Source organism: Neofelis nebulosa, chromosome 1, assembly GCF_028018385.1.
Source record: "Neofelis nebulosa isolate mNeoNeb1 chromosome 1, mNeoNeb1.pri, whole genome shotgun sequence".
Taxonomy (NCBI): Eukaryota; Metazoa; Chordata; class Mammalia; order Carnivora; family Felidae; genus Neofelis; species Neofelis nebulosa.
The window spans coordinates 121,096,917-121,385,274 of NC_080782.1; the positions used below are offsets into that span (position 1 = coordinate 121,096,917).

General features: G+C 41.1%; 2 protein-coding genes and 1 non-coding gene across 14 annotated transcripts in view; 2 read left to right on the forward strand and 1 right to left on the reverse strand.

Moving 5' to 3' along the window:
- Window positions 1-47,911: 47,911 nt before the first annotated feature.
- On the forward strand, window positions 47,912-166,061 carry NR3C1 (nuclear receptor subfamily 3 group C member 1). Of its 8 annotated transcripts, none has more exons than XM_058733009.1 (9): window positions 47,912-48,042; window positions 52,485-53,699; window positions 139,317-139,483; window positions 143,656-143,772; window positions 148,123-148,401; window positions 149,654-149,798; window positions 153,702-153,832; window positions 162,870-163,027; window positions 163,583-166,061. In XM_058733009.1, the coding sequence occupies exons 2-9, from the start codon at window positions 52,501-52,503 to the stop codon at window positions 163,733-163,735; spliced, it is 2,349 nt and encodes a 782-aa protein (XP_058588992.1). In that variant the 5' UTR covers window positions 47,912-48,042; window positions 52,485-52,500; the 3' UTR covers window positions 163,736-166,061. The 8 variants fall into 8 exon arrangements, with proteins under 8 accessions (XP_058588992.1, XP_058588971.1, XP_058588978.1 ...); XM_058732988.1 differs by lacking the exon at window positions 47,912-48,042 and adding an exon at window positions 48,678-48,820; XM_058732995.1 differs by lacking the exon at window positions 47,912-48,042 and adding an exon at window positions 49,038-49,229.
- Window positions 166,062-217,860: 51,799 nt separating this feature from the next.
- Window positions 217,861-288,358, reverse strand: part of ARHGAP26 (Rho GTPase activating protein 26) — a 425,071-nt gene continuing 354,573 nt past the window's right edge. The window contains exons 21-24 of one of the 5 annotated variants that reach the window (XM_058733045.1): window positions 238,078-238,188; window positions 237,913-237,942; window positions 232,110-232,201; window positions 217,861-223,765 (exon numbers count right to left, since the gene is read on the reverse strand). In XM_058733045.1, the coding sequence (XP_058589028.1) occupies window positions 223,677-223,765; window positions 232,110-232,201; window positions 237,913-237,942; window positions 238,078-238,188 (322 nt within the window). In that variant the 3' untranslated portion in view covers window positions 217,861-223,676. Of the gene's footprint in view, window positions 223,766-232,109; window positions 232,202-237,912; window positions 238,189-288,358 lie in introns of those variants that run through there. The other 4 variants (XM_058733057.1, XM_058733039.1, XM_058733064.1 and 1 more) reach the window with 4 other exon arrangements.
- On the forward strand, window positions 279,131-279,235 carry LOC131489752 (U6 spliceosomal RNA). The gene has a single exon (XR_009250717.1). It is a non-coding gene; the product is annotated as a U6 spliceosomal RNA (small nuclear RNA).

The following is a 288,358-nucleotide window of genomic DNA, read 5'->3' on the forward strand; positions in this document are numbered from 1 at the left end:
ATTTGTAATGCATATGTGTAATAAAAGATTTGCATTCAAATATATAAAAACTCTTGCAAATCAATGGCAACAACAACAAAGAATCAATAGAAATGGGCAAAATATTTGAATGGATACTTTAAAAGATGTCTGAGTGGCCAACAGCACATGAAAAAGTGCTCAGTGCCTTTCATTAAAACCATGAGATAAACCATTTTATATCCCCTAGAGCAACTAAAAATCAAAAAGACAATACAAGATTTTGGTGAGCTCATTGATCAGCTGGAATTCTCACATGTTTCTGATGGGATTGCCAAGTGGAATAGCCACTTTTTAAATCTTGCAATTCCTTACAAGGTTAAAGATACATTTCTTCTGTAACCCAGCAGTTCTACTCCTGGGTACTCCCTCAAGAGAAACAAAAGCATGCATCCACACAAAGAGCTGTACAAGAATATTCATACCAGCTCTCTTGCTAATATCCAAAACAGGACCACAACTCAGATATCCATCAGCAGAAGTAGATTATAGAATTATAGATTATAGAATGTCATAAAGTAGAATATATGGAATACCGAGCAGTAAAAATGAACACAGAACCAATATATTCAACAACATAGACAATCTACTAATACTAATCTACCGCGATAGAAATCAGAGGAGTGGTTTTCTATGGCAGTTCAAGGATTGACTGGAAGGAAGCATGGCAGAACTTTCTAGGGTGATGAAAGTTTTCTTGACTGGAGTATTGGTGACCAAAGTATGCACGTATGTCAGAACCCACCCAAATGAACACGTATTCGGGATCTTTGCATTTCACTGCATGTAAAATTTTCCTCCCTAAAAATACTCTCTTTTTTAAAAAGGGGGTGTGCCACTGAAGGAAAATGTGGATGTGAATCTCTGCTCTACCACTTATAAGCTAAGTGTCCCAACCTCTCATTTCCCATCAAACAGTGGAGATGGTAACCACACTGATCTCCTCCCGGTCGTTGGGAAGATTCAAGAATGTGGCCCCCTAGAAAGGACTCAGAACAGTGCCTGGCTTGATCTACACTTTCTCAAACATGCTCTGTGTTAAAGACCTTGTTCCTTTCTCTTCTTTGAACTCAGCCTCTTAAACCAGCCCTCCCTGCTTTGTTGTTAATTCTTCTCTCGCATCACGCTTGGTTTCTTCACCTCGCATTTTGATAATCATCATCTTTTTGGTCCTCTCCCCCTTTTCCTGGGCTTCAATATGATCACAGTCGACTGCAAGTTCTTTGAGATGAGAGCTATCTTTGCTATCTCCAGCCCTGGGAGAGTGTGAGGTGTTTCTCTGTGTTATTATGTCATTTGTGAATAGGTAGTACCAATGTTTAACGGGGAATATTCAGTGGTTAGTCTCACATCGTAAAAAAACTAAAAATGATAAAAGAAATTCAGTGATGAGCCAACTCCCAACCTTTCTTTCTTCTACCTGGTTCTCACCCCCCTCACCACTACCAAAATAAGAGAGGGGAAAAAATTCTCATATTTCTCTAAGAAAATATTATATATATTCTTATTTCTCCCTCTGTGTTACATAAAAGGTAGCTACTATAACACTTGTGCATTTTGTGGGGTTTTTTTTTTCAGCTAACAACACGTCTTGAACCTCTTTGCAAATAACTACTTAGAAATCAGTCATAAAATGTCTCGCGATTGATGCACTATAGGTTATTTCTAATCTTTTGCTGTTACAAACTGCTGTAATGAGTAACTTTTTATATAGACCCTTCACGTACAACTATTGGATAAATTCTTTAAAGTGGAATTTCCGGGATGAAGGATATGTGCATCGCTAATTGATGTCAAATCAGTCTCCCTATGAGTTTACCAATTTACACATCCATGAGCAATGAATGAAGGTGCTTGCTTCTCAACAGCCTTGCCATTGAATCAGTGATTGAACACTTGGACTTTTGCTCATGTCATAAGTAGAAAATGGTGTCTCAATGTGGTTTCTCTCATAGCGAAATAGAATCTTGTATGTTTAGACACCATTTATTTTGCCTTCTTTGTGAATTATCTGTACCCGTCCCCTGCCCATTCTTTTGCACAGTTGCTAGTCTTTTGCTGATCCATTTCAAGTCATTCCTTATATATCAGAAAGATAAATAAATACTTTCTAATATGAAATACAGTTTTTTTTTTTATCATTGTGTCATTTGTATTGGTCCCTGCTTACGGAGTTCGTGCCTTCCAAAATTGTTTTAATGTTTATACAGTTTAAGTTATTAATCTTTTATTTTATGGCTTCTAGATTTTGAGTCACAGTTTAAAGGGCCTTCATATGTTTTTTGTTTTTAAGTTGGCTGTTTCATTGTACCACATTCCAAAAAGATCGATGATTACAGTGTAAAAATGGAAACCGCGAGAATGCTTCTTGAATTGAGTCTAATTTAATTGGCACATTGTGCGTGTTGGGGGACACCCTTAGCTCCACACTGGACACAGGGAAGGGATTTTGTTAATCTCTCCCGAGGTTATTATGTTTTCATTATCCCATTGGCTGAAGCTTTTACCAGTCAGCCGTCACTGACTACGGCTCTAACCAGGAACGTGTGCTTCTCACTCTGGATGTGGGCCAGAGACTTCTGTTGAAGTTGCTGCTTTTGTTTCTTTTGTTGCTGTTGCTTTGTTTTGTTTTGTTTCCTTTTCTGATGAGTGGGAAAAACAAGCTGTTGTCAGCCACAGTTACTCAGAGGCCCTTATTAGTGCCTTTATCTGCCCATCACAGAGGGATAAGACCATGGAATTAAATCGTTCATTCATTCACTTATCCAACAAATCAACAGAGTAAGGATCTGTTGAATGTAAGACAGTCTGCTCAGTACTGAGCAGACATGGTGAAAAAGCAGACAAAATCACCGTCCTCCTGAAGTTTATATTCCAGCAGCAAAGATAGATCTCAAACATGTGACAAGTGCTAAGTGCCAAGAAAAAGTAGAGGGTGTGGTTGGAATTTATAACTGGGACCCCTGCCCTGGTCTGACAGATCAGGGATGAATTCCCTGAGGAAGTCTCTTGTGAACTCAACTAGGAAGGGTTGAGTAGGAACTTATCGGGCAAAGAACAGGAAGAAATTTCCAGACCAAAGGAACAAATAACAACAATGGAGCTGAAGCCAGAAGGAGCATGGTGCAGCATAGGAGATGGAAGAACTGTGAAGTGATTGTTGGAGGAGGACAGTGGCTTGCAAGTTACACAGGGACTGCTGTCGGTTGGGTTCTCTGGCTCTTGGGATCACCAACCACGGGAGAAGAGGAGGAAGGAAGGCTGGACGGAGGGGGAAGCTGAGCTGTGATGCAGTCATAAGAAGGCTTCAGTCAGCCCTGCAGGGAGCTCTGAACTGGATGGCCCTTCAGTGTTGGGACAAGGAAGACAGTCCATGTCCAAATGTGAGCAGTCAGTCAGTGGACATGGGCTACTCCCTGACAGCCAGGGCTGAGAAGTGAGGGCTGTCAAGCTGCTGCATTCCCAGCAGCTGAGAGAAGTCCTTCTGCTCCGGAAGGGAACCTGGACACAAAGCACAGCACCCATGGTAACAGTCACATCATTCTGGGCCTTTTAAGTCCTGGGAAGAAATCGGAATTTTATTCCAAGTGCAGGAGGAAGCCAAAGGAGAGTTTTAAGCAAGCAAATGAGCTGATGGATCTTTTTACAAAGACTAGTGGAGGGGAGGGGAGGGGGTGGCACCTGGGTGGCTCAGTCAGTTAAGTGGCCAACTTTGACTTAGGTCATGATCTCAGTTTGTGAGTTCAAGCCCCACGTTGGGCTCTGTGCTGACATCTCAGAGCTTGGAGCCTGCTTCAGATTCTGTGTCTCCCTCTTTCTCTACCCCTCCCCTGCTCATGCTCGCTCGATCTCTCTAGCTCTCTCTCTCTCTCTCTCTCAAAAATAAATTTAAAAAAAATTTGTTTTATTTTTTTAAAAATAAAAAGACTAGTCTGGCTGCTTTGTGTATATATTTTTTAATATGATTTCCTCTTTTTTTAAGTTTATTTATTTATTTTGAGAGACAGAGAGAGTGAACAAGTGTGGGGGGGGGCAGGCAGAGAGAGAGGGAGAGAGAGAATCCCAAGCAGGCTCTATCTACACTGTCAGCACAGAGCCCGATGTGGGGCTCCAACTCACAAACCACGAGGTCATGACCTGAGCCAAAATCAAGGGTCGGACACTCAAGGGACTGAGCGACCCGGGTGCCCCACTTTGTGTACACATTTTGAGTGGACAAATGTGGAAGAAGAGAAAGCATGTAAGAGGCTACTGCAGTGGTGGAATGGAATCCAGGAGCAGAGGACACCAGTGGGAGGTGGGAAGCAATGTGGCTGCATTTGGCCATAGGGTCAGCAGGATTTACTGATGGATTGAATGTGGTCGGTGGAGAGAAAGAGAGGAATCATAGATGATGCCTAGGTTCTGGACTCAGCAATTCATAGTTGGTGGTGCCATCTAATAAGATGAGGGAGACTGGGAAAAGGCGCCATTCTGGGGCATCTCATCATGTCAGCTTTGTAATTCACTTGTCGGCTCTTTGCGCTCTCTGTGCTGTTCCTAAACACACAGGGGCACAATACCTTTTCTACAGGCTACAGTTTTCACCTGAAATACAAGTCAAAATGCTTCTCCTCCTTCAATGTCCAGGTGTGGTGCTTTCTGTAAAGCTTTCCTTGACCAGTAAAAATGCTGGTGCATATATAGATCCTGTTCTTTTATAATTGAGGAAACTAAAAACTAGGGAAATTAACTGACTTGCTCACCACTGTACTGGATACTCACAGAGCTGTGGGTAGACACCAAGTCTCCTGATTGGGTGCCTGAAAACCACATTAAAACAAAGGGAGATAGATAGTCAGTAATGTAAGCCAGAGTGAATGCTAGATCAGTTAGGAGTTTATTATAGAAGCCAAGAGATGATGGTAGGGAAGCATAGGATGGGAGTGGGGAGGAGAAGTGACTACATCTAAGAGATTTCTAGGAAGCAAAATGGCCAGGACTTGGTGTGGGGTTGGGGTAGAGGGAGTGAGGGAGTGAGGGAGAGGGAAGTGTCAAGGATAGCCATGTGGGGAACCTGATGTCATTCACTCAGCTTGAAAGCACTGGGAGAAGGGACAGTTTGGGGGAACAGATCATGACTTAGGTTTTCATTTCAGTTCAGACCTCTGAGGGGGACTGTATTGCCTGAACCCACACCTCTGAAGTTAGGGGCTTGGCCCCGGGAACCCTCGGTGGGTTCGCTAGGTAGTCAATATTTGATGCTCTCAGGGGACGCTGCAGGGCTGGTGTTGTAACGGATGTCTGTCATTGATAACTTGGAATACTACCAGGAAACAGTGGATCTGGAGCTGCATGCTGCCCCTTTTCCTGCCTCCTGCCTTCCAGTTTTCCACTGCTGCCTCCCATTAACAGAACCCAGTTTGAAGGTCTAGTGTCTGGCAAATGCAGGATCACAGTGCAGAACATGGCGCAATGAGACCAAAAGACATTAGATGACAATCCAAACAACAGGTTCAGGGACTGAACCCTGGGTTGGGAATCAGAAAACTGGGTTTTATATCCAGCCCTGCCATCAGCCAGCGACGTGACCTTGGACATGTCACTTCCCATCTCTGAGTCTCTTCCCTTTCTTCAAATATGTAAACATCTCCTTGATGCTGCACATGCTTAGCTCGGTGTCCTTTAAGAAGCCTTCCCTAAACTTTATTCATATGGCTAGTTACGCATGATTCCTATTATGAGAGATGGGAGAGAATGTCCTTGCACCTACACTCCCTTCTTATGCCCTCAATCAGATAAAACAATGTATGGGTGGGGTGGGGGGGAGGGGTAAGTATTCAATGTTATAGTATCACTAATAGAACTCTAAACAAAAGAATTTTTTTTTCTTTTCCCCACAAGACAAAAAAAAAAAAAAAAAAAAAAAAAAAGAAGCCTTCCCTGACTCGTATCCACTCCTGGGAGTTGGTGCCCAGCCACCCTGTTGCTCATATAAACTCTTCTTCTACCTCCTTTTCTGTTTTACCTTCCTTCATAATTGGGAAATAGCTAACATACAATCAAAAGCACAGATCTTAAATGTTGAGTTTGATGAGTTTCGATAATTGTATACACATAATTGTATACAACAGAGAAAAAAAAAACTTTTCTTCTTCCCAAAAGGTTTACTGTTACTCCTTTCCAATAAAAATCCCACAATCCCACACCTACACTCTGATTTCCAGGACTATAGGTTGGTTTGCAAGTCATTGGACTGCCATTAAGTTAAGTATGTAATACGCAGTTTTAAATATTATTTTGATCCAATACATACAAGATAAAGTCAGCCATTTTAACAATTACTAAGTATACAATTCAGTGACATTAATTACACTCAGAATGTATGTTCATCACCACTATGCACCTCGTTATGTCACACTGCATTTTGTTTGCCTGTTGATGGGGATTCAATCCTTAAGGGCTAAGATCATTTCTTATTCCAGTGGTTGGCATTTAGTAAATGCTGTTATTTGTTCATTGGTTAAATGAATGAGTGAATGAATGAATGAATTAGTAAATGAATGAATGAATGCATGTCTGAAGTCTCACCAAACGTTTCTTTCTATCTAGCAACTAGAATAGTCACTTAACTCCTCCTTTATTCTTCCTCCATTTCTTAGACATTTATTAAGTATCAACAAGATATCTGCACCAGGCTCTAGAAATTAAAAGAGGACCTAAACAAAATTCTTACCCATAAGTCCACAGCCAGGTTAGCTGTGGTTAGACAAGCAAGCAACATGGAATAAAGTAATTAATCCTTATTAAAAGAGTGAGGAGGGTAGGAATTATGGGGGGCGTGTAAAAATGAGACTGTGCCTTATTCTGCCTTGAGACATAAAGAGGGATTCATAGAGAAGCAAAATCAGATTTAGTGCTGTTGAGTGATGGGGTGGGAGTGGGGAGAGTCTAGTGGAACTGCAAGGAATTTTTTAGGGCCAAAATCATGGTCCCTCATCCTTCTGGACTCCACCTAGCTGCCTCAATCCCTGAGACTGCTCTTGGCAAAGAACTAAGACAGTTATGCTAATTTCTTTAAGCATGATAGGTTTTACTTGTTCCCCCACCCCCACCCCCCACTGCCCTTTCTCTTGATTCAGGTCCTTCCTTATTTCTCAGGGCTTCCCTTTTTCTCAGCATTTCCCTCAGGTTAGTCTCTTCTCTCTCTGCATGCTTTCTTTAAATGAGTGGCTTTTATTATTTGTGGCTTCTCATGAAAGGTCTTTGTTTAAGACCTTGGTCCTTTCCCAAGAGAAGCCATATCAATCTCCAAAATAGTTTTAACATAGGTATTGGTCTCTTATTTCAAAAGTAGCTGCTGAATGAACCTGTACCTCCTCACTCCTCTGTCTACTCACATTCATGAAGCCCAAACAACATACACATTCTCTCTCACCTATCCCCCACTCTACTCTCTTCTCCCATGTGTAGCTTAAGAACTCAGACTTCTAAGAAGTAGATGTTTATGGTCACAAAACCATAGACTACTAGACTGTCAAGGCATGACTGTCTTATTTAGAGGGCTGGATGTTTGGACAGATGGATAGACATTTGGATGGATGGATGGACGGATGGATAGGTAATGGATGGATGAATGGATGGATGGACAAATAGATGAATGGGAAGACAAACAGATGGGTGGATAGACAGATGAATGAGACAATCAAGCTTAGATAGATGTTTAGGTGGGTGGATGGACAGACATATGGACAAATGAAGGATCATGACAATCAAGCTTCTAAATGCTAGCCAAGGCCACCTTGATAACAATCCTTAGCAGGCAACTCAAAATGAGTGTTGGCAATGATGATGACAGTATAATAATTTGATGATATAATATGATAAGTGCTGCAACAGAAGAATGAAAAAAAAATGTCCCAGGCAAGATGGTGATGATATTCCCAAGAGTTAGGCAGGGCTAACACTTCATGCTTTCCCTCCTTCACTGAATGATTAAACAAACTTTTATGGAGTTATCTTCTTAGCATCACTTTCTGGTCACCTCTGTTGTACACTGTGAATACGAAAGAAGGGTCGGGGTATCCCTCGTTGCTCTAAGGTAATTCATGGCTTAAAGTAAGAGATTCTATTCTCCTTGGTTATCATAAGTTAAGTAATTATTAATTAATTTAAAGTAATTTGGAGTAATTCTTTTAAAAGACATGGGGAAAAATTCTTAACTCTTAAAGACAGGAATTATCCAAAAGCGTTTTTCAATAAACTCCCTTTCATTTGCTATTCAAGATAATATTAAGTAATAATAAGATATTATCCATATTATTTCTCACCCTTCTGCTTATAAGGTTTCTTCCTTAAATTGTGTAAGAAATCCAAACAAGATCATACAGTATTTTAGGAAGCACAGACAGAGAGGTCCATTACCAGCCATGCTCAGTGCAGGAGAGACAGTAGCTGGGAGGGATAAGGGTAGGGGACAAGGTAGCATGTCTCTCTCTTCTGTACCCAAAATGTTTTTTTAAGATTTTATTTTTAAGTAATCTCAACACCCAACATGGGGCTCAAACCCACAACTCCAAAATCAAGAGTCACAGACTCTACTGACTGGGCCAGTCAGGTACCCCATACCCAAAATGTTTTAGAAAGAAAGATATAAAGATGTCAAAGAATATCTTATGCTTTCCTTCCTGCCCCTAACAGTAATTAGGCAGTGGAATAGGCTAAGCATTGCATCACCACGTGGTCCAAAACTCCATCTTTGTTCATATGAAGAAAGGACCATCATGGTGGCAACGGCCAGAAGAATTCCAGAGCACGCAAAGCAAGGTTGTCTGTCTGGGACCCTGGCTTCTGCCAAGAAGAAATGTGACTCTGGTTGCAGAAACAGGAATAACTCAAAAGTCATTCAAGCCAGGGGTAAAAAGATGATCTGACCTAATCACCTCCCCTCCCTTACGGATGTGAAGGTGGAACTATCAGAGAATCTTACCACAGGCAGAAGTAGCAGGAGCTAAAAAGGCACGAAGACGCACGTGCAAGGGAAATTTACTGTTGAGTCAAAAGTATAAGCAAGCAGAGGCTGTGAGGCAGCTTGTTGTGCCTGGAACCCATTTTCCCCAATCCACTCATTAGTCCTGTGGATCTCAGTTTTAACATCACCTCCTTAGAGAAACTATTTAACCCTGGGGCGCCTGAGTGGCTCAGTCGGTGAAGCATCCAACTTGGGCTGAAGTCACGATCTCACAGTTTGTGAGTTCGAGCTCCACATCAGGCTCTGTGCTGACAGCTTAGAGCCTGCTTTGGATTCTCTGTCTCCCTCTTTCCCTGCCCCTCCCTTGCCCCTCCTCTGCCTGCATGTGCACTCTCTCTCTCTCTCTGAATAAACACTACAAAAAAGAAAGAAACAAAAGAAACCCACCTAAACAACCCTATCCTCACCCTCTGCCCCATCCTTACCCTGAGATTCAGAGACTTGGTCAGGGTCCCTATGTGCTCTCTCATCATATCCTATGTGATTTTCCTTGTCACGCTTACCACAGTTGTAATTATTATTTTTTTAGTTTTTTTTAATTCAAGTATAATTGACATACAGTATTTACCATAGTTGTAACTAAACAGTTATTCATGATTATCAGTTGCCTCTCTGTCTCCCCTGCTGGTCTATAAGCTCTATGAAAACAGGACCACGTCCATCTTTCTGTCACTGTGCACACTCTCAGTGTTCACACAGTGCCTGGTTTGCATCAAAAAATAAATCTATGTTCCTGGGGAGCCTGGGTGGCTCAGTCGGTTAAGTATCTGACTTCAGCTCAGGTGTCTCATAGTTTGTGAGTTTAAGCCCCATGTCAGGCTCAGACAGCTGACAGCTCAGAGCCTGGAGCCTGCTTCGGATTCTGTGTCTCCCTCTCTCTGCCCCTCCCCTGCTCTCTCTCTCTCTCTCTCTCTCTTTGTCTCAAAAATAAATTTAAAAAAAAATTTTAATAAATAAATAAATAAATCAGTGTTCTTTAAAAGATTTAAGGAGAAGAAGGCTTTACTTTACTCTGCCGAGGACACAGCCTTGAGGAGACTGAAATGAAGAGTCCAGCTTCGGAAGGCAGGTCGGTGTCCGTGGGCTTGGAGACACCCGCCTGTAAGTTGACAGCCCTCAGCCCAGTTACACCCAAAGCCACTGGCAATGACAGTTCTCTGCTGTCCTCGTTCCTGTTGCAGGAACTTAATAGCGAATCCTTGGTTACCCGCATATGTCCCCAAAACAGACAGCAGAGGCAAAGAAGCACAGATTATGTGCCACATAAGCAGAATCATTTCTAAATGGAACGCTTCACAAAGCCTCCGAAAGGAATCAGTGGATTAAAGGTTTATATCAACACATCACTTCTCTGCCAATGTTAAAGCTTAGTTTTGTTATTCTCTTCTACTCTAGTTATTTAGAAAGATAAAGGACCCCAAATGATATTTTATTCTTTTTTGTATAATAACTTGTATTCAAAATACTAGCTTTTTTTTTTTTTTCTTAGAATACTGTACATGTCTTTTGGGTGTGGGAGGAATATTTTCTAAGAATATCACGTTCTGGGGTACCTGGGTGGTTCAGTGGGTTAAGCGTCCAACTCTTGATTTCGGCTCAGATCATGATGTCACAGTTCATGAGTTGGAGCCCCACCCCCATTGGGCTCTATGCTGATAGTGCAGAGTCTGCTGGGAATTCTCTCTCCCTCCTCTCTCTCTGCCCCTCTCCCACTTTCTCCCTCTCTCTCTCTCTCTCTCTCTCTTTCTAAATAAATAAACATTAAAAAAAGTTTAAAAAAAAGAATATCATGTTCAAATAAATAAATAAATAAGCTAAATCTCTCCCTTCTCTTCACTGGTCCTACACATCACATTGTATATGGTTCATTTGGATATCCTTGCTGTTGAACTGCCTTGTTCTTCTATACTTTTTGGAAGAATGGGGATTTCTTTTAACGGGACAGGCAGAACATTACTACAAAGCAGGATGTTTTTGGACCAGAAAAGCCTTTTTTTTTTTTTTTTTTTTTTTTGCTGGGGGCTGTGCTGTGCATTGTGGGGTGTGAGACAGATTCCCCAGCTCTGCCCACTAGATGCCAGTACCACCCACCCAGCCCCGTTATTATAATCAAAACAGTTTCCAGGCATTTCCAAATACCGCTAGGGGCAACCCACTGATTGAGAACCACTGATTTAGAGGCTGGTAGAGACTAGCAGGTGGAGACTATTTCCTTATCATTCAAAAAAGGCAGACATAAATGAAGCAAGACTCTCATTGGCATTTTTGGTCATATATTTTGCCAATCATCAACTTGGTCTCCTTACTCCACTTTGGCTCAGATGCAAAAATACCTCATGGAGCGCAATCCCTTGGTGAAAACGTAGGACAGAAGATGTTTTTCTGGAATCCCTGGAGCCTTCTCTCCGCACACAGTGGGGAGAATCCTACATGGTCATCTCGTCTGACCAGCAGTCAGTAGGTCCATATGACCAACAGAGAGCTCCAAGTTCCACATGGGTACAGTAGGAATACAATACTTGGCCTCCATATCAGTGAATGGTTGGAAGAAGCAAATCAAAGCCTATCCAGTTTTGTTTTGCATAAGTGACAGAGTCAGGCCAATTAATGCCTTTCCATATATTACCCTTTCCTGATAAAATTACTGTATCCTTAACGAAGAAGTGGGAGGCAGAACAGAGCATGGTTATGGGTCTGGGCTGTGAAATCTGGCAAGCCAGAGCTGAAAGCACACTTTCCAGCCATCTGGGTGGTTTACCAACTAGGACATATAACCTCTCTGAACTTGTCTCTTTGTCATCAATGAAGTGATCCTCATACCTGTATCGGGGGGATTGTGAGAATTATATTATGGAATATAGGCAAGACATTTTGTACAAGTGTCCAACATAGAATAAGCACTCATAAGTTATGTTTGCCATTGCTGTTGTCATTATTAATAAATACAGTAAGTACCATGTGCTGTCTGGCTAATGCATCGGAGAAACATTTGGGAGCAGAGTTTCCTTTAGGATCTCTAAACCAGAGCTTTTGTGGGAACTTCCATTTGAATTGCTTTGCTTAAAGCCCACAGCACTGATAGGTGTGTTTAAAAGATTAGTCCTCTTTCAGGCTGTGTTACCTTATTCATATCTATATTCAAAGCCCCTAGCACAGTGCATGGCCAGAGTGAGTACATTCATAACTATGCTTGACAAGGTAAGTTTCTGAGCATCTACATGTTTCCAGAAACAGTCCTAGGGTCTAGGAGAAGGAACAGTGATGAGCGCAAAAAGTCACAGTCACGACCTTTATAGAGATGACAGGCCTATTACAAAGCCTGCACATCAAAAGCTGACAGGGAACAGGCAGCTGTCCGAGCAGCCACACAACCTTTTTGGTCTCTTTAATTTTTTTCGCTTATGATAGACACTCAGTTATGGAGAAATAGTCCTCAACTTTAATAAAACCAACATTGCAAGAACAACAGTAAAGGGAAGAAGCCATGGTCTCGGCTTTAGACAGTGGGAAGTGTTCGGAATGGGAAGCTACGGAGGAGGATGTCACTATTGAATGATAAAGGTGGCACATTCTCCATATGATTTTGAACTTTCTGGCTCTGAGAGCGGATTTCTGACGGTGGGGTGTTTATAATGGACAGAGGGTGGTGTGCAATTATAAGGGAGCCTGGGCTACAGGAGTCAAATTCCCTCAGTGCCCGAGCCCCAAGACTCAGCCAGGACTTCTCAGTGTAGGTGATGTCACACATCTTGGAGGTAGATAGTGACTAGCCTAGCTCTTTATAAAGATTTATTTTATTTTTATTTTTTCAAATTTATTTATTTATTTTGAGACATAGAGCGCGAGTGGGGGAGAGGTAGAGAGCGAGGGAGTATGGGAATCCCAAGCAGCCTCCACACTGTCAGCACGTAGCCTGACCCAGGGCTCAATCTCACGGTTCGTGAGATCATGCCTGAGCCCAAATCAATTGTGGACGCTTAACCGAAGGAGCCACCCAGGTACCCCAAGACTTTTTTAAAATATCCACCCAAATTCTCCAGATGGGGAAAAAAATAAACTTTTTTATTCAATCAATTTGATAAGACTTTCAGAAAATGCCCCTCTGGGAGATTTCAAGTATCTCGTTCCTATAGGAAGAAGCCAATGGGATTAAACATCACTCTGCCTAGATCAGATCCTAATCCTTTTAGAATGGCTAATTGTCTACAGGATTTGTTACATGGCTGGGAATGGTCTTAACCTCCTGGATGCCTATGTTTAGAATCTTGACAGGGTCACATAGGATGCTTCAAGAGAGATTAGAACCAGGCTGCCCCCAACTTGTCTTGTCTTGTCTTTTCTTTTTAATTATTTTGTCTTTTTAGACTGAATAGTCTATAAAACTCTGAAAAAGGAACAAAATAAAGTAGTAGGCTTACAGGGAAGGGCAGAAAGAGGTAAAGGACACTGAGAAAGGAGAAAAGAGTTTGGGCATGTGCTTTATTTACTTCTATATAGGACAATCTGGGACATTTTTAAGAAAAGGCCTGCAACATTTTACACACAAGAAAAGGTACAACGCTGTGGCGTTTATCATATGGGTTTCAGAATTGTCTGTTTTTCTCATGGCACGCTTATGAAAGCAAGTAAAATTAAATGCTATTTTAATAACCCTTATGGTACAGTATTATATATTAGGTACAGTTCATTGTTTCCTACCCCATATTTATTTTCCACAGCATACCACTGCTTTTACATTAGAAAATCTACCCTGTAGGGAGAGAAATGGGTCTAAACTATAAAGCTAGTCCTTTCTTTTTGCAGACATCCTGTAATTAGCTCAAGTTTTCATCTTTCATCAGGATCCTGCTGCACAAAACAGAGAAGTTTTCTTTCCTCAACATGTTCTTGCCAGATGTTTCCACAAAAGAAATGTAAAGGCAAAGTTTTTTTGTGTGCACTGGGGCATATGACGTCATCTTTAATGACTGCTTCCAAATGCTCCTCCTTCTTAATGAAGAGAGTTAGTTCTCCCCTAGTTCCTTTGTAAAGAACACCTATTGTCTCTGTCTGCCCAGTCTCTCAGTGTTCCCGCCATTTGTGATGGTCGCACATGCCCTCGGGAGGGGTCAGACGCTCGGCCGCAGCGTCACTCATTCTGCGTGTTCTGCACAACAAACCCAAAATAAGTACTTGAACGTCCAACAAAAGAAAACACAGTCCCTGCAAATGAACATGTAAAGCAGCTGACATCTGTCCAATTTACCTCACATTTTCATCTGATTAAGGAGTGATTCTGTGTGGAAATATTAGGATCAATTTGCATCAGTATTAGCAGTCAGGCACTGTCTCTCCATTTTGTTGGAGAGAGCAGTGTTTTCAACTTCGATAGAGAATTTTTTTTATGTTCTTTAAAAATATGTTTCCTTCCTTATGCTCTTACCTATCTCTACCATCCCCATGGAATTTTGGAAAGTCATTCCTGGAGGTGACCTCTGGGGGTCTGATTCAGCCCCCTATTTGATAGGCGGCAAAACCCAGAGGAAGGTAATTGTCCTACTCATCCGTCTGATTAGTAAAGACTTCTGAGGCCTTAATCTATCCCTTACTTCTCGCTACTAACAGATGGCCCTGAGTTTTCATGTGGAAACCCAAAACGAAATGACAAAATGCCATCACTTTTTATCAATGACATAAGCTTGAAATCACTGATGATGGTACACCATCTGTATATACCCACCTCACAGTTCCAAGTCAGTATTTTTCACTCCAGCTATCCCATGGGTTGGGCTGATCTCATTTCAAAAATATGGAACGCAAAATGAGTGAGTTACCATGAGGAAGAGTGGCATATAGTTAAGACTTCAGAGGAGGAAAGCCTTTGTAGTTAGATAAGAGTCCAAATCACAATTTTACGCAACTCTTATCAACCATGACCAGGGGCATGTTTTTCAATTTCTCTAAGCCGCAGTGTACTCACTTGAAAACTGGATTAGTAATAAGAACGTCTTCATAGAGCTGCTGTGAGTTATGAATAAGTGATTCATATCATCAATAAATTGATGAGCGGAAGCATGCGCAGGACAATGCATGATGCCGACACACTAGCCCTTTGCTGTATCTAGTTAAAAGTCCAAGGATTGGTGACTGCCTAGATCAGAAGGTGTGGGGAAAAGGAACAGACACAGTGTCACCAGCGAGGCTGAGGTTTCAAGCCCAGGTAACTAGACATTCCTAGTATTTTCCAATGTCCTCCCCACCTCTCTCTCCTAAACACTGAAAACACTACATTTCCTAGCCCCCTTTCAGTTAGGTAGGGCCAGGGCCCCAACTTAGGAGAGACCAGAAACATATCTACGGTGAAAAAATCTAAGGAGCCACTGGATCTCAAGGTCACACAAGTGTCAATCCTGCACTTGCACAACCCCGAGAGCCAGTGCCTTCCTAGACTTCTCACCAGGTGTTTTCATCCTCTTACCTTCGCCCAGCCGGGCTGAGGCCATGTGTCAAGTTCTGGCCAGTGAGTTGGCACTGGAAGGGACACTTGAGAGCCACAGCACCCAGGGATTCTCTATGCCATCTTCCTCTGCAGCTGAGGAAGTTGCTTGAGGTAGGTGGTGAAGCTCAGTATCTACGTGAAGCAGGGTCCCCTGCCAATGTACATGAACATGTAGCATGATCAAGAAATAAAATTTGGGGGGGTGCCTGGGTGGCTCAGTCGGTTAAGCGTCTGACTTTGGCTCAAGTCATGATCTCACAGTTCCTGACTTTGAGCCCTGCGTCAGGCTCTGTGCTGGCAGCTCGGGGCCTGGAGTCTGCTTCGGATACTGTGTCTCTCTCTTTCTCCCTATGCCCCTCCCCGAGTCACGCTCTGTCTCTCTCTCTCTCTCAAAAATAAATAAACACTTAAAAAAAAAAGAAATAAAATTTTATTGTGATGAGCCACTGAAATTTGGAGATGGTTTGTCACTGCAGCAAAACCTAGCCTGTTCTTACTCTCATTTGAGTTATCCTAGTCAAAATAAATCACTCCATTTTTGTCTCTGTCGGCATGAGTAATGAACCCAGGCAGAGGGAGATTTAAATATCAGCCATGACACTTTCTAGTTGTATTTTCTCTGAGCCTCCATTTCCTCAGCCAGTAAAATGGCACCAATAAAAAGCCAAGGCCTGTAGGGTTATTGTGTGGGGTAAGTTGCATCCTATTTGGCTATAAATGGGAATGTCCTCCCTGAGATGCTTCCTGTGGGTAGGCAATGTCTCTATATCCCCAACATCTAACTCAATGTCTTTGCATATTACAAATATTTAATTGATGCTCATTGATTAAGTAAGAGAAGACTTTGGTTTATGAGTTACAGCAAAGTGTTTTACAAAGTAAAAGCTATGAGCCATCAGTGAACCAAGAAAATGGCCCAGATTTTCTCCTGCATCTCTCTGTGAACCTCTTATTCTTTCAGTGCCTGCACCAGCTGGGTTGTCAAGGTTACCTCTCATCATCTTTGGAATATTATTAGATGTTGACCCATATTGTGTCAGAATTATACAGAGACCTGGATGTGTGTTTGCCTTTCCTCCTGTTTCGACTCTACTCACTCTCTTTCCTGATCTGTTTCCCTCATTCTACTGCATTTAAATGTGCAAGAGATTTTACAGCTCGGCTATTCACCAGAATGAGATATCATTGTGTCTCATGCCGACTCAGTGAGATTTCGAGGGACAAGCCCCAAGTTGCAAAGTTCTTTTCTTAGCACTTAGGTGAGCCTGGCCTCCTCTTCCTAACTGTGGGGATACCATGTGGAGTTGCCCTCATGAGTGCAATCAACTCTCTCACTTTCTAAAGCTTTCCTCCACTACTCATGAGCACCACCACTATCCCCATCACATCCCAGGAGTTTGTTTATTTGGTCCTGGGTCGGGGACTCCGCTAAGGACTTCATGTGCACCCCATCCCTGAAGTCTTACCACACCTTATGAAAGAGGTGCTAGTAGTGGTCCGATTTTACAGATGAGAACACTGAGGCTCAAGACAGTGAGTTATCCAAGGGCACGTGGTCCTCAAGATCAGAGCTAAGATGAAACCCAGGTTTGGTTTGATCCCGAGTCCTATGATGTTAGCTTTCACCCGTCCTAAGGAAGATGTAAAAGTGAAGGGGTTCTCAAAGATGGCCCAGCTTCTTTCCAACATGTATTTGAAAAATGGCGATGATAACTAATATTCTGAGTATTTCAGTTAGGGATGGGAAGCAGAGAGGAGATCAGCGGAAGTGATCAGAGTGAGGGATGGGGCCTGAAATAAAACAGCCCTCAGAGCAATAGCCCCCAGTGTCTTTATAAGCTAGACTTTTTTTTTTAATTTTTTTTTTTTTTTTTTGAGACAGAGAGAGAGCATGAACAGGGGAGGGTCAGAGAAAGAGGAAGACACAGAATCTGAAACAGGCTCCAGGCTCTGAGCTGTCAGCACAGAGCCCGGCGCGGGGCTCGAACCCACGGACCGCGAGATCATGACCGAAGTCGGACGCTTAACCGACTGAGCCACCCAGACACCCCTATAAGCTAGACTTTTAAAAGAACAGTAAAAGGATGTTATTTCGCCAAATTATTGGGAGATTTTGTTAGAGTCGCTTCTAAAGGTACGCATGATGAGATTAGAGGTTAAGGAAGAGAAAAGGTATACAAATATTACTATTCTTCAGGCAAGTTTAAAGCATTATACTTCATGCTTAAAATAAATTCTCTTTAAAAAAATTACCTTTTATTTAATTTTTTAAGTTTATTATTATTTTCTTTTAGTAATCTTTACACCCAACATGGGGCTTGAACTCACGACCTGATATCAAGAGTCACAGGCTCTTCTGACTGAGCCAGCCGAGTGCCCCTCAAAAAAATTACCTCTTAAAACTGAATATCTTTAATCTAAAAAAAAAACTGAACTTCTTTAATTGTTGAGGTTGAGCAGCCTCTGTCTGTTGGCCATTTTTATCTCCCCTGCAAATTAGCTATTCATAAAATTAGCCTTTTTCTGTGGAAATCTCTTCGTGTATATACAAATGATTTGCAAGAATGTTTTATGTATTATGGAAATTAGGCCTTTTGATTGTCATTATGTTGTAAATATTTTCCAAGTTTGTTGTTTATACTTTGTCTGTTTATGGTGTTTTCTGTTTACAGTTCCTTTTCATATTCAGGTTTAAAAAGGTAGCTTTGAGGCTTCCAGTGACAAGGAAAGAATTTGGATGTCAAACCCAGTTTCACAAATCAATTTCATGCCAGTAACGAGAAGGCAGGGAGCCACTGTATAATTTGTGAGGCAATTTGCCAAAAGTTTCCTGTTAGTCTCCGGGCATCATTAAATAATAGCCATGTGCTGATTTGGCTACTTTCCACGCAATGCCTGAGAGCTACTCTATCAGCACTCACATCAGTTTGCCATGCCTGGCTGGTCATAATAGGTGTTAACACCAGCCCGTAAAACTACTGCTACTTTATGGATTTGTTGAAATGTCAGGTGATTTGCTGCTGACAGAAAGGATGAAAGAAAGAGGACGAAATAACACTAGAAAGGAGGGAGGGCAAAAACTAAGAGAAAAGGAAAGAATAAAAGAAAAGGGAGGAAACAGGACAAGTAAAAAGATAAAGAAAGAGGTAGGAAAGAAAGTGGTTGAAAAGAAAAGGAAATTTTTTTAAAAAAGAGAAAGAACAGGTGGAAAGAAAGTAGAGAATCAAAATATAAGTAAAGATGGATGGATGGGTGGATGGATGGATGGGAGGGAGGGAGGAGAGAGGAAGGCAGGAAGGAAGAAAAGAGGGAGGGAGGGAAGAATGAAGGAGAAAATGAAAAAAAAAATGTAAGGCCAAATCCATTTTAACCATATAAAGAATCATAAATCCTAGGGGTGAAAGAGAATACAGTTTCTTTAAATCCAAAGCTCTTCTTTTACAAGAAAAAAAAAAAAATTCAAGCCCAGAGAGGTTGAGTAACCTGCCTCACACAGCACATTCACAACAGAATGAGAACCAAATTCCAGCCCAGGCTTCCAATTTCCAGTCTAACTTACCTTCTCTCACACTTTTTATTTCACCAGAAACTTGCGATTGACTTAAACTGACTTAAAGTAGTATCTAACGTAAGTCAGACGAGCTCCAAAAATGGGCCTTCTCCTAGACCAGAAAATCTTACCCCCTGTGAATTTTTTTAACTGCAGCACATTACTATAACTGAATTTGACCTACAATGTGTAAACTTTAAAAACACAGTTGAGCTAGTGGTTTCTTCCTATTTAAAGAGAGAGAGAGAGAAAGAGAGAGAAGTTGTTTATAACTTGTTATAGAAAAATGTATTTCAAAGGAAATTACTGAAGGAAAAGGCTACAGTCTTCAATATTGTTTAGCAGAATTTTGATTTATTTCCCGTTGATACCTGAGGATCATTGTATTTTTTTCTTATTGCTGTTTGAGGCCAGATAAGGAGAAGTAGGAGGTTGACATTGTCACAGTCATCTTTTCATTTAATGAGTGGGATTTGAGGTGGAGGTTGACTTCCCTAAGGGAGGTGGATAGTGAGTTGTGGAACATCAAAAGGAAAAATGGTGAGTGACTAGAACATGAGAGTGTTTCTCCAGATGCACTTAAACACCAAGAATATCCCCTTTTGCGTGATGGAAATGCGAAATGTGCCCTTTCCTTCTTGCTTACAGTCGGGAGGCAGGGCTGAGAGAGAACTCACATTTCCTTTCAGTCTCCTGAAGGAAGATTCTATAAGATCCTATAACAGTACAAAATCCCTGTGCCCTAATTAACCAACCGGTTATTGCTTTAATTTTCTATTTTACTTTGGCAATGGGGAACTTGCTTCATTCTGTTCATTTATTTTGGACGGCATTCTGCTGTATTAGCTTAGCTGTTTAAAATTTGTGCCAATGAGGCCAGAGTATTTACTTTCATTCATTTATTCATTCAACAAATATTTATTATGCTACACTCACCCACATGGCACTGTTTTGGGTGTTGGGTATACAGCATAAACAATACACATAAAGACAACAATAACAACAACAGCAACAACCTGCCTGACAAGAGTTTTTATTCTAATGGGTGCCTGTGGATAGACAATAAATAAGTTGGCACAGTCATATGCGGTATGTTAGGTAGTAATAAGTGCTTTGGAAAAAAAATTAAACAAGGGCATAGAGAGGGCAGGGGTAGAAGAGGAGCCTAATTTTAGATGGGATAAAAAGGAATTCAGGTAAGATGGTCTCTCTGATGAGAAAACACCTGAACAAGGACCTGAAAGAGGTAAGGAGTGAGATGTAGGTATAACTGAAGGATCTTGGTGGGCAAGGGGAACATGCCTGAGGACAGCCACTCAGGATACATGGCCAAAGCACCAGGAGGCAGGGAGAGAGCTCAAAGAGGTCAGAGGTCCAGATCTTGTAGAATCAAGAAGCTATGGGAAGGATTTTCATTCTAAGTCTGAATGAGATGAAAAAGAAAAACCATAGGAGATGCCTGAGCAGAGGGACGTGATCCATGTTTTCACATGGTCACATTGGCGGCTGGGTGGAGAAGAGTATATTCAAGGGCAAGGGCAGGGCAGAGCGAGCAGTAAAAGAGGCTATGCCAGCCCAGGCAAGAGATGATGATGACCAGCACGGGACAGCAGTAGTGGAAGAAGAAGTATATGTCAGATGCACCCTGGTATTTGAAGTCAAATGCACATGCATCTGGAGACTAGGAATAATAGAATTTGTTAACGGATAAGATGTGATATGAAATAAAGAGAGGACTCGGGATGATTCCAAAATGGATCCAATTATCTCCACGCCATTATATATTCAAATAAATCTCCACTGTTCACCACAATCCTCTTCTTCTCTACCTCTACCCGCCCAGGTCCAGTTGTACTGGCAGTCAATATGTTAATACAGGTTGTGTGCCGCTGGAACTTACAAGACCTATTCTGCCTTTCCCCTTTGCAGGAATTAGCCAAGTTCACACTGAGTTTAAGACTGTAACTAAACTGGGGGTTGCTGGAGGGATATTGGGTAGGGGGGTGAGCTAAATGGTTGATGGGCATTAGGGAGGGCACTTAGGATGAGCACTGGGTGTTGTATGTAAGTGATAGATCACTAAAGTCTGCTCCTGAATTCATTATTACACTATATATTAACTAACTAGGATTTAAATTTTTTAAAAAGACTATACTCATAACTGGATTTCTGCTGTACTTGTTTTTTCTTCCTTTTCTATGGTTTCTAGAATTTTCTTTCTGTTTTAATGGCCTGATACGATATGAGCCTTTGTTGTTACTTTTAAACTTCTGGGGAAGCATATCCAGGGTGGGGAGAATGGATGGGGGGACAGGAGAAAGACATAAAGGGAAAGAGAGAGACAAAGAAAGAAGGTATCAACAGAGACAGAGACTACAAAATGGCCAGATAATAAGTTGATTAGTTGAGTTGGAAAGTGAAGAAATAAATGCGAGAACCATCACTGGGCAGACAGAGCAAAAGAACGTGAGAGGTTACAGTAGATCCGTCACCAACCCCCCCCCTCCGACAACTATCAGAAAAAGATGAGATGCTCACTGGAAAGCATACCAGTAGTGTCTTCCCCAAATCAATGACTATAGAACCTAAGGTCGTAGTTCATACCAATTTACTGAGGCAAAGGATAAAAAAAGAGAGAACAAAACTTAGAAGACTAGGAAGAAAACCCGAGTTCAGTATATGCTAACACAAAACAAGAATTCAACTGTTTTTAAAACTTCGAGGAGGACAATATTCTAAATGTGTAGCCTAAAAAGATAGTGAGATGGGACAAAGAGTAGCACCAAGATGATGATTTTTGGATGAGTTTCATTTGTTGCCTTGAGACCAGATCGAATTACATGCTCCTGCTCCATCTCCTTGCATGACAGCTTTTAAGAATGTATACCTTAGAAAAGGAGGAAGGAAAACAGTCGCAAAAATAAGAGTGAAGAGAAAATATTGGTAATAAAAATGAAGCCAAGGATAAAGTTAGTGCAATCCCACTCATCCTCCAGAAAAGAAAGAAAAAGGTGTGCAAACATAAAGTTCTGTGGAGTCACTAGAGATAGTCTGTAAATTTGGTTTTGAGCTTCTTACCAACCAAAGCAAAGAGGAAAATATGGTCATGAATAAAAACCTACAGTTTCTGTAAGAGTAAAACAAACCAGCAGCATTGTGGGAGCTAAGACTAAAATCTAAAGAAACTATGTTCTACAGAGACGCACATCAGATAAAGACCCTGACAATATTCTTTCAACAAATACAATAACAGTGCATGAGTTTCCTTTTCTCCACATCCTCATCAAAACTTGTTTTTTGTTTTGTTTTTTGCTTTTTGGTTTTTGGTGTTTTTTGGTTTTTTTTTTTGTTTTCTTTTTTTTGTCTTTTTGACGCTAGCCATTTTGGATTTGCTTTTCCCTGATGATAAGAGATGTTGAGCATCCTTTCATGTGTCTGTGGGCCATCTGTATGTCTTTGGGAAAATGTCTATTCAGTCCTCTGCCCATTTTTAAAATTGGATTGTTTTGGTTTTTTGTTGTGGAGTTGTATATGTTTTTTATATTTTGGATATCGATCCCTTATTGGATATGTCATTTGCAAATATCTTCTCCCATTCAATAGGTTGTATTTTTGTTTTGTTAACGGTTTCCTTTGCTTTGCAGAAGCTTTCCATTTTGGTGTAGTCCCAATGGTTTATATTTGCTTTTGTTTCTTTTGCCTGAGGAGACACGCCCATAAATGTGTTGCTAAGGCCCATGTCCAAGAAATTACTGCCTGTAGTTTTCTTTTAGAAGATTTATGGTTTCAAGTCTCACACTTAGGTCTTCTAATGTCCTTAATAAATTTTTCATCTTTTCCTCTTTTTAAAATGTTCATTATTTATTTTTGAGAGAGAGAGAGAGAGAGGGAGATAGGCAGAAGGAGAGAGAGAGAGAGAGAGAAAGAGAGAGAATCCCAAGCAGGCTCCCCACTGTCAGCACAGAGCCCAATGCGGGGCCAGAACTCGCAACCGTGAGATCATGACCTGAGCGAAAATTGAGTCAGATGCTTAACTGACTGAGACACCCAAGCATCCCTCATCTTTTACACTTCTTAAGCAAAACATCACCAGTTAATTCTGGTAAATTTCATTTCAAGTTAATATGTTTTAGAACTATTACAAATGTACCATAAAATGATCCTTGCCACTGGGGTAACAATTTGACCTAGCTGTCACTTTCTTTATGCCCGCTAGTAGGATAAAAAGGCAACAGTTTCTAGGTGTAATTTCCACAGATACTTTATGTAAAACAATGACATCCTTTGTAACTTCTGCCATTTGACCCGTGTCAAGCAAGATTTCTGGAAACTTATCTATTTGAACGATTCTGCTGCGATCAGAGCCAAATGCACTAGACGGAAACCTTCTGATTGGGGCCAAAGAAGCCAGGATTATTGGCTGTGCTGTGGGTGTTCGTGGGGTTAGCAGAATTCTGAAGGTCACCATCGTTAGTATCAATATGGCCACGTAATGCATTTCTCAACTTGCTCAACTGTAATAAATGTGCTTAAAACGGAGCTAATTTACAAGTTAAATGCACATGTGGGATAGTGATCAGGGCACTGTGCTGGTTTAGGTGTTTAGTTCTAGGGGAAACAAAAGGTATGTTAATATTTTATTCATCTTCAAACTAACTCTAAAGTATGTGTCCTTGTATAGCCCCTCCTCAGGCAAATGAGTTGTTCAAATTAACGTATAAAAATCAAAATGAAATTTTTTTTCCTGGCACCTGTTTGATGACAGAGAATTATAATCAATGGCAAAACTGCCCTTGAAGACAAGTTTTCATTTCCTCCCACAGGGTGGTCAGAACGCCTGTGAGGGTTTGCTCTCAGCCCCTTCAAAAGTCCCCTCTTCCTTTTCTCTGGCTGCCTCCCCCTTTCATTCTTGTGCCTATGCAGATCTTCAAGGAGATGCAGATCACTTTCACTTCTGCTGGGGAAATTACAACACACTTCTTTAAGTAGAGACCAGGAGAAAACTCAGATCTTCAGACGCCAAATTATTGGGCTTTAGAGGATCAGTGAACTTTGAAGCCCAGCAGAACCATAAAATGCCTGCGTGTCCGAGAGAGGCACAGGGACAAAATGGGAAAAGAACGGAAAGGAGTTAGAAAGGGAATCGGGGAAGAAAGAAAGAGGGGAAGATGGAAACACATTGTTTAGTGTGAATATTCACACACTCATCTGTTGAACAAATCCTTTGTTAAACATCAGAAAGTTCCCAGCACCAGACCTTACAAGTTAGTTTTCACAAAGGTCTGACCGCGGGGAGTATCTGCTGACTCAGTAGCTCTTAGCTGAACCAGGAAATGCACCAAAATTAGGAAAGTTGCTGTATTAATCAGGGTCACTCTGAAACAAGTTATATCTGAGAGAAAGAATCCTCTGATCTGAATTCTTTCTCTTCTTGTGAAATTCCCTGCTTCATGTTCAAAGCACAGAACACACAAGCAGTAGCTTTTGTCCACCAAGTGTCATGCTTCTTCTGGAAAAAAGGAATCTGCGTCACTTCTAAGCTAGATTTCGTCCGCTGCTCTCAGAGCGTTGGCCCAGAAAGGGGGCCGGTTTCCGTGATGACTGAGACCGAAGTAGGTGCAGTTTGCGTCCCACAGATACTAACTTTGATAAGTACTTACTGAATGCCTCCTCTGGGCAGGAATGGAGAGCAGCAAAGCATAGCTCCTACTCTCCTGGGGCTTTAATTGTAACTTCAGAGTGAGAATTTTCATCTCTATGGCTCCCTCTCTAAAAAGCAAAGATGGCTTTTCAGAGGCTGCTTCATTTGAGGAAGGTAGGTACTATTTTTATTCCCATTCTCCAGCTGGGTAAAGTAAGTTCTACTGAAGTCAAGTTACTTGCTAAAGGTCACCCGGAGGTCAGAGCATCAGAAAAAGAAAAAAAAGAAAAAGAAAAGAAAGAAAAAAGAAACGATCACAGGACTATGTCATACTCTGGGTAGTTTAAACTGAAAAGGAAGAAAACACTTTTTGTGTGTGGGTTTATCTAAAAAGAAATGTGTTGCTCTGTGTCTCAGTTTCATGTATTCAGCAAGTAAGAGCCAGACACTATTCTAGGCAGTGAGGATAGAGCAATGAACAAAACAAACCTCACATGGGGCTTACATTTAGATAGGGGAGCCAGACAATGCACTTCCGAAATGTCTAATGTGCTAGATGAAAGTGCTATGAAGAAAATAAAAACGTAGCAAGAGAGTAGAGTGACTGATGGTGCTGTTTTGGATGGTGTGGGGCAGGGGCTTCTCTGGGGAGGTGAGGTTTGAACAGGGCTCTGAATGAAATGACCGAGCACGTCATGTGGTCATGTGAACCTCTAAGGGACTCCAGGCAGGGGAAGAGCAAGGAAGAAGGCTTTCACAGAGGAAAACACTTGGCAAGTTTAAGGAACAGCAAAAAGACCAGCGTGGCCAGAGAGAACCCGGGGCAGAGGCCCGGAGCCTTGGCCAGCAAGGCAGCCACGGGCCGGGGTGGAGATGTTGGCTTCGACTCTTAGCGGGATGCGGAGCTATGGAGGGTTAGAGCCAAGGACTGCCAGGCACCTGGCTCAGTTTTCACAGGATCCCTCTGGCTGGCGTGAGGAGAACAGACTGTAGGGGGGAAGCAGGGAGAGAAGTCTGGAAGCTTGCGATCCTCTAATGGGAGACACGGTGAGGACTTGGGGAGGCATGTGGTGGTGGGAAGCAATGGAAAGTGGTCATTCGCAGCAAGCGTTCTGAATGCAAAGCCAACGGGATTTGCTGAAGGGTTAGAAATGATAAATGAGAGAGAGAGTTTTACAGATCAGATAATCTTGCCGATCCATAAGTTCCTCCCAGCTTAACATTGCAGGATCCCCATCAGAGCCCTGGAAAACACTGTTGTCTTGGGCACTTTTGGCCTAAACAAGATGACATTGTACCTTCGGTCCTGGTTCCACGTGCTACCATCCGAGAGGCTAGGGCAAGCTGAGTATCTCCCACTACTCCCTAGTGGCTTAGCTGTGAATCAGGGATGATCATGTCCGCTCTTCCTACTTCAAAAGGATGCTGAACAAAACTCTGTAAAGTTGAGGCAGTACAAGCTTAGGGATTATAAGCTCCATCATCAGAACCATCAGAGTTAGCTTTATGAGCCAGTTGAGTTGCCTCTGGTGTATCATTAATAGATTCTAGGAAGTTCCCCTGCCCCAAATTCTCCCTCCAACGGTTTGTCATGATGAAAGAATTTCACAATGAACCTGATTCCTTTCTGTTAAGGCATGGTGGACCTCAGACATCCTCCTTTAAAATAGAAACTTTAATTTGACCTACTGTCAGTCATTTGTCATTTTACGTGAATTAAACCTATCAGATTGCTTTTCTGCCATCATAGCTAACTTAAGTGGGAATGGGAGAATGGGCGGAATAAATGGGGCAGAGAAGGCAATTGTTGTGGGGTTGCTGAGTATACTGTGGACAGATGAAGAAGATTCCTTGGGAGAGTGGCCTCCAAAAATAAACTGTACCTACAGTAAAATGTTGTCCAGATTTGCCTGACATCATGGTGTTTCTCTCATGTAATAAAAATGAAGTCCTAGAAGCATATGCCCTTGAAATAATTATAACAAGTAGGTACAGAAGCCAAATTGCTCTAGAAAAATATAGAACTCATGGAGAATCATGAATAAACTGGTCCCCGTTGCACACTTGTTTAATTATGGGTGTCCCTTCTTTGCCTCAGCCTTTAAAGAGTCCCTGTCCCCTAAATATTTCTGGAAATGCCCAGGGGTGCTAACATGTGATTGAAAATAATTCCGTTGAGGGTCCCCACCGTGACAGGACATGGGCTCCAATGCTCCCACAAAGATGTCCCTCAGGACTAGAGGTCTGTCCCCAGTGCCTGCTGCTGTCACCGTGACCACCACCTGGAAATGCTGCGGGGCTGATGTTGGTAAATTTGGAACACCTGCCAGGGAAGCTGGGAACCCTTGTCACCTTCCCAGGCAGCAAAGCGAGAGCTAAACACTTGCTGAAGGGGTCCCACGGCAGATGTGTTCAACCTCGGATGTGATGGCGGTTCGTGGCAGGACTTTCTCCCTGGAGGTGTGGTGGCCACGCAGAGAAGTCATCACCCCATACCCTGACACTGCTCCGGAAGTACTGTTCCTCCAAGGTGTAAACAATGCTCCTGTCATCTTTGCAGCTAGCAGCCACACCTCAGGGATGGTCACGTCCATGCCCAAGCCACTATAACTGTGACTGCCAAGCCAGTGTCATGCCACACTCGGCGGGAGCCACCACGGCAAAGTTATTTGAGCCCCAATGTGTTACTCCGGTTACAGAGTTAACATTCTTCCGTATCACAGCCACTGTGCCTTTTGTTCCCCAAGGCTGCTGACAAGCCCCTGAGGTGACTGGGTGAGGAAAAGTTCTGGTGTCAGCTAAGATACTATCTGTAACCCCACTCTGCACTAACGATAACTTTGATCATGTTTCATTCTTCCCTGGAGGTACCTGTTCCACTGAGCAATCTGTCCTCCGTGTGGGAGTAACCTCGTTTCTGCACATCGGTGGGCAAGATTTTGATTTTTCTCAGGAGGCTTGTAAGCCCTGTTGAAATTCAGTAGATAGAAATGGATGCATTGGGTCGGGGCGGGGGTGGGGGATGCCTGGGTGGCTCAGTCGGTTAAGTGTCCAAACTCTTGATCTCAGCTCAGGTCATGATCTCAGGGTTCATGGACTTGAGCCCTGCGCGGAGCTGTGCACTGACAGCGTGGAGCCTGCTTCAGGTTCTCTCTCTCCCTCCCGCTGCCCCTCCTCCATGCACTCTCTCTCTCAAAATAAAGAAATAAACAGTTAAAAAAATGGCCCACCCCCACTTCCAGGAGCTCCAGAGCACTGGGCCATACCTAGTCCTGGCACTCTGCAGTCCTACATCATATCTGCACCTTTTCCCTCTTCTGCTCTGAAGGGACCCCAAACAGCACATCCCATGAAACCACAAAGATCGAAACTTCCCCTTCCCTCCTCGTATCTCTGCACCAGCAAGAAACAGATGATTAAATTCACAACACGCTTAGCTGGTACTGATGCTTAACTGGGAGTTTCTGAGTGCAATTCAGAACTGATTCAAAGCAGGGATCTGTTTTTTGAGTGGTTGCATTTAAATGCTCAAGGCTCCCAAATAGGGCAGGACCTCACTGAGGAGGCAGGCTGTGAAGTACAGAGTGCCAGCACCGTTCCTTAAAATAACATGCGTTGTGAAGCTTTTCCTCTCATAGACGTAAAATATCTTCATGGGATAAAGTAGAAAAGTACAGAAAAATATATTGAAGAAAATAATAATCAACTATCGTCTACTTCCCACAGACAGCCACGGTTAATATTTTAACGCATTTCCTGTGAAAGCATTTAAGATAAATTAATGTATTTTAGGAAACAGCTAATATCAGTGAATAAAATACATAAAGATATGTCAAAAGCAAAGCCCATCTTATACACACGCAATTGATACACGCATGTATATGTATGTACAAAATAAGTATAAGTAGATATCAGTAAGTATAAATAAGAATATACAGATATTTTTGGTGAGCATTTTCCCAGATAGAAAAACACGATTTTTGAGGGCAGTATTCTGTCTTCCGGAAGCAGCATAGTTCATTTAAACGTTCTCCCTTTGGCTGGTATTAGGGTGGTTTCCATTTTCTTACTATCGTTACACTGCCTCCCCTATCAGTGAGGAAGAACATATTCTTAGGAGCAGAATTTCTTTCTCAAGGGATGTATGTATTTGGCATCTACTAATATATACGGCTGAAATGCATCCAAGATACTTTGTTCTGACTGCGTGCCCAGAAGGTTCCAGCTGTGTGACTGTGCCAAAGAGGAGGCAATGCCATTCAGTGCCCCTTCAGCTTTTTGTTCCTGACGGGAGAAATCTTGACAGTAGTTTCCAATATTCCTCTGCCTGAGAGTAGAGACATAACCTGATCAAATCACTTAACTTTGTCCTGCCTCTGTTTACTTACCTGGAAAATGAGGATAAGCTCATTGATTTTGTAAGCTGCAAACTACACAAGGATGAGGTATGAGTGTAACCATATAATGTGGTTATAGAGCGAACACGAATTACTCAGTGCCCTGGTGTCAGACTGCAGGTTTTGAATCTTATATCTGTCATTCATTTTGTATTATTATGTAACTTGCCCAAGTGACTTAACTTCTCTTTTCCTCAACTTCCTCATCTTTAAAATGGATGAGAATAGCACTACCTCATAGGTACGGATTAGGTAAGATCCTTAAAGTGTGCATCATGTGTTAGTGACTATTATTGTTGTTGTTACTTATTATTAAGCAGAGAATTTAGACTCAATGCGAAACTGTCTCTGGCTTCCTGTTAAATATTTTTAAAGCATGGGTGGTATTTGTAGTTACAAAGTTACAAAGTAGCCTTATTCAAAGTGTCAAATCAAATTAGCAAGGTCAGTGTCTTTCAAAATTTTTGCCCTGAAGTAATAAGTTCTGTAGAGGGTGCCCTAGGGACCTCTGATGGGGAATGGGGTGGTAATCAGAATGTAAGGGCAGTTAGGTCTTCAGGACCCCCAGCACATAGATTTGTGGGGGTTTGTTTGTTTGTTTTGTTTTTAATTTTTTTTAATGTTTATTTATTTTTGAGAGAGAGAGAGTACATGAGAGGGAGAGGGGCAGCAAGAGAGGGAGACACAGAATCCAACACAGGCTGCAGCTTCTAAGCTGTCAGCACAGAGCCCAACGCAGAGCTCAAACTCACGAACCACGAGATCATGACCTGAGCTGAAGTCAGACATTTAACTGACTGAGCCACCCAGGTGCCGCCATACATTTGTTCTTATGGCAAGAATTGTTAGCTGACAAACAAAATCATTTCTTCATCTTGGAAGCACAAGTAGACCTCATTTTCCAAGTGCAGTGCAATTAGGCGTTACCATCGGACATTGTGGGCCATATGGTGTCTGTCTCAACTACCCCCAACTCTGCCATTGCAGTGTGAAGGAAGCCTTAGACAATATGTAAACAAATGTGTGTGCTGTTTTCCAATGAAACTTCACAAAACTTTGCTGTAGTTTGCCCACCCCTGGACTAGATCATGGGGAGCAAGGGAGGGTTATACCAAGTGTTTGGACAACAGAACTTGCCAGACGGGAAGGACCTTGTGGACCCTAGTGTGAAGCATAGCTTTTATCCTCAGAGCAGGAGGGAAGGCTTCAGAAGGTTTTAGAAAGATGTTTAGCCTGATATATATAAACCCAGTGCCCAGTGGATGAGTGTTTCAGCTTTCAATCACCATGTGAACCGCGGACCCCATTTAAATATTCTTCTGTGAATTTCCTAAGCAAGGTCCTGATCAAGTTGGTAACTTCACGCCAAGACTGGCAGGCTGGCCCCAAGGGGTTTCACAAGGTGGCATCATGTTGCCACAGCTTTAGCTCCAATCCTCAGGCAGGATCAGAACCCTGAATCTCAGTCCCTCACCCCTCTCTTCCCGTCTGAATCACTAACACTAAATCCATGTGATTAACATACTAAGTCAGAAGCCCAGCTAAGTAACCATCAACGAAAAACAAAGCAGCCTATTCACTCCCCACAGACCTGACTACATTTGAGTAACATAACAGCAATCACAGTGGTTAGTTAGCCTTTATTAACAATGTGCCAGGCATGGTGCAAAGCCCTTTATATGATTACCTAGTTTCATCCTCACAAGAGGCCTGTTTGGTAGAAACTGTGGTTAAGCCCCCTTCACAGAGAAAGTCAGAGATTCTGTAACTTGTAAGATGACAAAGCGAGTAAGTGTGAGAGACGGGAGCTGAACCCACGTGGTGTGAACCAGATCCTGGGCACTTAACCACTACAGCATGGTGTCCCGTGGAAGGCAGACATGTTCGGAAAGTTGCCAGTGAATATCGAATCCGTGGGGGAAAGGAAGGCAGGGAAATCCAATTTTACGGTCATCAGGCTCACATGGCCCAAGAAATTCATCTCCCTTAAGAAAGGCATTGCCAGCAAGTCCTCAGCTCACAGTCCTGGGTTTACAACACTCTATCCACCTCCACCCCAGGAGGTGGCCTATCTGCTGGGACAGGAATTCCCGAATCCTGTTATCTATGGATGGGGCTGGAGGAAATACTGCTGAGGTTTGCTTTAGCAACTCCCTTTTGCCTCTGTGTCTCATCTTACCTGCCTTTCTGTGTCTTTAGATGACTTGGCATCCATTTTATGTGAATTTCATAATTAAACTCCAAGGGTAATTCCCTTGGTCCCACCCCACCACCAGGGAGTCCCCAACATGATAGATGAACCCTGCCTAGTAAGACTGCAAACTGCTTCAGAATCCTTATTTGTATCTCCATCAGAGAGAGGGGGGGAAAAAGCCATATCTGGGATGCAATCATCAGTAAAAACATTTTGTCACATTAAGTAATGAAAATCCTACCCTCCTCCTACATGTGTACACCAGGGCTCCACCTCAAGGACTGGAAATATTACAGTTACCTAGGTGTGCTTGGGAGTTCACTGAGGAGAGGGAATTCGCATTTGAACTCCTTTAAAAAAGCAGACAGAGGGGCGCCTGGGTGGCTCAGTCGGTTGAGCGTCCGACTTCGGCTCAGGTCACGATCTCGCGGTTCGTGAGTTCGAGCCTCACGTCGGGCTCTGGGCTGATGGCTCAGAGCCTGGAGCCTGCTTCCGATTCTGTGTCTCCCTCTCTCTCTGCCCCTCCTCCGTTCATGCTCTGTCTCTCTCTGTCCCAAAAATAAATAAACGTTAAAAAAAAATTTTTTTTAATAAATAAATAAATAAATAAATAAATAAATAAAAAAGCAGACAGAAATGAATGAAGGATCTGCTTGAATAGACAAGACTAAGTCCATATGAGCTGTGATTTATATTCCCAAGAGCAAATCAAATCTTACATCTACTTACATGGATGCTCTGCCCAAAGAATGAGAAAAGTGAAAGCACATGTGAGGAACAGAGAGCAGATACAGTTGGTGCGGTCTTGCAGAGAGACAGGTTGAGAGGATGAATGAGGGTACCAGAGCCCCCAGGTTAGCCCCAGATAAACAGCTGTATAGTGAGCCACAGAGCTTGCACATATCCAGGCATGTCTCACTTGTACCTCTGAGACAAGGCTTGACCCAATAATTAGTGTACCATAAAGTTTTAATCAAAGTTGTTTTTTCAAAGTGCTGCTTTGAACACGAGTTATCATACGGGAGTTTAGAAGTTAGTCAAAGAAGTCTCGACAAGCAGATCCTTTAAACTCAGCCTTCCCTTGGCCCCTGCCTACTCTTGATCATAATCTGGATGAACTTTAACTTCCCACCTCCAGTGGAACATATATATCTTTACAAAACAAATAGCAATGGCCTAACTGTTGTGCTTGCTTATGTCAGCTGAATTGTAACAATGTATCAATATTCCAAGCAAAACAGAAAGCGTATGCTGGCCTTAATAGCTTTTTTCTGTTTTTATTGTTGCTATTGATATCAAATTCATATGATATACACTTCACCATTAAAGAAAAATACAATTCACTGGGTTTTAGTGTATTCTTAGTTTTGTACATCCCACTACCTAATTCCAGATCTTTTCCATCACTCCAGCAATAAACTCTATACCTGTTAGCAGTAACTCCCCACTCCCTCTTTCCAAAATTCCCAGGCAACCACTAATCAACTTTCTATTTTCATGGATTTGACTATTCTGGACATTTAATACAAATGGAATTATATAACATGTGACCTTTTGTGTCTGTCTTCTTTTAAATTTTTTTTAATGTTTATTTTTGACAGAGAGAGAGAGAGAGAGACAGAGCATGAGCATGGGAGGGGCAGAGAGAGAGGGAGACAGAATCAGAAGCAGGATCCAGGTTCTGAGCCGTCAGCACAGAGCTGGAAGTGGGGCTCGAACTCACAGACTGAGAGATCATGACCTGAGCTGAAGTCGGACGCTCAACTGACTGAGCCACCCAGGCTCCCCGTGTGTCTGTCTTCTTTTACTGAAATAATGTGATTGATACGTGTTGTAGCATGTAACAATTAGTACTTCATTCTTTTTTATGGCTGGATAGTATTCTTTTGTATGGATATGCTTTTGTTCATGCATTCATTAGCTGATGAACATTTAGGTCATTTCTATTTTTAGGCTATTAAGAATAATACTGTTAAGGACATGCGTGTCTAAGTTTTTTCTATGGATAAGTAAATTTCTTTGTTTCTCCTCAATAGACACTTAGGAGTAGAATTGCCAGCTCTGTGTTTAACTCTTTGAGGAACTCTGGTGGCTGCACCATTTTACAACCTCATCAGCAATATATGAGAATTCCAGTTTCTCTACATTCTTACCCACACTTATTTTTTTCCCATTTTTTAAGTTATAGCTATCTTAGTGAGTATGAAGTGATATCTCATGGGTTTTTTGCTTGCATTTCCCTAGTGACTAATGATGTTGAGCATCTTTTCATGTGTTTATTGGCCATTTGCATGTCTTCTTCAGAAAACTATTCAAGTCATTTGCCCTTTTTTTTTCATTTGCCCATTTTTAAAGCATATGGTTGTCCTTTTATTATTGAGCAGCAAAAGTTCATTCTATATTCTGGATCTACTTTATGATTTGCAACTATTTCTCCCATTCTGTGAGTTGTCTTTTCATTTTCTTCATAATGTCCTTTGAAGCAGAAAAGATGTTGATTTTGATGTAGTTCAGATTGTCAATTTTTTCCTTGTTTGTTTGTGCTTTTGGTGTCATACCTAAGAAACCATTACCTAGTCCAAGGTTACAGAGATGTACACCTATGTTTTCTTCTTAGGGTGTTACCGTTTTAGATGTTACATTTAAGTCTTTGATCCATTTTGAGTTAATTTTTGTATGTGGTGTGAGTTAAGAGTCCCACTTTATTTTTCTGCATATGACCATCCAGTTGCCCCAGCACCATTTGTGGGAAAGATTATTCTTTCTTCATTGAATAGTCTTGACATTCTTGGCAGAAATGCGTTGACAACAGACATGTGGGTTTCTGGACTTTCAGTTCTTTTCCATTGACCTATATGTCTAGATTTATACCAGTACCACACTATCTTGATTACCATAGCTTTGTGGTAAGTTTCGAAATCAGGAATTGTGAGCTCTCCGAATTTACTCTTCTTTTTAAAGATTATTTTGCTGTGCTGAGTTAATAACTTTAAAACATCAAGTTAACTCTCTAATGGAAGATACTTTCAAAAAAGCATTGTGACCTCTGATTGGTATGTAGTAGGTACTTTTTTTTTAACGTTTATTTTTGAGAGCCCCGGAGGAGGGGCAGAGAGAGAGGGAGACACAGTATCCGAAGCAGGCTCCAGGCTCTGAGCAGAGTCCAATGCGGGGCTTGAACTCATGGACTGCGAGAACATGACCTGAGCCGAAGTCGGACGCTTAAATGACTGAGCCACCCAGGTGCCCCTAGTAGGTACTTTTGAAAATGCTTGTTGCACGGAATAGATTAATTTTATCTCTGTTCCAACTCTGAATGCCAAAGTCACTTGTTTGGAGCCTCTCCTCAACCTCTTCTCCTTTCTAAGAAAATAACTGTAAATATTTTATATTCTGTAAATATATCTGTTGGAGCACCTGGAACACTTAATTATATTTATTTGTTTATGTGTCTATTTCCCCCATTAGACTATAACCCCATCAAGGACTAGAATCACATCCAATTCATCTCTAGGTCCCCAAAGTCATGACCTGAGTAGATGACCAATGTGTGTTTGTTGGAAGGAAAGAAGGCAATAATCAAAGAAGGGAAGATGGGTGGGAAGGTAAGAGAGAAGAGAAAGTAAAAGAGAAAGAGAAAAGAAACAGCTAACATTTACTAAATGTTTATAAAGTTCCGTACATTGTTTTAAGAGGCATTATCTCATGCATTCTCATAGCAACCTTACAAGTATTCTTATAATCCCCATTTTACAGTTAAAGATAGTAAGACAAATAATTAAATAATTTGCCCAAAGTCATACAATTAACAAGTAGCCTAGGCAGCCCGGCTCCCTGGTTGTTTTCTTGAAAAACACACCATGCTACCTGTCAACTAAAGACTAAAATAAAGATAGATCCCTGGGCTCTCCATTTAGAGATTGGTTCAGTAGGTTTGAGGTGGTGCCTAGTTATCTGTACTTTAAATGAATTACCAAATGATTTCATGGACAACTCCATTGGAAACAACATTACAAAGGATGCCCAAATAAAACACCAGGGAGGGTCAAAGCAGGGAAGACTGGGTGAGATGTCATACTTGGAAGGAAGAGCTAGGAAAAGTAAGGGACACCTGGATACTAGTAAAGATAAGTGGGGGGGGGGGGGTGGCGGGTAGGAAAAACAAGCTATTTGTAGTCTAACCAAGGAGGAGAATGGACCAAGCAACGAATACCACTTCAACCACTGGCTCCCAGTTGGTCCTGTCTGTGACTGTGTTGCATACAACGCGTGTACCTTTTACTAAGTCCATATCATACCTAAAGTCTACTTCAGAATATCCTATGAGTGGGGCACCTGGGTGAATCACTCCGTTGAGCATCCGACTTCGGCTTGGGTCATGATCCCGCAGTTTGTGAGCTCGAGTCCTGCGTCGGACTCTGTGCTGACAGCTCAGAATCTGGAGCCTGCTTCACATTCTGTGTATCCCTCTTTCTCTGCCCTCCCCTGCTCATGCTCACTCTCTCTGTCTCTCAAAAATAAATAAACATTTAAAAAAATGAAAAAAAAAACACAAAGATTATCCTATGAGCAAAGGAATGATCCACAAAAACAAGACAAACAACTAGCATGTATTTATTGCTTATCATCGCCAGGCTATGTTCTCAGCGCTTTATATATAAGAACTCAGTCTTCACAACATTCCTGAGGCTGGTACTATTGTCTTCCCTCAGGTTACAGGTAAGGACTCTGAGGCACACAGAGGTTAGGAAGTTTATCAAGGTCACATAGGTAACAAGTGGAGAACCAGATTCAAACCCAGGCAATTTGGCCCCAGAGCTGGTACCCTTAACCACTATGCTGCTTCTAGATGAAAGATAATGAACTATGAGGCCCATTAATGTTGTAATTCAGAAAAGCTACTGGAAGCACATTCTCAGTTGAACAAAACGAACACACACACCCTTCTGAACCCCTGTTGTTGGCCCAGCCCCAGTAAGAGTGTTAGGAATACTATGAGGACTTTGAGAGCACTTGGCTCTTTCCCCTCAGAGGCTGCAGAAGCCAACATCAGGTGGCTAGTCACTTGTATCCCTGGTAGTGGGGGTGTGGAGCAGGAAAGAGTCCCAAAGCCAAAATCAAAACCCAGTCTTCTGCTGCCTCGCTCTATGCTTTGTCTTACTATGTTATACAAACTTTGATGGCAAAGTGAAAGGGTTTTTGATGGCATGGATATAAGTAAACAAATGAATTTGTGGGTTGACACATCACCAGTAATAAATTCATAAAAAGTCAATATTGACATGTGAAGATTAATATATCACTGTGTTTAGTGTGTAGAGAACTCAGCTAGGAGTTAGGAAAGCTTGCATGTTCATTTTGGTTCCTTGGCAAGTCAGTCACACTACAGACAAATCATTCCATTTCTTTGTGCTTTTCATTCTTTTGGCGATAGAAATTTTGTTGGTTAAAGAGCATGAGATCAACCTCCTCGCTTTTAAATGTCTTTCTTTATTTGAGCATGCTCAGTTGGATATGGAAAATCTATGGTTCTCTTGGGTTTCATAACGATCAGATCCCACAGGGATATGTAACTTGTGTGGTTTATAGAATTATAGGACCCCAGAGCTGTGGGGATCCTGATAAATCATATAGTGAAAATGTCCAGGTAGTGGCTGAATTTCTTTTACAAAAACCCCAGCAGGTGCTCAGTGAGTCTCACTTTGCAATTCATCATATAAAGAGGAAAGTAGTTTAGTTTAAAGGAACCTACTGGTGTGTGTGTGTGTGTGTGTGTGTGTGTGTGTGTGTGTGTGTTCTCTAATTGGGGTATGCCTACCTGTCCTTTTCACTTTCTGCAGAGATTGTGATTTGTTGGTTTCCTTACATTGCCAGTTCCTAGCACAGGGTTTAGTGACAATAATCATGTAATATAACAGCGCTTATGAAATGTCAGAGATTATGGGTTTTTAGAGTAGTTTATTTAATCTGTACAAAGCAAATACTATTATTACCTTTATTTTTCAGATAAAGAAATTGAGATTCAGAGAGGTTAAGTAACTTGCCTGAAGACACATGTCTACTAAGAGGTAGGGTCTCAAGTCTATTTCAGACTGAGCTGGAGCTATTAATAAATAAATAAATGTTTACTGAATCAAATTAATGATATTCCTATTCATGCCTTTTTTCCCTGAAATGGATGAAAGAGAAGTGTAAAGCTTATATATGTAAAACATTAGCAATATTTGTGTTAAGCGTTGTGGATGTAATTCAACTAAGGGATTGATATTTTTATATTAGCAGAGTTTTTTCTTCAGCTATCTGCTTTGAGTATCAAAAACAAATAAGACGTTAAAATATTTTAGTACATACTTCACTAGACCGTAGTTACAGAAACTGAATTTAAGTTAATATATTATCAAGTCTACTCTAAATAAAGCAATAAAATATAAGACTGCATTGATATGGAAAGCAGAGTAATAATTTAGGCTGTCCTAAAGAGGAACTAAGTAAAACATTTCTTTTGGAGTATTAACTGAGGTTTTTTTTTTTCTTTTAAAGCATAGCCTAAAATAGAGAAGCAATTTCTATATTAATTGAAAATGAAAATTTGAGGCAGAATGAACTGAGGTTGATAGTCTCACTTATGTACATACGTTTTAAAGAAACAGTTTGGCCATCTCACCTAGTTAATCATTAACAGGAAGCTGTAGCCAAACTCTTGAAGAAAGTAAAGTTTATTTTTAGACATCCAACTGGCTTCTCTCTCTGGCCTCCCCTTCACTTTTAGGGTCACCCTAGATGCCCTGTAACCTTAGCCTGTGTCTTTGTTTCAGAAGGAGCAGCACCCATGTTTTAGACCTTGAATTTTTATGTCAGGATCATTTCAGATGCAAGTGTTAAAGAGGTCATTCCAACCGGCTGAGGTGAAGAAGAAGGAAAAGAAGGAGAAGGAGAAAGAGAAGGAGAAGCAGAGGAAGGGGAAGAGGTGGAAGAGGAAGAAGAGGAAGAAGAAGGAGAAGGAAAAAGAAGAAGGAGGAAGAGGTGGAGGAGGAAGAGGAGGAGGAGGAGGAGGAGGAGGCAGAGAGAGGAGAAGTAGTAGTGGTGAGGGGAGGGGAAGAGAAGAAAAAAGGAAACAGAAGAATGGGGAGGGTGAGAAGGGAGAGGAGGAATTTATCAGAATCTGTAATGTTGAAGTCTAGGGGTAGCCCTAGTCTCGGGATCTGGACATCCAAATTTTATTATTGGGAATCTATTTCCAGATCTCTTTGGTTCCCCCATCCCATTCCCCCCCCCCTTTTTTTTTTACCACCCTCACTGCATTGGAAGTTCTAAGTGGTACAGTACAGTTCTCCAAGCTTGCATTTTATCAGTTTGAAAAGGGCATGTTTCTGAATAGTCCCAGAGGACCTAAAAGGAAGGCTCATTTTTGCCTGTTAAGTACCCATCTCTAAACTTAGTCTCTGATAGGACAGGCCTGACCCATCCATAGAGTTTGGGATGGGGCTAATCCCACCACAAATATATGGTCTGAAGTTGGGGAAAGGATAGTTTTCCAAAGGAAAATTGAAATTCTAGTACCATATGTGGAGAGTAGATGCACGGCGGGCAAAACAATATCTATGCACCATCTGGTCCTCATAGAGGACATAGAAGACACTCACAGAGGATGGAGGTTGGTCATCACAATCATTGTGGTATCCCTAAATGATCCCTTTCAGGTGACTCTTCCCAGTTCATATATAAACCAATCCTCTTGAAGTTATAATACAGTTAGCATAAGGATGGATTAGCAAAATTGGGTCCCTAAGCAACACGTGAGGGTCTTCAGGTAGAAGCCTGTTTGGCACAGCTGTCCATGACTCTTCCTCTAATTGAATTTTTCTAGAATGCCTAAAGGAATATGAAAGTAGAAAATGAGCTGGTAATGGACAAGCATATTTTCAATAAGCCCACTAATGTGGCACATTTGGGCGCTTGATGATTTGTTATCAATTACATTTGCCTGAGTAATTTTAATTCTATACTACAGAAATACGTTTACAATGGTGCAAAGATATAGCCACAAGGGTGTTCATTGCAGCATGGCTTCCAATAGTGAGAAACTGGAAACAAATATTCATCAACAAGGAAAAGTTTAAATAAATTATAATATAGCCAACAATAGATACCTATGCTGCTATTACCCGAAAATATTGACATGGAAACATGTCCAAAAACATTTGATGAATAAAATTGAGGAATATGCATAGTAAAATCCCACTTAAAAAATAGTGTGTGTATACACGCATATACAAAAAGGTTCAAAAGGATGCACGCCGACTTAAAAATAGTTATATCTGCAAAATGGGATTGTGTGGGGGAGGGGGTTTTCGCTTTTGACTTTATGCATTTCTCTCATTTAATGGTTGGATTTTTAAAATAAGCATGTATATTTTAGCATGGATTATTTTAAAGTTTTTTTTTTAAGGCAGAAGTAATATCTATCTAAAGATATGTTTCAATCTTCTAATGCTATCTACACAGTGATAACCAGTTTTCTTGGAAGCCCCTGATCTTCCTTCTGTAAAATCTTTCCCCCTTGTCATATTCAAAGCTTATACCCTCACTCCTCACTGTTCTCCATTTGCTCTATAGAGTGACCTAGTCAGGCCATATAGTCGCATTAGGCATTATTTCTAATAATATAATGAAAAAAACCTGACTTATAAAGCATGTATGAAATATACTACCAGAATATTCATTTAGTAACCTATTTTTTTCACAGTTTGTCCCCTCACTAGTGTCAGAGAGAACTTATTATTATTTCATAAAAAAATAAATTTAGATAGGTAGAGATATCTCATAGATGGAATACAATTAAGCAATTAGAAACTGATCAAAGAGGCTCTGTTGGTGTGATGAACAGAAGCACATGGGATGAAATCACAGAGAGGTAAAATAGAAAATGAAAATCAGGACCAAGGAAAGAGGAATAAAAATATGCTGGACATCATTCAACAACTATTTGCTGATGGTAATTATAGGGATAGAAAACCCATCAGGCCTATGGAGCTAAAATTAATCAGCAAGTATTCACAGAGTGCCTCCTGCTTCTATTACTGGTTCTGGCTTCCTGCCTGCCCAGTGCCCAGGCTGGAGACATTTGCGTGACATTCAGATTGTCAAGATAGAAGTAGCAAAATAAGTAGGCAGAAGCTCACAGCAGCCTTCTCTATGCTATCGTGTTTGTTAGAATCATCATCAGGCAGGACAAACTCCTTCTGCAAAAGATTATGAAACGAGCTTCAAAGTTGTAAACATCACTATATCACCTGAAAAGGGCCCAATTAAGTAGAAGTACTATTTCTGTAAAGCAATAGTCAATCCATGTGTGTACTACTTAAAAATTTTAAAGTACAAATCTGCATTCTCTTTTTCTGTTAAAGTCAGGAAGGGAAATCAGTAAGACCCGTAACAGCTATGCCTAACTTTCAGAGTTATTTCCATTGCTGGCAAACATTTTAGTCACTACTAACTCCCTTAAAGTATAAAATATGATGTGTATATCACTGGTAATATTTTGATAAATAGCTACTGTAGTGAGCATCTCTTCTCTCTCTTTCTCTCTCATTTTACCCCACTCTTAAATGTCAGTAGTGAGAACGCCACCTAGGTTTTGCTGATCAGACTATATACATCCGTTACATCACTTGGTCATAGTTATTGGTGCAGGGATGAGCATGTGACCAAACTACACTAATGAAGGCCCTCCCAGAAGCATGCACAAAAATTCATAGAAAAGAAGAATTCTCTTTCTATTGAAGTTACTAAGCTGGTAGGAAGTTTTAAATCAAGGCTCTGTAGGCTATCCGGTGGAGATAGCCTTCTCAGGAATAAAGCCCAAACAGGAAAGTAAAGCTAAGAGAGAGTCCAAACCCTTTGACATCATTTGAGCCCCTGGATCCAGCCATGCCTGAACCTGACAACCTCTAGATTTTTAAGTAAATCAATGAACTTCCTTTTTGCTTTCACATTTGGGTTTCTTTTAAATGCACCAAAACCCCATGCTAGAACACTAATGACAAGCTTTCTTTATAAGTATTGCTTCTGTCAGAAATAACCAAATTACCTGGAAGAGACCCTTCATAATTCAAATCAGTCATGCTTACTCCAAAGCACTCCGATTACCATCTCTACATCCACACCTACCTCCCTATTCTTAAACACCCAGATGACTTCTTGGTACATATGTAGTACTTTATGCATGTATCACACATTTCTACATTGCTCACACAAGTCTGCATTGTTTGAGGATGACTTATTACTGTATCTGTCTCCATTTCCTCCGAAGTAAATATTGTACTTAATGGTTTTTATATCCCTCTTGCCTTATACTGGGGCCTAATATGTAGTAGTTGCTATTTTGTTGAAGGAATTGTATTTTGCTGAAGAAATGAATGAATGGGAAAGAAAATGAGTTCAGAAAGTCCCTTCTATTAATAATGATTCCATGAATTGAAACCATCAATAACACAGGTAGATAGGGAAGACCCAAAGAAAACCAAATCGCTATATCCAAATTGAAGCCTCAAAGTGTCAGTCATCGGTAGCTGTTTAGTTGAGAATTTTTCCTTTCTCTGGTCCACAGGGTTGGTGAATGGGAAGAGGGAGTCCGTTCTTTTGCAAAAACATTTACCATTTTAGAAATTCCATAAAATTTAATAACCTCTCTTGTAAAATGTTATAACCAAAACATACAACCTATAATGTGGAGTATAGGTTGTCTGTTGCAAAGGAAGCAGCAGGGAGAGCAGTGGTAGCCAGAAGCTTACTGTTACCTCGCAGGCAATACAGCAGGGTGCCTTATGATCATGTCCTTATTTATGATATAACAAAGAAAAACTGAGAACAAGGTCATCAGAAGCATAAAAGAGGCAGCACTATCTGTGCAGCACAGGGTGACTGGGTGAGAGTTTTGTAATTAAAATGGACATATGCTAAGAAAAAAACAAAAGTCTGCCGAACACTGGGATAGGATCAAGGCATTGGGATGAACAAATAATCCCGCTATGTAGGCAAAAATCTTAATACAATGTCTAGATAAGTAAGAAAACTTCTGAGTCTGTGAGTTCCAGTTATGACATGTTACTGTCTTTTTGGGGTTTCCCCTCCCCACTCCCACTGTAAGGCAATCAAGCCTAACTTTCTCTATGTGCTTCAAAGATATTTACTTAAACGCTGGAACTGCCTCTCTTTCCTTTCCTCCTTCTACATCCAGCACCCAGCTCCTTTTCTCAGGTACGGCTTTCTATGTACTCCCTTCCTTCAACCTTCCTAGTCTTCACCACATGGCCTTCCTTTAGCAGGGCAGGGGGCAGGCCTTCCATAGAGCTACTGAATGACTGGTTTGCCTGCCTTTGGCCTCCAAAATGCTCCCGCTATCCAATGGATCCTAGCTTCTCACCTCCACTGTCACCACCCAGTACGAATCTCCCTCTTTCTCTGGACCTATGCACCTGCCTCCTCACTGTTCTCCCTGCCTCCTCTCTGAGCTCCTACCACCCAGGCTCCACACTGCAGAGTGATCTTTACAAATAGTAAACTATGTCCATTAGCACACGGATAAATGTTTAACAACTGCTATCCAGGCAAGGGGCGGGAGGGAGTATGGGCGTATCTATGTGTCTATACATTACACATTTTGCTGATATAAAAGATGTGTAACACACAATTTACCAAAAAAAAAAAAAAAGAGGTAACACTCTTTATCATAAATTCTATATTGCCCACTGATTTTCACAGAATGATTTCAGTGACTTTTGCCAAACTCTCGCAGCCATTGTCAACCCACAGTTGGAATTCAACCATGTTTGGTAAAAGCAGAACGTAAATAAATATTTTATTAAAATCCAGTTTAACAAAGAAGTCATTCAAGACACTGAAGCTCAAACATGAATGCCGGTTGATGTTTTTTACATTAACAAGCAAGATGAAAGAGAAACAACAAAGTTGTATATGGGCACAATACTCGTTTGTCCACGATGGGAGAGACTACTTTGTTGATCAGGTAACAGTTTTCAACTGCTAGAAAAATGTTTCTTTAATTTTTTGCATTTTTCACAAACACAGTTTTAAAATTTAACCTGTATTATTAAAACTTTTCCTATCAGTTTCTCAAGTTTAGACAATCAACAAAATAAATCGAGCTCTGATTTGTAGTTTTCCCATTTCTGTAGTGTAAATACTCCACCATGGTGGATTGCAAACTATCAAAAGAACATTTCCAAATGCAGAGTTGGATGAGATATGCTGTATCCTATCACTATATAGTACATTCATTTTAAAGAACAGAGGGAGATAACTTTAAATCATAGTAGCAAAATGTAGTCAAATAATTACAAAAAGAAGTTTTAAGCATTTATTACCGTCATTTTTCGAATATTTTATTTAACTGTAAGTTTATAAATAGTTTAGTTTTTAATGTTGGGTAGAACAAGTGACTGAAAAATTCCTGAAAATTTAAGTCGCCTCTTGCAAGCTCATGCAGCTGGCGCCAGCTCTCTACTGAATTGTCACTCCTCTGCTTAAACTTTTAAGCTGCCCATTGCACAGATTGTCTGGGGAATGTGAGAGGCAATGACAATTTCTCAATAAAATTAGTAATCATTTTTGTTGTGATGAACTGATGATGCAAAAATTCTGCAAGTCTCTGCCTGTTTTCTGAACCAAACTTGATGTTTAAAAACCCCTTTTTGTATGCATCGTTCCATTTGAGCCTTACAGATTTCCTGTGAGATGATAGGTAGGGTAGATATTATTATCCTTCCTGTACAGATAGAAAAACAAAGGAGCAAATGACTGGCCCCAGCTCATTCAGTTAAGTGGCAAAACAGGAGTTCAAACCCAGGTCTTATATTGAAAATTAAACGGGGGGCTAGAGAAAATTTAATTGAATAATACCAAGATAAAGTTTTTTAAAAATGTAACAAATGTCTTTTGTAACACTCCAGAGTCTGATATCAAATACATTCATATCTTGTTAAGGGATTCTTATACCAAGGGTGTTTTGATCTTTTAAACTGCACTATTTCTGAATTAGCTTAAAAACAAAACATAACCCAGCATGACCTAATAAATAAATAACGTGTAAGCACCAAAATGGAAATGTAGGTTCTCAAAAATTCACTGATGGATTCCACCTAGAAATGGAGCAGATTGAAACAATCTCTACCAAAGGAACATGGGACAGAAAAGGAGATTAAATCAGAAGAGGAAGAAAGCTAATGACATAATGGCCAGCCACAAATGCCACAAATGCAAAACAAAGTACATAATATTTGTTAAAGTCATCCAGTGTGCTTGATCTAATGTCTCCAAACTCAAAAAACATGAGGTTCTTGCTTATTTCAACATCTCCCTCATTTATCTGCCAATATTTACCTCATTCTTGAATCAGGTACTACTCAAACTAAGCTCTGTCAGCATAAAGAATATAGATTTAACAGGACATCCACAGAGCATGTCATGCCTATGAGCACAAATTGTGATATTTTAGGTTGCTTATGATGAAATCATTGAAAGCATTATGAGAAGCAGCAAAACACCAGGGATGCTGGTAACAATTTAGCATTTCCCAGTTCATGTGGGAATGTTAATTCCAATTACAAAGAGAAGTACCAAAGTGGAATTCATTATGATTAAGAACTTGCTGTACTAAGTGTGAATTGTTTATAACAGACATGTCTGGTGTAAAAGGCAAATACTGAGGCAGAAAGAGATGGGACATTTAAAGCTTAGCTGAGTTTTCTCTTGTACCTCTTACCTCACAAAGTTAAACAAGAATAGAACTATTATTGTAAGAAAAATCAAGATATTATTGTAAAGAAGCATCTAATAGCTATGATAGCTGCCGAAACAATTTTTTAAAGTAAGTTTTGACAACCCACTTGTGGGCTGCCTTAATATAAAATTAACATATGCAATAATCATATTAAAAATTATTAATACACATAAATGTGATAAGTATTTATTTGATGCCAATTTACATTTACTATTATAGAGTTAAAGTGTGTGTGTATGTGTGTGTGTGTGTGTGCGTGTGTGTGTTGGGTGGGGGAGAAGAGACAGAATAGGTGGAAAATAGAGCCATGACAAAGACTCATGGGCTGTAGGAGGTATCCTTATGTAAAAGGAAATATATGTGATAAACAATGATAGAGGTGGGAATGGATGTTGTATATGCCATGCCCTTTCCTCAACAGGATGGATTCCTCTTGACACTACTCAATGCATTCATCTCAACTAATTCAAGTCCTCCATTCTCCCTGGAAAACATACTGACTGATGCCTAGGGAATGCTGAACACTGGAGCCAAGGTTACTTCTTGTACTCCCCACACTTCTGCTCCCTCCAGTTAACCTATATGTTTACACCGGCTCCTTCTGCTTTTTTCCCCCCAAACATATTCCATTTACACTTGTTATTATAATTAGTTAATTTAAATAATTCATTAAATGGTGAACTAGGATTAAAGAAGTAGTTGTTCTAGAAAATCTAAATGGAAAGATGCTATATAAACAATCACTGTCAAATCAGGTGTATGCAAGCCAATTTTAACAGATTGGGGTGAGGTCAGGGGGCTAAATCATACAAATTTAGAAATCTACACTCACATATATTTGTAAGTACTTTTAATTTCTTGCTCCAATTTGGAAACTGGAGAAAATAGTTATATATATATAATAATGACTGCTGCTGATTAAACACTTAATATGTCCCAGGAATTTGTCTAAGCACTTCACATACTTGAAACTCATTTGATCTTTCTAGTAACTTGGGTTAGTATTATTATCATCCCCATTTTACCGATGATGGAAACTGGGGCACAAAGAATTAGCTTGCCTAAGGTTATATTCCTCCTAGTGGTGGAGGTCAGCCAGCCAGTCTGCTTGTAACTGCTGTGCTGTACTGATGCAATGTAGGAATATTTTATACACAAATGAAGACAGGGAACTCCAGTCAGTGGGCTCACAAAAGCTTTCACAGAAGTACGACATAAATGTTCAGTTTTAGGTTTTAAAACTTAACATTTGCAAGTATGATTTTAAAAAATAATTCCTCTGCTTTAACTGAATTTTTAGTTTAATTAACTATGAGTCCAGTTGCATCAGCTAAGAGGCTTTGCCTTCAAGAAATGGGCAGGTGAAAACTAAAGGTCTTAAATCTCAAAATGGGAGTTGGGATCTCTATACAATGGAAGGGAATTATTGTAGATACTTGAGCAGGAACATGGCATGATGTAATTATGTTCTGGAAGAGTAATCTGGGAGTCAGGTTTGGATTATTTCAATGGGAATGATTTAAAAAAAAAAAAGATGCACAGAATGGTCAATAAACATTAGCCACAAAGCTTAACAATTCTAACCATGACAGACACTAGGTTAATCTACAGTTTATGCAGGCTTTCAGATGAATGTGAAAGGCTAAAGGATGTGGAATTTTTTCCAGGAAATTACAAAATTAACAGACATATTTAAACCACTGAAAATTTCACCCTTTTGCCCAATTGAAAGGGTTTTCAGTAACAATTTTTAACCTAAAACAATGTCCTTTTCCATTTCAAGATGATCTGCTGGACCTGCAGACAAAATGAGTGGGGAGAAACTTAAAGGGGACTCCTGTACGGTCAAGTATTGTTTAAAAACATAATACCCAACCCGAATTTAAAGAGGTAAGAGATGAAGTGGATTGTTATCTTAGAGCAGAGATTCAATTGAGATAGGTTTATGTAGCGGGGAGAAGTTTTCTTTTAGGTATCTGTTACTGTCTCTTTACATATATATGCAAATTGTTATATTTTTATAAGGTATGCATATATACAATTCCTAGCATAACTTTTAAGTAGACATATTAGGATAATCATATTGGTATGAGTTGTTGAACCCACTTTTAAAATACGCATACGATATTAAATTTGGGTATTGTTTTTTTTTCCCCATGAAACTGTTGATTTGGGGACCCAATCCATGCAAGAACCTTGATTTTAGTAACTGGGGCTTCTAAGGTGGAAAAACTCGCCAAGTAGGCAAAGTAGCGTTCTTGAAGTAAATTCTGTGTCCCCTTTGAGCACCCAAGGCAAGGGCCTCCCTCCAGCTGACTTGCGCCAAGGGAAAAGAAAAGAGGAGTCATCTCTTCTAGATACATAAGGGGGTTCTGTTAACAACTGGGTTGCTCAGGGTTCTGTGTTGGCAAAGGTTTTGGTCCCCTTTTCTGAGGCAGAGGGCAGCTCTTTCTTTTCCAAGATGGCGGCCTGAGAATGGTCTGGAGGCGGCCCGAGTAGGTCGTCTCCGAACAAGCCAGTAACTAAAATGTTTAGTTCTCTCCTTTCACGACGGACAACACATGGGGCAGTTTCTACCCTTCAGAAGCCAGAGGACTTCTTCCGGAGCCCGCGATCTAGAACCTTTGCCAAGATGGTGGACGCGAGGCCGGGCAAGCGTCACCGTCCTTTACCAAGATGGCGGGGAGCGGCTTCCGGTCCGCGATTCCCCAATACTCTTCAAGAAGTCAGAGCAGAGGTGGCCACGGATAGCGTCTGAGCGCTGCCTGAGGAGTGAGTGGCTGCTGCCGAGCGCCGGGGCAGGGATTAGGTGGAGCTGCGGCAGCCTCCGCCCCCGTCAGGAGCTGGCAAGAGCTGTCACCTGTGGGGGCGCAAAAGTTACCGCCCCAAACCCTAAAGCAACATAGCACAACCTTTCCCCGAGTCACAAAAATCATAATATGTGTCGCACAAGGTAGGAAGTTCGGTCCGGGCAAAGCCCAAGCCCTTCGGACGCGGCGAGCTGGGGGAGGGGGCTGGGGCGGGCGTCTCCCGCGCGGACTCCCCTAGCCCCACGCCCCTCTCCTTGGGGACAGGCCACGTGTTTCCCTCGGACTGAGGGGGAGGCGCGTAACGGGAACAGCTGGAGGGAGTTAAATGCTGACATTTTAAAGCTGCGTGTGTTTTGTTTTGTTTGGAGGGGTAGGGGTCCTGTGCACACGAAAGGGTGGGTGACGCACTGAGTGGAGTGCAGCAAATGTCAAGATTCGGGTGAGGGGCCTTCACGGGAAACTTGGACACTGGTCCTGGAGGGGGTAGAAGGAGAGGTCAGGAGTTTGCGGGGGAGGGAGGGCGTACTTTGCAAGCAACTTACTGTTTCGCTTGCAACTTGCTTTTAGGCCTGCCACCCCCTGCTTTCCTTAAAAATAATAATAAAAAGTGCAAAGAAATTCAGCACGCCGGAGGTTTTGCATTTGGCGTGCAACTTCCTTCAAGTGTGAGCGCGCTAGCAGGGAGGGAGGGGTGGGGGTTGAACTTGGCAGGCGGCGCCTCCTTCTGCCGCCGCCGCCGCCGCCGCCTCGCAGACTCGGGGAAGAGGGTGGGGGACGGTCGGAGCGCGGGGGAGGGTGGGTTCTGCTTTGCAACTTCTCTCCCTGTGGGAGAGCGCGACGGCGGCGGCGGCTGCAGACGGGGCCGCCCAGACGATGCATCGGTGGGGGACCTGCCGGCACGCGACTACCTCCGAGTCGAGAGTATGTACGCACCGACCCCCTCCTCTGCCCTCCCTTCCTTAAGCCTCCCCAGAGGGCGTGTCTGGCTGTCCGGCCCCGAGCGCGGCCGAGACGCTGCGGCATCGTTTCCTTGCAACCCTCGTAAGCCCCGTGCTAAGTGACACACTTCGCGCAACTCGGCTCCGAGGCGGCGGCGCGGACCACTCCCGCGGCCCTGCTGCGGGCCGCGCCCCGGCCCCCCCCCCCCCCCCCCCGCCCCAGACAGCCCGCTGTCACCCGCAGGGGCGCTGACGGCGCTTGCCGCCGGGGGACTGGGCCCGTTCCGGAGTGGGTCGGGAGTCGCGGAGCTGGGCGGGGGCGGGAAGGAGGCATCGAGAAGAGAAACTAGAGAAACTCGGCTTCCCTCCCAAGCGCGCCCCAGAGAGACCAGGTTGGCCGCTGCCGCCGCCTCTCCCTTTTCTCTGGGGGTGGGGGCGCGAGAAGTCCCGCGCGCTCGGGGAGGGGGGGGCGGCGGCCGGCCGCTAGGGTCGGGGCAATGCCGGGGGTCGGGGGCGTTCAGGCGCCGTCGGGGCCGGGGTGGCGGGGGCCAGCGCGGAGGGCGTGGGGGCGGGGGCTGCGGCCGCCCCTGCAGTTGCCGAGCTTCGCCAACAGGTTGCACCGTTCCCGGCCGCCGCGCGGCCCCTCGGGCGGGGAGCGGCCGGGGGTGGAGTGGGAGCGCGTGTGTGTGCGAGTGTGTGCGCGCCGTGGCGCCGCCTCCGCCCGCCCCCCGATCGGTCCCGCTCGCTCGCCGCGGCCGGGCGGCCCTTTCGCGTGTCCGCGATCCCACCCCTCCTCCTCCGCCTCCTCCTCCATTTTGCGAGCTCGAGTCCGTGACTGGAGCCCGAGTCACTGCCCGCCCGTCGGGGACGGATTCTAGTGGGTGGAAGGAGACGCCACAGCCGGAGCGGCCGAAGCGGCGGGGCGCCGGGACTGAGGACGCGCGCCTGGGAGCCCGGCTCGCGGGGACGGGCACGGGGCGGGGGGCTGGCTTGTCAGCCGGGAAATGGGAGACTTTCTCAAATAGGGGCTCTCCCCTCCCCCCCATGGAGAAGGGGGCGGCTGTTTACTTCCTTTTTTTAGAAAAAAAAAAAAATCTCTCCCTCCTGCTCCTCCTGCTTTCACACGCTAAGTTGTTTATCTCGGCTGCGGTGGGAGCTGCGGACGGTGGCGGGTGAGCAGCGCCTCTACCAGAGGTAAGAGGTGGGGAAGGGCCGGGGCTCGCTCCCCCGAGGTGCGGGCCGGGGACGCGAGGCCGGCTCGGGGGCCGCGGCGGGAGCCTGCAAACTTTTATTAGCCTCGGGGAGTGGGGGTGGGGGCTGGCGAGGGCCGGGTGGCGGTGACGAAAGGGCAGCGCGCGGGTGACAGCGCTGGCCTCTTCCTCTCCCTCGGCCGCCGTGCCCGGGTCGGGCTGAAGGGGGAGGAACCTGAGCTCGGTGCGAGCGGAGCCTCTCCGAGCTGCCCCGGCTTGCAGTGCTCCGCTTTCCGGGCGCGGAATTCTGGCTTCTCCACTCCCGGCGCCCCAAGTCCCCCCTCCGTGCTCTCCCAGGGGGCCGCCCAAACACCCGTCATTTTCCCTTTTTTTTTTTTTCTTCTTTCTCCTTTTTTCTTTTTTATGGTGAACACCGAGCCGGGTCTGAATGCTCCTCGACCGAATACTTCCACTCCACCCTAGTGCGCCCGAGCGCGATCAGGGTTTCTGTCGAGGCTACAGTGCGTCTCCTTTCTGGAGGGCGCACAGGGATGTGTGGTGTGTGTGTGTGTGTGTGTGTGTGTGTGTGTGTGTGTGTGCGCGCGCGCAGAGAGAGCGTGTGTGTGTGAGTGTACACACGCAGGGGGCTGACAGCCTGCAACTTGGAGACTTCGGCCAGGGCTGGCGTTATCTGGTAGAAGTGGGCGTGTCGGAGAAAGAACTCAACAGGTCTGGACACATTTCTTTTACCCTTGCACTTTTTTTCTCCCCCAGGAGAGGGTTTGTTCTTCATTGCTTGGCATCATTGCGCGCCTGACGCTTCTAAGTGGCCCCTTTTAAAAAAGACCTTCCCTAGCCGGAATCCTTCTGTGGTCAAGCGCTAGTTTGACGTTTGGGGCTGCAGGCTTGGTAACTGCCTCCTTGTAATACCACTTAAGACCCCTTGCCACGGTTCATTAAGGCCGGTGAATGTGACAGTTACTTGCAATTTAAACTGGGGGATAAAGTGGTTTGAGGGATTGTTTCGTTTTTTTTGAAGTATTGTTTTGGTTTCGAGTTGGAAGGCAGCTGTCAAAGCCGCGTGGAAATTCATTAGGCTCCATTTGATACCTTGTGTTTACAGATCCTTATCCGAGAAACACGGCGGAGGGGCGGGGAGATGAGCAGTTTACCCTCAAGATGTGTAGGGGCAGGTCCCCAGCCCCGTCTCCACCTTCATCACACTGCACTTCCCGTGAGGGCCATTGAAGTTTATGCTTAAGGTCTCTCCGCACAGCAGAAGTTTCCTTCCATTGCATAGGATCTGTCATGTCCCAGATCTGCTTATCAAAGTCTTGGGCTGCCTCTTAATAACATCGTGATAAGAAACCATATACTAGCAACCCAAGACTCTGGAGAACAGCCTCCGAATTGGGATTGGTGAAGGTTTAGAACACGAGAAAATTATTCTGAGCATTTCATTGGGTATTATTTTATTTGCGTTTATATGAACGTGATTTCACAGTTGCTTTTTCTGTTTCAGTACCTCTTTATATGGAAAGGAAAAAATCTTAATTTAGGGATAAAATAGTGTTTCCTACTGAAGGTCTTAAGCAATTTTCAAAAAAAGCTTCATTAGGAGTCTATTGTTTTGTAAAGGTTGAGAGAGTTATATTTGTTTTTAAGTAAGCTAAACTTGTAGCGAGAAGCTGCTGCACTTTCTTTTGCTTTTTAAAATCCAAATTTTAGTTGGCCTGTATAGAACATATTTCATTTCCTGTGTCCAAAATTTGAAGAAGGCAGGCACTTTGAAACAGACACATTTAGTAAGAAATATGGGTTAAATATACATGTCCTTTTTATGGTATTGGAAGATGAGCAGATCATCATCGTTTATTTTTTTTTAAAAATGTGCGTGGTTCATCATAGATTGTACTGAAAGGTTTGGATGTGTGACTAGCAGGTAGGAGGCCAGTTTGGGAGCGATTTGAGAGAGAATTCTAAAATAGTAATTAGCAAATGTTATGTGTATGGGTTTTCAGAAAAGCAAACAGCCTTGACTGATTGAAAAGAAGTAGGAATTTTAATGATCATACTCTTTTTAAATTAAATACTTTGACATCAGTTTGAACCTTTAGGATAATCAGATGTAATGAGTTATAATGTCTGTGATTAACAAAGTTACAGTTCTGTGAGTGGCAGGATGAATAGCCAAGCTTAGTTTGATACAATTTTGCCCTCCGCTGTGCAATTGAATTGCATTGTGCTTTTAAATGTGCCACACTGAATGGGGGCAGGGGATGCGGATTTTTTTATTCTGGAAGACAGAAGCTACTTTAAACAAGGAGTTAAGAGTCAGAGTTAACTAAAAGGTTCATTTAACTGGCTCTTACTAATCAGATCACTGAGATAATGTGACTTTATAGCTTATTATGTCTCCCCCACCTTTCTTTTTTTTTTCTTTTTTCCCCCTGGTAGCTGGTGATATTCTCTGATGGACTCCAAGGAATCATTAAGCCCCCCCAGTAAAGAAGAAATCTCTAGCAGTGTGCTTGGTCGGGAGAGGGGAAATGTGATGGACTTCTATAAAACCCTAAGGGGAGGAGCTTCTGTGAAGGTTTCTGCATCTTCACCGTCACTGGCTGCTGTTGCTCAGTCAGACTCCAAGCAGCAAAGACTTTTGGTGGATTTTCCAAAAGGCTCAGGAAGCAATGCGCAGCAGCCGGATCTGTCCAAGGCAGTTTCGCTCTCAATGGGACTGTATATGGGAGAGACAGAAACAAAAGTAATGGGAAATGAGCTGGGATTCCCACAGCAGGGCCAAATCAGCCTTTCCTCTGGGGAAACAGACTTTCAGCTTCTGGAAGAAAGCATCGCAAACCTCAATAGGTCGACCAGTGTTCCCAAGAACCCCAAGAGCTCAGCAACCGTTGCTGTTGCTGCTGCCCCCACAGAGAAGGAGTTTCCAAAAACACTCTCTGATGTCTCTTCAGAACAGCAAAATTTGAAGGGCCAGACTGGCACCAACGGGGGCAATGTGAAGTTGTATACCACAGACCAAAGCACCTTTGACATTTGGAGGAAAAAACTCCAGGATTTGGAATTTTCTTCTGGGTCCCCAGATAAAGAGACAAGTGAGAGTCCTTGGAGATCAGACCTCTTGATAGATGAAAACTGTTTGCTTTCTCCTTTGGCAGGAGAGGATGATCCATTCCTTTTGGAAGGAAACTCGAATGAGGACTGTAAGCCTCTTGTTTTACCGGACACTAAACCTAAAATTAAGGATAATGGAGATCTGATCGTATCAAGCCCCAACAGTGTGTCACTGCCCCAAGTGAAAACAGAAAAAGAAGATTTCATTGAACTCTGCACCCCTGGGGTAATTAAGCAGGAGAAACTGGGCCCAGTTTATTGTCAGGCAAGCTTTTCTGGGGCAAATATAATTGGTAATAAAATGTCTGCCATTTCTGTTCATGGCGTGAGTACCTCTGGGGGCCAGATGTACCACTATGACATGAATACAGCATCCCTTTCGCAACAACAGGATCAGAAGCCTGTTTTCAATGTCATTCCACCAATTCCTGTTGGTTCAGAAAATTGGAATAGGTGTCAAGCATCTGGAGATGACAACTTGGCTTCCTTGGGGACTTTGAACTTCCCTGGCCGATCGGTGTTTTCTAATGGCTATTCAAGGTAAGCCAGATGGTTTTCTGTCTCTTCGGAATGGACGTAAGATGGATGGATAGACTTCAGTATTCAACAGTTTGTGTTTGTCTTCCAACGACTCCTGTGCTTTTTTCGTGTGACTAAATTTTAAGTGGTCCTTTGAAAGTAGGTGGTCTTTCAATCATGCCTAAGTGATGTATCTGTATGTAAGCATTTCACCTTTTCTTTGAAGTAATGGCATTCAGTATCCCACTGGCCGGTAGTGGAAGATTTTATTTAAAAAATTCTAAATAATTTTGCTCATTAACAGGTATCTTAAGTAAAAATTACATAAACTTAAGAGGGCTTTCATATGTAATATTTGTGTGTGCTTTGAAGTACGCTGTTAATGTTAGAGTAAAATGTACCCTTGATATTTCACAAAATCAAAAGTTGTGCTCTGGGTTTGTACACTTGTAAAATAGTAGCTTGAGGAGATCAAAGGGTTAAAATTAGAAGATTTAACAATGAGCCTTTTCTCCAGACTGAAGCTTCTGTGGAAGAATTTGAGTTTGGAGATTGCTAAAGCAGTGAGCAGTGTACCTGACCATAGCCCTAGGGGTGGGACTGCTGTTCAGCCTTTTTAAGAAAGGAATTGGTGCCAAAATGGTGCAAAACAAAACCTCCCTTTCCAGAGAGTTCCTCCAAGTTCTCAAAGAGACACCTGATGGCTTTAATTCTCAGCTGTCATTTGATTTGTTCCCCTTTTTTCCTCAGACATTTATAAGTATACTGACATTTCCTTTTGACCTCAAAAAGGTCTCTTAAAATGAAATTATCAGGAAAACGTTCTAAACTGAGATGGATCTATTGATAGGGGTTAAGGTCTCTATCCTGTATCCCTGTCCCCAATTCAGATTGTATGTCACATTTTAGGTGTGAAGGAAATATAAGAATGTGATTGTAGAGACACGGGATTGATTAATCAATGGTGTGTTTTGTTTTGTTTTGTTTGAAAGGCAGAGTAGACAGTGATTTACTTGGACATGAGCCTTTCAAGGTTTTTTGTTTTGTTTTTTGTTTTTTTAATGTTGGTGGTTTTCTTTGTTCCTAATTAGTCATTGAAGATTTTATTTAAAACTCTCTTTAAAACACTTTTTCTGTTAAAGATCTATCTTAACAATGGTGTTTGTCTCTTTTCTATCCTCCTGATGGAGGAAGGTTTTCTTGTTGGGGAAAAAATTCAGACCTAGATTTAGGCTATGTTCTATTCCTTTAAGAGGCTCACTTGGTTCTTGTATGCCTTCATGTAAACTGCCTACTAATCTATTATGTAAATAATCTTTCCTTTAGAATACCACTTCAACTTTTTGTTGTCATTCTGAATGGAAGGCTTAACAGGTTTTCAGTAAGGAAATTTGAGATATTTCTTAATGCGTTAGTTGTGTCTAAATGTTAAAAGACATGCTGTGTTTTAGATTTTTCAGTATCAAAATTTTGGCAATGTAATTAATGATTCGGGGTGCTTGGTTGTCTTAAAGCGTGCTGTTGATTTGACTAAGTTATCTGTAGGAAACTATTAGACTGAATTATAAAATGTAATTGTACCAAGAAGCATAATATATCTTAGGAAACTCTTGGGGATTATTAATGCATTTTGTTCTAGCAATTACCACAGTACTGTTTTCATTTTTCTTACTGTAAAAAAACATAGAACAAGACTTACCGATTTTTTCATTGATAGTGAATTTTCATTAAGCCTTGTAAACTCTGGTGTCTGGAGCATACGTCTTAGATGAACATAGGTGACTTTAAATCATTAAATATCATTTTAATGCCTTTTATAGGAATTTATGACATGTAAAGTGCCTTCACTTATTTTTAATTTGAGCCTCATGACAACCTTATGGCGATTAGCAAAGGAGTGATGATGTGGTTCTTTTGAGATTCTTTAATAACCATTGAAATGATTATTTTTATGCTGGTGTGTGATTTGTAATTATAATCAGTAGTTTGTGTCCTAATGAAAAGGTGTAATATACAGGATAATTGGCTAACATTTGAAAACTTTATACCTTACGGCATTAACTTAACACGGGGAACTGTGATTACCCAGAACAAAGCTTCTGCCAAGTAAATTCAAACAATGTTTCTTTTCTCACCATCACTGAATTAGTCTATTGTTTGCAAACAACAGCCCTGATATAACTAAAATTGGTTGCTTTCTCTCCTCTATATGTTACATGGTTCTGGCCAAACTGTGAGCAGTGACCCAAGTGATGAACAGGTTGAGATCACAACTGTAGTGAATCCTGACTTTCTGACTTTAGGTATAAAAATGCTGTATGCCACTGATAACTTGACTTGCATTCCTTTTTAATTAAAAAAAAAAAAAAGCATAAATTGACTTTTTAAGATGTCACTTAAAATTGCTTTTTCTCAAAATGCTTTAAAAAATATGTTTTATACTCTGTTTTGCCAGGGGCGGTCACTCCTAATGTGTCAACATAGTTTAATATCCAGTGTACATTTGTTTGTAAAATTATGACTACCCTGACTGAGCGTAGTCAATCAAGTATTTTCTTTTTAAGAATTACGTTCCTTCAATGATAGTGGAACAGGAGAAAACCTAGTGACATTCAAAGATACTCTTTAAGTAAAACAAACTAGCCATACTAACTGAAATTGCTTCTTACATACTGAAATTAGACAAACTGAGCATACACTTGTAATGCTGATGAAAACACATTTCTGCATAATTTGATTTTCAGCATTGTTTCACTTACACATTAATGGTGAAACTTCTGAAGAGAGGCAGGGAGGAGTGAATGGTTATAGGTGGAATTAGAGTTTTTATTGGGATTATGTTGAAACTTGAGTGTTAAAAAGTTGACTGTTTTTTTGAGGGTTAAGATGATTGAAGAGAGAGAATGATGGAGGATTAATTTGTAAACTCAGGCTTAGGGACAATTTAGGGCTCTAATTTACAAAGCTCTGAAAATGTATGTAGATTGTAACATCTCTTTTAATTGCATCTGCGTCCAGTTGTATTTACAAAATAATATTGAAGATCTGTGCACAGGTTGAGTGAAGCAAATTCTGCCCCTTTCTCTTTTTTTCCTATGAACGCCGTGCTGCATGTTTTCTCAGAGAAGGGACATAAGGAAGAGATTTTGTTTTGGTTATGATTTACTCCTTTTTTAATGGATACTTGGTTTACTTCCTATCTTCTGTTTTTCCTCTCCTTATGAAAGTTCTGGCAGTGAGCATTTCATGGTCTTTTTTGGGTTTAATATTTCCAATATTTACTCATAGAATTTGATTCCTGTACGTTAAAGGAGATTTGCTTTAGGTGTTTACATATTTATTTTTAGCTTTATGATAAATATCTTTTTTTTTTTTTTTTTTTAACGCTGTACTTTGTTATGGCTGTCTTAGTAAAAGAAAAAGATAAAACACACTGTGTATTCAGGTGTGTCAGTTTAATGTGGAAGGCCTCAGATACAGAAATGTGTGATTAGCATGTGGTGAGGTTTTATTGAAATAACTTCTTATGATGTTTCTTCGGCCATTCCATTATATTTGTACAGTTGCTGACATAATTTGTATTGTGATGCTGTTTTGGTTTTGTCTATGGCTGTAACAGATATTTGAGTCAAACACCTTGAAATATATCATCGAATGTTTATACATTTTATGAAAAACTTCCTCTAAAACATACCTTGCATAAATGTAGGTTAAGTGCAAATTGTATTAAAAATGAAATTCGTATGTGGGTGGAGATTACTGTAGGGGCCTTTTGAGATTTTAGTGGAGAGATTGGATCAAAAGGGTTTATTTTAGTATGAGTACCTAATGTGAAAGAGCATCTGCATTAATTGGTTGGTTATATAAGTCTTAATGCACTCTGGCCTGCACGTGATTGAAGTAGCCTAGTTGTTAGGAAATCGTAATTTACATTAGATTTACCGTAAGTCTGGGGCATATTTCTTAAAACATATTTTTTCTCACTTTAAAAGATTACACCTAATTTATTTTAATTAGCACCCTGGTAATTGTATAACGTAGTATTTACAGGTATTTGGCAAATTAATGGACACCTGCTTCCATATTTCTGAGTCCTGTAAAACATATTGGTGAAGTGTGTTGCATAAGAGTTTTCAAGAAGTATTTTGTTGAACTAAACTGTAAATGAAAAAATACAAATTCCTGATTATTGAATCTTACAGAAGAATTTAAAAGCCCCTGCTTTCCTTGTCTCTGTAGTTTCAGAGATCCAACTGCTCTTTTCTTCTGGTTTATTCATTTAAAGAAAGAAAAGGTCCATTTTCCCTTTGAATTGTGTGTGATCATTTCTATGCTGAACTGGATTAGAATGTGACTTTTAATGGTGATTTTTACCTTCATTTCACACATTAAGGTGTATATTTTAGAAAATATACGCTGTTGACTTTATTCCTAACTCTCCTCACAAATGTCCCTTGAATGCAGGATTTCCCATGGAGTTTGTGAATTAATGGGGTTGGGGGTGGGGTGGGGAGGGCAGGAGAGGGAGGATCAGAAGAAGTGTGGAATGTGGAGGCTAAGTTTAGAAGTATCAGGAACGATTTTGAAAACCAGAAGTTTGGATCAATTGTCATGAAATTCAGAGGACTAAAAAAGAGAAATCTGGGGTTGTGTTTATGTACAAGGGAGGGCACTAATCAGAATTACAATTTAGCTTCTTTTATTTGAGGTAGAACTCTGGAGCCAAGTATAGCAATATAGCCCTAACTCTTTAAGGGTTACTTTGTTGTCTTTTGCTATGCTTTATTACCAAAAAAAAAAAAAAAAAGTATGGAGTAGACATTTTAGTTCCATTTACATTATTCCAGCTAAGATCAAGTCCATATTTGTCCCGTTTTTATTTAATCTCTTTAATCAATGAAAATCTAGTTACTACAATAGAGTTGAAATAATGATGATCTTAGATTGATGAAACCACTTTGTATTTACTAGTACACTTTTACATTCACTGTCATCTGATAAGGGATGCAACCCTTTGTTTTAGTAATGTACTTTCAGGGGCTCTGTGTTTTTCTGCTGGAATATTGAGGAAATTAAATTCTTATTCAACAGTACATAGAAAGAATAAATTATGGGGTTTTGCAATTGCTAGATAGTCATTTAAACTATTTATATTGCAAATATAGTCCTTAAAGCTAATTATTTTGAATGGAAGTGTGTCATCCCCTAATTTTATTTCTTGGCTAATTTAAATATTAATATGTTATCTTGGTAGAGCTGCATGTTTTAAACATACTTTTCCAGAGTAACTCAAATATTAATTTTTAGTGCTTTCAAATACTTTTTGAGCCAGTTTCAAAATATAAGATTGATAGTGTTTAATAATGCAGTAAATTTAGGCAAAGTACCTCTTTATTTTAGAGTTCTTTTAAAAGTTCATGGTATAAGGCACAAATATATACACACACATCTATGTATATATGGTAAGAGAAAGGTTTAATGATGATTAGTTGCAGATGTTTATTTAGCACTATTGTCTTACATGAAGTTTTATTTTTTAAGTTTATTTATTTTGAAAGAGAGCAAGAGAGTAGAGGCGGGGCAGAGAGAGAGAGGGAGAGGAAAAATCTCAAGCAGGCTCTGCGCTATTAGGGGTTCAAACTAATGAACTGTGAGATGATGACCAGAGCCGAAATCAAGAATCAGATGCTTACCGGACTGAGCAACCCAGGTGCCCCAGGAAATTTTATTTTTATAATTAACGTTTTGGCATTCAACTTGAGTGTGCCATATTTATAACATACAGTTTGTTGCAATAAATGTTACCTTTTGTCCCTTTTTATAATAAATAGAGCCTCTATTCTAGTTTTTTTCGTAATTATCCATAGTATTTAACTGGCTATTCTGAAAACATATTCGATAGCCAACTTTTTAAAGCTGTTGTGAAATGGCATCTAGTTCATGATTTATTATTTCATGCTATTGGGGCAGTGCAGTGACTTGTGACCTTGTGGTCATCACATGTCGAACATTAAAGCTCTACCAGTTTGTTATGGACAGGCTTTGTTATTGTTGTTTTCATGTTCTGTTGTTTTGTTTTGTAATTATTGGGGATTAGGGCTTCTTTAATTTTAAGATGACTTAAATTGCAATTTTGTGGCTTAAAAAAAAACCACTCAAATTCCTTTCAATTTGATTGCATTATTTAGTGATAGAAATCATGGAAAAGAACTAGACTCAGAATGAGAAGACTTGAATTCTGAGGCTGAGCAGAGCCAGTCTTTGACCTCTAGTGATTAGATATTGTGGAGTCAAAGTACTTTCCCTATAATTATATATGAATTATTTTCATAACATGCGTGTGTGTGTTTCTGTTTCTAAAATTCTACATTCCTCTTAACCGATCACCGTGGGTAGGGAATAGTGCACTAAATTTGGTCATTTGACTTTGTGTTCACTGTCATGTACAAGATGAAAAATGGACCTGGATTTGGTATTTTTGTAAGAAATAATGTCAGTGGTGGTGGAGAGAAAATACTGTATCAGTACTGTTGTCGGTAGTGCTAGAGAGGTGGGGCTCTTGAGTTCTCTGAGCTTGTTTTATGTGTTGGGTACAGTGATTTTAGATTAGAGCTTAAAGGCTCTTGAGAGCTCATCTGCTCCCACACTCTTTTTTCTCCAGATGAGGAAATGAGACCCATAGGAAATGTCTAAAGACACATCGCAGAAATAGTTGTGTTGCTGGGAGGACTATCCTAATTCTCAGTTGTCTGAGTTCCCTCGCAGGCTTCTCTTAACATCCGGTCTCTAGTTCGAGAGACGTGACACTTAATACAGATTAGCCAGGTGTTTTATAAGAGTTGCTGTGAATCACCTAGCTCGGCTTTGAAAAAATGTACACTATCCATATTCTTAACTATTTTTTAACTCTCTTCTCAGCCATCGGTGATGAGCATGGATGATGTGGCAGCACCATGCTAAGGGCTTCATATACGTTCATCTCATTTAAACCTCTGAGCAACCCGTGGAAGTTTGTAATTGTAGTTTCTGTATTAAATTACTGATTGTGCCATTATCTATGTAGCGTGGAAGACCGGTGTTATTAACTTAATTTTACAAGTGGGAAAATGAGACATTGAGAGAGAAAAGAATAGTCAGAAAAACTTAATACTCATCTGAAGGGGAATGTTTAATACTGTGTAAGAAACTTCCCATGGGTCTTTAAGAGTTTTTATTTGTCATCTGTGACTCTTTAAACAATATATATATAGGAGAAATGGGATCAAGCCTCTGCTCTCCTGTACGTATTTGTGTAGTCATTTACAGCTTTCTGTCACAGTTTCAGCTTCTGTAAAACAGTAAGAACACCCAGCATTTTTGCCTGACAGGATTTGTGCGTGGATGTTTACTTTGAAAATTAAAAAGTACTATAAAAATTCAAGGGAGAATTTTTAAAGCTCTGCCAAGTCTCCTGAGCTCAAACCAGCATGACCCTCATTGGCTAAGTACATGAGGACATCTGTGCCTGTGTTGGTATTTCCTATTCATCAGGCTCTAAGACTTTTACAGTGTCTACTGTGTGAGATCCTTAAAGGGTCATGGATCCCAGTTTCATAAGGACTACTGTATTTAAAGCTTTCAAGGGCCAAGATAATTGTATTTACATAATTATTATTTTTAGTTTTAATTTTGTTTTTTTTTTTGTTAGCTTGTCAGTGCATTTTGTTAATTAGATAGGTCATTTAAATTGAATAGCATATTGATAACCTCAGCGACATTGTTAGGTTTTTATTAATAAATGGTAGAATGCCCCCTTGATATTTTATTGTCTGGTATTCTTGTAAAATCAAGCATGTGAAGACTCATTAAAATTTCATTAAGAAACTTTAATTTTCCTGAAAATGAGAATGAAGTTATTAGCATTAATTTTTTTCACATTTATTTAGCAAAAGCTGTGTGAAAACAGTTTCTGACTATATTGAATACCAGAATTTATCCTAAGTGCATAAATTTGGATTATGTAACTCACTTGACTACAGTTAATAACTCTTTATTGATCAAGTGGTAAAACAAACAAATTTGATGGATTAAACCAAAGTTATAATTAACTTTTTTTATATCACAAAGAACCAAGTACAGAGACAAGTTAAATGGCAGTTTGAAATGGTAAACATACCAGTGTAAAATATAACTTAAGTTCATAGGCAGCTTTTTTTAAGGGAAACATTAAAAAATTTAATTAGAACTTTATGTGGAATTTGTCATTTGGAATCCAGCTGAGTTGTGTTAAGGACAAAGTGTGACTATAAAATAGATTGATTTTTTTTGTTAACAGAAAACCAAAATGAATGTTGTATTTGTAAGCTTCTGTCTTTGAAGAGCGTATGTATTATTCCCCTTTTGAAATTGCCTTCAGACCCACCTTGTAAGCCATAAAGGAAAACTGGACTCATTACACTATGGTAATGCCTGAATGTTCTTTCTTAATCAGAAGTGGTATTTATTCGTTAACTTGATCATTTACCTTTTACCTTATTTACGTGATTCCACACGATTTCAGTATTTTCAGAAATTTAGAAATTTAATCTTTTCTCACATTATAACATTTGTTTTCATTGAGGTTATTTAAAAGAACCCATGTAGGTATTTCTATAGATGTTTAAATGTGTCTCAAATATGCCTGGAATAAATGCCTAGCTTCCCAAATGACCAGTCTGAAGTGGATGGTGCTCTGTGGTTAAGGTGTTTTGTTTTCTTTACAGTTAAGATTTGTTTTCTTTAAGCTATTCAAGAGCCTTCTATATTCTCTTCTGTTCTATTCTAACAGCTTCTATGTTCTCTTTTCTTGACATAGTACAAAAAAAAAAAAGATATTACTCACCTGTAAGCCTGATTTTTTCATATTTATGTTCAAATAAGGTACCTTTCTTTCCCTTGGAGTTGATGACAGGAAATATAAAATAAATGTAAGTTCCTACATGTAATTGCTCATCTCCCCAAAGGTTTAATTTCTCATTCTAGTCCTCAGTGTATCAAGGAATTAAGTACTTGACGATCATTATGGCAAGAACAACTCCAAGTACACTACAGTTATTTATACCCATAAAAGAGTTCAACAGAGAGTTAAAGCTCCAATGTAAGATTCACATACTAATTTGCATATTATCTCTTATTCCTTATAATCTAAAAAGAAATGTCCTGCTTGGAGTAAAAGTACTTTAAAAAAAAATTTTTTTTTAACTTTTATTCATTTTTGAGAGACCAAGAGAGACAGAGTACAAGCAGGGGTGGGAAAGAGAGAGAGGGAGGCACAGGATTCAAAGCAGGTTTCAGGCTCTGAGCTGTCAGCACAGAGCCCGATGCGAAGCTCAAACTCAGGAACCATGAGATCATGACCTGAGCAGAAGGCAGACGCTTAACCAATTGAGCCACCCAGGTGCCCCCTGAAGTGAAAGTACTTTAAAAAATTAAGTGAATTTTGGTTGTCACTATTTTCTAAATTTAACGGTGTTTGTTATTTACAAAATGCTAAGATTGGAATAGATCCCGGCCTTTGAATTTGTAAAGATCTATGCAGTGGAATTCATAATAGGGTATACCTTTTATAACCATCCTGTTACATTCTGTTTTCCTATTAGGTAAAAAAATATTTCTTACCACTAAGCAGTTACTAAGGTTTGGTGTCCATGAAGTTTATGGGTACTAGATTTTAAATAATTTATATATTTTAAAAAAATATTTCTTACCACTAAGCAGTTACTAAGGTTTGGTGTCCATGAAGTTTATGGGTACTAGATTTTAAATATAAGTACTCTTAAAGGGAAGGTAAGAAAAGTAGGTGAAACAATCTCTAATTTCATACACGAGGCATGAGTGACCCTTTAATTGGTAGTGTCATTTAACAGAACTGTATACACAGTGCTTTGGAGCTACCACAGACATAGTTAAATGAGAAAACAGTAAATGAAGGTGGAGGAAAAGTTAGAATTCAGAAACCCATGGAAAAAGAAAATGAAAGTTCTCCATCCCACTTCCAGCATCCGGTTAAATTTCTGGGCCCGGGTGTCTCTGTATGAGCACTGGGAAATCCTAAATAAGCAGCCTAGCCACATGGTGTTAAAAGGAGGAACTGCAAAGGCATGTTCTGGGAGAGGAGGTCTTGAAGATGAGCGGAGTGGGAGGTTTACTTACCTCTAAGATCCTTCCAGCTGACAAGCAGCAGCGAACATCTGTGCATGTGGACATTTATTTTGGTCATTTATCACATTCATACCCTTGCTTTATTTAGGTCTCCACTTAAATGTCAACTCCATAGGACACCACCTGACTGCTCTATCTGAAATAGTAGCATCTTTCACACACAGTTTCCTTCCCTTCCATATGAGATGGATCGTGTCTTGTCCACTCACCTGCTAGAATGTAAGCTCCAGGAGAGCAGTGATAATGTCTGTCTTGCTTACTCCTGTATCCCAGCAAATAGAAGAGTGTCTAGCACATAGTAAGTCCTCAGCAAATAGGTGTTGAATATATAAATAAACAAAATTGACACATATACCAAGATGATGTGTGGTGATGGAATGCACCTCTGTCTTTGCAGAGAAAAGGAAGTATCAGCAGACAGTGAGTATCACTAAAAGGAATTGTACAGGTTATCCCCTCCAAAGAGGAAATTGGTTTTAAGATGGACATGTGTTTTTGTATACACAGAGTCAGAGTACATTAAGCAAATGTGTTTTTAATTGTTGACATCCTATAAATTTGTTTTATGACTTTGAAATGCACTGCTTTTCATAGTTTCTTAAAACTCTGGTACATTTACAATTGAACAATTTAGGGTAGCCAAAGCTTGGCAATAAAGTTTGAGGCTTAGTTTTGTTTTATTTATCTTGTTCAAGATTGTAACCTTTAAATTTTTTTTGATGTTTATTTTATTTACTTTGGGGAGAGAGAGAGAGAGACAGACAGACAGAATCCAAAGCAGGCTCCAGGCTCTGAGCTGTCAGCACAGAGCCCGACTTGGGGCTCGAACTCATGAGCCCTGAGATCATGACCTGAGCTGAAGTCGGAACCTTAACCGACTGAGCCACCCAGGTACCCCCAAGATAGTAACCATTTATAGCAGAAGCTGTCTCTTTATGTTTTTCAGTTGTATAAGAATTGGGATTATTCCAGCAGATATCTAGCATACACGTTTGTGTTGATCATCCAGAAAGTCAGGCAAGAAACTGATTTGCCCACTTTTCATGTAAGTGTGTGTAATTACTGACTACTCTGAAAGGTACTTTATTTTTGCTTGAATTCTAAATTCCATTTCTCCAGCGTATTTATGTTTTAGATTTGACTTACTGTGTGTATAGTTTTGACTTCTACCTGTAGTATATATTTCAGCCATTCAAAAGGTTAGTAAGATGAGTTAGTTATCCCTTCTAAGAGTTGTAGGAGAGTTTAGCCTAATATGGTCAAGACAGTCACAGGAAAGAGAAAATGCAAGGTAAGTACTATTAGCTAAAGCTGGAAAATCAGATGAGGTCATTTAAGAATGAACAGCTTCAGGGTTTAGGAAAAAAAGAGAGGAGGACCAAGGACAGGGCTCTGGAAGGCATCCAAAGAGAGCAGCCACAAAAGATAGTGAATGAATAGCTTGAGAATTAGGAGGCAGCAGGTTTAAATCTGGGTGGGGACTGAGTAGTTCTTGCTGTCAAGTCAGCTGTGGTACAGGAGAGAGAACAGAGTATCCTAAATGGGAGAAACTGTTGTTGAAGCCCATCTTGCAATTATGTAAACATTATGAGAAGTCAAAGAGAATCTGTGAAACCCTAAATGGAACAACAGAGCTGGTGATTAGTTTGTAATTTTCTTGTTTTAAAGAATAAACCCTATATTGGAGAGCCCAATCAGTTTCTAGAATTTAGATTAACATATTGAAGTGGATAATAAATATAATTCTGAGACCACAGAGACCCTAAGACTGGGTTGGGGTAAGACACGAAGGCGGGAAACGAGGAAGAAATTTAAGTTTGTTTTCCCCAAGAAGTCAGCACAACAGGGGCACCTGGGTGGGTGGCTCAGTCGGTTAATTTGTGGGATGGAGTCTGGCTTGGGATTCTCTCTCTCCCCCTCTCTTTGCCCCCCCTTCCCCGCCCAAATAAATAAACTTTGAAAAGCCAACACAACAGAACACAAATCTGGCCATCCCTTAGTTTGAACTGTTATCACCTCAATAGTCTCTTAGTTGCTTTCTTGTTCTTTCTTCTCCCTTCTCAATCATTCTGCATCAGTACTGCCAGATTATTCCTACAACACTGCTTTCAGTATTATTCCCCTAAGCCAAAAATGTCTGTGGTTCTGTTGCTCATGGCCTAGTGGTTCTCCATGTTCTTTCCACTGCAACCCTTATGCCAACTGTGGTGCATGGCAAGGAGCCACAAGAATACTCCAGAACCCTTGGAGGATTTGGGTTATGCACAGCTTCATACAACTCTGCTGTTCTGTCTTCTCCAGGAAAGCATATCTGAGCATAAGTAAGTGAATTCACAGGGAGAGTCTGTGGACTGCTTCTTTTTAAATAGTTTTTATTTATTACCATTTGTGGGGTGCCTTGGTGGTACAGTTAAGCTTCTGACTCTTGATCTCCGTTCAGGTCATGGTCTCACAGTTTAAGTTTGGGCCCCCCATCGGGCTCTGCACCATCAGCACAGAGCCTGCTTGGGAGTCTGTCTCTCCTCCTCTCTGCCCCTCTCCCGCTCGCTCACCTGCTCTTGCTCTCTTTCAAAATAAACTTTAAAAAGTCATTATTGTTTCTCCAAAAGCCCTTCCAAAATTTATGAAAATGTGTTCATTAACTTGAGTAAAATTTTACCAAGAAAACACTGATGGATAAATAAACTTCTTCTATCACCTCTTTTTTCGTGTTTCTTCCTCCCATCCTGCCTGTGTCCCCTTATCTGGCACATGTCTGTGTAATCTTAGAAGCGTAAACACACACATGCAAGGTATTCTGGGTTGTTTGCTGGTAAATAAGTACGGAATCCTCACACACCAGTGTCTGCAGGTTACTGTGCTCACCCAGCAGTATACCCTGAACTTCCATCCAGATCAGATATGGATCCTGTTCTATTTAATCGTTGTACAGTATTCCATGCAGGTTTAAAGATTTTTTGCCACTACAAACAGGACTCCAATAAACATCCTTTTCTGTGAATACTTAATGTGTAGCAACTTTGTTTCGAAGCATGGATTCCTACCAAGGTCCGGTTGCAGAGTCAGTGGTGTATATATTTCTTTCTTTCTTTCTTTTTTTTTAACATTTATTTATTTTTGAGCCACGGGGAGACAGAGCATGAATAGGGAGGGTCAGAGAGAGGGAGACAAAGAATCCGAAGCAGGCTCCAGGCTCTGAGCTGTCAGCACAGAGCCCGACGTAGGGCTCGAACTCACGGACCATGAGATCATGACCTGAGCCGAAGTCGGATGCTGAACCGACTGAGCCACCCAGGTGCCCCCCGTATATATTTATCTCTAAATTGCTTTTCACAGGGATTACTGCAAAGCACAGTCTAAACTGGCAGCATTTATATATATATATTTTTACAATGAAAATACAAAAGTGATTACTACTAACATTTTTGCCACAAATCCTAAAATTGATCACAGCATACCAGTGTGCTGTATGATGGAACTGAGGATTGTTGTGGTCTGAAATTCAGAGTCCTTCTCTCTGCTTTTAACACTGTGTAGCCTTCTAGACCAGTTTAACCCCCACTTTCTACACTTTTATGTGCTGTGTGCTATATACTGCTCACCATACAGTTCTTTATACCTAACTCTGTGATTAGCACATAGTAGATGCACAATAAATATTTGTTAATACTGGTTTTTTGTATATTTTTTTAAAAAAATGTTTACTTTAGAGGGAGCACACATGTGCATGAGTTGGGGAGGGGCAGAGAGGGGGAGAGAGAGAATCTCAGGCAGGCTGTGTGCTGTCAGCACAGAGCCCCATGCTGGGCTTTTATGTCACAAACCATGAGATCATGACCTGAGCTGAAATCAAGAGTTGTTGGCTGCTTAACTGACTGAGCCACCTAGGCACCTCTCCTTGTATATTTTTTCTTGAACTCTTGTACTAGATCTGTTCATAAGGACAGGGACTGTTTTTACCACACCACTGGCATTTAAGATACTCAATTTAGGTTGGCTCTTTGAACAAAGAACTCCTACAGAAGAGGAAGCAAATAGCATGGCCTTGCCTTTAATCATATATTTTAGCCATTTAAGGGCAAATTGGAACTGTAAGAATCCTGTAGCAGCAATAAGAACAGCCCTTGTGTTGAGCTGTTACAAGATGTGAGGCTCAATTCAAGTTGCAAAGGATGGAGCAGTACGCAAGGCTGTGTTGTCTCTGTCCTTGCAGACCTTCTGGTCTGTGGATGTTACATTTAAAGATTTGTAGGTTACATTAGAACAGTGGTAAGGGATTTCAGCTTTCCAACAGAGGCTATGGAGTATTTATCCATATGTTCAATGCCTGCTCGGCCGGGCACTTGACAGAAAGCCCAGGGGCAGCCAGACCTTTGTTGCAAGGTGGCGAATGGACCAGGGTAACTGCTTGTGCATAGCAGACTTGTTTCCCAAACCGTTTCTATACCTGTGTAGAGAAGCAAAGGGGAATAGAGTGGTTAACGTTAGCATATTCCTTCTTAGGAAAAGGTGGCAATCCTACTCGCTATCCCACATACAAACCACTAAGGAGTGTGTTCCTGTCCCTGTCACAGAATCCTAGAATTCTAACTGGAGCCAGTCTTGATATCCCATCCTTATTTTTCACCTGTGGAAACTAAGGCCTGGTACAATTCTTAAACGACAAGCTAGTATACTGGAAAAAGGAAAAAAAAAATAAAAACCAAGACAACTTGAGCACCCTCATCTTTATTCGGGAAGGGGAGAAAGGGAATTCTGGGACCACTCCTCCCCCCTGCTCCTGGCTAAGCTCACTCTCCCCACCCTCTCTCGGGGGGGGGGGGCGGGGGGTGCTCTGAACGGGCAGAGGAGGTGAGAGAAGGGGGAGGGCCAGGGGTGCTCAGGTCAGGAAGGGGCAGCTAGCATGGTATCTGCATGCAGTGCCTGGGTGAGAGGCTGGGGGGTGCGCCCTGAGGGGCCCTGCGGGTAGATGACAGGTGTGCATGTGCGGATGGGGAAGTGCAGGGGTGCGGGGCTTCTGGAGGCTTTTCTCTCCTCTGACTTGGCTGTGGGTCAAAATTAGGAATGGCAGTCAGTGTGTGTGGGTATGAATCTGTTTAACAGTTCTGTGACCTTGAGCAAGTTCATAATCCTATAAATCCTTGTTTCCCTTACCTTTGAAATGAACACAGTGAAATAATGTATATAAACTGCTTTAGCACGGTGTCTGGCAGTTATAAAGCCTGCATGAAACGTTACTGTTACTTTTGGTGATAGGATGAGATAACTCCTTGTTGTCAAAGTTGATGCTCAAGAACTCTGTCCATTGTGCCATACCAGCCTATTTTTTTTTTTTAATGTTTATTTATTTTTTGAAGGAGAGAAAGAGTATGAGCGGAGGAGGGCAGAGAGAGAGAGGGGTACACAGAATCTAAAGCAGGCTCCAGGCTCTGAGCTGTCAGCACAGAGCCTGACATGGGGCTTGAACTCACGAGCCGTGAGATCACGACTTGAGCCAAGTTGGATGCTCAACTGACTGAGCCACCCAAGTGCCCCCATACCAACCTATTCTTAAGCTTTTTTTTTTTTTTTTCATTAACTGATAGTTCTTTAACTGGCTTCATCCATGTCTTTCACGCTAAGTAATTATGCTTATGTAATGGAGACTTTAACCTCTGGAACCATTATCAGATTTTTTTTTTTTTTTGACCATAAGTTTGAGGAAGAACTGAAAAATGCGTACATGATTGATGTTTTGTTAAGAAGCCTCCTGAGTGCTTCCTGTCTGGCTTTCTCCCACTCCTGCCTGCCCCCGCATCCTTACCAGTGTTCCTGTTCTACTACTTGAACCCCTTAGGACCTTGATTAAGGTAAATTGCAGTCAATGTCTGAAGAGGAGCAATCTTATTTTTTGACAAACTCTGGGGGTATTATGAGTTCATTGCTCCTATTTGATCTCTTTGTTTATCGTTGGCTTCTTCTTAAAGAGAACATTAGCTTTCTGAGGGTCCTATTACAATACACAGTTTCTACCTCTTCACAGAAGCACCTCAAAATTAGTTGTTGGTTTTTTTTTTTTGTTTTTTTTTTAATGATTTAGTCTGAACTAAATCCCACCATGTAAAGGACTTTCTGGATGTAGATTTTCAAATACACAATTGTTCGTGTCCATATCTGAAGTTGCTACATGTGACTGAAGCGCCTTGCAAGTTCTTGAATTGATCAAGTCACATATTTCAACCTTATTTTGCAAATTTAAGTCATGTAATTAAGGATTCGTTGAACATCTCTCGTATTTTATTTTTTTTATTTTATTTATTTTTTTTACTTTTTATTAAAAATTTTTTTTCTCAATATATGAAATTTATTGTCAAATTGGTTTCCATACAACACCCAGTGCTCATGCCAAAAGGTGCCCTCCTCAATACCCATCACCCACCCTCCCCTCCCTCCCACCCCCCATCAACCCTCAGTTCTCAGTTACATCTCTCGTATTTTAATATCAACAGGAGTTTCCATGTTGAGGCCCATCTTTTAGAAATAATTTTTTCTGTTCGACTTTCTCCATTTGTTCAAAGTGTTTGGTGGTTGTGTCAGGTAGTATTTGCTTTATAACAAACCACCCCCAAATTTAGGAGATTTAAATAATAACCGTTTAGTATGTGTCTTGAGTCTACAGGTCAGCTGGGCGGTTCTCCTGAACTGGCGAGGCTCACCTGATGTCAGCTAGGCCCAGTGTGTCTGTGGCAGCTGGCTGGTTGACTGTGGAGGTGAAGGCTGACAGCCACGTGTCATTTTTCAGCAGCTCTCCAGAGCTTGTTCACAGTACAGCAACAAGAATCCAAAAGAACCAGCAGAAGCATGCAAAGCTTCTCAAGATGTAGGCTTGGAACAAGTCTTACTTCCACCAGGTTCCATTGGTCAAAGCAGGTCACATAACCAGTCTGCTTTCAGGAGATGGAGGGAGTGGCAAAGGCATGACTATTGGGAGGGCTTGGGGGGTGTCTTTTTTTTTTTTTTTTTTTTTTTTTTTGGCTATCTGTCACCGTAGTTATAGGAATTGGGTGCATTTGAAATTCTGAACCTTTTAGTTGTTGATATTCTGATTGCTTATGAAACTTGCCTAGGGTGGAAAAGCAGAGTCAGTATGACCAAAAGGATAAAAGCTTGGAATTTAGAGACTAACTGGGGTTCAAATTCCAGCTCCATCACTTATTTCTGTACAAGTTATTTAACCTCCCTGGTAAGCACTTCATAATGGTTGTTGAGCCTGAACCTCAGATTCTTCATGTGTAATTTATTAAAAAGAAAGGGCTAGGCCTCTGCTAAGTATGTAAATAATTGCTTTTATTCATGCAAAATAGAAGAAATTGCTTTTATTCCTATTTCCCCCCCTCTAGTCAAGGTGCAAGACTCAGTCCCTTCCTTGGAATTAAAAGAAAGGAAAAGTGTGTTAGGAAAGAGGAGAAATTGACTAATAGTGGCCTCAAAATGAACTGACTCCTCGCTGGGTATTTTCCTGTAAGAAAAGAATGGTTGAGACCCATTTTATTAAGAAATAAAAAGGCCTGGGTCTCCTTGGGTAGGATTCACTATGTTTCATGGGATGAGAGTTGAAACATAAGATATAATCCAAATCTAGATTTTGTCCTTTTTTTTTTTTTCAAGAATTCTAGCCCCTCCTAGACATACTAAGTGCCTTAACACTAGATTGGGGGTTTGTCACACCTAGAAATCACTTAATTTTCTCCATCCTCCTAGTAGGAAATGGAAAAGGTCACGTACAATACTCACACAAAGAGCCTCATATTCCAGAATGCAGGTAATCAGAAATGTTAACTGGAGTTCTTCTTGCCTCTCTCAGGAGAGGTCCTAGGTAAGTGTTCTCAAAGAACTGAGAACTGACTGAACCATCTCTGATGTTAGCTAATTGTGTGAACCCAAGCAAGTCAGTTGCTATTAGCCCCGTAGTTCCCTTTCATGTTGATAATTATACTCTATTCTCAGAAAGGTTGGGTACACTTTTTTGATAAATTATAAGATATTTTAGTATGGACAGTAAAAGTCTGTGGCTTAGAAGCCGTTAGTGGTTTTGGTTTTTTTTAAAGATTATATTGGTTTTTATGGATTTCAATCTTTGTTGTTGTTTGCGTTTTTTGCGGCATTTTTTTGTTTTTGCTTTTGTTTTGATCAATATTTCCCGTTCCATTCCTTACAAAGACCATTTTCAACTGTAAGAAAAGGTGAACTTCGTCTTCTCCAAACATATTTGAAATGCAGGGATATTTTCCCAGAATGTGCAGTGCTAATTTCATGTTCCTACATGTTTGCAAAAACCAATAAAAATAGATCGTGCTGAGAAAGGAACTTTAGTTTAGAAGGATAGTTAATTGGAAAGGAGAAAAATTTGACAAGTAAAGTTCAGTGCTCAGAAGGAGGGGTCGTCAAAAGATGGCAGTAGAAGAGTGTTTCTCCCCAGTATCACCTGCTCATATGGCGGGTCAACAAAGGTATTAGTGAGGACTTTCCACCTGTTGAGTGTGGCAGTCTGTGCTCGGGCTAGGAAAGAGAAATCATACATTCTTCCTGATCTCAGAGGAGCTTGCATCTGGCTGGGGAGACATGGTGCCAGATCCATGAAGTAATTAAGAAACAGTTAGCTGTGACAGGTGCTGAAGCATCTTTAGGAGGTCACAGACTGGTCAGGCAAGTGTGGGAGAAGGGTCATCCTAGTACATCATCACTGGTTCTTGCTTACGCAGATCCTTCCTTCCTTGCGGGTCAAGTCTTGTCCCAGTCACACAGCTGCTTCTAGATACAGCCCTAAAGCTGGCCTGAGGCACGTGGCAAAATCCACCACACTGAGTCATGGCCTTTAGGGGGGTGGGGGCGCCCCCTTCCTTCCCCCGCTCCAGAACAAGGGATATGGTGCTGCCCTCAAACCTGCTTTGTTTTAGTGACCTATTAAAAAAGAAGCAAATGAATATTAGCTCCATCAGCAAAAATTTAATACTGAGGGCTATTTGTATTTTACCAAATGACACAACTTTAACGAAGGAGTGAAATCCTAGTGGTGGGATTTAAGACATTTTCCTTTCTTTTAGCAAAAAAGCTAGTGAGATAACTTGAGGCGAAAGAGCCTTCCCTGTGTCCGTCAGTCACGGCACCTGCTTCACATAAACGTGAAGCCAGTCCTCCCTGTCTTTGTCACGGACCGACTAAGCCTGCTTGTTGCTTTCCTCTTCCCCTGGCCATTCTTCATCTCCAGTCTCCCATACCACCACTGCTTCCAAACCCTGAAAGCCTGAAGTCCCAGAGTGTGAATCCATCAAGACTGGCGTTACACTGGGGCACCTGGGTGGTTCACTTAGCGAGGCGCCCTACTCCTGATTTTGGTTCGGGTCCTGATCTCATGGTCTCGTGAGTTTGAGCCCCATGTCAGGCTCTGCACTGGCAGTGCGTCAGCCTGCTCATACTCCCTCTGTCTCTAAATAAATAAATAAATAAATAAACTTAAAATTATGTGTTATCCATGTGACTGGCTTTCAGTACTTTTGCGTAAGATTCCCGAAATCTTCAATTTAAGCCTAGGTGGGCTGACTGGGCTTCCTTACTGAAAGAGTGAGGGCCTGTGAAGAATTTTGGAGGCGGGTGTGCAAATATAGCTGCTGACGTGATGTAACCCTGCAGTCTGGCGAGGCGGGGTGTTGAGTCTAGCGACTGCCTGCGTGCCCACGTCCCATTGCTGAGATTTGTGGTTTTCCTCATGTAACGGTAACCATCCCAGGTTGCAAGATGGCACCTGTGAAGATAGGGTATGGAGCCAAGGAGCTTGAGAGAAGAAGCTAGCATAATCTGCATACTAAATAAATCACAACTGGAGAATTCAACTCTCAGGCCCCCAGTTCAGCTCCATTCTTCTCTGTGATTCTCCATCAGCCCCTCATTGTTTCATCTTTTGGTTTTCATTTACTGCTCTGAAAAATAGTCCCCAGGCTGATATGAGGCTGAGGCTGATTATTAACAGTTTAGAGTATGGGAAGGTAAACAATATAAATACCGAATAGGGAACATCCTATAAAGGCAGTAGCATGTTTTATATGTTAATAGAGTGGCTGAATGAGATAGTTGTAGAAGCCGAAAGACAGTAAAGAGAAAGTGAATTGATGAACTATTTTGAAAACACATTTTCTTGTTCTACCATAGGCACCGTGTTTTTTAATGAATTATTTCATACGCATAGAAAATATCTATAACTTGCATACATGATTTACCTAATAATGAAATAGGCACTTCCTTGTACCCACTACCAAACGTGAGGAAGAAGTTGTTACATTACCTCTGCAGCTCACCGTCTGTCCCTTCCCAGCACGTCCCCTGCTTCCCAACCTGTGGGAGCTGCAATACTGACTTTTGTGTTGATCTTTCTTTTGCCTAGTTTTGTGACTTGACTACCTTTTATTATATCACTGAATATATATCACTCTGCTTAGTTCCAGATGTTTTGTAACTTCACATAATTGTTCATGTTGAGTGCCTATTTTTTTCTCTTTCTTTACTCAGCATTGTAAGATTGATGCATGTAGGCTGAAGTTTATTAATACAGATCTGTGTTATGCCTCTGAATGAATATAGTAGTACACACATTTATTTGGTCTTCTGTTAATGGACATTTGGGTTGTTTCCAGGTGTTGTTGTTGTTGTTTTGCTATTTTGAACAGTGCTGCTCTGAAAATTTCTCTTGGTGTATACTGTAAGAGCGTTTTCTTAGGGAATTAAATCTAGAAGTGGAATAACCAGGTCATAAGGCATATGCATGTACCTACAATTTCCAGAGAATGTGAAATTGTTACCAAGCAGTGTTAGAAGTGTTCCTTTTGCCCCACATCCTCACCAGAGTGTGGTAGTGTCCTGCTCTTCCTTTTGTGCCAATGTGGTGGGTGTCAAGTAATTACATTTCGGTTTTTCACAGTACTGTTTTAAGTCGATTTAAAATATATATATATATTTAAAAATCAAAGTAGGGTTTTTTGTTTTAATGTAGAAATTGAGAGTAGGACTTGGAATAAACATTGGTTACAAAAGTGCCTAAAAGGAAAATTTTTTCAGTTTTCTGGAGCTACTCTGCCTCAGTGAATAAAACTAGTGTGCTAAATTATGCATGTGTGGTTTGAAAGAGCAGTTTTTGTGCTTGCTTGTTGAATAGAGTGACAGTAAGCTTTTTCTGAATGATTGTACTAGAGATAATTGTGGGTCAGTTTCAGTCTCCCCAACTTTTGTATGCCAGTGGTTACCCCCGAGTTAAAAGACTCATGTTAGATGAGTGTGATGCTGACCAGCTGTGACAGAACATCAGGAACTTGTGTAGGAAATTTTGAGATTTACTGTTAAGTGCTTGCTGAAAGAAGGCTGAGTAAGAGAGGTGGAAAAAGCATTGGAGAGGGTCACTTCCGCAGTTTAAGGGTAAGCAACCAGTTATTGGGAAAGCACACAAAAAACGGGGTTTGTGTTTTACCTTAGCAACAGCAAGCAGAGATAGTAAGTTACAGTCACACAGAACTCTTAACATTTACAGAACATTCCCGTTTGTGATCTTGTTTAATGATAATGCTTGAGGAAAAGTATCATCTACCTACTGCTTTAATGATAAAGAGGCAAAGGTAAGAGAGGTGAAGCAGGTTGACCAAAGACACCCATCTTGCAAGTGACACAGATGGAGTGTGTCCTCAGGTTTCTTCTGGCCACGCCCCCAGAACTTGCTTCATACTTTGCTGCCTTATGATAATCACAGCTGCAGTGTCTGCTATCAGAGTAACGTCTGTCCAGCAAGCCTTCTGAACACTCTCATGGCCTGCTAAAGACTAAAATGAGGAAGCCAGATTCCTGCCCAGGAGCTCACAGTCTTAGGGAACAGCGAGAGAGAATGATATGAAATAAGACGCAATCAAAATGGTTTCTTGTGGAATGCTAGACTGTGTACTAAGAATCTACCTTTGGGGGCGCCTGGGTGGCGCAGTCGGTTAAGCGTCCGACTTCAGCCAGGTCACGATCTCGCGGTCCGTGAGTTCGAGCCCCGCGTCAGGCTCTGGGCTGATGGCTCGGAGCCTGGAGCCTGTTTCCGATTCTGTGTCTCCCTCTCTCTCTGCCCCTCCCCCGTTCATGCTCTGTCTCTCTCTGTCCCAAAAATAAATAAAAAACGTTGAAAAAAAAAAAAAAAAAAAAAAAAAAAAAAAAGAATCTACCTTTGTCGTCAGTCAAAAGCAAGGGCGCTTTTCATAACATAAAAAAAAATAAATAAATAAAACAAAAAATAAAATAAAAAAATGAGAGTTGAAATGACATGTAATGTTCAAAATTCGAATTGGGTTTTCTTTAAAAAAAGAAACTCCCCTTTTCATTCTTTCATTCTGGTGTTTAAGGTATGACTAATTTGATAACGTCAGGGGGCCACCTAAAGTAATTGAGGCTATCCACATAATGCAAGAAAACCAAACATTTTGTTTATCTTTTATTTTATTTTTAGAGCAAGTGAGCAGGGGAGAGGAGCAGAGGAGAGAGAGAATCTTAAGCAGCTTCCACACTCAGCGCAGAGCCCAATGCAGGTTGCAGGGCTCGAATCCACGATCCTGGGATCATGACCTGAGTCAAGAGTCAGATGCTCAATCTACTGAGCCACCCAGCACCCCCCCCCCCCCCCCCGCCCGCTGCCAAACATTATATTTTTAGAGACTACTACGATATCTTAAGTTTTCCCCTTTCTGGCCTTTGGTCATTTAGAATCTCATTTAATTATCGGAGTGGGACTCTTAGAAAACTTTAGTTTCTTATATTTGTTTATTTTTATTAATAGCCCTCCATGCCTTGCACTTCACTTTTCATTTGACTGTGGTCTAAAGAATCCGTGCACACACTTAATAGCTTTATTCTAAGTTGTTCACCTCTAGTGTCACTTTGCTTCCACTATCAGATACTAAGCTTCCAAGCATTTATTGGTTCCTGATAAGTTCCTTTTGTGCAGACCTCATTTCACTTTCTTTACACTTTAGGTTTTCTTTTTCAGTTACTCTTTTAACGAGGTAGGTGTTTGAGTAGGGGTAGACCCAGTAATAACCTGAAGTCAGACTGGTACACCCTCAGCTAAATGCCAGTCACTGCTAAAGCCTGGGAGGACCAGGGTGTTGTAATATACAGATCTGTAGCCAGTGTTCTCAACATATTGGTGTCATGTCTCAAGACTCCCTTCCCTAAATTTACAGCTTATCAAGTTACCATTCTGCCCAGAAGAGAGATTTTCAAAATTAATTTATCCCCTCACTTTAAGTAAAGCTGGCTAAATAATAATGATATATTTACAGTCAGTGGCTTTCGAGAAGAAATATGATAATGCACCTTATTCCTCAGACTTGACATTTTCAGGTCTTTAAAAAACAAAAGCTCAGTAGGCTCCCTCTCTTTGGTGGCTATGCAAGGGGAACCATCTTATTTTTGACCCCTGACTGCCAGCCCAAGATGACATAAAGTCCACTCAAAAGAGTAAGCTTGATAAGTTGATAGCATCCTCAAGATGATCAGAGCTATTTGGAGCTCTTATCTGGAGCTCTTAATTTTTTTTTTTTTTTTAATTTTTTTTTTCAACGTTTTTTATTTATTTTTGGGACAGAGAGAGACAGAGCATGAACGGGGGAGGGGCAGAGAGAGAGGGAGACACAGAATCGGAAACAGGCTCCAGGCTCCGAGCCATCAGCCCAGAGCCCGACGCGGGGCTCGAACTCACGGACCGCGAGATCGTGACCTGGCTGAAGTCGGACGCTTAACCGACTGCGCCACCCAGGCGCCCCGAGGAGCTCTTAATTTTTAAGAGATACCAGAAACCATCGTTTTAGGGATTGGGAGAAAAGGATCAGAGGGACTACTCTTAGGAAGATCCATTGAGCTCCTTCAGTATTATAATAAACTGAAGACCCAGATTCCATCTCAGTTTTCTCTTCCATGAATTTTTATTTTTGTTCATTAAAAAAAAAAAAAACCTACATTGAAATGCGTTTTTTATTAGGTAAATACAAATTGTGTTACAAATGTTATTATTGTTTGATTGTCTAATCTGGTGAGATACTTAGGGCAAATATAAAATTATCCCAATTTTTTGGAATAAGAAAACAAGTCCAGAGAGCTTAAGTGACTTGGATGTTAATTCAGCTGAGACAGGATTTGAAACTAGGTCATGATTTCCGATTCTGTACCTTTTCCCACTGTACCTCAGTGCTTTCTGCTTCCTGGAATCAGACCTGTGAATGTTGACTTCTGTTTTTCACAAGCACATCTGTTTGTAAATTAACGCACTTCTGCCCATGTTCCTGGTTTTCAAACACCTTCATTTGCGAGGAACCCCCTTTGAAAGCTTTTGTGAATGACACCTTTTATCTCATCTTTCAAAGAAGAATAAAAGTACTAGTGATTGGTCAGGTTCCAGTACTGGGGAAAAGATCAGAAAAGATGCACAAGTACCGGCATGCTCACAGCTTTCTTAACAGTTACACACGTTATTGTGTAGAGCATCTACAGCAACACACCTGACCTTATATGTCCAACCCGGTTTTGAAGACCTGGATCCCAGTCTCAAAAGCCGTCATCTCATCTTCTCCAATGACTGGATGTAAATGTACTCCAGCAAGGAGATACCTACAAAAGAAACATCCTTAAAACAGGTTCTCATAACACTGTGATGACATTTGGATTTCCCAAAATCCTCTTACCTAATCTGATTGAATTCTTCTCAGAAAAGAAATTTATTTGAATTTCAAGATCTTAAAGATGTCTTAAAATAGGCAACTTTTAAGGTACACGCTAAACTTGAGACTGCCCCCAGAAGAGAACACTCGTTCACCAACCTATATCATATTGTCAAAATGAGCAAGGATCTACAGCTCTAATAAGTTTGGAGTACTGTGTTCGAAAATTATATGAATATAATTTTACCAGATTGGTTATTTTTTCCCATTTAATAGGTTGAACTTCACCTTAGAACAGAGATTTTCAACCTCAGCACCATTGACATTTTGAACTCAGTAATCCTGGGAGGTTCGGCTCCATTGTAGGAGGTAGCATCCTTGGCAATCATTCATCTTTCTGTCTCTATGGATTCGTTTATTCTGGAATTTTCTTTCAGTAAACATGTTTTAAAGGTTCATCTGTGTTGTCTCATTTAACCGTATCTCATTCCTTTTTATGACTGAAGGATAGATATCCCATTGTATAAATACACCACATTTTTTAAATCCATGTATCAGCTGTTGGGTATTTAGCTTGTTGCCACTCCCTGGCTATTATGAATGATGCTGTTATGAACATGCATATATGGGTGTTTCTGTGGATATACCTAGGAGGGAAACTGCTGGGTCAAATGGTAACCATACATTTAACCTTTTGAGTAACTGCCAAACTGTTTTACATAGTGGTTGTACCATTTTTCAGTCCCACCAGCAATGTGTGAGAATTTCATTGTCTCCATGTCCTTGCCAATACTTGCTGTTATCTTTCTTTTTGTAATAGCCGTCTGAATGAGTGTGGATATCTCCGTGTGGATATGATTTGCATTTTTCAAGTGACTAATAATAATGAGCATCTTTTCATGTGCTTCTTGGTCGTTGGCTTATCTTTGGAGAAATGTCTTTTCAAATCCTTTGCTCATTTTTTAATTGGGCTGGGTTTTTCTAACCTTACCAGATAAGATTTACAGATGTTTTCTTCCATTCTAAGGGTTGTCTTTTCACTTTCTTGAGAGTGTTATTTGACTCCAAGGTTTTTATTTTTAATGAAGTCCAATTTATCTTTTTCTTTTCTGATTGCTTACTTTTGGTATTGTATCTTTAAGGGAAAAAAAGGTTGTCTCATCCGGTGTCACCAGTTTTCACTTACTTTCCATCTAAAATTTTTTAAGTTTTAGCTCTTACACTTGTTTTTTGATCCATTTTGAGTTCATTTTTGTATGTGGTGAGAGGCAAGGGTCAAACTTTATTATTTTGCTTGTGTAGAGCTGGTTGTCTCAGCACCATTTGTGGAAAAGACTTCTGTTTTCATTGAATGATTTCAGTACCTTCTCTGAAATTAGTTGACCATAACGTATGAGTTTATTTCTGGACTCTCAATTCTGTTCCACTGGTGTATATGTTTAACTTAAGCCAGTTCCACACTCCTTTGATTCCTGTATTTTCATTCTACATTTTGAAATTGGGAAATGTCAGTCCTCCAGCTGTGTTCTTTTTTCAGAATCATTTTGGCTATTCTGTGTTTCTGGCAAATCCATATAAATGTTAGGTTCAGCTTTTCTTTTTCTGGGGGAAATGGCACTTGGAATTCTGATAGAGATTGCATTCAATCTATAGATCAGTTTGGGGAGTATTGCAGTCTTTAACTATATTAAGTATTTCAGTCTGTGAACACAGGATTTCTTTCCATCTGTGTACATCTTTAATTTTATTCAGCAGTGTAGTTTTATTATTTTCAGAGTACAAGTTTTATACTTCTCTGGCTAAATTTATTCCTAAACAAACATTTATTTTAAGAAGTTTTATTCTTTTTGAAGCTATTAAAAAATTGTTTTCTTAATTTCGTTTTCAGATGGTTCATTGCTCCTCCACAGTAATGCAACTGATTTTTTTTGCAGTGTGTTTTGTGAGTTTTGTGTGTTTACTTTGTATCCTTAAACTGCTAAATTCATTTATTAGCTCTAATAGGTTTTTTTTGATAGATGCTATAGGATTTTCCATATATAAGATCTTGTCTTCTGCAAATGGAGGTAGTTTTACTTTCTTCTTTTCAATCTGGGTTGTTGTTGTTGTTGTTGTTGTTGTTGTTGTTGTTGTTTTAACTTCTGTTACCTGTCTAATTGCCTCAGCTAGAACCCCCGCTATAATGCTGAATACAGTGGTGAGAGTAATGAAGCCTACTTGTATTGGCCCTGATCTTGAGGGGATATACTTTCAGTTTAAGTATGTTGTTAGCTTTGGTTTTTTCACAGATGTCCTTTATCGGATTGAAATATCCTTTTCCTTATTGGTTGAGTGTTCTTATCATGAAATCGTGTTGGATTTTGCCAAATGCTTTTTCTGCATTTGTTGAGATGATCATGTGGTTTTTGTCTTTGAATCTATTGGTAAATTAAATGATTTTCGTACATTGAACCAACCTTGTATTCCTGGAGTTAATCTCACTTTCTCATGGTTTATAATCATTTTTGTGTACTTTTAAGATTCAGTTTGCCAGTATTCTGTTGAGGATTTTTGCATTTATCCTCATAAGATATTTTGGTCATTAGTTTCACTGTGATACCTTTGTCTGGCTTTGATATCAGAATAATAGTGCCTCAGACTGAGCTAGAAAGTGTTAAGTGTTCCCTCCTCTCCTATTTTTTGGAAGAGTTTGTAAAGGATTATTATTAATTCTTCTTTAAATATTTGGTAGAATTCACAAGCTAAGCCATCTGAGCTTTGGTTGGAATGATTTTGATTACTAAATTCATTGTCTTTACTTGTTATAGGTCTCTTAATTTTTTCAATTTTCTTGGAGACAGCTTTGGTAGTTTATATATTTCTAGTAATGTGTCCATTGCATCTATGTTATGTAATTGCTTGGCACACATTTATTCATTGTATTACTTTATAATCCTTTTTACTACTACAAGATCAGTAGTAATGTTCCCTGTTTCATTTCTGATTCTGGTAATTTAAGTCCTCTATCTTTTGTTTTTTTCCTTTGTCAATCTACCTAAAATTATGTTAATTTTTAATAAAGTCACTTTGGATTTTGTCAATCTTCTCTATTGTTTCTCTTTTATCTATTTTATTTCATTTATTTCCCTCTAATCTGTATTTTCTTACTTGCTTTGGATTTGGCTTGCTCTTCATCTAGTTTTTTAAGGTGAAAAATAAAGTTACTGATTTGAGTTTTTTTTGTTCCTTAGAAGGTAAGTAGATATCTATAGTTACAAATTTCCCTCTTACCCCTGCTTTCACTGCATCCCATAACTTTTGGTGTATGGTAATTTTCTTTTCATTTGTCTCAAGGTATTTACTAATTTCCCTATGATTTTTTTTTCCTTTAATCTATTCGTTATTTGAGAGTGTGTTAATTTCTGTGTGTCTGTAAATTTTCCAAATCTTTTTCTGTTATTATTTCTAACTTCATTCCATTTTGTCAAGAGAACACACTTTATGTGAGTTTAGCCTTTTAAATTTTATTTGATTTGTTTTGTGGCCTAATATAATGTCTATTGTAGACAGTTTCCACATGCAATTGAGAGGAATGAGTATTCTTACTTTGTTAGGCAAAGTGTTTGATAGATATGTCTTAGATCCAAATGGTATATGGTGGCGTTCAAGTTTTCTATTTCCTTGCTGATTTTCTATCTAGCTCTCTTACTGAAAATGGAGTATTAAAGTCTTCAACTAATGTTATTTGTTTATTTTTTTCTTTTAATTCTCTTAGTTTTTACCTCATATAGTTTGGGGCTTTGCTATTCCATATATGTTTATATCTCAGAGTCACACATTTATCGTTATATTATAGTGTCCTTTTTGTGTCTTGGAACGATTTTTGTGTTGTCTTTTTTTTTTCCTTAGAGAAAGAGAATGTATGTGAGCAGGGGAGGGGTGGAGGGAGAGGGAGATAGAGAATCTTAAGCAGGCTCCATGCCCAGTGTGGACCCCAGTGCAGGACTGGATCTGACGAACATGAGATCATGACCTGAACCAAAATCAAGAGTTGGACATTTAACCAACTCAGCTACCCACGTGATCCTTGTGTTGTCTGTTTTATCTGTTATTAGTTTAGCTCCTCTAGCTTTCTTTTGTGTACTGTTTGCATGGAATATCTTTTTCCATCATTTTACTTTCAGTCTATTTGTGTCTAAATCCAGGGTAAATATCTCTAAAGAACATATAGTTTGACCATGTTTTCTTCTTCTTCTTTTTTAAAATCTGTTCTCCCAGTCTCTGCCTATTAACTGGAGAGTTTAATCCATTGATCTGTAATTACTGATAAGGAGGACTTGTGACATTTTGCTGTATGTTTTCTTGATGTTGTGTCTTTTTTGTTCCTAAATTACTCCATTACTCCTTTCTTTTGTATTAAATAGTGTTTATGTGACAATTACAATTCCCTTGTTACTTTTTTTTTTTTACTGTATTTTTTGAATTACTTCTTACTGTTTGCCCTGGAGATTACATTAACCTCTTAATAAGGATACTTTAGTTTGGGTTAATACCAGTATAATTTCAGTAGTATGCAGAAATGTTCCTATACGTCTCTGCTCCCTCCCTTTTATGCTCTTATTGTTATAGATTTCCCCTTTATACACTGTGTGCCTATCCACCTAGATTTATAATTATTACTTATGCAATTGTCTTTTGAACCACATAGGGGGAAAAAGGAGTTGAAAACAAAAGATATAGTTATACTGTCTCCTGCATTTACTTAAGTAGTGAGTGGCCTTTCCTGGTGTTCTTTATTTCTTCATGTGAAGTTGAGTTACTGTCGAGTGTCGTCTTATTTCAGCCTGGAGGACTCCTCTTAGCTTTTGTTGAAGGGTAAGTCTCCTAATGATGAACTACCTCAGTTTTTGTTTTCTGGGAATGCATTAATTTTCGCTTCGTTTTTAAAGGATTGTGTTGCCAGAGAGAGAATTCTTGGTTGACATTTAATTTTTTAGGCACTTTGAATGTGTCATTCTAACTGTGTTCTGGCCTGCCCCTCATAGTTTCTGATGAGAAATGTATTAGTCTTATTAAGAATCACCTGTACATAAGGAGTTGCTTCTCTTTTGCTGCTTTCAAGATTGTCTCTCTCCATCTTTCACTAGATTGATTATGGTATCTAGGTCTGGAATTTTTTAATCTCTCCCATTGGGATGTTTTGGGTTTCTTGGATGTTTTGCATGAAATTGAGCATATTCTTGACCATTATTTGTTGACATATTCTTGCTGCCCCCTTCTCTCTCTCTCTCCATCTTATGTGACTCCCATTATGCATATGTTGGTATATTTGATGGTGTTCCATAGGTTTCTGATACTCTGGGTTTTTCTCTCTTTTTTCTTTGAATTCTGTGGCCTGGATCATCTCAATTAACCTATGTTCACATTTGCTGATTTTTTTGCCTGCTCACCTCTGCTGTTAATTCTCTCAAGTGAATTTTTCATTTAAGTTATTGTACTTTTCCACCAAAATTTTTTAGTTTAGTTTTAGAATATATTTCTATTAATCTCAAATAAATGACACTTTATTTTTAACTTTCCTATAATTCTTAAGACATTGTCTACATCACTGAGCACATTAAAATACTTGATTTTAAGTCTATCCAGAAAGTACAATATCTGGGCTTCCTCCAGCAGCTTCTTTTTTTTCCAAGTTGTGCCATGCTTTTTTACTTATTTGCGTGTCTTACAAATATTTTGTTGAAAACTGGGCATTTTGAATATTATAATATAACAACTCTGGAAATCAGATTTTCTCCCCTCTCTGAAGTGTTTGTTGTCGTGTGTTATAGAATGTTGTTTGTTTTGTTGTGTGACTTTTCTGAAGTAATTCTGTAAAGTTTGTATTCATTGTCCATGTGGATCCCGAAGGCTCTGTTCCATTGGCTTAGTGGTCAGCTGATGGTTACAAAGAGATTTTATTAAATATCTAGAAGCCAAAATATCTTCACAGTCTTTGCTCAGGGGCTCATTGTGTGTTAGGACAGGTCTTTAATTTTCATCCCTGCAGTTTGCAACTCTGCCTAAGCCTTTACCTTCAGCTCGAATAGAACCTCAAGGTCAACAGGAGTTGAAAGCCTAGTGACTTCTTAGATCTTTCCAGAGCACATACTCAGTGCTACTCAGCTTACGGCCTTCTAGATTCCCAGGAACATGTGAAACCTTTTCAAAGCTCCAGTCTTTCCTCCTAAGCTTTTTGGTTAGTCTCTTGTTTGCCCCCAACTGTACCTCTGTCCATCACCTCAGGCAGCAGCAAACTAAGACATTATCATGAATGCTTTTAACAAAATTACCCCCCACCCCACCTCAAAAGTATAGCACTTTGACACTAGGCCAGTTCTGAGTTAGGCAAAATCAAGACGCTCTTCTTGAGGTGGTCTTCTAGAGACAAATAGTTAATTATAATTCCTTGCAGGTGAGTTTCATTCTGCTACCTCTGGTACCAGGAATGTAGGCTCTTAGTTTAATAGCTACTGCTGAGCCTGGGGAGTAGGGGTTACGACTGAGTTACTTAAAACACCACAAAGTTCACTGTTCTTACCAAGAATCAGTGTATGTATTGGGGGCCAATGGAGGGGGGTCTTAGATGGAATAAGCACTCTCTGGGTTGCTGCAAGCCTTTGGTTGATTTGCAGAGTTCCAAAAAAGTTGATTCTGACAGTTTTTGCCTTTTGCTTTGCTCTTATGGAAGGGTGGAATCTGGAGTTCCTTACTCCACCATTTTTGCTGACTTTACTCTCTTATATTAAAAGCACTTTTTATAAAACCCAAATGTTTTCTTTCCAAAGTCTCTCCACTTCTGAATAATGAAAAATACTATTATGGCCCTTTGGTTTGGAAAATGAATTCACATTGGCTAAAACCCAGTACTAGAGCTTTGGCAGACTGTTTGTTTAACTTCAGAATCTGTTGAGTCTTACCATACTGTCTAACGTACAGGTGGTCTTGAACTGTCAGAAGTTCAACTTTGGAACAAATGAGTTTCTTGGTAATGAAGTTGTGATTGTTTGAAAAGCATACATTGATGTGCTATCCACAAAAACACTTTTCATAGTAAATCTAGAAATTTCTTACAGCAGCTGACAAACATTTCAAGTCACTGTATGGTGGTACTACTTGCCAGCCAACAGCTTTGGTAGTATGCATCTTTTTTTTTAATTTTTTTTTCAACGTTTTTTATTTATTTTTGGGACAGAGAGAGACAGAGCATGAACGGGGGAGGGGCAGAGAGAGAGGGAGACACAGAATCGGAAACAGGCTCCAGGCTCCGAGCCATCAGCCCAGAGCCTGACATGGGGCTCGAACTCACGGACCGCGAGATCGTGACCTGGCTGAAGTCGGACGCTTAACCGACTGTGCCACCCAGGCGCCCCGTATGCATCTTTATCTGGACGGTGGCATTTGAGCAAGTGATGATTTTACTACAGTGGTTTTCAGATGACTCTGAAGAGCTATTGGGAACGTTAGTGTAACCTGGAGAGGTAGAGTTAAGCACAGAGAACTCTATCCAGCTCTTAACTATATACCACATTTCCAGCGATGCTTTTCTATGAAGAAAGCATTCTGGGGTTGAAAAATTAATTCAAATGCTACTTGTTATATTTTATTGCAATTATATGGTTTTTAGGGAAATTCACTGGAAATAGAAAAATTAATGTTGGGTTCCTATATTTAATACAATTAGGACAGCAATACAAATTATGAGTATGCACCAAACAGTCAATCTTTGGTTTCACCTTTGTGCTCCCATACACTTAATCAGGTGGAATGTTTGTCCAGTAACAAAGGGGGGAAAAGATCATAGAACATCTGTGAAGTATAGAAGTGCATCACCGAATATTGTGTCTTCAGCATGAAATACACAGAAGGATTCTGTAATGTATTTTAACTCTTCTTGGAATAGAACATTCCCCCACTCTCCTTGTAAGCTTGTCACAAGTGATTTTAAGAATGTGTCATTTATAACAGTAGGGAATGCCTACATTTATCATTGAATCAAGACTCTCCATTGTCTAGGAAATAATTCATAGAAAAGTTTTGCTAATTAACCTATCTTTCACTTCCTTTCCTTCTATAAAGCTATTAAAATGTAACACTTTTTAGTTATGCTGTAATCCAGAGCAAGGTTTTAATCCACTGAAGTTAATTCCTGTCTTGCTGCTCTCTATTTTGTCCTCTGTCGTTCAGCAGTGCTTCCTACTTACAGTAATTAAAACTAGCTTAATCTAACAGTCAAAAAGGAAATTGCCTAAGTTTAGAAAAATGACCTTGAATTCTTTTCAAACTAATACCCAGTACACTCTCCAGTTGCTATAAGTCTGCTCAGTGCACAAGTGTGCAACATGATTATTTTTCCTCATTGCCATTCCTCCTCCCGTGGAATATTTTCTTTCAGTTTAAATTGTGTTCAGTATGTTGTAACTTTGGTGTGCTTTGTTGACTTCTTTTTCTCAGTGGATAGATTCTGACAAAACGTTAAAGTATTCCCTACAGCAGTAGCTGTCAGCTTAGAGTGGAGACAATTTAGAATGGAGCTAGGCTGTGCACTTACACGTATCTAACTTGGAAGTCAGTCTGCTTACTATTTATCAGTTGCTTTACAGGAGTCCTTTAATGAGATAACAGAAACCATAGAAACGTCAGTAGGTGGAGCAGTGTCATTAATGTTTCATTAAATGTTATAGGTAAGGCAAAGCCTAGTACCAATTTTGGCATCATTGTGATGAAACATCCATATTACTTTATTCTTATATTGACGTTGTTCCTTTTATGTAGCAGTTGAAAACTGTAGACTCGGCTTAAGTTAATCAGTAAAGAAAGGTGAAAGTCTGAGGATATCTCAAATATTTTGTGCTTGCAAATCACAGTGATCTAGTAATGTATTCCTATAGTAGTGTAATTGAGAAGTTTGAAAATTTCTTCCTCTTTTAAATTACCATCTTGAATTTTGTATATCTCTTAAAGCTGACTCAAGTCCTTTCTGAAACATACCACAGGCTCACTTGTGAGTTTTTTTTTTTAAAAGCTTGAAGGTACAGGGGCGCCTGGGTGGCGCAGTCGGTTAAGCGTCCGACTTCAGCCAGGTCACGATCTCACGGTCCGTGAGTTCGAGCCCCGCGTCAGGCTCTGGGCTGATGGCTCAGAGCCTGGAGCCTGTTTCCGTTCTGTGTCTCCCTCTCTCTCTGTCCCTCCCCCGTTCATGCTCTGTCTCTCTCTGTCCCAAAAATAAATAAAAGTTGAAAAAAAAATTTAAAAAAAAAAAAAAAAAAAAAAAAGCTTGAAGGTACATAATGTTGCAAAGAAAGAACTTAAACATCTCTCAAAACTGAATCATAGGGGCGCCTGGGTGGCGCAGTCGGTTAAGCGTCCGACTTCAGCCAGGTCACGATCTCGCGGTCCGTGAGTTCGAGCCCCGCGTCAGGCTCTGGGCTGATGGCTCGGAGCCTGGAGCCTGTTTCCGATTCTGTGTCTCCCTCTCTCTCTGCCCCTCCCCCGTTCATGCTCTGTCTCTCTCTGTCCCAAAAATGAATAAAAAATGTTGAAAAAAAAAAAAAAAAAAAAATTTAAAACTGAATCATATACAAGCCAATAGAAGTAGTTTTACTAAGTTTATAGATAGTGGTAGAGATCAGAATTCATGCATTTAGTATGTTTCAAAATTCTGGTCAAATATTATGCTGTGAAAAACACTTGAGATGATTATTCTTTAATCATGTATGTGAAAAATGTGCCTCCCCCCACTCCCCCCCGCCCAACGGCAACCTGGGAACTTTTCTGTATGCCAAACTGTGCCTTTAAATTTTTAATTTTGGGGTCACCTGGGTGGCTCAGTTGGTTAAGCGTCCAACTTCGGCTCAGGTCGTGATTTCATGGTTTGTGAGTTCGAGCCCCATGTTGGGCACTGTGCTGACAGCTCAGAGCCTAGAGCCTGCTTTGGATTCTGTGTCTCTTCTTCTCTCTGCCCAGCTTATGCTCTCTCTCCGTTTCTCAATAATAAAATAAACATTAAAATAATTAAATTTTTAATTATTAAACAGGAAAAACTGAAACCACAAATACAACTTAAATTGTGTGTGCTCATTTATTCTTTTTCTATAAAATACATAGGACTAAAGTCTTCAGTTTTGAAGGCCAGAAATGAGTTTTACTTTCTTCAGTAGAAATAATAGCTTGGTTTTTAAAAATCCAAACCGAGGAAACAATTATGTATTTTACATTTCTCCCTTAGTGGTCGTGACGGTATACCATGTGGCCTATTCCTCATTAAAGACAGTGACTTCAGGATTTCTGAGTGGCAGGAATCATTGAGTATTTTAGAAAGAAGAGGAGAAAGCTTTTGTTGAGGATGGTTGAGGAAGATTCTAAGGCAGTGAAGGGCAGAATGAGCAAAATTGTAGAGGCCCATTAAAGGTACACAGAACATATTTGTTAATGAATGAATTAATGAAGTTGGTGTATTGAGGGACACTGAGAAAACATACTGACAGGAAAACAGTTCCTGCAAGAAATTGGTGAGGGATAATGTTGTAGTTGAGTTTTAGGTGGGCCTTGTTAGCCTTTGGGCTTGGTTTTTATCAGAAGATTTGATTAAAGTTTGCAAACGGGGCTTGGGGCTGATAATGGGGATAAAGTGAGGGTTTAGGGCAGTGGTTTCCAAACTCTGTGTAAAATACAAAGTTTGATGTTACGCTTGACATTTCCAATTTCAGTTTCACTGATTTCATCAAAACTTTACGGATCTCACTGATTGCTTCCTATACAAAATTAATATTGTAAGTATGTGTTTAAAAGGTATGCTTTCCCAGTATAACAACCCTTTATCTTTTTAATGTATTGGAGGGTTCTGCGTAAGCTTTAATCTCATAAAGGAAAGGATTTTGCTGCTAAGGGCTTGAAAACTGCTAGAAGACATTCATTAGAGCAGATTAAAACTTCAGGCAAAGAAAACTGTTAGGAGGCTCTTGTGTTTGGAATTCTTTGCCAACATTTATTTACATGGTAAAATTCCTGGTATCTGATATTAGATGGTTATAATGGCCAAGGTATCATATTCATGACTCGTGATCAAAGTGACATTAAGGCTCTTCCCCTTCAGAACTAAATCATTAACTTGTTTGGCATACTTGCTGCTAATGTTGATGTCCCCAGACCTTTGTTTCTTTCTAGTATCCTCTTGGGCCCTGTACACTGCTGAGCTAACATGGGTCTTACTGAATGTGATTAAGGAAAATATCTGTGGTGGAGAGTTCTCTGTATAGTAAATGTTAAATAATAATGGCTTTTGGAGAATGGCAGCAAAACATTTCAAAGGATGAATAAAGAGGAAAGAGCAAAACAAAAGTTTACGTACATGTTTTGTTTACTGAGGCAGGGAATGGGAAGAGCTGGTATGGGGAATGGTCAAAGAGGATGTGAAGAGAAGAGATACCTACCTTCATTTTCTTGGAGCCCCGTTTAGTCAAGTCCTAACATACTTCAGTGAAAATAAATGTCCTGTTCAGTAGCATGTAATAACCTAAAGATTGAGACATCTTAACTTAAATGTTTTTGGATGAAAGAACTGTTCATTTGGCTTGAACAGATATTTGTTCAAGAAAATATCTGCTTAAGTTTTTTTTCTTGTTTACCTCAGGTTTTTCGGTTAACTATTAACCAAAATTTCAGAGCTAGTTTTAGTTTGGGAAGTCTAACAACTGTGTATGGGATGATGAGGAATGGGGGAAAGATGAGAGGATTCTTGAGGAAGAGAAGTACCAGAGACGCCTCAGTGGCTCATTCGCTTAAGCGTCCTACTCTTGGTTTCAGCTCGGGTCGTGATCTCATGATTTGGGGGTTCAAGCCCCATGTTGGGCCCTGTGCTGGCAGTGTAGAGCCTGCTTAGGATTATCTGTCTCTCTCTGTCTCTCTCTCTGCCCCTCCCCTGCCTATGCTCACAAGCTCTCTCACACTCTCTCTCAAAATAAATAATTAAAAAAAAAAAAGATGAATAGAAGTACCAACTTAGGACAGTGAAATCATAAGGTTATATATTAGCGAGGGCAACTAATATATTGCCAAGAATTTTCTTTTTTACTGAATGTTAAAAATGCCATTCTTAAGTTACTATTCTGGAAAACTTAAAAAAAAAATAATGGAAGAGGTAAAGAAAAAGGGAGGAAAGGAAGCATGGCATTCCTTTATTTGTAGTTCATGGTGTCTACCTACATTACCTTTCCTCAGTTCATCTACAAGGTGAAGATTACAGAATTCTTTTAAAATTTTTTTCTGGGGGCACCTGGGTGGCTTAGTTGGTTAAGCATCTGACTTCATCTCAGGTCATGATCTTGCTGTTCATGAGTTTGAGCTCCGTGTTGGGCTCTGTGTTGACAGCTCAGAGCCTAGAGTCTGCTTTGGATTCTGTGTCTCCCTCTGTCTCTGCTTGCCCCCTCTAAAAAATAAACAAACATTTAGGGGCGCCTGGGTGGCGCAGTCGGTTAAGCGTCCGACTTCAGCCAGGTCACGATCTCGCGGTCCGTGAGTTCGAGCCCCGCGTCAGGCTCTGGGCTGATGGCTCGGAGCCTGGAGCCTGTTTCCGATTCTGTGTCTCCCTCTCTCTCTGCCCCTCCCCCGTTCATGCTCTGTCTCTCTCTGTCCCAAAAATAAATAAATTAAAAAAAAACGTTGAAAAAAAAATTAAAAAAAAAAATAAACATTTAAAAAAATTAAAAAGTAAATAAAAATTTTTTTGTATTTTTTTGAGGTATAGTTGACATACAGTATCCTATTAGTTGCACATGTACATCATACTGATTTAGTATTTTTAGACATTGTGAAGTAATCCCCCATAATAAGTCTAGTTACTGTCACCATAAAAAATTATAATGTTATTGATTTTATTCCCTTTGCTGTCCCTTGCATCCCTGTGATTTATTCATCCCATAACTGGAAACCTGTATTTCCCACTCCCCTTCCCCATTCTGCCTATCCCCTACCCCATTCTGCCTATCCCCTACCCCATCCCTTCTGGCAACCATCAGTTCTCTATATTTATGGATCTTTTTCTGCTTTTTGTTTGTTTTGTTTTTTGGATTCCACATATTAATGAAATCATGTGGTCTTGTCTTTTTCTGTCTGACTTACTTCACCTAGTATAATAGCCTCTAGGTCCATCACTGTTGTCACAAATGGCAAGATTTCATTAGTTTTTATGGCTGAATAGTATTCCATTGTGTATATATATCACGTTGTCTTCATTCATCTGTCAATGCACACTTTAATTGTTTCCACATCTTAACTATTATAAATAATGCTACACTGCATATATCTCTTTGAACTGGTGACTTTGTTTTCTTCAGATATATCCCCAGGAGTAGAATTGCTGGATCATATGCAAGTTCTGTGTTCAGTTTTTTAAGAAATCTCTATACTGGCTTCCATAGTGGCTCTATCAATTTACATTCCCACCACCAGTGTACAATGGTTCCCTCTTCTCTACATCCTTGTTATTTTTTTGGGGTTTTGAGGATAGCCAGTCTGGCAGGTGTGAGGTGGTATTCCATTGTGATTCAATTTGTATTTCCCTGATGACAAGTGATGTTGAACATCTTTTCATGTGCCTATTGGCCATCTATAGATCTTCTTTACAAAAATGTCTGTTTAAGTCCTCTGCCAATTTTATTATAAGGTTTTTTAAAAAATGTGTGTGTGTTCTTTATGTATTTTAGATATTAACCCATAGTCAGATGTGTGATTTGCATGTATCTTTTCCCATTCAGCAGGTTGCCTTTTTGTTTTGTTGATAGTTTCCTTCATCATGCAAAAGCTTTTGAGTTTGATGTAATCCCATTTGTTTATTTTAGCTGTTGTGGCTCTTGTGTGTAGAGACTGGTCCAAAAAATACTGCCAAGACCACTGTCAGAGAGCTTATTGCCTGCGTTTTCTTGTAGGGTTTTTATGGTTTCAGGTCTTGCATTCAGGTCTAATCCATTGGGAATTCATTTTTGCATATGGTGTAAGATAGTGGGCCAGTTTTATTTATTTCATGTAGCTGTCTTGTTTTCCCAGCACCATTTATTGAAGAAACTATCTTTTCTCCACTGTATATTTTTGCTTCCTTTGCCATAAATTGATTGGCCACATTTGTGTGAGTTTATTTCTGGGCTCTCTGTTCTGTTCCATTGATCTATGTGTCTCTTTTTGTGCCAGCACTGTTTTGATTACTACACTTGTGTGGTATACTTTGGAATCTGGGACTGTTATACCTCCACCTATTCTTCTTAAAGTTGCTTGCGCTATTCAGGATGTTTTGTGGTTCCATACAAATTTAGGATTCTTTGTTTTAGTTCGTGAAAGATGACCTTGACATTTTGATGGTGATTGCATTGATGTGTAGATTGCTTTGGGTAGTATGGACAATATTAATTCTTCAATCCAGGAGTATGATATTTCGTCTTATTTATTTGTGTCATCTCCAACTTTTTCATCAGTGTCTTAAAGTTTTCAGGGTACATGTACTTCACCTTCTTGGTTAAATTTATTTCTAGGTATTTTATTCTTTTTAATGTAATTATAAATGGGGTTGTTTTCATAATTTCTTTTTATGAAAGCTGCTTATTAGTGTTTAGAAATGCAACCAATTTCTGTATGTTAATTTTGTATCCTGGGACTTTACTGAATACATTCTGGTAGGTTTTTGGTGGAGTCTTTAGAGTTGTCTATATATGGTATTATGTCAACTGCAAATATTGACAGTTTTACTTCTTTTCCATTTGGATGCCATTTCTTTCTTTTTCTTGCCTAATTGCTCTACCTAGGAGTTCAGTTGATATATTGAGTAAAAGTGGGGAGAGTGGGCCTCCTTGTCTTGTTCCTGATCTTAGAGGGAAAACTTTCAGCTTTTCATGGTTGAGTGTGGTGTTAGCTCTTTGTCAAATATGACCCTTATTATATTGTATGTTCCCTCTCTACCCAGTTTGTTGAGTTTTTATCATGAATGGATGCTGAATTTTGTCAAATGCTTTTCTCCATCTATTGAGATGATCATACTGTTTTAAAAAAATGTTTGTTGTGTGTGAGAGAGAGAGTGCACAGACGCATGCACGTGAGCAGAGGAGAAGAGAGAAGAGGAGAGAGAGAATCCCAAGCAGCCTCCACGCTATCAGCACAGAGCTCGAGGCGGGGCTTGATCACATGAACCATGACCTGAACCAAAATCAAGAGTTGGACACTTAACTGACTGAGCCACCCCAGCATCCCTAGATCATATGATTTTTATCCTAAGTTTTATTAATGTGATGAATCACATAGATTAACTTGCATATGTTCAACCTGCATCCCTGGAATAAATCCCACTTTATTGTGGTATATGATCCTTTTACTGTATTGTTGAATTTGGTTTGGAATATTGTGTTGAGCATTAAAATTTTTTTTTTATTGTTTATTGTTGAGAGAGAGAGAGAGCATGAGCGGGGGAAGGACAGAGAGAGAGGGAGACACAGAATCCAAAGCAGGCTCCAGGCTCTGAGCTGTCAGCACAGAGCCCAACGCAGAGCTCAAACCCATGAACCGTGTGATCATGACCTGAGCTGAAGTGGGATGCTTAACTGACTGAGCCATCCAGGCGCCCCAAGCATTTGAATTTTTTAATTCAAGAATTTTCATTTAATAGGTAGAATGAGCATCTTTTGGTTTTCTTGGAGTTCACCTTCCTCAGGCTTTGATGCTCAATTTTGTATAGAATAGTTTTCTTAAACTAACAAAATAGTGCTTTTTGTTTTTGTATTTTTTACTGGTTAAAATTGAAAGGAAAAGTGGAGGTTGGAAATTTGAGAAATGGAACTGTTACTGTAAAATTTATTAATTCATAGTTATTAATTATAATTTATGACCTTTATCAACCTGTTAAATTTGAATTTCCTTTGTCAGTACTGTGTATAATCTTACTTTCAAGATATTTGACATTGTGTTGACAAATCAACTTGCTTTCCCGTAGCAAAAGCTCTAGGAGTACATTACACTTATAGAATAAAACTTACAACTTAATGAATAGTTGATGATTTTTCCCCCTTTGGACCCAGAAGTGACTGAGGAAGAGAAAAGGTACTACTGCTTTAGCATTATTTTGAAATCCTGCTTATAAACTATATAATAATCTCCAAGGCCATGAGTCTGGCACCTTTCCAGCTTTTAACTGCTATAACAAAGATAGAATTTTATTTTTGGTCTTTACTTTCCGAATGAAGTCTAATTAAAACCTTACACCCTTAGAAATAACATGCCCTTTGACCTGTAACAACTCCCAGTACTTTCTGTGTATATTCTTTGTTGTTTGGACTTCAAAAAAAGAAAATTAAACTGAGTGTGATGATCATTAACATTGAACTTGCCCCTCCACCCCCAAAAATAGATTTGAAAAGTAGTATAGGATAATTTATTAATTTATTTGATAGAATATGCACGTCATCTCTTTTTTTGAAGAAATAGGAATTATGAGAAATACACAAAAGTAAAAGATGTAACGGAAGAAATACTAATTATACAAGCAAACATTGCAGCAACTAAAAGTCCAAGATTATTGGGCATAACGGACTTAACACAAGGTGTGGGGGGAAACACAACCCAGATGTGTGGCTTAAAGAGAAGTTTTGGTTCCTAGTGCCCTTTGAGCTGAGCTTTGTTCAAAATTCATGTTAGCAAAGGAAGCTAGATTCTGTTTTAAAAAGTGAAAAATAGGGCTGATTTCATTTTGGGGACTTGTCACCAGGTGGTTTGCAAGCAGCCCCCTCCCCCCAGCTGCAGAGCCCTGCCACAGCCTTGGGGACTTTGCATAGCTAGGCTAGAGCTGAAGGTGTCTGCCCACATCATACTTTAGGATTTCTTTATTAACTATTTAGTAATGCCATACATTTTTATGAGGTTAGATTGTTTGAAAATATTTGTTTACATTTCATATTCCAATAAAATCGTATTGCTATTGGTTTAAAAAAAAAAAGGATCTCAACTTGATTCTAGAGATGTTGGTGAGAAAGCCTGAGACATTACCTTTTTGTATCTTTTGCTCATTTGAACACTCATTGAACACACTGAGTGGAAGGTAGGTTCTGAACTTTTCAAAGCAGCTGATACCAGCGACGGCATGTCACTTAGGAAGTCATTTAGGGAACAGCTATAATAGACAAGTTTGGTCCATGAAAATAGGTATTTTACTACCTAGTTTTCCCCTGAGCTGGCCAGCATGGATGACAAGAGGCTCTCCAAGGGCTGAGCACCAAACGTGATTTCTGGGGGCAGTCCAGGCATCACTTACTTGGATCATTGTGTTTTCTTCATTTCTCTTTTGATGATCAGAGTTCACTCTTTCTGTTTTCTGTTCCCCTGGATATTGTTTCTTTTACTGTTCTCAGTTTTTATGCTAAATATTGCTCATTTAAAAGTTTCAGTCTAGTTAAATTAAAATCCACTTTAAGGGAGATATTGTGGCCTTTAAAAGTTAGTAAGGCACTTAAAAATGATAAGAAGACACTGCCCATTCCACTGATGAACTGTGATTTTCAGATTGGCTGTGGAGAGACAATTATGTGAGTTGAAAATGCTGAGGTTATGGAAATTGGATTGGAATATTTGGGAACAGCGTTAAAAATAATACCTCTTAGAATTTAATAAAGCTTATAAACTTTTCTTTCTCTGTCGCTCTGTCTTAAAAAGACACCCTGACTGTGGCTGGAGGCACTTTTTCTCTGTGATGTGATTGTGATTGGTGGACAGGGAGTAAACAACTTACTGTAAATGGGCACCATGCCAGCTGGCTTCAAGTAACATCAGGCTTGTGATTCGCAGTCAGGGTTAGGAAAATGCCTTTTAACTTGTTCATTTCCGTTTCTTTTAAGCTTGGAAAAAAGGCTCAGCTATACTCACTTATTAAGGACTGCATAAGATCTTTTAGGGCTTACAAATCTTTTAGCAATCCCCAGAAGTTACTAGTGCTATTTCATTAGTATTGATATCCTGGACTTTCCTATAATAATGGCAAGTTTTTAAAAGACAGTTTTAATTAAATTAAAAGGAATTTTTCAAACTGGCTTGCCCTTACCTTGTCTGATTTATTTGAGATTATACTTGGGAATTCCTCTGACCTACTTTCAAAGTATTTACTGTCCAACACTGTTTGCAGGAAAAATGTTGTATGATATTAAAATTGAATTCTTTTTATTCTATTTTTTTATTTATATAAGATAAACAAAAAAAACTTAGAAAATATATTATCTCTCAGTGTGTGTTCTGCCCCAAGCATTTGTTTGGAGCTGGTGAATCACTGAACCACCTGAGCCAACTGTCACCCCTGCATGAGGACTGGAGGCTGCCGAATTCTGTACAATTTTTTATTGAAAAACTGGTCGAGACCTAAGGGTCTTCTTAAGTATTCTTTTGTATTCACAACTCAAATGCATGTGTTTAGGGTTTTTTTTTTTCTTTATTAAGATTAGAACAGTCTTGTGGGGTCAGATTACTGGTTGGAGAAGGTTTCTAAACGATACTTGAAGATTTTTATTTACTTGTAAATTATATGAAGAAGGGAATTTTATCCAAATTAAATTTCATTTTAAAAATTGTAAGAAAAATGTTTTTGTTTCTTAACAGTAAAACTTTATATACTCTCACTTGAGAATACAGTAATATAATGGTTTATGTCTTTAAATACTTTTCCATATCTGAAAGTCTTTCAGGGGAGGGTTTACCTGCATGATGTAAAACCTGATTATGATTAAGACAAAGTAAGTTTTCTGTAGGTGCAAAAGACATTTACTGAGTTGACATGTGTTTCCCTGTCTGTTCCTTCAGCAAGTTTAAAACTGATAGCAAGCCAAAAACAGAAGGACATTTGATTTTCGATAGCCTGCCCTTCTTTCTTTGTTATAATAGGAAAATAATTTTTTGTGTGTTCAATTCTGGTTCCTGAATCGGTATTTTTAAGCTTTTGGACCATGAAAGTAGCTTTTTCCCCAAGGGGAAAAAAAATGCATGAAACACACATACTTGTAATATTTTCATGTTATGATTGAGGAAAACTCTTTGGGCCTAGTTGAACGTAGTAAGTAGCGGTGCTTTCTATGTTGCAGACAGAATAAAACCTATAAAGTTTAGGTTTGAATATCTCTATTTTTACCAGTGTTTAAGCAACTCAATGTGAATTTCCTTTCTTCGTGAAAACTAAAAAAGGAAGTCAAAACTGGGATTAACATTTGCCATTTCATACAGTGATGCTTTATTTAATTTAAATTATAGCACCAGACTAAAAATTAGGACAGTTCATTATGTAAACAATACTAAGAAATTGGCTGTTATCTCTAAAAAGTATCCATGGCAGTTTACCAAAAAAAAAATTTAAGCCAACACATTCATCTTTGAATTAAACTAAATAGCAATGACAAAGGCTCCAAATAGAAATTATGTTGTGTCCCCCAAGTATGTAACACATAAATTACATGTTCTGTCCCCTTGACTGCCACAAAGACTATGATGAGTACAAAATGGGTACTAATCAGCAAATCAGAATCATCTCTCAGGCTTCGTCCCAGACTTACTGAATCCGAATTTGGGGGTTGGAATTGTTTATATTTTGATAAAGCCCTCCAAATGCTTCTGATAACCATTGGTAACATGATAGCTGCAGACAATAGAAGAGTACACTATCGTAGTTTGATATTAATCTATCATAGCTGAAAAATAAACATAGCAGCACATAAAAGAGATAAATGTATATTATAGAAGATGTTGAGATTTCAGCAATCTGAATGACATGTTTTTTCTCTAGTTGAGAGCATGCTTTTTTTTTAAATTGAAGTATAACTGACACAATCTTACATTAATTTCATATATACAACATATTTGGGCTATGCCCACCACAAGTGTCGCTACCACCTGTTCCCATAAAATGCTTTAACAGTACTGTTGACTATATTCCCTATGCTGTACTTTTCATACCCATGTAATTGGAAACATATACCTCCTATTCCCCTTCACGCATTTTGCCCAACCCCCAGCCTACCCCCTCTGGGAACTGTCAGTTTGTTCTCTGTAATCATGGGTCTGTTTCTGCTTTTGGTGTGTTGGTTTTGTTTTTTAGATGCCACATGTAAGTGAAATCATATGATATTTGTCCTTCCTTGTCTGATGTATTTCACTTACCATAATATTCTCTAGGTCTGTGCATGTTGTTGCAGATGGCAACACCTCATTCTGTTTCATGGCTGAGTAATATTCCTGTGTGTGTGTGTGTGCGCGTGTGCACATGGGTGTGCATGCACGTGTGCATTGTATGTGTATACACATCTTCTTTATTTACTGATGGACATGTGGGTTGCTTCCATATTTGGCTATTGTATATAATGCTGTTGTAAACAGAGTTGTTTACACACTAAAAAATTAGTGTTTTTGTTTTCTTTGGTTAAATAACAGGTAGTGGAATTACTGGACCCATATGGTAATTCTTTTTTTAATTTTTTGAGCAAAGTGGCTGCACCAACTTACATTTCCAGCAGTGGTGCACAAGGCTTCCCTTTCTCTCCATCCTCACCAGTGCTTGTTTCTTTTCTTTTTGATACTAGCCATTCTGACAGGTGTAAGATACCACCTCATTATGGTCTGGATTTATATTTCCCCGATAGTGGTGTAGAGCACTTATTATGTGCCTGTTGGCCATCTGTGTGTCTTCTTTGGAAGAATGTTCAAGTCCTATGCCCATTTTTTAAATTTTTTTAAAATTTTTATTTTATTTATTTTTTAATGTTTATTCTTGAGAGACAGCGTGTGAGTGGGGGAGGGACACAGAAAGAGGGAAACACAGAATCGAAGCAAGCTCCAGGCTGTCAGCACAGAGCCTGATGTGGGGCTCGAACTCACGAACTGCAAGATGATGACCTGAGCTGAAGTCAGACACTCAACCGACTGAGTCACCCAGGCGCCCCTATTTTTATTTTTTTTTTAAGTAGGTTTCACACCTAGTGTGGGACTTGAACTCATGAACCTGAGATCAAGACTTGCATGCTCTACCAACTGAGCCAGCTGTTTGGTTTGGCGGGGGAGGGTGTTGTAGAAATTATTTATATATACTGGATATAAACCCCTTATCAGATATGTCATTTGTGAATATTTTATCCCATTCAGTACATTTCCTTTTTGTTTTGTTGATGGTTTTCTTCCTCTGTGCAAAAGCATTTTATTTTGGCGTAGTCCCAATTGCTTATTTTTGCTTTTGTTTCCCTTGCCCATGGCGACATACCTAGAAAAATGTTGCTAAGGCCAATGTCAGACACTACTGCCTATGTTTTCTTCTAGAAGTTTTATGGTTTCAGGTCTCACATTTAGATCTGTAATCCATGTTGAGTTTTATGTATGGTTTGAGAAAGTGATCCAGCTTCATTCTTTTGCATGTAGCCATCCAGTTTCCCCAGCACCATTTATTGAAGAGACTGTCTTTCCCCATTGTATATTCTTGCCTCATTTGTCATAGATGAACCATGTACATGTGGGTTTATTTCTGGGTTCAGTATTCTGTTTCATCGAGCCTCCTGATTTTTAAAGTACACGCAGTTAAGTCCTGATGATTTTAAAAGCTCCTGGAGTTAAACCTGTTGGTTTTCAAAGCCAGATGCTATGCAGACTCTTCTTCCACCACAGGTCTCCAGTACCTGGGGTGCCTGGTGTGGGTTCTGAACCTCCTGCTTCTCTGTGCTTATGGTGCTCCTCCTGATTGTGGGTAGTCTTTTTTTTTTATATGTATAAAGTTTATTTATGTTTGAGAGCGAGCGTGTGCAAGTGAGCAGGGGAGAGGCAGAGAGAGGAGGACAGAGGATCTGAAGCAGGCTCAGCACTGACGGCAGAGCCCAGTGCAGGGCTCAGACTCCTGAACCCTGAGATCATGACCTGAGCCAACGTCAGACACTTAACCAACCGAGCCAGCTGGGGCTTTGGTTCCTAACTATGTCTCCAGTCCTTGTACCCTTTTCCGTGCTGTCTCTTGTCTTCAGTTTACTGTGGAGAGTCTGTTCTGGCAGCATCAGGACATTGTCCGTTGCACATACGGAGCTATTACCTAGTTGTCTGTGGGAGAAGGTGAGCTCAGGATCATCTACTCCTGCCATTTTCCCCAAACACTCTCTATTTTTGTCTTTTGATTGGGGAGCATTTTTAGACCATTTACATTTAAAGTACTTATTGATGGCCATATACTTACTGCCTTTTGGTTAATAGTTTTCTGGTTGTTTTCGTCATTCTCTGTCCTTTACTCTTTCCTATTCTCTTATGATTGATGACTTTCGTGTTACATTTGGCTTCCTTTCTCCTTATTTTTTGTGTATCTATTACAGGTTTTTGTTTTCTGGTTACCACGAAGCTCCTATGTAACATCGTAAATACACAGCAGTCTGTATTAAGATAATGGTCATTTAGGTTTGAACACATTCTAAAAGAACTTCGTTTTTACTTCCCCCTCCACATTTTATGTATATGTTCTATTTTACATCTTTTTATTTTATGAGCCCCCTGGACTAATTTTTTTTTTTAGGTATAGTTGACTTTACTACTTTTGTCTTTGAACCTTCATACTAGCTTTGTTAGTCCTTTCTTGTACGTCTGTCTTTACTAAAACACAACTGCCTTTACAGTATGTTCACTTTTACTCATGAAAGTTTTTCCTTCCATAATTTTCTTCTAATTATGGCCTTTTGTTTTCCATTTAAAGAATTTCCCTTTGTTTAAGGCTGTTTTAGTGGTGATAAACTTCTTTAATTTCTTTTTTTCTTATTTTTTAAAGTTTATTTACTTTTGAGAGAGAGAGAGACTGTGTGTGTGTGTGTGTGTGTGTGTGTGTTTGTGTGTGTGTGAGAGAGAGAGAGAGAGAGAGCGAGAGAGAGAGAGAGAGAGCGCGTGCACGCAGGGGAGGGGCAGAGAGAGAGACAGAGACAGAATCTGAAGCAGGCCATAGGCTCTGAGCTGTCAACACAGAGCCTGATGCAGGGCTTGAACTTATGAACCATGAGATCATGACCTGAGCCGAAGTCGGATGCTTAGCCGACTGAGCCACGCAGGCGCCCTAAACTTCTTTAACTTCCATTTGCCTAGGGTCGATGGTAAATTACAACTACAGAAGGGGAACAGACTTCATGGCATTCCTCCACAAACATGAAAGATCTGTCTGGGATAATCAACTCATTACCTCACGCTACTACACTTGACCCTTGAATAACTTGTTTTGAACTGGGCAGGTTGCTTATAAGCAGGGTTTTTTGTTGTTGTTGTTTTGGGTTTTTTTTTTTGTTTTTTTGGGGTGTTTTTTGATAAATGCAGTGGAATACTACAAATAAATTTTCTTGTCCTTATGATTTTCTTTTTTTTTTTTTTTTTTTAATTTATTTTTGGGACAGAGAGAGACAGAGCATGAACAGGGGAGGGGCAGAGAGAGAGGGAGACACAGAATCGGAAACAGGCTCCAGGCTCCGAGCCATCAGCCCAGAGCCTGCAGGACGCAGGGCTCGAACTCACGGACTGCAAGATCGTGACCTGGCTGAAGTCGGACGCTTAACCGACTGCGCCACCCAGGCGCCCCTGTCCTTATGATTTTCTTAACAGTATCTTTTTCTCCAGTTTTATTGTAAGAATATAATATATAATACATACAGAAAGTATGTGTTAATTGACTTTATGTTCTCAGTAAGACTTCTGGTCAACAGGCTATTACTAGTTTTGGGGGCAGGGGTCAGAAGTTATCTAAGTATTAACTGTAATTGAAATTTTAAGTTGACACTGGTAAATTTTTCTTTATCAATCTTAGTAAAATTCTTCATAATACCATTTATTTTGGGTGTAGGATTTGTAAAGTGAGCAGTAATCTTTTGATGATTGATCCTGGGATCATTGCATTTATATATCACTTATATATCCTCATATAATACACACATATATTTACATATAGCTATTCATGTATTAAAATGTACCAAAAGCTAGCAGGTAAATTATAAAAGGGCAACATCTTTGGTAAGCATATTTTGTCATCACTGCATTGCATTATTTGTCCATGTATGTGATTGTGCAAAATCTTAGGAAACTACAACAACAACAAAAAGGAATAGGAATGTTGTGATGGATGCAGCTCTGCCTAAAAGAACATAACCTGCTCGATGTGTTGGGTCATCTTCAACACATCATTCAGATGTGTCACAGCCCTCTGTGATCTGTTTAGATTAAAACTAATCTGAAAATCTTAAATGGCTTTTGACCCATATACTTACTTGCAATAAGCATGTGTATAACTGGAAAGCTAGGACACTTGCTGGCTTAGTGCAGTACAGCAGTCCCCCCTTAGCCCCAGTGTATGTGTTCTAAGATGCCCAGGGGATGCCTGCAACTGCAAATGGTACCCTAAAAGAATGTTTTCCTGTAAGGGACATCCCTATGATAGTCTAATTTATAATGCACAGTAAGAAATGAACAACCGCAATTAATAAGAACAGTTATAACACTAAACTATAATAAAAGTTATGTGAGTGTGGTTTTTCTCTCTCCCCAAATACCTTACTTTACTATACTCACCCTTCTTACAATCATGTGAGGGGATAAAATGCCTCCGTGAGAAGAAGTGAGGTGAATGACACAGGCATCATGCAGTAGGGTTAGGCTGCTGTTGACCTACTGATGATACATCAGCATGAGGATCATCTGCTTACAGACTGCAGTTGGCCATAGGTAACCAAAACAGTGGATAAGGGGGACATTGTGTGTACAAGCTCCCTTTTCCAGTTAGAAAACCCTGGATAGCTTCTGCAAGGCTGGTAAGAGGAATCCTTAAACAAAACAAAACAAAAAGCAAAGCCATTATCTCTTGTCTTCTTTCCTTGTCATTTTACTTAGCTAAGAACCTAATTGAATGACTAAGCTGATAATAGGATGGATATGTTTTCTATAAAAGATTAGTATTTATAAAATGCATTTTTCTCTCTTTAAGCTATGTATTTCATGCCATAACACAACAGGAAGTATCTGTGTTATATGACAGTTCTTTGTCAGATGTTACTCGTGGAGGAAAAATAAAGGACAACTGTGGACCTTTCTTTTCTTTTTTTTTTTTTTTTAATAAAGAAGAAATTATTCTCACCTACATGCCCATAATTAAATGTTGACTTTTTAAATGTTAAAAAAAATGTTTTTAGGATTAGCATTTTTTAAAGTCATGTGTGTGGAACATGGGCTGTTAGAAGTGTAGGCAAGATGGCTGGACACACAGATTTGAACAAGATAATGGAAGTCTTTGTCATGCTAAGGAGTACCCTTGGAGTACCCTTGCTAAGGAGAACCATTGCTTTTCTGAGCTAAGGATTGGTTTGTTTGAAGCTGCATCTTAAAAAAATCACTCTGGCAGTCATGTGTAGAACATGTTAAATATTGCTATGTTTTATTTAAGGAAGAGGACGTTGCAGAAAAAGACTACATAGTAAGGTAGGTATATAAGCCATTGACAAAGGTCAAGGCAAATAGGAATAAAAGCATGAACCGGAATGGTAGCAGTGGAGAAGGAAATCTGGGGTTAGATGTGAGAGCCATTTGGAAGATATGAGGCACCTGTTTGAGCTTGGAAAATCACTGGTTTCTGTCTGCACTCCACTGACCTCTTTCCAAGGTTACCAGATACCTTCTTGTTTAGTTCAGTGGACCCGTCCAGTGACCCACTGTGCAGCAGCCCACACCAGGATCCTGTTGGTAATGGCTTCTTCCTGTGGTTTTGTTAACATAGTACTCTTGAGATTTCTTCCATCTACCTTTCTGGCCTCTTTAAGTTCCTCTTCCTTTTAGAGTTTCTCCAAGCTCTGTTGTGGGCTCTCTTCTTACTTTCTCCCTCTCCCTGAATAATCTTACCCTCTTTTGACACATCCATTACAGTGTGTCTGTATGCACCAGACACCCGTATTTTCTGTATCTCTAGGTCAGACATGTGCTCTTGACATCCTGGCCCTTAGTTGCAATCAGCTACTGAGTATCTTCCAAAGTCTTCCATGTTCAAAGTGATGCATCAGCTTATTCCATGCCATGCTTCCTGAGTTACAGTACTTGGTCAGTCCTGTTCCCCAGTGGAGAAATCTGAACATAATCCCCACTTACCCCTTTTTCCCCTCTAACCCCATATTTTAGTTGTCAAGGCTTGTAGATGTGACTGACAGATACCTCACAAACCCATCTACTTAGTATCTTCCCTTTTCTTACCTTAAGTTCCGGCTGCTGTAACCTTGTAGTTGGCTAAGTGCAACATCATCTTGACTGACTCTCTTGTTGTCATCTTCAGTCTGCACTCTGTAGTGCAGCTAAAGCTGTCAGACATACAGATAATGATCAGATCATTCCCCTGTTTATAACACTTCAGCATCCTCACTGCCTCTGGACAGTCTAACAGTTTACTGTGGCTTATAAGGACTTTGATGACCTGGTAAGCTTTTCGTTGTGTAACCTTTCCAAACTGCTTTTCCTTCCCTCTTTGTTGTCTCTGTGCCTTTGCATAATGCTGTTGCCTATATTTCAGCCCACTTCTGACCTTTCCACCTATAGAGCCAGCTCTTCTTCCTGAGTAGCCAAAGCCCAACTAAAACATCATATCCCCAAGCAAGCCCATCCTTGAAACCCTCCCCCCGCCACAGCATCTGGGTTACAGGCCTCTCCTCAGCACCACACATTTTCCTTATTCTAGCATTTATCTCATTGTAGTGCAGCCACCTGTTGACTTGTCTCTGTGTCCCTCCATTCTAGACGTTCTCTGAGAGTAGAGGACCATGGCTATCTTTTTCACAGAGTTAAACCCAGAACCTGGCATAGGATAGGTACTCCATAAATATTTGTTAAATGTATGAATAAAAGGAATGGTGAGGGATGAAGTTTGAAGGCAAGGAAACAAGACTATATAGGAGAGGCCTGGGTTAGGAGGTGAAAAAATACTTGACTTTGTTTTAGGAAACACTGTATTTTAGACCACTATATGTGAAGCAAAAAACTGAGGTCTGGGTGTGAGTAGAATCACCAAAGAATGGATAGTCATGAGTACCAGGATGGAGAGGAAGAGAGTCAGGTTCCAGACTTCTCTAAAGTGAGAAATGGCAGCTGGAAGAATTAGGGGATGGAAAGATGAACCTACTGCATGTGTAGACCCCACACCTGCGGGGTGATGCACCATGGGAAGAGAGTAACAGCAGTGGTTGTGTGAGGGAGGAGATTTCTGATCCCTCTTCTTGGTTTTGAGTCTCTCAGACTGAAGTAGTTAGAGGAGCAGCCATCCTTAGGGTTGTGGGGGAAATGGTGCCAGTGGGGAAGCGGGTCTTCTGTAGAGCAGTGCAACCAAAGAAAACTTTCCTATCGGGGCACCTGGGTGGCTCAGTCAGTTAAGCATCTGACTTCGGCTCAGGTCATGATCTCGTGGTTTGTGTGTTTAAGCCCCATGTCAGGCTCTGTGCTCACAGCTCAGAGCGTGGAGCCTGCTTAGGATTCTGTGTCTCCCTCTCTCTCTGCCCCTCCCCCACTCATGCTCTGTCTCTCAATAATAAATGTTAAAAAAAAATTTAAAAAAACTGTACTATCATTTTGTAACCAACACCACAGAAAGACAGTATGATCATTTTTGACTCTCCCCATCCTTTCTCAAGGATTTGGAGAGCTAAGAAGATAAAAACTTACGAGGCTTCTTCCCCCACCCAACCCCCACTTACTCAGCAATAATAAGGAATTTGTATAAAATTTCACTAGGATGGCATGTATGGAGAGAAAAGTAATTATTTGGATACTTTCCAAGATGCATTTATATAAAAATATGTACAAATATAGTAAGACCCATTCTCTTTCTATACTTACATAAAATGTTTAAATTGAGCTCTTGGAATTTTTTTAAAAGGAAAAGCAATTACTATTCTGCAAAAAAAAAATATATATATATATATTATTTATGAATAGATGCACTGATAAACATAATGGATATAGATAATGGATGGATAGGGATAATGCATCTAGGTACCACATCAGGGGCTGGCATCTTAATGCCCACAAGCTAAACCCAGCCCTTCAGAAGCCATGAGCCAAGAATGGCTTTTATATTTTTAAAGGGTTGTAAAAACAAACAAAAATATGTGACACATGGTTCGCAAAGCCTAAAATATGTGCTACCTAGCCCTTTACAAAAAAAAAATTTGCTGACCCCTAACCCACATCATCCTTTTTTTTTTTTTTTTTTTTTTAATTTTTTTTTCAACGTTTTTTATTTATTTTTGGGACAGAGAGAGACAGAGCACGAACGGGGGAGGGGCAGAGAGAGAGGGAGACACAGAATCGGAAACAGGCTCCAGGCTCCGAGCCATCAGCCCAGAGCCTGACGCGGGGCTCGAACTCACAGACCGCGAGATCGTGACCTGGCTGAAGTCGGACGCTTAACCGACTGCGCCACCCAGGCGCCCCCCCCACATCATCCTTTTTAATAGGTACTGTACAGTATTCATCAGACGGATATATAGGCTGTTCCCATTTTTCACTCTGTTATGTTCTACAGTAACCTCAGTGAATGTTGAATTAGTAAATACTGAGCTATTGTTCCTAGGGGAAATATGAAGTTAGGTTCCTGAGAGCCTCTGGTCATAGTAGGTTTGCCAGCCCATCATTATACAATCTTGTTTCATGTGTTTCTGTTTAAAGATTCTTTATTTAATAAATATCCTTGATTCATTAACATTGAACGTATAGCCAACAGTACCCTAAATCATGCCTGATCCAACCTTGTGTGATACACGTCCTCCCTAAGGTACATGAAACCCTCTTTCTGCTGAGGAATACTAAGCACTTCATCACTATGCTTGGGGGCCGTTGTAAAGAGGGAAATCAACAAAAAGCACAAAAATGCAAACAACATGGCCCTAAATGTACCACTGAAAGGGCACTTGTTTACAGTATAAGAACTGAAGCAAGAAGGCATAATGTCACTTTGTTTGACCACAGCTGGGAGCATGCACATCAGGCAAGTCAAGTTTTTTTCTTACTCTGTGCTTCCCCACACATGGCGAAAAAAGCAACGCGAGTATTAATGTTGGAGTTACAAGTGAATTTTAAACATTCACGGAGGCCCTGATATTAGAGTTGAATACTGAAGAATTGTGTGCAGGGTAATGCTATCAGGACCTGTATTCTGAGGGTCCAGGCCTCAGACCCACAAGGCAGAAGATACACAGGGATTCAGATAACCTGGCTGGAGGACAGAGGTGGAAAGCTGACACGGCAGTGTGTACTTAAAGGAGAAAGAGCTCAACCTGGAGAGGCACACTGTGCACAGACTGGGGGGAGCTGTGTTTGCTAAGTGAGGAAATTGAGACTTTGTCCTCTACAAAATAAAGCTCTTGGTTTTTCAGGTATTGCATAAAAGCTACATTTTAGTACCATATGTTCTGTTTGTTTGTTTATTTTTTTTTAAGTTTATTTATTTTGAGAGAGAGAAAGATTGCAAAAGAGCATAAGGAGGAGAGAGAGAGAGGAAGAGAGAGAATTTTAAGTAGGTTCCACACTGTCAGCATAGAGCCCAACATGGGACTCAATCACGAGAATCGTGAGATCGTGACCTGAGCCAAAATCATGACCTGAGCTGAAATCAAGAGTCAGACACTTAACCCACTGAACCACCCAGGCACCCTGCTGTTGTACTTTATTAACATCTTATAAGAATGTTTCATTTTAGTTTCTCCTTGGATCTGAAAAGTATTTTGGTGGTGATCTTTTCCTAGTAATCCAGAAATTGTTCGAATTTGGGAAATTTTAATTTCCCAGATTTATAACTTCCTTAAAAAACCACAGAAAACATTTTTCCTATGTGTTCTTCAAGGCCCTAGGCCTCTTGTCAAATTATTTTCAAGTATTGATGGCATGATATATGGGAAAATCATGAACTACAATAAGGCAAAAATACTGACTTTCATTAAGTAGCTGGGTAGGGGCCTATTTTCCTCTTCTGTCCTGTCTCATCTTTTCTTCTGGAGATTGCTGTGTACAGATGGAGGGTCTGAGGTCTGTGGGACCTAGGCAGGAACACATTAGGAGGCTGTGTCATGTTTGAAATGGCAGATGCCATGGAATTGTAAGGGAGAGGGAAAGGAAACTGTGAAGCAGTGACCCTGACCCAGTGCCTTGATTGAGCATAGCTTGTAGGTCATTCAACCTAGTGGATATAGCTCAATCACTTACTTGCCAATTATCTCTAGCTTTTACAGTAACTTTGATAATCCAGACTTGGGATTCTGAAGCCTGCAGTGCGTGCCTTGCAATAATCTGCCTTTTATTAAAGGCCTAACCTCGTATGTTTAGCGTAGCTGTTAAGAGCTTGGCATCCACAGTGGTCTGCCTCATCTGGGATCCAGATACAGCTGTTTCCTAGTCGTGTGGCATTATTTCATAAAATTTTCTTACCTTTTTGAGCCTAAATTTCTTCATCCAAAAAATGGGGCTAAAGCATATGAGGAATTAAAAAGCTAACTATTAGTTTTAATTTCCTAGATTTATAACTTACAAAACCCATTAGTTTTTTGACCTTGGATGGGTAATTTCTCTGAGTTTGCAGTTTGCTTGATTATTGGGGAATAATAATAATATCTGCTTCAAGTGGTTGTAGTGAGGATTGAATAAAATGAGAATTTTTATGGATTAGCATGCACTAATACTTATAATGTATTTTAGACTGGTGTATAACACATAGTTAATACTTAGTATTGATTACTGATTGTATTATTTTGATGTAGTTCTTGTTTGGTTCGCCTGTGCACTACCAGGACAAACTGAAATGAAGTTCAAGAACTGGCTTCATGTTGGGGGTGGGGGGGCCTAGGTAGCTCAGTTGGTTGAACATCTAACTCTTAATTTCAGCTCAAGTCATGACCCCAGGGTCATGAGGTCAAGCCCTGGCTCTATGCTGACTGTGGAGCCTGCTTAAGATTCTCTGTTTCTCTCTCTACCCCTTTGCCTCTCTCCTCCCCTCACTTATGTGCTCTCTCTCTAAAAAAAAAAAAAAAAAAGGAAAAAAAAAAGAAATGAGTTCATGTTAGAGAAAACCAGAGTTTTACACAATTACAGATATAGAAGACTGTGTCAGGAGTCTGCTTTTCTCTTTTTCATGTCTAATTTATCTTAGTCTGCTTAAAGCCTGGATTCCCCCAATGAGAAGTAGCAAAATATAATATTTAAATGCTAAGTACTATATCACAGGAAAGTAATTTAAAGATTGCTCATGTTTATCTTCAAGAGCATCATCAAACTATAATTTAGAAAAATGCTAGCCTAAAATTACTGATTCATAAAGGTAAATAAAGCATAAGCCACCTTTTAAAAATCAAAAGGATGTGACTTGATCTTGGGGTTGTAGGTTCAAGCCCCACATTGGATGTAGAGATTACTTAAAAATAAAATCTTTAACAATTAAGAAAACATATTTACAATATTGTCCTGTATTTATCAGTATCATAAGTGTACATCATCTGTTTACAAGATGAATCATTTATCACTACCTACATCAGTACTGTCTTATATGATACAGAACAAGGTAGGTGTTTTATATGTTACTAACACTACACGATAAAAATGAAAAGTTAATGCAAAAAAAAAAAGAAATTCATGCTTCTTTGCATGTATCATAATTAGTGCATTGGTAATGAAGAAGCAACAATGTGATGTCTTTATAGTAGGCCAGCGTAATTGATAAGATTGCTTCATGGTAGGCTAGCCTACACACTAATGAATGACTGGTTATAAAATTTTAGTGGCATTCAGTATCACAGTCATATTCATAACACAGTATTGGAAACGTTACATTAAAACAAATTTGTGATGATAGGCTCATATTCTGTTTCTCTGATGGCAAGAGAGAAAGAGACAGACACATACTGTATGTTAATGCTGTTCTTTGAAAGCAAAGCTATAAAATGGTAACAAAACTAACACATTGTTAATTGTATATTAAACATCACTTGCCAGGGCGCCTGGGTGGCTCACTTGGTTAAGCTTCTGACCTGATCTCCGCTCAGGTCATGATCTCAAGGTTTGTGAGATCGAGTTACGTGTTGGACAGTGCATGGACAGTGGGGAGCCTGTTTGGGATTCTTTCGCTCCTCTCTCTCTCTGTGGCCCTCCCCCACTTGTGCTTTCTCTCTCTCTTTCAAATACATCTTAAAAAAGTATCCCTCGCCTAATACTTATACGTAAGGATAGGCTAACCAATTCCATACAGGTCTTACCTGTGATGTTCTCCACACTGAATACTTAGATGGTGATGATGATGCAGAAACCTGTCCTCCAGTTCTTGTAGTACAGTTACTAGATTTTTCCACACCAGGACACTCACAGGCACAACAGATAAGTTTATTAACTGTGCGGCCTGATGACTATTTCCTATTTATTAAGCAGAAGTGGATCACCATAACATTCTTGATCCTTGTTGTTTTTATGTTCAGTATGCTGAGGTTGGGGGGGCAGGGGAGGAAGAGGGGTTGGTCTTGCTGTCTCGGGCAGAGGAGGCCGAAGGGGAGGCAGGAGACGTTGCACAGTTGGTGTAGCTTTCCGGAAATACCTCATAATTTCTGTCTGACTCTTCTGCCTTTTCATTTATCAGTAAGTGTTTCTTTGTAATACCAGCCCGTCTTCCACCACTTGCTTTAGTGTCAGTGCTTATATCACGGAAGGGTCCTTGTCGTAAAAGTTCAAAGCAGTCTTGAATCATCAGGATGCTCCGGCCAGATTGTCTAACGTCCGTCTACTTTCTGGCACTGCTGCTTCTGTCTCTTCTGCCTCTGTGTCTGGCACTGGTTTGGAAACACTCATCTCCAGCCAGTTGTCTTCTGTTAATTCCTCTGCTGTCTGTTAGCTCTTGAACTTCTGCAACATCCATATCTTGAAACCCTTCATCCCCTCCTTCCCCCCCCCCCCCCCATATCCACCATTTCTTTCATGATTTTTTTCCTTGACTGGCTCTGTCGTAAATCCTGTGAAGTCAGGCATACCAACATCTGGACCACAGTTTTCTTCAGCCAGAATTATCGTTTTGGGCTTGATGGCTCTCACGGCTTTTTCTGTAACAACAATGCCATCCTCCGTGGTGTCCTCCAGACTGACAAGAGTCGTGATCTCTCTGTCAGGGTTCTCTCCTATAGTGTTGACAATTCTTTCCATAAAGTATCTTGTGTAATCAGCTTCAGAGGTCCTTATGACTCCCTGATATGGAGGCTGGATTAGAGTTACTGTGTTTGGAGCAGGTACACCACTTAGGCATCTTTGATGTTGAACTGATGAGATTGTGGGAGACCAGGGGCATTGTCCAGTATACAGAGAACTTTAAGAGGCTGTTCCTACTGTCAAGGTGTACTTCCTGACCACAGGGACAAAGCATCAGTGGAACAAATCCAGGAAAAAGGGTTTTCATTGTCCAGGCCTCCTTATTACACAGCCAAAAGACTGGCTGCTGGTGTTTATCTTCTTGCTTCAAGGCTTGGGGCTTGGCATAGATAAGGGCAGCTCTGCTCATAAACCCCCCTGCATTTGTACCAAAAAGTAGAATTAGCCTGCCCCTTCCTGCCTCGCATCCTCTATGCTCGCTTCTCTTCCTTACTAATACATTTCCTTTTTGGCATTTTCTTCCAGAATAGGACACTTTTGTCTGCAATAAAAACCTGTTCAGGCAGACACCCTCTCTCCTTATTGATTTTCTTAATGGTGTCTGGGAACTTGACTGTTGACTTTTGGTCAGCAGAAGTTGCTTCTCCTGTTATCCGGACATTTTTTAAGCCAAACCGCTTTCTAAAATTATCAAACCATCCTTTGATGGCATTAAATTATCTAGTTTTTTTTTTTTAACTATTTTTTGTTTTTTAATATAATTTATTTTCAAATTGGTTTCCATACAACACCCAGTGCTCACCCCCACAGGTGCCCTCCTCAATGCCCATCACCCACTTTCCCCTCTCCCCCACCCCCCATCCACCCTCAGTTTGTTCTCTGTATTTAAGTCTCTTATGGTTTGCCTCCCTCCCTCTCTGTTTGTAACTTTTTTTCCCCTTCCCTTCCCCCATGGTCTTCTGTTAAGTTTTTCAAGATCCACATATGAGTGAAAACATATGATATCTGTCCTTCTCTGACTGACTTACTTCATTTAGCATAATACCCTCCAGTTCCATCCACATTGCTGCAAATGGCAGGAATTCGTTCTTTCTCATTGCCAGGTAGTATTCCATTGTATATATATAAATTCTCTAGTTTTAAATCCTTCACCTTCCTTTGGCTCTAAGTTGTCATATAATGACTTTACTTTTTCCAGAACTGTAATGGGGTCTATAGGTATGTCTTTATTGTAGCAATCCTGAACCTACATAAAAGCTGCATTTCAACATGAGATAAAAAGGCATTTCATAAAAAGTACAAGGTTTTTGTGCCCGCTGAAGTAGCTGCAGTGATAGCTTCATGAATTTCCTTGCCTTGTCTTTTTTCTTTTTTTTTTTTCAGTGGTCCTTAATGCCGAACTCACACGTATTGAAATGGTAGGCAACCACAGCCGTAGACCTCAATCTATAGTTCAGCATTTCCACTTTTTCTTTTTTTTTTTTTTTTTAATTTATTTATTTTGAGAGAGAGTGCAAGTGGGGAAGTGGCAGAGGCGGGGGGAGAGAGAATCCCAAACAAGCTTCTTGCTGTCAGTGTAGAGCCCAACGTGGGGCTCGATCTCACAAACCGTGAGATCATGACCTGAGTTGAAATCAAGAGTTGGAAGCTTAACTGACTGAGCCACCCAGGCGTCCCCAACTTTTCTTACAATGTCTGACTTTTTCTGCTTCCTGGGAGCACCTCCAGCATTGCTAGTGGTACTCTATGGGTTCTGTGATGTTATTCAAGGTTTACAGTATTGTACAAACCACGGTGAAAAATACACGGGAACCACAAGACCTCACTTTCTACTGTGACACACGGTTTATTGGAGAGATGAGCTTCTCACATAGAGATGGGTGGCACATGGTGTTTTAGGAAGATAATAGCAAAATGAGGTGGCTGTGAAATTATTACGGTAGTACAGTATGAATTACAGTTAATTTCATGCAGTTATGATTGAATACGGTATCTTTGCATTTGTTTTCATTTCTCTCGACTGTCAGTGGTACCATGTGTGAGCTGTAAGTCCGCGTGTGCGTATTTCTCAAATTTGAGAAATTTGAATTTGTTATGATTTGTATATATTTTATGGTAGTAAATGATAAAATAGGCTGGTATTTACATATGTTTTATGATTTCATGACATCCCTTTTTCTGAATGGTTTTGATATTTGTAAACCCTACAGTTCATCTCCATGTTTCTTCAAATTGTTGTGAACCTCCAAAAACTTTCAAACGAACTTATTGAAAAAAATATGCTTGAGTGGTCCCGTGCTGTTCATGCCCATGTCGTTCGTGTTGTGTTCGCTACTGTTACTGGTTCTCATGTTGTTGTCGTTGTCCCTGGTTATGTGCCATCATGTAACTGAGTTAGAGAATCATGGATGTTAGAACTAAAAGAATCCTGAGAAAATTACCAGGTCCAGCATCCTGTCCCCTGCAATGTAAGTGTCTTTATCTTAGGATTAACGGAGGGATCTTGAAGTCTAGGGATGCTGAGTGAGCTCTTGGTGGTCCCCCAGTGAGCTGGTGGTAGGACATCTGAAATCTCTCTGGTTGCCCATTTCTAGTCAGTGTGGGGTGGAGGTGGGGGTCTGCTGGGCACTAGAATGCTGTGCTATTCTAAATAGCGCTAGGACCACTGTGTTACTAAAATTTCTATTTTATTACCTTCCCTTCCCTAGATGCTGTCTTAAATTTGCACCTCATAAAGTTTAACCTATGACTTAAAGGTCACTTTGGAACCTTGGTTGGACAAAATTTTCTGATGTTCTTTAATATTTTTGTTGGTCCTATTCTGGTGCCTTTCAGTTTCCCAGAAGAGCTTACTCTGTGTACCAAAACACCTCTGTATGTGTTATCCTGTCTCCTTCAACTTCCCTCTCTTGCTTGGCTTTCCAGTGTTTGGCATTTGATGCCATCTCCTCCAGGTAGACTTGCCTGATTGCTGTCTCTACCTAAAGACCCTTCCGTATTCTCCCATGGCAGTGTGATCAGTGTATTATAACTGCCCATACCCTTGTATGTCTCTCCTACAATGGACTGTAGAAGCCTTATGAAAACCTAATTTTTGTCTGTCCATCTTAAAATTACAATCCTAAGTACACAGCACATTTCCTAGGTCTTGGTTGAGAACTTAGTTCACCATCCTTCCTTCCTCGCTCAGGACATTCATGTTCCTTCTGCAAACATTTTGGAGCATCTCCTTCTCGTGGTTTCTGCTAACATTTTCTCTTACTGCCGTGAGCCTTTTGATGGCTTTTCCACCTCCTCAAAGTGTATCCACAGGAAATGTTACCCATATGTCATGAAAGTAAAGAGGAGCAACAGAATCCCGTCAAGAAACTCCTCTGCCAGAGGTCTGAGAATCTGGATTCTCATTCTCTGTGAGCTGCCACCCTGCACTTCTTTCCTTATCCTGAGAGTGGGGATAGTAACAGAACCCATTCTCAGAGATGTCTCCAGGATGAAAGTAACCAAAATAATTGTGATACAGCATTTGATTCAGTGTCTGACACATATTAAATGGAAGTCAGCAACAATTAATTGTAAATTAATAAACAAATTAAGTGAGGTAATGAAAAGGAAAGAAGTTCTGTTATTCTTGAAACATAGTATGTTTCAGGCTTTTTTTTCCCCCCCGTGGAACACCTGCATGGCACCTTTTTGTTATTCGTACTGTTTTGACTGTGGCTGTTCTGGATTCCTGTTGAAGGTCTGAGAGACCAGTTTGTCATTTTGAACACAGCGTCAGTGGAATAGCGTATGACTCAACAATCACGTCATCCTGGACAGGCATCAAATGGATGTGAGCCAGGACATGATGTGATGAAAGGCATTCATTTTTCCCCTCTTCCTTCTCTGTGTTTTCTTTGCCACAAACTTGATTCACGTCAAGCCCGCAGAAGTAACGTTTCAGTTCAATTCATAATAAAAATTGAGGGCATTTGCATATGTCATTTGCATATGTTATCTGTCGCGCACACTGAATAATTCTGTATTGTCACAATTTGTTTGAAATAGATCTTCTCTTTCTACTTTAATAATGAAAGAATAAATTATCTAAGAATATTTAAGAACAGGCTTATACTAAATATTTAATGTCCTTTTACTATTAACATTCTAATTGTAAAACAAAATAACTAGAGGCAAAAACTAAAGGATGTGATGCATGTGTTTTGTCAAAAGAGTTCTGGCAACTAGAAGACTTGACTTCTCACATAGGGAAGTCCTGGTCCTCAGGGCAGTTGTGAGCGGTGTATATACATGACCCCAGAAAGACCAATGGTGGATATAGTTCTTTCTACTTTCGTTCCCTCCCCGCCTCCCCCCCCGCCCCCCCGCATTGTGATTGCCGAGTATTGACTTCTGTTTTCACCTCTTCTTCTCCAACTCGTTATTGTTCTAATGACTGCTTAAATAAAGCCTCTCGTTTTGCTGTAAGGCATCAGAATATTTACCTTTAATTTTTAAAAGTACTCAAATGAGAACCTCATAAATCAAAGAATACCTGTAATTCTGAGTTAACACATCCAACTAAGCCTTTGGCAAAGAAAAAAGTTTTTTTTTCTTAAGCTGGTTGGTTTTCCTTTAACATTCCTTTATTCACTTGCTGGTTCTTTGGAGCAGTGACTTGTTTAATATATTTCAGGCTTTTGAACAAACCAAGCAATATAGGTTATTATTTTGAAACTCTAAGAGCATATATAAAAACATCTGAAAGAAGAGTTTGCGTATGCCCACAGGTTGAAGAATTGTTTCAGTTTTTCTTAATTTTTTTAATGTTTTTATTTATTTTTGAGAGAGAGAGAAAATGAGCATGCGACCAGGGGAGGGGCAGAGAGAGAGGGAGACTCAGAATCCGAAGCAGGCTCCAGGTTCTGAGCTGTCAGCACAGAGACTGACATGCGGCTGGAACTCATGAGCCGTGAGATCGTGACCTGAGCCGAAGTCAGCCCCTTAACTGACTGAGGCCACCCGGGTGCCCCAGAATTGTTGCTGTTTTCATGGATGAGCTGCATTCATTGTATATATTTAATGCCTGGTACTCTAACATATTTGGTAAAGGAATGATACCATCTTTCAAGACATTTAGACCTCCCCCAGAAGACAGAGCCAAACTTTAAGATCTTCTCTGTCTTGGCAATTTCCCGTAAATTTTAGAATCAGCCTATGAGTTTCTGTACACAAAAAAGCCTGTTGGGATCATAACCAGTAATAGAATTTGCAGATCAGGGAAGAATGGACAAAACTAATGTTGGCTGTCTCTCCATTTGGTTAGATCTTCGTTACCTAATTTCACCAGTGTTTTATGTTTTCCCTCAGAGCTCTTGCATCCCTTCCCTCCCCCCATTTATTCCTGTTTTACGTGTATATGTGTTTGTGTTTTGCTGCTATCATGAATGACAGGAAATATCATTTTTGAATTGTTTGCGGTATCTAGAAGGAAGGTTGATTTTTTTTTTTTTTTTGAGATTGTGCCCAGTGACCATGCTGAATTCATGGATTCTAATTTCCTTTTAGTTTTTTGTTTTGTTTTTTGTTTTTAATATCTGCCTGCTCCTTTCTCACAGTCTTCGGCTGGAACTTCATTTGCACATATGTGGGGCCGTTTAATATTGTCTCTCAGGTCTTTGAAGTACTATTAATTTTCCTTCAGTCTTTTCTTCCTCTCTGTTCCTCAGGCCACATGAATTACATTGATAGTGGATATAGAACAGCTCACCTAATCCTCCTGTTTTTTAAAAGATCCCTCTACCCTCCACTGTGTCTGGCATTCTTGTCCAGGGCCCTTCTGTTTTGCTCTTCCCAGAGAGAGGTCTCCAGCCTTCTGCCTAGAAGAAGGGGATGGATAGGGTGAAAGGAAGGATAGCTTCTAATGAAAGATCAAAATAAAAAATAGAAGAACCCACCTTGGAGGCAATAGAAAATATGCAGAGAGAAGGAATTTCTCCCAAACCTACTGTTGCTATGCTTAGAGATAAGAAAAATAGTGTATCCATCAAATAAGAGTAAGGTGTTTAAAAAAGGGAATTTCAGGGAAAGGTGGGGGAGGACAAGAAAAAATAAAAATATAAAGGGAATTTTCAGGGAGTAAAACCAAACTATTAGAAATTAAAAAGGTTATAGCATGAATGAAAAGCTCAGTAGAAGGGTTGGGAAGTAAAAGTAAGAAAATAACCCAGAAATAAGAGCAGAAAGACACACAGCTGGAATATAGGAGAGAAAATAAGAAAGTTAGAGGACCAGTATAGGAAATCATAAGTGACTGGAAAAGGAAAGGTAATGTAGGGATGAGCTATCTGCTTCTTTTCCTATTGGTTTTTTGAGAGTTAAGAAAACTCTTTACTTGTGACACAAAGCAATACATAAGAATAACCTACACACACAATTTAATGAATAATTACAAAGCTAGCACTCTTGTAACTATTCATATAACGTGGTAGCACCATGGAGGCCTCCAGTGTGACCTTGCAATATTGCGGTCCCATTTTGCTCCCCCTTCTCAGAGGTAACCACTATCCTGACTGAATAATCATTTTCTTGCTTTCCTTACCACGTGTATATACATCCTTAAACACCGTAGCTTACTTCTCATGCTTTGAACTTTAATAAATAGAATAGAAATGAAAAAAACTGTATGTATTATTTTCTATCTTGCTGCTTTCCCTCTAACCCGTACAGTTCATCCCTGTTATTATATATAACTGTAGTTCACTGCTCTATACAGTTGTACCACTGTTGATACATCCTTCCCATTGTTTTGAACACTTGACTTAGTCTCTAGTTTTGGTTTACTACAAAAACTGTCATTCTAACACATTTTACTGTATCTACACATCACTTTCCTAAAGAGTATACGTTTCTTTAAGTGTATGTCAAGTGTTGCTGCTGGATCGCAGGATATTCTCGTCTTGCTTTTTACTGGATAATGCCGCACGGTCTTCCAGGGCGATGTGCTCTTTAAACTCAGACACGTTTTAGTGTCAAATGTTTAATTTTTGCCAGTCTGGTGGGTGTGTAATGATATTGCGTGGTGGTTTCAGTTTGCATTTCCCTGATCACTAATGAAGCTGAATAACTTTTTGTATGTTTATTGGCCATTTGGAGTTCTAGTTCCTAAAATAGCTGTATAATTTTTGTCCGTGTTTCCAATGGGTTTTCTTTCCTTTTATTTGAAAGCTACATTTGTCTAAATTTGTGAATATTATCAGAGCACAGGTGGCTAGGGTCCTTTCCCTTCGATTTTAGCCTAAAACCCTGTCATTTTGTCAGCACATTGGTGCTTTTAAGGATTTTTCAAATACATTTTTTAGCTAACATTTCAATTTTGACAGGCACGTTGCCCCCCATAACCTGGCCTGTCATTTCTATAAAAAGAAACCTGTAAATGTTCTTAAGCAGACTTTGAACCATTCCCCCTGATTTTGACCCCTACCTTTATCCCCAATTTCTCAGTCTTTTGAAAATTGTCATATTAGGTTGCTTCTTAGCTTTTCCCACTGGTAACTTAATAGACCCCAGAATGCTCATTCCAGTGTAAAATTTTGCTAGTTATCGTCTCTCTTTTTTCCTCCTGTGTTATTGTGCTTTAGTTGACAAAACACCACTTCTCTTGTTGTCTGAAGTCTTAGAGGTTCATGCCTTGGAAAACAAATGTCATTACTCTCGTTTTACTTCCCAGAGGAAGCTGAAATTAAAGCATGTGTTACAGGCACCATCTTTAAGCAGAACTACATGTGGCTGGTCATTTTATTTTCAAACTCACATAACACTTGAAGCAGTAATGTGGCTAAAAGAAGTATCACGCGAGCAATATAATTAAGGGCTCTGAACAACACGGGCTATTTCATCAGACTTGAAATATTTTAAAATTTGATTTAAAATTCAGGGCTTTGTAGATATGTCCTCATTGGACTAAGTGTTGAAATACTTAATGTCCAAAATGTTCTTATAAATCCAAAGAGGACCAACACCCCAGTAGGGAAATAGTGTTCATCAAGTGATAGTTGACCAGATGTGTTTTCTGTGAGGAACAAATGTGGGGAAATGCATGTATCTCCTTTTCTGAACCAAGGTGGGGTGAGCAGTTTAACAGTATGTATGGAAAGTCCTAAAACTGTCTTTTGGCTTTCCTTGTCCTTTTAAGATTTTAACTTAAGTAATAATCAAAAATGTTTGCAAAGGTTTATGCAAATTTATTATAGTGAAAAAAAAACAGGAACAAAGAATAGCCAATAATGAGGGAATGCTGAAGTTACTGCTGAGTATTTTGTAGCCATCAATCATGTAATAAGAGATAAACTATTGACACAGGAAATCTTCTCAAAATGTTGTTAAGTAATGCACAACAAATGCACAGTGCCTCACTTACAAAAAGCTGGATACAAAAGAGTCATGTAGAATACTATCCCCAGAATAAATATATATAATTTTTTAAAAGATTAAAGATATATATAAAAGTATTTCCTGTTTTTTCTGATAAAAGTATGATGGTTTTATTTTCTAATTTAAACTTGCTAGTGTTTTCTAAATTTTCTAATATTTATTACTTTTATGATTTAAAAAATATCTTGTGTTTCAGTTTTATTTGCCAGATTACTTTTCTATTATATCTACTTGTATATTTCTAAGGGACTATAAAACAATGATCTTGGAGTAGGTGCTGGATTAGAGATAAAGAAATGAACCAGGACAAAAATAGTTGGGTCTTTATCGACATGGTAATGAGCTTTCCCTAGTATGGTAACAATAATTACATTCTTTTCCCCATGACTGAAAAATGGGGCAGCCCACATCTAGAGCTGTCTTAGTACGTAACATTCTAGCAGGGAGAGAAGGGAATGGCTTACTATCCCAAATGAGAGCCTCAGGCCCATAAACAGTTGTTGAGTCATGTCAGCTACCCACTACAGTGGCAACAAAGTGTGAACCCTCCTTGTTTTCTGTCTTGTAAGTTTCCCTTAGTGGCTGGTTCTCATTCTTTACAGGTGTAGGGTTTATACTACATTTTAGAAATCACAAAAAGTTATACTTTATTTTGTTTCACTCTTTTGGAGTACTGTGAGAAAAATTAAAATTTCAAACAGAGATGTTCTCAACTACTATTCGTGTGTGCCCATTTGTCCCCTTTTTTGGGAGAGGTGCCGATTTCTTATTCCAGCTAACTAGGCATACTTTTGCCAACCATCTCCATTTAATTTCAAGAGATTGGCTATAACATCTTGCTCTCAGTACTTTTACTTCTTATGGCTCGGGTGTTAAAGTTCACTCTGTGGTTTTTAGAGAAAGTACAGAAACCAAAATGAACACTCAGGGTGTCCAAACAGTCTTAAAATAAGCCTGATACAGCTCAGCTCACACATTGATTATCTACTTAACCAACAGTCAACGGTCCACATTGTGACGTGTTGTTTACTGCTGTCAGCTTTCAGGATTCGAGAATCCTTTATCAACAATGGAACTCTCAGTTCAGAATTGTCAGATATTTATGCTATAAATTAATGACTTTATCAACTTTGTGATTGATGTTTTTGGCAGATAGATTTTTTTGTGTGTTTTGTTTTAAACTGTGTGTGAAATTTTTGTCAAAGTCATTGTTTGTATGGGTTTGCTTTCTCCCCTGCCTTCCTCAAAACCTGGCCATTTCCCTGTTGGTTGAATTGTGAAGCTGTTTGAAGTGATGATTTCATTGAAATTAACAAGTCTGAAAACTACTTAGATATTTTAAACTGAGGACTTTAGTTTCAGAAGTTGCGTTTCTCTTAGACTTTGGAGCTGTCCTTTGACGGGAATGTCAAATCTGCAGTGGTATTCAGCGGGTTCTGTTTCCTGCATACACAACTGACTGTTTACATAAGAACTCAACTTTAAAATGCTTTCTTAATGGCTGACTATTCACATTCGAGTTCTTTGAAGTAAGGGATTTGGTTTCGTTAAAATAACGATTTTTTTTAACACTTCTGTGAAAATACAAACTTTGACAGAGCATTTAAGACAAATTTGAGAGAATACAGTATTGGTTTTGTTTTTCAATCTGCAAATTATTTTATAAATAGAACTAGTATTATTTGATCATAAATGCTTATCAGTTTCAAAGCTTCCAGATTGCAAATTTCCCACTGCAGTAGTTACCATTTATCCATTCTCCAAAAAGTGCTGCTTGTGCCCTTGAAATTTTTACATTCTAAATATCCCCAAGACTTTACAACAAACATCATGTCATCACTTGCTTTCAAAGTTTCTTCTCCATTCCTATATAGTTTCTAAAATGTTAGAAGATACCATTTTAAAAGAAACAGAACTTATTTTTCTAATGAATACTCTAGAATAAACTACAGTAATCTACACTTAGTTGGACTGTGGAAAACCAAAGCTTGCTGGTTTTTTTATTGCTAACGTTAGCAAAAGTGGAACTACGTGATAGCTTATGTTGCTCATCACTGTTTTTATAAAATTTTGTTGAGAAAATATATGTGTACAAGTATGTTTAAATTGGTGTACCTATACACAATGTGCACTACCCCAATATGTTTTTCGTTTAGTTTGTTTTGACTGATATAATTGTATAATATACAAAGGGATTTTTTCAATGTAAGGAAAGTACAGAATTTAAACAATTCACATGTATTTTAAAAAATGTAGTCAGTCTTGTTATCTGCATGTGGAGAATGCAAGATACATAGATAATAAATGGCTATTGGTGCAAAGTACTAATCCTAGATCTAGGATAACTGTTATTTTGGGCCTCACTGGACATTAGTTTCTATGAAACAGGGGCTCCAACATTTTAATGCTCTTATTTAATCTACCGTATAGTTAGCCCAAAGTTATTACTGGTATGCGCTAAAAAAATAGTAGACTTGGAATCCTGAATTCAAACTTAGACTTTGCCTTTCATTAGTATTTTATAAGGCCCTGGGACTAATTCTCTACATTTGTGAATCTTAATTTCTGCATCTATAAAATGGGATTAGCGAGATCTTTCAGGATAGTGATGAAGATTATAAACCATGTATATCAAAAGTGCCTAGCATCTAAAAAGTACTAAATAAGTGGTAGCTGTTATTATATAACTTGAATTAAATATATCATTACAGTATTTTAGTGCTCTTAAATTGAATAACTACAATTTTTTTGGTTTTATCTGTCTTTTAAACATTGGTTGACAATTAATTTACACCCATAATTTATTCTAGCCAATAGATATAAACCTTCCATCTATAAAAGTGGTAGCGTGACTAGATAGCACCTTTCTAGTTAAGGCAGTGTAATAACAAGTTCATTTTACTAAAAGCAACTCTTACTCATTTGCCAAAAACTACGATATTTACTATTTATAACATCATGTATCTCCAACAAGATACTTTGATGGAGCAGTGTCCTGGGACAAAATGAAATATATCTCAGTCTAAGGTCTCCTATATTTAAGTTAAAACATAATGTCTTCAAAACTCCTCTGAGGGCAAGAATGGTATTATAAATATGCAAAACATTCCTTTTTCTAAAATTTTTTTAATGTTTATTTTTGAAGGGGGGAGAGAGAGAGTGTGTGGGCGGGGTAGGGCACACAGAGAGGGAGACACAGAATCCGAACCAGGCTCCAGGCTCTGAGCTGTTAGCACAGAGCCCGACGTGGGGCTCAAACTCAGAAACTGTGAGATCATGATCTGAGTCGAGTTGGGAGGCTCAACCGACTGAGCCACCCAGGCGCCCCATATCATTTTCATATTTTTCATACATGGTTGCAGATATATAAAACACTTCTGTTTCTGATTTCATAGTTTTTAATATTTTGCCAGGTAATTTAGTCTTTAATGGTTACTGTTACAGTATCTTAACAATTTAGAATGTGAATATGCTAATTTGAGGTTTAAATTAATGCAACTAGAATCTAAAAAAGTGGAGGTGATGTGGAATTATTTAAAAATTTAAAAATTGAATTATAGGGGCGTCTGGGTGGCTCAGTCGGTTGAGCCTCCTAATCCGGCTCAGGTCATGATCTCACACTTTGTGAGTTCGAATCAAGCCCTGAGTCGGGCTCAGTGCTGACAGCTCACAGCCTGGAGCCTCTTTGGATTCTGTGTCTCCCTTTCTCTCTGCGCCTCCCACACTCAGGCTGTGTCTCTCTCTCTCTCTCTCTCTCTCTCTCTCTCTCTCTCTCTCTCTGCGCCTCCCACACTCAGGCTGTCTGTCTCGCTCTCTCTCTCTCTCTCTCTCTCTCTCTCTCAGAAATAAACATTAAAAAAAAATTTTTTTAATTGAATTATAGGGGCACCTGGGTGGCTTAGTCGGTTAAGTGTCCATCTTCAGCTCAAGTCATGATCTCACAGTTCATGAATTCTGAGCTGTCAGCACAGAGCCTGGAGCCTGCTTCAGATTCTGTGTCTCCTGCCCCTCCCTGCTTGTGCTGTGGCTCTCTCTCTCAAAAATAAATGAATAAACATAGTTTAAAAATCGAATTATAGTTAGAACACAATATTATGTCAGTTTCAAATATACAACATAGTGATTTAATGTTTATATACATTTTGAACTGATCACCAAGATATATCTAACTGCCATCTGTCACCACACAGAGTTGTTACAATATTATTAAGTATATTCTTTATGCCGTACATTGCATCCCCCTATCTTATTTATAACTTGAATCTTGTGTCTCCTAATCTCCTTCCCCTATTTTGCCCACATGCCTACCTTCCGCCCCTCTGGCAACCATCAGATTATTCTCTGTATGAGTCTGTTTCTGTCTTGTTTGTTCATTCTGGTTTTTAGATTCTGCATATAAATGAGACCATATAGTGTTTGTCTTTTCTTTGACTTGTTTCACTTAGCATAGTAATCGGCAGGTTCATCCATGTTGTTGGAAATTGCAAGATTCCATTCTTTTTATAGCTGAGTAATATTCCATCATATATACATACACCACAGCCTCTTTATTCATTCATCTATCATTGCACACTTAGTTTGCTCCCATATCTTGGCTATGGTGAATAATGTTGCAGTGAACATGGGTGTCTATATCTTTTTGAAATAGCATTTTCATTTTTTTTTTCTAGATAAATACTCAGAAGTGAAATTGCTGGATCATATGGTCACTCTGTTTTTAACTTTCTGAGGAACCTCCATACTGTTTTCCACAGTAGCTGCACCATCTTGCATTCCCGACAGCTGAGTCCCAGGGTTGTCCTTTCTCTACATCCTTGCCAACACTTATTTCTTGTCTTTTTTAATAATAGCCAAACTGATAGGTGTAAGGCAATATCTGATTGTGGTTTTGACTTGTTTCCCTAACTATGAGTGATGTTGAGCATCTTTTTATGTGTCTGTTGGCTATGTGTATGTTTTCTTTGGAAGAATGCCTATTCAGGTCCTCTGAATCCATTTTAAATTGGATTGTTTGGTTTTTCGTACAGAGTTGTGTCAGTTCTTTATATATTTTGGATATTAACCCATTATCAGGTGTACATTTACAAATACCTTCTCCCATACAGTAGGCTGTCTTTGTTTTGTTTATTTTTGTCTTTGTGTTGCCTTCACTGTGCCTAAGGATTTGTTTCACATAGTACCATTTGTTTCTATTTGCTTCAGTTCCATGTGCCTGAGGAGACAAATCTAAAGAAATGTTGCTCAGACTGATGCCCAAGAGCTTACTGCTTATGTTGTCTTCTATGAATTTCATGGTTTCTGTTTTTACGTTTAAGTCTTTAATCCATTTTGAGTTTATTTTTGGGTGTAATGTAAGAAAGTGGTCTGCTTTCATGGTTTCGCCTGTCATTCAGTTTTCCTAATACTATTTACTGAACAGATTATCTTTTGTCCCTTGCCTCCCTTGTCATAAATTAATTGACAGTATAAGCATGGGGTTTATTTCTGAGCTCTCTATTGTATTCCATTAATCTGTGTGTCTGTTTTTGTGCCAGAACCATACTGTTTTGATTACAACAGCTTTGTAGTATACTTTGAAATCAGGCAGCAAGATACCTCCAGCTTTGGTCTTTCTCAAAGTTGCTTTAGTTATTTGGGGTCTTTTGTGATTCCATACAAATTTTAGGATTAAGTGGTACTAGTTCTATGAAAAATGCTATTGATATTTTGATAGGGATTGCATTGCATTGTTTTGGGTAGTATGGGCATTTTAACTAAATATTAATTCTTCCAGGGTATAAGCGCCATATATCTTCCAATTTATGTCATGACATATTCAATTTCCATGATCAGTGTCTTACAGTTTTCAACATATAGGCCTTTCCCCTCCTTGATTAAATTTATTCCTAGGTAATTTATTCATTTTGATACAATTGTCAATGGGATTATTTTCTTATTTTCTCTAAGAAGTATATAGAAATGCAAAAGATTTATGTATATTAATTCTGTATCCTGCAACTTTATTGAATTCACTTATTATAAGCTCTGATTAGCTTTTTGCTGGAGCCTTTAGGGTTTTCTATATGTAGTTTCATGTTGTCTGCAGATAGTTTTACAGTTTTACTTCTTTTCCGATTTGCTTGCCTTTACTTCTCTTTTCTCGTCTAATTGCTGTCTCTAGGATTTCCATTACTGCGCTGAATAAAAGTAGTAACACTGGGTATCCTTATCTTGTTCCTGATCTTAGAGGAAAGCTTTAAGCTTTTCACTGTTGAGTATGATGCTAGGTGTGGGTTTATCATGTATGGCCTTTTATGTTGAGGCATCTTTATTCTATACTTACTTTTTTGAGAATTTTTATTATAAGTGGATGTTGAATTTTATCAAACAGTTATTCTGCATCAACGGAGATGATCATATGATTTTTATCCTTTTGTTGTTGTTAATGTGGTGTATCACATTGATTTGCAGACACTGAAACCATCCTTGCATCCCTGGAGTAATTCCCACTTGGTCATGGTGTACGATCCTTTTAATGTATTGTTGAGTTTCGTTTGCTAATATTTTGTTGGTGATTTTGAATCAATGTTCATCTGGAATACTGGCCTCCAATTTTCCTTTTTTGTAGTATCTCTGTCTGGTTTTAGGATCAGCATAATGCTTGCCTCATAGAATGAGTTTGGAAGCATTTCTTCCTCTTCAATATTCTGTAGGAGTTTGAGAATAGGTATTACCTCTTCTGTAAATATTTGGTAGAATTCACCTGTGTAGCTGTCTTGTTCTGGACTTCTGTTTGAACCAATAATCAAAACCTCCCAACAATTTTGTTACCAGTGATTGATCTGTTCAAGTTTTCTATTTCTTCTTAATTGAGTCTTAGAAGATTGTTTCTAAGGACTTAACATTTCTAGGCTATCCCGTTTGTTAGCATATGATTGTTTGTAGAACTCTTATTATATGATCCTTTGTATTTTTATGGTATTGGTTGAAACATACTGTCTTTAATTTCTGATTTTATTTGGGCCCTCCACTCTTTTTTTTTTTTTATGTTGATAATGCTGGCTAAAAGTCATCAAATAGGCTGCATGTCCAGTGTAGAGCCCAATGCGGGGCTTGAACTCATGACCTGAGATCAAGACCTGAGCTAAGATCAACAGTTGGAGACTTAACCACCTGAGCCACCCAGGCACCCCACATTGTTCTTTCTATTGCTTTTTTGTCCCTATTTCATTTATACCCACTCTGATCTTTAATATATTTTCTTTCTTCTACTAACTTAGGGCTTCATTGGTTCTGTTGGTTTTATTTCCTTCATGTGTAAAGTGAGATTGTTTATTTGAAATTTTTCTTCTTGAAGTAGTCCTGTATTGCTATATACATTTTAGATCTGCTTTTGTTGTTACCATAGATTTTGGACTGCTGTATTTCCATTTTCATTTGTCTCAAGATGTTTTTTATTTCTTCTTTGATTTCTTCTTTGATTCATTGGTTGTTGAGTACCATGTTGTTCAGCCTCCATGGGTTTGTGGGGTTTTTTGCACTTTTCTTCTTATAATTGATTTCTAGTTTCCTACCATTGTGAAAAGATGCTTGTTATGATTCAGTCTTTTTAAATTTATTGCGTCTTGTTTTGTAGTCTAACAGGTGATCTATCCTAGAGAATATTCCATGTGAAATTGAAAAGAAAATATATTCTTCTGGTGTTGGATGGAGCGTTCTGTATCTATCTGTTAAGTCCATCTGGTCTCATGTGTCATTTAAGGCCAGTGTTTCCTTATTGATTTTCTGTCTGAGTGATCTATTTATTGATGTAAGTAAGGTGTTAAACTCCCTTACTATTAATGGATTATTGTCAACTTCTCCCTTTATGTCTGTTAGTAATTGCTTTGTTTCTTTAGGTGACTGACCTTCGGTTGGGTGCACAGATACTTACAAGTGTTATACCTGTTTGTTGGATAGATCCCTTTATCATTATGTAATGTCCTTTTTTACACTCTTTGTTTTAAAGTCTATTTTGTCTGATGTAAGTATTGCTCCCTGACTTTCTTTCCATTTCCATGGACTCACACAGATGGGTCTTTTTGTTTTTTGTTTTTTGTTTTAATCCATTCAGCTACTATGTGTCTTTTGATCGGAGCATTAAGTCTATTTAACATAGTTGTTGATAGGGGTACCTGGGTGGCTCAGTCAATTGAGCATCCGACTTGAGTTCAGGTCATATCTCACAGTTTGTGAGTTGGAGCCCCACATGGGGCACTCACGCACACTTGCTCTCTCTCTCTCTCTCTGTCAGAAATAAACATTAAAAAAGATAGTTATTGATAAGTAAGTATGTGTTGCCACTTTGTTCATTGTTTCCAGTTGTTTTGATAGTTCCCTGCTCTTTTCTTCTTCTCTTGTTCTTTTCCTTGTGATTTGGTGACTTCCCCTAGTGTTAGGTTTGATTTCCTGTCTCTTTATTTTTTGTGTACCTATGGTAGGTATTTGGTCTCTGGTTATCAGGAAGTTCATATATAATATCTTCTGTATACAGCAGTCTCTTTAGGTTGATGGTCACTTAAGTTCAAGCATGGTCTAAAACACTACCTTTTTTATCTCCCTTTTATGTTTTCACTGTCAGACTAAGTACTGTAGGTCTAGATGATTTTACTCTTCTTGTCTTTTAACCTTCATACTAGCTATGGAAGTGGTTGATCCGCTACCCTTACTATATGTTTACCTTTACCAGTGAGAGGGTTTTTTTTTCCCCATAATTTCCTTATTCCTAGTTACCGCCTTTTCTTTTCCACTTAAGGAAGTCCCTTTAACATTTATTGGAAGGCCAGTTTGGTGTTGATGAACGTCTTTAGCTTTTACTTTTCTGGAAAACTCCTTATTTCATCTTCAATTTGGAATGATAATCTTGCCAGGTACAATATTCTCGGTTGTATATTTTTTTCCTTTTAGTATTTTGAATATTTTAATACCACTCCCTTCTGGCCTGTAAAATTTATGCTGAAAAATCTGCAGATAGTCTTACATGGGTTCCCTTGTATATAACAAGTTTTCTCTCACCACTTTGAAGATTCTCTGTAAAGTGTCATGATATGGGTCTCTTGGGTCCACCTCATTTGGGATTGTCAGTTTCCGGACTTAGATATAGGTTTCTTTCACCAGGTTAGGGAGGTTTTCAGCCATTATTTCCTCAGATAGGTTTTGTCTCTCTCTCTCTTCTCCTAGGCCCCTACAATGCAAATGTTAGTATGTTTGATGTCATCCTAGAGGATAGTCTTAAACTTTCCTGCTTTTTAAATTTCTTTCTGTGCTGTTTCTATTGGGTGATTTCCACTAACCTTTCTAGGATCAATGATCCCTTCTTGTGCATTATCCTATACGCTGCTGATTCCTTCTAGTATATTTTTCATTTCAGTTATTCTTCGGCTCTGAATGGTTCTTTTTTATGTTTTCTGTTTCTTTGTTGAAGTTCTGTGTTTATCCATTCATCTCTTTAGTTAATATCTTCATAAGCATTACTTGGAATTCCTTATTTGGTAGGTTGCTTATCTCTCTTTCATGTAAGTTTTTTTTTCTGAGTTTCTATCTTGTTCTTTCATTTGCAACATACTCCTCTGTGTCCTCATTTTGCCTAGCTCTCTGTGTGGTACTAGATCAGTTACATCTATTAGTCTTGAAGGAGTGGCTTTACGCAGAAGGTGTCCTGTGGGGCACAGGAGCCTAACGTGCTCTGGTCACCTGACCCAGGTGCCCAAGGACTGATGCCTGGGTGGGCTGTGTACACCTCCTGTTGTGGTCGGTCCCAATCCATATGGACTTGCTGATGTGTGTGGGGCTGGCTGCAGGAGCTGACTGCAATGCCCGATTGCAGCAGGCCGGCCAGGCTGGTAGGCAGGGCAGGCCTCCTGCACAGCTGGCTACACCTGTTGTAAGTATTTTAGTTTGCTGGGCTGGCACCCCAGGGCAGGGTGCTTGGGAGGAGCTGTAGTACCTGCTGGAGACGTGGGGTGGTAAGCCTCCTGGGAAGGGCTCCAAGTTGGTTGGATGGAGTGAGTTCACAGAGAAACATTGGGCTATGTTTCCCCAGAAACACTGTAGTATAACATAGGTGCTAGTTATGGTGCTAGCACAATAGATAGAAAGTATTAGAAATGGTGCCCACCAATGCTGGTCCAGCTGGGTAGAATTGACAAGAACAAAATGGTGCCCACCAGGGCCACTGTCCCTGGGGAATGCCCCAAGTGATCCCTGTCTCTCTGGCACACACCCCAGCCATTAGTGAAAGTACTTCCTTCACATGTAACCCTTCACATGTAAGAGAATGCGCACATGCTCTTTAAGAGTGGAGTCCCTAGGGGCGCCTGGGTGGCTCAGTCAGTTAAGGGTCCAACTCTTGATTTTAGCTCAGGTCATGATCTCAACAGTATATGTGTTGGAGCCCGGCATTAGGCTACGTGCTGCAGAGCTTGCTTGGGATTCTCTCTCTCCTTTTCTCTCTGTCCCCTCCCCTATACACATGCTCTCTCTTTCAAAATAAATAAATAAATAGATAAACACTTTATAAAAAAAAAAAAAAAAAAAGAGTGGAGTCTCTATTTCCTACTGTCTTCTGGCTCCCTTGGCTATAAACCCCATTGCTTTTCAAAGCTTGTTATTATTGGTGCCATTCACCTGAGCAGTGGAGACTGGTGTGGGGCTCAGACCCCTCCTTCATCAGTGAGGCCTCTGTGGTTGTGATATCCCTCCCACTTGTGGGCCTCCCCACTAAGCATGCAGGTCCTGACTAAACTGTGTCTGCACCTCCTATATATCTCACTTTGGCTCCCATCCTTAGTTGGGTATGATCTTTTCTGCTTGTCTTTAGTTCACTCTGAGATACTTGTTCCACTTGTAGGTGCACACTTTGGTGTGTCCAAGGGAGGACATGAGCCCAGGATCCCCTACTCCTCCTGCCCCTCGAATGTCTTAATTATAGGCAATTTCTATTCTACTTTGATACTAATGATAGAAGAGAGAAAATCAGAAATTATTTTTAAAGTTTAACCCTACCTCAAGACGATCTACTTGATGACTCACACAGGTTTTAAAAAATTCTGTCAAGCTTGAATGGATATTACCCTGCAGGTCCCTGCCAGGCAGCACAGTTAGGAAGGTAAGGAACACAGGTTTTGGAATTAGGCAATGCTGAATTCACATCCAGGTTTTGCTCATGTGACTATGGGCAGACAAATGGTTTAACTGTCATCCGTAAAATGGACTAGGAGGAAGGATTATTAGAGGTCATGTATTTATTAAAGTTCCTAGCCATGGAATTTGGCATGTAGAATTAAAATATCACTTAACTAGTGTACCCTGTAGTCATTACTATGATGGGAGTGTTTTGTGTCCCCTCCTAAGAACCTCTGGTCTTAAAGTTTCCATCTGCCTGCCTGATAAGACTTCTGTCTTCCATCCTCTTCAGGAGATAAGTTTCCCATTCTTTTTGCTATTAATTCAATACTTAGAATTATTCCTCTAAGCTATTTCAGTGGATGTTTAGAAACCAGGGTGTGAAGTGAGAGCATCGTCACCAAAACCCAAGGGAAATGCATATAGCCAAAAAAAAACAAAAAAAAACAAAAAAAAAAAAACAAAAAACCTCTCATCGGGTAGACGGGCATGACAGAGAAACCAAGAAGTTTTCACAGTAATAAAAGAACCTGAGAATTGAAGAATCAATCCTTGACTTTTGGCTGAGGTCAGGGAGGAAGTGTGTGGCCATAGATCAAATTGAGGTTGGTTCTGAGTGTTTTGTTCCTTCCTTTATACTAATATAAAGTTGAATAAGGACCCAGCTGCTCTCAATTTGTGTGATTTTACAAAACATCTTTGTAAGGATTTAGGAATTGTGTTCATTGTACAGAATGAGATAAGTATGAATTTGTGGATCATTTGAAAATTTAGTCCAACAATACCCTGTTGCACAATTTTAAGGCAGCTGTTTTTCCCTATTTCCCTCTATTTGGCAACCCTTACTTGGACAAAAATCTGGATTTGCAGATCCTGATTGGAAGCACGCACAGGGAATTTGCTTCCTTTCGTTGTATATCATTGCAACCCCAGATTCCATAATCAAAAATTCCAAAATCAAAAATACTTAAAACTAATGTAAAATGAAGACAAATACATATCATCAGTTTACCACAATTCTAAATTAAACTACAAACCCCAGGTAGACCGTAGCTGATAAAGTCTACTTAATCTTGCAAGCTAGACGTACATTACTGAAACCCGAGACAATTCCCAAAGATGCTGGTACCAGCTTAAACTCAAGCTTACGTGGGGTCACACATAATTATAATAACAATGGCGTTCAGCTATGGACTTGCCACGGAGAATACCTACTGGGTCAACGTCTATGAAAAATCAAGTCTTGAAAAGACGGAAAAACATTACAGGTGAGATTTGAGCTCAGAACCACAGCTCCACAGCCATCAGTCTCACCCCTAGATATATAGTGGGACATACATTAGAAGAAGGTAGTGAGTGTACCATTGTCTCAGACATGATCTTGTATTCCTGAAAGATGTGGTATTCCTAATTCCGTGTGTATCAAACCATAATTATCCTTGTGTGCTCTCAAGAAGTGAGGAACACACATCCTCACTCCACAGCATCAGTACTTGTTAAAATTCATGTCCCCTAATGTAGGCCTGAGCAAACAGAGCTGAGGACTTGCAGCCTAAGGTCTCAAGTTAGCTAATACAGTGACCAGACTGAGGACTGATGCTTCCAAAGAGAAAGAAATACATTTCTTCTGTGAAACATGTTAGATCAGACTTTACAAAACAAGTTCAGATAAGGTGACCATGTTCTCTCTTCATAGAAATAAATACACAGGACCAAAGAAGCCTTTTAGAGGCCCAGATATATTCTTCCCTGCCTATACCCTCTGTGCCACCTTGGGAAATGTGGACAAGTTCTTGGAGTCTTTTGATGGAAGACCTTCATTTTACAGACAAAAACTAAGCCCAGAGACATTAGGTGACAGGCCCTTGGTGTCTCAGAGATGTGAAAAAGGCATTTCCTCCTTCACTTACCCTTTACTGAAAATGTTCCTGTCTTATTAGAGTTTGTGTCGTCTAACCTTCTCCCTAAGATGAGTGAGGATAAATGATGCATGGTTTGGGGGAACTGTCTTAATATGCACCTAAAGCTAAAACAAGTTAGAAACCTCTCTGAACAAATGCAAAGCAAAGAGAATAATCAGTGTTTCTTCGACTTCTTCAAGAACATGTGTTCTGGTAGAACCGTTTAACAGAAATATCACGAAAGCCTTGCCTCAGAGTATTTTTCTGTTTGATTTAAAAACTATTCCATAGCTTATTATCAAACAAATCAGTAATCCTTTAGCTAATGCAGGGATAAATGGACAGTCAGAAAACATAATCACCTGGTGTGTGCAGCTGAGTATTTACATTTTGCCTAATGAAAAAAGATAAGAAAAATGCAGGTGATTTTAATGTGTAAAAACCATGTTTTCAGGCTAGCCCTAGAGGGACAAATACATTACTGACTCCAAGTAATCACTAGACCTCTGTAGTCCCTGGTGTCAGCTCTATTTTGAATCTCTTTTTGGACTCATCTTGAATCAAAGAATATTTAAGCCTGTTTCAGTAGGACACTTGCTCCCTTTAAAGATAGTTCAAAGGTTTTAAAATCTGTTTCTGGACCTTGTTGGATTGTTTTCTTCTCTGTGTTGCCTAAAGCTTTATGTATAGCAAGGGTTCTTAACCTCAGCATTATTGACAGTCAACTCTGGGTAACTCTTTGTTGTGGGGGATTGTCCTGTGTACCCATGGCATGTGGGTGGACCAGCACTCCTGTCTTTTGTCATTAGATGTCAGCAGCATTTCCTCAGCTTTGACAATCACAGATGACTCCACCCATTACCAAGTGTTCCCCCCACCCACCTACACACACCCCTCTTCCCCGGGAGCAAAGAACCACTGGTTTACAATATTTGGCCAATGAGAAAACATCTGTTCCATGTGTACTTGGTAGAAATTAATCCAGTTTTATTTTCAGGATTTTTCCCCATGTTAGTTATACTTGTTTTCTGAGGTGATACCCTTTTTGCTTTGTTTTGTTTTGTTTTGTTTTGTTTTGTTTTCCCCCAAATGGGTTCCTTGCATTTCATTGATTTAATTCACTTAACTTGGAGGCTAAACCAACAGCACCATTTGGATTTGTAATGTTTATCATCTCTGCTTCTTTGTCTTTGGGAGAAAGCCTCTACTAAGCAATACTGTATCATCTTGCCAGGTACATTACAGTCCCCATTTAGAAATAGGGCAATTGAGATTTAGAGAGATTAAAAGGTCACCAAGCTACTACACTGCAGTTAGGTTATGAATTCTAGCCTGCCTGACTTAGAGTCCTTACTATTCTATGTAACAGCAATTCTCAGAATGTAGTCCATGGACACTTGGGTGTCCCCAGGACCCTTTCAGAAGTACATTAATAAAAATATACAGTCTTCATTTGCCTTTCTCACTGTGTTGGCATTTGCAGAGATGGTACAAAAGTAATGATGAGTAAAACTGCTGGCCTCATAGGGTACAGTAGTAAGTGTACTCACTGCCTTGCCCTCCCAAGTTAAAGAAAGCCAATTCCACTTAAGAATATCTTTGAGGGATTCCTGTATGGCTTAGTCAGTTGAGCATCTGACTCTTGGTTTCTGTTCAGGTCAAGGTCTCATGGTTCGTGGATTTGAGCCCTGTGTCAGGCTCTGTGCTGACAGCAAGGATCCTGCTTGGAGATATATATTCTCCCCCCCACCCAACTTTAAAAAAAGTTTTTTGTTTTTTGTTTTTTTAAAAAGGATATCCTTGAGGAAGCAAAATATTCTTTTAAATCTCCACCTTTGACAATGTCCTTTTACTATCTGTGTGACAAAATGGGAAGATGCTTGAAGCTTATTACGTACTTACACTGCACATAGCACTTAGGTTTGTGTCAAAGAGGAGTAGGTGTAAGACTGTTTATGTTGCACATTGAACAAGCCACCTTTTTCATGACATACCATGGATAAACCATGGTTTTTAGCCTTTGGTGTTTGCCAGATGTTATCTCAAAAATGATTGAAGTGAGCTTATCACTTCAAGGAAGACAGTTTAGAACTTTGAAAGACTTATGTCTGCCACTATGAGCTTGATAGATGTGACTGTTATATTGTATAATGAACTGGTCAACATTTAGAAAATCTGCCCAACTCAGTGAACCAATATTTTCCAAATGACTAATACAGGATAGTACAAAATCATGCACGGGTAAAAGGACCATTCGAAGCGCAAGACAGACTGATGGATTTTAATGTAACAGTGTTTCAAAAAGTTCACTGATAGGGTTTCAGATTCTACACTGCAGTACTGACCTTTAAAAAACCAGAATGTTTTATTTTGGGGTAGAATCACAAAGAATATCTACATTTACCTGAACTCAAGCTCTTGGAGGATCATTAACCCTCAGCTGGCTCAGAGGGAAGGGTATTTATGGCACTTGCCTTCATCTGAGATCCTCCAGGTGGTCCCATGTCACAGGAGGCAGGTAAAAAATATTGACAAGAGTTTGAAGGTTCGTTATTTCAGTGATGTATTCCACGCATAATAAGACTTACATACATGAAATGACTTCTGTGTCGTCACAACACCTGACAATCCGGATTCGTGAGCACGTGCTAAATGAAAGGATGTCATTTACCTGTACGTTTTATAAGCTCCTCGAGGAGTGGGATGAATTCTCACAGTCCACCCATGACTATCCGTCCAGGAGCCCCCTCTCAGCACTTGCTTTTCTTGTAGAACTCGACAGAAAAACCCAGCTTTGAATGCGTGGTTTTTTGTTTGTTTTTTCTTTCTCAACTCTCACGTAAACTCCGTCGCCTCAGGAATAAGCTGGTGTTTAGCACGCTGTCCACTGTAAGTGGGGAACAGCATTTGAGTGTTCACTTGGAACAAGGCATTTTGTTCCTATGAGTCTCCACTCACCGTGGATATGGTCAGTTCATAATGGAACCTCTTACTGTCTTCCAAGTTTGGCACAGCCGTCCGCACACACTGATCAAAGACCCCAGACTTTTCAGCTTTTCCATTCAAGGAGATGTCATATACACTCTCATTCCTGTGTGCTTTCTCTTTCTTTCTGTCATGTATTTGCCATGTATCCTTATTAAAAGATGGTGATTCCATATGGTTTTCCTTGTAGTTCTAGCAGTTTGGTTGGCCTGTAGCCCTTCAGCAGTAGCACAGGGTCACATTTGCGGTTGTAAACTGTGCCGTACTCATCCGTGTTCCCCAATGGTGTTCGTCCTAGGCTATCCTAGTCCTCGTGTTTGTGTGACAGAAATGGATTTTTTTCCCACCGATGTCTGTGGTATGCTTGGCAGTTTTCCACGTCCTCCATTCTTATCTGATGGAGCCTGGAATGACTGAAGGGATTTCAAAAGGGTGACTTAAATTACAGATGCTTAGCTACACTTGTATCCGTCCATTGGTCCCTAGCTTTCCCTGTTGCCATCTGTAGCTCATGGTTGAGCGGCCTGAATGCGTTTTGCCAATGCTCTCATTTATAAGCTAGAATTCGTGATTACCATCCTGGGCTTCAGACTGAATACTAACTTTCTACTTACATAATGCTGTCTCATAAAATCTCTAGTTTTTCTGAAACAGGAAAGGAGGAACCACAGCACACACACAGATGAAGTCCTTCCCACTCATGAGGAAACTGAGGCTCAAAGTGGTAGATAGCAACCCAGGGTCACACAGACTTTCCATGGGGAGAGCAGGGATCTGAAGCACGTCAGTTTGACTGCAAATAGACCCCCCCCCCCCCCGCCCCCCGATCACCCTCCTCTTACTGCGTTGGCCTCATCTGGAGGTGATACCATCCTGTCACGGGGCTGGTGAGCAGCTAGACGAGATTTTACTCACGAAAGTGTTTTCACAGCTACAAAGTCCAGGCACACCTAGTTTTATGGTGCTTTCCTTTATTGCACTTTGCGTTTTTTACCAACTGAAGGTTTGTGCCAACCCTAATTCAAGCAAGCCTGTCAGCACCATTTTTCTAACAGCATCTGCATATTATGTGTGTGTCTGTGTCACATTTTGGTAATTCTCTTGGTATTTCAAATTTTTTCATTATTGTTCACGTGATCTGTGATTTTTGACTCGCTGAAAACACAGATGGAGTATTTTTAGATTAAGGTATACACATTCTTTTTTAAATATAAAGCTCTTACAGACTTTAACAGACTGCAAAGCAGTGTGAATATAACTTTTATGTGCACTGGGAAACCAAAAAAGTCATTTGACTTGCTTTATTGCGATATGCACTTTATTGCTGTCTGTGGTCTGGAACCAAACCTGTAGTATCAGTGAGGTATGCCTTTACTACAAAGTACCATTTTAAAAAATTTTTAAACACTTACATATGTCTATATTTTTGTGTGTATTATATATATATATATATATATATATATATACATATATATATATATATATTTAAGTGGTTGAGGAAGCATTTCAGAAGTAACCTTTCAGATCTTTAAATATTATACTCATTTTCCATAAACAACTGGTTGGTCCCTAAAAATAGATGTCAGATGACAGAGATGGGCTGAGCAGGAATAGGCGCATCTTCAGGCCACAAGCCAAGGAAGTTTTTGCTTCCCTGACACATCGCTCTGTTCACTCACGCCAAGTCCTTCCTACCTTTCTGTAAAAATACGGCCTACAGCAGCTCCTCCGCGTTAGTCACAAGCTTCCATTCATCACGGGTGGCTCACGCCAGACCTACAGCACAGTCATTTCAGTCTGTCCTCTCCCATCGTCCGCTGTCCCCCACCTAGCAGGGAACCAACACCTTGTGATACGGAAACATCCAGAACTTTGTGGCCATGCTCAGAAAACATGTAAAACCCTGAGGCCTATTCCCAGAACTGGGGTGATGGCAACACCGTCCACCTGACAAAGCCTCTCGAACGGAAGACTGGCAAGGTGCAGTAGCTTCATCCGAGGACAGGATTTAGGGGAGCTTTTGGGCTTGCTGAAAGGTTTCAAAACAAATAGGGCCTAGAGTATCTTTAGAGACACAACAACAGCACTCACTGTGGTGAGAAGTCTGCAAAATGAACCACGAGATGGGGTAGAAGAAGCAGATTCCTGTCCTTTTCTTGAGGCCACACCCGGCCTCAGTGCAGAGGACAGAATGCTCTTTCCTGTTGAAAGCCCACTGCCCTTTCCGTTCTTGCTGTGAGCCACACAGGAAGGTGACAGACAGTAATGTTTCGCATCAGTCTTTGTAGGCCATAATGAGAAACCTGATAGCATTGGGATTGAGAGATGTAGGCCCAAACTCGAATACTGTATGAAGTTTTGACTCTAGCGGAGGACATGGATTGACTGAATTTAGACACTGAGTTTAGAGAGAGGCCTGTACAAGGTCTTAAAATGACAAAAATTAACTTGATGTCCCAAACAATTAAAGGGGCAGGACGCATCTTCTTGAGGTGACAGATGTATATACTATCTCTGGATCATGGTGGTAGTTGCACTACTATCCGTTTAGCGAAACTCGTCAATGGTTCACTTACAAATGGTGAATGATATGGACGCGACCCCTTTATAAAGGTGATCATGAATGTAAACAAATGCTACACAACTACAGATGACAGTTTCAAAGTGAAGCATGTATTCATCACTCTTTTTAGGGAATGCTTAAAAGGAAATTCCCTCACTCTTGGGGTGCCTGGGTGGCTCAGTCAGTTAAGCGTCTGACTTCTACTCAGGTCATGATGTCACGGTTCGTGGGTTCAAGCCCCGCATCGGGCTCTGTGCTGACAGCTCAGAGCCTGCTTTGGATTCTGTGTCTCCTTCTCTCTCTGCCCCTCCCCCACTCGCACTCTGCTTCTCTCTCTCTCTCTCCCCCCCGCCCCGCAAAAATAAATATTTAAAATTTTTTTTAAAAGTTACCTCACTCTTAATTTTGTCTAAAAGAAGATTAAAACATGATTTGAAAATATTTGAATAGACTGTTGTAATGCTTGCTAGTACTTGAAGCCAGAGTTCAGTGTGAACATGCTCCCTAGGGAGTGAGGAGGTAAGAGAGCTGTAGTTCGATGTTTCTTTGAAGGTCATGACAGTGGATCCTGACACTGCTTTCTCTCCTCCTTCAGCCCTGGAATGAGACCAGATGTAAGCTCTCCTCCATCCAGCTCTGCAGCGGCAACGGGACCACCTCCCAAACTCTGCCTTGTGTGCTCTGATGAAGCTTCGGGGTGTCACTACGGGGTCTTGACTTGTGGAAGCTGTAAAGTATTCTTCAAAAGAGCAGTGGAAGGTAGTGTGTGTTTTGAAGAGTTTTGTTTTTCCTCTACTTGGTTCTTATCTCTCAAGGTGGATTGTGAAGTTTCTGGTATATGCGAACCCCATTAAGGCTGGAAGTCAGTAAAGTCAGGTGCGGGGGGTTGGCTCGTAGGCCTTCTAAATGGAGAGATTTTAAAAAGCCACACAAAAAGCATAAGAGACTCTTAAATACAGAGAACCAACTGAGGGTTGCAGGAGGGAAGGTGGGTGGGGGGATGGGCTAAATGGGTGATGGGCATTAAGGAGGACACTTGCTGAGATGAGTACCGGGTGTTACACGTAAGTGATGAATCACTGGGTTCTACTCCTGAATCCAGGACTACACTGTATGTTAACTAACTTGAATAAAACAACAACACAAACAGAACTAGAATAAAATAGAAAAGTATAAATTAAGGAGAGGGAGTTTGGTCAGATAACAGAAGGTAACAGTAAGAAAGTGCTGTCATGGGAAATGGTGGTGTTACATTACTGCCCAAACCTAACGTTCATTGTATGAGAATCATGGGCTTTAACTCCCATGAAGTAGTTGGTTTTAAAACCACTGACTATTCCAGTCTGACAAAAAATGAGGGACAGTAAGAACTATGAGGGGAAAGTCTGGGTGGGTTTCTCTTCCTGTTGAGTCAGGCACTGTGCTAAGTGGTATCAAGTCCACATAAGACCTGGTCCCCACCCTCTGGGTGGTCACGGTCTGCTTGAAGTGAGAGAGGAGTTCAAAGTTTCCAGGAAAGAGGTGGTAGTAAGAAGCAAGTGATAAACAGCCTGAGGAGATAGAGAAAGAAGGTAATGTAGAGAAGCTGATTTCATCATATGAATACTAATAAAAACTGTACCCTGGTTATAGATTCAGTCTGCTGACAAGGGCAGTCACATCAACTCCTTAAAGAGAAATTCATTCCATAGCAAATTAGTATTGGAAATTACTCTAAAATCCTCTTGGGAAAAAATCATGTACTTTAGTTATTTATAAAGCTGTTTGAAGGTGGTGTCACATGAATGGATTACCTAAAGCTCTGAGTATGTTAATTTTTAAAGAAGTGTAATTATCCATCCACAGTATGAGAAAGATTATTATTATTTGCCTCAAGTTCTGTTTGCATATCCTTAAGAGTTAGATGAGTCATTTTCTTTTGTTTGGATTACTTTTTAATCCATGAGCAAACTATAAAACTCTTCCTGTTACCCCACATGGAGCACAGGGAGGCAGGCTTTGACCAGGTAGGAGCCCCCAACTATTGAGTAGTGCTAAGGAAAGCCCACCCCTGCGTATTCTACTGCCTCTAACAAAGTAGACCTTATTCACCACGGACCCAAGAGAATGAAGCTTTTTCTTGTCTGCACTTTACTTCAGCACTTTATTTTAAATGTTTTTGTTTATTTCTGAGAGGAGGAGAGAGAGAGAGAGACAGAATGGGAGCAAGGGAGGGGTAGAGAGAGGGGGAGACCCAGAAGCTGAAGCAGACTCCAGGTTCCGAGCTGTCAGCACAGAGCCAGACGTGGGGCTCAATCCCGTGAACTGCAAGATCATGACCTGAGCCGAAGTCACATGCTTAAATGACTGAGCCACCCAGGTGCCCCTGTCTCAGCACTTTAAGTCCTGAGTTATCTCCATGGTATAAATGCAGTGATAGAGGTAATCCAATATACAATAATACTGGCAAATTAATTTCTGCAAGTGAAATTCAGAGACTGTGGAACCTTAGAAGAAAAAAAAAAGGGTATTTTAAAAAATATTTTAATTAAAATGGAGGAGAATGAAAAACTCTTTAAAACAGGACTATAAATGTAAATGCCTATACGGACCAAGTATGTGTCCTTCTGGCAAATAGAAGACATTTGGGTCAAGGAAGGTTAGAGAGTGCAAGCTTACTTTGAATGCTTTCAATACCCTTTAAAAAGTAAAAAAGAAAAGTAAAAAAAAAAAAAAAACAAGAAAAAAAGCTAAACCTAGCCATATGCCCTCAGGGCTTACCCCCTGCTTTAGAATTAAATTCTTATGCTTGTTTTTAGGTAGAAATTTCATAGAATATGAGCTGTCCCGTTTCAAAATGTTTATTTAGCGTTTAAGTATTTCAGTTAAGTATGGTGGCTCAATTACATAATTAGTAGGGGAAGGTTTAACTGTGGACTATGTTAAGTAAATCCTATATTTGGACTTTCATTTTCTCCAACGTCCCTTCCAGCTCTAAAATTCTGTAATCCTTTGACAACCTAACTCGGAGCAGTTCTACTTTTCCTCTCTACACAGGATGGAGATGTTTTCATTACAGAGATGTAGTTTCTAAGGTCTGTATCATACTTAGCAGTCCATTTTTGGCACCTGCTGGAAATACTAGGTTACCCCCCCCCCAAATTGGCATAGGATAAATACCTGAACATTTCAACAATTTTTAAGAAGTTTTATCCATACAACCCAGATCAAGGATAGATATCTTGAGTTTTTTTTAAGTCTGTATTCTGGGAGTCACTTCTCTACATACAGAAGAAAACTTTGGGTAGCTTCATGTCTTTTCATGTATACTAGTTCAGTGATGTCCCCCCTTCCACCAAGTCCCTTTTACTTATATCCCCTGTACACAAAAGTACATGTAATCTTTGTTGGTGGGTCATAATGATGATAGACATCCATTACCTTTAATGTCCCATAGACCAAGCATTATGTTTTATGTACATCATACCATTGTATTAAGGGCTCTGTGAGCTCTTAAATGCTGTTCTGATCCTATTTGATCAAGGAAACTGAGGCTGAGAGTTTAAGTGGTAGAGCTGGGATTCCGGGGGCGGTAACAGCTGGTATAAGACATTGGGCATTGGAGAACGGAGCAGCTCTGGAACAAAGCTCAACTGTAGGCCATCGGTCAGCCCGGTGGCCTACTCCTCACAAAGAACTGAAACTGATATAGTTAACCATCTACTCAAAATGCATGCCTCATAGCACTGTGATTTATCTTCTTATGAAGAAGGGAATACGGTTTGTTTCCATCCAAGTAGTAGGCAGTCCTGTGCAGAAGGGATCTTTTCCCAGAAATCAGAACAAGATATATTCAACCTAGTGAGCTGATGATGATTTTTCTCTTGTCTCTGAATGCGATTTCTTTTTGAGAAGAGAAATGCCCTGTTGTGGTCCTGTGCATAGCCACAATGGTGTTGTGCAGGAGGATCTTTTCAGTTTTTGCCAGGCCAGCAGATCCTGAGATATTTTCTTTGACACTCAATAGCCAGATTAAAAGAAAACTACAAGAAAGCACTTTTTGGGGTGGGTAAGGGTATCAGTCTTTCCATTTTAATTTTTTTTGCTAGGTGAAAACTGCACTTTGTACCTCTTACCACACATTATTAAATACTAGGTGCCAGAAGACTGTATAGACAGTGACAGTCTAATATTTGGAGTCGGTGGTGGATTTAAACACTTACATTCTACAGTGCATGTGACATATGAACAAATATCTGTAAGATCTATATACGGTAGTTTGCCAGGTGTGTGATTTCCCTAACTAGTTGTTGCCAATCTTAACATTCAATATTAAGTTTGTTCCCTGTCACTTAGACTTGAAGGGGGAGCACGCTCCATTTGCATATGGTGGCAAAATGTTGAGGGAAAGTCATTTTCCGTGTGGGGTTCTTTGAGTATTTTGAAAGCAGTTTCCTCTTTGTTTAACCTTCCTTAGCATTAAGTCAGAAGTCATAATGAAATAGTGACTTCAGACATCCTCTCTGTCAAACTGTACTTTAAACAGTTTCTCCTGTAATGCAGAACAGTGTTACCTTGGAGGAGGGTAGTAACTGGAAAGGACCTAGAAGACTACTGGTGGAGTACTGTTCTTCTTGACCAGAGAGCCGATTACATGGCAGTGTTCAGTTTGTGAAAACATAGGAGATGCTACACTTAACAATCTGTGCACTTTTCTGTATGGGTACTGCAGTATTTTTCATGAACTATGTTTATTTGTTGAGCGGAATAAGAAAGAGACATTTTTAAGGTGACCTCACAACTCTGTAATGGGAGTGGAAGCAAGTACATCTTTCTTCATCACTGCCTGTGGTCCCTGCCCGTGGTCAGCCCAAAACAAAAGGGCAATGAGTCTCGTCATAAAAAGATCCCTTATAACCTGGGAAATTTTAACAGTGCCTTTGTTTTCTGTCTAGGACAGCACAATTATCTTTGTGCTGGAAGAAATGATTGTATCATTGATAAGATTCGAAGAAAAAACTGTCCAGCATGCCGCTATCGAAAATGTCTCCAGGCTGGAATGAACCTGGAAGGTAATGTAAACGCCTGAAAGGAAATGTCTCTGCATCATATAAAAATTCGTCATTTTCCTTTTCACGATATAAGTGAGCAAAAGTAATAATTTAGTCGTTGCAATATATATGTGCTTGGCTAACATCATTTTATATTACTGCTTTATTGAGTAGGATTTTTGTGAATATTTCATATTCCACTTGAGTTTTTTCACCAGCTCGTACTACACACACGGAATTCATTATAGCCAGACTGTCCACTGAGCAAGTAAATTAGGTAAAAAAAATGGAACTTAAACACGTGAAGCAACATTACTTACAGCTTTCTCTCCTCCCTTTCTTCGGCCTCAAAACTGTTCCCTAGAGTTGAAAATGTTTCTCTGTCAGATGTACTTACATGTGCGTTTTGTATCATTTACCTTTTACTCGGCTCTATAGCTAGACAGATGCAGGTAGATGATAAATCTTCCTGGGCTGGGGGAAACTCCTCAAGGAGGTATTGGATGGGTTTTGTTTGTTTTGCTTTTCAGGTAAAGAAGAAACCTGAAGCTAGTTCTAAGTTTGAGTTTCATAGCCCTGTTTATATAAAGTTGTATGATTAACATTGGTCTCCCCATTTGAAAACTTCCCTTTGAAAAACATTTGGAATTCTCCTTTAGTTGACAGGGCAAACTCCATGAAGGTAGTGGTGGTGCCGGAATCACACATGTGCTTCGTATTTGCTGTGACAGTAGCACTTTCCTGCTCAAACCTGCCAAGGAGGCAGGCGGTGCACATCAGTCAAATAAAGTGGTGCCTGTTTTAAGGAGTCACTGTCGACTTAGGTTGCAGAGCCCATCACAAAATGGTGTGACACACTACAGAAGGAACTGGAGCAGGAGCAAGAGGAGGGTCACCTCCGCCTGTCCTGGAAAGCTGAGAACAGTTCCTTGGAAGAAGCAAGATTCAATCTAGAAAAGCTGATTTAGAAGGAGTTATGTAAAAACCAAAGTGGGACAAAATCAGATTCACCTTTTAGAAAGACTGATCTCAGAGAGACCGATTGAATGACTGTAGAAGTAATCCAAATAACACACTGTGATGTTGGAGGGAGAACAGCAAGTGTGTGGCTCTTTTGGTAAAAGAGGGACTGACCGTTGGCACGATCTGCACAAGCCATGTGTGCACCTGTTTTTAAATATGAAGTAGATTAATGGGTATGGCTATGAAGAGTCTTAATTCCTCAACTCACATACACAGCATCATCTTCACTTTTTCATAGTACTTCAATAGCAAAAAAGATGAAATTCGTAAATGTAACTTAATACCAGAAGTGGTGTATTTTGGTACTCTTGCTCCTATACCAAGTAATTCTCAAGTTTTGCTATAAAGCAGCCTTCTTCAGTGCTTAAAGTGCCTGGCATTTGAGTACAGATAAGTTTTTTAAGAGTAATCCTTAATGTTTTCTTAACTTCATTTTAAAGTATATCATAATCATTCCAAATTATAGTTGTCTTTTTTTTTTTTAAGCTTATCCATTTTGAAAGATAGTGTGACCAGGGAAAGGGGTAGACAGAGAGGGACAGGGAATCCCAAGCAGGCTCCACAGAGCCTGTGCAGAGCCCCACATGGGGCTCGATCCCACTAACCCTGAGATCATGACCTGAGCCAAAACCAAGAGTCAGATGCTCAACTGAGCCACCCAGGCGCCCCTAGTTTTATTTTTGGTATGAAGAGTCAGGTGGAACTTAACAGGCAAGGAGGTTTGTGACATTATCAGATTTCATACTTTTTTTTTTTTTTTTTTTTTTTGAGAGAGCGCATGTGAGAAAATCTTAAGCAGGCTCTACACTTAGCGTGGGGCTTAATTCATGATGTGAGCAAAAATCAAGAGTTTGGATGCTTCACCAGCTGAGCCACCCACATGTTCCCAAACTTAAAACTTAAGCTAAGTTTTCAACTGTCACAGACTTCTGAACACTTCTGTAGAGATCAGAAATTGACTGATAATCTATATATTCCAAGGAGTCAAACTTTATATAGAGTAGAAATCTTAGCAAAGTGCTTGAAAATAGTGGTTGCTTAACTAATTCAATTAACAACTTCTTGCTAAAGTTCTATGAAAACATATCAGCACGCATTCTTGCTCTAGTCAGTATTTTGAGCTTTATTCAAAAGCCTTAGTTCTCTCATTTCGGGCAATAGCTAAACAGTAAGAAATTATCAACTGAGCACAGAAGATTTTTAAAAATCCACCAGTTTGTCACTGTCCTTTCTCCTGTTCTCTGGAGTGTAGGTTCTGAGCCATGGTTGATTGAGGTCTTCAGCTTATTGTTTCAGTGTGTTGATTTGGGAAAGGATGTTCTCTGTCATTATCTTCTCAATGGAGTACTTGCCAGGATTTTGAAGTGTGGGTTTCCTAAACCTTTGGTTGTTTCACGTGTTTCCTTATGTATTGTAGCACTTGCTTTTTTTTAAACTGTACTGCTCCCCTGTGTACTTTTACTGTCTACATTGAAAATACTCTAAAGCCATATTCTGCCACCAGGTGAGGTAATGATAGTCCTTCCGTAGCACTTGGTGTGTGCCACCACCTGTTCTAAGCATTGTACTTGTCTTAACTGATTTAATTCTCAACCACCCTCAGAGCAAGGTACCAGTATTACCCTCATTTTGTAGAAGAGGAAAGCTAAGGCCCAGGGAGTAACTGAGATCCCAGCTACTGCATGGCAGAGCCAGGGTTTAAACTCAGCCATGATTGTTTCAAATTTATGCTGTTTACTACTACACCATAGTGTGTTTCAACAGAGCGTGGTAAAATAAGAATGGACCTGTCCCAATCCCTTCTCTGTTTTGAGATGTGACATAAAAATTTCTAATTTCTCACTAGCATATTCAACACAATGCACAATGAGACCATTCTGTCAATTTAAGGGCAAAGAATCTAATTATTTCAAAAGGTGATTAGTATTTACTTTTCTCTGAGCAAAAATGTTTTGTATCCCTGATAAGTGAGGCAGGTACATTTCTTCTTTCATATGAATTATATTCATTGCCCTTCCTTGGATCTCTGAGACCTTCCTTTTGAACAATACTGCATTCCCTTCAGCAGTAGGTGCACCAAAAAGGAAATTCTTATTTGTTACTAAAACACGTAATTTCATACAACATGTAAGTTTCAGAGTGTGTATATGTTTACTAAATAATCTATGGAGTCCATGTTGTAATTTGATTACACTATTCCAGACTAAGTCAAAGATGGAAAGATAGCTTTACTTTGTATATACTTTGCATATGATATGAAAGTAGATGCTTTAGGTTTATCAGGTCATCAATATAAATCTCTTACAAAAGGTAAATCCCCCCCGATAATGTATGTAAAGAAATATAAAGTTCTTTTCTTCATCTCCCAGATGTTTTTAGACCTAAGCAGTATCCATCATGTAAATGTAAAAACTGGACTTTTCTGCTATTGAAATTAATAGTGCTTCTAGCATATGATCTGCAGTGTCGTCTTAATACTATCTTGAGAAGAAGGGGAATTTTTGCTAGGTTTTAGTATGCCTCTCTTCATTATATATGCCATCATGTAGATGAACCCTTAGCCACAGCTTCTAGTCTGCTGTTAGGAACTTAGGATCTTTCTTTCAACTGCTAGTAAAAGTATTGCCTTATTAAACTGATGAGAATTTCCACTTAGGAGTGAGAGTGAGAAATTAATTCATATAAGAATCTGTATAAGTGATTTGTTTAGATTGTTTTCACATAACATTGAAAGACACTTAATTATGATGTTTATTTATTTTTGAGAGAGAGACAGAATGCGAGTGGGTTAGGTGCAGAGAGAGGGAGACACAGAATCCAAAGCAAGCTCCAGGCTCTGAGCTGTCAGCACAGAGCCTGGTGCAGGGCTCGAACTCACAAGCTGGGAGATCATGACCTGAACCAAAGTCGGACACTCAACCAACTGAACCACCCACGCGCCCCAATTTTTAATTTTTTTAACGTTTATTTTTGAGAGAGAGGGGGAGACACAGAGTGTGAGTGGGGGAGGGGCAGAGAGAGGGAGGCACAGAATCCGTTTCAGGCTCCGAGCTGTCAGCACAGAGCCAGACGTGGGACTCAAACTCACAAACTGCGAGATCATGACCTGAGCCGAAGTCAGATGCTCAACCGACTGAGCCACCCAGGCACCCCAAAAGACACTTAATTTTGTATCCGGTATGACGTGGCTTCATATACAAATGGGTTCCTCTTGACTCTGCTTTTTCCTCTTCTATTTCACTTTATAATTGCTGAATAGTTTCAGAAATTAAAATACTTCTTGAATAAACTCTGTCACCCAGACCTTCCCAGTAACACTCTGTGTATATATTTTTTAAACACCCACAGCTCGAAAAACAAAGAAAAAGATAAAAGGAATTCAGCAGGCCACCCCAGGAGTGTCCCAAGAAACTTCTGAAAACCCTGCTAACAAAACGGTAGTTCCTGCAACATTACCACAGCTCACCCCTACCCTGGTGTCCCTGCTGGAGGTCATCGAACCTGAGGTGTTATACGCAGGGTATGATAGCTCGATGCCAGATTCGACTTGGCGGATCATGACCACACTCAACATGTTAGGCGGGAGGCAAGTGATTGCAGCAGTGAAATGGGCCAAGGCGATACCAGGTAAGATGCAGGGGAGGACACAGCTAAGGTATAAAGCTTTGCATCGTCTTAAACAGACGCAGCGCTCCGGCTGTTTGTCAGCCAGCTCCCACTGTGCGTCCTGCTTTCTCTTCCTCATTCTGGGGCCTAACAAGGGGAGAGGCTGGAAAAGCTGGGAGTGGAGAGTTTATAATAAAACTTGTCTGTTCCTCCCAGCTTCTTCACACTGTTGCTGAGAGCATTTTCAAGCAGGATGGTGTAATATCAGAACTAGGGGCACAGGATTTACTCAGAAATTCCTTTTACACCCAAGTCTAGTGGGGGGGGAAATGTGTACTTGTAAGAACTCAGTTGGTTTTCCTTCTGTGTGTCACTTTAAAAAATCAGGTTATTTGTAAAATCTGTAAAAACATGGTGTCGTGACCCTTTCTCAAGGTAAAGTAGAATGATTTTTAACTCTTAACTATGTAACGTGATACATGTTGAATGTAAATCTTCGTTAGTCTCATTTTTAGGATCATATGAGATAAAAGTCCCCCTATGGGAACTTGATGTAGATGGGACATAAGAGGTCAACATTAGTGTCAGCCCAGACTTTACAGCTAAAGGAGAATCAATAAGCTTATGTTCACACAGAAAAGAGACAGGACAAGAATGAAGTCACCTGACCTCTGTCATCTCTACTCTGTCAAGAGGGAAAGAGGTGTTACTGTCAGGGGGAATTTTTAAAATTAAATTCATTAGGGGCGCCTGGGTGGCGCAGTCGGTTAAGCGTCCGACTTCAGCCAGGTCACGATCTCGCGGTCCGTGAGTTCGAGCCCCGCGTCAGGCTCTGGGCTGATGGCTCGGAGCCTGGAGCCTGTTTCCGATTCTGTGTCTCCCTCTCTCTCTGCCCCTCTCCCGTTCATGCTCTGTCTCTCTCTGTCCCAAAAATAAATAAAAAACGTTGAGAAAAAAAAAATTAAAAAAAAAAAATTAAATTAAATTCACTGACTGTGTAATGTACCAAGTCAGGACTCTGGGATTTTTGTTTTACTATTTAGTTCATATTGTTTAAATAGGGAAAAAGTGACAGTAAGTTACATTGTACCGGATGCTGTTAAAAAGCACCAAAGGCTTTGGTCTTGACATGTTGGATGACAAAGGAGAACTGTGCCCCCTTGGTGTTACTTCATTTCCTCTGTCTCTTAGGGGTTCTGGTCTGTGGCAGTTCCCAAAGAGATGATCTTCAGCACCGAGTGTTTCCTCATAACCTTTACTTCTCTTAATTCAGGATTCAGGAACTTACACCTGGATGACCAAATGACCCTACTGCAATATTCATGGATGTTCCTCATGGCATTTGCCCTGGGGTGGAGATCATATAGACAATCAAGTGCGAACATGCTGTGTTTTGCTCCTGATCTGGTTATTAATGAGTAAGTTATTTGGGAGTCTGTCTGTTTTTTGTTTTTTGTTTTTTGTTTTATCCCGCTGATGTTTTCCTGATGGATTGCTATCATGATCATTGAGAACTGAATCCATTCTACCAGGTTTCTTAGAACAGGGCAAACTTGAAAGAGAGTGGTTTATCAGTAAATTTTGGCAGACCAGATGTACATGGGGCAGGACACATGTAAGGGTACTTTTTAATACAGTGAGCATCTCTGGGGTCAGTTGATCTCACATTCAATAGGGACGACTATAGATGAGGACATCTTGGCCGAGGAGGTGGGAGGTACAAACCCTTCCCAGGGCAAGGCCTACTCCATGTTTATGACTTGTAGGATTTGATAAATCAGCCACCTATGCTTTTCTAGGCCTATGCTTCTATCTGTGAAATATTTCGGGTGTCTGTTCTGTGGACCTCATTGCAGTTTTTCCTGACTAGTTTTCTGCCTCTGATGTGCCCTCCATCATGTTCTGACTTTTTTCTTCCTACAGTACAGTTTGATCACATCACATACTTCCGCAACACCCAGATGTCCTCCCTGCCCACGCCATGTATGTTCAGCATGGTTACTGGCTTTCCAGAACCTGGCTTCTTTTCTCTCACTGTTCTGTTTCATAGACATGGCATCCCCACTCAGATGACCTATTCCTCAAGCATACCCTTAACTCATGATGTTCTTAGCACCTTATAAGACCTCTGTGCTGTATATCCCTAGCTCTTATCACTGTCCACCTTGTAGTATAATTTTTTGCCTACGGCTTCTCTCTTTTATGAGAATGAAAACAGGGAGTTCTCCCACACATACCTATGGTCAGAGCAGAGTAAGAAATGAAGATTTCTTTAATTGTGAGCTCTGGGTGCTTTTGACCAGGGGTCAGACGAATCAATGTAAACCTTAAACCCTGTTATTAGAATAATCCCATTGCACCCTCTATGAGTCAACCCATCGTAAGCAGTTTGTGTTAAGAACTGGATGCCATATTAAAATTAGGAGTGACAACTTTAAATATGTCCAGGAGGGCAAGGAGAATGGAAATTGACATTGGTCAGTGAACAGGGAGGGTATGGAGGAGGGCAGCCTACAGACATACTGTTTTGCCTTATGGGTGTGCCAGGCACAGAAATAATGGGTAGGAGCTCAAGAAAAACATCTATTTGAGCAGTACTCAGTGGGAGAGCCTGCCTTACAATGTGGTAAGCTCACATTATTTTATTTTAAGTGTTTTAGAGGAGACAGGATGACACTAGCTCCAGGTAGTTTTGAAGATATTCTTGGGCGTTGTGACAGAAATCTCTAAAGCAGAGATTTCACGTTTCTGCTGTCAGGCTAGCTAGGTGCATAGAAAACCTAGAGTCTAGAAATCCTGGCTGAAATGAATCCTGAGTTAAAGTTGGTGTTCTTTCTCTATTAGTGATACTTATTTTCCAGCACAGTATTCTCTCAGAGATAGGAGTCCTTACCAAGTGCCAGACTCTCTTTTAGGAGCTTGAGCTGTAATAGAGAGCACAATAGATGTGGCACCTGCTAACATTCCAATGGGGAAAATGAAATAGATAACCAAAATTACTTTAGAGAACCATGGTATAAAAGTGTGCCTGGGCAAAGGGAGCAGTGACAGGCACCTGCTACTTTAGATTTAGGGACCATAGAAGACCGGTCCAGGGAGTGGGCATGACACAGTACAGAAGCACAAGCTGTGTGAAAGGTGGGGCCCTGCAGACAGAAGAAGTGAGGGCAAAGGCTGGAAATACCATGAGTCTAGAACAGAGGCTTGTAGGCCACGAAACAGAGTTTAGATGTTATTCTAGGAGAAGCCGCGGCCAGTGGAGGCTTTCAAACAGGATAACATGGTGGAGGATGGGTGAGAGGGAACACCACTGACTCCTCATTCCTAATAAGCCTGGGACAGAGTAGCTGAGAACAAGACAGACAAGCTTTCCCGACCTGTATTGCTTATATCCTCCATACAGGTAACTACCAAATAAAATAATTTCAGATTGGGATAGTTTATACTGGAGGGGTCTATTTCAGATAAAGTGACTAATGGCTTCTGGGAGGAAGTGTAATTAGAGGTGAGTTAAACCTAAAGGGGAAGGACAAGGCTTCACACTGAGAAGCAACAGGACAAGAGGTATGGGGAATGTACATGCAGTGACCCGCCTCTTCGTATTCCCAGAAGGGGCCAGATGTCCCCTCCCCTGGCTCTATCAGACCTGGACAGACCCACACTCCTAGGAATCTGTGTCAGAGAAGGACGTCACCTTCAATTACCAGCAAGAGGGCTGTTCAAACTCCTATATCCCAGTTGAACAGGGTTTTGGTTGTTTGATCAGAAATTTAATTAGCAAATGAATACATGAAATCGTGTGAGTTAACTCAGACACCAAAACTCCCTGAGTACTGGCTGCACATTTCGGAATCCAACCACAGTTATTTAAAAACATCATGTTGGCAACATTTGCTATTTACCGTCCCTTCCCAAATTGAACTTATAGTATTGGGCTTAAAACTGTGAACTGAGACTTATATGAAACACCAACTTTTCCTTCTATTTTAGGAAATTAATTCAGGGTTTTTATTTGGGGGGCACTCAAAGTTAGAGGTAAGCAGTCACAGCATAACCTGAGAGTGCTGCACGCATTTGTTACACGAGGTGGGAATTGCAGACTTTTTCTCAGGGTTCCACCATGCTGGAGGACAGACAGCAGACGGGAAGAGTGGTTTTGTAGAGGGCGTTCTTATTATTCCCCATTCTGGGGTCTGTGCTGCTCTGTTCCCTCTGCCCACTGGTTTCCATCCTGGTGCATCGTCTGACAGGCACAATTTGAAGGTACACTGTCACCCCAAATCTGCCTGTGTAGCTATCAGGTAGTCTCACTGTTGTTTTTAGGTCTTACAGTTGTAAAAAATAGTTTTTAACAGCCTACCGGAAGGATTTTATGCTTAATTCCTGTTGGGAGATTGGGAAGGTACCTCTTTGGGAAGAGAGGATTTTAAATTTGAAGAGTCCTGTGAGCTCCTGTGTCATCACTGTCACAGCATACCGTTCCTGTCAGAGTTATTTTATCCTATAAAGAAACAAACTGTATCTTCAGTAGAAAAAAACAGTGACCTTTTTTTAATCTAAATCCAAGATCACTCTCTGTCAGAGACAAACAAAAATCTTGAGGTATTGTAAAAACCATGAACCAAGCACAGTTTCAGGCTCTTAGTGTCATTAAAGTAGTTAAGAAACTTCAGGGACGCCTGGGTGGTTCAGTCAGTCAGGTGTCTGACTCTTGATTTCGGCTCAGGTCATGATCTCAGGGTTGTGGGTTGGAGCTATACTGCAGAGCCTGCTTGAGATTGTCTCTCTCAAAATAAGTAAGTTTTTTAAAAAAAAACAAAAAAAGTTAAGAAACTTCAAAAATCCCAGAGTTGAGTTCTAGTGTACTTCTGATCCTCTGCAAAACTATAAACAGAATCACACATAACTGTGTTCAGGATGTGATGCTGTGAAAAAAAATACTTTTTGATTTTGAATGGGTAAGACCTAAAACTGTCTTGTGTAACTCGCCTGAATGCAAATGCTGCCATAAAACTTTGGATTAAAAGAAACATTGAATTAAAGGAGCAACTGGTAAAGTTCTGCATGAATCAATTCTAAACACTTAGTAAGTGGCATGCACAACAGAAGAATAATTTGTCCAGTGTAAACATAGATTGTTCCACGGTCTCTTTAGGTGCTGTTGTGGTTCTTAACTCTAGGGAATTAGCATTAATAGTAACAGTTAGCTTTTCCTTTTTAAGTTCATAGTTTTACAAAATAAAACAAAGAAGTCTACCTTTGGGCAGGGGAACAAGCACTATTTCTTTCCTAACTCAAACACTGATATTTGTCTTTCACAGGCATAGAATGACTCTACCCTGCATGTATGAACAATGTAAACATATGCTGTTTGTTTCCTCTGAGTTACACAGGCTTCAGGTATCTTATGAAGAGTATCTCTGTATGAAAACCTTACTGCTTCTCTCTTCAGGTTGGTAGAACACGTATTTGCGTCTAAAATTCACTTCTAAGTATGTCAAAAATAGGAAATATGGAAACAAAGGTTTGTTTGTGTACATAGCACCAAGTCCATGGTTATTTCCTGCTGGTCAAATAGTTGAGCCTGTTCATAAATGTAAAATTTTATAAAGGCCCAGCCAGTGATACTAAGATTAGGAAGACAGCTGAGTACCATTGGGAAACAGAGAAGTACATGAGCCATGCAGGAGCCTCTGTGGGTCTGGAATGTGTACACACCTCCTTCCCCAGGGGAAACATGGAGAAACAAAGCCAGCTAGAGTGATTTTAGTTTCTGTGCTCTATTGTAACCTGGTCAACTTAGTTACCCAAGGAATGCTACTGTGTCTAAGAAATTGAGACAAAAGTACATTGCACTTACCGTTAGAAGATCCCATGATGCAGCACGGTTGCCAGACTGTTGGACACAGGTGTTCTATCTGGATAACAGCAGCAAGAGTTTACGAAACCATCTTCAAAGTTTAGATAAATTACTGGTATGTCAACTTGAGTGAGACTCCTTTTGACTGGCAAAGGCACTACTTGGTAAACCTAGAAAGCTTGTGAAAAATACAGCGTATCTGATTCGTAAAATGGTGGAATTTTCAACAACCAGTAGAAGGTGTGTGAATAGTTGGAATAGGCTAAAATTGTATAATACCAATAAAAATCCCATATGAAGGTAGTGTTTATAAAATACTAAGTTGATGATTGAACCCTTCTTTCATATACAAATAAAGTTGCAGGGTTTCAAAAAGTCTTTCCGTAATACTGGTTTCAAAGCTGCCAAGTAACTCGAAGTGATGGATGTTGCATGTGACTGTATCTGTTTCAGCTTTTCCAAGACACCTCTGTCATTAATGCTTTCATACTACCTTGTTCTACAGAAAGTTCTTTTATATTATTAATATTTAAATCCATTAACATTTTAGTCAAGACAGGAATTTTCCACAACTCATTTGCTAGAGACTTTTTGACGTTACCTAATGCAGCATATGTGTTAAAGAAATGAGCTTGACGTTATTTCAATAAACTGTTGAAGTTCTGATCATAATTCCAGGTACAGATCAGCACCAAACACTAAGCAATCCTATTTGTCAACACTGGTGATTTAAGTTTTATACATACCAGATTCTTCATTGCAGAGGATACAAAAAAGTAAACTAGTACATATCACTGGTCCTTTTTTTTCTTTTAATTTTTAAAAAATGTTTATTTTGACAGAGTGTGCAAACTGAGGAGGGAACAGAGGGAAGGAATCCAAAGCACGTTCCATGCTGTCAGTCCAGAGCCTGACACAGGGCTTGATCCCATGAACCTTGAGATAATGACACTAAACCGACTGAACCACCCAGGCGCCTCACACTGGTTCTTTTTTAAAAAAGGAATAGAATTACAAGGAATAAAATAGATACCATAAGATACAGTCAGACTTCTAGCCTATCAGAATACCAGAAGAGGTACCCTAACCTCCCAGTGAAAACGCTAGACTAAAAGCAGGAAAAACTAAGTGCAGGCAGGAACCCAAAGAAGTCAGCTGTACTAAGAGGGCATATTTAATAAGTTTAAAGACAGGGGTTGGAAACCTAAGTGAAATTTTTTAAATAAGGGATGCCTCTAAAAGCAGATCAGACCCATTTGGAGAGAGAAGAAATTAGCCAGAATACAAGTTTTTAAATGCATAGATATGTATATGTGTGTATCACGTACATAAATAAGTAACAAGAGGCATGACTGAGGGAGGAGGGCTGAAAGAGTGCTTTAATGAAAAAAAGAACCCTCAAAGGAGAAGCAGCTTAATAACCATGTAGCAGGAGTGAAGAGAATGGACAGATTTTTTTCATAATGCTAAGGAAAAAATATTGAAAAACGAAGGTGGACTTCCATTCATCTCTGACAAGTAAACAGCTTGGACACTGCCATTCCCATTGTCAATAGTAAGAAGCTGAACTAAAAATCAGTTAACTTTTCTTGGAGCCATCAATGAATTGAGGTCACAAGGCAAATGACCATGTCAAAATCTGTAGAGACAGATACAGAGAAGCACAGCCATGATCAGCTTACTGGGAAAAGAAACTTCTAGAGCCACAGTACCTGGTTAGGAATACTTGTAATTTTGATGAGTTGCTGGAGACCTAGGAAGAGCTTGTGCATTAAAAACTAAGGGGGTTGCCTCCCCACACTTTTTGGGGGTTTACCTGCATAAGCCGCACCAGGTTTTCACAGTGAAGATCAGAGAAAAGATCCTCTCTGTTTGTTGCCCTCTGAGGGAAGCCTCTGTAAAAGAACTTTACCTGATCTGAGGGAAAGGGCAAATAGGTCAGGGCAGCCCCCTTTCCCTTCCTGTATCTCTGGCAAGGGAAACAGGAGTAGAAGGTGGAGGTTGTGGTTCGGAAACACTTCTAAAGGTCAGGACAAAACAGATTTAATCAAAAAGGATCAGACACCCCACATCACCAATACCTTACCACCATATCAGTAGGGCTCCACTGGATTAGAACTGCAGAACACAGCCATCTGAGAAGGAGTTCTTAGGGAAACCCAAAGACAAGAGAGGAAAAGCAAGGGAACAGGTTTAGTTTCCATTAAACACTTATGGCTAGCATGAAACACAGCCCAGCTCCTAGCCAGATGAACATCAAACCTCATGCTAAAAGCATAATTACCTCAGTTCTGACAACAGAAAAAAAAAAAAAAAAAAAGTATGCAAGCTAAAAGGCAAGAGAAAATAGTCTGAAGAGTCAAGCTTTGGATCCAGCTCAGCCATGACACAGATGTTGTCATTATCAGAGAATTTAAGGTAACCATGATTAATATATGGTAAGGGCTCTAATGGAAAAAGTTAGCAACATGTGAGAACACCTGGGTATTATAAGCAGAGAAGTGGAAACTCTAGAAAAGAAACAAAAGTATTATATTATGGAGATATTATAAAGATTAGAATTACTGTAATGGAAATGGAATATTTAGCTCATCAGTAAACCGGAAGTGGCAAACCCCCAAACTCAAATGCAAAGAGAAGAGTGAAAAAAAACATGCAACAGAGTATTCAAGAACTGTGGGGGACCATAACAACATGTGTAACATACAAGTAATGGGGATATCCAAAGTAAAAGAAAGGAATTGAAGAAATATATGAAGTGATAACGACTGAGAAATTTCCAAAATTAATGACAAACACCAAAACATGCACCCAGGAAACTCCAAAACTCCAAGAAAGATAAATACCACAACATCTACATCTAGGCATGTTTTACTCAAAATGCGGAAAACCAAATCAAGAAGAAATCCTGAAAGAAGCCCGAGGAGGAAAAAAAGCAGCTTACCCACGGAGGAGCCATGCAAGCAGGAAGGGAGTTGAGTGAAATATTTAGTGCTTAAAAAAATAAAAATCTAGAATTATGTATCCAGTGAAATTATCCTTCCAAATTGAGAGTGAAAGAGCGAGTCTCAAACGAAAACCAACAGAGTCACTAGAACACCTGCCTTGCATAAAACATTTAAGGCAGTTCTTCAGAGGAATTGAAAATGTCACAGTCCAGAAACCTGGATCTCCATAAAGGAAAGAAGAGCATCAGAGAAGGAAGCAACGAAGATAAGATTTCATTTTTCTTCTTTGCCGATGTAACTTAACTGTGGAGTCATTACAGCAGCCGTGCAGGGGATGGGTGTAAGGTGTACTGGTGAAATGAATGGCAGCAGGGTTCAAACCAGTGGGAGGGAGGGGCTAGGAATACTGCTGGCAGGTACCTGCCCTCCCTATCGAGTACAATAGTGTGATATAAAGGAGATGTAGATTGGTCGTCTATGTATAGGGGGAAGGGTAGGGCAACCACTGAAAAGAAGTTTTTTGGTTGTTGTTTTTTTTCTAATTATTTTCAGACAGCACGAGTGAGGGACGGGCAGAGAGAGAAGGAGAGAAAGAATCCCAAGCAGGCTCTGTGCTGTCAGCGCAGAGCCTGGCACGGGGCTCAAACTTAGGAACCAGGACCTGAGCCGAAATCCAGAGTCAGACACTTCACCGACTGAGCCACCCAGGTGCCCCTGAAAACAGCTTTTAAAAATGAGTATTAATTGATAAGAAAGAATATAAAATCATATGAAATACTCAGTGAAAACCGGAGAAAGTAGAAAAAAAAGGGAAGATTACGAAAGAAAAAAAGAACAAGTGCACTGAGTAGAAAACAGTTACAAACAGGGTAGCTATTAATCCAAACATCACCTTACATTTCAATAGTCTAATAGTCTAAATATACCAATAATCTATTTTTTAAAGGAAAGTTTGCCATCATAGATCCTGAGTGAAGTAATTAAAGGATATACTTAGGATAAGTAAAAGTAATCCCATCTCTAAGAAGGAAAAAAGAACAAAGAAAGTGGAAAACATGTAGATACATTTAAGCTAACATTTACTGTATAAAATAACAGCAATTTGGAGGGTTTAAAAAACAGAACCAAAGGACACAATAATTACATATCAACAAGAAGGGGAGTTTGATAAGAATGAGTGTTTACATTTAAGTAATGATGGCTAAGGACGGAAAAACTACACAAAGGACCAAAGCCCTGAGTCGCAGGGTGGCAGCAGCTGAGGAAAACATGGGAAGGAAAAGCAATACAAAAAAATGGAATGAGAAAGGGGGGGAGGGGGGAGCATAAACTAAAGCATGGTAAGGGAAAGTAACAAATCGTACAAATAAATGTATTAGCAATTTCATTACATCAAGAGGGGATAAAAGCTACAAGGCTCCAAGGTGAAAAGACACACAAAAAAATGCAAGGCTGGATTAAAAAAAAATAATAATCCAATGTTATGCTGTTTACATGAGAGTATCTGAATAAAGATACTGAGTGGCTGAAATATAAGGCCATCTAGCCTATGCATAGAGTAACCCGGTGATGGCAAAGCTGTGCAGGACAGGGTCAGATGGTAAATGTTTTCAGCTTTGCCTACACTCCCTGTCATAGCTAATCAGCCCTGCTCCCTGCAGCATGAACAGGGTCATCAACAATGTAAGGAGAGAAGGCAGGGCTGTGTGCCAATAAAACTTTATTTACAAACACAGGCTGCTGGTCATGGTTTGCTGACCACTGCTTAAACTAAAAGGAATTGGTAGCAGCTACATTGCTGTCAGCACAGACTTTAAAGCAGAAAGAAAAACAGTTCTTTATGTAAAGATACTCTTTATCAGGAAAGTAATTCTAAATATATGGCCCAACCACATAAAGCAAAAAGATGGAGCTACAGAGACAATTAGGGATAATTTGAGATGGATGAGATGCTTTTAAACATAAGCAGTGAATAGGGCTCCACCCACAATTACTTTTAGAATTTGGGTAACATGCAGGAAAAAGCTAAAGATAAGCAATCAATGAAAATATTAAATTTTAATATTTAAAAAATTAGCAATAACTAGGTTATGTGTAATATATTCACGTAGGCCCATTTTTAACATGGTAGGCTCTTACCACTCCTGTTTAAGTAGTCTTTGTTTTCACAGTAATACTGACATCTTAGAAGTACCAAGTAGTGCTTTATAGAATCAGAACATTTTCGTATGTGTTCTTTGGCCTAACCCTAATCAAAATCCAGGGAGAGTGATATAGCACATTAACAAAAGAAAGGTAAAAAAATCGTATAATAATCTCAACAGATGCAGAAAAAGCACTGACAAAATTCAATGTCTATTTGTGAAAAAAAACTTTTAAACAAAATTAGGACAGAGGGAATATGTCTCAAAATAAAGGCTATATATGACACATCCACAGCTAACGTCATAGTCAGTAGTGAAAAAGCTACAAACTTGTCCTTCATGATCAGGAGTAACACAAGGATATCCACTACCATCACTTTTATTCAACACACTATTGAGGTTCTAGCCAGAGCAATTAGACAAGAAATAAAAGGCTTCCAAATCTAAAAGGACTAAATAAAACACTCACTGCAGATGACATGATTTTATATATAGAAAATCTTAAAGATTCCACAAAAGGACTGTTAGAATTAATAAACAAATTTAGTAAAGTTGCAAGATACAAAATCACTATTTAAAATCTGTTGCAGTTCTAGATACCAGTAACGAGCTAGCAGAAAAATTAATAAATGTATCCAAGGGGGCAAAAGACCTGTGCATTGAAAACTGTGAGACACTGGTGAAAGAAATTAAAGAAGACATAAATAAAAGATACTCCATACTCATGGATTGGAAGAATATTGTTAGAATTTCCATATTACCAAAAGCAATCTACAGATTCACTGTAATCCCTGTTAAAATTTCAATGGCATTTATGGGGCGCCTGGGTGGCGCAGTCGGTTAAGCGTCCGACTTCAGCCAGGTCACGATCTCGCGGTCCGTGAGTTCGAGCCCCGCGTCAGGCTCTGGGCTGATGGCTCAGAGCCTGGAGCCTGTTTCCGATTCTGTGTCTCCCTCTCTCTCTGCCCCTCCCCCGTTCATGCTCTGTCTCTCTCTGTCCCAAAAATAAATAAAAAACGTTGAAAAAAAAATTTAAAAAAATAAATAAATAAAATTTCAATGGCATTTTTCACAGAATAAGCCTAAATTCTGTACGGAACTATAAAAGACCCAGAATAACCAAAGAAATCTAGAGAATGGTGAACAAACCTGGAGGCATCAAACTCCCTGGCTTAAAACTCTATTACAAAGCTGTAGTCCTGTAAACAACATGGAATGGGCAAGAAAAGAGACACATAGATGAATGAGAGATAGGAGAGCATTAATTTATGACGGAGCCAAAAAACATATAATGGAGAAAGAACAGTCTCTTCAGTAAACAACCCTGAGAAAAATGGACAGACATATGCAAAAAACTGGACCATTATCTTACACCATTCAAAGGAATTAACCCCAAAATGAATCAAAGACTTGAACGTAAGACCTGAAACCATAGAAATCCTAGAAGAAAACATAAGCAGTTAGCAGCCTGACATCAGTCTTGGCGGGGATTTTCTTAATCTGGCACAAAAAGCAAAAGCAAGAAAAGTAAAAATAAAAATGGCAGCATGTCTAACTATAAAACTATGCACAGAAGGAAATGATCAAATTAAAAAGCAACCTACAGAATGACAGAAAATACTTGCAAATTGGCCAACAGGCACATCAAAAGGTGCTTGTCATCACGAATCAACAGGGAAATGCACATCAAAACCACATGAGAGATCACCTCATCTTTGTTAGAATGTCTGTTGTCAAAAAGACAGGAAATAAAGGGTGCCTGGTTGGCTCAGGTGGTAAAGCGTCTAACTTCAGCTCCGGTCATGATCTCACAGTTCGTGGGTTCGAGTCCCACGTCCAGCTCTGTGCTGACAGCTCAGAGACTGGAACCTGCTTCGGATTCTGTGGTTCCCTCTCTCTGCCCCTCCCTTGCTCATGCTTTCTCTTTCTCTCTCTCTCTCAAAAATAAACAAACATTAAAAAACATGTAATAATAAAAAAAAGACAAGTGTTGACAAGGATGTGCAAAAGAGGCAACTCTGTGCACGGCTGGTAGGAGTGCAAACTGGTGCAGCCACTGTGGAAAAAAGCATGGAGATTCCTCAGAAAATTAAAAATAGAACTAGTACATTACCCTGCAATTCCACTTCTGGGTTTTTGTCCACAGAAAATGAAAACACGACATAAAAAAATGTATGTAGCCCCATAGTCATTGCATAATTATTTACAATAGCCAAGATGTGGAAGCAACCTAAGTGTCCATTTATGGATGGATGAATAAAGAAGTCGTGGTGTGTACATATTCAATGGGATATTATTCCACCATTAAAGATAGTGAAATCTTGCCACTTGCAACAACATGGATCAACCTAGAGGGCATTAGTCAGACCAAGAAAGACAAGTACAAATAAATGTGTAATCTCACTTCTCTGTGGAGTGTGGAAACCCAACAAAGACAAGCTCACGTACACAGAGAACAGACTAGTGGTCTCCAGAGGTGGGGGGATGGGAGGGTGGGGAGTGGGAGAAATGGGTAAAGGAGGTTAAAAAGTACAAACTGCCAGGTATAAAATGAGTAAGTCATGTGGATCTCATGTACAGTATGGTGGTTATAGTTATTCATACTGTATTATGTACCTGAAAGTTGCAGAGAGTAAATTTTAAAAGTTTTCATCACAAGCCAAAACAATGGTAACATATGGTGATGGATGTTAACTATAGATTTATTGTGATCATTTTGCAATATATACAAATATTTCATCATTATGTTGTACTACCTGAAACTAATATGTCAATTATATCTAAATTTGTAAACCAATTTTAAACAGTTCAGTGAGAACGAGTAGGAAACACAGCTCAGGCAGGTTATACTCAAATCCACAGGGCAAGTAAAAATTAAAACTTCTTGCTCCTAAAGCCACTGCTCTTCCTGAATTCCAGCATTTTCTAAGATACCGGCAACAATTAAGTTAAGTTTGGGAAACAACACCCCCCCCTCCCTAGAAAGTGCTTAATTTTGGCTCCGAAACATCCTGAAATCCAGAAATCTCCCTAACTTTGTATTAACCTTTAGGTTTGCTTCAATGTTGACCAAATCCTTTTTTCCCTAACCATTCACACAGAACCAGAGTTCCTAGCTGCACACTTTGAGAAATTGAGCAGTGTACAAAAGTCTGTCTCTACAAGATTAATGGAAAGCATGATTAACCTTCTGTTCACAGTCCTTCCTACTAGTAATATTTTGAAGAGTAATATAAAACTGGTTTTATAGCATCCGTGACATATTTTCTAAGTGCATAAGGGAAGGCAGATACCTGCTCCCCAGTAAGGCTTATAACTCCAGGTTAAATCCTCCAATTTTCTATTATCCCCTAACCTCTCTTGGCCGCACTCTCATGATCCTGTGAAATGCTTGTAACTACATGGAATACATTCAGAGTGTATATACAATGTATGTCAGGTCAAGAAGCGTGCTATTAATCATAAAAGGCCCTGCTGGCACCTATGGCAGAGTTAACATAAGAAAATTCTTTATGTGACAACATCTTTACCTTTTAGTTCCTAAGGAAGGTTTGAAGAGCCAAGAGCTATTTGATGAAATTAGAATGACCTACATCAAAGAGCTAGGAAAAGCCATTGTCAAGAGGGAAGGAAACTCCAGTCAGAACTGGCAGCGGTTTTATCAACTGACAAAACTCTTGGACTCCATGCATGATGTAAGTGTCAAACTGAAATCCAGATATCCGAAACATTTTCTGGGACATCTGATTAGTGTATGTAATTATACGCCAGTTGTTTGTTTTTGTTTTTGTTCTTTCTGTTGGTGGATTTGGGTGATGGTTTGAGTTCACGTTGTGACAGCTTCACTTTGGCACACATCTCTGCTCATGCCAGTTATGAAATATTTCATCTAGTCACGTGCATAGAACAGCATGATACCAGTACAGAATGGCACTATTCTTTTAAGTCAAATTCTCTTTTATATGACTAACCAATTAAACCAGCATGTGTCCTTCACATGTCACGGTGCTGTGTGGGTCACGGTGATGCGCTAAAGGCCGTATGATTCTAGACACAGTTTTAAAGACCCCAAAATGTCTTTGGTAACCTGAAGGCTCACTTTATCCAGCTGAACTTCTTCTTTATCTGGCGGATTCCAGCAAAGACAGGTATACTCTAGGTCAGATATGTTTTTTAAAAGTAGAGGCCAACAAGCAGGAGATCTTGCTAGTAGTGTTGAAGAATAACCGTTAATCTGTTTTCTCTTGCAGGTGGTTGAAAATCTCCTTAACTTTTGCTTCCAAACATTTTTGAATAAGACCATGAGTATTGAATTCCCAGAGATGTTAGCTGAAATCATCACCAATCAGATACCAAAATTTTCAAGTGGAAATATCAAAAAACTTCTGTTTCATCAAAAGTGACTGCCTTAATAAGAAAGGTTGCCTTAAAGAAAGTTGAATTTATAGCTTTTGTTGTACAAACCATCAATTTGTCCTGTAGCAGTTTTGCTGTTTTATTTTTTCTCTTTTGTTTTCGTCTGGTCCTTGGTTTTGTTCTGTTTTGTTTTAAATACGCACTACATGTGGTTTATAGAGGGGCCAAGACTTGGCAACAGAGGCCCTTGGCCATCACTGTTCAGTGGTGGGCCAAGTAGAGAGTGATGGTTGGTGGGTCCCGGGAATCAGCAGCGGTCGCAGTGGGGGAGCCCCCACCTGCCAGAGAAGACGGCGCCTAAACCGCCAGTGCCCGAAGTCTGCGTGACAAACTTTCTGCTCATACTTTTCACAGTTGGCTGGACAAAATTTCCTAGACTTTTTGTTGGTGTATTTTCCCCTGTATAGTTAGGATAGCATTTTTTGATTTATGCATGGAAACCTGAAAAAAAGTTTACAAGTGTCTATCAGAAAAGGGAAGCTGTGCCTTTTATAGCTATTACTGTCTGGTTTTAACAATTTCCTTTCTATCCAGTGAACTACGCTTGCTCATTTTTTCTTACGTAATTTTTGTATTCAAGTTATTGTACAGCTGTTTAAGATGGGCAGCTAGTTCATAGCTTTCCAAAATAAACTCTAAACATTAATCATCTGTGTGAAAATGGGTTGGTGCTTCTAACCTGATGGCACTTAGCTATCAGAAGACCACAAAAATTGACTCCTATCTCCAGTATTGTCGTCAAAAAAAAGCTCATATTTTGTATATATCTGCTTCAGTGGAGAATTATATGTAGGTTGTGCAAATTAACCGTCCTAACTGGCGTAGAGCACCTAGTCCAGTGACCTCCATAAACCGTGGATGATGGTTGCAAAAGACAAATTAAAAACAAACAAACACGAAAACTACCAAGAGGCCCTGTTTGTACTTGATGGCCTGTGTCTGCAATGGTTAGATGGCAAGAAAGTCGGTAAACTGTCTTTCAGGACCTTTCGTTGTGGTTTGTATACCTTCTTAAAAGTGATGATTCCAAATAACCAGCTGAGACACAACTGAGAGATTGGAATCAGACCAAGTATTTCCTGTCACTAAACTTCACCCCCAAAATAAATCTCCAACGTGGAAAAAGTAGCCAGACACCCATTTTCACATTCCCGTCCGTCACCAATTGGTCTACCTTTCCTGGCGGTACAGGAAAGTTCAGCTAATGACTTTTGTGATTTAGAACTGTCTGTCAGACTTCCATGTTCTTGCAACTCCACATGCCTCACATCCCTCCGTGTGCCATAGAGTTTAACACAAGTCTTGTGAACTTCTCCTCCTCGCTGTTGAGAAAGATCATTTTAAACAAAGTAGGAGCTGTAGTAGCCCTTTCTGTGTGCACCTTACCAACTTTCTGTAAACTCAACTTCTATTTACTAAGCCACAAGAAAGCTGATTTCTATTCAAAGTGGCCAAATTATTTGTGTAATAGAAAACTGAAAATCTAATATTAAACATACGAAACTTCTAATATATTTTTATATTTAGTTATAGTTTCAGATATATATCATATTGGTATTCACTAATCTGGGAAGGGAAGGGCTACTGCAGCTTTACATGCAATTTATTAAAATGATTGTAAAATAGCTTGTATAGTGTAAAATAAGAACGATTTTTAGATGAGATTGTTTTATCACGACATGCTATATATTTTTTGTAGGGGTCAAAGAAATGTCGACGGATAACCTATATGATTTCTAGTGTGGGTGAGCATTCATACAGGCAGCAGTGGTCTCAGAAACCAAACAGGTTTGCTCTAGGGGAAGAGGGGGATGGAAACCGGCCCTGTGTGCGGGAGAGGCGGCTGAGGCTCCGTCCCATTCGGATCCTCTGCCTCCTGCAACCACCGCCCTTCTCATTCCAGCAGGGAGCCTGTCGGTCAGTGCCGGTTCGGTTTGCCGAGTCTCCCCTGGCCCCTGGCGGGCAGGTGTGCGAGCGAGCAAATGGGACAGAAAGGTGGTGCCCGCGCTAGTCCGAGCACCACGTGATCGCACGGTTCCTTTCCCAGACAGCCTCTCCAGCGGTGTCATCAACACAGAGGCCTCAGAAGTTTGGCAATAATATGCGTAGAGGTACCAGCAATATGTAAATAGTGCAGAATCTCCTAGGTTGCCAAATAATACACTAATTCCTTTCTATCCTACAAGAGTTCATTTCCAAACAGAATGAGTACACGTCTGTGTTTTCTTTGAATGCTTTTTTGAATGTTACTTGTTATTTTTCAGTATTTGGAGAAATTATTTAATAAACAAGTGTAATCATTTGCTTTTTGAATGCTCTCTAAAAGGGAATGTTCCTTTTGTAATGGTTTAAATTGAGCTCAGAGTATTTTAAGACGGTATGTAACCCAGATGGATGTGAAATTTTTGGTGCCTAAGAAATACCGCTTGGATATTATTATCAATGACAGTGTTAAGTTTCAAAAAGAGCTTATGAAAGGTAAATTATTCATATAATATAGAATATTATATGGTTAAAACCAGAAAGCACATCACACATTAATCTTATTTCAGTCCCAATCTCGGTTCTCAAAAAATGGAACGCAGTGGAAAAAAAAGTATGTACACTTTGTGAAAAGAAAATCAACTGACATTCGTGGAAGTAGGAGGCTGTACCTTAAATGGAAAAAGAAGTTGTGCCCTTTTAGAGTAAGTGGGAAAGAAGAAGGTTATCTTAACTACCTTTGAGTACAATTAACAATTTAAGGGAGAAAAGATATGGTGCTATTTGAAAGCAACTTCATTTTCTGTGTATGTGGTATCTTGCCATCCCAGACTAAGTTTGTACTAACTTCAGTGAGAACTGGCCACAGCAGATCCTGAAAACTGTTTTTCATTAGCAGTAGAAAAATAGGACCTTCTCAGTGTTTTAAGGCCTTGCCGTGGGAGACCTTACAAGTAGCCTGTGGGGTACATATAGCCAACTGTCTAAAACTAGGAGAAGGGAACCTAAAAGAGCATCTACCTTCTCCTGGAGAGAAAAAGAAATTGACACACCAGTGGGAAGACCGACATGACCAGGGTCTGTGAAGAGCTTGATAATTAGCATCAGAGAGCTCGGGATGTGCATGCAAAAGAAAGCCAGCCTCATTTCAGAACTGGTGGGTGGGAGGGGAGGGGCAATTCCGATTTTACTTCTGTATAATTTTACTATTATTGATAAGCCTTATCTTCGTTTCGTGTCAAACACCCTAAAACCACATCACTGTGGAATGAACAAGATTACTATACTCTGATCTGTCGAAATTCAAGAACCATGGCAGCCCTCAGTGAGATTTCAGTCTTGGCCCATCGCCCTAAAGGCTGTAGCAGTAAATGAATGTGTTTTCATGTGCCTGGTTTGAGAGTTGGATGGGAGAATAGGAGTGTAAGCAGGATGCTTTAACCACTTTGAATGCAAGTTTCATCATTTTCCAGACTATGATCAGTCAGCCTGGTCCCCCAGGGATTAGTGACCAGGTTTTCAGGAAAGGATTAGCTTCTCTCTAGAAAATGCCTGAAAGAAGGATTCTATTTTCTGATGAAAGGCTGTATGAAAATACCCTCCTCCAATAACTTGCTTAACTACATATAGATTTAAGTGTGTCAATATTCTATTTTGTATATTAAACAAATGCTATATAATGGGGACAAATCTATATTATACTGTGTATGGCATTATTAAGAAGCTTTTTCATTATTTTTTATCACAGTAATTTTAAAAATGTGTAAAAATTAAAACCAGTGACTCCTGTTTAAAAATAAAAGTTGTAGTTTTTTATTCATGCTGAATAATCTGTAGTAAAAGAAAAAAAATGTCTTTTTACCTACACAGTGAAATGTCAGACTGTAAAATCTCGTGTGGAAATGTTTAACTTTTATTTTTCATTTAAATTTGCTGTTCTGGTATTACCAAACCACACATTTGTATGGAATTGGCAGTAAATGTTAGTTAGCCATTTACAGCAATGCCAAATATGGAGAAACATCATAATAAAAAAAATCTGCTTTTTCATTATGTGACTCCAATATGCATTTGTAGAACTCATGCACTTCCAGTTTTCCTATTTTTTTTTTTTTCCTCCTTCCTCTACAGAAGGTAGAGTCATCACGTCAGGAAACCTAGGACGCTGAAGTGGGCATTTACAGGTCAGTGTGGCCATGTCTGCATGCAATCATGGCATAAATCCAAAGGGAGCTTAACCCTGGCGCCAGAGACCCAAAGACTATCCCACTCGTGCCTCAAATGGTCCTACGCCCATTACTGCAAAGGGTGCTAAGGCAAGGAAGAACCCACGCCTGAGGTTTCGTGCGCTAGAACAGTCTTCCTCAGGAAGAGCAATGTTTTGTGGAAACCAAGTTATCTAGTCAAAATTCTTGCCTTACTTATTTTAAAACCAATTCTTTCTCCCAGAAAAGGGCATAAATACTTGGTAAATTTCACAGCAACGTGGCACAGTCTTGACAATAAAGACAGAAGGGGCTAAAGCAGTAAACCAGCTCTTCTCAACAACCTGTTCGGTATTTTCCGAAAATGTCTTGTGTTGAGGTCAGATCCAGCCATCAACTGGGTGATGTCACAGTTTTCCTAGAAATACTCTTTTCTTTACCACTGACTTCCTTCACTAAGAAAAAAGGTTTATTATTTGTTGTCCTTAAAAACCAAGTTTGCCTTCGCCGTCCTCAGTATACCAAGCATTTGCTACCTACTTTACTAGGTGATAAATACCACAGATACAAGAGAAGAAAAATACCATCACCTCGGTCATTGGAAATACGTGATTGGAAAAGTGTGTCTACCAGACTTTCCCCGTGCTTTACAACGCAAAAGACACCAGGTACAGCACTAGGAGGCAAACACATTACTGCTTTACTGTCCGCTTGAGCTATTAAAGTTGCAGAACACCTTTGCTGACATGATACCGGTTATCCTTACCCAGTGAATGCATGAAATGAGAACAAATGCAGAGGAAAATAGTAACTCCATTTATAAAACAGCTGACAGGCTCAGAGTTTAAGCAGCTGGTTCATAGCTACTAACGCCCCTTTTACTGAGCTCTGAATGGAAAGTCTCTGCAAGGCCATTTATCACATGTCAGAGAACAAGTCTCTTGTCCAAAAGCCTCCCAGGGAACTGGTTATGTTTTTAAATTAATGTTTTACATTTACTGAGCACTTAACCGAATGCCAGCCATGTTTCAATATATTATCTCATTTAAGCTTAGCAAACCTTACAGGACTGTTCATAGCCGTGCTATGAAATATTGCTTTCAAACACTACAAAGCATTACTATTAACTTCGTTGCATTTATAGGAGGAAACTGGGGCTTACGGAATTGAGTAACCTGCCTAGGGTCACAAAGCTTTGAAGTGGTTAAATAGAACCTTAAAAAAAAAAAAAAAAGAAAAAACACTGGGCATCTGGCTCTCGGGTTCATGTTCTTAAGCACTACGGAGAAATGATTAATATGAAGCTCCTAACTAGATTAAAAGAACCCATACCGAGCATTATGTGTCAGGCCTTGTGACATGATCTCATTTTAATCTAATCCCTCTTGCTACCATATCAATTTTGACTTAAACATTTAACAATGACATTTCCTTCTCTTAAAAACATGTGTCCTATCCCCTGGGGATGTTGATGGTTAAAAAAAAAAAAAAAAAAAAAAAAAAAAAACACTGGCTGCCCAGAGATGACACTGTCCCTTAGTTTGTCAAATACACAACAAAGAATCTGTCTCATCAACAACCACAGGAAAATCAACAAACATTTCTTCAAGGGATGTGGAACATATAGACTACATTCAAACCGAAGAAAAAAGTTGTTTACAAATGAAAACTGATGCAGATCAGTAATGTGTACACAGTGTAAATTAGCCATAAGCTTTCCTACGATAATGTGTCTTTTTTTTTTCATTCTTTTAAATATTTTTGAGAGAGAGTGTGTGTGTGCACACGCGTGTGTGTGGCAGGGGAACAGAAAGAGGGGGACAGAAGATCTGAAGTGGGCTCTGTGCTGTCAGCAGAGAGTCCGATGCGGGACTGGAACTCATGAACCGTGAGATATGACCTGAGCCGAGGTTGGAGGTTTTAACCCACTGAGCCACCCAGGTGCCCCAATGCGTCAGTGTCTTATAAAGTACCATCTCAGTACATGTGCAGCTATGCTGCAAATAAGAATCTAGGCCAGCGAAAACCATTAGGATCATTTACTAGCATTGCAAAGAAAGGTTCATACAAGATAAGACTGTGTCATAATTATCTTCTGATGAGTTTCTTTCCCGCTATGTGGCAGCCATGCTAGATGAGCCAATGTGAAGACAGACCACAAAGGAAATACTAAAACTTCAAGAGAAGGTTTCTGCCCTCAGGGAGTCAAAGGTGAAAGCCACCTGGCTCATCAATTCCATTCGTGTGTCTGCTCAAAAGGAACACATGATGACTTTCATGCAAATGTTCATAGCAGTATTCATAATAACCAAGCCCAAAGACCCCAATGTTGATCAACTGACGAATACATAACCAAATTGCGGCATATCCATACAATAGGGTACCAGACAGCAATAAAAAAGTGACATCATGCATGCTGGAACATGGGTGGACCTCAAAACCATTATGCTGAGTAAAAAGTCAGACACAAAAGACCACAGGTCATTTATGAGATATCCAGAAAAGGCACATCCACAGATCAAGAAGCACATCAGTGGTTGCCTATGGTTGGGGTTGGCAACACGGCTTAAGTGGCAATAGACACGGGGGACCTTTACGGGGAGATGGAAATGTCCTAACACTGGATTATACTGGTGGTTGTACAACTCAGTAAATTTAATAAAAATTATCGATTATACACTAAAAGTGAGTAAACTTTGTGATATGTAAATTCTCTCTCTGCATATGTTTAATATGTTTAAATATGTAAGATGCAGAGAAGCAAATGCATCAACTGCCATCAGAAGCCAATACAAAGTCCTTTGGAAAAAGACAAGATGCAGCAGTTTTTTCATCTTCCAGCGGAAGAGGTTTTCACCGTGCTGGGTGTTAAAGGATCAGTTGAAGTTAACAGTGCAAACAAGGGGTTACTCATTTAATAGTGATAGATTTCTCCCTAATACTTAATTTATTATACATTGTACTTACCCTGAGATAGCCACCATGTGCAAAGACATCGCGAACATAGCAAGTAAAAATAGAACTCAAAGCGCACACATGCTCCTTTCAAATACAAATGAAAGGGTGACATAAATGCTGTATGTAGCTACAACTTTATAATAAGACAAATCTGGGATCAAGTTTTGCTTCTGTAATTTACTAAATCTGAGACCTTGGGGAAGTTGTAGAGCCACTCTAGGTCCATGTGAAAAATGGAATAACATCTTGAAGGAAGAGAGAAGTAAATGAGGTACCATATTCGTTTGTTGTAATGTTTATCTGAAAAAGAAAGCATGAGCAAGGGGAGGGGCAGAGAGAGAGAATCCCAAGCAGGCTCAGCACTGTCAGCACAGAGCCCGTTGCAGGGCTCGAACCCACAAACCATGAGATCATGACCTGAGCTAATATCAAGAGTCAGACACTTAACCAACTAAGCCTCCCAGGCGCCCAGAGATACAATCTTAAATGTGTTTAGCTCAATTCCTACAGTCCGATCAGCACTCAAGACATGGTAGCTGGTTTTTAAATCCTCAAGGAAATCTAAAAGGGGAATTTGTTAACGCTCTCCTCAAAAATGTACAGAAAAAGTCAAAGTGAATGACGAATGATGGGAACACCAGAAATGCACATAACCTCGCATATCGCTAATAAAGAAGGGTCACACACAGGGCAAGGGGAGACTGTTAGGATACCGGCCTGCATTTTCATTATGCCACACGCTCCCAACTATCAGCCCCTGACAGCTGTGACCCAGAAGACGCGACCATTCTTTCAGAAAGGGTCTTCCACTTCCAACAGGAGACTGCTGCCAAGGCGGTCAAGACCAGAGGAGAAGGGTGAAGGTGTAGATTGAGGTCTTCTATCCAGAGTGTTTCCTGGTCAGTAAGGAGGCTGACAGAAAAAGGCAACCAGCCTGTTACTCTTCTACCCCACATTTAAGAAAACTACAGACTATCCCTCATGAGCATAGATACAATTTTCTACCTAAAACTTTACCAAATAAAATCTACCAATATATTAAAAGGATGACACCACGACCAAGTTGGATTCACATTTCAAGATCAACCAGTATAACTGATGATAGTAGAAAACTAAAAATCCAAATGATTATCCAAACAGATGCAGACAAAGCGTAACACCCAACAGACACTCCTAATTAAAAACTAACAGACTCTTGGGGTGCCCGGGTGACTCAGACAGTTGAGCTTTCGACTCTTGATTTCCGCTTGGGTCATGATCTCACAATTTTGTGAGCTTAAACCACGTGTTTGGCTCTGTGCTGACAGTGCAGAGCCTGCTAGGGATCCTCTGTCATCCTCTCTCTGCTCTCCCTGCCGCTTGTGCTCCCTCTCAAAATAAATAAACTTAAGAAAAATAAAACCAACAAACTCTCAGCAAAGTAAGAATAAAATGGAACTTCCTCAACATAATAAAGGGCATCTAGAAAACACTTTCTGTTAGCACCATACTTAATGGGAAAAGACTGAATATTTCCCTTCTAATTTTACTAACTAAACAAGAATGCCCACTCTTACCATTTCCATTTAACATTGCACTGGAGGCTCTACCCAATGCAATCAGACAAGAAAGAAATAAAAAGCATTTGAATTAGAAAGAAAGAAAACTATTTTTATTCATAGACATCTATGCACAAAAAAAATTTGTGGAATGTACAAAAATGCAACTAGGCTTCAAAAAAGTTCAGTACAGAATTACCTTAGGACCTTGCCTAGGTATCTACACAAAAGAACTGAAAACAGGTCCTCAGACAATACACACATGTTCATCACAGCAGAACCGTCCACAACAGTAGAAACAACCCATATGCCCATCAATGGATGAATGGATAAGTAAGCTGTAGTACATATAAGTGATGAGATATTACTCAGCCACAAAAAGGAATGAAGTACTAATTTATGCTATGACATGGATGAACTTCCAAAACATTATGCTAAATGAAAAAAAGGAGTCACAAAATGTCACAAACTGTATGACTCCACTTATATGAAATACTTATTATAGATAAATCTAGAAATACAGGAAATATATTGACTGTTTCCAGGAGCTGAGGAAAGGGGATAATGAGAAATTACTTTGTGGATAAGAGTTTTACTTTGGGGTAATGGAAATGTTTGGGAACTGGTGGTTGCACAACACCATGACTATACTGGATGCCACCATATTATTTATTTTTGAATGGTTAACTTTATGTAATATTAACTTCATCTCAATAAGTTAATTTTTAAAAAGCTACTAGAGAAGAGGGTCCAAGATGGTGACATAAGAAGACCCTGAATTCACCTCCACAGACACACCAAATCGACATCTATTTATAGAATAATTATTCCTAAAGAATAATTGAGGGCTGACTGAACAGCTTCTGTACAATAAAAGATAAACCACACAGAGACTGGCAAGAGAGACAGAGTGATGGAGACATAGTAAGTGGAAAGAAAGAGTGGAAAGAAAGAGTACAGAGGGACCATGAGCAGATGTGCACACTCTGGGGCACAGGAAGAAAAAAAGTCACGGCCTAAAAGAGCAACTAGAATATAAAAGATTCAGCCTTAGAACCCTGCAAAAGGTCAGGGATGCTGCTCGAACTCTCTCCTAGTGGGAGGCGCTGGCGAACACCATGGTTTACACCCCCTCTCCACCTTAATAGTGTAAACCAGAGGACAGGCCTGGTACCACGGCTGGCCAGCCACCTCAGTGAGACTGAGGCCACTAGCCTATACCAGCCCGTGCTATCCCAAGGCAGCCCCAGCATGGTGTACACAAGGACACTCCTGGTCAGCATTCATTATAGCTTCAGCCATGTCACCAAGATGATAAGGCACAGAGCACACCCCGGATCATTCCAGGCCCATACCACTTCACCCCCAGATGACTTACTAGGGCACCCCAGCACAGAGTGCCCAGAACCTCCCAGCACATGCCTGCCTCAGCTCTGGATGACTCACCAGAAGCACTCCTGCCTGGAGCATCCCTTGCACAGAACACCCCAGCCTGAACCCACCTGGGCTCCAGCCACTAAGGGGCCCCTTACATAAAGAATTCTGGGGTCCCTGTTTGTACCCACTTCAGCTTCAGCTGTCTGGCCAGGAGGCCTCTTGCATGGAGAACCCTGGAATCACGCCAGCCCACACCCACTTCAGCTCCAGCCATCCCAACAGCGCATCCCCATCACAGAGTACCCTGGAAATCCCAGCCCATGCCAACCAAGCTCCAGCCACCCAGCAGAGTCAAAGTCACCAGGCACAGAGTCTACACAGTGGATAACCATACACAAGACCATTGCTTCAACGTACGGAAAGTAATTGTCTTCATTTTTTAAAAAAGCATGTCAATGAATAGAACATCCAGACAGAAAGTCTGTAAGGAAACACTGCCTTAAGTGGCATATTATACCAAATAGACTTAACAGATCTATACAGAACATTCTATATGCAAACTACAAAATATACATTCTTTTAAAGTACACATGAGACATTCTCCAGGACAGATGACATGTTGGGCCACAAAATAAATCCCAATAAATTTAAGAAGAATGAAATTATAGCAAGTTATCTTTTCCAACCACAATGGTATGAAACTAAAAATAACAAGAAAAAAATAAAAATCACAAACACATGGAGGCTAAACACCAGGCTACTAAGCAACGAATGGGCCAGTGAGGATATCAAAGAGGAAATTAAAAAAAAACATGGAGACAAATCAAAATAAAATCAAGATGGTCCAAAATGTTTGGGGTGCAGCAAAATCAGTTCTACGAGGGAAATTTATGGCAAACAGACCTCCTTCAAGAAACCAACAAAAATCTCAAACAACATAACCTTACGCCTAAGGGAACTGAAAAAATGAGAACAAAACCCAAAGTTGGTAGACAGCAGGAAATAATAAAGACGAGAGTGGAAATAAATGAAATAGAGGCTACAAAAAAATTAAATAAAAAAGATCATTAAAACAAAGAGAACTGGTTCTTTGAAAAGATAAACAAAATTTATAAACCATTAGCTAGATTCATCAATAAAAAAAGAAAGGGCCAAAATAAAATGAGAAATAAAAGAGGAGAATTAACAACCTACACCACAGAAATACAAAGAATTACAAGAGACTACTATGAAAAATTATATTCCAACAAATTGGACAACCTAGAAGCAATCTATAAATTCTTAGAAATATATAATCTTCCAAAGCAGAATAAGGAAGAATAGGAAATGTGGACAGACTTATTACTAGAACAAAATTGAATCAATACTCCAACAACTCTCAGAAAACAGAAGTCCAAGACCAGATGGATCCACAGGGGAATTCTATCAAACACTTATAGAAGAATTACTACCTATTCTCCTCAAAGTATTCCTATAGTGGGTCAATAATCATTCAAAATGATATATACCACATTAACAAAATGAGGGATAAATATATGATCATTTCATCAGATGCAGAAAAAGCATTTGACAAAATTCAACACCCATTCATGATTAAAAAAAAAAAAACGCAACAAAGTGGGGTTAGACAGAGTGTACCTCAACACAATAAAGGCCACAGATGACAGCATCATACAGAGTGGTGAAAAACTGAGAGATTTCCCTCTAAGATCAGGAACAAGACAAGGATGTCCAGTCCTACTGCTTTTATTTGACACAGTACTGAAAGCTCCAGCCACAGCAATCAGACAAGAAACAGAAATACAAGCATCCTTATCAGTAAGGACAAAGAACAACTATCACTATTTGCTGATGACATCCTATTATGCATAACAAATCCTAAAGATGCTACCAAAGTACTATTAAAGTAATCAATGAATTTAGTTAAAGTTGCAGTACAAATAATTAATACACATAAATCTGTTGCATTTCTAGGCACTAATGACACAAAGCAGAAACAAAGAAAACAATTCTATTTACAACTGAACCAAAAACAACAACAACCACCACAAACCTAGGAATAAACTTAACTAACTAGGTGAAAGACTCTGAAAACTATCCAACACTGATGAAAGAAATTGAAGATGATGCAAACAAATGGATAGATAGTCCCTACACGTGGCCTGGAAGATTATTATTAAAATGTCCATACTACCCAAAGCAATCTACAGATTCAATTCAATCTTTATCAAAATGTCAACAGTATTTTTCACAGAACTAGAACAACTAATCCTAAAATTTGTGTGGACCACACAAGACGCTCAATAGCACTCTTGAAAGCACTCTTGAGAGACACAAAGCTCCAAGTGTCACAATCCCAGATTTCAGGATGTACTCCAAAGCTGTCGTGTTCAAAACAGTATGGTACTGGCACAAAAAATAGACACAAAGATAAATGGAACAAAACAGAGAGCCCAGAAATAATACCATGTTTATATGATCAATTAATTTACAACAAAGGAGGCAAGAATATACAATGGGGAAAAGACAGTCTCTTCAATAAATGGTACTGGGAAAACTGGACAACTACAGGCAAGAGAATGAAACTAGAACACTTTCTCGCACCATGCATGAAACAAACTCAAAATGGATTAAAGACCTAAATGTGAGACCTGAAACCATAAAAGTCTTAGAAGAAAACACAGGTACTAATGTCTTTGATATTGGTCCTAGCAACATTTGCTATGGATGCTTCTGCAGGCAAGGGCAACAAGCAAAATAAACTATTGGGAATATATCAAAATAAAAAGTTTTTTCACAACAAAGGGAAACCATTAACGAAACAAAAATCCAGCCCACTAAATGGGGGGAAATATTTACAAATAATAAATCTAATAAGGGGTTTATATCCAAAGTATGTAAAAAACTTAGACAACTCAACACCAAAAAATATAATAATAATCCAATTAAAAATGACCAGGGGATTAAAAAAAACACTATGTCCCCAAAGAAGACATACAGATGACCATACACATGAAAAGATGCTCAACATCACAAAACGTAAGGAAAATGCAAATGTAAACCACAATGAGATGTCACTTCACACCTGTCAGAATGGCTATTATCAAAAAGACAAGAAATAACTGCTGGCATGGATGCGGAGAAAAAAGAATCCTTCACTTTTGGTGAGAATCAAAACTGGTGCAGCCACTTGTAGTAAAAAGAAAAAAGTGGAAAGCCATATGGAGATTTGGAAGCAGCCCCAGCGTCCACTAAGAGTGAATGGATAAAGAAGATGTGGTTCACACACAGAGGAATACTACACAGCCATAAAAAAAGAATGAAAAATTGCCATTTGCAACAACACGGATGAATCTAGAGGGCATAATGCTAAGTGAAACAAACCAGACAAACAGTATATGATTTCACTTTTTGTGGAATTTAAAAATGAAAACAAAACCAAAAAATCAGAAAGAGTCCCATAAATACAGAGAGCTAACTAGTGGTTACCAGAGGGTAGGAGAGTGGGAGGGGGGTGGGCAAAATGAGTGACAGGGAGTGGGAGGTACCGGCTTTCAGTTATAGAACGTATATGTCACTGGGATGAAAAGCACAGAGAATATAGTCTATGGGACTGGAATAGTGCCCTATGGTGACAGATGTTAGCTACACTTGCAGTAACTATATAGCATAGCATAAAACTGGGGAATAATTATGTTGTACACCTCAAACTAATGTCACATTGTGTGTCAACTCTACTTCAATTAAAAAAAAATAAAAATAAAAGTAAAAAAAAGCTACAAGAACTAATAAGCAAACTTAGCAAGTTTGCAGAATACAACAGGGGTCAGCAAATCACGGCCAAACCCAGTCCACTGCCCGTTTTTGTAAATAAAATGTTTTGAAATACATACACTTACTCATTTTATAGGCGAACTATGTTGCTGTTGTACTGCAATGGCAGAGGTGAGTACTTGTGACAGAGACATATGGCCTGCAAAGCCTAAAATATTTGCTACCTAGTCCTTCACAGAAAAAGTTTTCTGATGCCTGGGATACCAGACCCCTATACAAAAATTAATTTTATTTCTAGGTACCAGCAACAAACAATTAGAACTGATAGTTTTTTAAGATACCATTTCCAATAGATCCAAACAATTAATTAAATACTTAAGAGACAAACCAAAGTATGCAAAAAACCTATACACTGAAATCTACAAAATATTGCTGATAAAAGTTAAAGAATACTTAAAAACATATAGAGATATATCTGTGTGATAAAAGACTTAATATCCTTAAGATATCAATTCTCATTGACCCACTGATTCAGTGTGACCACAATAAAAATCCCAGGTTTCTGCAGATATTTACAAGCACATTCTAAGATCATGTATAAATGAAAAGGACCTAAAATAATTTCTAAAAATCTATGAAATAAAAAAAAAAAACAAAGAGGAATAAATGCACCTGATACCAAAAATTATTATAAAACTATAGTCATCACAACAGCATGGCACTGGCATAAAAAGAAACAAACAGTCCACTGGAACAGACTAGACAGTCAAATAAACCCACATTTACACAGAGACCGATTTTTTATATATGTAAAGAGCTCTTCAAACCTCAACAATAGGCATTTTTTAAATGCCACATATTTGAATGAATGCTTCACCAAAAAAAGATGGAAAATAGGCATATAAAAAGATGATCATCAATATGTATTACGGAAATATAAAATAAACCACAATAATATAATATTACACACCTAGTAGAATATGAAAATTAAAAAGACTTACTGTAGCAAATGTTGGTGAGGATGTGGAGGAACTAGAACTCTCGTACATTGCTGATGAGAATGTACAATAGTACAAACAGTAAGGAAAATAGTAGTTTCTTAAAAAGTTAAATATATACCTACCATATGATCTACACATTCAACTTCTAGCTACTTACCCCAAAGAAAAGAAGTATATGTCCAAAGATTCGTTCATCTGTACATTAACATTCATAGCAGCTTTACCTGTTAAGTCAAAAACTAGACACAATAAAAAAAAGTCCATCAATAAATGAAAAAATAAATCATGTTAAGTCACACAATGGCTTACTGCTCAGCAATAAAAATGAATGAATGATTAGTAAATACACTAGCTTGGATGAATCTCAAAAGCACGGAAAGAAACCAAACACAAAAGACTTCATACAGTATGACTGCATTTATAGGGCATTCTGTAAAGGCAAATCCACAGCAACAGAAATCAGATTAGTGGTCGCCAGGCGCTGGGAAGAAGAGGGAAATGACCACACAACAAAGGGGAGAACTTTATGGAGTGATACCTTGATGGCTGTGGCACTGACATACACTTACATCACGGTGTGAGTCTGTCAAAACTCTCACCTGTACGCTAACTAGGGTGAATTTTACTGTACGTAAACGAGGCCTCAATAAACATAAAGTTTAAAAACAAGAAAAAAAAAACCTTCAACTTATAGAATCAGATGTAACTGCCCCTGGAAATAAAACACAGACTTAAATTATTTCTTAAACAACATTAGGAACTGGAAAAGAGTTCATACAAAGGTTCTCAGATTAGAAACTATGACCATCACGAATATACGTATATTCTCTTTAACTAAAACACCTGGTTTGAAATCCTTTCCAAAAGTCCTGTTTTAGCGGCGCTGAGGTGGCTCAGTCAGTTAAGCCTCCAGTTTCAGCCCAGGTCGTGATCTTGCGGTCCATGAGTTCAAGCCCCCGGCAGGGCTCTGTGCTGACAGCTCGAAGCCTGGAGCCTGCTTCGGATTCTGTGTCTCCCTCACTCTGCCCCTCCCATGCTTGTGTTCTGTCTCATTCTCTCTCAAAAATAAAAAGACATTAAAAAAACCCTTTTTTTAAAATCCCAGTGACACTGCTATCCAGGCCCTAATTATGCCTCATATGAATTACAGCAAAAATCTTCTAATGGATCTCCCTGTCTCACTGCAGTGCAAACCAGCCTCCACATTGCTTTCCACATAATCTTCCTAAACCAAATCTGGCCACGTAGGCCTCCCATTGAAAAGCTTCTGATGCTTCCCCATAGAATAAATTTTAAACTTGTTGTAATGAGCACCGGCTGTTGTATGTAAGTGATGAATCACTGAATTCTACTCCTGAAACTAATATTACACTGTATGTTAACTAATTGGAATTTAAATTAAAACTTAAAGGGTAACAAAAGCAAAAAATACCCCAAAGTCAAGCAAGGCCCTTCTCAGATTAGTCATAACTTCTGCTTTAGGCCCACTTTCTGTTCTTTCTCTCCAACACAAACTTTTAACCCAATATATAGAAACACACGGAAACATCACATCATCCACAGGCCCCTGGGTGGCTCAGTCAGATAAGCGTCTGCCTCTTGATTTCAGATCAGGTCATGATCATAGGATCATGGGATCAAGTCCCACATTGGACTGAATGTTGAGCATGGAGCCTGCTTGGGATTCTCTCTCTCCCTCTCCCCCTACTCCTCCCCACCCCCCTCTCTCTCTCTCTCAAAATAAAGAAATAAACATTAAAAAAAAATCAGATCACCTAGACCACTTGAAATTTCTACTTGCTATCTCCTCTAAGCCTCTGTACTATCTGCCTCATAGAATTCCCTCTGCCTGAACTGCCCTCTCTCCTCAGATTCTTCTATAAAATATCATCTTAGGAAGACTTCGCAGCCTGTTCCCTCAGCACACACCTCCTTTACAGCATTCAGCACATGTTGTTACAATCTGTTCACTTGTTCACACTCCCTAAATTGAGATATCCTCAAGGACAGGTACCATGTCTTGATTTGGCTCTGATTCTCCAGGGTCTTAACTCCACTCTAAGTGGATGCATGCTTTGGTGGGTCAGAGACTTGTAAATGCAGTCATTGTCAAGAACTTCTTATTCAATAAAATACTTTTTTTTCTTATCGCTAAAGCAGTAGGAAAAACAACTGTTAAGAACATCATAAGTATCATTTGTTTTTGTTAAAACATCGTGCTATATTTAAAACAGAGTATTGTGAAAGGAAAAAAAATCAATAAGTGAAATCATAAAGCCTATGTGAGCTACTCATTAGCTGTATTACCTTGGGTAATTGTTAATCTTTTGGCATATACTTTCCAGATATAAAAAATTAAATCTGTTTTCACAGGGGTAATGTAAACACCATAATGTGATAACACCTTATGAAAGAGTTTTTGTGAACTGTTAAAGGGCTATATAAATTTTTGTAGTAATAAAGAAAAATTACTATTTTTAAGAAGTCAGCAAGATGACAGAAGAGAAAGCTCTGGACCCTCCTCTATACCTCCACAAACACTAATAATTCATGGAAAAATTCCCTTGTAAGAAATCCAAAGACTCATTTTTTTTAACATAAACAAAAATGACAAATCTTCAGCTAGGCTAAGAAAAAAGAGAAAACTCAAAATCGGAAATAAAAGATGTGACAAATCATGTCACAGATATTAAAAATATCTGAGATTACTTTGAACAATTATAAACCATCAAACTGGACAACCTAAAAAAATGGATACATTCCTGGAAGCTTACCAAAACCAAATCATAAAGATATAGAAAATCTGAACAGAACTATAATTAGTTTGGAGACTAAATCAGCAAACAAAAACCTCCTGACAAAGAAAAGCCCAGGACCAGATGGCTTCAAATGTAAAGTCTATCAATCGTTTAAGAAGAATTTAAGAAGAATTAAAAGCATTAAGAACAATTGAAGTCCATCCTTCTCAAACTTTAAAAAATAAATAAAGGATAGGAAATAATTCCAAACTCATTCTATAAGGCCATCAGGACGCTGATATCAAAGCCAAAGACACCACAAGGAAAGGGAAACAGAACAACACAAAATCTACAGGCCAATATCCTTGATGCATACAAATGCAAAAATCCTCAACAAAATACTAGCAAATCAAATCCAAAACATCACTAAGGGGCACTGGGGTGTCTCAGTCTTTTAAGCGTCCGATTTCAGGTCAGGTCATGATCTCGAGGTCTGTGAGTTTGAGACCCACATTGGGCTCTATGCTGACAGCTCAGAGCCCGGAGCCTGCTTTTGATTCTATGTGTCCCGCTCTCTCTGCCCCTACCCACTCACTCTGTCTCTCTCTCAAAAATAAATAAATATTAAAAAAATGAATAGGTCACTAAAAGGATCATACATTATGACCAAGTAGATTTATCCCTGGAATGCAAGGATGGTTCAACCACATGAAAACCAATGCAATATACCACATTAACAGAATAAAAAAAAAAAAAATCACACAGTCTTATCCACAAGTGCATTTGACAAAAATTCAACACTCTTTCATGATAAAACACTCAACAAGCTAGGAATAGAAGGAAGTTACTCTAACATAATAAAGTCCATATATAAAAATCCCACAACTAACATCATACTCAATGATGAAAAAACTGAAAGTTTTTCCTTTAAAATCAGGAACAAGTCAAGGACACTCACTTTAGTCACTTCTAGTCCTACTATTGGACTATAGTATTACAAGTTCTAACCAGAGCAAGTAGGCAAGAAAAATAAATAAAAGCCGTCCAAATTGAAAAGGAAGTGAAACTACCATTATTTGCAGACCATACGATCTTGTATATAGAAAACCCTAAAGATTCCACCACCAAAAAAAAACCTGTCAGACTAAGCAAATTCAGTAAGGTTGCAGGACACAAAATCAATATACAAAAATCAACTGCATTTCTACTCCCTAACAACATACAATCTGAAAAGGAAATTAGGTTAATAATCCCATTTAAAATTGTAGCAAAAATAATAAAATACTTAGGAATCAACTTAACTATGGAGGTGAAAAATTTGTACACTGGAAACTACAAAGAAATTGGAAAAAAAAAAAAAAAGAAAAGCAGACTGCTGGATTAGAAGACTAAATACTGTTAAAATGCCTATACCAACCCAAAATGCTCTATGGATCAAAGGAATCCCTATCAAAATGCCAATGGCAATTTTTCTTTATAGAAATAGAGAAAAAAACAGGAGCACCTGTGTGGCTCGCTCAGTTAAGCATCTGACTTCAGCTCAGGTCATTATCTTAACAGTTCGTGAGTTTGAACCCCATGTTGGGCTCTCTGCTTTCAACACAGAGCCCACTTCAGATCCTCTGCCTCCCTCTCTCTCTCTGCCCCTCCCTGCTCTCATGCCCTGTCTCTCTCTCAAAAATAAACTTAAAAAAAAAAAGGAGAGGGAGAAATACGGGCACCTGGGTGGTTCAGTCAGTTGAGTGTCTGACTTCAGCTCAGGTCATGATCTTGCAGTTTATGAGTTCAAGCCCCACATGGGGTTCTGTGCTGACAGCTCAGGGCCTGGAGCCTGCTTCAGATTCTGTGCCTCCCTCTCTCTCTCTCTCTCTCTGCCCCTCCATGGCTGGTGCTCTGTCTCTGTCTCTCAAAAATGAATAAATGTTAAAAAAGTTTTTTTTAATATGTTCACTGAGGATATTGAGCCAAGGAAGGAAGGGAGGGAGGGAGGAAGAGAAAACAATTCTAAAATTCACAGGGAAACATAAATGACCCCAAAAAGCCCAAACAATCTAAACAAAGAACAAAGCTGAGGTATCATACTTCCTGATTTTAAAATATACAGGCATACCTTAAAGATATTGTTGGTTCAAAAATATATATATATATATATGGATTCAATTCCAGACTGCTGCAATAAAGCAAGTCAAATTAGTTTTTTGGTTTCCCAGTGTATATAAACTTATGTTTATACTGTAGTCTACTAAATGTGCAATGGCATTATAGCTAAAAATATAGTGTACACACTATAAAAATACATTATTGCCAAAAAATGCCAACCATTATCAGAGCTATCAGTGAGTCATATCTTTTTGCTGGTGGGGGTCTTATCTCTACAACGATGGTTGCTGACTAACCATCGTGGCAGCTGCTGAAGACTGGAGTGGCTGTGGCAACACCTTAAAATAAAACAATAGGTCTGCTACATCAATGGACTCTTCTTTTCACAAATGATTTCTCTGTAGCATGCAATATCATTTGATAGCATTCTACCCACTTGCAAAATTGCAGGCAATCCTCTCAAAGCCTGCCACTGCTTTACCAACTAAGTTCACAGAATATTCCAAATACTTTGGTGCCATTTCAACATTTCACAGCATCTTCACCAGGAGTATATTCCACCTCAAGAAGCCACTTTCTCTGCTCATCCATAAGAAGCAAGTTCTTATCTGTTAAAAGTTCTATCATGAGAGAGCAGCTCATCAGTCACATCATTCTAGTTCTCCTGCTATTTTGACCAAATCTGCAGTTACTTCCTCCAATGAAGTCTGGAACCTCTCCAAGTCATCTATGAGGGTTGGAATCAACTTATTCCAAACCCCTGTGAATGTTGATATTTTGATCTCTTCCCGTGAATCATGAAAGTTCTCAATGGCTTATAGAATACTGAATCCTTTCCAGAAGGTTTTCCATTTACTTTGCCTAGATCCACCCAAAATATCACTATTGATGGCAGCTATATAGGCTTATGGAATGTCTTTCTTCAATAACAGGACTTCAAAGTCAAAATGACTCCTTAGTTTATGGGCTATAGAATGGGTATTGTGTTAATGTTGAAAACAACATTAATCTCATTGTATATCTTCATCAGAGCTCTTGGGTGACCAGGTGCACTGTCAATGAACGGTAATATTTTGAAAGCAATGTTTTTTTCTGAGCAGGTTTCAACAGTGGGCTTAAGATATTCAGTAAACCATATTGTAACCAGATATGATGTTATTGGTATACAGACCACAGGCAGAGTAGCTTTCCTATCATTCTTAACATTACTGGGATTTTCAGACTGGTGAAGGAACATTGGCTTCAACCTAAAGTCACCAGCTGCATTAGCTCCTACCAAGAAAGTCAGCTTGATGCTTTGAAGGCACACCTGTCCTCTCTAGTTATAAAAGTCATAGACGGCATCTTCTTTCACCAGAAGGCTGTTTCATCTACACTGAAAATCTGCTGTTTGGTGTAGCCACCTTCATTAATTTCCTCAGCTGGGTCTTCCAGAAACTTGCTACAGGTTCTCCATCAGCACCTGCTGCTTCTACCTTGCACTTTCCTGTTACGGAGCTGGTTTCGTTCCTTAAACCTGATGAACCAACATCTGCTAGCTTCAGACTTTTCTTCTGCAGCCTCCTTACATCTCTCAGCCTTCATAGAATTGAGGAGAGTTAGGGCCTTGCTCTGGATTAGGCTTTGGCTTAAGGGAATGTTATGACTGATTTGATCTCTCCAGACCACTTTATTTTTCTCCATATCAACAATAAAGCTGTTTCAATTCCTTATCATTCTTGTGTTCACTGCAGGAGCACTTTCATTTCCTTCGAGAATTTTTCCTTTGCATTCCTTGGCTGTTTGGCACAACAGGCCTGGCTTTCAGGCTATCTCAGCTTTTCACATGTCTTTCTAAGCTTAATCATTTCTAGCTTTTGATCTAAAGTGAGAGATGTGTAACTTTTCCTTTCACTTGAATACTTAGAGGCCGCCAGAGTATTATTCATTGGCCTAATTTCAATATTGTTGTGTGTCAAGAACAGGGAGACCAGAGAAGAGGGAGAGAGATGGGTAATGGTTGGAAGGAGAACCATTAGGACATGCAAGCCGTTAATCAATTAAGTTTGCCAATCTTATACAAGCATCTTGTATGGTTGATGGTGCCCCAAAGCAATTACAATAATAATATTAAAGATCACAGATCATAAGAAAAATAATGAAAAAGTTTGGAGCGCCTGTGTGGCTCAGTCGGTTGAGCATCTGACTTCGGCTCAGGTCATGATCTCACCGTTTCTGGGTTCAAGCCCCATGTCGGGCTCTGTGCGGACAGCTCAGAGCCTGGAGTCTGCTTCAGATTCTGCGTCTCTCTCTCTCTCTGTCTCTTGCTCATGCTCTGTCTCTCTGTGTCTCAAAAATAAACATTAAAACTTTTTTTTTAATTATAAAAAAAGAAATATAATGAGAAGTTTGAAATACTGTAACAATTACAAAATGTGACAGAAAGACATGAACTGAGCAAAATGCCTTTAGAAAAACGGCATTGATAGACTTGCTCAACACAGTTTCACCAAACCTTCAATCTGTAAAACACAAACAAAACACCCTAACTTCAAAGCGCAACAAAACAAGGTATTCTTGAATTACAAAGATACAGTCATTAATATAATAGAGCAATGGCATAAAGACAGACATACAGAATAAGGAGCCCAGAAATAAAATTATGCATACGTGCATGGTCAACTGATCTTAAACAAGAGTGCCAAGAAAATATATCAGGTAAAGGATGGCTTTTCTTCAACAAGAAAATTGGATATCCACATGCAAAAGAATGCAATTGTATTTTTATCTCATACCTTACACAAAAATCAACTCAAAATGGATTAGATGTTTCAACAGGCCCAAAACTGTAAAACTCCTAGAAGAAAACTTAGGGGAAATCTTCATGATAATTGTCTTGGCAACTCTTTGATGGATATGACACCAAAAGCACACACAATAAAAGCAAAAAATATTCAAGCGTGACTATGTCTAAGTAAAAAGCTTCTGCACAGCAAAAGAAACAATCAACAGAGTGAAAAGGCAACCTACGGAATGGGAGAAAATATTTGTAAGCCATTTATCTCAGAAGGGGTTAATTTCTGAAATACATAAAAAACCCCTATAACTAAATAGTTTTTTATTGTTTTTTTTTAACGTTCATTTATTTTTGAGACAGAGAGAGACAGAGCATGAACGGGGGAGGGTCAGAGAGAGAGGGAGACACAGAATCTGAAACAGGCTCCAGGCTCTGAGCTGTCAGCACAGAGCCCGATGTGGGGCTCGAACTCACAGACCGTGAGATCATGACCTGAGCCGAAGTTGGCCGCTTAACCGACTGAGCCACTCAGGCGCCCCCTAAATAGTTTTTTTAAAAAAGGCTAACAACTTGAATTTCTCCAAAGAAGATAGATAAATGGCCAACAAGAATATGAAAAGATGCTTAGCTTCAGTAATGAGGGAAATGACAATAAAACCTATAATTAGATATTCTATTATACCTGTCAGCATGGCTATCATCCAAAAGTCAAAAGACCACAGATGTTGGGGAGGATGTTGAGAAATTAGAATCCTTGAATGGTGTTGGAAGGAATGCAAAATGGGACAGTTGCTGTAAAAAAACATTATGGAGGTTCCTCAAAAAATTAAAAATAGAAATACCCTATGAACCAGCAACCCCACTACTGGATATATTTTCAAAAGAATTGGAATAAGAATCTTGAAGAGGTATCTTCACTCCTATGTTCAGAGCAGTACAACTCACAACAGCCTGTGTGGAAACAACCAGTGTGTCCATGAGGACATGAATGGGTAAAGAAACTGTGGTACATACATAAAACAGCATATTATTCAGTCTTTAAAAAGGAAATTCTGCAATATGTAATAATATAGGTGAACCTGGAGAATATTAGACTAAAGGAAATAAGCCAATTGAAGCACCAATATTGCATGATTCCACTTACATATCTCAAAAAGTTATAGAGTGAGAGAGAGGAATGGTGGCTGCCGCGGGTTAGGGGGAAGGGGAAATGGGACTTGCTAATTGAAAGCCATACATTTTCAACTATGCAAGATGAGTATTTTCTAGACATCTGCTGAACAGCATTGTCCCTAGTTAACAAGGCTACATGTACACTTCAAATTTTGTCAAGAATGTAGAAAAATATTCCTGTTTTTCTGGCTCACAAAGTAGAACAGAGACCTCCACCACAGCATGAGTTTAGGAAAGCCTTTGAAAATCTGTGGTTAGCAGGTTTTTCAGTAATATTATTCAGGAGTCTGGGGCATTAAACACAATCTGGGGCAGGGGAATATAATCAAGGAATTAAAGATAATTTTTAAATTCTACATAAATAATGAGCTTTTACAGCTATAGCTGGAACTTTCAATAAAATCCACTGAGAGCTGGCAAAAGCTCAAGCCATAATTAAGAATTCTCAAAGATTAACCTATAAATAAATACAACAGTAGAATTATTCTAATTGCAGCCTTCAGGAGGTCAAAGATAAAACAAAGATTTAGATTGAAACACTCAATTTGTGTTGAATGGGCCTCTAATCCTGAAAGAGCAAAAATATGGGGGCTGTCCTTTTCCACCAGCCAAATACAGTATATCAGCATCCAGTAGGATTGTTAAAATAAAAAAGACAATAAAGAGCATTGGCAAGGATGTTGGAGTAACTGGTATGCCCATACATTGCTGGTGGGGATGTGAAATGGTGCAGTCACTGTGTAAAACAGTTGAGTTTTACACAGTGTTAAAACAAGTTAAACACAGAATTACCATATGTCCCTGCAATACCACTCCTGGGCATATATCCAAGAGAAGAGAAAAAATATGGTTACACAAAAACTTGTCCATGAATGTTCATAGCTGCAGTAATCACAATAGCCAAAAGGTAGACAAAACCCAAATGTCCATCACTGATGATTGGATAATAAAATGTGGTATATCCATACAATGGAATATTATTCACCTACAAAAAGGAAGGAGGTACTATGACATGCTACAACATGAATGAATCTTGAAAATATTGTGCTAAGTGAAGGAAGCCAGTCACAAGAGATGACATATTACATGACTGCATTTATAAGAGATGTCTGAAATAGATAAATCCAGAGACAGAAAGTAGATTAGTGGTTGCCAGGGGCTGAGGGAAGGGGGGAATGGGGAAGTGAGTGTTAATGGGTACAAAGTCTCTTTTTTTCAGGTGATGAATATGTTCTGGAATTAGACAGTGGTAATGGCTGCACAATTTTGTGACTATACTACAAACCACTGAATCGCACACTTTGAAAGGTTGAATTATATCTCAATTTTTAAAAATACAGAATGTCAGAACAGAGCAATCCATGTGATTAACCAAGGCACAATCTTTGTGACCTGAGGGCCATGAACAGTTTAGCTGTATCCTAGTTAAATACGTTAGACCACAAATTACACACCTTCTTGTGGCCACAAGTCAAAGATACACTGACTGAGACATCACAAACTGAATGAGAAAGGTGATATGACATTGCCTATCAAAAACAAAGTGGCCACAGGGTCCTGGGTGGCTCAGTCAGTTAAGTGTCTGATTCTTGACTTCAGCTCAGGTCATGATCTCAGGGTCATGGGATCGAGCCTCACATCAGTCTCTGTGCTGACCATGGAGCCTGCTTTGGATTCTGTGTTTCCCTCTCTCTGCCCCTCTCCCTTGCTCATGCTCTCTCTCTCTTTCTTTAAAGAAAAACAACAACAACAAAACAAAGCTGCCAGGGATTCAGTTGAAAGACTGGATCTGTTGAAATCTCCTTTAGGATCGATGTGTCCCAAGAATTCATCAAAAAATATATATTTAAGTAAAGAGCTGAGAAAACATTTTTCTCAAGTACTCTTTGCTGGAGACAGATCTCCCTTTGGGCCTTCAGCACCACAGGAAGAAAATCGCAACATTATTTTTACCTTGAATTAAATGTTTCCAGAATATAGATTTCCTGACACAGTGAGGTATTGTGTAAGAGATTTTGTTCTGTGTCTGCAACATGGGAAAAGGCACTGCAATAAATATGATCCTAAAAGGGCTCTTGATTTCCTCTGTCAGTTATGGGTAGTTGGGAAGAAATCTGTTTCAAGAATAGTAATTAATATTACCAAGAATGCTCGATTGTCTGGAAAAGAACTGCTGACTTCAGGGGAGAGGTAAAACTCTAACTACAATGAGAGCCAACAAAGGGCCAAGTAGCCAGAACCCTAAAATTCACTCAGAATGTTTTCAGCATTCCATCTTTTTTTTTTAAATGTTTATTTATTTTTGAGAGAAAGAGAGACAGCGTGTGGGCGGGGGAGGGGCAGACAGAGAGGAAGACACAGAATCCGAAGCAGGCTCCAGGCTTGGAGCCGTCAGCACAGAGCCCGACGCGGGGCTCGAACCTGTGAACCATGAGATCGTGACCTGAGCCGAAAGTCAGATGCTTAACTGGCTGAGCCAGCCAGGAGCCCCTCCAGCATTCCATCTTTAAAGAAAAAAGATGGTTTCTTTACTACTTACACCCCAAATTCAAAATCTAGGATGACAGCAGGGGCTCTTTATGGATGACACTTGTAGCATGCACTTCTGAGTGAAGGCCTACGTGTGGGTTGGTCACCCATCCCCAGGGCTTAGCACCATGATTAGCATTTTACCAGTAATATGTCTTAAATTAATGTTGAAAAAACCACCATCTGAAATACTGACCCTCCACCACCATAAACCAGGAATTCAAGACAGTGTTGCCTATCTATCTTGCCTGACTACCTTCAAGAGTTGCATAGAGAGAGAACTTTTACACACATTTCACAAGCTCCATTCTCAAGCATTTCCCACCGACAGTCACTCTTCCAAGAGCAAATTTAACTACAAAGCAACATGATAGACACCCTAACATCTTGGGCAAAGGATGAGCTGGGATAAATGAAATGCTTTATTAGCTGCCGCCTGCAGGAAGGGGCTGATTATACTCTTCACCCGAGGATAAAGGGCTGAGATGAAGTCAGGTGTCCTCAGGCTCAATGGACAAGCTGGGCAAATATGTTTACAACCTTAACTGTCACGAGAACAAAAAACACAGCAGTAACACAAGGCAGGACTGCAGAGGACAAATGCTGTTTAGTCGCAGACCGTGCGTCTAGCGGAGTGGGTCTCCTGTGGCTTGTGGCACCCACTTTCTGATAACGAAGGTGCTGTGTAAGGAGCACTACCACATCCTGTTATAATCGCAGTGTTCACAGAGAGGGCCCCCCCCCAGCCCCCCTCCACCACTTACAGGCTGTGCGAGCTCCTGCAACTCATCTAGGCTTCCCTCTTTGTGACTAACAGATGGACTCACACTGCTGGCTCTTAGGATTGTTGCAAGGATGCAAATAGTTTACGCATATAAAACACCCAGCCCAGAGAGCAGCCAAAAATGTAAACCTCCTCCTTGGAAGTACACACACGGAACACTGCCGAAGGGTGCCCTTCATCCCCAGCAATTTTTCAACACATGCATCCTGCTGGGTGAGTCCAAAGGAAGGGAAGATGCATGAGAGTGTGTCCCTGTATTCAGGGAGCCTACAGTCCAGCAGGGGGATGGGTGCTGGGAGCTCCCAGAAGGGCTGAAAGTGGGCAGACCCAGCTGTGGCTCAACATGTGCTTTGCCAGGGTGGGGCAGGTGCCCGATGCACTGGGGCAGGAACTCAAAAACTGGGGTGAAAGGGTCCACCCCTCCACCAGAAAGCTGGGAGGAAGAGCACACTAATCATGACTGAGGAGAAGCCCACTCTACAGGTGGAAGAAAGGCAGGAGAGTCAATCACAGTGTCTATCACTAAGAGCTAGATAAATAAATAGTTGGTGAAGGGATGGCTGGAGTAACGAATGCATGGCTGAATCCACAATATAATGGAATATGTGCACTTTTTTAGAGGGCTTTTTCTTCTTTGGGGTGTGAGGCTGCCTTTGATTTAGGTTCCACATAATCAAATAGAGAGAGTCATCTCAATGTACCTAAAATGACTTTATGGGAAACCTATTGGCAATTAGGCATTGACCACCAATAATATGACTAAGCTAGTAATATGAGTCAGACACTATATGGAGCGTAACTTGGGTTAAGAGCATAGGATGTGGACTGAGACTGACCCGTGTTCAAATTCTGTCTCTACTAGTTACTGGGTAGGTAACCTGGGATAAGTTGCTTAACCTCTCCAGGCCTCCGTTTTCTCATCTGCCTAATGGAGAAATGGCAGCTCCCATCTCACGGTGTTGTTTTGAGGGCTCAATAATAAAACATACCTGAGATGATGAGCAAACAGAATGTTTAATGAATGTTAGCCCTTATAATCCTTCATAATAAATCCATCCTGAATCACCTTAAGCTTTGTGTGGACTGTCCATGAAATTAGAAGAGGAAGGGCACCTGCTCTCTGGTTAATGTACAGCTCAACAAATGGAAAGACAACTGTTCAAATAGTCCTCTTATTAGCCAATAGGACATAGGTGGGCAGGCTGCTCCCGTCTAAGGTAGAGGCTGCCCACTTTGGAACCAGGTCCCTTCTGTGACAGTACCTCCCTGGAAGCCCCCAACGAAGCAAGTTATTACTGGGTTCTGGGTTCAAAACCTACCTATTTACCCAAAAGAAATGAAAAGATATGCCCTCGTAAAGGCGGCACATACATATTCATAGTAGCTTTTATTCATCATAGTCGAAAATTGGAAACGAAATAACACTGAATGGATAAGCAAACTGCAATACACTCAGAAAATGAAATACTACTTAGTGATAAAAAGAATCAACTCTGATACATGCAACAACAGGGACAAATCCCAAAAACCTGTTGAGTGAAAGAATCCAGGCACAAAAAACACATACTATATAATTCCATTTATTTGAAATCTTATAAAAGGGAAACTAATTTATACTAACAAAAAGCAAATGAGTGGTTTCCTGGGGCCAGGAATTCGGGGTGGTGGAAAGTGGGGTGAGGCAAGAGGGAATTTTCAGGGATGATGGAAATGCTCTATATCTTGACTGGGGTGGTGGTGGTGGTAGTGGTTACAAGAATATATATATATTTTTCAAAACTCATCAAGCTGGGTCCCTAAAATGGGTACATTCTATTGCATGTAAATTATACCTCAATAAAGTTGATTTTTAAAAAAACCAGTGAGAAAAATCTAACCTATAGATGACCCTGGTGTGTATATATACTTATATAATTTTATATATATATATTTCCTACTTAACTGAAGTATAATTGACCAGTAAAAACTATATATATTTAAGATATACAATATGTTTTATTATGCATATATTTTGTGAAATGATTACTACAATCAAACTAATTATCACATCCATCACCTCACAGTGGGTTTTTTTGTTTTTTGTTTGTTTTTTGTGTGTGTGTGAGAATAAAACTTATTCTCTTGGTAAACTTCAAGTAACTTTAGTAAATTTCAAACTATAATACAATGTTGCCAATAATCACCTTACTGTTTAGATCTCCAGAATTTATTCATCCTGCATCTCTGAAACCTTATACCCTTTGACCAACATTTCCTCATTTCCTCTACTTTCTGCCTCTAACAGACTTTTTTAGTTTCCACATTTAAATGAGATCATGCAGTATTTGTCTTTCTGTGTCTGGCTTATCTCACTTAGCATAATGTACTCCAAGTTTATCCATGTTGTCACAAATGACAAAATTTCCTTCTTTTTAAAAGACTGAATAACATTCCATTGTATATGTATATTACGTTTTCTTTATGCATTCATCCATTGTTAACACTTAGCTCGTTTCCATGTCTTAACTGTTGTGAATAATCCTGCAATAAACATAGGACTGCAAATTATGTCTTGATAGTAATTTCATTTCCTTTGAATATACACCCAGAAGTGGGATTGCTGGATCATATGGTAGTTCTATTTTTAAGGTTTTGAGGAACCTCCATGCTGTTTTCCATAGTAACTGTACAAATGTGCATTCCACAAACAGTGCGTGAGGGAGGGTTCCCTTTTCTCCACATTCCTACCGACGCCAGCTATCTTCTGACTTTATAATAGCGGTTCTAATGGATGTAAGGTGATATCTCATTGTGGTTTTGACTTGCATTTCCCTGATAACGATGTGCCCTTAACAACGTTAAGCACCTTCTTATATACTTGTTAGCTGTTTGTGTGTCTTCTTTTGAGAAATGTCTATTCAGGTCCTTGCTCATTTTCAAATCAGGCTATTAGTTTTTTTTGCTATTGAGTTCTGGGACTTCCTTATCTATTTTAGAAATTAACCCCTTATCAGATACAAAGTTTGCAAAGATTTTCTCCCATTCTGTAGATTATCTTTCTGTTGATTATTTCCTTTGCTGTACAGAAGCTTTGTAGTTTGATGCAGTCCCATTTGTCTATTTTTGCTTTTGTTGCTTGTACTTTTGGGTCCATATCCAAAAAAACAAAATCATTGCCAAGACTAATGTCAAGGAGCTTTCTCCCTATGTTTTCTTCAGCTTCAGGGCTTAACATTGAACTCTTTAATCCATTTTGAGTTGGTTTTTGTCTTTTTGTATAAGGTATAAGATAAGGGTCCAATTTCCTTCTTTTGCATGTAGATATCCAGTTTCCCCAACATCACTTATTAGAGACACAATCCTTTCCTCATTGTGTGTTTCTGGCACTTTTCTGGAAGATCAATTGACTATAAATGCATGGATTTATTTCTGGGCTCTCTGTTTCAACAGATTTTTTAAACAGTAGGTCTATGCATATATATATACTGAAATACTACAAAATCACAGTTTTATTTAGCATTTATTACACTCTGGGGATTATTCTGAGTGCTTTGCATTTGATTCTTACAACAATCTCTGAAATAAGTACCTTTATTATTGCCATTTTATGGATTAGAATAATGAGGCATTGAAAAACGAACACTCCCAAGATCACAAAACTGTTAGGTGGCAGTGCTGAGACAGTCTGTCTCTAGATCCCATGATTTTAACACTGTGTTGTATTGTTTCCATGTGACACACACAAGTACGTGCAAAACATGTATATGGAAACATACCCCACGGTGCTAATAGCATTTCTTTATTAAGTGGCAGAATGTCTGGAGGTTTTAATTTCTTACAATTTCCTAATTTTCCCACAATGATTGGGCATTACTTCTACAGTTTAAAAATGGAAATATAATTGTACACCTGAAACTAATATAATATTGTGTATCAACTATACTCAAAATGTTTTTAAGTAAATAAAAAAATAAAAACAGTAATGAAATAATTCATATGGTATCTTATCCATTTAAGTAATAGTTTTACTAGTGTAAAAGATACCTAGGTTTTTTAGGAGCAGATCCCTTTTTTATTTGTATTAAAAAAAATTTTTTTTTTAACGTTTATTTATTTTTGAGACAGAGAGAGACAGAGCATGAACGGGGGAGGGTCAGAGAGAGGGAGACAAAGAATCCAAAACAGGCTCCAGGCTCTGAGCTGTCAGCACAGAACCCGACACGGGGCTCGAACTCACGGACCGCGAGATCATGACCTGAGCCGAAGTCGGCCACCCAACCGACTGAGCCACCCAGTTTTTTTAAGTAGGCTTCACACCCAGCATGCAGCCCAATGTGGGGCTTGAACTCACAACCCTGAGATAAAGACCTAAGCTGAGATCAACAGTCAGACATCTAACTGACTGAGCCACCCAAATGCCCCAAGCAGACCCTTTTTTTTCGAAGTCATGTAAAGTCTTAAATACACACACACACACACACACACACACACACACACACATAATACAAAATTAACACTACTTGCATAGTATTTTATTAGCATACAATCAGTTCAAGTTTACATTTGTTTCACATGGGACGCCTGGGTGGCTCAGTTGGTTAAGCATGGGACTCTGGTTTTGGCTCAGGTCATGACCTCGAGGTTGGTGAGATTAAACCTCACATGGGGCTCTACGCTGACAACAGAGAGCCTGCTTGGGATTCTTTCCCTCTCCCTCTCTCTCTCTGCCCCTTCCCCACTGGTGCCCCCCCCTCCCTTTCTCAAAAATGAATGAACATATTTTAAAAATCTTCATTTGTAAGTTTGGGATGATACCTTCTATTCCATATCAACTTCAGGTTCCAATTCAACAAAAATAATCAACACACACAAAGATATGTGTGAAGTGATAATAGTTTTTCTTCAACAGCTTGCTGACCAATCTCAAGCTACTCTTCTATTACACTGGCCCAGAAACTTAAGAGAGAACAAAATAATGTGAAGCTGGATCTTAATTTAAAAAATAAAGACTGAATCCTAAAAATACCCCTAATTTAGTGAATTGGAATGAATATCCACCCTATGGTTTCCATTTCTTGTAACTAATATAAAAAGCAGAGACAACGCATTTCAAATGTAAACTGACACTACAATAATAACATTACTGCCACCGTGAAAAACTGACTAGTTTTAATCACTTCACTGAATATCATTCCAAGATATAATGTCCAGACAGCATGCACCGAGCAGTGGGATTAACCCTGTCTCAAATTTAACCAATCTTTAATTAAGGTACATATGAGCCATGGTAGTATACTTGCTTGTATATATACAAGTATATACTTGCTTGTATAATTTTACATTTGCAAAGATGCGCACACCTCAGTTTTTTAAAAGACCAAGGAAAAAATTTCTAGTACATGTATAATAACAATAGAAGTTTTAATCCAAGAAGCACATGCAAATCAGTTAGCCTGATGCCTAAATTACCACAGAGGTGTTTTATTTTGTCTCAAAATTCAATATGGAATACTTGAAAAGATGCACATCGTTCTTCAAAAATAATTTGTACATGACACAGTTGACCCTTAAACAACGTGGGGGCTATAAGTGGCAGTGGTTCCTCCTACCCTGCAATTAAAACTTAACATATAACTTTTGACTTCCCCAAACTTTTACTAATAGCCTAGCATTGACCGGAAGCCTTAATGACAGATAACACTAAGAGTTGATTAACACATGTATCATATGCTATCTATGTTATGTACCGTATTCTTGCAGTGAAGTTATCTAGAGAAAAGAAAATGTGATTAGGAAAATCAAAGGAAGAGAAAATACATTTACATACTGAACTGCATTTATGAAAAAAAAATCCATGTAAAAGTGGACCCATGCAGTTCAAACCTATTTTGTTCAAAGGTCAACTGTACTCAAAAATAATATGGAAGGACTTGCTTTCTCAGATGTGTAGACTTATTATAAAAGCTATACTTGGGGTACCTGGCTGGCTCAGTCGATTAAGTGTCTGACTTTTGATTTTGGCTCAGATCATGATCTCCTGGTTGTGAGATCGAGCCCGATATCGGGCTCATGCTGGACATGGAGCCTGCTTAAGATTCTCTCCCTCCCTCTCTCTCTTTCTCCCTCTGCTCCTTCCTAGCTTGTGTGTGGCTTATGCTGTCATGCTCTGTCTCTCAAAACCAAAAAATATATTGATAGTGTGGTACTGGCAGAAGGATGGATGAACAGGCAAATGAGATTCCAGAAACAGATGACGACAGTAAGAAAATGTATTTGATTAACGCTAAAGGTGACAACTGCAGAGGAGGAGACAAGGATGGACCTTTGAATTAATTAAACAACCTATCGGATCGATTGTGTGTCCTTGTGATGGTCAGTTTTACGTGTCATCGTGGGGAGGCTGTAGTCTCATTATTATTCAATCAAATAGTAATCTAGGTGTTGCTGTGAAGGCATCTTGTAGACGCAATTAAGATCTACAACCAGTTAGCTTTAAGGAAACTATCCTAGATGGCTGGGGAAGGTGGGGGTGTGTGCACCTGACTGAATTGTTTGAAAAGCCTGCAGACCAGAACAGAAGCTTCTCTGAACACATTCCACCCGTGGACCAACAGTTCCTGCCTGAGATTTCCAGCCTGCCTTCCTGGTGGCCTGCTCTGTACATGGATTTTTCTCATAAATGCAGTTCAGTATGTAAATGTATTTTCTCTTCCTTTGATTTTCCTAATAACATTTTCTTTTCTCTAGATAACTTCACTGCAAGAATACGGTACATAACATAGATAGCATATGATATATGTATTAATCAACTCTTTGTGTTATGTCATTAAGGCTTCCGGTCAATGGTAGGCTATTAGTAGTTAACTTTTGGGGACATCAAAAGCTACATGTTAAGCCTGCTCTGTAGATTCCAGATCTGCCTAGCCAGCAGGAAAACCCTGGGTCTAGCAAATATTAATTTGCAGCTAGAGGGGAATGGTTAAGTAAACTACAGTACCTCCCTGATTTGGGATTCTGCAGCCACCAAAAGGATATTTACAAAATGCTTAAAAAATAGCAATGCTTTTGCCATCACTTGAAATAACAAGTAATCATGTTTTTTAAAACGGTGTATGATTTACATAAAGTTTGAAAACAGGCAAAACTAATCTATGCTGTTACTCTTGGGGAGCAGTAGTGATTAGAAGGAGCAAGGTGGTGGGGTGGTTTCTGGGATGTTGGTAATGTTCTACTTCTCAATTCTGGGTGCTGGTAACATGGGTGTGTTCAGTTTCTAAAAACTCTTTTTTTTTTTTTAATTTTTTTTTTTTTCTCAACGTTTTTTATTTATTTTTGGGACAGAGAGAGACAGGGCATGAACGGGGGAGGGGCAGAGAGAGGGAGACACAGAATCGGAAACAGGCTCCAGGCTCCGAGCCATCAGCCCAGAGCCTGACGCGGGGCTCGAACTCACGGACCGCGAGATCGTGACCTGGCTGAAGTCGGACGCTTAACCGACTGCGCCACCCAGGCGCCCCTCTAAAAACTCTTTGAGTTGACTTGTGTGTGTGTATATGTTACGTAAAGGATATATTATACTTAAAAAAATTTTTTTAAGTTTATTTATTTATAAGGTGTGATTGTATCTCCTGGTGTTTTCACTTACGCAGGCCAACAAAGTCTTCTTTTAACCTTTTCTGAATTGAGCTGCTAGTGCTACCAGCCAAGAGTCTCACTCAGGTGCATAGCAAGAAGAGGATAGTACCACAAACCACCCTGCAGAGAGGAGCTTTTTATCAGGACTTTGTGTGTAAGTGCCAGATCATAACAAAAAAGCACACCAGTTTTTAGTTGGTTTTATTATCCTTTAAATTTCCTAGAGACAGTGCACGTCAATGTCCATATCAGGGCCCCGGGGCACACTGCTCCCACTGTCCCCTCCCCCTCCCCCCACTCTCCACCCCTTGGTTTAGTCTGCAAACACAGGAGATGAAGAGCATCCATAGATTTTGGACTGCATATGATCCCAGAGAGACTCAATCCAGTCAATCCATGTATCCATAAGGAACTGAGACTTGGAGAAGAGAATAAATTTGGCCACAAGCTGCTTTGCAGTGGTCCAGAGAGGCAAGAAGAATAAGCAGCAGAGTGCCTGGGTGAGCTGTAAAATGGATGACCAACATGAAAGAAAAACCCTCAGTGGGCCTGTGCATTTCTGTTGCCACGTCCTCCACTATCTGCTGGCTGTGGATATAGGTGGGGAATTTTTTTTCTGTCTACTGCTTTCATGTTTTAAGGATGCAGCCACATCAATCAGCTGAAAAGACTCATCTATTTTTATCCAGACAGATAGTGGCACTTGGACCGGGTCCTTGTCTCAAACACAACCGAACAGCTGGGTTGGAGAAGGAGAAACCTCGCAGAATGCCTGGTGCCTCTTCACACTGGCACGTACCAGCTTCAGATTGGGTGTTTCCAGAAGGGCTTTTTTGGTTGAAAAGCTACATGGACTGTTCCTAAGACAGTGCACAGATGTCTCTGAATTAGGGGACCACCAGCAACTATCATTTCACATAAGCTGATGAGGGTAAGACTTAGACCCTAGACTCACCCCTCCTGGATCACAAAATTAGATGACTGTTTTTGAAACAATAAAATCCCCACTGCATTTCCCATCCCCCCAAAACATCTTTCCCCTTAGTCACTCTTACCCTTGGTTAGTTGCAAACCAAACAGAAAGGCTACTCTTTCTATTTCTTCCAATGCCCTTCCTTGTGTCTTGCTGGGCAATGAACTACTGAAATGAGTTACCTTGCATGATAAGGAGTGAGTAGGAATGGAGCAAAGTACTGTTATTAAGATCTCTTTTCTGTTGAGCCATTTGGACCTAGCAAGGTCCAGCATCTGAAAGATATGGGTTCACATCCCTGCTCTTAACAGAGTTACAGGCTTTGTAAGCTTGGTCAAGTAACTCTGTGCCTTACTTTTTTCATCTGTAAAATGGAGCTCATAGCCTCATGTGGAGTCCAAGTGAAATGGAGGCTGGTTCTCTTGTTAGTGTCCATGGACTGCAGTTATCAGAAAGCCAGATTACTCTTGGCAAAGTTCCTGTCCTATATCTTCACAATTACCCTAACCAGCAACCAAGGCCTAAGGGGTACTCGCTGGATCACTGACCTGGTCAGCAGTAATGCTTGGCCTCAACTTCAGACATCCCAAGTCTCGGACCTGTACTAATGTCTTTTCATGGCTCTGAGCTACATTTAAATTTACCGGAAAGACATAAATTATTATGCCTGGCACAAAACAGGGCCCGCGGAAGATCAGGCTGAAGAACGCAGAGAACAATTCCCCCAGCACTGCCCTTGCACCGGCTGGGGAGGAGGCCAGCAGGCCTCCCCTCTGCAGGTGGGAAGCACTGGTTAGGCCTGAGTGCTTAGCAGCTTTCTGCAGGTTGGTATCCCCAACTCCACACAAACCTTTCTTTTTTTTTTTTTTTTTTTTTTAACAATAGAAGCAAAGTATTCTGACTCCCTTCCCAGATGGGAGGCACGAGAGCTGCCCTCTGCAACAAACCATCCTTTACACAACCTGGAAGACTCTGTATTCCTGGGCCAGCACAGGCTTCTGCAGTTGGAGGCTGACTTCTGGGGCAATTTTCTCCTTCGTGTTTTAAGTCTGGAGTGGCCTGAGAAGAAATGCTTCTGTTGTGCTTTGCTGGTTCTGACAGAATGAGGGAGACAAGGCCCCTCAGCAGCTCTGTTCTTCATACGTGAAGCCCCTCTGGGCCAAAGCTCCCTGGAGCAGTCTCCAACGCCCACACCCTCCTGGCACCATGAAGGTCTCCTTCCCAGCCCTCAAAGCTTTCATTTCTGTTCATTTAACTTCTGTATTTGTGTACACTTTACGAACGCAAATCATTTGTTCATGGCTGCCTTGTCTCCAGGGCTATGCTCTCTTAAGATAGCAGGGGTAGGGTATGCTTAATGACAGCAGTAACGCCGGGTAGGTGTGGATGGGTTGTGTGCATGAAAGTCTGGGTGGGTGGGTGGATATATAACCCACTTTCTGCTGCTTCTGCTTAGAGAAACTTGGGTCAGTCACTTCACTTCTTTGCGCGTCAGTTTCCCCAGGGTTAAAGACCAGGCTTCTGTGTTCCCTTACAGTGCTAACGCCCTGTGACTCCATGAGGAATGGGCCACAGCAAGTTAACCTCCACAAGACAGGCTTTCACATGTAAGCAAAAGGGGAAGGCTTCCAAGTATCCAGCTGGCAGTTATGTTACAAGATTGTGCCATACTGTTATCTATGTGACTGACTTCAGATGCCCTCACACCCCCAGGAGGGTTACAGCCCTCCACCCGGAATGGGGAGGGTTCCTGGCCAAAACCCAACTGGAGGTTGAGCATTTCACAACAGCTGAACAGATATTCCCTAGGAAGGGTATCAGGGAGGAACAATAATGTCCATTGCATCCACACTGGGCCTGGTCTTCAGGGGACGTGAAGGGGCTCTGCCCACCACCCTCCAGTGCCCCCTCATTGCCCTGGCCTGCGTTCCTCTGGATCCTGAGCTCAAGGCTCAGGCAGGTCAGGAGTCCCTGGACCCAGCCCCAGTCTTTGTGCTCAGAGGGAGGAGACAGTCTTACAGCAGAGGCAGAGAAGTGACTTTGGGTGGCACAGACTAAGGGCGTCATTTCAAATTGTGTTTCACAAGTACCGATTTTAGAAAGATCCTCCTCCTTCCTTCTGTGGGCTCTTTTAAGTCCTTTATTTTAACCTGAAAGGGATCCATGGTGGCATTTAGCTAAACTGATAAGCCTAAATCCTCTGCCCTTTCTTCCAGCAATTAAGAGCAGTTTACATAGATAATGAAATCAAAATGCACTTACCCTATGAACAAGCAAGTCCATGTTTAAGGATCTCCATTGCAACTACACTTGCAGCTGAGGTGTGAAATAACATGTTCAAGGACATCCAGTGAAAATTTGTTGTAATAGCAAAAGATTGAAAGGAGCTTAAATGTCCATCACCAGGAGACAAGTTAAATAAATAACCCATATGATGCCGTTCTAAGTAGCCATTAAGAAGACTGAGACAGGCATGTCTGTATTTACTGATATAGAAAAATTCCCAAGAATATTCAAGTTAAGAAATCAATATCCAGGGGCGCCTGGGTGGCTCAGTCGGTTAAGCGTCCAACTTCAGCTCAGCTCATGATCTCACGGTTTGTGAGTTCTAGCCCTGTGTTGGGCTCTGTGCTGACAGGTCGGAACCTGGAGCCTGCTTTGGGTTCTGTGTCTCGCTCTCTCTCTGCCCCTCCCCTGCTCATGCTCTGTCTCTGTCTCAAAAATAAATAAAACATTTAAAAAATTTTAAGAAAGATCCCGATGAATGTTTAGACTGTGCTTAAAAATTTGCTGAAAAATGATAATACACTTGAATGCCTGTGTGACATGAGTGGTGAAGTGTGTCATCCCCAAATTCATATGAAGTCCTAAACCCCTGGTACCTTACTTGGAAATAAGGTCTTTATGGAGCTAATCAAGATAATATAAGGTCATTAGGTTGAGCCCTAATTAAATATGATGTGTCCTTATATAACAAGGGGAAATTGTGGACACAGATGTGCAGAGGGAGAACGCCTTGTGGACAAGAAGGCAGACATTGGAGTGATGCCTCTAAAAGTGACAGAATGCCAAAGATTGCCAGCAAGCCACCAGAAGCCAGGAGAGAGGCATGGAACATACTGTCCCTCACAGCCTTCAAAAGAAACCACCCTGCTGACCCTTTGATCCCAGACTCCTAGACTTTGACAGCCCTATTAACTAATGGTGTGTGTGTGTGTGTGTATACTTTCTTCTTCCCACTTCCCCCACACTCCCAAAATATATACTTATATATACAGGGGCACCTGGGTGGCTCAGTCAGTTGAGCATCCGCCTTCAGCTCAGGTCATGATCTCACATTCTGTGTGTTCAAACCCTGCATCAGGCTCTCTGCTGTCAGCACAGAACCAGCTTCAGATCCTCTGTCCCCCTCTCTCTCTGCTTCTCCCCCGTTCACATGCATGCTCTTTCTCCTTCTTTCAAAAATAAACATTTAAAAAATAACTATATATACAGGTAAATAAAAGTAGCCTTCTAGAGACTCCGCTCTTCATCCAGAAAACATTCACACCTTCCTGATCTAACTTAAGGTATCAGTATGCTTCGTTGTCTGGTGCCAAGTCTGATGGATTGTGAGGGGCTGTCCGTCACTGGGAGTGCTGTCTTGGATGATGATGCCACTGGGCTCAGTGCAGAAGAGTTCATCAGTCAATGAGAATGTCCACAAGGAGCAGGGAGGAAATCTAGGGGCAGGAATTACAAGCGTCTGCCATCTCTGACCCATGGTTGGGATTTCAGGTTGGTTTGGGGGTGCAGGGGTTAGTTTGCAAGTAATATTCACCTTCATGTAATAGGGATCCCCATTATGATGGAGCTTTGCTACAATCTAGGGTCAGACAGGTGGCTCCCACCATCATGTGAGATGATGACTCAGCTCATGCCTGAATCTGGGCCAACTGTGTGCAAAGAAATCCTTTTTCCTTTCTGAAGTAAATGGGCAGATGGATAGTCACTGTGTGAGTCACGAAGCCTGAGGCCCCAAATGGCTGTGCAGATGGAGAAAAATGAGATCCCGTGCAGGAGGCTCCCATCTCCTCAAACGGTGGGGTCTGACCCCTGCATGTGCCGCACCTGCCAGAAAACACAGCTACCAGGAGGCAGTCTAAGCCCCCATGGCAGAGGAGGCACAGAGAGTTGGTGTGACCGTGGGCACTACCAGGATCTTGGTCACCTTCCAAAGTAGAAATGATCAGAAACTTGGAACAATACGCAACGTGGAAGAAATTAGAACAAAGGCTGGTAAGTAAGTGACAGGGTCAGCCTAACCCTGCTTCTAAATATCATAAGAAAACATGACCACGTGTGGAAATCCACACCTGAGATGTCAGCATTTTATACTGTTTACCGTACTGTTTTATTGAGTGGATCTTCTCTCTGAAGGATAATAGGTAAAGCCTTTTAAACAAGATCAGCTCTTTGATCCCATTGGGAAGTATATTTCCCCAGTCAGTGAATCCAAAATACAATGTGTGTGTGTGTGTGTGTGTGTGTGTGTGTGTGTGTGTGTGTGTGAGAGAGAGAGAGAGAGAGAGAGAGAGACAGAGAGAGAGAGACAGAGAGAGAGAGAGAGAGAGAGACAGAGAGAGAGAGAGACAGAGAGAGAGAGACAGAGAGAGAGAGAGAGACTCCCTTCAGAGATCTGCTGAGAAGGCAGGGGACCAGGAAAACAGGTGAAGAAACAATATAAGTTCAACTGAAAGACATTTGAGACAAAGGTGAATTTGGAACTTGAACTCCCCCTTTCATAGAATCAACATTCAAGTACTTAGGCAAAATTATAAAGCTCTAGCAAAGGGCAATGCTTCCCAGGCACAATGGTACTCTGTGGTACTACAGGTACATCATATCCATTCCTTTCCACCACGGCCAAGTTCAGTGCTGGCAGCACAGATCACCAGGACAGAATCCTGGATCTTGAAAAGCATACCATGTAAATACAGAAACAACTACAAGACAGACTCGTAAGTTATAATAATGAAGGCACAGAAGACATGCTCTGGGAGTCTGGAAGAGGGAGCAGACAGGGAGATGTCTGAGCTGAATGTGAAGGGTAGGTAGGAATCTTACAGTGTGAAAAGGAGGAGAAAGGACAGTGCCTGCCAGGACAAGACCTTGCTCAAAGGCCCTCCAGGGAAGGAGTTAGGACCAGGCAGGGCACCGGTGAGCACTTTGAGATGCTCAAGGGCACGGTGTTCAGGGCAAGATGAATCTGGAGGGGTGGGCAGGGATTGTGTGGTAACAGGTGCAGGTGCCACTCCTGAGGGATTGGGAGGCCGACCCAAGCTCTCACCATGTGGGAGATTAATCCTGTTTCCTGCCTCAGAGGTAACCTTGCCCTTAAAGAGTGAAGCAGAGTGAAGTGGATGGGGGAGGTAGTGAAGGGAGACTAACCAGGGTGCTGCTGACATAGCGCCCCTGTGAGCTCACAAAGCCCGAGTGTCAGCAGGGAGGGCATGAGGAGGAAGATCAGAGGGAGCGACGTGGCATGTGGAATGGATAGGACCTCCTATTTGGTAGGGTTTGGAGGAGAATGACGGTGAGGTATCTGACTTGGCTCATGCCATCCCCCCCCCCCCACCAAAGACAGGGGAGACAGTAGGGGTGAGGTACTGTTTAGGAAAGGCTGAGTCTGAGATGCCTGTGGGTCATCTGACTAGAGAGGTCCAAAGGGCAGTCAGAAACACGGGTGTGGAGCTTGGGACAGAGAGCTGCTGGAATATCTTTCTGATGACACAGTCCTGTGGGGAAGTGCCGTTCTGACACCCTGGGTGTGGTCTCACGGTCCGCACAGCGGGGCGGCTCTCTTCCCCTCACTCCGAGTGGGGGTCAGGATTTGCAGAGGCTGGTGCCCCTGGCAGAAGGTGAAGGGAAAACACGTTTCACACCTCCGGGGCCTTCCCACAGCACTTCCCTCTGCAACCATGTTTTCCAGGTGAGCTGCTCACGCGGGATGAATTCCTGCACCATCACACAAGTCTTAAGGGCCCCGGGTTGAGCTAGCAAACTGGAAGCGTGAGGTGGGAGAGGAAGGGGAGGAGGCAGCTCCCTGCCCCCAGGGCCTACTGGCATCATGAAAATCACCACTGAAAACTACTGGTGACTGGTATCATCATAAGATAGGCTGGCCAGGAGAGCTAACGGAGGAGGAGAGAGGCTCCAGCAAACCTTATCAGAACTGTTCCGATTCTGGATCATTTCTTGTTTTTTAATGTTTATTTTTGTTTTTGAGACAGAGGGAGACAGAGCATGAGTGGGGGTGGGGCAGAGAGTGAGAGGGAGACACAGAATCTGAAGCAAGCTCCAGGCTCTGAGCTGTCAGCACAGAGCCCCACTCGGGGCTCGAACTCACGAACTGCGAGATCATGACCTGAGCCGAAGTCAGACGCTCAACTGACTGAGCCACCCAGGCACCCCTAGATAATTTCTTTTAAAAAAATTATTCATTTCTTTGGAGAGACAGAGAACCGGGGAGGGGCAGAAAGAGAGAGAGGGAGACAGAGAATCCCAAGTAGGCTCTGTGGTGTCAGCAGAGCCCAAATGGGGGCTCAGTCTCATGAACCGTGAGATCATGACCTGAGCTGAAATCAAGAGTTGGATGCTTAAACGACTAAGCCACCCAGGTGCCCCTAGATAATTTCATAATAACTTCATTATTTTACACCTGAAGATGCTTTCATTTGCTTGGACATAAAACCTCTGTCATTTGCACTCTCTTATTTACTGAATGCCATCCCTATGAGTCTGGTTCTGTATTACAGTTATTATCCCCATTTTATGGATGAGGAAAATTGGGGGCAGAGTGGTTAACTGACCTGCCCCTAAATTGCCTATCTGGTGAGTGGTTTATCTGGAATTTGGAACCCGTCTGTCTGACTCCAGAGGCTGCCCTCTTAACCAGAAAGCCACAGGCTCCCCAGCACATGTGTAAGATTGATGTATTTTATGGCCCTTTGTACTGCTAAAAGCACTATCTTACATTTATGTCTCCAAATTGACAGAAACGGGGCCAAGACTAAACCTTTAACCTGAAATGGCTTTCTACAGAGTTCTCTGGGGCTGGAAGGTAGACCCAACATCTGGGACACTGCAGTCCCTTCCGGGGTTATGAGCCTAAGACATGGTCTCAGAGAATACCCCACTGGCCTCTACCTCATGCACAATGCACTTTGTGAAGCCTACATTTCCTCTAAGACCGCACATGGACCCCAATCCTTAGACCACCACTGCCAAGAGGAACTGAAACGAAGTGAATCACAGAAGGCGGGTGGGCAGTTATATTTTGTACTGTAAGACCAGAAAGTGCTTTCTAGCAAATCCTCATGTTGCTGTTGTATACATTTTCTTTTTGGCTTCTAAACTCATCAAAACAGATTCAGGGTTCCATTAATATTGTTAACTGATATAACAACTGTAAGCGCTACTCATCATTTATTACATGCTGGGCACCTTTTTAAAAAACATAACTCAGACTTACAGAAAGGTTGCTAAAATAGTCAATCTCTGGACACCATTCACCCTGTTACCTCAAATGGTAGCAATTTACTGTATTTGCTTTCTAAACCTGATCTATCAATGATCTATCAATCGTTTTTTCTGTATCATTTAAGATGCCATAAATCTGATGCCCTTTATCCCTAAATATTTGTGTATATTTCCTAAAAGCCTGCCTAAAAATTCTGTTTCTCACAACCATACTGCAATTATGTAAATCATATTAACATTGATGCGATATAGTTACTTAATCGATAGCCCTTACTCAGATTTTGTCAATTGTTCCAAGATTGTCCTTTCCAGCTAAAGAAAATCCACAGCTAGGTGTTGCATTCACTCGACATGTCTCTGGACATCTGGAGTAGTTCGTGAATCTTTCTTTCTATTTCATGACATTGATATTGTTGAAATGAACAGCCTAGCTTATTCTGTAGAACACCCCTTAGTTTGGTTTGTCTTTCTCACGGCAAGATCCAGATTACACACTTTTTTCGGAGTTCCACAGAAGACATGATGAGTTCTTCTTAATGTCTCATAGAAAGGAGAGGCTATCAAATAGTCCCAGTAAAAGGGAGTGTCTGCCGGGTTTCTCCACTGTAAAGTCACTATTTTGTGCTAAGATACCATGAGATTATACAAAAGCTCTATGATGAATCATCCATTGATGATTCTCGGCTGACTCAAATATTATTGTTATGGTTGCCAAATGGTTACATTCTAATTCTGCCATTCCTTCTACAATTCTTACTTGGCTTTCAACTACAAAAAAGAACTTTCTTATATGCCTTATTTGTTTATATCAGCATGGACTCATGAATTCTTCCTTCATTCAGTTTTTAGAATTCTTTACTATCAGTATGTATTTCAATACTCAAACTGTCCTAGATGTTTGCCAGGTACTCACTGAATTCTTAAAACAACTCTATGCAGTGGGGATTATCATGACCACTATTTTGCGGACAAAGCAATTGAAGCTCTGAGAAATGAATTCCAGCATTTAATCGGTGGGGTCTCCAAACTTTCTGTGTCACATGCCTGGTATACATGTACATATACATGTATATATATTTCCCTCCTACTCATCCTGATGTTTTTGCCAGGTAGGAGTTAGGAGTTATCTCCTCCCTTCCTATTTGAAGATGAGAAAACAGGCTCAGAGAGGTTAGGTGCCCTGTCACAGAAGCTGTCATGAGCATTCGAAGGCCTGTTTGTAATCCCATATTGGTTTTCATTGACCACATTGCCTCTTTATGCTGTTTTTCCTTCTGCAAGAGGGATACTTAAGCATCTAGTCTTTTTGCCATTTGTTCAAATCTATTTAGGACAGAGGTAGTCAAAGGAGACACTGGCATTCTCTCTCTCTCTTTTTTTTTTTTTTGCTAACACCCTATATTCGTAACAATTTTTGTTGTGGCCGAAAGCCACCCTGATTCTAACCAGCACCAAAGCAGGGAAGTCCTAGAGGTTTACATCTTATTAGAATCCCCGCTGTTCTTGGTTTATGGCAATTGAGTGACTGAAAATTGAATCTCTTAAACTGAATGCATTCATTCCAGCATTTAAAGGAAAACTGTGGTGAGATCTTTCATTATACAGTCACCCTCTAGTTGATCATCTGCATAATACAAGTTTTTTCCATCACTGTGCTTGGGTTGACCATGGTACAGGTGGCCATTAGAAACACAGAGTCTGGCCCTAGACTCACCAAATCAGAATCCTTTGGATTTAACAAACTTCCCAGATGTCCCTGAGGCTCTCTGAAGTAGGAATGGATGAGCCAAGGCCTCTGGCCAAGCTTTGTTCCTGCGGCTCATGACAATATTGGCTTCAAAGCAACAATGTCAGCCTCAGGGCCACTTGACCCTTGCCTTGCCTCTTGCCCTCAGCAGTCACCACAGGAAGTGGGATTCACCAGTTGCACTGCCCTCAGGAATGAGCCTGGGGTGGGCTCCTGTCTCCTCCCTCTGGCAAGAAGCCGGCAGCAGAAGGAATGAACCAGATATTCTGATGTACACAATCTGTACATAGTTCTTGGCTATGTATATTTGGCAGCCATGAGCCAACTTCTGAGAAGCATCTTTGAGGGGGGTAGGGAACCAACCCCTTTTCCAGGCTCTGGCTAAAACCAGTGCAAATAAACAAAAAACAGCTGTTGACTCACAAAGCAATGCCTGCACTTAGGAACCATTACTGTATCCCCAAACCAAAATCACTGCGAAGTTACTGACTTAACTCCACATGGGGTATTGGTCGCTTCTCCCTAGCTCTATGCTTGTCACCCTTCCTCAGGCTGAAAGACGGTCTAGGCTGCAGGCGAAGCCACATACAGATGTCACCTATCACCTATGTCACCTTTTAGGAGACCAAGCAGTGGTGTGCTAGTCAAGGTTTCACTACCAGCTCTTCAGGGGACCGGCTGATTGGGAGCTTTGGAGATTTCCATGGTGTGAATGCTCCCATCACGGCCCATTTCCAGCTACCAGCAGTTGAACAGCCAGCTCACAGGATTCCTGTATGTCTAATGATTGCTCCTGTGAGCTGGGAAGAGCCGGCTGCAGCAAGCAACAATCCTGAGCATAAGATTTCATGAGCTTTAGTGGGTGCTTGTGCAGGGAGGGGTGGGCACGACGAGGATGACAAAGAGAAAGGACAAGGTGGTGCTGGATGGTCAGCCCAAACCTCTGAGGAAATTCCTGTCCCCTCTGCTGCTCAAGATTTGTACGCTGCGGCCTTAGTGTCTGAGAAAGTCAATATGGCAGAGGGCTTGAGATTCTTCACAGACCTTCCGGGGGCCTCAGGTTTGCCCCGAGGAGAAAGCCAACGGAGGGAACACTGGTGGAGGGAACAAATGGGCACAGGAGGTAGAAAGTCGCAGTTTCTTTTGGGCTTTCCTCGAAATACAAGTGCTTTATGTGTGCGTTTTACAAGCGATAGGAAATGCGAACTATAACAAGACATTAAGTTTGCCTGTGGAATTAGCAGCTCATGCCAGGCTCTCAACCATCCTTTTTAACCCTTGCTGGAATGGGAAATGGGTACACACACCACCCTCTCTCCTGCTGTGAAGAAATCTGAGTGGGTTTCCTGGTCCAAGAGATGCAGATTGAGTAAAAGCCCAGTGGCTGTAAACTCTGTATCACCATGTGACATGGGGCCTACTCATTTAACTGCCAGAACCTCTGGTCATGCCCAGTGCCAGCTGGGACCCATCATGGTTCGAAGCGGGGGGTGGGGTGGGGGGTGGTTTACTGGTAGCCAGGAAGAGAAAAGAGGCAAACTGATCCAAATACCACAATGTGTTCATTGCAAGGATGTAGTGATCATGTGGGATTCTATAATGGCATAAGGTACATCCAGGTGCTGCAGGAAGATAAAAACCTGTTCAGGATTGAGGCAGCTTTTCTCCCTGCACTGATCCTCTCCCTCTGAAGACAGGTGTCCTGGTGTCTTTAAATCTGTACCCAGGACAACACAGCCACAGGTCACAGCTTGACATCAGGATGTCTCCTCTCCTGTACACAGCTCTAAGGGCAACTAGTCTTGGAGGTCAAATTCACAGGGGCGAAATTCCGATTGGCCTACATCATGTGTTTAAGCCAAGCTGAGTCATAGGACACTGCATTATGACAACTTTGGCTTAGGTGTCTGCCCACGTGGAGTTCTTCTGGCCATGACTGAAGAAGCAAGAGGGGAGAAATACATGATATGTAAAGATGTCCTTCACAAGGGTGATGGACAGAAGCCCAGGGCCAGAAGATGCTGTCCTAGGACTAGTCAGCCTAATGCAGTAATGGCTATGGAACAATGTAACAAATGTCTAGATGATTTCTGAGGACAGGAAATTTTATCAAGTACATTAAAAAATGTCATTTCATTGAAGGGAAACAACCTTAGAAGGTATGCATTCTCAGATCCATTTTAAAGATGAAGAAACTAATACTCAGAGAAGATAAGGATTACCTTAAGGTCCCAAAGGTGGGAAACAGCAGAACCAGATTTAATGTCAGATCTTCTGACTCCAAGTCCAGGGCACTTTCTTCCTGAGAAAGGATCAGATAATCAAGTGGGAGACAGGAATGCAAAGAAATCACTCTGAAGCTTTATCTAGAACTCAGAACTTCAGTTGTGAGTGAAAGAATTCAACTCAAACTGTTTTGAGCACAGTGAGAATGTATTGGCTTATGTAACAGAAAACCTCAAGTGCATCTAGCCCTACAACATGGGACGTTGCTTTTCTTGGTCTTTCTTGATGCACACTTGGGCTGCCCAGTTCCAAGTCAGACTCCCCCTCTAAGGAGACGAGATGGCCACAGTCCTCATGGCTTCAGATGGAGAAAAAAGAATCTCATCACAACAGCCTACGAAATGCAGAAATTGGTTATCCTTGGACTTAATTAGGTCCTGGCTTACTCCTGAATCAACCAGTTGTTTAGGCTGGGTGCATTTGATGATGATCTAGTCTGGCCAGGGTCACAGTTCCTCCACTGGATGTAGGCTTGATGCCAAACCATCCAAACCCGTGGAACATGAGGGCAGGGGAGGAGTGGCTTCCCAGAGAAAAAATAAGGTGCTGTTATCCTAATAAGGAGAATAAGGAGTGATAGCCAAAGGCAAACTCAACAGCTATTCATCTTGGGGTGGGAAAAGCAAAGGGCACTTGAACCTGAGTTAACCTCAGAAGCACAAGCAGAGAGCCCCCTAGCACCTGGATGTGGACATAACAGTAGATGATCAAGAGCTGGGGCCTCTGGGGCAACAGATGCATAAAGGAACATTGGAGAAAAGATCCTGGGGCCATACTGGGAAACACCGCGAATGCCAGGGTGCTTTTTTGTATTAGGCCACGAGAGCTTCTGAAGTTTTTTGATCAGGGGTGTGCCATGGTCAAAATTTGGAGGAGAAAAAAACCTTGAACATTTTTGAATGTTATACATAAATGAATACATCATCTTTTGTGGACCAAGAGTGCTCTCTTTGCCTATGAACGTTGTCCTGTAAGATCTGGAATCACTTTATCTGGAAGTCCCTGAGACAAGAAACCTGTGTGCACATCCTGGAGAAAGAGCAGCAGCAAGGTGTCTGAGTCTGATTAGATACACCCACCCCCTTTCAGGGCCTCCAACTATGTAGCCCCACCCCAAATGGAGGTGAAGGTCTGAGGTCTGAACTCCGTGACTCTGGAGTTTCTCAGACTCACATTCATGGGATGGTTGAACAGGTCTGGGTGCGGCCCCCCTGGGCGAGTGAACATCTTTCTGAACTGAGGAGTACTTTATACCATCCAATTCTACTTCATGGTTAAGCACGATTTATTGCCATTTTTTAATTATTACAACTGACTGGGGGGTCGTTCATGAGAATCCTGGGGTAAAATGTCTAAACACTAATGCACCATTGGGATGGGCCAAGTAACGACTTGAATCAGCTAGGGTTGGAAGAGTGTTCAGAGGTCTCTTCTTGTTCTCATGAGATCCAGTCATGGCTTCTTCTGGTCCAGAACAGAGAGCAGATGTCAGAATTTAAAAAATAAGCTGTGCTTGGGGCGCCTGGGTGGTTCAGTTGGTTAAGTGTCTGACTCTTGATTTTGGCTCAGGTCATGATCTCATGATCATAAAATCTAGCCCTGTTTTGGGGTCTGTGCTGGGCATGGAGCCTGCTTAGGATTCTCTCTCTCTCTCTGCCCCTCCCCAACTCACGTGACCGCTCTCTCTGGGGAATAAAAAAAAGCTGTTCTTGCTGAGTTCTGGCATCAAGATTTCTCTTGGTGAACTCATTCCAGAACTGGTCAAATTAGAACAGTGTTTGCCAATTTTATATTGCAATTAATATTTCAGATCTTCTGCTTGTTCTCCAAAGCAACTTTCCTAGGAGGTACACTATTAAAATCTCAACATATATTTAACATATAAGTATGAGGACTCTCACATAAAGATGAGTGGCAGACAGAGTTCATGTTAAAATGTCATTGGAGGGCCAGGGAATGGTACTTATCATGCTTCCCTGATACTATAAATATCTGTGTGACCCAGCTGTGACCTGTATACCTTGCCCCAGGACAAAGTCCTGGCGGTGTGGACTTAACCAGGCCCCGTGCCCGTTCCTTAACCAACCAATCACTTTGGCTGGGTGGATTTGATGATCTCATGGACCAGAACAGGGCCACCAGTTCACCACTGGATTAAGGGTTGATGCCAGGCCACCCAAACTCATGGAACCCAACGCCATGGTCCCCACAGGAAACAAGGGGTATTGGATGCCAAAGGGGCAAAAACAGAAAACACTCCCTGGGGTGAGAGAAGTTAAGGACATCTGAGGGCAGGAGCTGCTGACACCTTCTTGACTGGGAATAGCGTGGGAGTTAAGAATGTAAGCTGTGGGGTCAGCCTGCTGCAGTTGTCTCTGCTCTGTTACTCATTAGCTCAGTGACTCTGAACAAGTTACCCAGTCTAATGCTTGACTGCTTCATCTGCAGAAGAGGGTAGCAACAGCACCTATTTCACAGAGTTGATGCGAGGATTAATAAGATGATGCCTATAAAGCCAGGAGTACAATGGAAGTGCTCCGTAAATGACACTTACTTAGTCACTATCATCTCGACATACAACAGCACCATGCCCCTCACTATGCCCCCCTCTATGAGTAGACCTTAGTGGAAGTCAGGTGCTGCCTGTGTCCCATGAGAACTCACCTGTTGTCTGCTTCGAGTTCTCTTGCTGTCTCGTCTCTTTTTCAAATCGCATTAAGCTCAAGAGGGGGTAAAAATGTCAAGAAGATTCTCTATTTTTGAGCATTAGCAGATCAGGCTAGAAACGCTGACTCTCCCACAAGAAGACACATGCTCATGGGATTTCCCTGGCAATCCTGTAAGAGCCCAAAGGTCTATCATCGGCAGCTGGAACAGGGTGGGGAGAGGGACTGCTTTCAAATTGTTAAATTTTAAAAAATGTGCACACTATGTATTTCCAGCCAACAAAACATGGCTGGGTCTTCTGCAGGGGCTGCCTCCTTGCGGTGTCCTCAAGGAGGATGCGATCAGCCAAAGATTGCAGCTGGAGTCCGTGGGGCTACCCAGGGGTGTCTGCACAGAGCTCCAGAAATGGGGAAACTATTCACTCAAGATGAGTGAAAAAGGGTTCCTAGGAGAAAAGAAAGTTTTTAATGAAAACATATCCTGCTCTTATTCTGGCCAATGCAGAACCAAAGCTGAGTGTTTGAAGGAGAATGTGTTGCCAGAGCCCTTTCTGAAGGGCTCGCTGCTGAAGAGGCCTTAATGAGGCTGTTGATGTTGGTTGTTACAAGGGAAGATGCTTAGGTAGGGGATGGGAGAACCAAGGCAAAAAAACAAAAACAAAAATCACAAAAAGAAGGAAAAGCTTCCATGCAATTAAAAAAATGCTGACACATTTATGTAAAATCGTGTGTATACCTATAAAGAAATTTTAAAAAATCAAGAGCATATGGACTCTAAATGCACACATATGCTGAAAGCTCCACCACTCCCTGGCTTGTGTGACCTCCCTCATCCTCAGTTTCCTCATCTATGAGATGGGGGTAATTATGGTACTTCACTCACAGATTTTGAGGATTCAGGGAGGTAATGCACGTAGAATAGCGTCCGGTACCTAGTAAGACAATAACACATATTAGGTGATGCTGTTGGTCATCAGGAGAAAACAGAGGCTAACGCAGGGGGTGGGTGAGGGTGGACAGTGAAGCCTAGTTTTCCAGTAGGCTCCCATCTCCTCGGGCTTCAATCACATTGAACTCACCTCTGGCTCGCTCTCTCTCTCCCCTTCATGCTTTGGTCCTTGCTGTCCTTGAGCATGGGACACTTTTCCAATGGACAAGATGCCAAACTCCTCTCCACCTTTTCAGATCCCTCTCCAACGTGACTTCCTCTGTGAAGCTTTCTCTGGTACCTCTCTCCCAAACAGAAAGGACCACTCTGCCTTGGAGCCCAGGACTACATTCCACACATGGTGTGGCAATACCACATAGCAAATGTGACTTCTCTTATACTTGCTTGTCACTGAGGCCAACTGTGAGTCCCCTGAGGACAGAGGTTAGGTCTTACATATCCTGGACTTAGTAGCTCCTGGTACCTAAGAGATGGTCAAGAAGTGTTTGCTGAATGGAAGCACAGAAATGGAGGGTGACTTCTCTGAAAAAATGAGGCCAGTGGTTCTCCACTCTAAGGAAAAACGGAAAGGAAATGGACATAAGCTGCATCATGGGAAACTTCAGTTAGACACAGAGAATTCCCTTAGTGAGAGTGTTAAATGTCAGATCAAATTCCCAGGGGACAGTGTGGAATTTCCTGGAAGTGTCTTCAGATTAGAATACTTTTTGGGTGGGGGTGATTCTGATGTGGCTTTGCTTGAAGGCAGGCCTTGAGCCTGGTATGAAGTTCATAAAACCACCCAGCAGCAACTCAGATGACAGTGAAGGGTCGCTGGCTCTCGGTCAGCTGGTTATCCAGATGGCTTCTTGTACCGAGCACCAGCGAGCGGGCTGGGAAAGAATGTGGCTGTGTGTGCCTGAATGGAGGGTGGGAAGTCCCCCTCCACCAAGCCTAAATCCCAGGACAGGAGCAAACGGAGTAGCTTGCCAAAGGTCACCAAGTCATCTTATGTCCAAGTAACCAAGTCTAATGACACCCAACTTCTTTCTTTCAATAAGAACTGTCAAGCACTATAGGGAGGAGGAACTAGAGTGGAAAGCAGTGCTTTTAGGCTGTCACTTGGTCACCAGCCCAGCTGCCAGGCCCCGGGCTGGGTCCTGGGTAGACATGGGTGAGCAAGACCTGGTCTCTGTCCCTTGCTGAGCTGTTTACTAAGAGGAGGATGACACCAAACATCTTACGATGGAAAGTGAGTTGCTTATAGGCAGAAAGTACTACAAAGGAGCAAAATGGTGTGAGAGGAGAAAAGGCAGGAACCGACAGGCTACCCTTTATTGTCATGACTGCATTGCATCTAATAAAGGTGAGGCAAGCTTCTTCACTGAGAAAGGTTCAGAGAAGACAGAAAAAGTTCATTTAAAAAACATCTTTCTGCTAACTTAGGAAAACAGTTTCAAAGAGGAGATAGAGGCACAGCGTCAGAAAAACAAATTTTTAGTATTAGGGTCGGCACAAGACTTGGAAGGTAAAATATGATTTTGTACCTAAAGCCCCAAATGAATTCAAGTCTTGACTAATTTGCCGATTGGCCTTGTGAAGGCTTATTACCTACCTGGGTTTTAGCAAACAGAGGCTGGGGCCAGCCTCACGGGGTCAATTACGGGAGATGGGATGCATAGTGTGACAGGTTTGCTAAGTGCGGTGGGATAGAGAGGGACGCGGTTTTGATCATTTCTAATTAGAGACTTCCTGCTTTGGCCTCCACCGCCTGCTGCTGCCTGGGGGTGCAGGGTGGGGATGGGGGGTCACTGTGAAGGATGTAGCCCCTCCCAGCACACGGATATTTGAGCCCTCCCAATGCAGGAGCCTCACTCACTCACTAAGCACTTACTCCACTGGCTAGAGAGAGGCTCCCTCGGCTGCCACACAGGCCCAAGTGGTGATCCTGCATACCCCAGCATCATTAGTTGCAGCTTAGTTTGGTGTTATTAAAAGCAGGGCAAGCCAGTGACACTGACACATTTGGGTAGGAGAGATGTGTGAAGATTGAAAGAATTGAGAAAAGAAGGAATTAAAGCCGGGATTTTATTCCTGACAAAGCAGACATGTTTGGGGTCTAAGCAAATCTTTCATTTACCTCATTTCAAGTGTCCATCAAGCCCTTTTGTGACCAAGGTGCTCTTACAACCAACCATGCAGCCAGAGCTAACAAGTGAAAAAAACACCAAACCAGCCACAAGGTGTGATGCAGTTTGTGCTCTGAGAATCAAAGTGAAAATAAAAACCTTTTGTGGGAAAGACGCGAAGGGTGAAGTGATTGCAAAGTCTGTTGGAGAGGCCAAGGACACAGGTAACACAGATACATACATCTCATGTTCCCGATGATGGCCATCAGACACACGTGTGCCACTCAGAAGGTCTCACCTGGGTGTCGCGTGACCTCACGCATGTAGGAGGCTTCAGATGCTTGGAGAATTTTCCAGGGCGGGTGTAAGCCCAGAGATGGCAGTGCTGCAAAGCTGTGCTGTCCCCAGGGGTAAGTCAGTGCCTTCTTAAGTAACAAATGAGCACAGTGTAAGGCGTCTCATGTGTGACCCACACATTCAAGAGGACACCCCCTCAAAACTAGGCACTAGGAGAGCTTCCCCCTGCCCTCTCCTTGTGAGCCCTCTGGTCTCCCCACAGAAGCTGGGAGCCAGTTGTAAAGCTGAGTCCGAAGCTGCAGCTCTGAATGTGTCTGGCAGGGACATGATGAATGAGAAGGCTCAGTAATAGGAGCTGGCCTGGGACATGTTACAAGTTCTAAACAAATGCTCTACAAGCCTGTGGGACACACCCAGCTGTGTGGTAGGACTGTCTGTGTGGTGGCTCTTGGATTAGCCCACATTGTGTTAATGAACTTCCACAAAAGAGGTGACTAGAAAATCAAATTCAGGAAGAATAAAAACAATTATGTCTTCCACAGGAGGCACAGTCGAACACATTAAGTGGAGGGGTACCTGGGTGGCTCAGTTGTTAAGCGTCTGGCTCTTGGTTTCGGCTCAGGTTGGTGAGTTCGAGCCCCGCATCGGGCTCCGCACAGGCAGTGCAGAGCCGGCATGGGACTCCCTTTCTCTTCCTCTCTCTGCCCCTCCCTTGTTTGGGCTCTCTTTCTCAAAATAAATAAATAAAAATTAAAAAATGTTAAGTGGAAGATGACTTGTTGGGGCTTAATTTGTTTAACATGCTTAACAGTTCCTCCTCAAGTTCACTAGCATTAGACCTTTCCTAAAGGAAATAGAGCTCCCCAAAGCAGGTCAAAAATCAGCACTGCAGTTATTACCAGTAAACCGCAGGAGCTCAGACCTGGGACCTGTGAGCAGGTCTTCACACTCTTACTTGAAGAAACACGAAAATACGTATCATGCCAAAACTTTATGAGAAACTCCAGAAACAAACGTGCCACCAAATGGAAAAGTCATTTAATTCAAAAATCATACTTCCACTCGTTTCATAAGGATTGTCACATAAGCCAAGCAAATGAAAGAAAGCCAAGTTTCAGAGGCCACTCAACAGGAACCGTATTGTCTTTATAGATAGCCTTAGTGATGCAAAAGCACATTTTTCAAAAAGCCTCAACATGGCAAGACTATTATTACTAATGACAGGGAACAAGTTCTAGTCTAGTCACAAATTACTTTTTAATGACAGAATTGGATTTTACACAGCAGTCAATATTCAATACTGAACTGAAGTTTAAAACAGTGCATTATTTACGGTTTAAAAAAATTTAAAGTGCCACTTTTAAGTACTTTATTGATATTGTATCACACAGCACTTTGCAGTATACTCAAAGGTAGCCTAAATTATGAGTTAAACATGCAAACAGTTTCTTCTCCAAAATATGGACAAAATGTCTTTGAGAGTGCTTGTGAGCGCTAGCCTAGTATTAGCGACTACAGGTTTAGGAGTTTGATCTGTTTTTCAACACGACTTTTAATAAGTGAATAAGGGATATAGCTGTGGATAGTAACCATTTGATAAATACGAAGTTTTAAAATGGCACTTAATTTACATCTTTTGTCATTTTTATAGTCAACAGCCTGCCGTTTCTCTAACTCCCAACTTCTAACTCTTAAAGGCTCCAAAGGCTCAGCAAATGCCAGCTTATGGAAGAGTCTGGATCTTGGCCTATGTAGATGTGTGCTTTACATACACAAACACATACTAATACGCAGATGCTTTAGAATCAACAGAGGAACCTCTTTTCACAGGTATAAGTTTGACCCTGGCATCTGGATACCCACGGTAGCTGTCTGTAGGTGTCTGTCAGGACAACTTTGTAGAAAGGGATGTACAATGTCTTGACCTCTCCAGGACTGCTCCAGGTAAATTTGACATTTTGACTATCAATACTCTGGTTCTGACTACGCTCAAGAGAATTTTCATATACTACTAACTGCTCTTCTTATATGGGACTGGGACTGTGCCAAGCCTTTGCTCCCTACAGTATTCCACCTTCTTGAAAGATGTTTCCGTCTTGTAGTGTCCTGGAAAACTTTTGCGAAACTATTAGCTGCAAACTTCCTCTGTGATGTATTTTTCCCTATTGAGAACTATATTTATTTCTTGTAAAAACAATCCTAAGATCTTCAACGTGGTTCACCTTTTACTTTGTGTCTGCTCCCGGCACTACTTCACATCCAATACCTTTTCACCCAAGAACACAAGTGCTTCCATCGGGAGACCACATGTGAGCAAGGGCTGGTGGCTCTGAAGGACATCTGGATTCTCTATATGGTCTCTCCCTGTGCTGTGAGAAGTTCTTCAGTTACACAAGGACCGTAGGCAGTGAAAGGAGAAAAAAGCTAATTATTACTTGTCGGAGTCTTGTCTCAGGCATGCCGTAGAATTGTGCAAGGTTCATTGCTCTGCTGGTGTCATTTTGATGCTACAATTACAGAGAAGTGGTTCAGCACCCAGCAGATCAGCGTGGCTGCCAAACGCATCTGCACACAGGATACATTTTTTAAACACCAGCAAAGGGTGTGTCAGAGGACACCCAGTTGACTTAAAAGACATGTGGGGCAGGGTTGTCTAGGTAACTGATTACCATTAAGTTTGCCAGAAAATGACAGATAACTCGGAACAGAATACCCAGGACATTCCTTTTTAAGTCAGGGAGCTATTTGGTTTCTTCAGTGGTGGCTACCTACTTGGGTAATACGGTTGCTCATCAAACATTCTGCACTGCAACATGCTGTGGGTACCATGGTGGCCACTGCTGTACCTGGGACTCCTGTGTCTGTAAAACTGTTGGTCCCAACTTGGTTTTGGCAACAGAAGCCAGAGAATGAAAGGTGCCAGTAAATAGTCACGAATAAGGGATCAAATTACCTTTAGCCAATTATTTCTGTCTCCCTACCCTTCAACCATGGGTGCTTTGGCAGTCTCTGTAGTCAAGATGGAACTTCTGGAGTGACTGGAGTTGCTGTTGTCAGGAGACCTAGGTCATAGAAGGATTTCCCTCTGAGCTACAGGAATGCACGTGCAACCCTGGAGTCCTGGAAATGCCTGAAATGATCTTGTCACTAGCATGGCTCTGTCCTGCTAACGCCAATCTGCCAATACTTGATGGCTTATTTTCTTTCTCTTTGCCTCTCCATCCAAAAGAGCACTCAGCAAAAGGAGATGAACTAGAATTACACTGAGTTTGTTTGGTCTGGCAGCGGTAAACACATAATGGCTGTAGAAATACTCAAAACATTAAGTGAAAAACTGGCTCCAATTATAGGATATTAAAGAAGGCTGTGCTATGCAGGGTCCATCTCTATACACTGATTTTTGAAAACAGGAGAGAATATCATCAGTCTTGAGCAAGTCAAGAATTTACTCGCTTAGGGGGAGGGATTTGAAACTACTTCTTTCACAGCATGGCCTTCTGTAGCCATGGAATTCTTTGAGTACCCAAAGGAGGAGGGACAGACTGCTCATATGCCCAAGAAAAGATTCAGGCTCTGGATGCCTCATCCCAGGGCCTTACAAAAGAAACACAAGGTTCTGCGGAGAGCTCGGGGATCTTGGTCCATAGTCCTCCACTCTGGTACCTAGTTCATTCTTCTCATCTGCCCTCAAGTTCCCTATTCAGCAGAATTAGGGGCCGGGGTGGGGGGGCAGAGATGATAGAGAAGGTAAAATCTATTTTTGGTTTTCCAATTCCTTCCTTATTTGTTGGCTCACATTCTGAAAGGTTTCTCCAGTTCTGTAGCAAATGGGGAGGAGGTGAGCCTGGCTGGGGAAAGGAAGGAGAGCAGCCATCTGTCACATGCCCAGCATGGCTACAGGGAAGCTGTGAAGGGGTCTACCGAAAAATCCAGGTTGGCAACAGCTCCATTTCCCTCCAGCTTCAGATCAGGGCCAATTGAGGAGGGAGGGACAAGCTTCCCAGCAGTCGAGCTGGGGCCAAGTGTCGACAGTGATGCTTTAGCGAGGAGCTACTCAAATCAGGGCCTGGGCCTTCTGCTCCCCTAGGTTAGCTCTAGTTAAGGTTCCAGTGTGGCAGGTGACAATTCGAAATGACAAATGTGTTAACAACAATATTTTGAGCTCTTTCTATTTAGGACGCACAGTGGCACAGAGTAGGCTTGTCTCCTCAGGCCCCGCTGAACAGACCCTTGAGCTGTCCAAGGTCTGCAGGGAGTATGTGGAGCCGGTTTGTGTATTCTCTTTCTTCTTGGGTTTGCAGTGAGAGCTTTCCCAAGTCCTCTCTTGGTCTTATCCAGTCTCAGTGCTTATTCCCTGATTCAGTGGTAGTGTTTTGCTTGCTGCTGGATGAGGTCCTGCACCACCGCTGTGTAAATCCTTGAGCTGATGAACGGAATCACCATATCTAAAATTTCAAACCATCTCTAAAGCTGTCACAGCAACCTCTATCCCTCTGTAGAGTTTTTCTCTTATTTTGGGGTTACAGGAAATGTGAGATGAACAGGAAGGGAAGTATTTAGGGGAAGGGAAAGCAGCAGTGTACTGAGGACCAAAGATCCTAAGAAGCCAGTTTTTCCTAGAACTTAAGACACACACAACATTTACAAAATAGCTCGGCCTCATGTATACAGACTTAAAGATGTTCCGAGGAGTTAGATATAAGGAACATGCAACTATCCCAACACTTTCTGTCCTGACACCTTGGGGGTACCAAGAAATACACCTGAGAAGAAACATGGAAAACAAAATCTAACTCCGAGCCCCACCTATGTGAATCCTGAGCTGCTTCATACTACCCAGCAAGAGTTCTTTGAAACATTCATTGCCTGAAAATGCTCTTTCTCTCTCCAAATTCAAAGCCCAAGAAAAGCTCAAAAACACATTTGCATAAAGAAGACTGAACACCATCAGTGAGTCATGCCCACCAACCAGAGCCAGCAGAGAGTGTATAGAAATGTTTTCTCCTTTTTCAAGGCCAGAGAGGGGATGACCTTGCCCCCGGTTGCTCCCTCATACACACAACTCTTCAACAACCAGAGCTTAAACGTGTGGAGCGACAGCGACTAGCTTCAAGAATATCAAATATAAAACTTTGCCATATAGTATTTCAAATCACTCTATTTACAAGTTTATCTTTTAAAAAAAAAAAAGTAAAAGATACAGTAATTCAACACAATTCAAGTTTTTCTCTTCTTCTTTAAGCTTCCCTAAACAGGAATTCCAGAAGCGGGGAACACTCTGGAACAATGCTGCCATTCCGAGGGGCTCCTGGGGAGCCTGACGGTCCATCAATTTGGAGTCTGTCTGCCCAGAGTCACTCTTGCAAGGACATTCGAATGCAGAAGACACTGAGAACTCTGTTCTTTGAAGGCCAAGTGAATGTGAAATGTCCAGGCCCAACTTCCCCACCCCAGGTAATCTTCCAGAAGACCCGGCCCCTTCTGGACCAGGAAACTCTCTTTCTCAGAAGGTACCCATTCCACCTCCTGAATCACAATGGCTTATACTATTAGTCTTGTGCCTCAAAAGCCTGAGAAACAATTCCCTTTTTCTGAGTGGCAGTGAACACATATGTCCTTTAAAACTACAGGCCACAGGGTTAGCCCTGAAATCACCCCTGAAAGCCACCAGGGCACCAGTGCTCAGCAGCGCAGGGTACTGCCACGGGGCTGGTCAGTGAGGGACTACAGGCATGCGAGGGCAGGGGAAGGGACAGGAACGTGAGACCATGATGGAACAAGTCAAAGGGAGGATGTCACCTGTGGAGAAGCAGTATACTGCCCCCTATAAAGCATGGAAGAACAGAAATATTAAACCTGTATGTAATTTAATCTCAAGAGGTTACTAGAGTTTGCTCCAAATATATCCTGATGCTGCTGAAATTCATCAGAAAGGGAAGAGTTCCCAGCTGCCATTCTGTCTGCCCTGAGCAGACCACTCTAATTCCTTGCCCTTCTGCTTCAGGTTGTTGGAAAACCATTCAAAAAATGACCATAAAGCAGGGAGAAAAAAAAAATATCATGCAAAAAGTGTGTTATTTTTTTGGTTTAGTTTCAGAGTAGGTTGGGTTGCTGTGGTTACGAGGTGATGGCAGCCCTCAGTGGCAGAGAAGTTCCTAGCTTGGGAGGGGGAACGTGGGGTGTGTGTGTTCCCCTTGCAAGAGGGGACTGAGCTGAATTCTGCCGATGCTTGGCCGAGGCTGCCTGGAGATGGTGAGAGATTGCATTTTACGTAAACAGTGCCATAACCCCTCTCCCTCCTGCATGCAAACAGACAGACCCAGCTGCCTGTAGCACTGTGGGCCTCAAGTATTTGGAGGTGGGGTAAAGAGAGTGTCTACTGTAAACAGAAACAACGGGCCCAGCCTGGGTCTCAGCTAATGCCCAGCCCTGCCAGACTTAAGCTACACTGCATGCTCTTGAGGACTACTTACATCTTTCTTACTTCCTTTCTCAGAAGGTTGGGGGTTTGGATGACTGCTGAAACAAATGAATCCTCCCTATTTAGGGCGCTAAAGGAGAGGAATGGCTTTGCCAGCCATTCTCTTGGTTATCAGAATCAAATGGTCTCCACTGCTGATTTCCTTCTGTTCCTTGCAGTATCACCGCATGCCAGCTGCCATGGTCATGGGGATGGGTGCTCCAGAGATCACAGAAACATTTGCGTTGACAGGTAGTAACCGAGTCAGTCACCCTGAATTTCTCAGTGGCAAAGAGAAACGGCCTCCAACACTGCAATCAGCGGTTGTCATGGATACCATGGAAAGCTCAGCAGGTCTGCTGGGGCCCATGGTTAAAAGAACTCCACGTAGTTCTCAGGGATGAGGCCAGTCTTTCCGTTCAGAGTCCCTTCCAACCAGCCAGGCTCCTGAGATGGATGAACTGTACAGGAAGAGGGGAGAGAGACAGCGAGAAAACGTTACAGATAGGGGAGGTGGTGGACGTGTGAGAGAACAAATGAGTGCAGTCGCCTGTTATGTTACATATTTCCAGGACTTGTTTAGACCAGGGGTTCTTAACTTCTTGTGGGACATAAGCGTTCCGATAAAGGTCATTTTGAAAGTTCTCTATAACAAAAAAAAGGGAAATAGACACAGCCATTCAAAATTTTGCATACAATTTTTGGAGTTTCCTAGACTTTCTGAAGTTGCTGGCTTAAACTATTAAGAGGTGACAGATTTTTCCTTTTGAGGTTAGAAGTCAGTTATGGTGTTCCATCCATAAATTTATCTAACCATCCATCCATCTATCCATCCATCCATGTACCCATCTATCTACCCAGTAATGCCTATGTGCCAAGTGGAGTGCCCATGGAGGAATACTAAGAACTAGTTTTTAAAGGTATCTAGTATGCATTTCACTAACCTAATTATGCATTTTACTTTCCCTTAAATCCTTACCCTCTGATTCTAATCTTCCTACAAATCTCCCCACCTTTCTTTGGGCAATCTATAGCCTTTGAATAGCCCCCTCTCTGTTCCGCCCATACCCTTTCTTATTTTTCTTTCCTGTTCTCTAGAATTTTCCTCCCTCCTACATACAAGACTCAAGGCTGTCTTCTTCCTCTTTCTCTTGTAACTTTCAAAATTTCTGTCTCTTTGATTTTTCGATATCCAAAAAATCTACCCCATTTCTGTGCTATCACAATCCATCTTCATGGAGACTACTGTGATACTGTAAAGATTACATAAAATCCAATTGAGGCTGCAAAGTCCAATAGCAGGAAGAAAGAGAGAAGGAATCATGGGACCTGGAGATGGCAGGGGCACGGTGTTCATGCTTGTGAACCGGCAAAATACAAATCACTCTTAATGGGAAAGGCAGTGCATTTGCTCTTAATGTATTAGGAAAACTCCAATTTTCTGAGATTGTTCGTAAAGAATGAATTTTCCCCTATTCCCTTCCTAGGCTAATTAAGTGACTTCCTGAGCTTGTTTTAGAAAAGCATTTCCGCCCCCATTGCTACTACATAACTTTAGTTTCAGTTTGTAGGGAAAGAACCAAGAACAGAAACCAAAGGAAGCAATGGGCAAGCAGCGAAAGAACACACAGTGAGGCTTCAGGAAGGTCAGTGTCAAGGTAATCTTGAATGTTTCTTCAGGAAAAGACAAGGTCAAACATCTATCAGTTGGCCTCCAAAATGCTTACATAATTTCCTATCAGTAGGCTTCAGGAATAAACCAAAAATACTAAGGGTATTTTGGATTCATGACATCCACACAGAGGAGTCTGGAAGAGAAGAGCATGGGAGAATACAACACAACTTAAAAGCAACCTGGTCTCTCCAACGATGAAGCTCTCTCAACTTATCCTGAAGATACTAGCACCCAAACACCACTGCCTTCTGCCCAGCCATCCGGCTGACAATGTTAATTAAGATCACTTGAATTTTTTTGTACCTATAAAGTGATTATAATAAAACTCCAGTGCCAGGAGCCAATATGGAGAAAGCACTCAGCAGAGAGCCAGAATTTGTCAATAGGGGATCCTGCATCATTTGGATGAGTCAACAAGGCTCTCTCCTGGTAAAATCATGGTGAGCGCCTGATCTCAATACCCACTGAAGCTTTGGAAAACCTCAAATGTTCAAAAGCAAAACAAACAAACAAACTCACTCCCCAAAATAAAAGACCTAGAAAGAACAACCAAACAACCAACCAACCAAATACAACAAAAACAAAATTAAGACCCCTCCCAGTTTACAGCAAAGCTCCTAGTTGAATGGTTATTCCACTGGATACATTGAGTCTCTCTCTTTCAGACATTCTCCCTTCCTGGCCAGCTGTTCAAATGCAGCTCAGGTGCTGAGGTGCTAACAACTAAAAACATTAAAAATGGGATTTGCAGAGTAAGGGATGAATGAGAGAGGACAAAGGAGGCCCCTCCAAGCCGAAGAACAAGAGTTAGGACAGGGGACAGTGAAGCCTTCTGGTCAGTCTGCTGACTCACTGGGGGCTTCGAGCTGGACTTATTAAGGCCTGGCACCAAACCATGTGCATCCAAATCACCTGCACGGTTATTAAAACTGGGCCACGTGGCACACCTGTTAAAAGAGAATCCCTAGGAGTGAGGCCCAGGGATATGTATTTTATTTTATTTTTAAAGTAGGCTTCATGCCCAATGCAGGGCTCCAACTCACTACCCTGAGATCAAGACCTGAGCTGAGATCAAGAGTCGAACACTTAACTGACTGAGGCACTCAGGTGCTCCCAGGGATCTGTTATTTTTACCTTAATCACAGAAAGGTAAGGGTTATGACTTTTCTGTGCCCAAATGCCTCTGGAAAGAGGGTGGTCATAAGAAAGTGCAAATTCTCACCTATGGATGGAGAAGGGGAAGCAACATCAGATGCCCTTTGCCCTGCTGTTGTCTTCTGTCTCCCCTCCTCCCACTTCTCGACTCTGCTGAAGCCCTACCTCCTTCAGAAACACCAGCACGGAATCCAGTCTACCTGCTCCCTCTTTTCTCCAAACTCCTGGAATGCTCATAGCACATTCCACACGTTATTCAAGGGTCCTGTTAACGCTGTTCAAATGTGTTATGCATTGCTTCCTTTACTAGTTTTTTAGGATGTTTTAGTCTGTGCCGTATCACTCAATATTCTTCAATGACTCCCCTCTGACTGTCAATTATGATAGAAGCTAACACCTAGAAATAGTGACTGGGAAGCAGCCATGGGCTGCTGAGGTTTGGATATACGTCAATTTCTTTGATCTTAAAGATCCTAGCTTGTATCTTGGTATCCATATTTTACAAATGAGAAAATTAAGGCTCAGAAAGGTAAATTAATTTGTGCAGTATCACAATGGTATGACTAGAATTTGAACGCAGTTTCTTTGACTCCAGAGACCAAGCCCGTTATGCTTCTAATTCAACCAGAGAATGTGGTCTTTGGGGATAAGAATGATACATATACACATACACATACATATGTACATCCCAAGTGGTGGGTCTTTTGCTAAGGGCTTTGCCTGCCTCATCTCCTTTCACCTTCAGAATGACTGTGGACTCAGTTCTGCTATTATCTTCATTTTACTGATAAGAAACTGAGGCTCAGAGACGTTGAGCATTTTGCCCCTAAATACACAGCTGGCAGATGATGGAGATCGATGTGAATCCGGGATATCTGACCCCAGACTCTGTGGTCTAACCACTACTGCTTTTGCCTAGCCCAAAGCTTTGGATATTAACAGTGTTTGTATGCACTTACTGAGCTCAACTGAGCCCATGCCCAACTTTCTGAACTACACCAGTGTCCAATGTGCCACATAAACACACGAACCACTGCAGTGAGCTGCCTCGGCAGCTCTCCAGCCCAGCAAGCAAATAATACAAGCAGCTCCTGACATGGATGTGCTTCCTGCCAAGCATTTTCAGCTTCATCCATCTATGCTCCATACACCCCTGTATACACAACTCATGCTCTCTCCTTTCCTTTTCTCACTGTGGAAAAGGAACAAGCATGTGACTAAGGTCTCTAGTGGCTGGCTGTCCCTAAGGGAAGAAGCACTGGCTGGAAGAGGCACAGATCCCTGTGTAGGTGAATATATTTACTCATGTAACAAGTGTTTATTAAGCATCTACCCTGTGCCAGACACTAAGCTAGGACCTTGCACATGGTACAAAGCAAGCAGAAAAGATTCTGTGCTCGGAAAGGGGCAACGTATCAGTAAATAAGCACATAATTTTAGGTAGTGATGAAGGAGGAGAAAGAGACTGGGATAGGGATGTGGGTATGGGAAGGAGCTCAAAAAGCTAAAACCTAAATGATCTAAAGGAGCTAGCCAGGCAGTGGGTAATGCAAGTACAAAGGCCCTAAGGTCGGGAAAAGCCTGCTATGATTTCAGAACGGTGGTCTGTAACCTTTTCTCAAAGAACCAGTCTGTAAATGTGTGTCTCTACTCAATTCTGCAATTGTAGCACCATGGCTAACATGTAGACAAAAAGGCATGGGTAGCTATGTTCCAACAAAACTTTATTTACAAAAACAGGCAGTGGGCTGGATTTGAGTAGCAGGTCATAGTTTGCTAACCCTAGCAGAGAACATAGGGAAAGTTTGCGAGGCTGCAGCATATCAAGTGAGGAAGGGAAGGGCCAGGGGGCAGGAACAAGACTGTGGAGACGCCGATCAGCAATTCTCGGAGGACCAGGAGGCCACTGGGATAGGTGAAGGAGAATAACATGATGCGATTTTCAAACATTGCTCTGGCTGCTGCGTAGGAAAGGGTTATGGGGGCAAGAGTGGACATGACAAGTCTGTGTTGGCAGCTGGTGGAAACAGCTGGGTGAGAGATGGAGGTGGCTTGGGCTTGTGTTTGGATTTGGCAGTAGGCACGGCTGGGGGGTCCAAAAGACTCCACTGAGGACCCTCCCCCACAACCCCACTGGTAGAGCAACCCATGATCCCCTGGGAGGATGCTCTCTGTCTCTGAAGGAAACCTGGGGCAGCCCAGAGTGGGACTTGCACTCATGCCGGATCCCATATCTTGGCAGTGAATGGATCCAGCCCATCTCAAATCTTGATCAAATTGTCCCAAGAACCCAATTTTAGTGAATGCTGTGTGCATTTTCCAGGTATCGCTAATCACACTGCCATAAAATGACTAATGTTCTTGGGAACATGAGTTATTTCTCTTTCTCTTTCGTTACTAAGGCACTCTTGGTGAAATATGCTATTTCCTAGTAGGCTGGCAAGGGCTGACAGTGGAGTTATTTCCGAGTAATGCACATCCATTCCCCACTGCACAAAGTCCCAAAGCCGACTGAACAGCACAGCTCGCATTTGCAGCACAGGCCCCTGGAATCCAAAGGCTTGGAGATTAATCATTATGAAACAACAGACTTTCCCCTCAGGGTGCCCCTCCTTCTTCTTCCTCCTCATCCCTTCTTCTTGATGCTGAGAAAGACAACACACACACAACTCCCTAAGCCTGTCATTAGGAAACTTCCTTCCAATTGGTCTGATGATTCAATCTGACAGCTACAGAACATCCAACTTAAATGGCTCTTACCTGAAGTCTCCACCAAGAAACTAGCAGGAGACAGAACAAGGGAAGTGATCTCTGCCTAACGTGCTAACCGTTTTTTCTCCCCTAATGCCCAATTTCCCAGGTAAAGGGAGGGGGATAATGAGGTATATGTAGTGTTTTCTAAAAATCGGGCATGATAAATATCACCAGCCAAACCAATCTAAACAGAGGATTCACATGTTGTCAGATGGAGGCAGGTGGCAAGATGACATGGTACAATCCCTTTGTAAGAACACTCTGGCAGCTCCTGAAGCTATTAAACTGAGTTACTGTGTGATCTAGGGGGCCCCTCCCCCACCTAGGTCTATCAACAAGAGAACAGCAAACACAGGTCCTCACCAAGATCAGTACACAAATGTTTACAGCCACATTACTCCTAACAGCCAAAGAGTAGAAACAATAGAAATGCTATCAACTGACAAATGGATAAATAAAACGTGTTATACCACAGGAGGGAAGATTACTCAGCAGTAAAACGGAAGGAAGTCCTGACGCATGCTACATACAACAGGGATGAACCTTGAAAATACTATGCTGAGTGAAAGCAGCCACTGACAAAAAGCCCACACGCTGTATAATTCGGTTTACATGAAATATCCAGAGCAGGCAAATAAATAATGACAGAAAGGAGATGAGGGGTTCCCTGGGCTGAAAGGGGCAGGACACGGCATATGTGGAGCATGACTGCTGAAGGGCACAGGGTTTCTTTTCGGGGCAATGAAGATACTCTGGAATTAGATGGTAGTGATGGCTGCACAACTCTGAATCTACTAAAAAACCATGGAATTGCACATTTTAAAGGGGTAAATTATATGGTATGTGGATATCTCAGTACAGTTGTTTGAAAAAAAAAATACAAGGAGGCTGCACTCAAGAAAAAGAGTCACAAACAAGATGCACACACATACACATACCTTTTGAGAGTTTAAACCAACTCTGTCCCTGAGATCAGGGGTCCTCTCTGCAGTCACAGTGAATGGCTGATAGGAACAAGGCAGCCCCTTGCCCACAAGAGCAGTGAACTGGAGTTTAGAGGACAGACTTTAAATTCTGGATTCACCCGTAAATGTGGCAATCTCTCAAATCTTGCTCCTCTACAGGCAGAAGCCCCACCCCTGCTGACAGAGTAGGACACAGAAGCCTGTGCATGCGGCCTGCTCTGGTTTGTCTGTTGTGAGATCTGTGTCATGTGATGGCTGAGCTGTGACTCTACCTAGGGGCCTATTCGGGCCGGGCACACTTGTCAATGACATGGCTTTGGACAGCCTTCAGGGGACCAGCTTCACCTCAGGTCAGCCTGATTACTCCAGCTGCTGACAGGCAGTTGGTATATTTTGGTATGCAAGGCACCCCAATGAAAGTTAATGGAGCAAAGGTTTAATTAAGGACAGTGCTTTTTGGGCTTGGGGAACCATAAAGGAGGACGTGGGCCCAGCAGGTCACATACAGTTAAGAGCTTGCCCCTGTCCCTACTGGCTCAGAAGGCCCAAGTGTGACCTCTGTGACCTGTTTCCCAGTCGGTCCCCCATGCCTGATTATTATCTCTGCCACGGTGAATGCAGGGGCTGGGCACACAGAGGGGGCAGTCCCTTCGTGTGTGAATGCCATCAAGGATGTCCCCAGGAGTCCATCTCTGCTCTGGCTTAGAATGTGAGGCTGGTAAAGACAAGCCACGACTCAGAGAGTCAAGGTGTAGTGCCTACTGCCCAGCCAAGAGCCAGGCCTGGGTCATATCAGGGAAAAAGGTAAACACGTCACTGTGAACTATCAGAACAACAGGCTCTTTACCTAGGACAGGCGAAACGATGACAATCATCCTACTAACAGTGTTGAATGCTTAATATGTGTTGAGTACTAAATATATGATGTGTGCACCACTCCACTCTTCCCTGCAACCATCTGTTACCCTGGTATGACAGAAGTGAGGCACAGAGAGGCTGTCACTGCTTCAGGTCACAGAGGCACAAACCAGGACTTGTGCTTTGGTGGCCTGAATCTAGAGCTCAGGCTCGCCAGTGCTACGTGGGGGCCTTGGCTGCCCTGTATTTCTAGGTCTCAGGCAGGTGGCAGGAGGTGTGATCTAGGCCAACGTGAGGCACTCAGCCCTGAAGGGGAGTGCTTGGGCAACCTGCACTCACTCAGCCTTGCTCAGGAAATTTGCCACCACCCCACCTGAAATCAAGAAGGCACCCCTAGAAAATGTCCACTTCCTGAAATCAGGCAGCTGCTCTGGGCTCCTCCTTTGGGCAAAACAAACACACCCTTTCACCCAAGCATCCACAAAGACGAACCCTAAAGGAGAAGTTCATCTGGCAAAAATCTCAGCAATAACAGAGACTCTGGCTTTTTCCTAGAAACATGATTTTCTCTTCGGTAAATGGTTATGACAAGTTATGGCATCAATACTCACTTAAAAAAAAATACTGCCTTTTTCTTGGTTTAGGGAGGAAAACAAACAAAAAGAACCAGGAAAAGGTTCATTGAGTAAGTACTAGTTCCCAGTTCTACGGTGCAGGTGCCACGAATCCAGTTTCACACCAGGACACCTGAGCAGGACAGCTGGCAGTCTGCAGAGAGATGTGACTTAGAGAGTCCACTCTACACTTCCCAACAGTTCGGGGGAGGGCACGCAGGGCTGCAACAGGGCTCATTGACACAGAGGTCCCCGGGTACCCTGCCATCTCAGAGACAAGCCTCACCTCCTGTGGAGGGTGGATGCCACTGAACCCAATGAGAAATTCTGTACCTCAGTCTCTGCCCTGGGCTGACTACTTACAAGACTCCTGTTCTCAGCTCTGTTACTTCTACCCTCTGTACAGCCCCCAGACTCTCAAAGTCACTGCCAAGTTGCTGGGCTGAGTCCTGTGCAGGTACAATCCACTTTTAACGTCCAAAACACTTCCATGAGGTTGCCTCAGTCAAAGTGAAGGCTTCAGCACACTGTCCTCTCTTGACAATGCCTCCGCAAGTTCTGCTGCTTCTCGCGTATTTTGGGAAGAGACCCCAGGGAGCATGCGCACGCACGCACGCGCACACACACACACACACACACGCACGCACCCTTCTTTTCAGTCTTATTCATTCAATGAGACTGTCATTTTTTTTTTAGGTAGGAACTTTGAAAACTGCAGTTATTTATTAGCTTCCCCCCTCCCCCCGCCACCGCCCAGATCTGTGCAAAGGGATGAGAAACTCACCATTGTCGAAGACTGTGCCTGCTGTGAACGAGAGTTCTGAGTCATGTTCAGCTTTGCAGGCATACAAGGCTTTTGCCTTCCGGAACGGTGTGCTGTGTGAAAACAGGAGTTTATTTAGCAGTATTTTTAAACCATCTGAAAGCCCCAGATATTTAATCTCTCTTCTTCCCCTTCCCTGCAAGCCACCTAGTTATCTCTTGTGGCAACAGCCTGACAAGACAGCCAGATGGCAAAACATGAGGCGGAAGAGTTGCAAAGGTCACCAGAGAAAAATGAGAATTATTCAGAGAAAAGCTGTAAGCCCCGAGAAACCACATGCCTTGTGGGGTCACCTCTGTGCCACGTTAAAACTCTGCCTAGGTGTCAGGACACCTGAATGGTGGGAGTGCAGGCTGGGACCCATTTTTGGAGCAGGAGTAGTTTGGGAAAAGGGTGGTGGGGAAAGGGCTTCCTACTTGCTCTGGAGGACACTCCCAAAAGACCTTGTTGAAAATTGGCAATGCTCAGTGAGTCAAAAAGCAGAAATTCTAACTAAGCCATTTTTCGGCTCTAGGCCATGGGCTGACATTTGCTCTCCCAGATGTTACTTATTTCTCTCATTGGGCTGGTGGAGCAGGATTCCAGAGGTGGAACTCCCCGACCCCCGGGGTAGGGCAGGGAACAGACAAGGTGTGTGTGTGAGCAGTTACGTGAACGTGTGTGGGGAGTGTGGAGAGGAAGAAGGGGGAGGGAACATGACATATATACGTGCATCAAAGTCACCGGGAAGCTCTTAACAAATGCAGATATCTGGATTCTATACCAACCTGCAGATATAAATATAGTCATCAGTATTTTTGAAAAGCTCTTCAAGTGACTCTAGTGTGCAAGAGAGCTGAGAACCACGGTTCCAGAACAGGGGTTGGCAAACTCTTGCTGTAAATGGCCTAGCAGTAAATATTCCGGTCTTTGTGGGCTGTATGGTCTCTGTTGCAATTACTCAGCTTTGCCTTGTGTCATAAAAACAGCCATGGACATTGTGTAAATGAATTCGTATGGCTGTGTTCCACCAAAATTTTACTTAGAAAAAACAGGTGGTAGGCTGGATTTCACTGAAGGGCCACAGATTCCTAATTCGTGTTCTGAAGAGTAAATTTTAAGAAGTGATAAATCCTATTACCACCTATCAATCTTTGCTTTGATATCCAGTAGTTCCAAATGATCAATGGACTTTTCAAGGGTCATAATAGAAATGACACTTAACAGTCAAAGTTAGCTCTTTATTTGCTAAAAGTAATCTCTTCTATCTCTAAGACCTCTGAAGAAGCACATTTAGGGGCTCCGGGGCAGAATAACAAAAGAACAAGTCGGTCCTCTGGGTTAAGCAACTATTCCAGGGATATAATATTTACTTTAGCTACATTTGACTAACAGAAAGCCTCCAGGAGTCAGTGGAGCCAAACACCCCGGGGCACACTGATTTCTAGTGGCCAAATGAGGTTTAGCTGAGGAAGGGCTGGTCTCAGGTAAGCCCAGACAACATCAGAAGAGGCAGAGGTCTTGGGTCATCACGGAATTGGTACTTCTGAGTCACCAAATCCATCCTCCCTTTGGAAAAGAGGAGCCATGGATGGATGGACACCTACACTAGGACCAGGCATCTAGAACTTCTAGTCTTGGCTCCATGAAAACTGAAGGAGATAGCTTAAAAGGTCTGTTGTGCACAAGGATGAGAATAAATGAGTATCCAGAATTTGTTGCTAGGCACAGTTTACTGTTCTTCTTCCTAGCCTTCTAGTAGCCCAGAGATGGCAGCCAGGTGGGAGAAAATTGGGAAATGGGGAGAAAATGAAGTGGGTCTATGTGGGATGAAGGAAAGAAGAGCCATCATAATTCATTAGTTTCAACTGGAAAACAGCTCTTCTGGGATAATTGTCATTAAAGTCAGAATGGAGTCTGGACAAGGGGCATCTTCTGTGATCTAAGTGAACCAAGTATGCATATTGTCAGCAAGGGCCAAACATCCATTGTGCAACTTTCCATGGAGGGGAAAAATGTTTGTTTTGGTCTTTGTTTTTGAGGCAGTGGGAGCTGAGAGGAGGAGTTGCTTGGTTGTAGAAAGTGATAAAACAGCCCAAACCCCATACTGGCAGGCAAGGAGAGCCAGGGAAGTGGAAGGAGATTCCGGTTGACATTAGCCAGAGTCACTATCCCTTAAGGACAACGCAACAGGAGGTGGGTGAAGAACAGAGACTGGGGGCAAGAAAATCAAAGGCGAGGGAAAGATCATCTGAGGCAAGGCTCTTCCAGGGGATTCTCATAGAGGTTACTTATTAACTTCATTAAATAAAGGGAATGGGACAAAATGGGCAAACCAGGGAAGCCAACTGGGGTAATCTGGCAGAAGAGAGCAGAGGGAATGGTCTCAGGTGCTGAAGATTATTATTCAAAAGGAATAAATTTTCCACTAATGTTAAGCTTTGGGAACTGAATAAAGTGACAATGCAATAACCCATTAAAAATAAAAACAAAGATCAAGAAAGGGCCTTGCTTTTTTCTGAGATTAACAGTTGACTGACCATTTAGGAGAGGGTCTTTTCTCCTGAGATGTCCTCCCACTGTTGTCCCCGGGACTAGGGCCACCAAATAAAGGATAAGACACCCAGTTAAAAAACAACTTCAGATCAGTGGGAAATGCTCTTTTTAGCCTAAGTATGTCCCAAATAGTACATGGGACATACTTATCATAAGAAACAGCATTTGCTGTTTATCTATAATTCAAACATAATTGGATATTCTGTATTTTTATTTTATTTGCAAAACATTTGCCAAATCTGGCATCTCTATCAGGGGGCAACTCTTATCTTTTTAAAAGTTGGTCAGCCCAACCAGTCCAGTGTCCTATGCCATATTCACTGTCAAAAGCCCCAGCAGTTTGCTTTAGGTAGAGTTCCTACCAAAACAGATCCAGTTGGCAGGAGGTTGTGTTTGTAGGCTTTGGCTCTAACTAAAAAAATAAAAACTCCCCACCAAGCACCTTTGGCTCTTGAGTTCCCCGTTCCCTGCGGTGCATCTCAACATTGGACACAGAGAGCCTGAGGTGCGTTCAGCTGCTCCTGTAACAGCGCCCTTCAGACCTCAGCTGGCCTTCAAGGGCATGAACAAGTTTGGAACCTTCTGCTAGTTCATTTTTAATTTTCGCCTCTGAGCATGGCACAAGGCCAGGAAAGCACTCAGAGGAGCTTCCCTCAAATGCCCTTGCAAACCTTGCAAAATGACAAGCCACTCTCCATCAGATGACACTACAGGGAGGTGGGACCAGCTAGACTGGCAGGATGCAATAGCTTGATCATTTAGGCACAACTGCCAGAGGCTACTGTGTAAGTGGAAGTTATGGTTTAGGCACTAGAGATTTTGTAGGGGTGACAGGAAAGGGAAGTGTGAAGGGAATATGCCTCCAGTACCCTTCCTCTGCTGTGCTGTCAAAGGCCTCTTCCTTCCTGAGCTTCAAATTATATGCCTGGTGGAGGGGAGAGGGAGCCACTTCCAGAGGAGACATTAAAGAGAAGTTCATGGGACCACTTATTACATCTAATTAAGTAGTTATTTTCCAAGGGAAGGAAATCTGAAGCTTCACACTATGGAGGTGGGTGTGGGGGAAAGGCCCCAATGGACCTGAATGATAGGTGTACACCCCCATTTCTTGGCTGCATACCGCAATGGCAACTAGAGGATTTCAACCCTCTTGGCTACTTCTGATGGGCTAGCTCCCAGTAGGGTCTCTATCAGTGCTCACCTCGGCACACATACTTAGCTCAGTGCCAGTCAATTCCAAGCCCTAGTTGGCCTTTCCTCTTTCAAAATGGCAGCTTCCTCAAGTGTTGTGGATTAAGATTGTCCAGATGGTGCTACTTTAAAATGGTGGCCAGAGTGGGCAGTGCTGAATAACCATGACCCCAAACACATCATGGTAGCAGATCCTATTGCCAATCTTGAAATACTTTGGGAGATGGAGAGGAGGAGCTAAAGAAAAATACCTGGAAAATATGTTGGGTGATGGAAAGGAGTACAGAGGAACAGATATTGGACAGGCAACAGGCTGTTTCCCGAAACTCAGAGACACAAAAAGTAGACACTCCCAAAGTAGAGAATATGCCCACATTTTTAGCCAAATGATTCTATCATCCTGAGTCCCCCAGCCCATTCTGTTCAAAGGACCAATGTTTTCAAGGTTTTACTCCCCTTTGATCAAAACGAAGGAAGCATATTCTCCTAGTGACTGGGCCTATCCTATGAGTAGGGAGGCATATTGGAAGGTGACTGCCCCAGGTCTCTGTAGTTTGCTCTGGTTCAGGTCTTCATGAAGCAATCAGGCATCTAACCAGAAAGGTTATATCCATGCCATATCTCGTGTCCTAGAAAGTTAATGTCTCCCCAAGCGCCCAGAATATGTCTAAGAAATAATGAGGAAATAACTTAAGTTTCAGGAAAATATGATCTGAGTTTTAACCTTATTCCCAGGGTGAGGGTAAAAGAGTATATGGAAAAGCTATCTTTCCCACCTTCCAGTGCAAAGCTAGATAGAAAACCAAGAACAGCAGGCCAGGCTCCGGGGCTGGGAGTCGCATGGAACCTTAGGTTTGGGGGCACCCTTATGTTTGGAGGAAAGAGTGCTGGGTTGAGGACAAGAAGTCCTCTGGATGGGTGCTCATCCAGTCATGTGACTACGTAGTCACCTCCCTGTGCCTTAGTTTTCTTTCTCTGTAAGAGGTTTCAGGCCATTTCTCCTTCCATCCTCAGATGGGGATAGCATGAAATAACAGATTGGCAAGTACATGGAGGAAAATAAATATATACATCTGTATATATAAATAGCATGGGTTTTCTTTTTTTTTTTAAAGTGAGGCTAAGTGTTGTCAATTGTTTAAGCCTCTCTGCTGGACCCACCCCTCCAGGAAAAAACCAGATATGAGCAAAAAGATGGACAAGAAAATACTGCTAAGGCTCCAAATGCTTATGACGCTACGTAAGTAGGCTCTACATTTTGGTTGTCTGCAACCAGAGACTAAGTTTGAGAGAATATAGGCTTAGGATCTACATATCAGAGAGATCCTACAGGATCTTTATTCACTGATTCTTTTCCTGGATTTAAATAGCTTCTTTTCTCTAGAGAAGTATAAAGAATTAAGTCTGGATATTCTCAAACCAGGGAAGAGGAACTAGATCAACCCTCAGAAAGAGGTATTGCCTCTTCCCATGAACACTAAGGGTCCATGAGGCATGGAGATCCGAGCAGGCTGGGAGAATGCAGAGGGCAAGAGGCAGACCTCGACGATTTAAAGAGCAATCACTTCCCATCTCCATCCTTTACTCTGTGTTACCTGCGTCTCTCTCCCACTTCTCTGGTCTCAGCAGCTAGGTATCACTGCTCATGGCCAATGGTCCAACCACACAAATAAAAGTTGCCTTATGCTACCCGATAAACATAAGGGAAGAAAAGGCCAGTAAGTGTCTCAGCACTGTTCCCTCTGATATTATCTTATACCAAAGCACAGAGAGCCCATGATTCTGAGAACCATCCAAACAGGAGACCGTTGAGGAGGCACTCTTTCCCCAAACTCCAGGCATCACGGATTAATTCAGAAACTGGAGGAAGGGTTCAGAAAGGTGTGGAAAATGCCATGCTGGTTCATGCACATGGTCCCTCCCAGCTTCAGTCTCTTAGGCTGGAATCAGAGGAGGGTAGAGGCTAGTCCCCCCCCACCACTGTCCCTGACCGGCTTTGGATAAACAGGAATGGATTGGTCATCATCCGTGATTTTACCTGGAGTCTTCACGAACCGCTTCTTCTGGCCTGTCAAAAAGCAAGTGCAGGTTTGGATGGCGGGGAACAAAGTTGACGAGGAGGCTGAACACTGCATGAAGAGAGGACCAAGCCAATGAGAGAACAACGGCAGCAACAGAAAACCAAACAAACCCTGCAACAGACCTGATGGGGGATGAGTCGCTGGACGTGGATGAGGTGGGCATAGGGCTGGATGGCGCCGAGAACATGGGCCAAGATGGCGAGAGGGGTGAAGTTGGGCTTGGATTCGGGGGGCTGCAAGACAGAACAACCAGAAAACTTGTCAGCACACAGGGAAACCACAATGGGAGCACAAGGTTCATGGGAGGCCAAATGATGGGGAGCTGGAGCAGAAGAGGGGCACCGAAGCCCAGGCTGTGTCATCAGCGCCAAGTCACAGGTCTCCAGACCTCTGCATCTTCCAAGCAGCGGCTCTTCTGCCGTTCCTTGGAGCATTACTGTGTCTCTCTGACCTGCAGAAATTCTTTCTAGGTCACAGGAGCATCTTCAGTGGTGTCCACTGTGCCCTTGCCCCCTGGTGGAAGACGCCCTGGGCCCACGTACGTGAGTTCCCACTCAGACCCTAGCACCAGCCTGTATGGGGTGGGGCAAGCTTCTCAGAGGCCTTCAGCCTCCACTGCTATGTGAGTGGTTTTAAAGTTGTGGCTCAGCAAAAATGACCATTTTTCTGGGCCACACGGGCCATTCAGCCAGGAAACAATTTCCTGTTTACATTTTTTAACTAAATGGGCTGTGTGCCACCAGAGACTTGGAAATCCACTGCATCAGAAAAACGATAGCACATGGAAGACGGGTCTGGACACACACCTCTCAGGAGAGGACATGTGATTTTAGGCAGCTCTGCAGTCCCCCTGGGGTTTGCTTTCCAGGCGTGCTCTCTCTTTTCATGGATTTTGGGAATTTTGATGCTCTAAGAAAAAGCCCCAGAAGGAAGGCAATGAAAACCTAAGGAACTGAAACCTTCAATCTGTCATTTTGTTCTTTGATGGGCAGCTGATCAAAAGCTTGGAGAGGAAATATTAAAATTACTAAAATACAGTTTGTGGATTTTAACTGGTCATGCTAGCTAGCCCTTTGACTTATTTCCACAAATTACACAAACAAACAAACAAACAAACAAACACACAGCTTTAGCAACTCTGTAAAATCGCATTAAGTCAGAGAGCGCAAAGAGCAATGACTAAGAAAACAATGTGGAGATCACCCAGCCACAACACCACCTGCAGTAATGAGCCTCAGCCAATTGTTGGAATGTTCAGTCCAAGCACTTCAGAGAGGTGAAAATGACAGCAATCCAATTCCACTAGAACAGACTTTCTAAACATAGTGGGATTTAGCAAGAATGCATAAATGTCCTACTTAATGGGCCATTCTCAATTTAGACATGTGGCCCAATAATGGTCCTAAGTGCCTAGGGTTGCAACATACATTCTCATGGAAATACACAGTAAAAATTCATCACATGAGCTCACCAGAAATCCACAGACTCCTTGAATGAAACATTTATTTGATGCCATGATATGCATTATATTTCTAGAATATAAATTCCCCAAGGGCAGGGATTTTTGTCCATTTTATTTACTGTTCTACCTCCAATGCCTAAAATAGTGCCTGTAAGTATTCAAGAAATAATTACTGAGTGAGTACATTAATAAATCTCATTTAACTTACTCAACAAGCCAAGAGGCACAATACAATTCCTATTTTACAGATGTGGAAACTTGGGCCAATTTGAGGCTTGCCTGTAAGTGACAGGGCTGAGGTTCAGACCCCAATCCCCTGGCTTTAAGCCCTGGGTTCTGGCCACCACAGTGTACTGCCTCTGGGGTAGCAGGACTTACTATGTTCCTTTATGCTATGCCAAGCTTCTTTATAGACCCAGCCATAGCACTAGAAGCCTTCTTAACCACTGATTTATGAGTTTCCTTTAGATGCCTGCCACATTTGCAAAGGAAAATGGAAATGGAGCAACAGATTCAATAAGACTCAACACATTGTAAATTCCCCAATTCTGCCTCCAGTCTTCTCTTTGGTAGATTCACATAGCAGATGGAATTCATATAATGCAAGAGATTAAATTTGAAGAGTATGGCTTGTTTCTCTTTTTCTCAATTAATCCGGCAAAAACAAGTTACTGAGCACACAGCACAATCAAATACAGCAAATGGAATAAAACTTAGCACCTGCCAAGGTCCTTAAATTCAAGAGTTCACGATGTATTTGACAAGATGGGATAGGCTTAAAAACAACTCTACTATAACACAGTAAGATTTGTCAGCTGAGGGATAAGTTACTATCTTGTCAGTTTAATACCTGTTCCCACTTCACTCTGTCTTGAGTCCTGGGAAAAAGTGTGGCCTCCTTTTGACTGTCTAGTCCTCACTTTCTTCTATAGTTACAGCTGGTAAGTAAGCAAGGCCTTGCCTTCTCAGGCCTCTCCCCACAACACTCCTCCCTCAGTAATGACCTAGTAGGCAAGGCCTGGCCATGACTTCTAAACTGCAACCAAACCCAGGAACCCGAGCTCTGACCAGGAACAATTTGCAGGTTCAAGAGAGCAAGCAGCCCAGGCCCAGAGGCCTGCACTCATCTGTTCTCTGGTTAGTGGTCAGCACAGGATAATTAAAAAGTTCTTAAGACTTTTTTGTTTGTTTTCTTTTTTTGTTTTCAGTGGCTTTTATATGGAGGAAACACCTCCAGCTTCCTATCTCATTTGTACAAGAATTATGCCTTTAGCTAAAGGCATCGTTAGGGACATACTCTATGAACACAATGTGGGTTCTGAATGTTTTTTCACATCCTTGCATATCCAAGTGGTTCTTGGCCAGTAGTACATGGCTGAAATTATCTGGGGGTGTGGCTGGAATGCAGGGTGTTTGAAACCATTACAAGAACTTACTCTTCAATCCCCCTGTCAATTACTGTAGTACAGACTACCATTTTTACAGCTAACAGAATTTCATTTGTTTGCTTCTGTTTTACTCATAGCAACATTTATTTATTTGCTATAAAATGACCACAATTTAAAATTTATGACTACTGTATTTTAGCATAACAATAGAATGCACACTCCATAGTACTCTGATTTTTTAAACTACTGATGGAATTATGCTGTTTGCTTAGTGTTTCAGAATCATGTCAATAAAACTCATGATCTCAACAATGCTATAGAACATTTATTTATGTATATATATAGAATGATGGATGCCGGGGCACCTGAGTGGCTCAGTCAGCTCAGCATCCAACTTTGACTCAGGTCATGATCTTGCGGTTTGTTCGAGCCCCGCATCAGTCTCTGGGCTGACCCCTCAGAGCCTGGAACCTGTTTCGGATTCTGTGTCTCCCTCTCTCTCTGCCCCTCCCTCTCTCTCTCTCTCTGTCTCTCTCTCAAAAATCAACATTAAAAAAATTTATATAATGATGGATGCCTATAGCAAAAGGATATCAATAATATCTAAGTATTCCTCCAAGAAGCAGACAGCACATGATATTTTAGTTGTGAGACATCTCAGAGAACATATACATGGGAAATACGATGCCCAGAGATAATGATAATGGCCAAGACTTTATGCATAATCGTACATACCCCTTTCACTGCACAAGTGTCTGGCTACATTTACTGAAAAATGACAACAGCAGGCAAAAAAATCTCACCCCTAAAAAACCTAAACAAAACACACAAACAACAAATGGTCAGTTTTGCTATTGGCTCTGAAGCTTCTATGAAATTCTCACTTTTCCCACTGAGGCCAAAAATAACAAATTACTGACATTAGGATAGGAGAAAATAATTTTACAACTACAATCTTAGCAGGTGAGTTCCTAAGTCCTCTCTATTACCCTCACAGTCAAGCTGGGAGTATCTGCACATTTTTCACTCCTGGGGTTCCCTCCATTAAGGCCCAACTGTAGCAATGACAAGAGCTGAAACTTTAGCTTGGAAGGAACATTTGCTGGTCTAGTTTGGATTAAACTGGAAGGCTTGCATCGGCTTTACTTAGCTGGTCCACGGTGTCCTCAAAAGGAGTCCCAGAGTCCCAGTAAGTCCTGTTGACACTCACTGGACAGTGAAGAAAGAACAGATTAGGAAGATAAGGCTCAAAGGCCTGGCAGCATGTTGGGTTGTGGCAGGTAGTTCAAGTCCACTGTGTGGCATTATCATCAGCTTGACACCCTCCAGTGGTGACTCACTTGAATGATGGAACGTCTGGTGTACCAGCCAGGGCATGCTTGCCTAGTGACTATGGACAGGGCTGCTCCCAATGTCATTATGGATGTGGCAGACCCAGTCGGGTCTCTACTCTATGGCTATTAAAACCCGAACCAGTACAAGAAGAGCAGTAAGCTGACCATTCAGAAGAAAATGATCTTTTTAAAATTCTGATACTCAAAATCACAGATGGCCTTGTAGAAAATTGGCCAACACCAAAGAGCAAGAAAAAGCAATAAAATGGTAATTTGTACCACTAACAGTCACTGTTACTATCTTGGCATATCTCCTTATTTTGGCGGGAGTTGGGGGGGGGAATACTACTACACACATAGTAGCCTGTTGTTGTTTTTTCACTTAATAAAACATTTTCGGATGTCATTAAATAGGCTTTGCTATCATATTCTTAAAATGGCTACAGACTATTCTCTTGTATGGTATACCCTGATTTATGCAACCTTTCCTTATTGTGTATATTCAGATCATTATCCCCCTATAGCTATTATAAATAGTAGTGCAACTTACATCCTTGTTGAGGATCACTGACTGTATTTGTTTCCTTAGCATAAATTCTTGGAAGTTAAATTAGTGGGTCAAAGGCTAGAAGTCTTTTTTTAAGGGTCCTGATACAACCTAGCAAATAGCTTTGGAGAAGAGTTCTGCTGAATTGCATTCTCACCAATAGTGCATGGGGGGGATGCCACTTCCCTCTCACCATTGCCCCACCAACATGGAGCATCATCATTAAAAAAAATTAGATAGCCTTTTTTCCCCCCATTTGGAAAAGGTTACCTTGGGCTCTCTTCTTTCCTAGTATTTCCAGGGACCTTAAAAATGAATACAATTCCCTCCTCTTGTTCCATCTGGAAGCAATGTTTAACTTTCCAAAGGGCATTCTGCCAAGAAGGCAGTGTAGGGAAGGACACAGGCAGATAGAGAAGTGAAACCTGAGAAGTTAGAGCCCTGGTCACATGGTGTGGCTCATCGTAGAAACACTGGGAGTGGTGAACAGTCAGCCTGTCCCAGAACTCTCTAAGACAGGACTAGACGTACACAAGAGTATCCAGACAGTCTTCTGCCAGGTGTACTATGAAGAAGTCAAAACAATGGCATTTGCTCCTCTCTGCCAGGCACTGGATTGTGATCTACAGCCCTGGTTCCCAGTCAAGGATCTCGGGCCTGGGTGACGTCCATGAGATCACTGGCTGGCCCAGGGCTGACTTTCATATGCCATCACCCCTCCCTTCCCAGTTAGGTCTAGAATAGGAAGGTTCTATTAAATCCAAGGGGGACTCCTTGTCTTCCCTTCCTGCCACTCTTCCTCCTATAATGAGAAGAGAAAATTCCATGGAAACCTGTAAAATCCTATTTAATCTAATCCCAAATCAGTGAGTTCTTCTTCCTTGGAAAATATTCCCTTATGTCTTGATTTAAGGCACCATAAAAAAAAAAAAAGAAGGGAAATCAAATGTTAGTCAAGAAGAGAGGGCCAAAAGGAATACTGAGAAACTGGATAGTGAATTACAGCAAGAGACACAAAAATGATTTTCATTTGTAAAAAATTGACTACATATTCTTTTATGTCTGCTGAAGCTTTTACAACACAGAAATCCTACATACGTCCCAACCTCCTGAATTTTTTCAGTATGTGCTTCACAACCTAACAAGAGGAAAATGCCACATGCCCCGGAGTCGCACCATTCTGTATTCTTTTGACTTTTACCAGCATGCCTAGTGTTTACAGATTCTTGCCCTCAGCTAATACATTTTAATGTACATCTTTGTTCCGGCAATGACAGAGTCCTGATTCTTATTTTAAATGAGACAAAATGGTGCAATTCCCTTAAGGCCTTAGAAATTATAGGCAATTACTTTTCAAATAGTTCTTAAATAATTTTCTTTTAAAATAGTTCAACTTATCTACAGTGTAGTGGTTCTGTTTATTGGCTTTCAAAAACATTTCTGAAGTATACATTTCAAGCAGATTTTAAACTCAGATGGAGTGTGGTGGAATGGCAAATAATTCCATGATTTAAACAAAATTCATAATCTTAGGATAGGGCATCTGTCATCCTGAAGGTTCTCCAAGTCAATAATTTGAAATGTTTCATGTAGAATAATACAGAAATATGAGGTAGATGGGAAAACTCTGGATTGGAAGTAAAGATGTCTGGACAAAGGTCCCAGTTCAATTGCTCAATGGACAGTAAAAAATCTCAAGGGACAGGATGAGCAAGGACAGTTAAAAGCACCAAATGTCTTCACGGTGCTCTATGGTACACAATACTGGATGAGCATAGCATTCTTTTCTGTTAAACCTGAGTGCAGCCCTACAGGCTTTTTCAATACCACATTTCAGGTGCATAAAAATTGGTTCTTATACATTTACTCTCTTTCAACTAGAAAAAAGGTCACAATTTATGAAGTTATTTGTAAAGGAAGGTTGAAGCATTTGGGGGCACTACCAAGAATGTACAGTATATGGTAACATGTGCTGTTTCAAAAGATTTAAATAGTTGTCAAGAAATCTCCAAACCTCCTGACTATCTTAAATTGAGTGCGTACAATTGCCATTCTCTATATAATGAAGACATTCCCAAAGCAAATGTATTCTTTTAAAAAGGGAAGGAAACCAACAGTACTGCCAGGTTCAATCTTCTACTGTCCTGAGGCATAACTTACGGCCACCATTCTAATGCTAGGGAGGTTCAAACACTCTTCTTAAAAGAAATCTGCAAGCAAGAAACTTTACCTCAGGGCATTAAGAATGGGAAACTAGGTACACAGGCATGGAATTGACATTCACTTTTTTATTTTATTTATAGTGTTTTAATTTTTTTATCATGAGTCTGTATTATTTTGTATTAGTGGAAAGCACTCGTCATTAAATGATGTTAGTTTAAATGGGTATCTATATGGAAAAAGTAACACTTAACTTCTCCTTCATATCATACCTAACAAATAAATGATTTCTAGGCAGATTATAGATCTGAATGCTCAAGGCAAACAATAAAGGAATAACTGGGAACGTGAGGTCGGAACGTTATCCAACAGGGCATAAAAAGCACTAATCTTAAGGAAAACACATATATATCTGACTACATTAAAATTAATAAATTTTATTTATCAAAAGACAACATTAAAAGAGAGTAAAAAGACAGACTACAATATATAAACAGAGCACTCATAACCAGACTATACAAAGAACTCCTAATGATCAGAAGGAAAAAGACAGACAACCAAGTAGGAGATGGGCAAGCAACTTGAACAGGGACTTAAGAAGAGAAAATGCAAAAGAACAAGTAAGTGCTTAACCTTGCTGTAGTACAGGAAATGTAGATTAAAACCATAATGAAGTGGTTCTGTGCAAATAACAGAATGACTAAACAGCTAACATCAAAATGCTGAAAAAGCCAAGTGTTTGCAAGATGTGCAATGTCAGAACTCTACTACTTTGCTGGAGGAGGGATGTCAATTGCTATGCCAATTTTGTACAGTTTGACTTCATCTGGCAAAGGTGAAGATATCATTCTCTATGATTCAGCAGTTCCATTCCCAGACATACACTCTCAAGCATGGTGCACACATGTGTCTCAGAAGAGATACATACAAATGTATACAGCAAATTATTTATAAAAGCAAAAACAGGAAACCCAGAGGTTCAGTAAAAGAAGAATGGAGAAATAATTTTAGTATGTTAATACAATGGTAAACTCTACTATAATGAAAATAAATAATGACTAATTTTAGTAAAGTAGGGACTCTTAAAACCACTGAACAAAGGAAGCCAGCTTAATAAAACAAAATATTATATTTTATGGATGCATACAGTTGATCATTACTTGTAGATTCTGTGTTTGTGAATTCACTTACTTGCTAAAATGTATTTGTAACCTCAGAATCAATATTCATGGTTTTTTCATGGTCGCTTGTGGACACATGCAGAGCAACCAAAGACTTGGGTCACTCTGAAGCATGTAATTTGCACAACGCCATCTGAGGTGGAAGAAAGGGATGGTCTGGCCTTCTTGTTTCAGTCCTGCAGAGTTTCTAAGGACAAGAAGAGGTGCCTTATGGAGAAAACATGTATTTAATAAGCTTTGTTTAGGCATGATTTACAGTGCTGTTGGTCATGAATTCAATGGTAATCAATCAACAATAATAGTAATAAGGTGTACTAATTAGTTGACAAAAATATGGTAACTAGAGACTCAGAGGAACCTAACCCTGTACTTCCCCAACTAGCAGTATCCCCAGTGGTTCAGTATTTGCTAACTCAGTGTTTGTATTGACTTTATTTGAACATAGCTACTGGACATAGCAAGACTCTGTATTTAAGAGGTAAAAATATAAATAAAAACATGGAGATGATTACTGTAAACATCCAATTAGTGGTTCCTTTTGCTGTGGGGAGAGGGAAAGAGAAAGCAAGAGATGCAGACAACTCTGGGGTCTTGGCAGGATTATACTTTTTTTTTTTTTAATTTTTTAACGTTTATTCATTTTTGAGAGACAGAGCACGAGTGGGAGAGGGGCAGAAAGAGAGGGAGACACAGAATCTGAAGCAGGCTCCAGACTGAGCTGTCAGCACAGAGCCCGACGCGGGGTTCAATCTCATGACACAAGATCATGACCTGAGCCAAAGTTGGATGCTTACCCGACTGAGCCACCCAGGCACCCATAGAATTGTACTTCTTAACCTCGGTGGTGGTTGTGTGGGTGTTTGCTAAATGATAATTTGTTAAGCTGTACAATCACATTTCATGCACTTTTTTATAATAAAAAACGTGTGCAAACCAATCTTAAAACATACTCACAGACAGTAAGTATATCAACATTGTCTGGGTGATGAGGATAAAGGTAATTTTTATTTTGGGGGCTTTCAAAATACCTCCCACGTTTCCTATAATGAAAAGGTAACGTTTATAACCAAAAACCAAAGGTCACTAGTAAAAATAATCTCCCTAATCATACAAATGGCTACATTTAATCTCTGGAGGAGGGATGTTTCATAGAGGTAAAATGACAGTTCCATCCTTCTTGCACCAATCTGTGGTTTGGGTTGCATAATGCAGTTGGCAGCTCCCAACTATTGGGCTGTTTCTCTTCTTCTTCAGTCAAATACAATCAGTGCATATTTACTAAGCACCCTCCATAGGCAAGAACTAATTTTTCCATCCTGCTCTCCTCATTGAGAAATGACGTTGACTCCTCCAGGGACATTTTTATTTTGGTAAAGTTATTACAGTAAATCAGTGGTGTCTTCCTTTCACCCGGGCATGGGGAAGTGGAATAGGACATTGTCCAGTGTCACATTCTGAGTAAGCTGGAAAACATGTTAACAACACTGGCTGAAAGTCACTGGCCATGTCGCATGCTTTTCTATATGGTCTACTTTTAGGGAATATTTCCTGTTTGGACTAGGGGGAGAAAGAGAAGAGAAAAGGATTTACTAAGAATCTAAATGTCCACCGCTGAAAACAAGGGAGGGTCCAAAATTAGCAGTGGTGGCCCAGGATACTTCAGCTTAAAAGTAACCCTGGGGAAAGGAGATTCCTTGAATAAGAAAGCCAACTTACCATGTTCCTAACTCTCAGCAGTAGAAAAAACACTTCGGCTAAGGATAATATTCAGGACGATTAAGTTAAACTCCTGCAAGCCTCCAAACCTTGGTCCAGATACACAAGAGGAATATGAGGCCAAGAGAGAAGCAGACACCAACTTCGGGGGAAAGGCCAACCGTCTGACTCTCCTTTTCTCCTCCCAAGCAAATAGCTGACTTCCCTCTAATTCTAGTGTTGATTCAATACTCTAAACACTTGCAAAACTGTTTCTGATTTGATTTCAATCCACTCAAACATCTTCTCTACTCCATTTGTATCTTCCATGCACAGCCTTGCACCTTCAGTGCGACCATGCATGAAACCTGCATTCTTGCCTGGACCATGTTCTGTTTCTACAAAGCCTGGCTCACGCTGAACAGTGAAGGAATACAATCTCACTAAGGCTGCACAGTGGTTTCTGCCCCTTGTTCATCTGGTGCTGAGGAGCTTATTGACTCGACTGGAAAAAACTTTAAATGATTTTCCAGCAAAGTCACCCTTTCCAGTGGAAAAAAAAGGTTTTAACATCTGTGAATAAAAACAAACTGAAGGAAAATGATTTTTATATTCTGCTCTAGTTCTTACATTCCAAAACGAAACACCCACTGAGCTGTCAATGAAAAGAGACACAGCAAAACACCATTAATTCTGATCTCACAAAATTAAAATGTACATGTATATATATGTGTGTATGTGTGTGTGTATTTATTAAAAAATATGAGGCAGATCCAAATTACTTTGGACAATCTTTGGCAAATTTACAATGTAAACAAGATTTTCAACATAGGTATTTAACTTAAAAGGACCATTCTTGGTGATCATTTCAAAATGCACATCTGATCCTGTTATTTATCTGCTCAAAACACTTCAATATTTTCCCTTTCCTCTGAGGATGGAGACCAAAGCCATCTCACCTAGACTATGATAAGAATCTCTAGCCTGGTTTCTTTACCTTTTACCATTCCAGTCGGTTCCACAGCAGGTTTTAAGTACACGTCCTGAGCACACGGGTCAATAAATATGTGTTGAATTTGGAATGAAGAGCAATTTCCTCCTCAAAAACTTCCAACTACCTACTGCAATAGAGTAAATTATTCACTCTGGTAGAGTGAAAGATGTAGTTACAGTCTACTCCTGGCCACTAGTTTTCCCACTCCCCTTCGTCTGTGCCACCCCAAGTGATCCAGGTGGAGCCAGTGTCCCACTGATTTCATCACAGGGGCAGGCATGTGATTGGGGCTGGCTGGAAACAGTGCCGCCCTTCATATGGCCACAGTGGCTGGGTCAAGGGTGGCCGTATAACTGATCACAGTTTTTCCTTGGGGTCTGACATACAAATGCTGTTTTTTTTCTGGAAGCAAAAGCTGAATGTATTGGCTTAGTGTGACCAGAGATCTTTTTTCCCATTACATGGCAAACATCTGTCGGCAAATGAAGTTTAAAAAAAAAAGGCAGGAAGAAGAGCCAACCAAAATAATAATTTGGGTTCCTGGGTCCAATTGTGCTCGAGGTTAGATCCACCCTGAGATTTCCTAAAATTGTAAGTTTTTAACTTCCACTTTTTCATTAAGCTAGTTGGGTTTCTGTCATTTGAAGGTCTTTCACAATAAAGCCCTGATGCTCTTCCTAATCTACCTTACTTGCCCTCATGCTCCCAGAGCTTTCCAGATGAGTAAGATTTTTCTTAAAGGGTCACATAATAAATATTGTAGACTCTGGACCAAGAGGCAAAATTGAGGGGATTAGGTAGTTACTTATGTAACCATGTAAAATATAACAGCTTAAAAACGTAAAAACCATTCTTGGGGCGCCTGGGTGGCCCAGTCGAGCGTCCGACTTCGGCTCAGGTCATGATCTCGCAGTCTGTGAGTTCGAGCCTCACGTCGGGCTCTGTGCTGACAGCTCAGAGCCTGGGGCCTGCTTCAGATTCTGTGTCTCCCTCTCTCTCTCTACCCCTCCCCTGCTCATGCTCTGTCTGTCTCTCTCTGTCAAAAATAAACATAAAATTTTTTTTAAAAATGTAAAAACCATTCTTATCTCATGAACCAAAAAACAAAAACAAAATCAACAGGCAGCTGGCTGGATGAGGCCCACCCATGGGTCTTAGTTCTCCAACTGATGTTGTAGCCAAACTGGTTTATGTGTGCCATAAACTTGTGCTTTCAGCTTTCTATCACCATGATCTTTGCTGATGCTGTTTTTCCCTCCTGGAATGTCTCTTCCCTTGCCCCTAATCAATGCCTACCCACCATTCAAAGCCCATTTTCCATGTGAATTCCTACATGAGGCTTCTCTGGCATCATACTAAGTTCTGTATCTCTCCTCTGAATCCTCAAGAAGTAATATTTCCCTTCTGGTCTTGACCCTACCTTGCATGGTAGTTATGGCACACTATGAATGCTCCCTAACTTTCTTTGGAATTGACAATATATAAAGGCTGCGTTAAATAAATAAATACTCCATAGAATCGAAGTACTTAGTGAAAAGAAAGGAAATATGGATCTACCAGAAGTCAAACATAAGACCTTGGTAGTCAGGGAAGCCAGGTATTTATAAGTCAGAATTATCCGATACCATGTAAGTGGTTCTCAATCTCGTGTTGTCAGCACAGCTCTGCACATAGCCCCTTGTTTGCTTGCCTAGGATGGCTGCGCCTGACAAGTACGACCGAAGGGGCATTTCACACATTCTGTTTCTGGTGGGGAGGGACACAGGCACACTGGTCTATGTTGATGGACTCCTGCGTTTCTGCATCAAACCTGATAAAACCTCAGGGGTGCCTGGGAGGCTTAGTTGGTTAAGTGTCCGACTCTTAGTTTCAGCTCAGGTCATGGTCTCATGGTTTGTGGGTTTGAGCCCCACATTGGGTTCGGTGCTGATAGCACAGAGCCTGCTTGTGATTCTCTCCCCCTACCCCCTCTGCCCCTTCCCTGCTTTCTCTCTCTGAAAATAAATAAATGCTCTTTAAGAAAAAAAGAAAGAGATGATAAAAACTCAACACTGCTAAAATGAAGAAAAAAGTTCAACCAGGCACCATTTAAAACTTTCAGGTATTTTCAGTGCCACAAGTCTCAAAGTTTGGAAATTTTTTTTCTTGGCTATATTTGCATTTCCTCTTGTAAAACTGTAGCATATATTTTCCCAAGACCTATTTATTTAGTTATTCTGAAGAGTGAAATTAATTAACACAAAACTTGTATGTCCATTCCAGGCAAGGTTTTGATGGTTACTTAATATTTTTGCCTCTTGACATCACCTGTCAAAACTATCGTCACCAACATGTCAACATTTACTCATTGTGTTTAGTATTCTTAGGTGAAGAGGATGTAAAAAATAACTTTATCGAGGTATAATTTACATACTATCATGTTCACCCATTTTAAGCATACAGCATTGATAGAGTTGAGTAGTTATCACCCATAATCTAGTTTTAAAATGTTTCTGTCAGCCCCAAAAGGTCCCTCCTGCCACTTGCACTGAAGCCGTGCTCACATTACCAGCCACTGGCAACCACTGATCTATTTTCTATCTCTAGAGATTTGCCTTTTCTGGACATGTCACAAAAGTGGCATCACACAATGGGTCACCTTTTGTGTCTGATTTCTCTTTCTTCACCGGTTTATAGTGGACCAACAGCTTTCAAAGGGAAGGTGAAAATGAAGGTGGGGAAAAATGATGAGTTCTAACTGGCACTGAATACTTACTACGTATCAGTCATTCTGCCAATCTTTTCAGATGTATCATCTTAATTTTTCCAAACAACTGCAGGGATAGCTATTATTATTCCCATTTTTCAGGTGAGAAAACAGAAGATCATAAAGTTTAAGTATTTTTGCTGCTTAAAGCCAACTGGTTAGTATGTGAGAAGCTGGGATTTAAAACTAGACCTCTTAGGCTACACCATATGCCCTCTTTACGAAAACAAAACAAAAAATCTTAAAATCAAACCACGTGAGATTTTTTCCTTTAAAAATATGAGTTTCCAGGGGCACCTGGGTGGCTCAGTCAGTTAAAAGTCCATCTTCAGCTCAGGCCATGATCTCATGGTTTGTGACTTTGAGCCCCGCATTGGGCTCTGTGCTGACAGTTTAGAGCCTGGAGCCTGCTTTGGATTCTGTGTCTCCCTCTCTCTCTGCCCCTTCCCTGCTCGTGCTCTCTCTTTCTCTCTCAAAAATAAACATTCAAAAAAACTTTTAAAAAATATATGAGTTTCAAAATCATAGGAGAACTGAATGTATAGTTTATTGTGCCAGGTAAAAATGCTTTGAGGGCACCTAGAAGGAAAGGCTCGCTATGGTGAAGGTTCTCAGTGCATCCAGCCTCCATGGGGCATAGAACCTCCCTGCTGCGTGCCAGACACACTGCACCTGCTGCTCACGTAAACTGGAAGTGCCCTGCTTCTTGCAGCCTTGCTCATAATATGTGCTCCTGTCCTCAATCTATGAAGCCTTTTTGCTCTATTTAGAAAGCATGTGTTGGAAGACATGAAAAATAATATATATTTAAGGCTGTTTATGAGCAAGTTTCCTCAAAAAGCTTCAGAAGCTGGTCCACTTGTGCCATCTGTTAGAAGAGAAACCAGAAACCACCTGTCTGCCTGCTTGAGCTCTGCTCTTATCAAGGAAGTTGTAATTACCTCTTTGGTGAAGGATTTGAATCATTACAGTAAATCCCTTATTCAGCACATATTGTATTAGGAAGGCATTCTGACCCTAAAAACTAGGGCTTTGCTTCTCTCATCCTGCAAAGATGCAATACAACCTCATCTATATGGAGCCTAGCCAAGTGAGCTGTGCCTTGGCTTTGCTTATTACTCAGAAGTAAATATTTACTGAGCAAATATCTACTGTGCACCTACTACATGGCTGATGCTGTTGCAAGCCCTGGGAAGGCAGTGGGAAGCACATGGAGTGAGTCTGCTACTCTCAAGCAGCTTACACTGAAATACTGTGCACTGCAAGGCAGGGTGGGACAGCACAAGATGTGTGGGGAAAAGGTACCAAAGCTTCTAGATGCATTTTTTTTCTTATCCGTTCCTTGCAAGATTTGCATTTTATATATATTTTCCGATGCATGTAATATAACAATTAGGAAGGTCAGTATGTAATTTATAAATAAGTAAATAAAAATAATGAATACATATTGGAGGTATGCATGCCCCAAATATTTTTTCTGATTATGTGTTGATGGTTTTAGTGAGCAAAATAGTTTCTAGGAAACAGTGTTCCTGTGTGTGTAAGAGACAGTAAATAAGCCAACAAGCAAATAAGACATTTCAGCTGGTATGAAGAGCTAGGGAGCTAATAAAAGTGAACGCAGTATACAGGTGAGCTCCCAGGGAAATGGTGGTGTGTGGGGGTGGGGGGTGCGGATTGGGATTCTGTGTGGACAGGCCGCTTCTCTCAACATCTGAGGGGAGGCCTCCACAAACAGAGAGTTTGAGGGCTTGTTCTCTTCAACCCAAGTACTTCTTTTTATTTTAACCATCTGGGATTCGAACAAAACCCAAGCCCCATTTCTTCCTAAATGCCCTCACAATCTCTCTGCCTGATAGGAAGGCTTTTTCCCAGAATTCTATGTGAACTTAATGGAAACGGTCCTATTTTAAAAGACAGAACTATCGAGAGAAGATCGGTAATCAATGTTGGCTGGGGCTGTAGCAGTTCCCAGTAGTGGCTGGTAACAGCAAAACATACTTTTCCTGCAAGAAATTGTTTCCTGGTACAGCTAAAAAGTCATTCTGTTTGGGGAAACAAATGTTCCCCTTTTCAACGAAGTCTCTATGTGCCCTAAAAAAAGTATGCGGCTTGTTCCTCGTTGGAAGAAAGGAATTATATAAGCTCCAAACAAACCAACAGCCTAGAGACTTCCTTTCCTTTGGGAGAGACGCCATGTCTTGATGGTGCTACAGGACCAAGCACGAGATGAGACACTCCAGTTATCACATCTTCTTCGTTCAGGTCCTTCTGACGTTCACTATCTGAGGTAGAACACTTCTGAAGATGTAACCACTTTTTGTGCATATAGTTATATGAATCCACTTACAAAGTTATTTGTGGTATTAGTATTACAAGCCCATTCAGTTCCCTTTGGAAATCACCAATCTGTGTTTTCAAACATACCCGCCTGAAACATGAAGGCAAGCCTTCCACAATGCCCACACCAAATCTGCATCAGTTCTTGCAGAAATGACACATTGAGTACACTTAAACTTTGTCATTCTCCCAGAAAACTATGGAAAGGAGACTCTCCTCAAGAATACTGAAGGAAGACACTTCAAATCATAATTTTGCGTGTAATAAAACGAAAAGAAATAACAAGTATTTTCCAAAGTGAAAAGCCCTCACGCCATCAAGTAAACGCCTGAACTGGGAAATAAAAATCTCTGTATTTTTTTGAAGTTTATTTATTTTGAGAGACAGTGAGAGAGTGCATGTGTGTGTGTGTGAGCAGGGGAGGGGCAGAGAGAGAGGAGATGGTGAAGCCCAGGTAGGCTCTGTGCTGTCAGTGCAAAGCCCCATGTGGGGCTTGATCCTACAAGCTGTGATATCATGAGCGGAGCCAAAATCAAGAGTCAGATGCTTAACCAACTGAGCCACCCAGGTGCCCCTAAAAATCTGTTTTTAAGATGCTGTCCCCATTTCCCCCAACCCCAGCCCTGTGGTTCTGATAAGCAAGCAGAGATGGGAACCACTGATTCCTGGTTTCTACATTGCTCTGTGTCAGCTGTGCAAATTACTGGGAAATGTGGACACCCAAGGGGCTTAGTACCAAAACACCTTTGTGATTATTTTATTCATCCAGAAGATTTGACTTACTCTCATGGATTTCATTACATTTGGCCCCACAAACGTGTAAACTAATCTACCGAATTAACAAACTCCCAGTTTCATCTGTGATTTGCTCCCAAGAACTGAAGGGGTTCTGAGAAGAGAGCGATCACTAATCTCGAGTAGTTTGGAAAAGTTTCCATGGGGTTGTGGTGTTCCCATTTTCCATTCTGGGGTTTAAAACTAAGGGGGTCTAGTCATCTTGCATGTGGGAAATGAGAATCATCATCAAGGACCAAAAGAGCCCCCACACTCTATGCCGAGACAAGGTGTAGCCATAGGACAAATCCTAGCATCTAAACTAACAGCTCCCACCAGTAGAGAGAGTACTTCCACATGCTAGGCTCTGGGCTGAGCACTTTTTGTCACTGCCTCCTCCTGACAACCCTGTGAGGGCTGCCTGATGTTGCAAAGAGGTAGCTCAAAAGTAGAGAGACTGAAAAATTTTCTGAGTCTGAAAGCGGTAATGCTGAGGCTGAACCGAGGCAGCCTGACTCAAGAACTTGGGTTCTTCTGAATGCCTGTGCCCGCTGCACCCCTCCGGCCCTTCCCACTGTGGAGGCTTCTAACAGTGCTCCCTGAAACATTTACTTCACAAGCCTGGGGGACAGAAGGGGTCACTGGGAAATGTCTGACACAAACCAAGTGGGCCAACTTATAGGGGGTTTGCGTGTGGTGCCCTAGAGCCTGTTGGAAGAGGTGAAATCTCAGTTCCAAGAAATCATAAATACACATTCAATAGAAAATAAAGAAAAATGGTTTGCTAGTTTATCAGTAATTTCACGGGTTATCTGTTTTCAGAGAATACGTGTCTTATTTGCTGAACAGACTTCTAAATGAAAGCAATATTATGAACAGTGAATTAACAGGTACATGAGTTTAGGGTCAGAAACCCCCTCCAATTCTGGCTCTGCCACTTCTTGGCTGTGACCTTGGGCAACTTCTGTGTCCCTCCTTTTCCTTCCCTGTTTAAAAGGGGGATATTATGGACATTGTACATAGCGAATACTTAGCATATTAAAGCGTGGTAGGCATTAAGTCTTCACTAAATGGTAGCTGTTTTATGATCAGGGCATGCCTGACTTGTCTTGAGAAAATGGTTCATCTATTTCAAAATGAAAAGTAGACTTAAGGACTCAGTACTTATACCATCCATAAACCCTAATCAACTGATCCCAAGAGAAGCGAAAATGAAGAGAAAACTAGCATCAACTAAAAGGAAAGAGCGAAAGTAATATGCCTCAGGTTCTAGGGGGTTTGTCCTAGGTTAATTCCCCATCTTAGCATAGCCCTGTTACTTGTGTCTGCACAGCAAAGCCCCCAGTAGAAAACATACAGAGGCACGTTCACAGGTGCCCCGGTTGTGTCACCAGTGACAGATAGGTCTGCAGGTGTCAAATAACCTGTGCCCAAAGCCCAGAATTTCATGTTCAAATGGAGGTGTCAATACTGAGCTCTGGCTCACTTATGGACCTTAATTAAACCCCAGCCTCTTTTTTTTCAGGGAAGACTAACAGGACACATCTGTTTTCTACTAGCTCTCTCAAAGAAATGCTGGTGGTGTCCCTGAAAGCCTTAATGTTGCAGAAAATGGGGGCATATGGGAAAAGAGGCACTACGCACCAGCCCACACTCATTTTGGAGGTGTCAGGGGAGAGAATCTCAATCCCCAGGCACTCCTCTGGACAGCTTCCTGGGAAGCCCACGCGCAAAGGCCGGGTGGAGGACAGAGGTACAGGATCATACTTCCTCTTTGGGCTGAGTCTTTCTCTACGGGTTTTATACAAATGCCACCGGGGATGGCGCTGCTTATTCTTAGAATACTCTGCAATGTCGACAGCAAAGAGTTGCCATCACTAAGCTGGTCAAGGTAGGCTGGGCTGGATCCTTGGACGTTAGCACTTAATGAATCGATGAATTTCTTGGGGTGGTGGGTGGGCCACTGCAGCAGCCGCCTCCCCCCTCCTTTTTTAAGTTTATTCACTTTTGAGAGACAGAGAAAGAGAGAGAGAACAAGCAGAGGAGGGGCAGAGAGAGAGAGAGTAGGACAGAGGATCTGAAGCAGGCTCTGTGCTGACAGCAGAGAGCCCAATGCCGGGCTCGAACTCACAAACTCCAAGATCATGACCTGAGCCAAAGTCGGACGTTTAAAGTGGACTTAAGGACTCGGTACTTATACCATCCATAAACCAAGTGAGCCACCCAGGCACCCCCTTTTCTTCTCCTTTTAAATCATGAGCCTCTCAATATCTCACTTCCCTTCTCCCTGTGCACACCTCTGTTAATAGGTTAAAAGCTGGTTCTGTAAACAGGGTGGCTCCTTTTGGAAGACAAACCTAAAGAAGACTCTTTGAGAAAGTTCCTGCAGGAAATACTGGGTTGAGTGGGAACAGCAAGGCCTATGGAGGCAGGCGGAACGAGTGTGGGAATGTTTACCACCCCACCTCCCTCTCCTCGTTTGAAAACCAGGGAGAAGGTTACCCTCAAGGGCCTTTTGTGAGGACTGCATGAGTGAACCTAGATAAAGAGCAGGACACCACACGTGCCCCTAGAAAGGGTTCCCCACATAATAGCAAGTATTGATACTTCATGAACTTGATGACCTCCTGCATTTAGGGTAAGGAAGAAATAACCTTAGGGACTGTGCAACCATATCTGCCTTGCCAAAGCAAAACTGACCAGGAAGGACTCCAAGGCTCTGCCTAATTCAAATTTTCAAAGCCAGCTTACTTCCTCTCCTCCTCCTCAGCCCATTTTTGGTTTAAAAGGGTAAAGGGGGAAGGCGTCTTTGTAATGCATAAATACTTATTTTTAAACTACAGAAAGAGGGGCACCTGGGTGGCTCAGTCGGTTGAGTGTCCTACTGCAGCTCAGGTCATGATCTCACAGTCTGTGAGTTCGAACCCCGCGTCGGGCTCTGTGCTGACAGCTTGGCGCCTGGGGCCTGCTTCGGATTCTGTGTCTCCCTCTCTCTCTGCCCCTCCCCTGCTCATGCTCTGTCTCTCTCTGTCTCAAAAATAAATAAAAACATTTAAAAAAATACAAAAATAAATTTAAACTACAGAAAGAAAATCCATTGTTTCTGTTTCTGGCTATGAAAGCAATCATGCTCAATGTGGACAACAAAGAAACAAGAGGCAAAAACCAAAATGAAACAAAAGCCATCAAGTCTCACCCTATGGCACTGCTGTCACAATGTTTTAGAATCTTGCTACACGTCCATACACATCCATATGCATTTTGGTTTATGTATTAAAATGGCACTGTAATTAGAAGACTTTTTTTATTCTCTTTTTTTCAACAAAGGAGTTTATTATGAAAATATTCCTACGTTGATAAAATGTATTGGCAATATAATTTTTAAGAGTTGCATTGTTGTCCATGGCTGTGTGGCAATTACCAAATCATCACTATTCCTGGACATTTAAGTTTTTGTTGTTGTTGTTGTTTTTGTTTTTGCTATTATAAATAATAGTGGCATAAAAGCCCATCCACTTTTACATGTATCTCTGATTATGTTCTTATGGTTAGTACTAGAAGGTAATTGCTGAGTCAAAGGGTAAGCCCTTCGTAAGGCTTCTGACTCATACTTCCACAGCGCTCCTAAAAAAGGTCATGCTCATATATAATCCCACCCACAGTGGGACAATTTGGCTTCACTCGTATTCCTTCTTCTTTCCCATCACTCCCCTTCTTTGGTCTCTTAGGTATATGGGTTTTGTTTCTTCTGTCAAATGAGCCAATCAAATAATAAGTACTAAGACAAAAATGGGGCCAAACCAATCTAGGTTCAAGTCATTCCTTCAAAATAAGTGAAAATTCTCAGGGAAGACTGCTTTGAATCACTGCAGGGAACAAGGGAGCCGGTGGGACAAGAGAGGGTATGTTTGTTCTCACTTAGCCTCTTCTCCTGAAATGAGAATGAATGGCTTCCTACAAGCCATCATCGGCAAGCCAAGTGTGAACACTGAACTGCAGCAAGGGGATGAAGGAGCTTATATATAGGAGTGACACACATGCTGAGCCCAAACACGCACCCAGACACCTCCATAACATCTCCGGGTGCAATGCTGGAGACACTCTGGCAGGTAACATGCCCTTTCTTAATCCTCAGGGAATCAAGAGGGAATGCTCCTTAGTCATTTTTTTTAAGGAAGATAAAGGATAAGTGATAATAAATCTGGGCTCCAATATTTGTAACAAGTATTTCAGCTAGTTAAAAAGAGGCATTCTCCACCCCTTAATGGACAGGAAGGGACAGCTGGCATTCTGGAGCTGGCAATTCCTCCTGGAAGATCAATGTTGTCTCTGTATAGGATAGACTGGCCTGGTCTAAGGTTTACTTGTTCAAACAGACAGTGTAATGTTCAGACCATCAGCGCACGGACATATACGTGTTTTATGTTAAGCCCTTTCCCTCTGAGAAACTTCCAGAATCTTAATACCTTACCCTCTTATTTGAGAGTCAGAGTGACAGAACAAACAATGTGTAGGAGCCTCAGATTATCCAAAATTCTGCTGAAACTAGGAAAATGGAGTCCTTCCCCAAGTCTCTTCTACCCTCTCCCCATCAGAAGCTCTGCCTGCTTACAAGCACAGCGGAGAGAGAGATTTGCTGTGGCATCTGTGAAGAGCAGGGCGACTGCTGTGGAGTCCCAGGATTTACACTGGTATTTGCAGACCTTGGCCGGACACCGAGGACTTGGTGAAGGAGGCCGTTCCGCTGGCAAGCCTTTGCCCATAACCAGAGGCGGTGAGTGGCCTGGGGGAATTTCCACTCATGGCTGCAGCTGCCGCTTTCTGGGTAACTCATGGTACGTGTGGGCAGGGAAGAGCTCAAAAAATGAGTTGCCTGGAGCCAACTCATTCTGCAACTTGCTCCGCAGCAGATGACAGCCTGCCGGTGAGTTTTGCAACTACTCAGGATGGGGACAAACTCTCAGTGGGTTAGAGACAAAACCCAGGGCCTAGTGTCCTTCCAGAATACTAGCTGAGATGAGTATAGTAGTACTAACTGAACATTTACCCAAGGCTTATCACAAGGCAGGTCATGGGGTGCTTTGCTCTCATCTCCTCAATCCCCACAACAGGCCCAGCAGATGAGGAAAAAGAACATTTATAGGAATTTGGTGTTTTGGAAAATCACAGAAAACCTCCCAGGATGTTTTACTGTGGGCCTACAGCAACTTCCCTCCTGCCTCTCACCTTAGCAAGTACTTGGCCAGCACTGTGTTTACACATGTTTTGCAAGGTTATATCGCCACCACTAAGAGCCCAAATTCCCCGACGGGCCTTATCTGGGAAAAGAAACTGGCTCATTTGCCACTTGTGAACAGCATGAGGCATAAGGAGAATAACTCTAAAATCAAAGTAGCAAACCTGCTAGGTTCAGATGGAGTCACCAAAACTGGAGAACCACAAAGCCTGTCAGGGCTCTGAGCAATTAGCAGCATCAACTTTCCAAGGAACCCATGTCCTAAAGGATCAGGTAGACTATGATCAAGCAAGGACCTTACTCTAAAAAAATACTTTTCATAATTTACCGAAACTGTTTACATAGGATCTGAATTTGAGAATGGAGTGGCTAAAGACACAGTGATTATTTACTTCAGAACCAGCCTGGTTGGGCCACCACACACAGAGAGCAAAAGATATGCCTGTATTCCTAGCAAACTTCAGGACATTCTGGCCTGACACATTTGGTGATGAGTATAGAAAACTCAACTGCTATGTGAATTATTTCCTAGGCCAATTACTTAAGGGACATGAGAAATTATCTTGTTCATCTTCTGTGTTAATGTCAAGCTTTGGATAAAGGAATTCCTCGCACATTGAAAACCAAGTTTTATTTTTTAAAAACTAAAAATGGGTGGATTTAACAGATAGTTATGAAGCATCTACTCTGCGCTAGACCTTCTCTTAGGTGCTGGGAATTCTGAGATAGTAAGAGTATGGTCTTTACTCCCATGGGGCTTATAGTGTCTTGAGAAGAGAGGGACAATCAGCACGGGAGTGGGTTCATCAGGCTAGAACATTTCAGAGGGAAAGTGCTGTAAAGAAAATAAGAGGGCGATGTGTCAGACAGTGATGGGTGGGGATCAGAAGGGTCAGGGCACGCTAGGGCATGTAAGCATCAAAGAAGAACCTTCTAAGGCAGTAGGAACAGGTGTTGCTAAGGCCCAGTGGCAAGAATGAACTTGGTTTACACAAAGAACTGAATAAGCAATAGGAGGGTGGCAAGTAAGGGAGACAACCAGGAGAAGGGAGGTTGGAAAGGTTGGGTAAGGTGGGCATGGGCCAGGTCATGTAGGCATGATTCCATTCTACCTATGTGCAAATGGAAGACACTGGAGAATTTTTTTTTTTTTTTTTAAACGTTTTTTATTTATTTTTGGGACAGAGAGAGACAGAGCATGAACGGGGGAGGGGCAGAGAGAGAGGGAGACACAGAATGGGAAACAGGCTCCAGGCTCTGAGCCATCAGCCCAGAGCCTGACGCGGGGCTCGAACTCACGGACCGCGAGATCGTGACCTGGCTGAAGTCGGACGCTTAACCGACTGCGCCACCCAGGCGCCCCAAGACACTGGAGAATTTTAAGTAACTTCTGGAATCCGCAGTGTTGCTCAACATCTCATAGAATTAAAAATCTAAAAATGAAAACAAAACACACCCCCTAAAAAACTCAAAGAGAGTGTCATTGCCAAGTGGGGTCACCAAAAAGTGGGGTGCTTTTTGTAAAAGTGTCCAGAAAGCATTTTCAATGTATGCTATGTGTTTATTCATTCATGTAAAAACCGATTCTTACTACTATGTTCCTGGGATTGTGCTGGACACTGAAGGGTTAAAACTGAGACGACATCACTGGGCCTCAGAGAATGAGACTAATAGCCAGTTGATGACATCACACTCTGTTGGGGGCTAAGAGCTTCCCCAAATATGCAGGCGTTAACCCACCCAATTTAGGAGGGAGGGCAGGGTCAAGGAGAGAAAATCAGGGAGGGCTCTCTGAAAGAAGGGATGTTTAACAACACAGCATTCCCTGGAGAAGAGAAGACACAGTGCAAGGATGGGGAAGTGAAATCAGTTCAGCAGGGCCCAACCAGAGAGATTCAACAGAGGCTGCAATGTCAAGCAGGGCTGGACCACTCATCAGGGCCTATCAGTGTGTAAAAGGATTCTGGAGCTTACAGTATCCATGGGTGAGGGGGCGAGTGCTGAGTTCAAGTTTGCACATTAGAACAATCCAAAGGGTTGGTCAAGGGTCAGGAAGACCAGATGGGCAAGGCTTGGGCTGCAGTGGAGGCAGCAGGGATGGAGACCGGTAGGCTGATGGGAGAGAGGCAGAACTGACAGGTCTTGATGACTAATGAGAAGTCAACGGTAAGTAAAAAGCCAAGTAAAGGAAGCTGGCCAAGTTTCCAGGCACCAACTACGGACATAGCACGGAAAAGCAGCACCTGATGCAGTCACGGTGATGGGGTCAGAGAAGGCTCCCTGGAGGAGCTCACAGTGGACCTTCAAAGGCACAGCAGATGTTAGGGAGTGCATGCAGGGAGAAGAAACACCAGGCAGAGAGAATCACAATCTCCCGTTTTTCTACATGTCTCCTCAAATTGTTAACCCCTTATAATGAAGATGATGCTGTTTTCTTCCTGGTGCTGATTCAACAGAAAGAGCACTGAACTTGGAATCAGAAGGCCCAGGCTTACAGAACAGCCTCCTAACTAAAGACTTACATATTCTCCAAGAGGCCACCCAAGCTCTCCCAGCCTCAGTTTCTCTCATTCATAAAATAAAAGCCTTGGTTGTCCTCTTTATTCGTTCAGCTCATATTTATCAAATACCCCAAACAGCACTATCAACAAGAGCTAGGGAAAACAAGAGTGAACCAGAACTGGGCATGGGTCTGAAGTACGTTTCAGCTTAGTGCAGGCATCAGGTATATAAATGGACAACTTAATATGGTACACCAAGGGATATGACGGGTTTGTGCAAAAATCAAATGAAGTATCTGAAATGGCTCTGAAAATTGCAAAATGCTATAAACATATCTTGTATTATTATTATTATTATTATTATTATTATTACTATTATTATTATTATTATTCTTGACCATAGCAGTAGCCACAAAATCTGGGAATTTTTTCAAACTTGTAGCCTGCTGATGGCATCCTGTTGCCAAAGCAGCTATGGACCAAGGCATAGGCATCTGCTGTACCTAGGTCTATATCCATACATGTGCACACACATATGCTGTTGCTGTCAGGTTCACTGTGGTCTGGTAATCCATCATGACAGAGCAGTCTTAGCATTCAATGATGTCTGCATGGAGACAAACAAGATGGTTCCTGGTCCAAAGATGATAAGTTTAGTAAAAAAGACACCTGGATGCTAATGATGAGGTGTTATGATTATTGCTATACTGAATATAAGCAGAGTGATCAGATGATATACCACCCAGATAGGACAGTGGGGAGAGGGGTGCTACTAAATTTATACCTGGGCAATGCATGTAACAGGCAAAGTGAGAAATATCATCCCTAGAAGGAACACAGAGGTCAACTTTTTGCTCAAAGTGATGTCAGTTGAATGCCAGAATCAAAGCATATTGAGACTGTGGCCTGATTCAGTGTACTTCACATTTATGCTTTCCATGAAATTACTTGTCTCCTTTTCATTATTTCTTGCAATATATAATTTCCTTTGCATATTGGACCCTAAAGGCATTTGTGGATTCTGAAATTATGAGCTAAAAATTGTATAAGGATGATAATGAGATACCTGAGCCTTTTTTTATAGCAAAGATTTACATTACAGTAATGAAATCTAAGTGTCCATGTTGTATCTACAGTTTTGCTTAAAGGCTTGCCACTTAGGTTTACATTAAACCTCTATCTAAAGGAATTTTCTCCTCAGGCTCCAAAATGAACTGTCTTTCCAAGTGCTTTTTAACATTAACCTTCAAAAGCATTCTCCAAGCTACCCTAGGGTTAAGCCAAATTAATTTCTCATTTTTAGACTCACTCTTTATATACAGTGGTAAAAGACCTTCTACTTCAATGTGAATGAGTGTGGAGGGGATCCTTCTTGTAAGATGAATTGGAGGAAAGACAAAAAAAAAAAAAAAAGAAAGAAAGAAAGAAAAAAGAAAAAAAAGAATCTCGGAGATATCCGTGTTACGGTATTTGAAGTCACTACCTTGCCTGAAGGGTTTCCCTGACAGGCCTATAGGTAATTTCCCACGTGAAACTTAATTTCAAAGTAAAGTCCCATGGGATTAATTTCCACCACCTAAAACGGGAGCATCTGTTCATAAATACGAAACTAGACTCAGTGATTTCTTATTCTATGTCTACTGAGCAACAGATTCCTTATTACACAGGCAATGTGACTTCGTCTTCCTTAAGGGACAATGCTTGGCCAATCTTTGGCTTACAGGAAAAGATATACCTCTCACAAAGATGATTCCATCTCATTTCACATGCTGTATTTCAGATGAGGAACTTAAAAAATAAAAGCAAAAAAGGCAAAGTTGGTTAAAAACAAAATTCCTTATGCCAATTCTCTCTCAAGCCTAAAAAAAGAATAAAATAAACTCAAGCCTGTTTTTTGTAAAAATACAAAAAGCTCCCTCTTCTCCACACCAAGTATATTCAGCAGCCTAAATCTTCTGGATCAGGTGTTTATCAAGAATCTTCTACGGCGCCTGGGTGGCTCAGTCGGTTAAGCGGCCGACTTAGGCTCAGGTCACAATCTCGCGGTCTGTGAGTTCAAGCCCCGCGTCGGGCTCTGTGCTGACAGCTCAGAGCCTGGAGCCTGCTTCAGATTCTGTGTCTCCCCCTCTCTCTGCCCCTCCCCTGTTCATGCTCTGTCTCTCTCTGTCTCAAAAATAAATAAAAACATTAAGAAAAATTAAAAAAAAAAAGAATCTTCTACATTTTCGTATACATTATCCTTCATAAAAGGTAGGGTATAATTTTTTTTTTCCAGCGAACACTAGAAATTTGGTACAATAATGTTCTAAAATATCTGAAAAAATCTACTTGCAAAAAGAAAAATATCATGTTAAGGTGAGGTAAGGCAGACATTTTTTCTTCATGACAAGATGACATCAAACACGTTTTCCTTCAGAGTCACCAGAGTACCACAGTCCTGAGCCTTCAGGTTACCCTTACACATTTTGCTTATGCTTCCCATGAGTTGCCGTCCATGATATTTATCAATCCTTTTGCTCATTTACTGTTTGTAAATTCTGCCAGCTGCAAGTACGAGCCTAGATGCTTGATTTTTTTACTGGTTAAAATAACACTACCACTTAATTACCCGCGAAGCACCAAGAAGTGAAGAATTAGCTCTTATGTCACCTCAACAGGCTTAAACAAGACACAGAACTTTTGGGCTCCTTTTACAGAGGAAAGGAAAAACTTTTAAAGAGTTGGATCAACAGATGTATTCTGAGCACATAAGTTCTCTGCATTCCTTCCTGTAGCTAGCTCCCGATCAAATCTGAAACGCAGTTAAGTCACAGGTTTACACTTAAGCTCCCTTATCTCTGATAACGGACTTGGACACATATCAAAGAACCTACCCGTGTGAACTTATCAGTCTCCGACAGGTATGAGGTTTAGGAGTTCAATATAGGACTTTATTGCTCACTTATTTAGAGACTCAGATGTAACATATCAGCAAGTATTTGGATGAGGGCTGTGATTACTTATGATCCCAGGTAATCCTGTATTGCTACAGGGTTGCCTGGTTATCAACCACAGATTTAAAATACTCTTATGATGGGTAATTCACAACCATGAGATAAAGGTGTATATTTGTATCTATAAATAAAATATATGAATACCTTTCAGCTTATTTTGGTGATAGGGAGGATTTTCTCTTTAATTTTTATATTATTCTATTCCGTTGAATGGACATTATATCACCTGCTAAAACTTCCAAAGAGTATTAAAGGCTATCAGTGTAAAAGGTGGAAAGGGGAAAATAAGTCACTCATTCCACTGACTCTCTCTGCAGAAGTAACCATTGTTATGGATTTCTTGTATTTCCTTTCAGAGATATTGTACGAAAGAACAAGTTTAGGTGTATGTGTTTGCGAAAGAGGGTGAGAGGGAGGGAGCAGCACCAAAACTTCATCAGCTTGAGAGAGACAGACAGAGAGAGAGAGAGAGAGAGAGAGAGAGAGAGAGGGAGAAAGACAGACACTGATCCCCCATCTTTAAAAAGAAATAGTAGCAAGTTACTCACACTGTTCTCAACACTGTGTATCTTCCTTAACAATATATCCTGGAGAATGCTCCATTAGTACATGAACACTTGGCCTCTCAATTCTTTGTAGTAACTACATAACTTAAGAGGTGTGCAACACCTTATTCAACCAGATCCTTACCAAGCAACATACAGGTGGTTTCCTGCCTTTCTTGAATGGGACAGAATATCAGAGCTGGAATAAGTCGCTGGGGAGGGGAGGCACTGTATAAATATTCACATTTTGTCCTGCCTACTGCCTTCCTTCTTCCAAAAAGTACTGATGTCTAAATGATATGGAGAGACTATTTGGAAGATGGACGTTAGCCTTCCTGCTGCTACACAGAGGAAGGCAACACCTCTCTCTCTAAAGCTGATAAAGTGGTGGTGCTGCCTGTGAGCAGCAGCTAAATCTGGGGAATAAGAGCCACCGAACTTTGCAAGAATCTAATTGATTGTGTTGTGGGGCCAGCCTGGGCATCCAGGCAGCCTCCCCCAAACCAGAATTCCCTAAGGTTAAGGAAGTCTCAGTGGAATCTAGGTCAGGGTCACCACTTCCTTCCACATAGCTTGATGCAGAACTCCATTTCTGTTGGGGCTCTAATTTAGGACTTCCACGGGCTTTGGCAAAAAAACAAAACAAAACAAACAAAAAAACACAACCTCCCAAAAAGTGAGCAGATCAAAAGTCTCTAGAGCTGGACTGGCTGGGCTTTGGGAAAAGTTCCTGAACCTTCCTATGACTCAGATTCCTCTCTGTAAAATGAGGAAAGTAATACCTGCCTATGAGACTGTGAGGATTAAGTAAAATAATGCCTACATAACTTGCTAAGCAAAGTGTGTGAACTTACTAAGGGCTCAAGAGTAAGTTGATCTTTAATAAAACAATTCAAAGCCATTTTTGTGAGGAACAACATGCTTGGCAGCACCGAAAAATACGTCGGTTGTAAGTTTTGGCCTCAGGGTGACTGATCCTCCAGTCTCCTGACTCCTATCTCTCTAGGCCTCCACATTTCCTTCAGGCCCCACAGAACATCACTTCCTGGGTGCACACGCTCTTTGTCTCCTTATGCTTGCGCAGTTCCATTTGCCTACGAGTCGCTCTTCATGTGGGTAACTTTCACTCCCTTTCTAAGCTGTAGCCCAGGGGGCAACTCTAAGTGTTCTCCCTCTGAATCCCACTGTCCCCAGAGGCCACTTCCCTTGCAGCACCCTCATGCTACCTGGAAAGGGCTGGAGAGCACAGTCTTCATCAGAACTGCACACAAAGTTCCCAGCACTGTGTTAACACAACTGTAGGCGCCTGGTAACTGCTGCTGATTCCAAATGAACTCTAATGGAGACAATGACTCCAGTCCGTCTCTTTAATTTCCTTGACAGAATATAATCTATGCCTCTGGTATCTTCTTTCAACCAACAACATGGGTATCTGCACTTCAGGTGTTTATATCCTTAAAAGCCGCAATTTAGAATCACCTGTCATGCAGTTCCTGTCAAAGCATGGCTGACGCCATTGAGGAGAGACTTCCTGTACGAGGCAACCTACCTCCCACGCATCCTCCTCCTCATCAGGCAGGACCACCGGAATACTTGAACTAGGTTGTTCTCCACCTTGTACCACACGGAAAAGGACTTTTCTTTAAAAAAATTTTTTTTGTTATTTATTTTTGAGAGAGAGACAGAGAGAGAGAGAGAAAGTGGGGGAGGGGCAGAGAGAGAGAGAGGGAGACGTAGAATCCGAAGCGGGCTCCAGGCTCTGAGCCTTTAGCACAGAGCCTGATGCGGGGCTTGAACTCACAGACTGCGAGATCATGACCTGAGCTGAAGTCAGACACTCAATCAACTGAGCCACCCAGGCGTCCTGGGAAAAGGACTTTTCCATACTTTAGCTTTGCATTATACTCTACATTTAATCAGAAACAATAGGAGAAATGGCTATATATAGAAAGCCTGAATTATTTTTTGCATACAACTGCCAAAGAAGATGTAATCTATTGTGCTATTCAAGATCATTAATACACAGACATACATGACACATTAATATTTAAAACTTGCAGTGCTTTCCTTGAACCGACCACTAAACTGCACATACCATCATAACTTTCCCTTCTTTGTTATGACTGCCAGGTAGCTCAGGGCGGGTTAATGCTTAATTTCTCTCCTTTCCTCTTAGCCTTGGTTAAGCTGATGCTATGTTTTCTTCTATATTTTTTTTCTACTGTGTATTTTGGAAAAGAATAATGGATCTCACATTTTTGTTTGCTTATCAACAATGTTCGGAGAACAGTTGTCACCAGACACCTGGGACGTGTAATATATCTGTCTGTACTGTCACCCAAATGTGGTCTAAACACAAACACACACACACACACTCATAACCGCACTTCTCAGCACACAAAGACTTGAAATAAAAAACAAATACTTGCGCTTAGGAAAGGTTTGCAAGTCTTAAAAATGTTGCCCCAGTTTTAGCTGGCAACGGGACACAAGCGTGTACGTGATGCGTGCCCGCACAGACTGTAAGACGGATACAGGGCCCAGGCTGTAGAGTCATCCTTTAATAAGTGTAATGAAATCAAGTCTGCCCTGAGGGGGACAATTATACCCAGATTCCAAGCAATAAAAGAAAGGAAAGGGCAAAAGCGAAGAGCAAGTTCAATTCCCCAATTGCAAATCTAAGAGCAAATTGGTAGTGCAATCGACAGATACTGGGACACTGTCTATGCCCGAGAGAAGGACTGGAGTTGCAAATGCCCTGCTGCCCCCTCTGCAGTTCGGAGGAAAGTACAGTGACAACCAGATGGTCAGCTTTTGAAATGCTTTTTTGTTTTGTAATGTTTATTTACTTTTGAGAGAGAGAGACACAGATCATGAGCAGGGGAGGGGCAGAGAGAGAGAGAGGGAGACACAGGATCCGAAGCAGGCTGCAGGCTCTGAGCTGTCAGCACACAGCCCGGCGCGGGGCTCGAACTCAAGAACGATGAAATCGTGACCTGAAGCCGAAGTCGGCCGTTTAACCGACTGAGCTGCCCAGGCGCCCCTAGTTCCGTTTTTAATGGCAGAAATGAGCAAATATGACGAAATCTCACAAGTATAAAGAAACACTGCTTCCCTGAGATTAGAGGGCTAAGAAACGCTGAAGGAGAGGAGCATGTCTGTCAGCATAGATCAAGTCTCAAGAGCTGGCTCTATAAAGTCTGCAACTTTGAAAGAAAGGAGGAGTGCCACAAAGCTGTTCCCTTCCCTTCCTGCTCCTTGTGATGGGCAAAACCAGCAAGTGCCTCCCAGCAAAGGAAGGGCTTTATTGGTATCATCTCTGAGTATATGCCCAATCTCAGGACCTCATGGAGGGCTTACGTGTGGGCTACAAACCGTGGCTAGGAGTAAGAGGCTCATCTTCAAGACAATGGCAGACTTGGCTGGGCTTACACTGGCCCCAGTTCAAATTCAGGTCCTGCTGCCTCCCACCACTCTGACCTTGAAGAAGTCATGTTGTTCCACTGAAACCCATCTGTAAAGTGGGGATGCTGATAATGGCTGATTACCTCATTGGGTTGTAGGGAGGATTAGACAATGTCCGCAAAACGCCTTGACTAGCACCTGGAAAGAGGACATGGTCTCTAGATATCCATCCCACTCTTTTTCCTTCCTCTGGGACCCCCATCCTCATCCTCTATGTTCTCTGTTCTTTGCTATAGCCTATCCCAACCAATGCCTGCTCTCCTCTCCCTCCTCAACTCTCTCCCCCTTCCCTTTTCCTCTTCAACTTTGGCCTGCCCTGTCTCTTTATTCAGATACTCCTTCTCTGTTCCTATTCTCCCACATTCTTCTTAGCTCCCCAAACTCACCCAGAATCTGAACTCGAGGACGCTAGGGCACGGAGGATTAGAACTAGAGAATGTGCAGGGACTGCTTCAGTTTCTTTCCTTACACACCCAACAGGAGGAGCTGGCCATCACCCACCCACCACCAGCGCAGCAACTGAGCATGGTGGGTGGATGCGGAGGAATACGGGGTTCAAACCCCACCTCTACTCTCAGGCAAGTTAGGTAACCTCTCTGCTCCTGTTTCATCATATTAAATAAGTAAATATAAGGCAAGTGCCTGGCACTTCAGTACTTAATGAATATTAGCTATCATCACCACCACCATCATCCTCAATTATCTTACGGTGACCTGATGGTCCTATGATTATATTTTCAACCTGTGAAAGCAAAATTTTGCTGTCAAGAATATGAACCAGGCACGGGAGCATTAAACCAAGCTGTAATTTTCCAGCAGCTCAATGTCATTCTGGCAGAAGAATCAGTTCTTATCCACATTTATAGGTTTTGGACAACGTCACCACAAGTTGGAGGCTTGCACATAGCACATGAGTTGGCTGTTGGCCACCCTGCTGTTTCTGGCAGACCCCCAGAAGATGCCACCACCCAGAGGCCTGTGCCTGAGGAGCAAGAATCCAGGGCTGCTGAGCCAGAAGATACACTGTTCTTGCATGTTCCTGGCTGTCACAGGACAAGGGGCCAGTCCTGTAAGATTCCCTTTTCTCTGCTTAATCCCTTTCTAAGACGCACTCCTTACAACACTGTCATTAAAACTAATGGAGGCCAAACCCCACCACACTGGACTTTGTGTCCTCTAATGATCTGTAATGGGCCCTGATGATGAATCTTTTCCGAGAAATTTATGTTTTTAAATGCATCAACTGTGTCCAGAGATAAGTAGGAAGATAAGTTTTTCTTCGTTTTTAAAAACTATACAATGTTATCCTCCAAGGAGCCAGTCAGTCAGCTGGGAAAAAAAATAAATTTTGCAACAACCATTTGGACTCAAACAAGGGACATTTTCAGAGAACATACCCATAGAAACAATAATAAAAATCAATAGAGATTTCCCTCCAGGGGTGTAAAGCTACCAAATCCTTCACTAAGTCCATGTAAGAAAAGCCCACTGCAGTGGACATCTGTGGTCTGAGGCTGCCTCTCCTCTGGGAACTCCCACCCCCACCCCTGCTTCTAAATGATCACAGTCCAAGAACTCTGCATGTCAATCTTCCCTCCCTAGCCAAGGGGGAACAAACGATTCAGGCCTTGCCCAGTAGAGTATCACATACTCCTGGCCAAAGAAACTGGTTAAGGGATGGGGAGGCGATTGAATTTGGAGCAGGAGGGGGTAAGCCCAGACTACTGTTCAAACTTCTGTAGAAGAGAGATTTTTTTTTTCTCCTGTAAAGTTCATGGGACTGTGTCCACCTGGTGGCAACCATCTTGCAATCAGAAAGAAAGAGCTTATAGAAGAGAAGGAACAGAGAGTAAACTGAGCTGAGAAATGCCAAGAGTTGGGACCTCATGGCAACATCCGAGCCCCTGGATACAGCCATGCTTGAAACTACAAGTTCCCATGCTTCTCAAGAAAATACATGAACAAAACCTACATGTTAGCCTAAGTTAGCTTGGTTGAATTTTCTATTACTTGTAACCAAGAATCCTAACTGGTAACTTGCTCAAGCTGACACATAGGATCTTGAATATAATGACTGCCTGTACCTTTAAAAAATGTCAATATTAGGGAAGTTTACACTAGTGTGCAGCTTCCAGAAACATGTGAGAAGGACAGGAATAGCTATAGCTCTTGTTAGTGTCTAGAAAGGTCCTGGATTTAGAGAAATGCAGATACTCAAAAAAAAAAAAAAAAAGGCGAGGACAGTGAATTCAACAGTGCATGATGCTTTGTGACAATGTGTTAGCTAGAGCTGAATTGCTGGGATGCAGTTCCTCTAATTCACCTAAAATTTGAGAAAGAGAATGGATGTTATCAATCCAAATGAAAATAAACACTAGGCTCACTGTAGCAGGTTTAGCACAGTAACTAAAGGCTAAACATAGCAACTCTGTCTAAGGAGTAAAAATAAGCAGGAATTTTCTGTAAGGCTATGTGATCGCTATTTATACTCTCTCCTTATTAAGCCCACTATGAATCCGGCCTGTCACAACTGTCTCTGAGCTGTTCTGCCCTCCCTGAGCCCAGAGTTAGTCTCTTAGAGGTATAGCCTGACTCCAAGGTAAACAGCTCCTGCTGAAAGCTGAAGGTGTCAGAATTTGTCTGATGTGTTTAGTGTTGTGTTGTAACAGACAAGAAGAATACAGCTTATTTTCAGACCTGTTTTTCAGGCTTTTTACAACATAAAGCTCAAAGCAAAGAGGATGAAGCAGAATGTTGTAGGTCCTTGTGTGACACTTAGAAATGAAAACAGGCCCTTGTGGAAGAAAATCCATGCTAAAAAAATACAGAAGAGTTCCAGATGGTGAGGTCTATTTACTGTGAAGCAAAACTGTGATGAAAGTGGGGAACGTCTCAGGCAGATCAATTACACAAGATAAATCGATTGAAGATGTTCTACTGGGATCTCGCTAGCATGGAATCCTGGAATGGGAAGACAACATTAATAGGCTTTCCCTGCTTTGGTGCCCAAAGAAGTAAAAATCATACTGACATAAGAAACAAAACAATTGTAATACTATAGATGAAAAGCATATGTTCAAACAAAGTCAATTATGGGCTGCTCCTTGCACATGCCCTTTATGTTCCGGCCTCTGGGTCTTTCCATACTGTTCCCCATGCCCAGCATACTCCTGGTAACTTTGGTCTAAACCAAACCCACCTTTCAAGACCCAGTTCAAGTGCCAAGTTGATCACAAAGCCTCCCTCGACCATCCTAGCTTAAAGTCATCTTTGTGGTTAGGGAATTTCAGCAGCGCTTTATCCTGTAGCATCTAAATTCCTCCATGTTGTTTTATAGTTTGTATGTTATATATTAATAACTTAGGAATATATTTTCTATTTCTTTTACCTTTCATTATTAAGGGCACTATGTCAATGTACGTCATCTTTAACACGATGTGCTTACATCCTGAGGATGCTCAGTAATTCACTGAGTGACTGAGGAATACTTTAGTTGCAGGAGTCTGGAACACCTTGAACCAGAGAAAGGAAAAAGGGGTCCAGGAAGCCACCTCTCTAGTATTGCTCTATCTGTGCATAATTGTGATCAGGGCAACGGGTCTTTCTCCTTGTGGGAAACAGGGCTGTTCATCAATCTGAAGGGCAAGCAAGAGTAGTAACCCTTCTTCCAGAAGAAGAAAAAAACCCTAAGAAAATACTATGGTCAACCTAGTTCTAATCCTCTGTGCCCCACATTTCCCCACACTATTACCAGAACTATGACACAAAATCTACATCAGTGAACAACAAGGTTTTCCATCCAATCACTCTACCAAAAAATCAATAATTTTGGACCCATGATTTTATTATAACCATTGAAATCTAAGATATAGCACATTTTCCCCCTACCTTTCAAAACCAGACTATACCAAATGGAGTTTATTGAGACATGAGGATTATAAACATCAATTACTGTTTGTATTGTCATATACATGTCAACTCAAGGGGCTGTTGGGTATGAAACGTGGCTTGCTTTTTATCCAGGCCTCTGTATTACTATAGCCTCTGTCTTTTTTCCCCTAAGTTCTCTGTATCTTGCCTCATTAGCGATTAACTTTTGTTAAACGAACAGGTGAAGAGCTACATTCTAAAATACTGGATGATGGGAAATCTAGGAGTCACGTGTGTTATAACTGGGTCCAGAATAAGGTACACCTTGAAGGTGGCAACCTTAGAAGCTGCTTCCTGCTCAGTTCCTGCTGAAAGGTTGTGTAACCCAGCCCCTCTGGCCATAGATGATTAAACCAAAGAAGCACCTGCCTCAGGGTCTCTGGCCCATAGGTGCCCCCCAGCCAATGACAGCATCCAGAGCAAAGCTGAACTCAGTCAGACTCTCTCTTTCTCAGGAAACAGTACTGGGAAGCAGAGAATTAGGTAGAAGCACAAGATGAAATCCAGGGGAGAGCCGCACTGGGGCTATAAGGGGTCATGGTACTCCAACGCCATGGACGCAGAGCCATGGGGGGGCAAAGATGCACCTTGACCCACCAGACGGCTGAAGGCTGGTGATGGGGCACAAAGATAGCCGCTCAGCTTCATTTTGGTCCTGGCTTTCGTCCAAGTGGATCTACAGATCTCTGGCCTGTGCTTCTGCTCCATACTCCCATGATCCTCCTAAGTGACCGGAGGAAGGTGTGAGCTCTCCTGGCTCCTCAGAGTACTTCGGTGCGCACCGCTGGGCGCGTCTCTGGGATTGGTCCACGTGAGTCAGGTTGGGTCCCTTTGGAACTGGATATGATGGAGTCCTGGAGGCAGCCTGCCTTCCCACCCTGCGCCCATCCGAAAGCACCTCAGTACTCCCTCCAAAGACATTTCATGTCCTCAGGTATTGTTAAAATAACAACTCTCATGGCAATTATGGCAGATAACTTTTAATGGGCATTTACTATCTAGAAGCCATGGAAGTACGTAAACTACTCCATTTAATCCTCACAACAACCCTACAAGGTAGATACTATTATTATTCCTGTTAAATAGATGAGGCAACAAGCAACTTCTTCATGGCGACACAGCTAGTAAGCAGTGAAGCTGGGATACAAACTCAAGTCTGTCCCAGGGCCTATGTAACACTGTGATACACTGAATAACGCAAAGTTCGTTTTACTAAAGACACGAAACCCATGGGGGAGGGGAAGGAAAAAAAAGAAAAAAAAGAGGTTAGAGTGGGAGAGAGAGCCAAAGCGTAAGAGAAAACTGAGAACAAACTGAGGGTTGATGGAGGGTGGGAGGGAGGGTAGGGTAGGTGACGGGCATTGAAGAGGGCATCTTTTGGGTTGAGCACTGGCTGTTGTATGGAAACTAACTTGACAATAAATTTCATATAATAAAAAACATAAAAAATTTAAAAAAGACTCACGAGAGGACTTGGAAGAAGATTCCTATCTCTGAGCACATCTGAGAAACTCTGTAAGATTTACTTCTATTTTATTTATTTTTTATTTGAGAGCAACTGAGGCAGCAAGAGTGTTGGAGCAGAGAGAGGAAGAATCCCAAGCAGCTGCGCAGAGCCCGTTGTGGGGCTCAAACTCATGAAGCTGCAAGATCATGACCTGAGCTGAAACCCAAGAGTCAGATGCTTAACTGACGGAGCCACGTGGGTGCCTCAGATTTTCTTTTACATAGTTCTGTTCCCCCACAGTTCTTCCCCAACTGACAACTCCATCATTTCTCCTCCCTCTTTTCTACCCAGCCTCCAAAAATCTCAACCTGTGTACCCTACTCAACAAAACCAAAGCAGGGAGTCCTGATTGTACCCTCAGCTTTGCAGAGGCACAGGTTCCGGTCTCACAGCTACCACATGTAGCAAAGGCAGTCCCACAGTGATGCACATGTAAGCAGTCTTTAAAGGGTCATATCCTCTCCAGAAAAAAAAAAAGTGGGGGACATCATTATAGATAGCAAAACTCAGGTCAGGTTGTCTGAGCAGACAAAGTGTCTTCTTTTTCTTTTTTTTACTACAAATTCTTTTATTTCTTGATGAATCTGGAGTAAAAGCAAAGCTTAAGGCTGTGGCAGTGCAGGAAGAGGATTCTGCCTGAAATCGCATTGCTTTCCTGGGGTCTGGGGGCCCAACGTACTGATTATATATTCATATTCTCGATGAGCACCTTAGGTTTCCACTGAACATTTTGTACACAGAGAACTAATTCTTCCCAAGGTGTGCCTAATTTGGTGGGATATATGGTGACCTTCTGGTATGAGGCACACCACAAGTGAGGAATAAGGTGTCAAACTGGCTGAGTTTCCACAGGGGTATACAGATAATGGCTAACAGAGCTCTCTATGGCCCAGTGCAGACCAAGTGGTATCCAAGATCTCAACTCAACTGAGGTTTTGCTAAGTCTCCCTTTGAAATGCCACTGGAATTGGTTAGTGAAGTGTACCTTGAAAAGAATAAACGCCAGAAGGTGGTCTTTCTAAAAGCAGAAGAAAAGCCTGGAAAAATCAGCCACGTGTGCAAAGAAAAATACAACGAGGAAAGTTTCTTCCTTTGTAATGATGAACCAGAGTGCTTGCTTGTGGGCATCTGACCTAATTGACTCACGGTGAAATTAAAGGCAGAACTTAATAACTGGTCTGCGAAGAAGGGAGAATTTAGAATTTCCTTATGGACAAAGAACCAGAAAAAAAGAACCTGCACTCCTTCACAGTTACTTGGCTGGTGCATGACAATTGGGTAGCAAAACTTCTTCACTTATTTTTCATTGACTCAGAATTTAAAGAACTACTAATTCCCAAGAACTCTCCTTTTCCATGCAAGTAGAGAAAACAATCCTTCAAGTTATGAATTAAATTTCAATTGAACAAGATACTGCTTTATACAAGAAACTGTTATATTTTTGTCATAAGTATTAGTAAGCCAGATATCTGGGAGGAAAAAAAGTCCAAGAGTCCTAATGAGAAATTCTGGTTGGGGGTAGGGAGGCTTCAAAACACAACACAACCAAATGACAGAATTCCAACTTTTTGTTCCTTTAAATATTTTTTCTCTCTCTCCAGCATTCTTATAGTCCAAATTTTAAATGTTATGGCATCTTTAGGGGGGCCTGGGTGGCTCGTCGGTTGAGTGTCAAGACTCCGGCTCAGATCATGATCTCACAGTCCGTGGGTTCGAACCCTGCGTCGGGCTCTGTGCTGACAGCTCGGAGCCTGGAGTCTGCTTGTGATTCTGTCTCTCCCTCCCTCTCTGCCCTTCCTCCACTCACACTCTGTCTCTCGCTCTCAAAAAATAAATAAAACATGAAAAAAAATTTAAAAAATGCTTATGGCATCTTTTTAAACTAAAAAAATTTTTTTAAATGTTTATTTTTGTGAGAGAGAAAGAGAGAGAGAGAGAGAGAGAGAGAGAGAATGAACAGAGGAAGGGCAGAAAGAGAAGGAGACAGAATCCAAAGCAGGCTCCAAGCTCTGAGTGGTCAGCACAGAACCTGTCGCGGGGCTCAAACTCAAGAACCTCAAGATCATGACCTTAGCTGAAGTTAGATGCTTAACCAACTAAGCCACCCAGGCGCCCCAAATGGCATCTTAAATGTAGATCCATAGAGACTACTGTGAAAAACAAACAAGCAAGCAAACAAACAAACATTTGGGACGCTGCACCGTATTTTCTTTTCTCAGCACAGTGACAATCGGCATTTTCAGCCATAGGCAGTCTCTTGGCTAACAGAATAAAAAAGCTGGTTCGTAAAACTACCACTCCTCCCCCCACCCCCCACTTTCAGTAAACTGGACTGAAGCAGACAAGGAAATTACAAACTTCAAAGTAGATCTAGAAAATGAAGTAGAGAGATTATTGGAAACCCTGCCCACACAACATAAACTGCAAAGGCAATTCATCCCACCATAAATATTTTTAAGTGAATGACCAAGCCACTCACTTACTACTTAAAATCTGTCTCATGTTGGCAGCAAAACTTGCCCTATGTATGTAGAGCTGATTTCTACCATCTGGGCTGTAAGAGATCTGAGGGCAGAGTATTTGCTCGTCTCTTTCCTAGTGCCCGCAACAGTGTCTTAAACAGTAGGTGTTTAGTATATGTTTGCTCACTGACTGGGAAGGGTCTGTCAGATCTGGCTGATTCTGGCTGATATTTGTGAGGGCTGTAGGGTGCAAGAAGGCTACAGCAGCCCATGTTCAACTGGTGGTGCGGTATACCAAAGGGACACATAAGATAAAGGTAGGTCTGCATTCCAGTGAGAGTTAAGAAAATTTAGAGGGTCGAGCAAGAGCATTTGGTGGGTGTTCTTCCACTAGTAATTATTCACTTGCAGTCTTCCCTTGGGACAGAACTGGGTCTAACTACTGTCTGGGATGATTATGTTGGGCATGTCGATCACTAACATGTGGATCTTGTCTCTACTGGATTAGTGTGTCGAGGATTCCCATGACTCCACTTCTTGATTCTTGATCTCCTGCCAGTGTATTTTCACTGTGACAATTGCACATTGTAAGTACTGCCATGGGATGACTAAGGACATATTTCCTCTAATTCCACTTTCACACAAAGGATCAAGAGGAGAATGGGAAAGAGGATGTGTGAGGGTGTGGGGGCTGTTTCTCCCCCAGAGGAAACCAAGAGTTCCATGGCACTCCTATCATGAAGTCTGTGCTGTAAGGCACGGCGGATGGAAGTTAAGGGAGGATACAGGCTTCCTCGGAGACAGAATTGAGGTCAACACATTTGCTTTAGATAAGAAATCTCTCTTGTGCTTCAGCTTTGGGTTTTCCAACTTTCAAGCAGTATTCTTCAAGTCCAAGAACTGAAGTTAGTGGGTTTTCATCATCCTTGTGAGGGATGACTGACGTGGCATGGCGCCAGCCTTGCCAATGTCATTGTCCATCACATCCCTAAGTGTCGCGACTCTTAGATTCTCATCTGCAAGCTGTACCTGCTTACGTCTTCTAAGGTTGGGAGTACAGTAGTGAGCAAAATAAACTGAGTAGAGCTTGCCAACTTGCTCAAAACCCAAGATGATTTCTCTATGTCACTGCTTTCAGTCACTAGAACAACAACAAAATCTCTTTTGAGTGCAAGTAATCACAAACAGTATCACTGCTCCTACTCCTACAACAGAAGCTGAAAAGGATTATAAAAATAATTGTTCCTTTTTTCATTAGCCTGAAGCAGGTGATCCTACTGGCTAGAAGGCAGGGGGTAGTGATGAATACAGGTGATTTAAGCAGTGTGTCTGAGGTTACCAGGGCAACTGCTAATTATTATGGAATAACTCTAGTGTACCTCCATAAAGGTCAAGAGTTAAGGTTTTTCCATTATATATTCTGCTTTAAAATGGGGCTTTTAAAGGAAATTGGGGGAGAGAGCAGATGGAGAATGACAGATGAAAATCAGGTTAGAGAACTATATATAGCTCAAGAAAATTGAACTACTTAAATTTCACAATGTTGGTTTAGGAGACGGTGGAGGACTTCATGAGTAAACATAAAAAATGACTTTCTGGTTTCCTTAAGTTAGGCTTCTCAAATAAGTAAGAAATCTGAAATCAGGCCAGATGCAGGGATCTAACTGCATCTACTTTACCTAGCTCCTTGAGACAAATTTCCTTTCCTGCCTGAAGAGTTACCATTTTCTAACCTGACCTGGAGCCCTGGACAAGAGTCATTTGGCCATTGAAATAATAATTCAAGAAAACTTGACTTCACTGAAACTCACCAAAAGCTATACCTTCTTGTTGTAGGTCTTATTCTTCAAACAGGGTCTAACATCCTTGGTTACTGAGGATGTAACAAATTTTAAAAGTTTCACAAAATTCCTCTGTTCACTTCGGCAGCACATATACTAAAAATTCAAATAATAAGGATAAGATTAGCATGACCTCTGGGCAAAAATGACACACAGATTGTAAAGCATTTCTTATTTTAAAAATCAAACCATCATGCTGTATGCCTTAAACTTACATGGTGACGTGTGCCAACTATTTTTCAATAAAACTTGGAAATTAAAGCACATTTAAAAAAAATCCTTCGCACAAAGATGTACCTCATAAATTTAAGAAAAAAATGAAATGGTGATTTTAAAACTGAGAAAATCGACTTCTGGGTTTTCGAAATGGAACAATCAAGGCATGCACACGGTAAAAAAATTCGAACGCTACAAACGGGTAGTGTTGAAAGGAAACATCAGTGTCCCCTGCACCAAAGGCCACTGTCCCACGTGCCTCTATGAGAGACAACCGCATATATTCACTCCCCTATATCTTTCCAGAAACATTACAAACATGTACACATATCTGCAGGTGTATATATCACTGGAGTCTTACACATAAGTAGGATTATACCACGCACACAAATGGTTTTCAAATCTAGCTGAATATCAAAACCACCATGGAAGTTTAAGAAAGATACCAAAACTCAGATACCACCCCAGGCCAAGTAACTCTGAGGCTCCGGGAAAGGAGTGTTGGCATTTTTTTACTTTAGGTTCCCCAGGTATACTAATGTGCATCCTGGGCTGAGAAACACAGCACCCTGCTTTTCCCTTAATGGACCTTAGAAGGTTATTCATACCAGCACAAATACAACTCCTTCATTCCTCTGCTGTACTGGTTAGCAGTATACTCCGGGATTTATTTTGGCAGTCTTTTACTGATGGTTATCCCTTCAGGTCCCACACTGTGGCTTCTATAAGTGGTGTTACAATATACATATGCACTGGAGAACATCCACTGTCCTTCCTGCCCTCTTTTCCCTAAGAGCTAACTAACACGGATTACATCCTGCACCCTCTGGCTTCCTGTTGGGGCCACCAAGGGGGGGAGCTCGGGCAAGAGATCACCAGCAGAAAGGAGAGAGCCAAGGTATTTATTCCCTTGTCTCCCTGAGAGGTTGTCTGCACATGGGTGAGCCCCTTGACGAAAATTCCTCTCAAGGGCCTGACTCTATAGACCTCTCTTTGCTTCGGGTCTGGCCACCATTTTCTATGCAAGTCCCTCCAGCCTAAAGATGATAACTGGTTGGGTGCGACTAGCCCTGGTTTACTGTACTATCTCTTATGAATTTCTTGCCTCCAATCCTTTATAAATAAACCATCCCTGAATTATGCTATTTTCATGGTGCTGATGTTTCTTCTTAGGATTCTAATACATTATCCTTGGGCAGATATCTTCGCATTTATTTCTTTGTGGACAATATCATCTTGGCTCCCTCTGAAGACACAGCTTCTTCACTTAAGGCAAAAAGAGGTAAGGGGGGGGTCTGTACAGCAACTATTTTATTCCTTTACTGCACATTTTTGACAGTGACCCAGGCACACCCCCATCACCTGTCCAATTTGTAAGGACTATTGAAGGGAACACTGAAGCAATGTCTTGGGAAGAGCTCCACTGCTTCTTTGGGAAAGAAGCTAATAGGCACTAAAAGAACCCGATAGAACCAATGCAGTGAATGACTAAGAGGCAGAATTTCAGAATGCTTTTAGAAACTCTTTTTCTTTTTGTCACAATGACAGTCAAATTTACACAGAGTCACAGGCTGGAAAGGAATTCCTGAGGCTAAATTATCCCCCAGTGAAATCTCAGGATTGCAATTAGGTTCTCCTCTAATTAGTATCGTTCCAATTGGCTCCACCCAACAGAGAAACAATGGGAGTAGATAGATGGCTTGACAAGACTCTGGAGAGTAAACACCTGAGCCTGCTGACTTTGTGCAAACAGCTTGAAGCCAGTCTTGAACGAGGAGTGCTTTGACTGCTTTCAGGGGATTTGGTTATTTGTAGTTAACTTAGTTTTAGGTGTTTTATTTTAAAATTACCTCATTATTTTTAATATGGGTTCTTTGTGTCACACCAGGATCAAAAAAAAAAAATAAACACTGAGTGTCTACTGTTACCACCGGAAAAAATCGATAGTAAGGATTTGTTCATAGTAGGGCAACAGTCTAAGAGCAAACCAATTTTTGCTTAGCATAAAAGAAAACCAATTTTTGTTAGCCACTTAATTATACAGGCATTAATTCATCTGACCCTCACAACAACCTTGAAGGTAGGTCTTGTTATTACTACAATTATTTTTATTACTGTTATTATTCCCATTTCGCAGAAGAGGTTTAGCTCAGAGAGGGAAAGTAATTGCACAAGTTGACAGGAAACAGCAGGGCCAAAGCTTCACTACCAGGCCACGTGGGTTTTTCCTTACACCAGATCCCAAAGCTTTTCGGACATGATATAGCCCATGTCAGCCTTCAGACAGCTATTTGTAACCATAAATGCTCTACAAAAGGACTGTTGCCCTAATAGTGCCATCCATTAGGAAAAATACATTTCCCCCCTCAAAAGTAGAGTGTTCACATAGAAAAGCATTTCTTAAACTATAGACTACAGTTTTAAGAGGCTAAAGAGAAGTGCCGTAAAGAGCATGTGCTAAGGTCAAATACATTTAGGAAATGTGGTATAACACATGCCCTTTGGGAGATTCACAATGGACATCTTAGTGGCTCAAAAGTCCTCGAGACAAGAATCTGTTCAACTGTATCCAACTCAGCTCCTACTCTTCCCCACCTGTCCCCCTCCTCCTTGCACCAATTTGGGGAATGCTGATTTAAAAGTCTCAAATCTCCTATACATGTTAATGGTCATCTACCATGTTCCAAGCTGTTTTCCTCTCGATGCAAAGGTCTTCATCTTCTCATGTTACACATACAGTAGGTGCTCAATAAAAATACCTGTTGGTTTAATTGGTGCACCGACCCTTTCTTGATTTGTGACCAATAAGCATGCATTTGCAAAGCCACAGGCTGGCTTCCCTCAGGCTTTGGAAAGTGCAGCCCTGGTGAGCTAATTGGGCTTCTCTGAGAAGCAAACTCATCAGTCATCAGCCTCACAAGTTGTGACTAATCTCAAAGGCCAGAGGCAGGGTGTTCTGAAGCCCCTCTACTGTCATCACTGCAGGGACAACCAGAGTGCTAGGGATGATGCAGGCGTGGTCCTGCAGGCTTTACAAGGAAGTAAATTCTGTGTTTATTCTTGTGCAAGTCCATCCGCCCCATGAGCTCTATGCCTGTGGTTCTCACACTTCAGGATGTATCTGAATCACCTGCAGGGCTTGTTGGAACACAGAGCCCCGGGTTCCTCTTCCAGAGTGGCTGATCCAGCGAGTCTGCAGTAAAGCCTGAAAGTGGGTATATCTAACGGGCTCTCAGGTCATACCAGGGACCCTGAACACCTCACTGGGCTAAGCCCCTACCCTGGAAGACCTACATAGCTGAGAGCAAAGGAAGTCTACACTGGATCCTGCATGGTTTTCTAGATACTTAATGCAGAGAAGGGGTGAAAAATAAGATCATGAGGCTGTTTCCAACTAGAGATGTGTTCCTAGCTAAGTAAGCATCTGCTTTCCAGACTGACCAAAAAGGTTTAAAAAGGAGCACTTTAATATGATTTTAATTTACTCCATTTAGGATCTGAATCTACCAATAAGATTTCCCCAAAGTACACATGTAGGGAGAGAAATAATTCCAAATCTAATTCTAAGGGACAAAAATGGCAACTTGAAGTTCCTTCAAAGTCCCCTCATAGGCTTGTAAGTGCTAAAAGCCATGCGCAAAATATTAAGCCTATTTCCTTCCCTAAAGATTGGATCAAAAATTCGAGATTTACAAATGCCTAACACCAACTTACCTATAAGATACAGTGCCATAAGCCATGTCAGAGCAGCTAAATTCAGATTAAATTCACTTATTTCTATGTTTAATTAAGCCCCAAGGCTTTAGTTATCATCTACTCTGTCACGACAAATTTGGGTAATTGAGATTGTTTAGCAATATTAATTCGTTGACAGAAAGAATACAGAACCTTTATGATGTTAGCTCATCAAGGAGGAAAGAAAACAACGTGTGTGAAGGAAAACATTTTTCCATTTGTGATTTCCACTATGCTGGAAAACAGGGATGTGGCTAAGGACTTGAACGATGTCCCGTCCCCGCCTCCTCCCATACCCCCTCTGCTGACAGGCTGTAGAGATCCAAGTGGCACTGACAGCCTTGTTGCTTGGGAAAGAAATCCTGCTGGGTCATGAAGTGTGAGGGCTGCCTTGAGCAATTTTTATGTAAAAAAAAAAAAAAAAAAAGAACTGCTAATAACCAAACACATTTATCCAATAAAAATCAGATGGGTCATCAGGCAGGAATCTCCACCCTCAACCAAGTGAGGCCAGCTGGGCTCCAAACTGGTGAAGGAGATCTTGGCTACGGGAATGGGAAAAGCTGACAGGAAGACACTCAGAAAACAAGAATACGGGTCATATCAGTGACAATCTCTAAAAATGCCAAGGGAACGTGGCCTGGTTACTGGGAGGAGTGGTGGCCATGGTGGTCCCAGGAGACTGAGGTGTAAGTGGGATGGTTGTGAGGTGGTCTAAGAAACAACCATGAACGAGCCCGGCTGGAACCACCCCAGAGGTTGTGAGGAGGAACAATAGGAGGCAACGGATCCCTTGTGGAAAATGATGTTGCTTTCAAATTATTTCCCAAGGTGGAGGATGCCACCACTTTTTCAGGCAAAACAGTCTGAAGAGACCTTTTGTGCCTGGAGGTGGGTGAGAATCAGAATCCTCACTCTGAAGAGGAAAGATCCTCCTCCACAGAAAGTGATTCAGCCACAGAGGAAAACTTCCTCTTCAAATCTCTGCATTCCAAAGAATGACAAATCAAGACCATTGTAGTAAAATCATAGCTGCCTGTTTGGGTGTAACTCTTTGGACATAAAATCACACTTAGGTGATCAAATTACTTAAAAATATACCGTTTATTATCACCGTTTAATGCATACTATTCATTCTGTGATTCATTTGGCCTCAATAAATAACAGCTATGCACACAGCTCAACCCCGTGGGAGGTGGATGTTTCCAAATTGTTCAGCAACAGGCATGCCTACCCCCAAGCTGGTCTGGGTTTCAAGAGGGGCAATGCCTGCCCCTAGAGAAGTTCCTCCTTTTCACTGATAACTCAATGACTGGACTGACAGCTCCGGTGTCACAGTGTCCGATTCCAGGTGGGAAGTTGGTGCGGGAAGGCAAGGGGAACAGCCTGGGACATCTGTCCATGCACGAGAAAGACACACGGAGGTTGAGGGGATAGAGAGACAGGAAGGAAATAGGGAGGAGGGCAGAAGTCCCTCCAAAACAAACTAACTGCTATTCACAGTGGAAAGCACTAAAGTAACTTGCCTCCTTTCCCTCCAAATCAGTACTTCCTCTATTCTGCCTTAGTTTTCTCCACAGAACTTTCCAACATCTGATATACAGGCACTGATGTACCTCCTGTCTCCACTATTAGACAAGACCACGGAGGACAGAAACTCCCCTGTGTGTATCACTCCATCGTCAGCACTCAGAATAACGCCTGGCCCACGGGAGGTGTTCAAGCACCGTGTGCTGAGTGAACGTTGACTGAACTAAGTAAAACAGAAGTAAACTTTTGCAGATACCTCTCAAGTTTTCCCCAGATTTCATCTGAGAGAAGCTGAATCAAAGTCAGGAGGAGCCAGCACTGCTTCAGAGAAACAAGGCAGCCTGGAGGCAGGCCCTGTTTATCTTCTGAATTCCAGAGGTTGTTCTCTCGCCTCTCCCTGGCCACAAAGAGGTAGAGGGCGGTTGACTGTGGCACAATTTGAAGGCATTTGGCATGCACGCACCTTTTAGGTCACCAGAAATAACTTGGAAATGGGTGTGTGTGTGTGTGTGTGTGTGTGTGTGTGTGTGTGTGTGTGTATGTGTGTGTGTTAAGCGGCAGGGACATGAAAAAAATCATTTTATTTATGAGGCTACTGGGCAGGGAGTTATTTTCTAGGGGTGGGGACCACTCAGGCAGGGAGAACTCCAAGGGTGGGTTCCTCCATGGCTAGAATCATCCTTTATCCTCCTAGTGTGCTTTCCATCTTAACAAGCCCTTTCCGTCCCTTCCCCAGCGGTCTGAAGAAAGCATTCACCTAGGAGTTTTTAACTTGAGGGAATTACTCAAGATTTTTATGTCCCTAGTGGGACGTCCCCTGACTTCTTTCTCAGTATTTGTTTACTTCCTCCTTAAAAATCACTATCTTCCAGAAAGGCAGCGGCATAAGGCCAACTCCACTGGTCACTGGGAGAGTAGAGAGTGACTTTTATTTTGTCAGTCCTTTGTAAGCACCATCCGAACAACCTCCGTTCTCAGAGACAGGTCAGCCCCGCTTGGTCCGGCCCAAGGAGGGGGGGGATGGGCATGCCTGGGGCTGAGGACTGGCACCAGCCAGTGTATGCTGGTGTCAGCAGTAAAACCCTGGGTTTCCTGCTTTCCATGCCCGTGTTTGAGCTATCTTTCTGATTGCCTCAGTCATTAGCTATGGGTTTTGCTTTGTCTCTTAACTTCTTACAATCTCATTTATGAATCGTTTCTTTCAAAGAAGATTCTGAAAACTGACAAGCTAGTCTCCACGCTGCCACTCTCTACAATGAGAACCTTTACTGCCTTTCTACCTTACCCAGGCGATGCAGCCCTCTCTCAAGGAAGTTTGAGGGCTCTGAGGTCACAAACGCACGGGCCTTGTGTCATTTAACTATTGCTGAATAAACTGGTCCAAACTCAGTGGCTTAAAAAACCACGATGTATTATTTCTCATGAATCTGTGGGTTGAATGGGCAGCTTCTCTATTTGTCCTTCTTGGACTCATGTGGCTGCATTCAACTGATTGGTGGCCTAGACTTGGGTTTGACTGGGATGGCTGGGCTTCTCTCTCCAATGATCTTTCATGCTCAAGGAGGCTAGACTTGACTTTTTACATGGCAGCTGGATTCCAAGATGAGATGGGAAGCTACAAGGTCCTGTGGCCTGGGCTCGGATGTTACATACAGTATCACCTGTACCACATTCTCTTGGCCAAATCAAGGCAGAGGATGAAGGCCAGCCCAGATCCAAGGAGTCCATCTCTGAATGGGGGCTGCAAAGCTTCTTTGACCATATTTAATCTATCACAGGGATACAGCCAGAAGATAAGACAGAGTAAAGCAGGCCAGTTGCGAGGAGATAGCCCCTGTGGCGAGCATCATCTGTTACCAAGTAACACATGGATTTAGCATGGTCAAATCTAACTTTTCAAAAGAAGTTGGAAATCCAGATTTAAAAAAAAATGTATTAATAGACTTAATTTTTTAGAGCAGTTTTCAGGTTCCAGAAAAACTGCTCAAAATAACTAAAGTTTCCATGAAATGTCTCCCCACTGCCTAAATTCCCCTGTAATTAACATCTCTCATTTGTGAGGTACATTTGTTGCAAGTGACAAACCCATCTGATACATTATTAGTAACTAAAGTCCATGGTTGACGTGAGGATTCACTCTGTGACCCACTGGTTTTATGGGTTTTGATAGATGCGTACTGTCTGAAACCTACTGTTACAGTACCATGCAGAATGGTGTCACTGCCCTAAAAATGCCCGGTGTTCCAACTACCCCTCCCTCCTGCCCACTCATCTCTTTACTGACTCTATGGTTTTGTCTTTTCCACAAGGTCAGATATTTGGTATCATACCATTTTGTAGTATTTTCAGAGTGGCTTCTTTCATGACTTCACAGCTCACTTCTTTTTATCACCAAATTATACTCCATTGTCTGGATGTACCACAGTTGGTTTATACACTCACCTACTGAAGAACACCCTAGTTGCTTCCAAGTTTTGGCAATTATGAATGAAGCTGCTATAAATACTCATGGGCAGGTTTTTGTGTGAACTTCAGTTTTCAACTCATTTGAGTCAACACCGAGGAGTGTGATTGCTGGACCGTGTTGTATGAGAAATCTATGTTTAGCTTTCTAAGAAACTGCCAAATTGTCTTTCAAAGGGGGTATCTCATTTTGCATTCCCACTGGCAACGCATGAGAGTTCCTCTTGCTCCACATCCTAATAGCATTTGGTGGTGTCACCGTTTTAGATTTTAGGCATTCTAACAGGTGTACAGAGAGAGCTCATTGTGTTAATTTGCGATTCCCTAATGACCTAAGATGTTGAGCATCTTTTCATATGCTTATTTACCTCTAAATGTTTTCCTTAGTGAGGTGCCCATCCAGATCTTTTGCCCAGTTTTTAATTGGGCCGTTTGTTGAATTATTACTGAACTTTAAGATTTCTTTGTATATATTTTGCACACTGATCCTTTATCAGGGATGTGTGTTGCAAATATTTTCTCCTATTTTGGGTTTGGCTTATCTTTTTCTTAATAGTATCTTTCATACAGCATAGGTGTTTAACCTAAATGAAGTCCAACTTACCAATTTTTCCTTTCATGGATTATGTTCCTAGTCATTGCCAAACCCAAGGTCACCTAGATGTTCTCTGATGTCATCTTCTAGAGATTTCATAGTTTTGCATTTTACGTTTCAGTCTATGATCCATTTTGAGTTAATTTTTTGAAAGGTATCAAGTCTGTATCTCTATCTATCTACTTACCTACCGACCTACCTACCTATTTTGCATGTGGATGTCTAGTTGTTCCAGCACGACAAGTTGGTTTGATCTCAAGGTCATGAGTTCCAGCCCCATGTTGGGTATAGAGATTGCTTAAGTATAAACAAACAAACAAACAAATAAATAAACGTTGGCTTAGTAGGTGTTGTTTTTGTTTTGTTTTTTGGTGGTAGTGGTAGGGGAGAAAGGAAGCTCCCTTTCTCCCAGCATGCATGTCTGTAGGCTGTTTTTCTCCACTGTGGATCATCTTTGCCTCCCTCATTCCCCCTTATCTGCAATGACCTTCATCCATCCATTTTGATCTATAAAATCTTAGCTAACGCCAACCTCACATTTCATCTAGCCACCCTTTCCGATATTCTCACTGGCGCGCGTACTCAACATAATCAGTTTAAAGTTGGTGAGCTCTGGGGGCTCCTGGGTGGCTCAGCAGGTTAAGCGTTCGGCTTTGGCTCAGATAACAATCTCACAGTTCATGGGTTCAAGCCCTACATCAGGCTCTCTGCTGACAACTCAGAGCCTGGAGCCTGCTTTGGATTCTGTGTCTCTCTCTTTCTC

Coding starts and splice junctions, on each gene's coding strand:
- NR3C1 (XM_058733009.1), top strand. CDS start 52,501: ATGGACTCCAAGGAATCATTAAGCCCCCCCAGTAAAGAAGAAATCTCT. Junction 53,700..139,316: donor TTTTCTAATGGCTATTCAAG/GTAAGCCAGATG, acceptor CTCCTCCTTCAG/CCCTGGAATGAGACCAGATG. Junction 139,484..143,655: donor CAAAAGAGCAGTGGAAGGTA/GTGTGTGTTTTG, acceptor TTTTCTGTCTAG/GACAGCACAATTATCTTTGT.